This window comes from Emys orbicularis, chromosome 10 (assembly GCF_028017835.1).
Source record: "Emys orbicularis isolate rEmyOrb1 chromosome 10, rEmyOrb1.hap1, whole genome shotgun sequence".
NCBI classification, from domain to species: Eukaryota; Metazoa; Chordata; order Testudines; family Emydidae; genus Emys; species Emys orbicularis.
In genome coordinates, this window is record NC_088692.1 from 82,122,791 (window position 1) to 82,366,583 (window position 243,793).

The window sequence follows — 243,793 nt, forward strand, 5'->3', positions numbered from 1 at the left end:
TGCATGGTTTGTCATTTGGGGGTTTGAGGAAATAAGAAGTTTCCAGAAAGGATCTGAATGAAAAGAGGGGGAAGGTACCTGGTGCACTTGAAAATTAAGGACACCCCAAGCATACAAGTCAACATGAAAGGAGGCAAGAATTCAAGACCATGGGGCAGGTGTAAAGCGAATGGCAAAGCAGACTTCCTTTAGAGTGAAGGTAGGGTTATGAGAGGTGTGAACAAAGATGCAGAAAGGGATGTAACAGTACAGAATCTTGAAAGGGAAAATGAGAATCATTCTGATACTCAAAATATAAAAGGAGGAGTTCATTTATCAGATGGCCACCAATAATCTGATTTGTATTGCATCCTCTATTTGATACAAGCAGGGGTAAAAAGGGACACACTTTCTCACACTAATTTGCATTCTTCAAACAGCCACATCAAAAACATTGGGGGGGAAATAGAGTATAATTCACAGAGCCTCCTCTTCAACATACCCAATGAGTTGTAAGAGAAACAGTTCAGAATGGATTTATATGCTACCCCAGCTACTCAAATTCCTGGCACCTGGTAATTCTCACACAAACTGAAAAAGAACAATTCAAGACCATGGAAAGGAGTTTAGTTCACGCAATAATCCAAAACATCTTCTTAAGAATTCCCCTGAAAGCCCTTAAATGCCTAAACTTCCAAAATCTATTTCCCAAAGCCTCATGCTAGAGCAACAGGAAATACAGCTTTTTTCTCTTCAATGGATGCTTTTAAATAAGGGAAAAAAGTCAATCAGCATTAGACCCATTACAAATCCTGAAAAAGCTGCAGATCCAGGAAGTGGGGGCTGGGGAAGGGTTTGAGCCTCAGATGGTCAGCTTGAAAATCCTGCCTATTTTATTCAGTGAACTGAAAGTGTCAGGAATTTCAGAAACGCTAGGTATTTTGCATTATTTTCTGAAACTTTACCCGGGGGCGGGGGGGTGCAAGGGAGAAGGCTGTAATTAACCTTTATGCTCCAGGGTATCTTCAGGAGGATATGCACTGTATTCCTTTCTAAACATGCTGCAGATTTTCCATGGTTATACAAAACATTTTAAAATATTCCATTCCTCTAACATTGTTTTTTCCTCCACCAACACCGAACAGCAAAACATAGCTCAGATAGTGTGCCCCATCATAGAGCATCCTGCTGGTTATGAAAAACTCTCATTACTCTAGAATTTATGACAGCGCCACTACCTCACATTCATTGTCTCAGCGCAGAATGTAAGGTCCCTTATACTAATGGAAAACTGGCAATGCTGCAGTTTTTAAAGGATTTTTTTAAAAGTAATTTACACATTTGATTGGTTTAACAGAGTGTCATTCCATTTCAATGTAGCAATATCGGTCTCACAAGTGTCAAGATACCAATGTGAAGCTCTACATGTCCATTGTGGATTCTGCAAAGGAGCTTGGAGAATTGTCAATAGTCAAATGACAGTACATCTCTTTCTTGATGCCTGCCGGATGCTCCTCCTTATGGTTGAGGAATGGCAACTAAATTCCAAACTCTCACCATCCCGAAGCAACTCATGTCTGGGGTATTTAGGCCTCTCTAGGAAATAGAGCCCTTTCCATGAAATTCCATCGTATTTCAACTATGCGACTGAGTATGTTCAGTTTGTTCCATTTGTTCTTGAGCAAAGGAGCTTTTCTGGACGAGGAAGCTGGACATCTGGTACTTAAGAAACCTGGGAGTTTTTTCCTGTCATGTCTACAAGTTCCGAAAGCCAAGCTCTCCTCAGGCAGTGAGATCAACCATCTCCTTTCCCCCTCTCATTTTCTGTAGTCCTAAAAATGACGGGTATGGAAGGGAATGCACACATTTTCCTCTTATAGCTACTTCGCTCTTTCCTCTGAAACAGCAGACTGCGGTCTTCAGATTATCTGATGGCACAAAGGTGCACTGTTTGTGGTCAGACTCCTGGCTTCAACCACCAGTGGGGGGCCTCAGGGCTTTCGCCCTGTGGGGTGCCAGTGCTCTGGGTGGGGGGCTCAGGGTTTCTGCCCTGCGGGGGCACCGGGGCTCAGGGTTTGAGACCCGGCGGGGGGGGGGGGGTGCCAGGGCTTCAGCCCTGCAGCTCCATTCCCAGTTTCAGCCCTGTGGGAGCGCCAGGGCTCGGGACACCAAGCTTCAGCTCCACCAGAGCTCAGGGCACCCGGCTTCAGCCCCATGGGGGGCGCCCAGGCTCTGGGCTTTAGCTCCCAGGGCAGTGCTAGGGCTTGGGGCTCCCTACAGTTCTGTTCCCACTTTCAGCCACATGGGGGCGCTGGGGCTTCAGTCACAAGGCCCCACAGCCCCCTGAAACCAGCTTGCAGCCACCAAGGGGGCCATGGACTCCTGGTTGAGAACCACTGCTTCATGCAACAACCCCTGGCTTGTGCCACATGCCACTTTGTTCAAAATAGTAGGCATTCTTTCTTCTAGAATATCTTGCATCCAGCCCCTCCTGCCTTTTTGACATACGCTATCATGGTCTTATTGTTCATTGCGAATAGCTCTTCTTTGTGGCGGAGCCAAAGGGAGTCCCCACTTGCCTTCACCTCCAGTAAGTTTAAGTTTCATTGCTTCTCACACACCAATCTCCCCAGCCTGGCATCTCAGGTCCTCACTGGTTCTACAAGGGAATGGTCCTCTGGAGCATTTTCTTGTTGTCTCTTTTTTTGCTAACCGCCATTTCAACGAGTTTGAAAAATACTGGGAAAACTGGATCTTGGTCAAGGGGTGCAGGAGATAGTTATGGGGCAGAGAAAGCGGAACATGCACAGGTTGTCCTATGGAACCTTGCCCAGCAGAGAGTCTGTGCAAGTTACTAGCATCTCGTCATGAACCTACTGGGGAGTGAACTTAACATCCTTGTCTTGAACCACTTCAAGACACCTTTATATATTCAGAAGCAAAATCAGAGCACAAGGTTCCTCCCCCGGCCACTTCAATTTTATGCAAGTCACATTTAAATAGCCATAACATTTAGCATAGGCAAAGTCTACTTTTGTACGTTACCATTTATAACTAAAATGCTTCAGCAACAAATGCTTCCATGCGCATGACAGCAAAACGTTTAGATTTTACAGTGTTTTTATTCTGTAGGTCTCAACACATTGTTAACCCCATTTCACAGACAGGGAAAAGGTACAGAAACGCAAAGTTACTTGCCCAAGGTCTCACCTGAAGTCAACGGCACAGTCAAGAGCATAACTCAAGCCTCCGGAGTTCTATCAAGACCACACTGCCTCCCACGTGCACTTTTCTCCCGTCTCACCATCAGAATACAAGTCAGCTACAAGGAGACAGCTACTATAATTCAAGAGAGTAGGTGGAGCTGGCAGGAGGGAGATGGCACACAGGGAAGCAGGGTGATTTGGAGAAGAGACCTTGCAAGTTAAGAGGGAAGTGCGAGTCTGTCATGAAGAAAAGAGGAAGCTGGATTTTAGGTAACTAGGAATGGGAGAATATGATCTCTTCAGTCTTTTAAGCAGCAAGTGGCCTCTTATAGAAGAAACCCAAATTCTTCCTATTTTCCTTGCTGATAAAGAGCAAATGACTGCCCTAATTACCAACGTATTTGTGAGGGTATTTTTAAATAAAACCTTACTAAATAAACTAGCTACCCACCTGTTTTGTCACAAGCAAAACCTCTGTTCATTTTGGTACCAGAGTCATTAGTAGCACCAAACTACTTGGAATAAAATCACTTCCACATTCCATTCTGCTCTTCTTCAGTGCTCCCCAACCCAACGCCCTCAGTCAGGCTCGGCTTTCACAGGAAATGAGTCACTATCATGTTGGTAAATCACAATTCAACTCGAGTCAGCCTAAAATTCAGCTGTGAAGAGCAATAAATCAGCATGACAGCATGCTTTACAAAATGGCGTCCTCCTCACAGCATGACCTTGCACATAAGGTGCATGCGAGGTCACGCTGTGCGGAGAATGCCATTTTGTAAAATGTCATTCTCTGCACACTCAGGACTGCTGCAACGCGACCCCACTTGGGAACTGTTGACTTGGATACTACAATGAAGAGTGTCATAGAAGCCTATGAGGACATTAATTCTGTATTCAAGATTTAGATGTTGTGCAGTAAGACAGACCTCAGGCCACCCAATGAATGATGAGCATAAAAAAATATTTAATAGTTATACATTCTGTGAGAAACATCATTCTTGCACAATAAATAAGACAAGGATCCTATTGGGAAAAAAAACAACATGTGGTGATGTAATTAAAGACTATCATAATACGTAAGCACAAGGAGACCGCATTAAGGTTACACGAGCGACCTTAATTCTAGCATTTGCTAACTTGTATGCTTGACTTGGCAACCTTAACATTCTTTTAGTGTAGGGTTGGGTGGGGTGTTTTTTTGTTTTTGTTTTGTTTTTTAAGAATTATATAGACTGCCTCCTCAGTCAGTCAGTCAACAACCAAGACTCCCTCACACCAAGTCTCAGGTTTGCTAAGAACAAATTTTTGCACACATCTTGGAATGCCTGGTAATACCTTGCTTCACAGTGAAAAATATCTTTTTCCTCCAGATTAAAAAAAAAGTCATCCAATGATTTCAATACATTTTAAAAATATTCATGAAATTAAGTCACTTAACACCCCTATAAGGTCAGCAATTATTCCTATTTTACAAATTGAGAGTTACAATGCAAATGCATGCAAGAAAATACATTTCTTCACAACCCCTGCATGCTGTCAGCTATAAGAACATAAGAATGGCACTACTGGGTCAGACCAAAGGTCCATCTAGCCCAGCATCCTGTCTTCCAACAGTGGCCAGTGCCAGGTGCCCCAAAGGGAATGAACAGAACAGGTAATCATCATCCCGTCGTTCATTCCCAGCTTTTGGCAAACAAAGGCTAGGGACATGATATTTGACCATCCCCTGATTTATCATGCATGACTACCAATATTGTTGCTCATAAAATTGTCCGGTCCCCTTTTTTTTAAATTCAGCTATAATATTTAACTTGAGACTTTTCTATCCCACTAGTGGACAGACAGAGGCTAATATAGCAAGATGTTGTCATCATCAGTGTGTTTTTTTATTTGCTGTTCAAAAAAACAAAAACAAAAAGCCCATAATTTATAACTGTCAAAGTAGTATTAAAACAGGACCAAATCTGCAGAGAGAAAACAAGTGTGAATGCAACCGTGCAGCATTGCAACATAACATCAGATTCAAACATTCCAAGTATCTGTGTGTCTCTCTCTCGCACACTGCAATGTGCTGTGGACAATTTCAAAATACTGTCACTGATGAACACCAATAACCAAAATACATGAACACCAATAACACCTCAGACAATGCTGGCTCGCCCACTGAAATCAGTTAAACATGTTGTTGGGTTTGGGCTCTTTTTTGTTAAAACACTGGAAACTTTTTTTGCCAGGTTAACCAATCCTGACTTTAGTCTACTTGGCATTTCTAGAGCACTGCCAATAATATATAGCTCCATTCAGACCACTACAAAAACTGTTAATAGCTAATGACACTTACACATGATCTTACCAGACTCCTCCTCAGAGGTAAGCATTTAGTCTGTCTAACTGCAAAACGTACGGTCTGAAATGAAAATGCATCTGTAACAGAGGAAGTCATCCAAAAACTACTGCCCCAACAATGTAGCGAAGGTACATTTTCAGTCTTGATGCTTTCTGGTTTGTGATTTTTTTCACATATTGTTCAGAGATGAAAGAATTGAGAACAGAGATTGCATCTGTTGCCATCACAATTTAACCACAGTCTATGTATTTATACAGCGGAACCTCCAAAATAACACTGCATCTGTTAAGATGACAGTATTTTTCCATAGGAGCTCTGCTTTGTTGCAGAGCAAGTCTGACATTGTTGCTTTTGAAGTGCTGATTGTGATCCACCCCAAATTCCTTTATAATCTTCCTCAAATGTGTTGAATTGTAAAGCTGTTGTTCTCTTAGTATGGCTTGGAAACAATAAAATGTTAATACATCTGATTAGTGGGCAGTTGGCACTAAAACTCTTCTACTGAGAATGCAACATGTTTATTTAAACAATGAGCCACCAGGAAACCAAAATTTGATTTCTTGATACATACAAAATAAAAGCATATAAAACCAGAACTCTCCTGCATAGCTTTACATCCGACACTTTCATAGCCCATCTTCAATAGAAACTCTGCAATTCTCCCATTTCTGTTACAGCTGCATGATAGCTCACTAATGAGCCACCGTTAAGAGAATATTTGTGCACTTCTATAGAACACTTGGACTTAAACTGTTAAGGTGGACACAACCTCAGGTTTTAACTGTGATTCTAGCGATTTAGTTTAGGCCTAAAACACAGGGGTAGGGTGGGGTGTTTTATAAGCCTCCTTTATAAAAATCGGTATGAATAAGGAGGTTTATGCATTTATTAAACTTTCCTTGCTGTGGTGAAAATTCAAACAGCATTTTGCTAGCACATGAAAAACAGACAATGAAACTGGACAGCACCAAATGAGCTTTTTCATCCAGTTTCTGTCCAGACCCTTAGGTCACTCCCAGATTCACAACCCAAGCTGGCTCAAAACCCTGCCCTTGTCCTCAAACAAACCTAGGCCAATCTCAGTTTTGCAACACTACAAAACCAGATGAATTTCTCCCAATTTTGGCCTTTCACTAGACAAGTTCATGCATCAATAACCTCCATCCGGGGTCTAGCACACGGTAGGACTACAGGAAAAGATGATCAACCTGTTAATAGAAAATTCCCCTCTGCTGGATTCTCCAGGGAATACCAAAAGGTAGGCTTTAAGCTTTAGCTACCTGGGATAGGATTGGCAGTCCACCTGGCCTTTGGCATTTTCCTCTGTGCGGGCTTACAGGGCTTCCCTCTGTCCAACCTCAGTACCTCACAAAAGGGGGAGAAAGAAGAAAAAGTGTACAAACACCTTTTCTAACAGCAAATTACATCTGCCTCTGACACTGCTGGGAGGCCCCTTCCCTCCGTTTCTCCTGGGAGACTGGATATTGCAGGGAAGCAATAAAAAAAACACAACTATGTCAGAAAAAATTCTTAGCCACCAGAAACTGAGGGGGGGGGAAGTTTAACTACAAACTAATACAGAACCACAAGCTGCTTCCACCTGCTAAAAACCGGAAACAACTGGACAACAGCCAAAAATTCTCCTGGTCAGGAGGAGGGATATCACCAAAATTCTGGAAGACTCCCATCGGCTGGAAAGGAGAATGACACTGATGTACCTGACTGGGTAGGAGTGCACTGAATAATGTTCTGCTCCTAAACTGGGTTTCTGGTAATAAAGTCAACAGGAGTCTTCTGCTAAAATCTACAAATCAAAAGTCTCTCTCTGCATCCTCTTAACTGCAGTGGCATTTTGGGAATGGATCTAATCCCAATGGAAATTTATGAAATTTAGGTACATTAGACAATGATGTGTATTTAACTATGGGTCAATGCTTGGGGAAAGCATTCAGTGATCAAGAGAGAAAACAGAATATTCCACTGATTTCAAACAAGGTATTTCCAGACTGATTTCACTCAGCTGAGTGTTTCACTGTGGCCCACTGTTGTTCTCTGATCACAAACCATCCCTCTTTCAACAGCGTAATGGAGGTGATACTGAGATTCCTACCAGGCTCATGTCCCCAGACCCTCTTTGGGGATGCCAAGTTTCTTCCAAGAGTAGGGATTCCCAACTGGAACCACCTGACCCTAGCACCATGTCCTTCTGGCATCTAGAAGGCCCATCCATTTCCCTAACATCTCCTGGCTATTTTGTGGTCAAGGGTTGCCACACCACTTTGATCTCTTCCTCCCTATGAATAGCTTTCCCAAAGTAAAACTGATTTGATTCTTGCCAGTTTCATCACTGCCCATTGGTTTCTGAATAGCTAAAGTAAAACAGATTAGAACGGTGTTAATTTCAACACATCGCTGATAAAGAAATAATGAGGCGCCTGTCCCTACACGCCACAAAAACAGCACTGAATCAGATCATGGTTGGGGAAGTTGTTTTTGCAACCGTAAGTGCGAGAAACAAGCCCTCGGCCCTATTTATTTTTAATCAAAAGTTTAAATTCTGTAAACGCACATCACCTGTCCCTACTGTCACTAACAAGGAGACTTCTTAAGCCCTATATCAGGGTCCATCCAGTTTCAGCAGAGTCTAGAAGTTAACTGGATGTAATGGTCTACACCATACATATGGGGAAAACAGATGTTTTACCAACAAGATGATATCACAAAACACAGCAACACAAACTAACTAGAAACACACAGAATTAAGGTAACAAAGTTACCTCTACAATATCTTAGCACAACACAGAGCTTCTGAGATATCCTGCTGCTCCTGCACATTGTTGTATGTACAGCACGCTCCCCCACACTTAATTAACATTTTCCAATATGGTTTGTGTATGACTAATTTTAATCATGGGGTGAGCCTGAGCCCATTACCCGGTCTTACACTTTGTGCAGTTTGCCCTTTACAAATCAAGTGTTGAAATAGAACAAATCTTGAATATAACAATGAAAACGTCGTACTTTGTACTCTCTGCTAATTCAAACTTGCATGCTCACCAGTTATACCTGGTATATTACAATAGCATCTGAAACAAACAATACTTAGAAAAATGCTTCATCTTTGCTCTAATTTATGGATGTTCTCTCTTACTATAAAGCCATTTGTTTTAAAACTGTCATATTTTTGCAATACAGTATCATGAAAAATTTAAAAAGTAATTTGTATAAACCTAGCTTATAAACTTAACAGCAGGTACAGTACATCTGATTTAAATAGACTGCGCTCTGATAAAGCTTAAATTCAAAGGGACAAAAGGATACTTGGACTATTTCAGATCATGCTCTGAACACTTCCAGCACCTGAACTTCAAAAATCCTCCCTTGTTTCTAAAAAAACTGGAGTATTTGCTTCAGCATGAAAAGATCAGAAATTACACAAACCTCCATTTAATAACTAAATTATTCAAATAATGGAAGGTGTGGTTGGAGAAAATCAGGAAGGTCAGCACACCACCAATTAAAGGAGAAACACACCACAGTCACACGTTTATCTCCAGAATTCGAAGAGCTCTTATGTGATCTATATGCTCCCACATTTTGACACACACATTTTTTCCGTCTTTCCAAAATAAAGTAGTAAAGTATCCTAAAAAATTTTTTTAAAACCCTAACTAAAAGAGAGCGCTCTGATCAGAGCGGATATTCACACTTCTAAGTAAACAGAGCTATCTTTATAGCATGTAATGGCACCAATAACAGGTTTGCAGATAACACTCTCCCTGACCGGTCACTGAGCTATTTCAATAAAAAAATATTCATTTTGCCAGCATCATGTGGGAGATGAACTCATCCAAAAACAAGTGTTTTTTACAAACTAAACTATTATTACCAACATTAATTCCTGCAGTAACAAAAAAACAGATAAGACATAAAGACAACATCTTTAGTAGTACTTATTTCATTTGCAGTTACAGTACAGAAATATAGTAACAGCTTATGTTAATTCTCTGGCGGAAAAGAGCTTTTCCCTATTTTGTAGAAGACATGCACCTTAATTCAAAGAAGTCTGAACAATACTGTGTCTATAAACGTGATACTTAAAACACAAACTTGTCAGCAAAGAAAAATGTTAACCAGTTTATTCCTCTAATTAAAGAAATAAGTTATATTAAAATTTGTAGTAAAATTAGACCATGTTCCTGCAAGAGAGTGTTCTTGTAGTACTTTCAAGGCTTATTTATCCCTGCATTCCTGTTCAAATATGATCATACTGCATCAATCAGGGGTAAGGAGCTTACTGGGTGGATGTGTGAAAAATGCATAGATATTAAACATGTTGGAAGTCATCAACAAACTAGCCTGAAAGTCACTGAGAGACAATGATGCATGCTGATGTACTTACTGTCGAGCCAAACAAGAACGGCACTATCAGTTAACAGGGTAGTTTGATCTTTTTGAAAAATCAAAACCGTTATTATTTAGATTTGACTAATATCAAGGCTTTAATATCAGGGTTTCTTAACGGTTTTGCCAAAAGCAAACTTATATGTTCTCTTTTGTAAACATACCTATAAAATACAGATAATATATATTTTATGTCAATTTTTGCTTTCAGCATACTAACAAATTTTACATAGCCTTGTATTTGCTTGTACCTTGTAGTTTAAGAAATTAATCATTGATTTAACTAACAAATCTAGAGGGATCGCTTAGATTTAGTATTTGTGAAGGTTAATTAAACCATCTGTAAAAGACTGAACAAAATCTAAAACACACCCCACCAGCACCAGCTTTTGGTAAGAGATTTATCTCCCTAATAAATCAATAAGTTACCAAACTCTCCTTTCTAAACCTTTACAAAAAATTAGCAGCCCTGCCTTGAACAACTTTTTAGCCTGTTTATGACTTTTGAGTTGATAAATTTATAGTCCATTTGCAGAGCGTATAAATGTTCATTCATATTATACACCTATGTTGTTATTCATTTGCCTGTCTTCAAAGTCTGCCCCAGACAGTTTTGGATATACAGAATACATAGTACTATGAAATCTGTTCCGATCTTGAACTCAGATAGCACCTGCTGCAAACTTGGCTAAGAAAACAGTATCAAAGCAAGTTAGCTAAAAAACCACACGTGCCTTCTTATGAACTACTGTTTGTTGATTTCTGCTTTTGTGCAATAAAAGGTTTTGGAAACTTCCTTTTTTAAAAATCATCATTGCATTCGAAGTGTTCTTTGAAACAGGAATTGTAACAAAGTCTCATTATTATCTATGAAACCTTATAGTAAATCCAATCTTTGTTAGAAAGACTGCTGCAATAAACTGAAGTCACACACACTTGCAAACAACTTTAACCATTGCTCAAAACACTTGAGATACAACTTACTACAATACAGCACAAGTCATTTTTTAAATTTAGGGATACAGAGTCATCACATTTTTCAATACAAAACTGCATTTGCCACTACTGACGTTTACATTAAGCCAGCTGCTATTAGGTAAGACCATAAAGTCTTTCCAAATATGAGAGGTATACTAAAATTAAAGTAGGAAATTATTTATTAAGGTCATAAACCAATGTTTAAGGGATGGTTTCAAAGGTTTGCAGTGCTTCCTCAGTTTAGGTGACATCTTAATATTACAGGAGGAAGAGATAAATTAATATCTTTAACATCTTATTGATGAAATTCAACATTGTGTGACAAGGTACAGAGGGAATAGGTACAAACTAATTTCTATTTTTTGCTCAGTAAATTTATTACAGACTTTTGGTGGATTTTTTTTTATTGCTTTAAATCATTTTACTCAATTTAGTCTGTAAACTACCCTGATGCATACATCACACATGACCATCTAAACAGATTAAAAGAAAGTTGTTTCATGAAAGATCATGAAGTGATCAAAAAGTGTAAAAAAGTTTGTTTTTACACCGTATTGTGCCTCCTAAAATTTAAGACCAGGAGGGATGTTACTATGCAGTTTTTTCTGTTCACAAATTATATAAACTACCTACAATATAACTCATCATTTTAATCCATGAACTGTCTTCTCTCAACTCACCAAATGAAAACTTTCAATGACCACCAGTAAAACTAAAGTCTACTGAAGAAGCATGAAAAACTGATCGAAAAAAAGGTCTTAATTAATGCTAATGTAGTTTTAAAAGCACAATTACAACTTCAGTCCAATAATTTATACCCCTAAAAATATTGTATTGTATTTTAATCATTAAATCATCAAAGATTTTATTAAGCAGAAGAGAAATTAGTATATTCTTAAATGTAAATTTAGTAGAGCAAAAAAAAAAAAAAAAAAAAAACATTTGAAACCATTAACTACACCCCAAGTAAAGTACATTGATCTAAACTAGCCATTTAACAGTGTAAAGAGACTTAAAACTAGCAGGTTTTTCTTCTTGTGAAAACTTTATATGTATAGGCTTTAAGGAAAGAAATCTAGAGTGCAGACAATTAAAGGCAAAAACAAATTATTAAACTCGCATTTCAGAGTCATTCTAACATTAATTTTAACAAGAATGGTTGAATGTTATTAGAATTACATGTTCGACTTTCACTTGTTTATAGAATCCACACTGTTCCCTCTATTAACAAAAAACTAATTTCTTCTGTTTCACTGAAGCTAAAACCAGTTGTTCTCCTACTCCACTTCTAACAATATTTTTGTCATTAGTTATTTAGTCAAACTCTTTAGGTGGACTTTCTTTACTTTACAGGAAGAAAAACATTTTTCTCCCCCAAAATACCGGCTCTACAATTAAACCAGCTACTATGCATCCATTCCAAAACAGATCCTATGTTTTGTCCTTTTAACACATTCTGCTTCATATTAACACAATCACCACCATTTCCTAACCCTTTTAGCTAGTAATTCATACAACCCTTTGTCCTGATTCTGATATTAAAATGATTTAACTTGTGCCTTTACACTTGTTGGCGTTAGCATTAATTACCTCACTGTTTCTTCTGATGGACTCTAATCATAATAATGTATTGATAATAGAGAAGGACTATTTAGAGATTATTTTCAGTGTACCTGATTAACATTAATTCCTTTAATACTGAAACATTTCATATTCAGTATCTAAATTGCCCAAAGAATTATGTAACTCATTCAACTATAAAACTCTTATCACCAAGCATATTAGGAGATATTGATGTTCATGCTACACACGTACACTGACTACATTCATAAGGATTTTTTACTATGCATCCTGAAATATGGATCTAAAGATGCCAGCATGTACTATTGTTAATAAACATTTGAAACAAAGTGTAGGCTGTACGTATGGGCTAATACTCAAAGCCAAGATAAACAGATTCATTGACATAGCTATGGGTCCAAAGTAGCATTACAACAGGTACCAAACCAATGGTATTTTTATTCTGGGTGTCTAATTTTTTAAGGCACCCCTTTCAGCTTTCTCCTTCCATAAATACCTAAGGTAAGGAAACTAAAGCCAAATTTCAATATGCTCAATACTGGTGATCTTACACAGAAAAAAAGGACATTCTGAGTTTAGGGTGCATCTTAAACCTGCCTCAAGGTTTAAAGAGTCTCCCCCAACACCTGGCCATCTTACATACCACATGAGCTATCACACCTGCATGAAAAGTTTATCTCAGGAATGGATTTCTTTGCTCTTTTGACAAAACGTTGGTATATTGTGAACATCTTTTCTGTGCATGTTGCTAATTGGAACTTTTCCTTTTAAAGTACTTGCATTTTAAAGATTTTTTTTTTTGGTCATTAAATCTCATCTCTTACTGATTTATTAAGTACTAAAGGGTTTTTTTAATACCTGTTGTACCTCCTGTGTACTCCTAATTAGGCATGCCTTACTTGTTTGACCAGAAACGGAAGTGCCTTTTAGCTATGACATTATATATGAAAAATAAAAATAAGATCAATCCTCCTTCCTCTATTGTGGGGAGAGGAAAGAATACAAAGTGATGCAAAACATCTGTCTGGGGGTCATTTTTCCCCTAGCAGCAAAGTTCTTTCAGTAATAACTCCTGAAAACAAAGGCTATTAAACTGCAAACTACGAAGTCAACGTAATTAGAGGCAGTATTCAGCTAAGACAAGCTTCTCATTTTATTTTGTCATATTGAAATGCCTGGATCGTCCTCAAAATAAAAGTATTTCATGTGAGATTTATTAACGGAGTCATTTTAGATAGATGGCCCAAATACAAACATTTCAAAGGAGTGAAAAATAAAATCTAATGTATTGCTGTTGCCTCTGTTAAGAGAATGTTTCTCCTCTCAACCATTCTTACTTGCAGATGTTCTGGACTTGATAAAAATAATTCAAGAACATTGGGCCAGTGTATTCTTAAACTGATGGAATAAAAGTTTAATTTTTTTACCCTTATTATTAATCATCGTTTACCTTGATTCTTCTAGCCACCAGCACACACCACAAGCAACCAAAAACAGCAAGCTCTGAGGTTTTAGTTTTCAACCCTCAGGATTAAATCTCCTCTCTGAAAAGCAATTCTAGCTAAAAGATTCGACTTATCCAAGAAAGAAAACTCTCACAGCCTTGCGGGCCCAAGCATTACAATGGTAAAAGCCAAGTTGTGCCCTGACTTTCAAAGAGTTAATTGGCATTCACTGTCTAACGAAATACAATATTACTCAACATGCCTTACAGATTCCATCTACCCTAGCTTTGCCCGAAACGTTTCTACAACTGGTTTAATTGCCTGTACATCCAAAGAACTTATTTTCCAACTTAAACCGACTATTTAAAGAAGCACCTGGATGTTTTTGTTTTTTTAAGTTTCAGGAATTCTTTCCACATATTTGAATGGATGAAATGCACTCTCTCCTCCGCACACCTTTTCACAAGTAAAAACGGGTGACGTTAATCAATGGTTAGGGAGTTTTAAAAAGTTAAACCATTCAGCTAGTAGGAACGGATCTAGCCTGAAAGGACAGGATCTCCTGTCTGCACAAACACTGAAAGACAAACAGAGGGAGATCGAGCACAATGTTAAAATGGTTGAAATAAAAAGGCCAATTTAACAACACCCCCAATCTCCCCTCCCCCCCCGCCAAAAACGGGGGCCAAAGTAACCGCAATGTTAGGGGCCAGCAATCCAAACTAACAAAACAGAAGAAAATTGATCATCCGCACCGATTAATATGCTGATCATTGCAATCTAGTCAATTTCAGCTCCCACCATCCCCACCCCCTTCTATTTTCCCCTGCAACCAAAGGGGGCGGGCAGAGAAAATAATCACAGGTTTGAAATGTACAAAAACAAAGTCGGGGGTTTTGCAACTCCCAAACAACACGGACAGACACTGCGATTCCGAAAAGATCAACAGCAGCAAGAATCCACACCAGACCTCGTTGTGCACTGGAGACTTAACCATTTGCAGCGCGTGTACACACACACACACACACAGAGAGAGAACCACGTTTTCCACAACGCAGAATTTAAACACACACACAGAAGAAAACAACTCGTGCTCTTTTAAAAGAATCAACCGCAGAACTTCAGTTCTAGGTATAAAAACAGCTTCTAATGTATTGATTTCTTCATCTTTAAGTCTCTAATCCTTCCAATCATCAATACATGTGTCCGTCCCCGTCCCCCCACGTTGTATAGATCTATATAAAATAATTATTAGATCAGTGGCCTTTGTATGCTGACATATAGTCCTTTTACATCTGTGCATCCCAAGAAGGGAATGCCACACTTTGCAAAACAAAACACAAAAAACACAACCTGCTTATTCACAGAAATCCTTTCAATTAGAGGGTATTAAACCCTGATTTTAAAAAAGGCATCCAATGATTAAAGTCAATGTTCTTCCAAACACTCCTGGAAGCAAGTATTCCTGGGCCTTTCGATGTTTATTGGGCACTTTACAGTCTTGGGAGTTTAAAAACTGAATATCAGGGGAAAATCTGGAGAGGCTTTAAGAAATGAACACAGTAGGTGAAAAGATTAGGGGGTTGGAGAGAAGCAATGGGAACTATTACTCTTCAGACACGGGAACGTGTCTAAACTCTGGTTAAATTCGGGAATATCAAAGCCATCCACTCCAAGCGAGGAGAGAGAAAAGAGCAGCCTGAAGTCAGGGTATTAAATGTGCTTAAGGAGCAGATTCAAGAACAGGAAAACACAAGCAGCCCCTGAAACTCAAAAGTCACCGCAGTGCAAAACAAGCGTACCCCCCCCCCATGTTAAATGAAACGCAAAATACTCACTTTCTCCATTTGTTGGCCACAGACAAAGTGTGGCAAAGAAGAGCAGAAACCCCCAGAATAAGGTCAGGGACCCTCCTCCAGCGCCAGACTTCATTCCTTTTTTTTTAAATTACGGACAAAATCCCCCTTTCCCAAAAAAAAAAAAAAAAAAAAAGTCCAAATTTCTCCCCCTCCACTCACACAGAAGAACTATAAATTGGGAGGGTGGGGGGAGACCTAGGGAGGGGAAAATAACCTCCTCCTCCCACACACACAAAAAACACCCCTTTGGGTTTGAAAATTAAAAGGTTTTTATTTCCCTAGCTGCTGGGCTTCCGGAGAAGCCACCCACAGACAACAATGAAAATGTGGGTTGGGGCTCCCCCAGAAAGGGCGAAGCAACACTCCCCCTCAGCGCTGCCTGCAGTGATACAATGTGCACAGAAGTAGCAAACATGAAGCACATTGGGGCTGGCAGTCTGTATCTTCAGCCTCCATTTTCAAACACCACACAGGCGCAGCAAACACACGCAAAAAAAAAAAAAAAAAAACTGGATGGGAAGGGGGGGGGGATCCAAAGCAATCTTATGAGGGAGGAGGAAATACAGCTTCCCGAGACTGGAGATTATTCCCCTAAGCAGAGACCTGAGGCTGCTCCATAGGGATTCCCCTTTTCAAGCTTCCCCCACAGTAAAAAAAAAAACCAGTAAGTCCAGGTGGCTGAAGACCCTACAAACGCGGAATAAAAATGAATGAAAAGGCTTCCCCCGCTTCCTCGTCTCAGCGCTGCTGCCACCGGCTCCTTCCCCCCCCCCAAAAAAAATCCAGGACACACACAAAGCGGCAGCCGGGAGAGCTGAGCAGCTCAGCACTTCTCCTCCTCCTCCTCTTGCTGCTGCTCGCCTCCTCGCATCCCTGCGAGCACAAAAATCCAAACCAAACTGAACCTGGTGCGTGCGCGCTGCAAACCTGCCCCGCTTCTGGTCCAACCCAAGCCGGGGGGAGTGTGCGGGGGGGAGGGGGAGGGTCGTAGTGGGAAGGGGGGGATCCGGTTTGCTGAAGGTCAAAGCCCAGGAGCTTGTTGCAAAGGGGTCCGTAATTCCTCCAAGGGGGGAGGGTGGAAGGGGAGGCCCTGCTGCTCGGTATTTAAGTATGTCGCTGTTCTCTGCAGAAGGGCTTGCACCGCGCTGCTGCTAGGTCTCCCCCTCTCGCCGTTCCTCCTCGCTCGCACGGGGCAGAGTTAATGCTGGTAAACAAGAGGCGGCCGCCGCCGCTGCCGCCGTTTGCTGCTGCTGCTGCACTGGGGGCTCGCGCGCACGCACGCGCTCCCGGGCTCCTCGCGCTCAGCAGCGGAGGCGGCGGGGGCCCGGAGCCGGCGCGAGGCAAAAAGAGGAGAGCGGGATCGCCGGCGCCGTCCGGAAGGGAGCCCAGGCGGCGGAGGCAGAGCAGCGGCGCGCGGCCCCTGCAGCCCGTGTTGTCCGCGCGCTGCTGCAGCCTTGCCCCAGTGCGCGGGTCTGCTGCGCGCTACCACTCCGGCCCCTCTAGGTCTGCCCCGTGCAAAATGCACGTAAGGCTGCAACTCCCCCATGCCTTGGTCTCGTGCATCCCAATGTCATGCTGGGAGGCATATCCCTGGGCCTGATTTGCATTGCACTAAGCTCAGTGGGCCGGTGTTTTTGTTTTTGTTTTTCAGAGGCTGCCAGCTTGTGCGCTGGAATCTGATTTTCGAGGGGGGGGGGGAGGCGGAGGCGAGGTTGGAGGGAAGTCCTCCTCATGGTTGCAAAGAAAACCTCCAAAGCGTGAACAGAGTGCAAACCGATGCATTGATGTCTTTGTGTCTGCCAGGCCTTCCAGCAGCCCTGCAGGCTCGCTCCTGCAGCCCAAAGCAATACCTAGCCCTCACACACGCAATATGCATACGTACAAGATTGTCTCGGGATCTCAGTTTGAATGAGGGAGATTTGTAAAAATATTTTAAAATTAAATGTCTAATGTCTCACTGAAGCAAGTAGAGTGCAAAAAAAACAAACAAATCTTTCATCCAAAGAAGGAAAATGCTTAAAAACTAGTCCTAAATTAAGGCATCTATGCACCATTCAGGACAACCCTGTGGATTCTTACTCCTACTCCCCTTTGCTTTGCTCTCCTGCCATACCACCTAAGTGCCTCTTATTGACACACAAAATGCTGCTAACATTGAAAATAATCCCATTGTAAATGCAAAGACTATCCCCAGTTTCTGGATGGATCTCTCAAAAAGCTCCTTTTCTTTTTCTTGCAGCTGTTGCAAAAAATGTGCATGCAGACTTTTCTTTTAAGCTGCTAAAAAGTCAACAAAAGCAGAAAGGGGCTGCATCCTGAATAGATTTGAATCTTACATGCTTTCTTTACTTATTTATTTATTACATGTATATACTATTAAATGATTTCCTCAATGTTTGTGCATTCAAGCTGGTAGCTACCAAGCAGAGCTTGAAGTTCCTGGCTTGTGGGTGTAGAAGAGAAGACAAGAACAGGGTTGGGGAAGCAACCGTTAAAATTGATGGGCTCACCTGAAACAAGAAACCAGGGAAGAATTTATCCCCAAAGTAATACAGCACATTCATACACTGACAATTTCAATACGATTAATTAAAACAGTGTTTCCCAAACTTGGGACGCCGCTTGTGTAGGGAAAGCCCCTGGCGGGCCGGGCCGGTTTGTTTACCTGCCACGTCCGCAGGTCCGGCCAACCGCGGCTCCCACTGGCTGCGGTTCGCAGCTCCAGGCTAATGGGAGCTGCTGGAAGCAGCGTGGGCCGAGGGATGTACTGGCTGCCGCTTCCAGCAGCTCCCATTGGCCTGGAGCAGCGAACCGCGGTCAGTGGGAGCCGCGATCGGTCGGACCTGTGGACGCGTCAGGTAAACAAACCAGCCCGGCCCGCCAGGGGCTTTCCCTAAACAAGTGGCATCCCAAGTTTGGGAAACACTGAATTAAAATACTGTAACGAATTGTCTAGTCCATGTATGGGTTTCTATCACTGCTCAGACAGAATTAGAACTAAATTGTATGCCATTGGCTGTACATTGATAATAGTTAATGGATAGTCTCCTTTAAAATACTCCTGGGGGAATTCTGTGCCACTGTGCATGCTCAGAACTCATGTCCCCCGCAGATTTCTTTACTTCCCCGCAGAAAAATGACTTTCTGACAGGGAAGCAAAGGGAAGCTGCAAGAGCAGTCACGCACCACTCCCTAGCAGTGCAGGCACATCGTTTCAGGCACCTGGAGCAGCCAGCAGAGGTAAATCACCGTGAGTCTGAGAACACTGCAGACAGTGGCTTCTACTCTGAGCTGGGATCAGCTGCTAGTCCCGGCTGGGCTGGAGGCAGGAGAGGACGGGACTTCCTCTTCCCCTGCAAGGAGTGGCTGGGTCTGTGTCAGACCCACCCCCAGAAACCTCCCCCAGCTGCAGGAAACACAGCATCCTCTCCTGCTTCCTGGCCCCATCACTCCTCAGCTGTGGGGGAAGGGGTCACTGTATGGGGAGCTGCTTCCCCCATCCGCCCAACCCCCATGCATCCACACCTTCCATAACCGGACACCCCTGCCAAGCCTTACCCAGTACCCCTAGCCCTTCATAACCAAACCCCACCCCACTGAACCTCAACCTTTGCATCTGGAGACCCCCTGCACTCAGACCCCCTCCACCCAGACCACCCCCCACCGAGCTCCCTGCACTCAAACCCCGACATTGACAAGCCCCACCCCCCTGCACCACTCTGAGCCCCCACATCCAGACCCCCACACCACTGACCCCCAACTAGCTGCACCCAGACCCTCACCCCACCACGCCCCACTCCCCCAGCACCCAGACTCCCCCGCTGAGACCCCCCACACCCAGATCCCTCTGCTAAGCCCCAACCACCTTCACCTTGGAAGCCCCTGCAGAGTCCCATTGCCCCTGCACCGAACACACACCCCCACGAGCCTCTGTGCTTCCAGATCCCCCCACACCTAACCCCCCCACTGAGCAGCCTGCACCCAGATTGTCCCAGATCATGCGATTAAAGACTGTATTGAAATTACACATAGATATAAACGGTCAGTTATGTATCCAACATTCATTATTCACTATTATTATTTATTGTATTACCATAATGCCTAGTAGCCCTAGTCCTGGACCAGAACCCCATTGTGCTAGGTGCTGAACAAACACAGAACAAAAAAGACGGCCCTTGTCCCAAACAGTTTACAATCTCAGTAATGTTAACTTTGTCATGTCCTGATTCTTGAGGCTCTCTTAACATAGCTTTTTATGGAATGTCCAATAATCTTATAAAAGAAAAAAGTAGTAGTAGTAGAAAAAAATCGTAGTCCTGTTTGTTACAATGGGGGTACTTGCCAAATAAAGTGCTACTCAGCATGCACAAAAGTGGCAGAATTGGACCTTTAGTAAGCTTGGTGAAAATGTCCATGCAAACTGTGCTGCACAGGTACCATACTCAATTTTCAATGGGTTATAACTTAGCCATATCTATTTCCTAGTCAAAAGCCAATTTTCTGCTCCCTACCATTTTTGTCTGTAGAGCTATTCAAGAGAGGATAGATAGATAGATAGATAGATAGATAGATAGATAGATAGATAGATAGATAGATAGATAGATAGATAGATAGATAGATAGAAAGAAAAGTGGATTTTACTGACTGTGAGTCAAACTCTGCCATCCTGATACATGCTGAGTGACACCTTACCCTGTAAAAAGTCCCACTGGCTGGACCTTCTTCTTGTACTCAGACTTTAATTTAAAAAAACCCAAAATCTAATGGGCAGAAAAATTCAGCCCCAAAGGTCAACGTTTCAGAAATGGATGAGCGACTGAAAACAGGTGGTTGGAATGGAGAATGTTATACAACTTTAATATAGTAGTTTCCACTGTTCCTGCTACAAAATACATCAAGTATTGGCTCAGGAGAGGACTTCCTGGTATAGTTTGTTTTATCCTATGTGCCCATTTGTAATTATTGTCTAGGCTTGATTCAGTCTAATGATGCTTCCATTTTTCTTCTCAACTCTGTTCATTTTGTTACCTTATACCTTCACTCATCTCCAGCGGATTTGTCCACCTGGCACATCTTGTCTGACACCTGGACTGTAAATTCTCTGGCATAGGGACAGTCTTTGTTATTTTATCTGCACAATTACTAGTCTGCTGGGCCCTGATCCTTGATTGGGGTTCCTAGTTGCTACCATAAATAAATTATAAAATAATTAATGCCACATAGGCATATGCAGAGGAGTACAAAGCCCCTAGGCTTATACACAGTTTTTCTGCACATCTTTTTAATGGAAAGTTTAGATTATAATTTCTGTCAGAAATTTTGTGAGAAAATATTTTTCTTGTGACTCTATGTAAATTGGATGTTGGGGGTAGAACATTACTCTCAGTTTCAATCTCTTTTCTATCACGTTAGTTGTACAGTCACTCCTCCCCGGGTTTACAAGGAGCTTTATACCTTCCCTCTTTCAACCTCTGGTTTATCGTCCCTGAGATGGACTGACAAATAGAAAGACACACCTAAGCATACACAAAAGCAGATTTGATCCTCTACAGCATGCCGCAAAATACCATCAGCCTATTTGCATCCTTACTAAAATGCCACTCAGGTGGAAAAATCAAGGGACTGTGGAGGTAGAGATGAAACAAGACAGTCAAAACAGTCACAGACCCTGGTCTCTCAATCTACCCTTGGCAAATATCCTAATACTCAGTCATATTTTAATAGCAACCTTGCCACTGCTTTCTGGGGCCATGAATGAAGGGAGAGATACTCAACTATTTTCATTGCCTGCGCTCTAGTTCTCCACATAGGACTCACTAGACTTTATTTTGGCTTCTGTAGCACTTTCAGGGCAGACTAACCTCTTTAACAGGCTCTAGCTCAGGGGTAGGCAACCTGTGGCACGCGTGCCGAAGGCGGCACGAGAGCTGATTTTCAGTGACCACCGGTCCGGGGGGCTCTGCATTTTAATTTAATTTTAAATGAAGCTTCTTAAACATTTTAAAAACCTTATTTACTTTACATACAACAATAGTTTAGTTATATATTATAGACTTATAGAAAGAGACCTTCTAAAAACGTTAAAATGTATTACTGACACGCGAAACCTTACATTAGACTGAATAAATGAAGACTCGGCACACCACTTCTGAAAGGTTGCCGACCCCTGCCCTACTAGTAGTAACCTTTCAAAGTATGAACAATCTGTATGAGTAGCATAGGAGAACAGTGAGATTTATTCCCTCACTTTCTTCCTATCCCCCTTCAGAATTTATCAGCTTCTCAGGACACTGAGCCAGAGCCAGGCAGCAGGGTATGATTTAGCTATATCAGTTTGAGGTGCTCTCACTGCACCTCACACACACACACACCAAGGACCAATAACCCCTGACATTCTTGTATGCTCTGGCGGACAGAGGTAGCGCACACAACAGCTAAGATTAGGTTTGACTTCCATTCTAAGCCATCCTTTCCAGTTGCTCAGAAATTAGCAGGCTGACATGTTTCAGACTCCATCTCAAGGTTAAACGTATAGGAAGTGTGAGCCAAATCAGTTCAGCTGTTTATGAGTTATACATGAGTGAGAAATATAGTGTGTGTGTGTGTGTGTGTGTGTGTGTGTGTGTGTGTGTGTGTGTGTGTGTGTGTGTGTGTGTGTGTGTGTGAGAAATATAGTGTGTGTGTGTGTGTGTGTGTGTGTGTGTGTGTGTGTGTGTGTGTGTGTGTGTGTGTGTGTGATCGTGTCCCATGTATATGTAGGACAGACAAAAACAGTGTGTCCTGGAAAGTCAAGAACTTGAAAGTCAAATGAAGTAAAAATCTTAAATGAATCCACATGTTCCATAGAATCTCTATGGATAGTAATTCCATGCTCTAATAAGAATACAATAGTAGGGATCTATTATCGATCACCTGACCAGGACAGTGATAGTGACGATGAAATGCTAAGGGAGATTAGAGAGGCTATCAAAATAAAGAACTCAATAATAGTGGGGGATTTCAATTATCCCCATATTGGCTGGGTACATGTCACCTCAGGAGGAAATGCAGAGACAAAATTTCTCAATACTTTAAATGGCTGCTTCTTGGAGCAGCTGGTACAGGAACCCACAAGGGGAGAGGCAATTCTCGATTTAGTCCTGAGTGGAGCGCAGGATCTGGTCCAAGAGGTAACTATAACAGGACCGCTTGGAAATAGTGACCATAATATAATAACATTTAACATTCCTGTGGTGGGAAGAACACCTCAAGAGCCCAACACTGTGGCATTTAATTTCAGAAAGGGGAACTATGCAAAAATGAGGAGGTTAGTTAAACAGAAATTAAAAGGTACAGTGACTAGAGTGAAATCCCTGCAAGCTGCATGGACACTTTTCAAAGACACCATAATAGAGGCCCAACTTAAATGTATACCCCAAATTAAAAAACACAGTAAACGAACTAAAAAAGAGCCACTGTGGCTTAACAACCAGGTAAAGGAGGCAGTGAGAGATAAAAAGGCATCTTTTTAAAAGTGGAAGTCAAATCCTAGTGAGGTAAATGGAAAGGAGCATAAACACTGCCAAATTAAGTGTAAAAATGTAATAAGAAAAGCCAAAGAGGAGTTTGAAGAACAGCTAGCCAAAACTCAAAAGGTAATAACAAAATGTTTTTTAAGTACATAAGAAGCAGGAAGCCTGCTAAACAACCAGTGGGGCCCCTGGACGATCAAGATACAAAAGGAGCACTTAAAGATGATAAAGTCATTGAGGAGAAACTAAATGAATTCTTTGCTTCAGTCTTCACGGCTGAGGATGTTAGGGAGATTCACAAACCTGAGCCGTCCTTTGTAGGTGACAAATCTGAGGAATTGTCATAGATTGAAGAGTCACTAGAGGAGGTTTTGGAATTAATTGATAAACTTAACAGTAACAAGTCACCGGGACCAGATGGCATTCACCCAAGAGTTCTGAAAGAACTAAAATGTGAAATTGCGGAACTGTTAACTATGGTTTGTAACCTGTCCTTTAAATCAGCTTCTGTACCCAGTGACTGGAAGATAGCTAATGTAACGCCAATATTTAAAAAGGGCTCTAGAGGTGATCCCGGCAATTACAGACTGGTAAGTCTAACATCAGTACCGGGCAAATTAGTTGAAACAATAGTAAAGAATAAAATTGTCAGACACATAGAAGAACATAAATTGTTGGGCAAAAGGCAACATGGTTTCTGTAAAGGGAAATCATGTCTTACTAATCTATTAGAGTTCTTTGAAGGGATCAACAAACATGTGGACAAGGGGGATCCAGTGGACATAGTGTACTTAGATTTCCAGAAAGCCTTTGACAAGGTCCCTCACCAAAGGCTCTTACGTAAATTAAGTTGTCATGGGATAAGAGGGAAGATCCTTTCATGGATTGAGAACTGGTTAAAAGACAAGGAACAAAGGGTAGGAATAAATGGTAAATTTTCAGAATGGAGAGGGGTAACTAGTGGTGTTCCCCAAGGGTCAGTCCTAGGACCAATCCTATTCAACTTATTCATAAATGATCTGGAGAAAGGGGTAAACAGTGAGGTGGCAAAGTTTGCAGACGATACTAAACTGCTCAAGATAGTTAAGAGCAAAGCAGACGGTGAAGAACTTCAAAAAGATCTCACAAAACTAACTGATTGGGCAACAAAATGGCAAATGAAATTTAATGTGGATAAATGTAAAGTAATGCACATTGGAAAAAATAACCCCACCTATACATAAAATATGATGGGGGCTAATTTAGCTACAACTAATCAGGAAAGAGATCTTGGAGTCATCGTGGATAGTTCTCTAAAGACGTTCATGCAGTGTGCAACGGCGGTCAAAAAAAGCAAACAGGATGTTAGGAATCATTAAAAAAGGGATAGAGAATAAGACGGAGAATATCTTATTGCCCTTATATAAATCCATGGTACGCCCGCATCTTGAATACTGCGTACAGATGTGGTCTCCTCATCTCAAAAAAGATATACTGGCATTAGAAAAGGTTCAGAGAAGGGCAACTAAAATGATTAGGGGTTTGGAACGGGTCCCATATGAGGAGAGATTAAAGAGGCTAGGACTTTTCAGCTTGGAAAAGAGGAGACTAAGGCCTGGTCTACACTACGAGTTTAGGTTGACTTTAGCAGCGTTAAATCGAATTAAGCCTGGACACGTTCACACGACAAAGCCCTTTCTTTCGACTTAAAGGGCCCTTTAAACCGGTTTCTTTACTCCACCTCCGACGAGGGGATTAGCGATAAAATCGGCCTTAGCGGGTCGGAATTGGGGTAGTGTGGACGGAATTCGACGTTATTGGCCTCCGGGAGCTATCCCACAGTGCTTCATTGTGACCGCTCTGGACAGCACTCTCAACTCAGATGCACTGACCAGGTAGACAGGAAAAGCCCCGCGAACGTTTGAATTTCATTTCCTGTTTGCTCAGCGTGGAGAGCACAGGTGACCACGCAGAGCTCATCAGCACAGGTAACCGTGATGGAGTCCCAGGATCACAAAAGAGCTCCAGCATGGACAGAACGGGAGGTACGGGATCTGCTCGCCATATGGGGAGATGAATCAGTGCTAGCTGAACTCCGTAGCAGTAAACAAAATGTACCCAGAACCCCCGCGACACTGTTTTGCATCATTCGGGCATTGGGATCTCAACCCAGAATTCCAATGGGTGGCGGAGACTGCGGGAACTGTGGGATAGCTACCCATAGTGCAATGCTCCGGAAGTCGATGCTAGCCTCGGTACTGTGGACGCGGTCTGCCGACTAGAGCACTTAGAGCATTTTATGTGGGGACACACACAATCGGCTGTATACAACCGATTTCTATAAAACCGGCTTCTATAAATTCGACCTAATTTCGTAGTGTAGACATACCCTAAGGGGGGATATGATAGAGATATATAAAATCATGAGTGGTGTGGAGAAAGTGAATAAGGAAAAGTTATTTACTTGTTCCCATAATATAAGAACTAGGGGCCACCAAATGAAATTAATGGGCAGCAGGTTTAAAACAAATAAAAGGAAGTTCTTCTTCACACAGCACACAGTCAACTGTGGAACTCCTTGCCTGAGGAGGTTGTGAAGGCTAGGACTTTAACAGGGTTAAAAAAAGAACTGGATAAATTCATGGAGGTTAAGTCCATTAATGGCTATTGGCCAGGATGGGTAAGGAATGGTGTCCCTAGCCTCTGTTTGTCAGAGGGTGGAGATGGGATGGCAGGAGAGAGATCACTTGATCGTTACCTGTTAGGTTCACTCCCTCTGTTCTTAAAGTTAGGACATACCAGAAACATGGTTGCCCATGGCAGCCTTAAATCTGCCCTCTCATGCTTGGCTGCTCTACATTATGTCAGCTGCCTCGAAGGATCTGTTCTAGTCGCTTGTGGTTGCCAGGGTATAGGGACATCCCAGCCTGCTCCCTGCACCAAGGACCCTGAGAGGAGTAGCACAGTAGTCACTAGAGCCCTGTGCACCTCTCAAGGGAATCCTCAAGTGGCCCTTTAAGTGGGGTTTAAGGCTGTCTTGCACGATTGGAGTAGCACAAAGCAACTAGGGCTCAGATCCTCAAAGGTATTTAGGTGCCTAACTCCCACTGAAATCGGTATGTTAGATGCCTAAATACCTGTGAGGATGTGAACCTAGATGAGAGACGAAGATCCGGGCCCCTGATCTTTCTCTTCTCCACTCTGAAGCTTGCTCAGTTCAAAAACTGGGGCCAAGGGAAAAATTCCACTCTCACTTACATCGATGGAGTCACTCCACTGAAGTGAAGTCACTGGGGCATCTGCCGTTTGAAGTCAATGGAGTTACTCCAAATTCACACCAGTGTAAGAGTAGAATGTTCCAAAATCCTGCCTGCCTCACTCACACACATCTTACAACTGAGTTCAACAGAATAACATATGTGAGCGGTGTGTGTGTGTTTGTGCGTTTATGTCACAAAATTTAAAACCCTCTATGCACCAGGTAAATATTGTTGTTTGATATCAGCAAGAAGAGATGCTGCTGACAAGAGTCAAAGTTCTTGAGCTGCCAAACAGTAATATGTGTGACACTGGCCTTTAAAATGTGCGAGGAACAAACAATGAGAAGTAGAACAGCAAGGGAGGAAGTTTGAAACAATATGGAATTTTATTTCTTTAAGGTGTCTATAACTTTGATGTCCTGATTCAGCCTTGCTGGAGTCAGCAATGCAGAAGAATGAACGGTGAGAAAGCTGCGGTTTGGGTAGGAGATGAGTATATTTGGGTCTAAAATGTGTGTCATGCTTCATCAGTAATCAGAGCTACTGGGCCAAACCTTCTCTCCTTGGACAAAATTTTGCACAAGAGTTCCCTGCAGGAGTCAGCCAAACTCTAGGCCACAGACCGCTAGTGAAGGTGCTTCTGGTCCACTCCCTTCTCCTACACGGAAATATAGGACCTGGAGTGAGGGGCAGAGGTGCTTTATAAACACTGTCAGATAGAGGCAGACAGGTCATGTCCACAGTGCATGTGAGGGTGAGAAACCCCCTGGATGACTTCTCCAGTGCTTTGCCTGCCAATGCAACAGAAATGCAACATTTCCACTCCTTCTGGCCTCAATACGCCCACATAAGGTGGCTCAGGACTGGGTCCTGTGATATACAATACAAACAGTAACAATCCCCTGTGAAAGGAGAAGAGGGGAAATAACAGTATTTATGCCCTCATATCCTCCCCCATCCAAACAAGAAGTATTCCATTAAATGGACTATTTAGGGGGCAGCAGCTAAGCAGGAATAAGTATAAAACCTATGGTTCAATACTACTACTAATAATAACAATAATACAACAGCTTTTATAACCTAGTTACAGACCTCAGCTATCATATCCATAGCAACTGCAGCAAGTGGTACATGGCATATATTTAGAGAGCCACTGCACCTGTCTAAAATAGACGCCGCTAAATTATGTCAATGTACCTTTTGGCTGTATTTTATGGGCCCCAGATGCACAGTGCATTCACACCTGGCTTTTGCAGTGCTGTGCGACAAGAATGTAGCTTTTGTACCAAACACCCATTTTCTCTTGTTTGCCTCCCTTTCATGTTTTTGACTGTGGCATACTTGTCCAAAAGAAAACTCCAAGGTGAATCATGTACTTGGGGGAACAAGTTGAGTGATAGGTGCATGGGAACAGCTGCAGTTTGCTTAAAGCAACTATCATCTTCTCTGCTCCAGCGCTGTTGCTGTCAAAATGTGGGTAACATGAATGTATTGAATTAATACACGGTTGCAAGTAATTAGAACTGTATCCTTCTCTCACTGAAGACAATAGCAAAACAGTCACACTTTAAATTCTGGGTGCATTTATAAACAGCTTACAAAGGGTTAATAAATGACTGAGAGCTGCTTTAATACTCAATAGTTGTCGATTGTTATAGAATCCAACCGGTCAATAGGCTGCTTATAACCATTTATAACACCAACCGTTGATATACTTATTTTCATTTCTAACACATACTACTCTGCATGTCTGCAACATGCTTATAACAGCAATTGATCCTGTATTATTAAACCTAATTAACCCTTTATAAACTATGTATAAATCAGCTTTAATATAAAGTCTGACAGCAAGATTCCCACTGACTTTAATGGGAGAAGGATCAGACCTTCACCTTGTGTAAATGGAGAAAAAAGGCTTGTTGTATTCTGCAGTTCGTGTTCTCATCTCATAAACCCTAACTACATATCAGTCTCATTGATCATCAGCCTCACGCTGAGACCAGTTTTGATCTCATTGAGGTCAATGTCATGAAGATACACAGCAATTAAGTTCTACAATCATAAATAATAAAATAACAACAAGAAAACCACAACTTACTATATTGTGTTTTTATAGCAATTTTCACCCAACGATCTGTCAACGTGTTTACAATTAAGCCTCACAGTGCTTTTGGGAGGATAATAAATATTACCCCCATTTTGCACTAGGAGAAACTGAGGCACAGCAATCAAGTGGCTCGAAGATCGCAAGCAAGGCAGAAGTAGCAGTATTCTAGTCATAGAATAGAACCTAAGAGGATTTTTTTATTTGCTTGCCTGACATTGGGTATCAAAATAAAAGACAATAATTTCTTCAAATTTTTCTCCAAATTTACACTCCGCTCCTTTTATCCATAGACTCATAAACTTTAAGGCCAGAATGGACCATCATGATCATCTAGTCTGACCTCCTGCACATTGCAGGCCACAGAACCTCACCCACACTCCTGTAATAGACCCCTAACCTCTGCCTGAGTTACTGAAGTCCTCAAATCACAGTTTAAAGACTTCAAGTTACAGAGAATCCACCATTTACTCTAGATCAAACCATGCTATGGAGGAAGGCAAAAAAATCCCAGGATCTCTGTCAATGTGATCCGGAGGGGAAATTCCTTCCCGACCCCAAATATGGTGATCAGTTAGACCCTGAGCATGTGGGCAAGACACACCAGCCAGACACCTGGGCATGAATTCTCTGCAGTAATTCAGAGCTTTCCCCATCTAGAGTCCCATCACTGGCAATTGGAGATATATAGCAATCGATAACTTGCCAAAAACAAAATTTGTTCAGGAGCTGGAGCTGCGGAAGAAGTTAAGGCTATTGATTCTAATCCTGCAGTCCATACGTAGATGAAAATAAGGGTTTTGTCAGAGAACAGGCTAAAGATTTCAACCCCTTATTTGAACTGTATCTTATGCAGATTTCTTGATGGAATAAAGAATTAAATTCCAATCAGATTTTTTTAAGATTTATTTAGTTCAGGTCAAGCCCTCAATTCTATGATACCCTGACAGTGTTGAGACATTCCTTTAAGACAAATGAAATCCAAATTAGCTGACATTTGGAAAAAAGAGAGTTGTGTCCAGATGGAATAAACTGCTAAGAATGATTAGACAGTAATTTCACACACTGGACTGAAGCAGGCAGTTTTTGACTTGGATAAAACTCTCATTGACACAAAGGGGCTGGATTTGCCCCAAACTTGAGCAGGTGCAAACAAGGATATGTCCATTGAAGTCAAAGGAATTGCACCCATTGTAAAACTAGTACAGTATAAGAGGAGAATCAGGTGAAATCCTTCATTTGGTTCCACCAGTGTAAATCCAGAAGGACTGCTGAAATCAAGAGTGACTCTGAACATACATTGGAATAACTAAGAACAGAATCTGGTGTAATGGGAGTTTTGACTGAGCATACAGTGCACGACTGGAACTTAATTTTTCAAGATTAGGGCAAAACATGCTCATTCAATTACAAAAAGTGGTATTACCAGCATGGGGAATGAGAATGTTTCCAGTCATTATTAAAGAGAAATAAAAGCCTGATTCCGCCGTGACTTCAATGGGAATTTTGTCTCCTTAGGAACTACAGGATTGGGCCCTACGTGTTTTCAGAATAGATTGATTGATCTTCAGGTTTTAGACAAAACCTGTGAAACCCTCATGCGTAGTTGGATATACATTTAAAGTGATATTGACAATACTTTAAAGCAGTGTTTCCCAAACTTGGGACGCTGCTTGTGTAGGGAAAGCCCCTGGCGGGCCGGGCCGGTTTGTTTACCTGCTGTGTCTGCAGGTTCGGCCGATCGTGGCTCCCAGTGGCGCGGTTCGCTGCTCCAGGCCAATGGGAGCTGCGGGAAGCGGCGCCCAGAACGTCCCTTGGCCCGCGCCACTTCCAGCAGCTCCCATTGGCCCAGAGCAGCGAACCGCGGCCAGTGGGAGCTGCGATTGGCCGGACCTGCGGACGCGGCAGGTAAACAAACCGGCCCAGCCCGCCAGGGGCTTTCCCTACACAAGCGGCGTCCCAAGTTTGGGAAACACTGCTTTAAAGCAATTGGAATTTATTTCCAGTTGGTGTGGGAATGTGCAAATATTAGCACATTCTGAAAGGTGGTTTTGAAAGGCCCTTCAAACTTGATAGGTGTTGACATCAATTTTCTCCCCATCGTTCCAAGCGTGCGTGCGTGCATGTGTATGTGTGTGTGTGTGTGTGTGTGTTCTGCATGACTACATCTATTAAAAATGGATTACTCATACAGGTGTAATGGCAGCCGAAAGAATATTGGTCTAAACATGGAAGAGACAGAAAGAAGCCTGATAATTACCCATGGGTTGGAAAATCAATTAAAGGCCACAGAGAAAAGAACATGATTAAAGATATGTGGAATTTTGTTAAATCCATGAATCAGATAGTTGGAGGGAAATTGTAGAGTCTAAACAGTAGTTCCCACATTATGTAGAGTGGAAGAAGTCCTTACATTCCATTAGCAGACAGCTTTCCATTAATGTTTCAGTGAGATACAATGCTCTACTCACTTTCTTTGTGTCAACCCATTTGTCCAGGGGAGCATTCAGTGCATAGGGGCAGCCACAGGGGCTTAATAAGGGAATATTTGTTGGCTTTAGAACTAATTTATTCTCACTGCTGGACTCCCGGCAATTTATTCTATGGGGTTGCACAAATGATTCAGTGATATAAAGTTGTGTCTTTTTTAAAAAATGAGATGCGCTTGACCCATAATGTTGAACCCAAATACCCCCAAACTTTAGATCATATGAAATGTTGGGATCTGGATCCAAAATTATTGCTGTGTGAGTCAACACAAGTTGAGTGCTGAGTTTTGTTTTCTTTGTGCATGTGTGGTTGTGCACTGCACGAGAGCACACCATTATTTTTCCCTTATTGCAGTCTCATTTTTTACTCCCTGACGACATTCTTGACAAGCGATTTGTACGCTATTTACAAACAGTTGTCAGGAATACAGGCGATATTTTACTGTGTGAACAAGGGGCTCCAGAGGAGAGAAATGACTCCTCAGAACTGGACCATGTCCCTCAATTTTTTGAATCCTAATTACTGGGAAGTTATAATCCTGATTGAGAAAAATTTCTCTCGCTTGTTTACATATGGATTCTGTGCTTTAACCACTGGGTATTCAACCCATGAGAATCAGTTCAGGCCACTGAAGTGTTGTCTGTGTTCCATATGTGTTTCATCCTATCCATGGAGACATTTGACAGCCAAAATCAGACCAATATGGGTATCCACAGCATAAGAGCTGGTGGGGCCAACCATCAAATAGCTGGAATGCAAGACAGTATATCCTTCTCTGTGACTTACACTTTGACTTCTATCCCCCACTTCTACAATTCATCAAATATTTTGGACAATTCAAAAATGTGTTCAATTATTTTGGATAAACCAACAAAAGCATTTCCCCCATCTAATCTACATGCTCCGCATTTTCTTCCTTAGATGCTCTGCACCAAACATTTCTCAGCTAGTGCTGGTATTCATGCATGGGGTGGGATGAGACTGTACCTTCAGATATTGTGTGTGCTTCTGAATTTGTTTTTGGGAGGTACATTCCATTTGCCTTGGATGTCTCATTTGAATGTATTGCTGGCAACAGGTTTATATTCCCATAAAACAAGTTAGAAGAAACCTTGGAAACAGAACCTTTGTGTTAACCGCAGAGAGGGCTAAATGCAGTTCTAGAGTCAGCAGGTGCAACTCCCATTGACTTCAGCGTGAATTCTGCCAGTTTATACTGGAGCTGAATTTGGTCCACATAATCTGGGATTTTTTCCCATTCATTCTCTCCAGTGAATGAACCACAACTTAGTGAAATTCTCTGAAATCTCTAAGAAAGGAATGCATCTGTCTTTTCAAGAGACTTTAGGAAAAATACATTAGCCTGGCAAAGCTGCTCTTGTTGTTGTACTTCAGTGAGTATACCAAAAAGGTTTCTATTATCGCACACTCTTCTCCTGCTTAAAGGGATATTATCCACCTAAAAATCACTCATCTAAACACGTTTTTTTTGAGGTATGCAGTGAAGGGTTCCCTTGACACTAATCAGTGCAGCAAGCAATGAATTTGACAATTACAAAATTACTTCTGATGCAAATCAGCTCTGACAAAGTCTCTCCTGTAGAGGTGGGTGATTTTTCCTGGAGAATTGCTCTGTCTAAAAATTCTCAAATTTCCTTAGATAATGTTATAGCTAATAAAGACCCCAATGCAGGAAAACACTTAGGCATGTGCTTATGAACATCCCTTTTTAGGATAATACTTAAGTACACGCACAAGTCCCCCTACACTTAAGCCCATGCTTAAGTGCTGTCCTAAATAGGGGTGCTTTCATGGACCATGCCTAAATGTCTTTACCTCAGTATTTGCCTTGTTTATTATATTTGCTGTAGAGAATGTTAGATAGTAACATCTATTTATCTAAAGGCAAATTTAAGTCCAGGCTAGGGTGCAAGGCTCTGGTTCAGATTTGGCTGATTGCTGTTCCCAGGAGATTTCCACCATGTGGGGTCATATTCTCATAATAACAGCTGTTCTCAAAAGAGCTTTTAATAGATTAAATTCTGAAAATTCTGATTAAACTGATGGATGGGTGCAGGGTGGGGAGATGATTGGCAACTTCCTATGCCTTCTAATCTAGACCCATCAAGACAGACAGACAGATCTGGCTACTATTTAAGGGACAAAAATCGGTTGTCTAAAAAAAAAAAAGCACATTTTCTAATAAAGGTGAAGCAGATGCGCTGGGTCTTCTAGTGTGACGTGTCTTATTTGTCCATCTTTCAGAGTATAAACTGTCAGGAGCAGGGACTGTTTCTTTTTGTGCTTTTTACAGGGCATATCTCCAGAATTTCAGGGGGGGGGAAAAAAGGACTAGAGCCTTTGCTGGTATAAATACTCGCCGCTCCATTGAGCTCCATGGAGCCATGGCAGTTTACACCTGGGGAGGTTCGGCCCACAATGGTGGGATTTTCAAAATGTGCCTCAAGTGATTTAGAAGCACACATCCCATTGACTTTCAGTGGAAAAAGTGTGCTTCTAAGTTGTTTAGGTGCTTTTGAAAATTCTGTCCTATTTCTTTAATAGGCACACATACATATACGTGTGTACAAATACATTATTTCAAACTGTAACTCAAAATGGCTGAGAATATGCCCTGAAACTTCTCCCTTGGGCTGAGACCAAGAATGGGTAGTTCCCGTCCAAAAAGAGCAATTCTGAGTAAAATCACAGACTTGTAACAGAAGTACCATTGAAAGCCAAACTAGTTTCTCCTGCTCTCCCTTTCTTGGTTATAACTTTTCTTTTGCCTCATCCCAAAAGGTTAGAAGCCTAGTGCAGTGGGGTCTTTAATCACGGGTCAAACAAAATTGTACTGGAAACTTTGGGGAGATTTTTAAGTGGTTGCTTGAACCAGATGACTCTCAGTTTACCCGTGGAATCCTTAGAGCAGGTTTCTGCTGTAGCATACCAGCTTTACAACTCTGAAGACAGAAACCTGTTTTAAGCAGATCAAGATCGTGTCCCCTTCTAACCTTCTCTAGAGAGACCATTTAAAAGGATTTGGTGGTGGTTTTGTGATGTAGGCACCATTAGGAACTAGACTGAAACCAGTCAACTCTTTTCTTCTAGACGATAGAACAAACAGATGGTAATGACATTTAGTCCCAGACAGCCTGGCCTGCACTCAGAGCAGTGACAGAGAGGATAGAGGCTCCATAAAAGATTCTGTGTTAACCACTGGAACATCCAATCACCAGAAAACACATTTTTGATTGATTAAAACATGTTTAAAGACCAGTAACTTCTCAGGCAGTGAGGACAGAACAGACATTCAGACAGTGCCTAGAGGAAAGATTTAAATGGGAACACTCTCCTGAAACTAGGGAACAACAGAATGCTGTTAGAAGATATGGGTCCATGAAGAAGACCTCTTTTAGTTAGTTTGACGTAAAACCACTTTTTTCTCTGTTGTCCCAATCACAGTGCATTCACTGCAAAACCAAAAGAGTTTCATATTAAAAACATCCCTAGAGCGTCCGTCACCAGAGACAATCAAGGTAATAAAGCACAACTGAGGCATCTCAAGATTTTACCTGGTCATGAACAGAAAAGGAAGATGCCCAGAGGAATGTTAGAATTCTGGAGAGCGTCATCGTTCCTGAGAAGGAGGAGAAGGGGATCTTCATGTCTGCACTACTCTGTAATCTGGGACTTCCGCTGAAGTTGTGGTGGCTGAGGATCCCCATATCATCCCTTGTTTTTCAAGATTTCTACTGTTTCCACTGAGACAGCAAGTACACCACAAAAATGGCATGGAAAATACTCTCCAGAAACAGGCTTCTGGGCAAACCCACAGTATAGTGAAATACGCGTTCATATGCTGCATAAATTAGGACACCACTGAAAAGCATTTGAGTCTCAGATTTTTATACCCCTGAAATTTACTTTCACCATAAGATTGAGGCACATGAGTAATATATTCTCTCAGAAAAAATGCAGAGCTTTTTTGTCTTCTATCCCACAGATGTAAAACGATCTTTGCTAATCAAGCATTCAGCAACCGTATGCCACAAAGGCGTCATCGCCTTCATGGACATTGGAAGAGGGAAAGAATTGGCTGCCTTCAAGAGACCCGTAAATGGTGATTTGCTGTTGACATGTGACGCAGTGATTTTGGGTCATCCTGATATGTATCGTTAATGATTCTATCACAATCTGTGTAATAAACAGTGCTGGTGCCGTAACTCTGTGCAGCCTTGGCATTTCTGACTGCATTTGTAATCTATACAGTAAATAAGCAGGTGTTGTTTGTGTGTGTGTGTGTGTGTGTGCATGTGCATCTCTGGACACTGTTTAAGGGCCAACTCTCTACTGGACTGACATACTTGGGTGGGGCCAAATGCAGTAGAAAGGGTGCTTTTCCCCTCTATAGCACCTGGAAAACCCACATAAGGATAATCCATCCTATCCACCCACCCACACTGGATGAGATCTTCATGGGGCTCTCCACACTACAATGTAGATGGGGGAGGAGTAGGCTTGCTGAGGGCATGGCCAGTCGATAACTCATGGTGAGAACCAGCAATGCCAAACCCCATGTTGGAGGGGAGCAACAGGCCACATTCACTACTTCTCCAGGTCAGTTGTTACTTCAACTGCATCATCTGTGTGTATTCGCAGGCTCTACAGCACATGCTGGGAAAAAAGAAATTGTGCTTCAGTGTAGTTTCTTCAGCTTTTGCTCTTACATTTCGGATTCAGCACTAAAACAAAATGGGTTTCCAACCCTCATCTTGCTAACACGAATATTACATCAGAGAGGATGACTTTTTATACATTCGACTTTCACCAAGATATTCCATCTCCTCCCATTGGCCCTGTCTCTAATGGTTGTCCTCCCGTAAGAGAAGGTGGATAGGTCAGGAACTCCCTCAGTCACCGAGCGGAGATTATTCAGCTCTGCCAACTCCAACAGTCTGTGCATAGAGGAATCTCAGCCAGGTCTTGTGCATGGTAGTGCACAAAACTAACCCTAACTCAAGGAGCTAGTAGGAAACATTTTCTGAATAAGACTTTGTATATCATGACCAAGTTTTCAAAAGTGACTCGTGATTTTGGGTCCTCCGTTTTTGGGGGCCCAACCTAAGATGCCTTAAAGGGGCCTAGTGTTCAGAATCCAGGATAAGCAACAGGAGACCCATATGCCTTGGTGCAAAGCCAACAACAGTTCTCTATGACATACACAGATGTGATATTCCCTACTGCACTGGAAAAGGAACAACTTTTTAGTGTCCTGGACTGAGGGAAAGGGGAACAGAATTTGTCCCACTCTTTCCATCTGTCACAGACAAATAAAGTGATGAAACCTCCTTACCCCTAGGCTGTAGCTCCCTCTGCCTTCCAGGGAGAACCACGGGAGGATGGAACCTGAAAGAAGCTTCCTAATCGTAGACAAGCCTTTGCAGTTGGTCTGCATTTGTGTCTCCTGAAATCAAGATTCTACATTGCAGATGTCTGTGAAGACGTCACAAAAAATACAGCAATAAATGAATTACAGATCGTTGTTTTTTTCCCCATGCTCACATACAGGACAGAGCGCTTAGCTTGAACTGCTAATGCCATTTTTATGGGGTACTACTGTATTTATGAAAAATGGATTTTAAATGTCTCTACTTGTTTTGGAAGGACTACTGAGCAAGAAGCATTGCAACTGCAATTCATTCCTTATTTGCCTCCAGTAAGCCACATGTGTATGGCCATGAAAGACCTACAGCCCATGAATGAATGATCAAGAGTAGCGTTTACACAATGCTGGGCCACTCCAGGAAACTTGGATCCTTGTAATAACTGGTTACACACACATGGATAAATGCAAATGAAGTCTCTGATATACCAACTTTCATCCTTTTTTAAAACAGAACTTCTCATTTTCTTCTGGAGATCACTCTGCTCCTGGTTTTCCAGAGCCTTTAAACAATTTTCAATCTGTATAGATGTTCAGATCTCATGGTGAGGGGCATAGTAGAAGAACTTGGATAGATTAGAAAGTAGCATCTATTTTTTCCCCAGCTAGAAATATTCCATTCCTTCCTCAAAGTTATTAGTGCACAGATAATGTTAACGTTCTCATTCCTACATTAAACTATGTCAGCCTACTGGTGTTTCAGATAGATATTAATTGTATAACATTCATATGACAAATGATATTAGTTTTAAAAATCTGATAGTTAAACTTACAGATTTGTCACTACAAACCCATGAAAACTCTCATCCGTATTGATTAGGGCTTTTATGTTAGTGCCCCAAATAATCTGATGGGAGCTAGTCTGTTTTTAAATAAAAGGGGTATATTTAACTACATCAATCTAACTTTCAATTGTAAGTTACTTTTAATCCTGTTTCTCACTTAAGTTTATAATTTGACCTTCAGTACAGACTGGGACTTTCTTTATTAGAGAATATTGAGTGGGCTTAATAGGAACTGGATCAGGCCTTTGGACTGGTGTCTTTAGCCCCAGTCAGATAACATTGACTGTGTTTTCTTCATCTACTACTCAGACAATGTTCTTTACCTACCTACCAGGTTGGCTTGGCATGGTTTGTTCTTCATAAATCCATGCTGCTTCTTGCTTATCTCACAGTACTCAAGGGGATGATCTCCTCAGCCGGTATAAATTGTCACAGCTTCCTTGAAGTTAATTGTGGTTTATTGGGAACAGTTGACTTCAAGAGAGCTATGACAATTTACATCAGCTCAGAATCTCCCCCCATATATTTTATTTAAAAAAAACGAATGATTTGATTCACTGGGAATTGAAGTTTCTCTTACCAACCAGTAATTGCCAGAATCACTCTTCTTTTATTCCTTGACGATTTGACAAAATATGCTTTTTTTCTGGCCTTCCAGGATCTCTCCAGTTCTTCCATGTTTTTTTTTTTAAATATTTGTCAATATCCTGTAAAAAGGCACATTTGTATGTTTTAAAAATAATTTTCAAACATGATGGGACTTTAACCAAATCCATCCTCCCTGCAAGCGAAAGTCTTATTGGAGACTCATAACATTCATCCTATATGATGAAAAACACTCCAAAATAAAGCTTACTCAGTACATGTGGAAGGACTCACGGCTCTTCTTCTAGAGTGAAGAGGTGTGGGCAAATATTTTAATAACTTGAATGGTAGGGTACCAGGGAAAATATGGTCTCAGCACCATATAGAAACCCTGATAGGGAAAAAACCACACAGAGATACCACTAAAAAGGCAGCACTACTGCCATAATGTTATTTACACAACAAGCCTTCTGCACTGCCTTATGCAACAGTAGTTTTCTTCACTCGCCTTTAATTCTATTCCTCTCTGCAACTGAGTTTTGTAATTCAACCCAGGAAACCTTTTATTAATTTGCAGGAGCCCAGTGAGACATATTCAATAATCTCCACTGATCTGGGTTATACCCAGGCATACCCGCTCAGAAATACCAACAAGCTTTCCACATCATTACCCTTTTGGATGAGTTGTAAAACCTGGGTCCAGTGGCTTGAGGTCAGTAAAAAGTTCTGTGTCACTCTTTCCAAAATGAGGGTTTTGTAATCCTGGGAGCCCAGCTAAATTCAAACTGCATGATTACATTCTGCTTCCCTAAATTCTCTTGCAGTTTTCTTTTCTCATCTAGTGTTGATGTGCACTGATTACAGGCTGCTGCCTTTCACTGCAGAGGCAGCTGCATTTCAGTGAAGGTTGAAGTGATGCCTGTATGGTACAGATATTCTACAAATACCATGTGGTGCGAAAAGGATTATATTAATGTCAGTATTACAGCAGACTTGCAAGTACCACTCGCTGAAACTCCCTTGATAAACTACCAGAGTCTCTATCGTTAGCTGACATCTTGTCCATTGACTCCTCATTATACAGGTAACAGGTTCCCAGCGATCAGAACGTAGGTGGGTGTCTCCTAAGCAGGTTAGATCATAGGAATTCTGCTTGATTTGAATGAGAGTTTAACAGCATTAGAGAGTCAAAGTGCACCAGTAAGGTAGTGAGCTACACGGAGCTCTTCTTCAGCGCAAAAGCTTGTCTCTTTCACCAACAGAAGTTGGTCCTATAAAAGATATTACCTCACCCACCTTGTCGTTATAATATCCTGGGACCAACTAGGCTACAACAACACTGCTAACAGCAGTTTAATTAAATTAAATTAAATTAAATTAGCATCACATTTTAATTCAAAATACATAAAAATCCAAGGTAGGTAAGGAATACAGCAGGTGTATAGATCCCTTAACGACTGGGGACAAATTCTCCTGACCTTAATTTAGCCAGTGTTAGACCCAAGCATTAAATACACACCTGATGTGGCAGTTTGCCATTAAGTTCAATGGGAGAAAGATCGAACCATGACTTTAGGAGGGGGCACCCATATAACATGTTAACAGTAGGAGCTTTATCCTATAAAGGAGACAAGCTGTGGGATGAATTCCCACTCTGATGGGAATATGACTTGGATAGCAATTACAAAGCCCCTGGAGAGGTTCTTTCCAATGGTTCCACCTTACATTTGTGGCACGCCCCCATTGGAGATCATTAAATAATGCATCCATCTATAAATCAGAACTGTGTTTATATAACGCGATGCTACCACCTGAGAAATTCAGAAGCCTGATTCTCCTCTCAACCTCCACCAATTTTACGCTAGTGTATCTCAGTTGATTTCAGGGGAGTTACTCCTAATTTACACCAGTGTAAGCATCAGGAGAATCAGGCCCGGTGCATTCACACTAAATGATGCCACCATTAGCATGAGAGTGCATCTGCAAACCAGAGATCTGAAAAAGACTCTGTAAATAGCTTCCTTGGTACTCTCTAGTTAAGATAGTACAATCTCTGGTGGGCTCTGCTCTGCTTCTGAATTTAGGGTATCAATGTGCTTGATTAGAATTTTTAGAGTCAGCTCCAGGGAATGAGATGGAATTGTGAGCAATCTTTTTTTTTTTAAACTGGGTGGGATCCTTCTTTGCTTATGTGAATTTGTTGTCCCTGGAGGTTGCTTTGCTGACCAGCAGAGCAGAACTTGATGGGCCAAGTACAACGGAAATTGTGCCTGCATAATCTATGGCTCAGTTTATGCCAATAGAAACATCATTCAGTCTTCTGTAAAGATAATAGGTTGTAGTATATATGAGTCTGGTATACCCATATGGATATGTAGAGTAGTCCAGGGGATTGGCACAGGACTAGCACACTGGAGACCTTGGGCAAATCACTTGCCCTCCCGCCCTTTGTCTATCTTTCCTATTTAGATCGCAGGCTCTTTGGAGCAGGGGGCATCTCTTATTATGTGTTTGCACAGTGCCAAGGACTCTGGGCTCAAGGTGCTACTGTAATACAATAGTAGTATGTGTGTGTGGCTGTGATGTGATTTCATTTCTCTTACTTACCTGGAAACTACCTGAAGCACACACCACTTTGAATAATGTTGCTATGAATGTTTCTGTAGCTTTCCAAAAGGTTTACATGCAGAACAAAGTTGTGCTTTTCTTCCGTTTTCTGTGTCCATTCATTAGTATAATATATAAGATCATTCTTTTATACCTGAAAAAACACTTATTTAGGAGCAAGAGCCTGAATTCCTCACTTAACCAAAACTCCCAATGATTTCCCTGAGAATTTTTCCCAATTCTAGGTGTTGCTAATAGCACCTGCACAAAAGTTGTAGCTTCATGCTGGGTGAAGGAGCATGTGTATACAAAGTGCTTGGAGTGTACATCTAAAGAAGAAAAGAAAGTTTTCTTATTCCTCACACAAAGAACTATTGCAACAGACTTCAATGGAAGTTTTTGTCCTATATAAAAGTACAGGATAAGGCCCTACTTCAGGAAATATGAGGGATATTTGTTAACACAGTAGAGTCATTTATTTTATATGTTAGTCACTGGTTTGATGTAATTGATCATTCAATGAATTTAGATTATGTGCTCTATTATTTAATATGCCTTTTATATTTGCTTTAGTGTAACAATTTCAAGTGAAATAAATTTAACTTGGTTTAATATTGATTTTTTTAAAAGTACAAAAGAACATTCTTTAAAGATAGATATATGAACAATCTGGGGGATTTATGAGATTTTGCAAAGTCTGTTTGCTCATTTATGAAACGTGCATTCCCAAAGTTCTGAATGCTAAGTACGCAGTGACAAAAATGTTTGGAACTTACTTTAAAATAAAATAAAATAAAAAAAAAAAACAGAAAAATATGCTGCTGCTAATTCAGACTGGGGTCTTACTCTGCCATGATTTTTCTGTGTTCTCAGTAATGACAATTGAATTGTTACTGCATATATTTAAATGAATAAAAATATGATTTTTAAAAATAATTAAAAGTCAGAATGCAGATTAATCAAAGCAGGCTTGAATCAATAGACCTGATTCTGATCTCACTTGATAGGATGCTGTCCATTTGAAATTTAGTAAATTCCAAAAATTAGTTGTCCTTCATAACTGGGCACTTGAATAGATTCAGGTACTACAATTTCTCAAGAGTGAGTCCTCTTGCCAAATTTCTGTGGCTTTAACAATCATATTTTTAAATAATTTTCTCTCCATTGCGGCTGTGTAAAAGACCCACACAAACAACAAAGGGAAACTGTCTATTTGGTGGAAACAGTGAAGCTGACTATACCCCGTACAAGTGCTATCACTTGCACAAAGTAAACAAGCTGAAAAATCAGTAATCTGATTCAGTTTTCTGATCTTTTTCAGTTTGCGTAAACTTGGGTGTTACTTTTAACAATAGTAAAAAATCAGACTGACGTGTAATGTTTAAATAGACCGCATCGCTTTTAAACCAGCACAACTATTAACTTCAGTGAAATTACTTTTGATTCACACCAGTGATAGAAAGTTCAGAATCGGGCTCAGCTGTGTGAGAAAGTTTCCCTTGTTGCCTGGATCTTTAGACAGCAAAATCAGTACTCTATTATTTGCCCAGTCTTAGATGATTTCTTTATATTTGAGTTTGATGAGTTGATAGCTAGGAACTTTGTATCATGTGAACCACGTACAGGAAGCTGCAAAGAACTGACTCATAGAAGTAGAATTGTGTATTTCAGAGGAATCGTTACATTTATTAACACTTTATTATTTCAAAGGAGTTTTTACTCTAGCACGGGTGGTAAAGCTCCCCATTTAAATTTAGGGACATTAATTTTGGAAGAAATCAATTTCTTCTGTAAGTTTTTGATCACAGGCTCACTCAGTCATTTGTCTGCAAAACAAAACAAAACAAAACAAAAACAATAGAGGTCTCCAGCTTTGTTTAACTTGAGAGGCAGCTAGATAATACTTGAACTTGATCCTGCACATTCCCTTTGGAGGGACCACCCACATCCGATAGGAGCATTAAAGGCATGGAAATCATTTTCACTGTAGCTTGAGTGTGTCTCTCTTGAACAGGGAGCTCATAGCTAGGGGAGCTAATCAAAATTTTCAAGCACTGAAAAAATAAAACCCAGACAACAAATCCTCACATTTCTTAGTGACTGAGTCCTTGCAAACATTATAATTTCTCTGTCAGCTTTATCTGTCTCAAGGATGAAGAACGAGGTCAGCCAGGTGCCAGCCTGTCCCAACTACTGTATTTACTGTTTGACAACTGATCAATAAGAAAGAAAGAACCAGAGATGTGTCTCTCACAGCTACTTACTGTACATCTGTGCTTGCTGTATAGATCCTACATATTTTAGTTAAGAACTAAAGGTCCTGATCCAACCAAAATAAAACTCCTTTCCAGGTTTTAGAGCTGCACATATTTTGCTCATGACATATGGACTATCTCAGAGTTCAGTAAAAAACTTGGGGTGGATTTTATTTCAAAAAAACCTGGATCTTGATTGAAAACCCCCATTCATCCAGAGCAAAGAGGGAAAAAAACAGCTACAATGCCTGCAGGCAGCCTGTGCTAAGCTATAAATAGCCACTGTTTATTTTACACCAATTTACTGCACTATACCATTGAGTCATGAAACAGCTTTTTTGTGTGTGTGCTATTACATTTTTGCTATTTACATTAATGATAGTGTAGTATATATTATTGCATTTGTGTTGCTTTGATAAATACCATTATTGTCTGATAAAATCATCCAAGCTTGTATTCTAAGCTACAAGGAAATGAAAGCAGTATTCTGGTAACAATGGAGTATACAAATTTTAATGCTAAATATAGCAATATGCTTAAAACAAAAGGGAAGGATTTTTGCTTTAGCAGTTTCAAAGCTTTTCTCCTAAGAGATCAAATGTAAATATGGTTGAGTTTTTTAAATATTATTTTGCATTGGAGGGTATTGAGACAAGCTTCCAGGTATGCATCTCCTTGACAAATTCATGCGAAACATGAATTCCAGTAAGGAACTATAAATTTCACTGAATGCTTTTCACACACCAAATTGGTGTTTCAGTCAATTAAGCAAATGGTTACAACTGTCAACTACAGCCCCTTTGGAACGAAGTATCATCCTAATGGGTGTTTTAAATTTAACCAATAAATAAGGGAACCGAGTCTAAAAAAATAAAAAAGTATTTCATACCTTAATTTCTTGCTTCTGAGAACTGGTTTTACAGGGTAGTTGTAGGGCTCACTTCAAGCTGCCACTTACTGCAGTCAGGGGGAATTTTGCATGTGAGCATGATTTGGCCCTTGATGTTTCAAATGCTATTAGAAGCTGTACTGGGCATGCCTGAGGCTGGACTACTGACTACAGTACTACTACTGGACTATAGTAGGTGAACTTTATATAACTATTCTGTTTTAATATTACTGTTATGGGAAAACATTATATAACGTTATAAAACGTATGCTATGAATTACAGAGCTGAGTGCTTGATAGAAACGCTCCATAAAATGGACTAAACATGGAGACTCTTAGTCTCAGTTACTTTGTTCCTGTCATGTAGACAGGGCCCGAGGGTGGGGGGTGGGGTGAAAGAGAAAAGGTAGCTTTAAGCCACCTTTGCACTCCTGTGTTCTGAGTTGTGCAGGAGCTAGTCTGGCTCCTGGTGTAAGTTAGAGTAACCCAATGGGTGCTCTAACTTTTGCTTTGGTTCTCATGGCCCACCTACGGGCTCAGGGAAGCAGAGATTAGCCTCTGTACATGCACTCTGGCCCCTGATCTGCCCCCTATGCCAGGGAAATTCTATGTGCAGGGTGTATTTTCAGGGGCCATTTCATGCAGCCAGAGTAATGGAAAGTGACCTTAGTGTAGGACTAAGAATCAGGCCCAAAGGACCCCACAAGAACTGGCTACAACCATCACACAAGCGCCGATAACCATCTACCTAAGAACCAGTGTTATTACCGCTCTTGGAGCTGCACCCATTGCAAGTCATGGGTCCCATTTTTGCCAGTACAGACAAAACCTTTATGTTGCAGAGCAGCTGGGCAAAAGGAGGATCAGCAGCCAGGCCCACTTGAACTGCTGTGTGCTCAATACTGAGAACAATGAGGGCCATGTGACTTTAGGCTGATTGGCTTCCCAGCTGAGAGTACAGACAGTAAGCAGGTATGGGAGGAGACAGTGTGCTGAGGACAGGGCAGAGAGAGGAAGGGTCAGAGCTGGAACTGTCTTCTAGCTACAGGATTGGGCACAGTGATGTCTTAGCTGAGATTTTTTGCAAGTCCCTGCTTGTATGCAGTATTGTTGTTGATTTTGACACCTCTGATCACAGTAAATAGGACTGGCGTTAGTATGGTAAATAAATTAGTCTGGGAAATAGCATGAGTCAATAGGGCTCTGCCCACACAGAGCTCACTGTGTAGGCCCTGATCCAGCATAGGCTTAAGTGCTTTGCAGAGCTGGGACAAAAACCCTGTGCTCTAACCCTAAGGCTTGGTCTACACTAAACCCCCAAATCGAACTAAGGTACGCAACTTCAGCTATGTGAATAACGTAGCTGAAGTTCGAAGTACCTTAGTTCGAACTTACCTCGGTCCACACGCGGAAGGCAGGCTCCCCCGTCGACTCCGCGGTACTCCTCTTGTCTAGCTGGAGTACCGCAGTCGACGGCGAGCACTTCCTGGTTCGACTTATCGCGTCCAGACAAGACGCGATAAGTCGAACCCAGAACTTCGATTGCCAGCCGCCGAACTAGCGGCTGGGTGTAGACATACCCTAAGACTACTCTGCCTCAGAGTATGCACTTGCTTCACGTCATCATGGGAGCTTGCAAAGCCATTACGTAAATGTTTAAAAAATAAGCAACTGGAAGTGTGTTCAGAATGATTGTATTAGCACAACTAGAAAGCAGAGTGGCATTGAGCTCAGACCTTATCTTACTGTGTCTGCTTCGTCTCAGGGATATATTACTTTTCACTTGCTGCACCAGGGTCGTTTAACATATTTTGCTTCTTCACATCGCTTTCATATAGATATAATCAGTTAGAATCCATCTTGTGTTATAGCATAGATCTCCCCACTTTCTCTACAGTCATTTCTCAATGATAACAGGAGGGAAGGTGGCTTTTTAAGTCTGGGGCATTAGCCCAATGAAATTGAAATTTGAAATCAGTCTTTTTATGGGTCCGGTGGCCACATCTTTTTAAATCCGTTTTCTGACAGCAGCACCCACAATTGGTGACATGCTTTCCCGGAGCCTGGGGGCTGCAGTGTATTTATAAGAGCAACCCTCCCTGTCTTTCCGTCTGATTTATTTTTGTTTTAGATGAAAGAAACGAAGAACATCTCTCTGTGAGAGAGCACGGGTGTGTGTCTGTGTGTGCACCTCTGCTGCAACATGCTGCAGCAACTCTTCCTCTCACAACAACAGCTGCCTCTGTAGACTAGGATGCTCAGAAATTTAAAGATGTTGCATTGAAACAACAAACTTCAGCAGTAACATAGCAACCTTCACCACTGGAACCACGTTTGGGTGCCTGAAATCTGTTTGTTGCAATCTTCTCTTGCCTCTTCCCACAAGATATTCTCCCCTCTCGTTAAGCTGTGGTGAGCCCTGGTCAGTTATGAGATTATCCAGATGCCCTCGTGTTTGGCTCTGGAGAGGACAGCAATTCTCTTTTACACTTACTCCTTTTTAAAATTTCACTAATAAGCAATAATCTGGGCATCTTTCCTCACGTATTGGAAGGATCACAGTGGTGCCTTGATCTCACTAAGGACTGTAAGCCTGTGGTGCATGGATCATGGAGAGCACCGTAGATTCTATATAGACAATAAGTAATAGAACACTTGAGGGGTCTTTCCAAGATGCAGAAGTAACTAGCCTGTGGACGGAGTAGCCATACTGCATGTGATGGGGTTCTGTGCAGTCTTCCTTTACCAGGAGGCTGTCATACCTGAATCTTTTTAAGGGTGGAGCTGAATGCTAATGGGACCAGTTTGCCCCTCCTGGAATGGTCTAAGTCCTTTTTGGAGCCCTGAGATCTTCTAATTTGCACTTGCTTTACACACCTTACTGTTCAGGATTGGTATTTTGCACATTGCTCTTCTTACAAAGGAGGACTGGACAATACTCCATTCAGAGCTCATAAGGACTGCTCCTTAACTGGCTAGATCCTCAGTGCTCAGACACCATGATGATGGGCACAATACCAGGAGAGAGCAAGCACGAGAGAACAGAATGAAATCCATATCTCCCAAATGGTAGCACACAGAGCACTCCATTCCATTGTTAGAATGCTCTTTGTCTTCTTTATAACAGTAAAGCGTATGAGGAGCCAAGCATTTTAAGTTTGATATCAGAGGTATAGTTACAAAGGCTGATTAGGATTATGATGAGGGGAGGAAATGTGCAGTAGCTGCACATCTGAATGTTAGAACAGAGAACCTCCTAAAGAGCTGGGAGTGTCACCTATATACAAGAAGCACATGGGAAACGTGAAGCCTTGTTACCATAGCAGTAGCAGCCTAAATGAAAACATACTAGGCAAATCCTAGCCCCAGTGAAAACAAAGTGAATTTTGCCATTGACTCAATGAAGCCAGGACTTCACCTATTTTTTAAAAACAGAAATTTAACAAAAGTGTCTATTTAAAGACAATGAAATTCCACACCCAACTATCATCTTACTAAAAATGCTTTCAAACATTCAGATAAGTCTTTTCTTTCTTTCTCTTTTAAAATAATGGTACAGAATGCTCCTCTGCTCACTTGTAAAACGTCCCTGCAATGGTATTTATTTGTTTTTTAAATATGAATTCTATGCTGGGGAGATACAGATATTTAAATGGTTTGATCATAATGTTTTGTAAGTTTCAAAGTGCATCTGTCAATATTCAGCATTTTTGTAGCTATAAAGAGACTGCAATTCCTGCCTATGTTAAAATATATAATTTATTTTACTAACCAGACAAACACAAGGGTCTAACCAAATTTTCATTAGAGGATTAAAAATATAACAAAATACTGGATATACTCTTTTTATAACAGAATATGAATTGATCTCTATTTATCTATCGGGAGAATATAACTTCATTCATTTATAAATTCAATGTTGTAATCCTAAAAAGAATTACAAAATGCTAATCAACATAAACAATTGAGAAGGATGTCTAACAGGCAACTTACCTGTTCTTCTACTATGTAGTTCTTCAGATGTCTATTGGATTATTTAGATTATCTCGTTTATTTCCTGTTTGCAAAAAATGATATTAAAAAAAGACTAAATACAACTGTAAATACAGAAACTTGCCTGCATGCTAAATTAGACATTTGTTGTAGTCTGGCAAAGTATTTTCAATAAATATGTATGTTAATCAATAGTTGTGCTGTCTCAGAAGAAAGGTGTGTGAAGGAATGGAAACTCCTAGAATGGAGTAGGGAAAATGTTCAAATAAGAAATTGAATATTGCAATTAGAGGAACAATTTTGCCATCGACCAATGGAATTTTTTTTCTGTTTGGCTATACATTTTATGAAGAAGTGTCAAACAATTCCCAAGTAGTTTCCTGGTATCCATTATAGTCTCTCTGTCTTCAAGGGAAGCTATTTTCATAAAGGAACAGTTGTTTTAAAAACATCTAAAACCAATAAATTTCTCAGTAAACTACTGCTTTCCATTGTTTTCAGTCAAACAGTAGATTTGTAATTCCCTTTATTACCCAGGAAAGAAACCAAATGTATCTTTAAATATTAGATTTTTTTTCCCCTGTGAAAATCCACTAAAATGGAACACAAGTTATATTCACTAATAGTTTTCTTCAAAGTCTCTGGAAGCCTGTGTATTCCTCACATAGGCAAAAGTTTCCACCAGGCATAATGGGAGTTTTACCTGAATAAAAACAGGGCTGATTCCCATCTCAGATATACAAGTATAAATCACACACACACGCACACGCACACCCCTTAATATTCTGTATAGTCTCAGAGTTTCTAACTGGTACCCACTCCTGTTGCATTTTCAATCCCCATAGCTATGTATGGGATGTCTCCAAAATTTATTGTCATACTTCTTTACCTACCAAGGGAATGGGCAAGAGAAGGAGGTTAAATCTCAATTTTGATAATTCACTGACTCAAGGTTGAGTGACTAAGATTTTTTTTCCTGGGGTTGGATTCATAACTCAAACTATGGATCCTAGATACTAATTTGTAGGGAAAATATCCTTGCTATATTCTCCTAGTTAAATCTGTGCAACTTCAGTGAATTTAGTGAGAATACGTAAAGCAAAATCTGGCCTCAGTATAATTCAGTAGTATCTACCAGCAGAGTTTATAATATGAAAGTCTGACACAGTTATTATAAACACACGTCTTCCATTTCAATTCAATTGGTGAACAGCTAGCACATATTCATGGTTCACATAAACCTTTGTATAATTCTAGAGCTGATCTTATAATTGAATCTGCTGGATCTATGGTGCTTCAGAAAGTGTCCCTGCTACTAGATCTAATATTTGCACCAAGGACCTACTTTGTGTATATCTGGTACAGCACCATTTCTTTCAGTGCTCATTGACCTATTTAAGTGAGAAAATTTTATTCAAATAAGAGGCTACCTCGTTTGGGATCAAATTCTGCAAGCACTTATTCTGTAGAATTTATTAATTAACAATTAACATTTTTATTATTTGCATTGCAGTAGCACTCAGGAGCCCCAGTCAGGGGCCAGGTCTCCATTGTGCTGGGCGCTGTACAGACACAGAACAGAAAGATGGTTCCTGCCCCAGAGAGTAATCTAAGTAATTCACACTGAATTCACATTGATTCCAGTGGGGGTCCTATACGCTGCCACATTCACTTGACTAAGAATTAGAGATGGCAAAGCTACTGGTTCCGATCAAATAAAAGCCAAAAACAAACTTTTGCAAAAAACTCAAATCAATCCTTTTTTTAAGGCTCAAAAATGTCCAGATAACTTAAAAAAATAGTTTTCATTTAAAGCAGGTCATAAACTTCCCATAATTTTTTTTAAATTGAAAATGGTTTTTTGATTAAACAGAAATTTTTTGGGGAAAAAAGTTTGGGTTTTTGTGAAACCAGAAAACCAAAGTTTTTCAATTTGAAACCAAATATTTCAGTTTGGGCAATTACGTTTTTTTGATGAAAACCTGAAAACAGGGGGGGAAATCATTTTCATCAACCTATTTCATGAGGAGAAAAATAATTTCCTGATCTAATTTTCATGTTCACAAGTGGCTTCTGACTCTCCTTGTTGTAGCCAAGACCAAGAGCAGAAACACTGCCATTCAGTAAGAAAAGATGATCTCTAGAGTTTTCCCGACAAATATTGTTTGCCTCGGGGATTTGGATCATTCAGATAAAGGCGAGAGAAACATCAGAACTTTTGGTTCTTTATCCAGTCGGCTAACTCAGCACTATTCAATAAACGCATGGAGTTATATATCTGTTGTGTTCATTCATATTTTACAGGCTATTATAAACACAGCAGAAAATTAGATGAGATCCCATTTAAAGTCAAATATTTCCATGAGATAATTTCTGTTTATAACAGAAAAAAAGGGAACTGAGCTTTCTAATGCCTAATTTAGACTCTGTATCCAAAATGTCAGTTCACAAAAAACCTTGGGAGATACAGACTTTTGCTTTGCAGTGTTCTAAATATTTTAAATTCTAAACAAAGGCATCTAGACAAATTCTGCCCTTGGTGACATTAGTGCTAATGTAATCAAAGGAATATTCAAGCCTTCATATTCCATATATCATAGGTGTTGTTCACCGAACAATGGATTTCTTTCTCCCTCCCCCCCATATTAAGTCCTTTTTTATAGTTGTCGCACATATGGCAAGATCATTCTTCTGTCTTGCTCACAAAATTCAGAATTGTCCCGCAGAAAAAAAACATTCCACGTTCCCCCCCCGTGTTTTTGCAATTCTGTTCCAATAAGTTTCTATGATCGTTTCACTTACAGGGTGGGACTTAATTGTTTGGAATGTAGGAGCTAACTCGCACAGCATATGACCCTGTTCGTTAATAAAAGAAAAGCAGAGAAAGGCAAAAAGCAACCCTCATCTGGAATGGAATCCCTGCCGTTAAACAGCAAGTGTATAAAGTAGCAACCACACCCAAGAATAAGGCATTTTTTTCATACATACTATACTGTAGAATGTGTAACTCCTGTGACTGCGTGCAGAGCAGGCAGCAGAAAAGAGAATGAGCAAACATCTGCTGAGCAGCAGAGATGTAAAATCCAGCACTTTCCAGTTACACTGATGGAGTCGCAAGCTGAGACATTGCTGTCTGTCTGTCGGCAGCCGCCAAGTATGCACTCAGTAACAAGCCCCAGATTCCATTAATTATAATCAAGTCTGGCTGAAATGTAAAGATATTTCAGCCAAGGGTAAACAGGAACCTAGTGGAGAAAATAACAGTGACATAGAGTTAATTAATAGAGCTACAGAAGTCTCATTGTACTTTGAGAGTGATAAAGGGTTCAGCTGAGATTGGGGCTGTATTTTGCTAGGTGCTGTACAAACACAGTCCCCACCCTGAAGAATTTAGATTTAGATAGATAAAATAGACCAAGGGTGGGAGAAAAGAAATATTCCCCCCATTTTACATACAGGGAATTGAGGCACAAATCGATTTGCATGTGACTCTGCTGACATCACACAGAAAGTATGTGGTGAAGCTAGAAATTACACCCAGATTGCCAAATCAAAGTCCAGGGCCTTAACCACAAGGCCATCCTTCTACTTCAAATCTGAGTCTGTATTTCCTGCCTTCCTATTGACCTCAGTAAGTTTTCCAGGTGCACAAGGAATAGGACTTTCATAATTACAGAAACTGATGTTTTAAATAGTCTTAAAATGCTTTCCTCCCATTTTGCCAGACAACTCCCCGTGTGCTGACTGGAGCAACGAAACCTATTTTTTCCTCAGTGAAATCAGGCAATTTAGGATTATTTAAGATGTCTGCTAATGGGCTATAGTCCTGTTTTCTAAAACAATGCTATTTATTTGTCATTGGCTGAAGTCAATGAGAAAAGTGTAGCATGATTGTCAAGGGATAAAATGATTCTCGCTTGTGATTTGTATTTCTTCATGATACACTGGATATTAGAGGGACAAGCTCTTCTCTGTGGAGCCTGAAAGCTTGTCTCTCTCACCCACAGAAGTTGGTCCAATAAAAGATATTACCTTACCCATATCCTGGGACCAATATGGCTACAACAACACTGTAAACAACTTTGGATATTATACAGGTTTTTTTTAAAGTACCTTTTAGGAAACTTAGTTTTGCATGTGGAAAATAGCTATTACTCTAGCGCAGAGGTCGGCAACCTCTGGCACGCAGCTCACCAGAGTAAGCACCCTGGCGGGCCGTGCCAGTTTATTTACCTGCTGACGCGGCAGGTTCGGCCGATCGTGGCCCCCACTGGCCGCGGTTCGCCGTCCCAGGCAAACAGGGGCGGCGGGAAGCCGCGGCCAGCACATCACTCGCCCGCGCCGCTTCCCGCCGCCCCTATTGGCTGGGGACGGCGAACCGTGGCCAGTGGGGGCCGCGATCGGCCGAACCTGCCGCGTCAGCAGGTAAATAAACTGGCCTGGCCCGTCAGGGTGCTTACTCTGGCGAGCCGCGTGCCAGAGGTTGCCGACCCCTGCTCTAGTGAATATAACTAGTTATGCCATTAACCCTCTGTGTCATTACCTGACAGTGAAATAAATAAGAGCTATAATGGAATGTTCAATATATTATTTTGCAGATATAGCTTCTTAAAGAACACCTAATTTAAGCCACTTGCTTCTGTAAAATAAGTAAATATAAGACAGGGTCTGATCGTGCTCCCATTGAAGTCAGTGGGATAACTTCTTGGACATCACTGGAAACAGGATTGGAAAAGAAATTCTAGCTATGCCATGCCCTATTGTAGAAAAGAAAGATAGTGAATGAGAGCCATTGAGCAGACATTGCCCAACTGTGCAAACTCCCTCCCCATCTTTGAAGGGAGTGCAAGCACACAGCCTAAATTAATGCCACTACAAGCATTGTTAAAGACTGTAGGCAGGAACCATCATGCCATCTCAGGAGGGGAGAATACTCCAGACAGCAGGCTACCCCACAGAACTCCAATCATGTACAGCTTAAATGGAGGGATTCTAAAGGGTCCAAAGAGGAGAGTGGAACAGGGTTGCCAGCTCTCAGGATTTTATAATGAGTTTTATTATAACTTATTTTTCATAAAGCTCTAGTTCCTGGAGTCATGTGATTACATGAGAATCTAAGCTTCTGCTTAACCCCCCCAAAAAAGGTAATTCTCTAGCCCTCATGAGTGTTAGGAAAAGCTTGGCAACGCAAATCCCAAAGGCTCAAACAGCAGAAGGCAAATAAAACAAACACAAAATTTATAATTTTTAAGACAAAGTCATGATTTTGGGGGAACCTGACTCATATTTATTGAATACTTACAGCTGGCAACTTTCCATACACCCACAAGCAAGGTGTTCCTGGAAGAGGGCCCCCTTTCCTGATATTAAAAGGTGAGGAATCACTGGAGTTCAAGGCTTTTCAGCACAAGTGAAATATTTTGAGCTGCTTCCTGTCCTCTTGAGAAACTCAGAGGGATGAGAAGAACCTGCAAGACAGGGGCATTCTGCCAATTTAAGTGTGTGGCAGCTGGCAGGTTACCAGGAGCAGAAAAATATTCTGCCCAGCTAGGTGGTATGTAAACCAGCTAGGTGGTATGTAAATTGGAGTGAGCTGTATTGTAACGCAGAAAGGTAAATGGAAAAACTGGTCTGTCTCTTCAGGGGCCAGAAACAACAAGGCTTCCCTCAGCCAAAAGGTAACAGAAAGGAATGAGACACATCTCACTTCAGTCCTATTTAGAGCAGAAGCCCAAAGTGGGACTAAATCTAGCCAAGTTCTAGACAGGAACCACCTTTCACTACTTAGCTCTGGTCTTTCTAGAAACCCTCTCCCTGTTTTGAGTGAGTTCCCAGCATGCACAGCCGTCTTCTTGTGGGCTAAGAGGGAAAGAATTAATTTCACACAGCTGGTCCAGTCTTGTTAAACCACTCCCTCCAAATCCCTATACTAGGGGACTGGCATCTTCAGTCCTCTCACTGGCCAGGTTAACTCCTTCCCTGCCAACCTTTAGGCAGATCCCTTCCAATTAGTCCCTGGGATGAATTGGATGAGTAACTGCTGAGTGACAATAAATCATTGTGACTGAGTCACAATCTGGCTCATCTGGGTTATTTAACAACTGGAGCATTGAGACCAAAGATGTCTTTGTTGTTATTTATTTGTATTGTGAGAGAACTTAGGAACACGAATGATGGACCAAGTCCCCTTTGTGTTCGGCGCCATACAAACGCAGAACAAAAAGACAGTCCCTGCCCCAAACAGCTTCCAATCTATTTTTAAATTAAACAAAATGAAACATTCAAATCAGGAGATTTTTAAAATTTCAAGTTTGAAGATTATTTGAAAAACAAAAACATTTTATGCAGGGGTATTTCACCCTGAAGCAGTCTAAAGATTTTAAAATCGAATGAGGAGATTTTTTTTTTCCTTTTAGTCATTAAAACCTGTTTGGACTATGGAGACAATGTGGAAACATGAATGAAGATGAAGGCTTTTACATTTTTATCCCTATCGAGCCTTAAAAAGAATTGACAGAGTATTTGAAAATATTTTTAATACTTTTTCAACATCTAAATTTAGCTCAGTTTCAGATAGGCCTGTCCCTTTCTTACAGCTAGAGTTGCCATGGCAATGCGATACAATTATTTATCGCCATGACAATCTGCTGTAGATTTTTTTTAAATGCATTCTATTTTTATTTGCATTGTCATTTCTGCCAAAGGAGGTTAGACACCAGTTTGGTGTGCTGAGAGAAAGTTATAATTTAATGTAAGTGATGGGACGGTTCAGATGATTGGGTTCAGTGAAATCATTCTGACCAGCCCTCACATTTTTTCAGTGATGTATGTTCCATTTCTATTTAGTGAGAAAACAGGAACTGTGGGGTTTTTTCCTTTTCCCTCCTGGAGCACATTCCATTCAATAATTTCAAAGGTCTTTAAAAAACACGAATGAGTTATTCACAACTGTGAAATATTATTATCTGAGCGATAAAGAGAGGGAAACTGAGGCCTGGAACATTAAGTGACTTACCTAAGGTCAGACAAGAAGTCAGTAGTAGAGATGAGACCAGAACCCAATTTTTTTCCTTCCCAGGCTCTAGCCACTGTACCATGCTTCCTCTGCACACTGTGAGAACAGTAGCACTGAAGGCACTTGTGTGATCCTTTGTCAGGACCATTACAATTATTTTCCTTCAAGTTCAAAAGTGCTGTGTGTATTGGCTAGCTGGATAGCGACCCCAGACCAGGGTCACTAGGACCTTTCTGCCCATGGTTTGCAGGAGGAGGAAAGGGCTAGAGGCTGCATATTATACCCTATCCTGTGTTCTTTAATGACACTGCCATGCACCACGTGGGAAATCCTGGCTCAGTGAAGTCAACAGGACTTTTGCTCTTTACTTCTATCGGGCCAGGCTTTCTTAGTCACTTCTTAACCGGAGACGAACTGACAGCAATGACCCAAATAGACAGTTGTTGGGAGATTTGTGTTCGGTTTATTCTGTCTCAAGCTTTTTCAGACTGTGTCCTCAGTCCTAATGGGAAATGATTATTGTTGTCCTCAATGCTACAATATGAACAGCAGGCCCATTGCAACAGCCTGGGATAAAGTAGAGGAAGATATTGCTGATGAAGGGCTCATTACTTTATTAGTATACAGGCTACGGGATAGACCTCCAGCCTCGTCTGCCTACATACCTGTCTGTGTCAGCATTTCTAAATCACGTATGACTGCAGAACCTGGTTTAAGCCAAAGCCTGCCTGGCATAGCATGTGCCTGGTGTGCCTGCAGCCATGTACCACAGATACAATGTGCAGACACAGGTTATATAAGTGACAGAGCATGTCAGGATATCTGTTTATCCATAACAGGTACAGATGAAGATAGAGTATGCTTATTCCTAAACATATACCACCCACATAATAAGGCATGCATCAGATAAACTTCCACGTACCACGCTGGGTGGGAATGAGATTGCTAAAATGTGTTAGCACGGTGTGTGTGTGTGTGGCATAGGAGTGCAGAAGGGGATGGAAGATGTGAAACTGATTGGTGCATCAAAATAAGCCTCTGCTGGACTTGTAAGGAAATATGGTTAACAAATCCTAAAGAGGACTGGGAAAGAGCTCCCTTTGTGGCATTCTGGCTAATGAAAAGACCTTTTCATAATACTGCAATCAACTTCATGGGTCTGCTGGAGCAGTCTAATTGGGCTACAAATGGAGTCCATTTATTGGAGATTATGTAACTCACCATACAGACATAGTCCCATACCAAGAATGTGGTTCAAGGATCACATCTTTCTCAAGGTTAATCATATCCCAATGATATAATTAATGATCAAGGAACCTGTTTTTGTGTATTTTTTACATTTCAGATCATGAACGGGGTCTTGACAGATGTGACTAATCTGAAATAAACCAGGTTCCCCAATGAATGTAATAAAGATTAGGCAGAGGCAATTTGGGGTGGTGCGGAGTTCCAGAATATTGTTCCTTTTAATTCTTGTGCCTCGATACTACAGTGATTCTTGTAGATGGTGCTTAGATACTACAGTACTTTAGAAATTCATAGACAGACTGGCTAAAGAAACATGTGGCCCATTTGTGGCTAGAAATGTATCCCAGCTTCTTATAAATGGGTGCATCCGATTTGATCTGTACTACAGGTAAATACTGAAGAGTTTTTTAGATAAGTGAAAGAACACCTGGATACAATATTTAATACCATGCAGATGTGGAAAATGCTAGGTCACACAGCCAAATTCTATCTACAGGCAGCTCAGACAGAGAGGATCATGGTATTACTTGAGTACCTTCTAAATTTGTTTTTAAGAAGAGAGAAAATTGTTATGTTTACTAACAACTCTCTGGCCTTTTAAAGTTCTCAAGCTCTGGACTGGAGACATGTGATTAACAAATGACAACTGGTAAGATTTGGGGGCGGGGGGGAAGTTCACTCAAGTCAGTAGAAGGTTATACTCAGAGACAGTTGATTGTAGGACCAAGAACCATTTTGATGGACTTTCACCCAATACTCAGAGCTGAACCAAACATAAATAATTTTGAGGCTTGAAAATGTTTTTTACATTTTTAAGAATTATTATACATAGTAGTTTTGAAATTATAAATCAACACCATGCCCCAGTGACAGCTCCCCACACATCCCAAATTCAGCAGCGTCTAACTGTGCAGGTAAACAGCATTGCTTAGATCCAGATTCTAACCCCCTTACTCATGCTGAGGGGTATGTTACATTGCAGAGTAATGCAGCACTCAGCATAAGGATGTCAGAATCTGGCTGTGACAGAGCCTGCTTCCATGGTACTCTCTTCTGGCCCAACAGGGCACTACTCACGCGGTCATGGGGTCTGTGATGGTCAGTTGCCACCTGTTACCAGTCCAATGCAGTGATGCTTTAGCCCTCGAGCTAATACACACTTGAGTCCCACCCCTTCCAGGGTATTGAAGTCTCAAAATAAAGGAATACTATGAACACAAAGACAGGGTCATCTGAGGAGTCTTCGGCAGGACCCCAACACAGGGCTTATCTTCAGACAGACAGTCCTCTTAGTACTTAGTCGGTCTTCCTGGGCCTAGTCATCTCCTCCACCTGGAGGCTCAGGTGGGCAGCAAGCTGTCTCACACACTTAGCTGAAATCAGGTTTCCCTCAGCGAGAGAGAAGTAGCGCTCTGCTCTCCTTCCTGGTGAGCCCCCACCTGAGCTGGGCTTTTTCCTTAACGTCCGTCTCCATCCCAGACATCTGATGCAGGTGTAGCAGGGTGAGGCCAATTGGGGCCACAGGCCCTCATTAACCCCCTCCTTGCCTGGATGCCCCATCACACTGACCCTTAACCATTAGTAGAAAAGTAGGAGACTATATTTCCAACTTCTGTACTTCCAGGTCATCTTGGAAAGGGAAGAGCCAAACATCTGCATTCAGAAAAAAGAAGGAAAATGTTCAATAGTAAATAAACTGAGAATAACTTTTGAACATAATCCCATGAGTGAGTGCCATACTTTCTTGATATGTTAGGAGATCTTATCAGGACAGGGCTGGCTTTTCAAAAGTAACTGTGTGCACTTCTTTGCTTCCTCCTTTTCGGCAATCATCCTTATTATTCTTTTATTTATTTATTGACATTACAGCCGTGCCTAGAGGCCTCAGTCAGATCAGTGCTCCACTGCGCTAGGCATCATGCAATAGCTTATAATCAAAATGCAAATGTAACAGGTGGATGAAACAAACAAACAAGAAAAGGGGTGGTACGGAATGAGGTAACAATCATCTGAGTGCGGTTTTGCATAGATTTGTTCTGTGCACAGTTTGTGGGAGTGATAAACTGATAGCAGCAGGAAGCTTAGCACACCACCAGGCTAGATACTATCAGATACTACATGAGGATATACTGAAATAACAAATAAGGCCTATCCACTTAGCATACGGTCATTCAGTCTCAAAATGCAAAATGTTCTTCAGACTGACTTCCACATACCACACTGGGTGGGAATGAGATTGCTAAGTAGGCCCACACCAAGAAGCACTAGAAAAAGCATGCAGAATGTTCCTCAGACTGACTTCTAGACCAAAAATAGTCAGGTCATCAGTGTGTCCAACATGCTTTTCTGAAACAAACTTCTAAACTTTCCAAGGTTCACCCATTCCTAGGTACATGTGGGCTTATACTTTGCTTGATGATGGCATTGATAAATGCAGAAATCAATCAGTGATCACCTACTGAAAGTTAAATGGGGAAAGAATTAACAGAAAGAGCCAATACCATTTTGTTCTTTGCAAGGGCTGTTTGGTGGGATGCGCATTAGATGATATTGAAAAACAATCTCTCTCCCATCAGACAGCAGCTGCATGGCATAACTAAGACATTTTATTGCAAGGAAAAGAAAGACGCATAGCCAAAGGCTGAGATGAGAACGATGGAGCTTTCCCGAGTTCACTGCAGTTGCAAAGGTCCCTGGAAGGATGAGAACCAGTGCAGTTCTGAAGTACTTTTTTCTGACCCTAATAGATACAGAACAGCTATCAATTGAAGTAGGGAGTACTTAGCACCTGTGGGATCAAGCCTGAAAACAGTTTTTCAGTTTAATTCCTGCCAAATGCCAAGGGGCAAACGTTCCTGGATGAGTTACGTTTTTTTGGAATCACTGTCTCTTGTTATTTTTCAGTCAAGAAATGGATCATCTGGGGAGATGTTTTCCCAAATTTGCAGTGCTGCTGGGCTGGGAAACTGCAGGTATTATTTCTGAATTATTGTTATTAATGTATTTATTTGTATCACAGCAGTGCCTAGGGTCTGCAATAAGCATGAGGAGCTCACAGTGCTAGGTGCTGTACATACACAGAAGAAGAGAAAGTCCCTGTCCTCAGTTGCTTAGAGTCTAAAAAACAAGCAAAGAAAAAGGTGAGAGAAGAGGATACAACAACTAACAAGAAGATTGGGAACTGAGGCACACAGAGGTCAAGTGATTTGCCCATGGTCACTTAGTCTGTCGGGGAGCTCAGAACTGAACTCAGATCTCATGCGTCCCAGGATTTTCTAGATGATAAGTTTCTTCTCCTTTTTAATATTTTTGTTGTTTTGGACAGACCATTCACTGATGTGAAAGGGCAAAGTCCTGCTCATAAGGTCAGAAACATTCTGGCATGGGAGATAGCCTACTGTAATAAAGTCCTGAGATATTCTTTGCAGAGACTAATGCACCAGATGCACGGGGCGAGGGTTAGTTTTAGTACCAGTCTGTGAGGCTGCAGCAAACCTGATGATGTTTCCAAATTGTAAATCACTTCAAGGAGCAACCTGGGAGATGGAAAGCTCCATATTATTGTGTGGGGGATAAAACACTTTTAAATGCTAATTAAAAGGGAGAGGATCCATCTTGCGCATTGACCACAAAGGTCTCCAGTGACTGCAGGAGGTAAAGGAGAGCAACACAGCATTTTACTTGTAATGCACTTTTTTATTTCACCTTGGAGATCAGCTCATTAATGAAGCTGGCACACAGGCAGTGAGACTGCTTTCCCGCAGTGACTCCTGACTGCAAGGTGCTTAAGCTCAGACCAAAGCCATAGGAAACGTCCTGGGTGAATGTATTATAGAATCTCCCATTGATTGGCAGAGATTATGGGCCAAAACTGCATGGCAGATTTAAACTGATCAGAAAATAGGTGAGTGAGGAATTAATGTAACTTAGCGTCTGCTGAGGGGGCAGAATGAACATAAGGGGGCAGAAAGAGGAAGCAAGTAAGACAACTAATGTGGGAGCAAGATAAAGCGTGTCTGTATGTGAGCTGTGGGGTGGGGGCTGTCTTACAATTAGCTGCTTTTCCTGCTATACCCTCATCTGCCTCTGGCTGGTAAGTCACATGCAATGCCTCCCACTTGTCACCAGCTCCTCTCCTGGCTCTGTCATTTTGCACTTTAACTTTTATGCCAAACAGATGAAGGTTTCATGACATTACCATTTACTTCCATTGAAACCTGGCCATCCAAACCTGGTACGCCTTGGGCATGACCCCCCAGTGCCCTGCACCATCTACACCAGGGCAATGTGGGTATAAAATGCTACCAACTCAGAATAGTTATGTCTCACGCTTTCACCGGTGTAAATGATTGCACGAGGTACAGGGCACTGGAGAATCCAGCTCCCAGTGTGTAATTGACACCACTGTTTATGTTGCTGCTGAGCTAGATATGTCACTCTCTATCTATAAAGTGCCTGTCACCGTGAAGACTAAGTGTTACCGAATCCGCTTGCACCGGGTCTGGCTCTGACCCCAGGTGTTTGCGCCCAGAGTGTGATTTCAACGGGGTGCAACTGGGGAGAGCTACAGTTGGGAACCAGCTCTGCTCTTCAAATGCAGGAGAGTTCTCAAATTGCCCAGTAGGACAATAGGGAAAAGTGGAATGGACACAGTATGGGCCACACGTCACCGCTCATCCATTTGCTTTGTAGATGACCCCACTTCCTCCAGCTTTGCCTGGATTTGCTCTCTTTAGGGTCCTTTGAGATCAGCTGTGCCTGGATCACAGAATGTCTCCATGGTCCTATACAGAATGCATACTGAGATACAGATGACATGGTGGTAATAGCGGTCACCTTCCACCTCTGAACCAGAGCTCAGATTTCTGCCTGGGGCACCTATCTCAGACTATATCTCACCAATGGATTTTCCTATCCTATTTCCAGACACGCCTATGTGCTGAGCTCCTTCATATCTTCTCCCCTTCCAAAGAACTGCACGTCCCCTAGATACACAGCTGCATGTGCCACACACATCAGCCAGCTTGGGGACACATAGCATGACCCCCACTCCCGCCATCCCTCAGGTCTTGTCATTGCCCGTCTCTCCATCCCTGCAGCACTGGGGCCCCTGGAGTCCAAGTTCCAAATGGCTTGATTCTGCTCTCTTTTAGACTGGTGTAAATCAAAAGTGACTCCACTGAAGTAAATGGGCTTGCACCAGGTGTTAGAGCAGAATCCAGGTCCGAGGATTCTGCCCAAATCCCACCCGTTACTCGAATTAAATAAAAACTGGCACAACAGTTGGCTGGTGCTGTGTGTTGGGCTGGCACAAGCAGCTGTTGCATTCTGCCCCGGGGTGGTTGCCTTCAGTGGTTGCACATTGGCTCAATTGCACAGAGTCTGTAAAGTGCTTTTTGATCCCAGGATGAAAAGTGCTGTATAAATGTAACACTCGTTCATTCATACACGGGTCTGTCCGTCAATCCCAAGCGTACAGTCTGCAGTTTGGTTATTTTCTGTGGTTAAGGGGAACCACACCATGTTTAACACCATCTCAAAGTCTCTGTTGACTTTCTTTTTCATTCTTTTTCAGGGCTATGTTTAGACTGTGATTTCCAATCTTCTTGACTAAGATTGTTTTAAAATGCAGCAGCGTCTGTTAAATGCTCCATGCGTTTCAGCCATAACAAACTACTGAAGAAAAACATAGGGTGGGAGGGGTAGGATGTTGTGCATGTCAATATAATTTTTTTAAGCCTATACAGGATTGATTTGTTTTCACAATTTTGAAGAATATTCCCAGATGAAATATACAAACGTGGTGATAGGAGGGAGTGAAACCTACGGAAACAAATGAAAGGGCTACAGATTAATCAGATAATTGCAATAAACTCAGAGCATTTGTAAATGTAGCCTCTCTTTTTAAACACTTTGAACTAAATATCTGATCATGAAACAAACTGTCAGATGAATAGAAATCACACACATGCTGCGGGGAAATCTAATGATTATTAGGTCAGTTAAATGAACAAACCAATTAAATTAATTTGTCTGCCGTGCGCCAATTTATGTCAGTGCGATAATATAATGAAACCCTCCAAACAAACACCTGTTAGGGGAACAATGCACAGACAAATACAGTGAGCACTGAAGGATTAAGCTGTCTCTCTGCACAGTGACGGGGGGGGGGGGGGAACTATTAGCAGGGAAGATAAGGAGGTTGATCTGACACAGCACAGGTATTGCATCTGTAAGTGATGAGCAGGGCAAGGAATTTAAGGAGACTGCTACTATGTGGACACAGAGCTCCTACTGCCTAGAATGGACAGCCAGATCTGGCCCCCCCGCAAGAGTCACACATCCTGAAATGACTCTTGCTGTTAGCAATAGTAGTATTATCACAGCACCCAGGAGCCCCAGTCATGGCCCAGGACCTCACTGCACTACATGCTGTACAAACAGACCAGAAAGACTGTCCCTGCTGCAAAGAGCTTCCAATCTACGCATAAGACAACAGACAACAGACGGATACAGACAGACGGGGGAGTTAAAATATGGGACAACGAGGTCAGCATGATCTCAGCACACCAGCAGCCTAACCATTGTCCAGTGTTTGTAGGCCGCGTGGCAGAAGAGAGTTTTAAGGAGGGTTTTGAAGGAGAATGAGTTAGTTTTGCAGATCTTTACTGGGAGTTTCTCCCGAGCGCGCTCTCCCTGTGTCTGTATGAAAGACTGTGTCAGTTGTCTTCCTTCCCTGGCCCCCCTGGACAGCACGCACTGTGGGTCGGGATTAGCATGGTTTGAAAAACCCTATATACTTCCTTCGAAAAACACTGAACGAAATGAACATTTTTTTAATCTCGTTGGAAATTTCTTTGGGTTCCTTACAAAATGAAACTGAAAGGTCATTTGGTTGGGAGGTTTCAAAACCCCGAACATATCCCCCTTTCATCCTCCTTCCTATCCTTCCCCCACTGTGGAAGAGAGGAAAAAAGGCAGACAGAGGGAGGGAGGAAAGGGACCAAAAATGCCAAAGCAATAATCATTGCAATTTCTCATTGACAAATCAGAACATTTCAATCAAAATTTAATTTTTTTCTGCAAAAATATTGGTTTTGTCCAGAAAATGATTTTTGAGTCGGACGACAAACTGTAGACCATTTGTAGTCAGGATGCACGCAGGGGAAGGGGCTGGAGAGGGACAGTGCGTGCTTATCAACCTCTCCCCTCCCACGCCCCTCAACCAACCCTGCAACAGATCCTGAGGTTTTATCATGGAACAACTGGAGCTCCGCTACAGAGTGGTGGCAAGGAGCCCTACATCTGGGGCCAAGGCACAGAGTCACCCTGCAATACTTCCGCTATGCCCCCTGCAGCAAGGGGAGCACAGAGTTTCTGGAAGAAAGACCCCCTGCATCAATGCTATTCACTGGGAGGAGAAGGCTTCTGTCTGCCCTTCATCCCCTTTGTGCTGCTGCAGCAGGCTCAGTGGAGCCAATTTTTCTTATTTGTACTGCAATAGTAACTAGAGGTCCCAAATGGTGCTAGGCGCTGTACAAACACACAGTGAGACACAGTTTCTGCCTCAAAGACCTTACAGTAAATGGACAAGACAAAGGGGGGGAGGGAGAACAGAGTGCAGCAACTTGCATGAGATCACACAGCAGGTCAGTGGTAGATCCAGCAGCCTGAGGCCAGTGTCCTAACCACTAGTCCATGCTGCCTCTTCAACCATGAATCAGGATCATCCTGTGGTGAGGAAACTTAGGCCCTGGGACTGCAAATCAGCCTCTTCCAGAGGGCAGTTCAGAACGTCTGTGATCCGACCCCCACGTAGTAGTGTTCTGAGTGTTCATATGCATTAAACTCTTAGCAGTTACAAAACAGACACTGGTGGTTGTTTTTCCCCCCAGGTAAGTCTTCCTTCTGCACTTCCCATTCATCATGAAGCATGCACTTTGCTCTAAGTCTCTAATATCAGTCATCAGTTTTGACTGGTAGATGTAAAATAAGAAGAGAGAGGGAGTGAAAAAGACACAGCGAGAGAGATTACTAAAGCACAGTTTGTGTTATTCCAGTAACTGATGAGTGGAAAGTTCCCTGCAAGAATTAAATACACATTTTATCACAGGCTCATTTGGCTGAGCTCAGGCGTTTTTGCAGCAAAGTGATAGCTGATGGACTGTCTTGTTGGCTAAAGGGGAACCTGTCTGGTACAGAAGGGTTCTGCAGTGTTTTCCCAGGAGATTGCAGTATAAACTTACTGATGCTTATATAACAGATGCCCTTCAAGTAGGATTATAGGATACACACTGAATTTATTGGGGGTCTACTAATTTTCACACATGACTCGTCATATGACTGTCTACTAAGTTTACAGCAGCGACTTCACAGTAATGTCAGATGCACTTTATCAGATTCAGCTCTTAGTCGTCTCTCGGTGACATCTGAGAGGACTAACTGTTTAGGGCTAGTAAAGAGCAGCATCAACAATAAAGAGGAGTAGTAAATGATAGTTACATCTTGGGTATCCAATGTCAGCCCAAATTCAGGCATTGCTGCGTCAGACAAACAAGCAGCAGAAATGCCTGTCTGGCAATGTCACCTTACGAATATAAAAGGTTAAAAAAAAAGCCCTCCTCAGGCAAGGAGGAGTCAAAAGAGGGTTTGGGGTCCCCTCTGGCAGTGATACAGAAGTGCAATGTCTCCTAGCCTCCTCCCCAGGAATTAGAAGGTTGGCGGGTTTTAAGAACAGGTTAGACAAACACCTGTCAGGGATGGTCTAGGTAGACTTGGTCCTGCCTCAGCACAGGGGATTGGACTTAATGACCACTCGAGGTCCCTTCCAGCCCTACATTTCTATGATTCTATGATGGAGAGTTAGATTCATTACCCTGTGCACCAAAGATGCTCAGAATAATAGATGTGCAGAGCACTCCAGAGTCATTCAGAGCTATGATTGGGGGGTCGGGGAGAAAAAAAAAGGAAAAATCGGTAATTAAATTTTCTATTAAGAATCAAAGTTCTTCTGTGAAGCAGGGGGGGGGGGGGGAAAGGACAGGATGTCCCTCAATAACCTAGATCTGGGCATGGAATCCTGCAAATGATGGGAAGCATAAGACACTCCCCAGTGCAAGGGAGAGGGAAGTGACACAGCTGGTGCTTGGGCTAAGGATGAAGAGGATGACTGAGGTTCTCTCCTCTGTTAAGAATAGCTGTGTTCCACTATCATTTCATCCTGAACGTGCATAGGAAAATAGGAATTATCAGATCAGATCAGACCAGTGGTTTCATCAAGCCCAGTATCCTGTCCCTGACATTGGCCAGTACCAGCTGCTTCAGAGGAAGGTGCAAGCATCCCTGCAGTAGGCAGATATGGAACAACTGTCCCCCAGGGAAAGTTTCTTCCTAACTCCCTTTAGTTAGAAGTTGGCTCCAGCCCTGATGCTTGAGGGTTTATGCCCCATACTCTTGTTTATTTTTAATCATCACTATTATAACTCAGAATATCATGGTTTTCCATAGAAATGTCCAGTCCTTTTTTGAACCCTGCTAAGTTCTTACCCTAAATGATGTCATGTGGTAAAGAGTTCTGCAGACCAAGTGTGCCTTATGTAAAAAAGGTTTTTCTTTGACCAGTTTTAAATTTGCTGCCTTTTGGTTTCACTGAGTGTCCCTTGCTCTTGTAGCATGAGAAGGAGTGAATAGCAGCACCCTTGCTTCAGATAATGGAAACCTATGAAACAAAACCCCAGGGAGGAAGAGCAGAGCACTCCAGGAGGGAAGCACATGTTTTCCAGACCAGGTTCAACAGAAATGCTCTTTTGAATGCTGCATTTTTGTACACTTCCTACAAACCGTGATACCTAATGTTAATTGACAGATTCATTAGTTTAAAATAAATCATTCTATATCATTCCTGGGTGAGATACCAACCGACATATAATAACAATAATGCTTGGGTCTTCAATTGTGCCTCCCAAGTAAACTGCTCAAGGAGCTTTGCCTACAATAATGAATTTACCCTCGAGAGCCCCCATCCCCGCCCACACAGAGGTGACATGACTTGTGCAGGATAGAAGTGGAGCCAGGAATAGAACCCAGGTTTCTGTGTCCCAGAGCTATGCTCTAACCATTATATGATGATTCCTATAGACTACCCACATTTGGCGCACACCATTTGTTTGATAAGCTGAATGTGTGTTTTTCTTCTGGTTTTATCCCAAGATGGCCTTGGGACAGAGTTGTACAGGCTCAGTTCTTCTCCCCAGATAACAGTGGCTCTGTACCCTACCTGGAGCAGGCTCTCATCAGAGTGCCTGGCTAGGTCCCATGGAGTTTTATCTCTTGCCAGCCTGATATCTTTGGTCTTACATTCCCATGACTTGAAAATATGTGGAGGCATGAAACACTCAACCTCTCTTGCTCTACTACATGGTTGTTGGAAGGAGAATATTGGGGAAGGGCTGACCAAAGAGTAACGATCTCGGTGCCTTGGAGACAGAGAGAACCACCTCTGGGAGGCAATCTGTCTCTGCCCATCTGGCTTGACAGTAACACATGGTAGGAGTCTCTTTTGCGTGACACCATAGCTCAAGACATGTGTGACTAAAGGTTAAATGTGTAATAAATGCACAAAATATGGGCATTTTACAGCTGTTTGCTGCATTAATGCAGTGAGAGAGCTAACTATGATTACAGACTACAATCAAGAGCCATTGTTGTGTGATGTGTGATGATATGGAGCCTGCCGGAGAGTGAAACTGAATATTAATGGAAAATACTATTGATTTTAAAAGTGACTCAGGAGCAGATGGGATCATATTCTCAGAAGGGATTTAAATCACCTTCAACCCCTCCCAGAGCTGAAATCACCTAACACAGCCTTGATTAGCCCTGGAGGTATTCTGAACTGCAGGGGCCAGCTCACCACAGAAACTTCTTACAAAGACGATAGGTTTGCATGTGATCAAGAGATCAAAGGCCAACAGCCTTCTCAGTTGCAGTATGGCAACCATGATTAGCTTAGCGAGAAAGGTGGAGGAACTTGATGGAGGATTTGATCATATTGGACTTTTGAAAGGAGATCTAGTACAGATAAAATTAAGAGACAATGCTAGATCAAGCCGTGTACAAACACCCCTATCAGACAGACCTTTTAAGAGATTAGCTGCAGATTTATGTGAATTCAGAGGACATCATTACCTGATAGTAATGGACTATTTTTCAAGTGTATAAAAATAATGTACTTGAAAGACATAACATGTTGCCGTCTTATAAAGAAACTGAAGTGCACTTTTGCTCATTTTGGTATTGTAGACAACTAGTGATGGACAATGGATCACAATTCACTGCAGCAGAATTTAAATAATTCCAAATGAAATATGATTTTGATCATATTACTAGCAGCCTACGTTTCCCACAAGCAGATGGAGAGGCTGAGAGACCTATACAGGCATCCAAGAAAATCCTACAACAGGATAAGCCATTCCTTGCTCTTCTGTTTTACAGATCAATACAAATAGCAGCTACTGGATATAGTCCAGCACAACTCCTGATGGGAAGACAAATCAGAACTACTGTTCTGACTCTGAAAAAGAATCTATCTCCAGAGTGGCCAGACATGACGAGAGTAGCCAAATCAGATAAAAAGGCTAAAAGAGCTTACAAACACTTTTATAGCAGATGTCACTCAAAGACCTGCCGGGTCTAGAACCTGGTGATCGTGTTTGTGTCACGGTTTGTAGGAAGTGTACAAAAATGCAGCATTCAAAAGAGCATTTCTGTTGAACCTGGTCTAGAAAACATGTGCTTCCCTCCTGGAGTGCTCTGCTCTTCCTCCCTGCAAACCCACTCCAGGACCCACTACAATCCAGCCCTGAGAGAACAAGAGGCCTAAGTTCCGATTCTGATCTCACTTGCACCAGTTTTCACTCTACTGACTCTACTGCATTTGCACCTGATTTACATAGAACAGAACTAGACCCTCAGAGAGTGATTTTAATATCAAGTAATTGGGAAACATTGGCCCAAATTCCATCCTTTGCACTGGTGTAAATCCAGGGGAACTGCACTGAAGTCCATGAGTTACTCCAGATTTACACCACTGTATTGGAGAGCAGAATCTGACTTTATCCAACCTAAATCTCACAATGCTGCTTTCACAAAGTTGCTACTCACAGCAAAACTGCCCTTTAAATGTTGCTCATTAGCCAGTAATCACTTTGACTATAGAAACGTCATCAAGTTAGTCTGGCTGTGAACTCCCATTTATAAAACATTTGATCACGACTGGCCTGAATCCTGCCTCTAGAGTTTTTTAAATGTTCCCAAGTGACCCTCCTTCTCAGAGAATTTAGTCTCCCACAGTATAATCCCCATCCAGCAGCCTGTTTTCCAGATAATCCTTGTCACGCAGAAATTCTTGTTGGGAGTGGTCAACCTGAATGGTTACAGGCTGCCTGCCAAGGAATGAGTCGTGTATAACTTAAGACAAGGACCTACAAGCCCACAGGAGCCCAGAACAGGTGTTTTGACTCTGCCGCTTGTGGAGGCATTGCAAAGCGTGGGCCGATGCAGGAGACACTGTAATTATCACTTGCAAATTTAAATCCCACAATTTTCAGGAGTGCTGGGATTTTTCACACCGATTCTTGTTTTCATTGACGTGGGGCTGGCAGACTAGCTTGGGAGCTCTATTGGAAATGCGCAGAACAATAACACTTCACCGTGCTGTACATTTCCACAGCAATGTGCAGCCTTTAACGAACTAATCCTCAAAACACTTCTGCATGGCTATTATCCCCTCGTGACTAATAGGAAAACTAAAAGACTAAAAGAGACAGAGGGAGGTGAAGAAACTCGCCCGAGGCCCCACACGGTGAATCAGAGGTAGAGCTAAGATTAGAACTCAGTAGATCTTGCAGCCCACGCCTAGGACATGGGGCCTCTAAAAGGCATGGAAGAAAATACGACAAAAACGTTCAGATACTGTGGGATTTCCCTCCTCAGTGCCTTCACTTTGACAAGGCACCAGACTGGGAATCTGGAGACTTGGGTCTCTGGCTTTGCCACTGAGCTGACATTCACTATGTTCAAGTGCCTCAGATCAGGCACCCAAAGCCAGAGGCTGCTTTTGAAAACATGGACCTTAACTCCTCTGGGCCCATTTCCCAAGCTGTACAACGAGGGTAATAACAAGACTGTCTGACTTAACTTGTTAATGTTTATACAGCATACTGAGAGACTCAAGTTAACAATGCTTTAGAAGTGTAAAGTATTCTAATAAATACCTATTATCTTAGTATTATAATAATATACAATATATATGACGCTTCCCTGTATTTGTGTATGTGTGTGTGCGCGTGGCGTTCAGTGCCCTGAGGTGGCTGCATTTCCATGCTGCTGATCTGTAGAGACTCATAGCCTGCTCTTCTTATTTATTCAAGCAGCCCTGTACACGTGACTGAGTGGGAGGGAAATGGGGCTGTGCACAAAATCATGTGTCTGAAAATACTGCAGGTGCCTTTGCTGTGTCCCGTTGAAAATTGGATCTGAGGCGATACACCCAAAGTCTGACAGCAAATCAGCGGTTGGGCTGAAAAGAGAACCCAGGAGTTCTGAGAGCAAAGACCCTGCTCTAAACACTAGACAAACTCTCCTGAGTTATCAATAGCTATAAACGTTTCCAAATTGGTTTGGGATTTTTCTTTTAAAGGGAAAACCTGTAACATTACCATCTGCTACAGCGCATTCTTTAAACAGCATAAATGGGACAGCTACTGGTCATTTCCCTCCCAGGAAGCCTCGTCAGAGACCCAGAGCAAGTAGGTCACTGCAAAATGCCTGCTGGAGCCTCGGAGCGAACGTCCAGCTTGGTTCACACAGCACCTTCCCACCAGGAAGTATGGGAACTTTGCAGGAGTGAATTCCCACAGATCATGTGACAACATTACTTAGCCAAAGGTATAATTCAGCTACTGTATCTCTGTTTTCCTCACTGGAACCGCTAATACGCTGAGGCTCAGGTTGCCCCGGATTTCAAAGTCTGGCATTCACCCTCTTATCATAACATTTGGAGCCTGTGGGCTGTTTCCTGTGGAAATAATTAATACACTTTCTTAAATGAAGGTTAAAGCAGGATCACCAGGAGCTTTAGTCCCACTGGGAAAGGCCTCTCCCTTTGTTGACATTCAAATTTTTCCTTATCTGAAACATTGTATGCACCCCCTGTAGTTTCCCTGACCCCCCTATGGGTCCAGATGTGTTACCTGGTTTTGGTGGGTAAATGGCATTAAATCTGTCAAACAATATGGCTGAGCCGGGCCTGGCACATTGAGTGGTCAAGGTGCTATCAGGGGCAGTGGATTCAGCTGTTTGGCTGTGGTTCACAGCAGCGGGAATGGTGTCATGCTTTTCACAGCCTGCACGGGCCTGGTCTGGCAAGGTTCTGAGCAAACTTGTTAGGGGTGTGGTACAAGGAGAGGGAAGTGCTGAAATTCAGTCGGAGTTTTGCCACCCACTTCAATTAGAGTGACCACCTATCCCGAACTGGGCAGGACAGTCCCGAAAAGCAGAGTTCAAGTCCTGGTGCTGGACTGAATGACTCCGGGACAGCATCTGTCCCAGATTCCCTGCGGTGCCATTCCACACTTGCCCAACGCTCAGGGGCAATGCCAGCTTCTTCCGAGTGCAGGGGCGTTGAGGTGGGCTTTAGCCCCCCTTGGCATGAGGCCCTGCCCCAACTCCTCCTCTTCCCCCGAAGTCCCGGGGGCGGGGACATCAGCCTGGGGCTGTGCAGGTTCTGGGGCTCCCCACAGCTGCCTGGGCTCCCTGGGTGTCTCTTACCGTGACCCAGCTCTGGCTTCTGGCCTGGCCAGGGGGCGGGGCCTCAGGAGAAGAGGAGGAGCGGGGGGCAGGACTCCTACATGTGCCCCGCTTTTGCCTTTTGAAAAGGTGGTCACGCTATCTTCAGTAGTATCAGGACTGGCTCTAAGGCAGGATCTTCAGGGTCAAGACCTTGTAGGGGACTCCGCTGACTGTGAGGCTGAAGGTTCCGGACTGTTTTGGGCCTTCTCACGTGGGAAGAAGACAAGATCCCACCTGGTGGGGCTGGAAGGGGAGAGTCCATTGGCACAGGGTAGAGAGCTAGAGCAGGAGGGGGAATCTGCCTAGGGAGGCACCCCAAAGCTGCGGTGGATCCAGAACGTTGGTGGAAATTAATTTACCCTTAATGTCGCCCTGCTAAGAGAGTGCAGACCTGGAAAGAATCCTGCAAAACACCACTGGGGGGCTCCTGTTTGACAACACATGCCTTAGCTGCGATTCCAGAGAGAACGCACTCCTGAGCAGGCCTTTCTCTGTCCATTAAGGACCGATGGGGATAGATAAGTGCCTGAGGCTAAGCTTTGGGCAACTTTAGCACCAGCATCTCAGACAGAAAAGAAACGGAAGAAATAATTTGCAGCTGAGTAATGTTGTCACACAAAGCTTTGCCTCAGGCACTTTCCTATCCCTCCATCCTTTCTTGAGGTGATGGGGACGACCTGCTGACACGGGGTCCACTCATGTAGAGCTTTTCCCCTGTTTGCAATAGAGTTTTGTTTAGGAAACGTTCAGGTTTTTATGTTCCTAAATGTAATCAATAAATGTCGCCCATGAACGAGGCGCCTATGAAATCCACATTCAATATTTTTTTTAAAGAACTAAACAACAAGCAGCCAGGTAGGTTACAACACAGGATGTCAGATGCTAGGGATACTGTCACGTTGAGAGCAGAGCTATTCAAAGGGACCCAATGGAGCCAAATTTCTTTGTAACTCAATGGGAGGTCAGAGGTGAGCTCCCTCAGGCACCTTTGAAGATCCCTGCTTAGGAGGGCAACAGCACAAACCTAAGTGTGATCATTGGGCTAATTTGTAGCTTACTGTATTGGTAAAAAGTATCCAAGAAGCTGATAAACATACGTGTGCATGTGCCTCTGAGCGTCTCTAAACTCTCTCTAGAGGAGATGGAAAGTTAAGGATCTGGCTTCAAACTTCCCCAGGATTCAAGCGCCAACATTTTGGTTTGGCCTCGTTACAGAGATAAGAGCCAGTTGGGAAGTTTGGATGTGATCTGAATATGTTCAAAGTCCAGGATGTTTGTATCCAGGTCCAATCATGGACAGATAGATAGATAGGATCAACTGTACTTGGCTCTGGACTCTGCTGCATGTGTCAGATAAGCACACTGGGTCTAAGCCTCCTCTCACTGCAGTAACTTCATTGACTCCAGGGGAGTTTCTCCTGAGTCACACTGGTGTGCGTGAGAACAGAATCAGACCTTCGCTCTGAGGATCCGCTGTTCCAGTGGGTTTATCCCAGGCCAGCACAACATGCGGCCCGGGGGCCGCATGCGGCCCGCGTGGGCTCACTGTGCGGCCCGCGGGGGGATGAGTAGGCAAGCGGCGGGTGAGGGAGGGGGGCTGAGTAGGCGAGCGGGCGGGCAGTGGCGGGGAATGAGTAGGCAAGCCAGGCGGGTGGAGGGCTGAGGAAGCGAGTGGGTGGGCAGTGGCGGGGGGGCAGGTGAGCCGGGGGAGGGGGAGCTGAGGAGGCGAGTGGGCGGGCAGTGGCGGGGGGTGAGGAGGCGAGCCGGGGGGGGGGAGGGCTGAAGAGGCGAGCGAGCAGGCAGTGGTGGGGGGTGAGTAGGCAAGCCGGGGGAGGGGGGCTGAGGAGGCAAGTGGTGAGTCGGTGGCTGACCTGTTCTACTGATCTGGTCTGGCTCCCATACCCTCTCCCAGGGCCGGCTCCAGGCACCAGCAAAACAAGCAGGTGCTTGGGGGTGGCATATTTTTAGGGGCGGCATTCTGGTGCCGGCCATCATAGGTGCCGACTCCGGGGCATGGGGAGAAAGTGCCCTCGCCGCCCCAGCTCACTTCCGCTCCACCTCCGCCTGCGCCCCTGAGCGCGCCGCTGCCGCTCCGCTTCTCCCCCCTCCCTCCCAGGCTTGTTTCGCGCAGCAAGGCTGGGAGGGAGGAGAAGCCAAGCGGCGGGGCGCTCGGGGGAGGCAGTGGAGGTGAGCTAGAGCGGGGAGTGGTTCCTCTACCCCCCCGTTATTTCCTGCGCCCCCCCACCCTAGCTCACCTCCGCTCCGCCTGCTCCCCTGAACGCGCCGCTGCTCCGCTTCTCCCCCCTCCCAGGCTTGCCACGTGCGAAACCGCTATTTCGCGCAGCAAGGCTGGGAGGGAGGAGAAGCCAAGCGGCGGGCACTCAGGGGAGGCGGTGGTGGTGGAGCGGAGGTGAGCTGGAGCGGGGAGCGGTTCCTCTACCCCCCCATTACTTCCTGCGCCCCCCCACCCTAGCTCACCTCTGCTCTGCCTGCTCCCCTGAATGCGCCGCTGCTCCGCTTCTCCGCCCTCCCTCACCTGAGAGGGAGGGCGGAGAAGCGGAGCGGCGGGACGCCCGGAGGAGCAGGCGGAGCGGAGGTGAGCTAGGGCAGGAGGTCACGGGGGGCCCGCAGGAAGCAATGGGGGGGGAGAAATGCGGCACGCCGGAGGAGGCGGCGGTGCTGGGGATTTGGGAAAGGGGTTCGGAAGGGGTGGAGTTGGGGTGGGGCCGGGGGCAGAAGGGCACAAAAAAGAAAGGGGAGGCGGCTAAAATCCTAGAGCCGGCCCTGCCCTCTCCAAGGGTTGCAGCTGTCTGGAGGTGCCTGCCTTCCACGCCTTCCTCATTCATACCTCATTCATTCAACAGGGCAATTGATTACAAAGTGGGGGGAAGATCTTATTCTACTTCTAGCAAAAAGACATTTTTCTTTTATCTTAATTATACTACCTTAGGGGCCTTCTATAACATATTACCAAGGTTCAATACTGCTGTTTCGGTAGGGCGGCGCTGGGGAAGGAGGGTCTTTTCCCGAGGGGCAGGTGGCGCGGGTGTGTGTGTTTCGGTGGCGCTGGCGCTGGAGGGGTTGTTTCCGTGGGGCGGGCGGCGCTGGGGTGTGTGTGTTGTGTTTCGGGGGGGCTGGGTGGCGCTGGGGGGGGGGGTTGTCGGCGCTTGGAGGGTTTCGGCCCTCAGCTGTTTTCTTTGGAGTAATATGGCCCTCGCCGCTTTACGAGTTGTGCAGGCCTGGTTTATCCTCTCTGTCAAACTAGTGCTTTGAAAGAGAGGAAGGAGCTCAGATTCACAGGCTCTTCCTCCCTAACTGCAAGAGTGTTTGCAGTTGTCCTTTATTTTTGTTTAGCTTCTGTGATTAAACCTTTGGGGCCCCTTTCTGCTTTGAGCTCTCAGGGCTTTGCAGTATCCCAGTGTTACTAATGCAAGGATGGTTTAAAAACAAAAATCACATGTCAAGTGGGTTTAGCTGGTCTTGAACCTGGTATCAGATTTCATTGTGCAAGACTTAATTATTCATTGAATAAGTGGGCGTGGGGGGAGAGAAGAGTTAAGAGCGAATGCTGGAGAGAATAAAGATACATATCATTAAATAAAAATGTGACCACCCATGATTACAAGTGTTGTAGTCCTCCTTTTAACAAGCACACACCGTACTTTCATTAACCCGGGCTTGCCTGAATAGCAGACTGTCTCCCTCAGTTCACAGTGATTTTCTAAAAAGCTGTCCCTAATGAAAAAGGCAGGGCCACCTACCATGAACTTTTCTCTATGACTTTATTCTTCAGCAGTGCTCAAGTGTAAATAAGCTTGTTTACCCCCATCAGAAGGGTAACGATAATGAAGCCTTATTTGTTTCTCCACAATGACAAAGTAATTTGCACGTTGCTGAACTGGAGAAAGGGAGAGAATGCAGTTATGCTTTTTAGTTTTTGTGTAGCCAAAGTTGCTGCAGTCAGTATTTTCCTTGCTTTTGTTTGTGCTCGGTACAGAATAAGCTTGTATCCTTGACTGATGGGGTGCCCTGAATTAGATTGTAGAGGATGGATTAGAAAAGTGAATTGCAAAAAAAAAAAAAAAGAGACTAACAATAGTCATCAAAGACCTTACCAAGGAGTTAAACTAACTTATCTGTGTAGGGAGGGGGTGACTGACTAAGTGTGAACAGCATGGAGTCATTCTGAGGGACTCATGAGTCAGTGAAGAAATTGTACAGTACAGCACAACTTTCTGTTTGTTTAGCATCTTCCATAGGAATTTGTGTCCCATAACATTCTGATTCCCAGCAGAGAGGGAGAGAGGATTCAAGAGAAATGGGCATGGGAGCAGTTTAAACAGGGGAAGAGAGTAGATGAGGTGGAGGGATACAGGAAGGCTGTTTTAGACAGCAGGCATTGCAGAGGAGAAGGCTCTTGTACCTTGCGTGGTGAGATTGCACAAGGGGGTTGCTGGTGATGGGTAAGAAGAGAGAGTGGAGAGAGATGAGGCCTGTAAAATGAGTTGAGGTAAGACCAGCGTGACCTTAAAAAAAATCTGATTCTTGAAATAAATGGGTAACCAAGCACTGTTGTTTGAAAGTGGAGAGGAGGTGAAGTGACCCTGTTTCACTGAGAGACTTGGCCTGTGTTTGTTATCCAGTACCTCGGGGGGAACTTGGGTACACTCAGAAATTAATAATGTCCAAAAATCAGAGCTGGAGCGAACAAAAACAGCCAGTTCTGAACAAAAGACCCAGCCTGCAGGCTCTAAGAGGAACCATGGAAGCAGCTGCATATTCTTTCTCCAAAGGGGACAGGATGCAAAGGCAGTCAAGTCCCCATTATGTCTCGGCAGACTGGCCATCCTGGGAGGTCGCACAGACACTGGTGCAGATGGAGGAGGATGGGAATGGGAGCACATTCCACGCTTCCAGGAACATCTATTGAGCACTACAGCCATACGCAAATGCCAACTGGCTTAATTGTTTTGGCAGGGCTGGATAGCTCAATATGTTTTAAAGACATGGGGCACATGTAGGGATTCCTCAGACCTTAGTATGTTACTTGAGGGAACAAAACATATTTGTATCATAGAAAAGTGTGTGTGTGTGTATTTTATTCTGTAAAGATACTGGACTGACTCCTGGTCTTGGATACACCAGTAGTTTCTGGAGCACATCTGGATTTATGCCAATTAAATTGGGAGCAGAATTTGGCCACACAGGGTCCAATGCATGATGCATACAGTAGGCTAGATTCATAACTGATGAAAGTGGATATAGCTGTGTTGAACTCAATAGAGTTGCACCTGTTGCTTCTACTCCTTCTAGTGCTGAAGTTGTCCCAGCAAATCTGGGCCTCCCTGTGGAGGACTCTGCTCATTAACTAAGTCTGGAGAGCAGTTGGTAGCAACAGCGGTTTGGAAGTGCAGCATGTTCCTTCATTCCTGATCAAGTGGAGCTCAAGCATAGGAAATACAAGGTTTTGATTTTCAGCTCAGAGGTCCATGTGTATCTGTGTATTGATTTTGCATGCAGCACATTTGCATCTGGGCACCGGTTTTTGCATGCACGTGTCCTCCCTCAGATGTACACATGGCTAGACGTGTGGCTGGGCTGGAATATGTACATGCAAACATGAAATCAAAGTACTCAAAAAGTAGGTGCAGATGCAGTTGGACCTCAGGGTTAATAATATGGACCATGGCTTTAGAGCTGACAATTGGTCTTCAATTCACCCTCTTGTGCCAAGTACTTCAAGGACTCAATGAAGCATAAGTCATTCTTACCCTGTGTTCTTCTCTATGTACACACCAATGTGGGTTAAGGACATAGTGCTGTCCTTCGCTCGGAATTCTCTGGATTTTGTCAGTATAAATCAGACTCTTGAACTTGCCTGAACATGCTCTTTGTCTGGCGCTTGTTTCCGAAGTTATGATCAAACTTCTCTCCAGTGTCAAGCTGACTTTCTGGAGTCTCCGATGCATTTCCACAGGGTCAGTAACTCTAGAATACAGCTACTTTCCACCAGGCATCACAAGCAAAAGGAGCTGTGAATAACAGTGCAAAAAGGAAGCAGTTAATCAGAAGTAATAACACTTTGCTCTCCTCTAGCACCTTCTTCCAGGACCTCAGTGTGCTTTTCAAACATTAGTGAACTAAGTCTCACGACAACCTTGGGCGGTATGGGAGTGAAATGCAAGGTGGAACACAGTAGCTGTTTTAAACAGTGTAGCAATGCTACACAAGCTAGAAGCCTCCTTGAAATTGTTTCCATGGGGACTGAGCAGCAGCCCTTCTTGCTAAACATGACAGATGTAGCATTAGCCTAGACAAAGATATTGGGAAAGGTACAAGACTGCAGAACACCTGCCCAGGAGAAGAAGACACCAGGAAATGGGGGATATTGCTATCTCTTGGGGGACAAGGCTATGTGCTGAGGGATGCATTTGTATAACAGTCTGCTTTCATTCTGAGACCAGCATGTTTCACTAGGTTCCCTTTATTTTTCCCAGTTCATATGAACCAGAAACCCTGAGCAAAGCTCAGGAGCTGTGAATGCATTCTCATGGTTTAGCTTCACAACACCTTTGTGAACCAAAACCCGGCTCTTACACACAGGGACATGGCAGCTTTAATGACCTCGCTTTCCCATCTCATCTGAGACAGCACATCATTCCCAGGCACTGACTTAATTGGGATTCAGCATTAACAGTGTCACCAACCAAATCACTGGCACCATTGCATGCATTCCCTCTGGGAACTCCATCCCAGTACTGACCATTTCTATCCCTGCTAAGCTGAGAACTGGCTTGATTTACACCACAAGGAAGCATGGGAACCATCTGCAGCAGGCTTCTGTGTTACAAGATCGAGGATGGCTGTGTTTTTACCCCATTAGAGCACCTGCATTTATGTTAAAAAATCTTAATGTCTACATGGCACCTCACCCTCCAGTCCATCTGTCTGTCAGTCTGGCCAGAGACATGTGATTTCATGCATGCACATCATTTGAAGGCAGGGCCGCCCGGGGGGGGGGGAGGGGGGCAAGTGGGGCAATTTGTCCCAGGCCCCGGGCCCCACAGGGGCCCCCATGAGAATATAGTATTATATAAAAAGCAACAGAGGGTCCTGTGGCACCTTTAAGACTAACAGAAGTATTGGGAGCATAAGCTTTCGTGGGTAAGAACCTCACTTCTTCAGATGCAAGTAATGGCATCTGAAGAAGTGAGGTTCTTACCCACGAAAGCTTATGCTCCCAATACTTCTGTTAGTCTTAAAGGTGCCACAGGACCCTCTGTTGCTTTTTACAGATTCAGACTAACACGGCTACCCCTCTGATACTTAGTATTATATAGTATTGCAACTTTTTTTTATGGAAGGGGCCCCCGAAATTGCTTTGCCCCAGGCCCCTGAAGCCTCTGGGCAGCCCTGTTTGAAGGTGGGGATAAGCACTCTTTTCCTTTGTTGGTGCAGCATCCTGTGCAGCTCAGCAGGACTGCAGTCTGCGTCAGCTAAGGTGGCTGATCTCCAAGCTCCTGAGAAGGAGAAGTAGGCTCCGACGATCTGGTGGTCACACTTTGACTTCTAATGCGACCTGCCCCCACACACATCCCACAATAGGTTCAGATTATAAGGGAAAACTGAGGATCACTGGTGATTTTACACTTTTATGATGACCTTAACATGGGAGTCATTGGTTCCAGGTCATCAAACTGCAAACAGGACTTGAAAACTGAGAAGGCAAAATAGTGGTCAGTGTGTTACTTTCCCTGAGAAGCAGAATCTTAGACCATATGCCCATGGGCCAATCCTCGAGCTTTTTATTCAGGTTTTGGTCGGCTTGGTCAACCTTAATGAAATTGTATTTAAAATGATAAACCCAGTCTTGCATCATAACAAGGCCCATCTTTCAATTACTGAACCAGGGCTAGGCATAGTAAAGAAGAACAGGGCAGATACATTACTAGGAGTGAACGTAAAGCACATCATGAGAACTGAATGAGATCGATAGAAACTGCATAATACAATTGAATTTGGGGGCTTTATTCTAGATTATTGAGTTATTTGTACTTTGGAGTCAATTGCAGTTAATTGCTATCTGGAAGACGTTCCCATTTCTAATTTTCCACTGAAGGCTTCTAGCAAGATAAATGCCCTGTACCCTTAATTCAGGTAAGCATCCCAATTCAGGGCAACACTTAAGCACATGCTTAAAGTTAAGCACAAACTTAAATACTGTCCTGAATCAGGGCCTTAGTATTCAAAGAAAAAAAAAGTTGTTATAATAATTATAATAGATTAAACTCACTTATTTCAATCCATTAATAAAAATATGTTGGCAGTGAAATAAATTAATGGAGATATCTCCTAGAACAGACCCTGAAAGGTCATTGAGTCCAGCCCCCTGCCTTCACTGGCAAGACCAAGTACTGATTTTGCCCCAGATCCCTAAGTGGCCCCCTCAAGGACTGAACTCACAATCCTGGGTTTAGCAGGCTAATGCTCAAACCACTGAGCTATCCCTCCCTCTAAGAGAAAGGAACATTTATCATTGCCCTCTGAAGCTCTGTTGCTCAGGCTTTTTACAATGAGTGAAAATATTCCTAACTCAACGTCCCCTAGAAACTCACTCCAGTCACCACACTTTAAAAAGTTGGCAATAATTGTGTGGCTAGGAAAATTCATTTCTTTCCAGAGGAAGAAACTTGACAGACATTTTCCATGTGAAAAGGACTGGTGTGCTCCCAGTGAGCAGACAGAACAATATGGGCTGCAGAGGCCTTGTTGCGGAATGTTCTACTGAAACAATGGGTCATAAAACCACTGCTTGTCATTCGTTTGGCTACGCAAGGGCTGGTGGCATGGAGCAAGCCCCTCTTTGTGTTCCTCCTTAGTCTGTCCTCGTAGCTGCGTCATTCCATTAACTAACTACACCCCTTCTTGAGATGGTCAAGGCCTGTTAGTTCATCAATTCTTCTTCTGTTCAAGGGCAGGAATGATTCCTTCTCCACCCTCACCCCTAAATAACAGATGTTAAACTCTTGATCCTGGCCAAAAGATCTCATGGACAGAGGCAAACAAGACATGAAACCTACCATCAGAGGAGATGCGTAAGCAGGTGAGCAGGCCTTTCCTTAGCACTTCAGACTACGGAGAACTAGGATGAACAGAAAAGAAAAACAAACCCTGAAAAGTTGACCAAGCCTCCGACTGTCTTAGAATATTTAGAACCATGTTACAAAATCAAGCCCTGATCACCAAGGTTCTTGGCCCATATGCTTTAAGGATTGTTTTGAAGACTCAGTCTCAGGGCTGTGAAAATGTGATTCGCAGCAACTCCGGTGTGTTTTCAGTCACTTCCCATAACTCAGATCACTTGTTTACACTTTCGCTGTACTAAAACAGGTGTCGTTCTCCTGAGCTCTTAACAGCCACTGCCACCTATTGGGTTAAGCCTGAGCTGCTTGAGTGCTGAGGCTTACTCCAGTAAATAATTTGGCTGTGCTTTCTCTGACAGAGTGCCATGGGCAGCAGAAAACAAATGCTCTGCCTTCTTCCTGGCTCCAGCCAGTGCACTCTCGCACTACTAGGATGGAGGGAGGCTCTGGTGGGGTCTTGTCATCTGACTGTGGCACCTCATTTCACTTGCCCCATGTAATATCAAGGAGCAACATTTTCCTTGTCCCAACTATATGATACTCTGGAGCAGCAATATCCTTAGAGAGGAACATCAGATCTTCCAGCCCTAACAATGAGGGTCCTTCAGATTTGGCAGTGAGGGAGCAAAGCATGTCAGGCAACTCCAGGGCAGGGTAGGGCAGCCTGACATGGAGGCTTCTGCATTCTAGGGGTTCCGTTGCCAGCACTGCACAAGGACCTGAGTTGGTCCAGACCGATGGCCACCTGGGCAGCTTAGTAGGAACCTGCAAGCTGCACAAAGAGCAGGCTTGAGCCAACCTCATTTTTAACCTGCAGGTCCAGTATAGGCTGCTTGGATCAAGAAGGAGCATTGCAAGTTAGGGCCTGTCTCATCCACCCATTAGGCAGAGCCTGAACACTGGAGAGGGGCTTCCATGAAAGAAGGGAAGCTACATGCCGCTGCCCTGATCCACCAGAGAAACGAGTACTCTTTGTGACCCTTCCTACTGGCCTCTTACCTCACACTCTCCTGCTGCATGGGTACTAGGCTGAAGCTATGCCCTGTTTGGAAAGGGCAGTGTTTTGGATGATTTCTTTGGCCAGTGTAGAGACGTCTGTAAACCATGCCAGGGAACATGTAGGACAGAATCTACAGCACAGTTTAAACTAGTGCACGTCTCCAGAATAAAATCACAATCCCACTAATCGAGGAAAACATCACAGTAGATGAGAATCCTGCTAACAGCTACCCTGCTTAAACATGGTTACAACTGTCATGATTCTAAACAAATATAGAGAGGGCTTTAGCTTGAAAGATACCTGTATTTCTGAAAGACAGCCTTTAATGGGCCCCTTGATCTTTATGGGCTCTTAGCAATCAAGAATAAGAAAAAAAAGTCTTATAATAGAAAGCTAAATAAAGACCTCTAGCAACACTCTGAGAACCCCACATGAAAGACTATGTTACTGTGGACACCCTTTTGTACAGAACCTGGGTCAGGAGTGTGAAATTTTACATACCACAGTGAAACATTCCACATTATAATCACTCTCCTTTTTTTCAAAGCTGCTGTCAGAGAAACCAAGATATTTAAGTACATGTAACAAGGCTGTTTATACCTTAAAAAGTGTTTTATACAATAGGGAATTGCAATTGTAGCCTTAGAGTCAGTGATAAACTTCAGAATAGCCTTTTAGGGGAACAACAAGGAGTCCAGTGGCACCTTAAAGACTAACAGATTTATTTGGGCATAAGCTTTCGTGGGTAAAAAACCTCACTTCTTCAGATGCATGGAGTGAAAGTTACAGATGCAGGCATTATATAATGACACATGAAGAGAAGGGAGTTACCTCACAAGTGGAGAAGCAGTGTTGACAGGGCCAATTCGATCCGGGTGGATGTAGTCCACTCCCAATAATAGATGAGGAGGTGTCAATTCCAGGAGAGGCAAAGCTGCTTTTGTAATGAGCCAGCCACTCCCAGTCCCTATTCAAGCCCAAAAGGATCCCTTACTCTCACAGACCTTGGGAGACAGGGCAGTCCTCGCTTACAGACAACCCCCCAACCTGAAGCAAATACTCACCAGCAACTACACACCACACCACAGAAACACCAACCCAGGAACCAATCCCTGTAGCAAACCTCGTTGCCTACTCTGTCCCCGTATCTACTCTAGCAACACCATCAGAGGACCCAACCACATCAGCCACACCATCAAGGGGTCATTCACCTGCACGTCTACTAATGTGATATATGCCATCAAGTGCCAGCAATGCCCCTCTGCTATGTACATTGGCCAAACCGGACAGTCCCTACGTAAAAGAATAAATGGACACAAATCAGACATCAGGAAAGGTAACATACAAAAGCCAGTAGGTGAATCTCCCTGGACATTCTATAACAGATTTAAAAGCAACTATTCTTGAACAAAAAAACTTCAGAAACAGACTTCAAAGAGAAACAGCAAAACTAAAATTCATTTGCAAATTTAACACCATTAATTTGGGCTTGAATAGGGACTGGGAGTGGCTGGCTCATTACAAAAGCAGCTTTGCCTCTCCTGGAATTGACACCTCCTCATCTATTATTGGGAGTGGACTACATCCACTGGGATCAAATTGGCCTTGTCAACACTGGTTCTCCACTTGTGAGGTAACTCCCTGCTCTCCATGTGTCAGTATATAATGCCTGCATCTGTAACTTTCACTCCATGCATCTGAAGAAGTGAGGTTTTTTACCCACAAAAGCTTATGCCCAAATAAATCTGTTAGTCTTTAAGATGCCACCAGACTCCTTGTTGTTTTTGTGGATACAGACTAACACGGCTACCCCCTGATACTTGACACCTTTTCGGGGAAATAACCTTTTTGCACACAAGTTCCACTGCTAGCATTTGAGTTAAGATGTAAAATAAAAGAGGTAGACAATGTTTATAATGCACTAGAAATGCTGCTTTTATATAAGGAGGTCATTTTTGCTTTTTAAAAGCTTCAATCTGAGGTTGAATATAATTGGGGAAATCTTGGCCCCATTGAAGTCAATGCAAGTAATTTCCTTATCTATGTTGCTAACAGTATCTTAGATTATTAAAAACTAGTGGGCTTTTTAAAATCTAATTTACTTTACACCATTTATTCTATTTGATTACTTTTTGCATTATGTTCAGCTTGGACAGAAGAAAGATTGACTTCTGTTTCTAGTCAATTTAGCTGTATGGTTCTAATGCACTAGAACAATGGTGAATGCTATTCTCTTTCTTTCAATTTCCAGGAAGGAAAAAAACAAAACTATTAATATGAGGTGTTGCCAAAAATTTATTTCCTATTAAAGTAATCAAAATGTTGGGTTTTAAACTATCTGATATTGACCTTTTAATGCAAAAGAAATGTTGATATTAAAAGGGAAGGTGTGTATTGTATATTAAGTAAGGACAGTTGGATTTCCGTAACAAATGTTTATCCTTTATTTGAACACAAAGTTCCCAGGAAATTAGAGAATCAAACAACAGTATAACTAGCTTCCAGCCAGCTCAGAGACTACTCTTTCCTCAAGCCACACTTCTGTATAGCTCTGTCTCCAGACTAATGGAATTAAGAGAGATGCATCATAAAATATTAGTTGCAACAATATTTTGACTCTTTCTAGGCACATCAATCTGGCCACATCAGCTCAAGCAGACTCCAGTTTATCCCCATGCATTAACTGTGAGCTAATTAACTTTCAGTTACTGAATTAACACATTCTGATTCAATGGCACTTATTGTAGGCATATGGGTTTCTATTCTGGGGTCTAAATTCCAATTTGGGGGAATTACAATCTAAATGTCTAAATAATTCCGTTTGAATTGGATATTGTATTTTTCTTCACTTCCTCCCCTAACTGTTGTGCAGCAAAGCAGCTGTCATGTTCCACCCTAGGATGGTGAATTTCAATGGGGCATAAAGTGCTCCTTACATATCTTTTACCCAGCTCACAGAGCTGTTCTAAGTCTTAACAGATTAATATTTGGAATGCCCTATGGAAATGATCTAATGACAATCAGCAAACAACAATCCACATCCAAGCAGATTGAGGAGTTCTTTCATTCTGGTTTATTAAAAAAAATTAATTTGTTAGTGAACTTCTTGTTTTGGGGAAAGTGACACACTTGCAAAACTAAAAACCCTGTAACAGTTTTTCCTCCAGATCTCCACACAACTACATAGGTTGCTAGACACAGAACATGAGTATATAAACAGAAAGAGGATAAATACCATGCTTCTGGTTAGTCACTACAGTAGCACCAAACATTTCAGGGCTATAATGTTACTGATCTTTCCCTCCTCCCTTCAAGTCTGCGTCACCCACTCCAACTTAAATTCAAGTAGTATAGTGGAGGGTAAGATTGTTTCTTTAGAGAACAAATGGATTTTGTTTTAGTCTAATGCAAAGACAAGCACAGGAAGGAACAGATACATTATTATTTTATTTGCATGCTAACAACACCACTTCCAACCACATGGAGCTTATAACATGCTTAGGCTCGGCAGAATTCTTTTTTTTTTTTTTTAAATGATTTAGATGTATACTATCAATATTTATTTTTAAACATTTTTTTTTCAATTTTTATCTAGTTACGTGGTTTTTCATGGTTACACAAAATCATGGGTTTTAAGCTTTTTTTTTTTAAACAGTTGATTTAAATTTTCACAACTGTAGGAAATTATGGAAGGGTCAGGCAAGGGGGGGGGTATCAGACAATAATTATTTAAAGACAGTAGCTGCCGAGATTCAAAAAGTTGAAGCTTTGTAACCATTAATACACAAATTGTGACCATCACATGCCAAAGTACACAAAGGAAATATCCTTAAATCAAAATCGAAGTTCTGCAGCTGCTTTTTCGTATTATTTTGATTTTTTTTTACTTTGCCTATCTGTACAATTTTATCATCAATAGAAATATGTTTTCATCCATTTGTGTGTGTATGGTGAAACTGACGTTTACCAACATTTACCAATAAAACAATGAATCTTTCCAAGCCTAAGCATGCTTTATGTCTGTGAAGTAACAGATATTCATAATTTTTGCACTGTGTTAATCTCAGATCCCTTTATTACAATTAGGAGAAACCCAAAATCTGTCTTGTCCAGTTCTAGTGTTTCAAACCTGCCCGAGGCTTGCACTCCGAAAATGTTTATGTAAAGCCCCAAAAGTAATACTCTCCTGAGTAAAACGCACCATCTAGAGGTGGCTATAGGACTTGCAAGTACCTCTTAAATGGAGGAAAAGTTATATTGGCAGAAGCAATAAATAACTCATGGAGAAAACTAAATGAAATCACTAATGGGAAAAAATAACATTAGTCACAATTTTAGGCTTTGGTTCTTTGGAATAACCATTTTATACGGCTTTGTTAAAGAGCGTTTTTCTGTATCAAGACATATTGAGACCCACATATTTTATAGTCCTCTTTAAGAAAAAGCAGTGCAATTGTAGTGGTACATCCAAAGGCCACAATCATCTACAAAACTATCTGTTTAATCTCATGCTTTTAGTGCATATAAGGAAAACACAAATACCCTCTGCAGGAAGACAATCTGGTCTAGAAAGGAAAGATCAATTTGTGATGTAGGCAGATGCCTGAGTCAAGTTACCTGCTGTTCTATTCCAAATTCTGCTGCAGATTCATTTATGCCTCTGAGCCAGTCACTTAGGTGAAATTTTTCAAAGGTGGCCTCTAATTTTGGGTGTCTTACATTTCAGGTGCCTGGCTTGGGACACCTGTGACCTGATGTTCAGAAATACTGAGCCCCCAAAACTTCAGCTGAAGTCAATGGGAGAGTGGCAGCTCAGCATATCTGAAAATGGTTGTCTACAGCTGGGCACCTAAAATTGAGACACTCAGAATTAAGAGGCCACTTTGAAAATGTGGCCCTTAATCTCCTTGTTTATTTAAAATGGGAATGTCTGATGAGGCTAATTCCAGTGATGTTTGCAAAGTGCACTGAGAGTACTGATTAAATTCCCTCATTGGAATAAGGGGATAAAACCCATTTCTGAAAAGAGTTTTGAAACCCCGATGAAATCCTAAAGAAGCAGAAAGAACAGGAGTACTTGTGGCACCTTAGAGACTAACAAATTTATTAGAGCATAAGCTTTCGTGGGCTACAACCCACTTCTTCGGATGCAAGAAGCAGAGTCTACACTCACCCCATTACACATGAAAAACATTTTCTCCAGTGGTCTAAGCCACTTGTATTACCTGGCACATTTCCTACAGCAAACAGAATTTTACTTGTTAATTAAGCATAAAATACAGTCTGTTGCCCACTTGCTCAGTAGGGCATTTACAAAAAATCTAAGGAAATCTCACCGCTGAACTAAAAATGGTTTTGCGGATTGTGATTAGCATTCCACTTAAACAAAAAGGTGTGACATGGATCTGTACTCTCTCCCTCCTCCCCCCACCCCAAAGGAAAGCAGCTACACAAGCCAGGGAATTTACTTATTAGAACAAGGTTTTGCAGTGACTGCTGGCTAGTGTAGGTAGGGTGGCAAGGTGCAGGGCTATCCCTCCACACAGCTCCCAGGCTGAATGCTAGGGGAGGCAGGGAGAGGGGTCATTAAAACACAAAACACTAACTTCTTTCCTTTCCCCACCCAACCTGCTTCCTCCCCAGGCAGCATGCTCCCTCCTAGCCCACAGAGTGTCCCATGCTGCCCTTCCCACTACTCCATGCCCTCTTTCTCCCCTCCGGGGCATGCCCGGCCCTATGTCCCCCCTCCCCCTCCATGCCCCTGCTGCCCTTTCCCCCTCCACCATGTTCCTCATTCCTCCCTCCATGCCCCCTGCTGTCCTTGCCCCCTTCTGCCCTGCCCCCCTTCCCCTCTCCATGCCCCCTGCTGCCCTTCCCCTCCACCATGCCCCCCTTTCCCCCTCAATGCCCCCCTTTCCCCTCAACCATGTTCCCTATTCCCCCTCCATGCCCCCTGCTGCCCTTCCCCTCTGCCATGCCCCCCACATCCCCCCTGCTGCCCTTCCCCCTTCATGCCCCCTTCTGCCCTGCCCCCTCTGCCTCCCTCCATGCCCCCTCCCTCCGCCATGCCCCCTTCCCCCCTCAACCATGTTCCCTATTCCCCCCTCCATGCCCCCTGCTGCCCTTTCCCCCTTTCCCCTCCATGCCCCCTCCCCCTCCATGCCCCCTGCTGCCCTTTCCCCCTTTCCCCTCCATGCCCCCCATTTCCCTCTCTGCCATGCCCCCCTCCCCCTCCATGCCCCCTGCTGTCCTGCCCCCTCTGCCATGCCCCCCTCCATGCCCCCTGCTGCCCTTCCCCTCTGCCATGCCCCCCTTTTCCCCTCAATGTCCCCCTTTCCCCCTCAACCATGTTCCCTATTCCCCCCTCCATGCCCCCTGCTGCCCTTCCCCCTATGCCATGCCCCCTCCCCCTCCATGCCCCCTGCTGCCCTTTCCCCCTTTCCCCTCCATGCCCCCCATTTCCCCCTATGCCATGCCCCTCCCCCTCCATGCCCCCTGCTGCCCTTTCCCCCTTTCCCCTCCATGCCCCCCATTTCCCCCTCTGCCATGCCCCCTTCCCCTCCATGCCCCCTGCTGTCCTGCCCCCTCTGCCATGCCCCCCTCCATGCCCCCTGCTGCCCTTCCCCCCTTTCCCCCTCCCCCATGCCCACTGCTGCCCTTTCCCCCTTTCCCCTCCATGCCCCCCATTTCCCTCTCTGCCCTGCCCCCTCCCGTCCTGCCCCCTCCCCCCCGCTCCTCTCCGCAGGCCCAGCCGGCGTCACAGGGGAGAGGCGACAGAGCTTCCCCCGCGGGCCTCTCAGACTCGCTCCTCCGGCACTCCGCAGCCGGGGCCGGGGCCAGCCCGCGCTGGTCACGGGCTGCTGCGGAGCCTCCCTCGGCCGCCAGAGTCCCCGCGCTGCTGCCCCCAGCGGCCGTGGTCCGGCTTCGTCTCACTACAAAGGGGCCGGCCGGGGGCAGCTAGCGAGAGGGTTTCCGTAGTGTAGTGGTTATCACGTTCGCCTCACACGCGAAAGGTCCCCGGTTCGACCCCGGGCGGAAACATCCTGCCAGGATTTTGCTGCTTCCCTAGCGTTAGTTTTATAAAGTGAAAGGAGGAGAGGGTTTGCTATGGGAGAGCTAGTGCCTCTGCACTTCACAGCCCTCCAGTCAGTTATCCTGCCTTTGTTTTCGTGCCCTCGCTCACTAAATAAACCTACACCAGAGGGCGAATGGTAATTGTAGGATGGAAGACACAGGGTGAAAACCTGGCTCAAAACTCCCCCTGATTGCAATGGGCCCAGGATTTCATCCCTAGGGTATATTCCTGCTTGAGAGGCTGGGGGCAGAGGATTTTTTAAAAGATAGAATTTACAAATCTCTAATTAAAAAAAAAAAAGATGTTAAAAATCAGAAAGAAATGCACCATTTCTCTGTCTCTGTTGCGTTTCCCCAAGATGAAGAAAAATGAGAAGTTGATTATTTCATACAATCAGCTGGCGCTCAGCAGCACTGACTGGACAGGGAGGGCTTGATTAAGTAGCTGATATTTATTAAAATAATTGTCATTGAGATGTGCTTTGTGTTAGTTGGTATGCAAATGGGATAGGGCCACCACAGCCCCAGGGTGAAGAGCCAAAAATGAAGGTGCCAGTCCTGCAAACTGTTCTAGGCACGTGGACCCTTGTGTCCACATGAGACCCCATTGTCTGGCTTGGGGTGTGACTGTATAGATCTCATTTTAGGATTGGGGCCTTTGAGAAGGAATTGCAGAAAGACAATAAAAGTGAAGTCCAACATCTACATTATTTCAGTAAGCAGTGCTTTTTCTGTCTAGTTATGTTAAAACTGCCAGAATCCAAACATTTCCCCAGTATTACAGGTGTATCCATTTCATTTAAACGTAACAGATAAGATAATAAGAATGATCTGTGCTGAAACAGAACTAAGGTTTAGCAGGGATGTGTGAGGTTACAGTTTGTGGGACCCACAATTGAGACTCAAAAAGCACATGGCCTTGCCCTTGCCTATTGCGGAAGAGGCTGGCAGGGACATACATGAGTTGCTTCTTACTGAAGTGGCAGACCATGGATGGGGTTGTGAGTTACCCCTCCACTTCTATATTGCTGATGGACCTGCTGTCATTGATTTCATTTAATTTTACAACTGACTTCAATGGAGGCAGGATTGGGCCCCAGGAGCAGTCTGAGCCATGGATTTCTAAGTGTGTCACACTGCTTTGGCTAGACTAGAGTGAGACTCCAGGCAGTTGCTTGTCTCACTTGTACTTAAGATCAACCTCTTCACCTTCTTTGTTGGCAGACTCTGCATGTGCCTCTGCAGCCATGTTAAATGTCAGGAACTAGCACAAAGATCTGGCTGCACCAAAGAATCTCTAGCACAGGGTTTATTCTTATTCCATAAAAACTTTACCCCAAAAAGGAAGACGAATAATTGGGACATCTTAAAGATATGGGTAGCCTTCATTTGCTATTTATGGTTGTGTCCAATCACTGCTAGAGGGCAGTGAGACTACTTTTTCTGTGCTTAAATTATTTCACTACAGCCATCTAGTTATAGACAGTGATTTATTTGCAAAATTCCTAGAAGGGGAGAAGTCACCAGAAAAGTCTTGCAGCTACGAAGGAGCATGTCATAGTCTATTTAGCAAATGACCATACAAAGTATAGAAAAATCAAAAGAGGAGAGGTGGAAAAATACATTCACTAGGTATGGAAAGTTACTTAACATTCAGAGCCAGGGAACAAATAGTTCTGTGGTGTGGGGTCAAGAGAGACAGGGAGCTTCTGTAGGTACCTAATTTCCCGCAGTATAATAATATTAATAATAATAAAGTATTAATATAGATACAGTAAATCATTTCAAATACTGTCAATAAGAAAAGATGCCAAGAAACTACTGGCATTGCATCTCACATCATCATTAACGTAAAATCCAGAAAGCTCATCTCTCTTGGCCCCCTCTTCCTGGCCAGTGCAGGATTGCTCCCTGCAGTATATTTGCTATGTTTTGTATTAAATGTCTCAGGTAATTGGCATAATAGAAATAAGAGATGGGAAAATCCTATTAGACCACTGAAATCCATCTTCTTGTAAATGAAGGATGGTTTCCCTGGTAGAGGTGTAGCAGATATTAAACTGATACTAAATTTATAGACAAAAGGCCATGAAGAAGCAGCCACCATTAAGTAGCTAGGTTTACTTGGTCTTTTCACAGGACAGAGGGCTGGACTTGATGACTTCTCGAGGTCCTTGCCAGCTCTACATTTCTATGATTAGTACATTACAACTTCATTTTTACTTCTGACAAAGCAAATCTGCAAAGCCTGAATTTGTTGATCTATTTTGGTCAGGGCCAAATCCTGACATCTTTACTCTCTGATTTTATTTAGTGTTTACTCAGGCAAAATTTATTGAGCAAGAACTAAGGACTGAGTGAGGACTAAGTAAGTGGGCAAGATTTGACCCTGCTTGTTGGCGGGAGATGTGAAGATGTGTTGCTGACTCAGCTCTTCAGGCTGCCGGGGTGGGCAACAGAGAAGTATTTCTGCCATCCTGGAAGAGGGTATAGGGCTGTGTGCAGTGGCAAATTAGCCACTGGGCTAACGGGGCCATGCCTAGGGGCCTCGGCCTATTGGGGAACCCTTGTGCACTGACCCTGCTCCCCAGCTGAAGCGCTGGGTAGGAAGAGCAAGGCAAGCCCCCGTGCCCCAACCCCGCTTCCCAGCAGCCAGAGCGGGGCAAACCCCTGCACCCTGACCCACTTCCTGGCAGGAGTGCCGAGTGGGCAGAGCAGGGCAAGGCCCTGCACCTCAACCCCATTTCCCTGGCAGGAGTTGGGAGGGGGGTAGGGGGACTGCAGGCGGAAGGGGTGGGGAGGGGCCCCCACTTGCTCTGGTCCAGGAGCCCCACAAAACCCTAATCTGACCCTGGCTGTGTGCTTCCTGTCCCCATGCTTCTGAGGGATTGTCCGAAATGCAGTCAGTTCTTGCTAGCTTGTCTTTTTCTGCTGGCTGTGAAAGGTCTGTCATAGTTCATGGCAACTGCACCTGTATTCCCCCTCTGTGCAAGGGCACCTACTCTAGGCTCACAGCGCCTCAGTCATCACATCTCCCTACCTCCTGACCAGGGTTTTTCCAGGTTGCAGAGTTTCCTGCCCACGCTGCGATATTCTCAGCAAGCCAGACTTCCCAAACAGGTCAGTGTCTGGGCTATGCTTTCTCTCCAGAGGTTCTGAACAGCATAACTGCCTGCAGTTATAAGTTACTACACAGCTCTCCATAACCAAGCACATTTATTTTTAAGGTGAAAGCATCAAAAAGAAAAAATTAAAAATAATAAAAGAACTTACATGCATGCTAAAAGGCTTACCAGAGGTAACCTCAATTCTAACCTCAGGCTCTGGTAGGTATCAGTACTTCAAAACCCACAACTGGGTATTCCCAGTATTAATATTGTCTCAGATTCAGAACCAGAACCACCAGTTACACATCTTGGGCCTTTGATCTTGGTCTCATGTAACAGGTGATCAGCTGACAAAGTTTCAAAAGGCTGGGTTTTTTATTTGCATACACCACCCTAGATATTCCTCAGGAAAACCATTTAACAATTTTTGGTCCAAAAGTCCGTTCGTGTCTGGCACATAGTTCAATATAGTCCTTTGAACCCCCAGGTCTCACATCTGTCACCTCTGCCCATTCCAGAAATTACATACAATCCTGGCCCATAGTAATACATAAATCATTGATTTAATACAATGGACCCCAGCGATACTTAAACTTAATTCAGTAAGGTCTTGCAAGGATATGGCAGGAAATTGTATCTCTGTCACATGGTCCTAAAGATGCCTGAGTAGTTTGCTGTAGCAATGCAAGGTCCGATGGACTTTGATGTAAATGTGCGTACAATCATGCACACACTGCATGTACAGAAGAATAAAATGGTTCAGGTAGGTCACTCTTCAGCTTTTTTTCAAGCTCGTGTAGAAAAATAATGGGTCTGAGTCTCCACCGCCTGCACTTCGAGTGGTCAATTTGGAGCCCGATCCAATGTACGTTGATGTCAATGAAAGGACTCCTACTGATTTCAGCAAACACTGGACCAAGCCCATACACCTGTGCAAAGTGCTGCAGCAGGTAGAGGAGAACCAGGCCCAGTAGAAACAAAGGTTCGAGGTTAATTAAGGATACAGGGACAGTCATTTGGGTTCCCTTAGCTCTGTATTTCCACACTTTCTAAACTTACAAAAATCATGTTAAGAGCCAGTTATTATTTATTTTTATTATTTAAATAAATTAAACGTAGTCCGGATGCAGGAACAGTAGCGGATCCCGAACTAACCCAATATCCAATGGAAAGACAGAATTAGAGCCTATGGAGAAGCAGCAGAAGGAGTTTTTCACAACAGCCAGGGATGGGGAAGGCTTGGTGTCCTACCGAGAGCCTTACACTTGGATTCCAATTTATTAATTTCTCAGCTGCCCCATTGTATGTTGGGACCCTTCCCAAAGGGATCAGGGTTTTGCCGGCTCAGCTCTTAACTCCACTTTACCCAGCTTTAAAAACAAACCAAAATTGGGAGGGGGGGGGGGGGGGACCACCTCTCTCCAAAGCTGGACTGCGCCGGGGTGGGCGGCTCCGGCAGGGGGCGTTGTTTTGCTGCCGCTCAGAGGAGCCGGCGATTGGCTCCCCAGCCCCGGAGCCCACGCCAGCCCCAGCCCAGTGTGTGAGCCGCCGCTGTCCAGCCATGAGTCCGGCACCGTCCTAGGAAGAGGGAACAGCCGGGGCTATGAGCTGCCGCCCGGAGCCCGCAGCCCAGTGACACCGCTGCAGGGGCGAGCGCAGCCCCGACGCCTGGCACGATGCTGCGCTCCCGGGAGGAGGAGTGGGACGAGAAGACCCAGCTGCGGGAGCTCAACTCCCGGCTGCGGCTCTACGTGTCCCGGGTGCGGGAGCTGGAGCAGGAGAACCGGCTGCTGGCCCAGGAGCTGGCCGAGCTGCAGCAGCAGGAGCTGGTCGGGCTGCGGGGCCCCCAGCAGGAGCTGGCCGAGCTGCGGATGAGCGTGGCCGAGCTGAGCCGCGCCAAGCGGGAAGCGGAGCTGGAGCGGGACGGGCTGCGGCAGGAGCTGGGGCAGCTGCAGCTCCTGGGCGCCGAGGTGCTGCAGCTGCGGCGCCGCCTGGCCCCCGAGCTGGCCGGGCAGCGGCAACTGCTGGAGCGGCTGTGGGGCGAGTGCGCCGCCCTGGAGGAGCTGCTGCAGGGGCTGCGGGCCGAGCACGGGCAGCTGCTGGAGCGGCAGCGGCGGGAGGCGGGCGAGGTGCGGGCGCTGCGGCTGGACCTGGCCGCGCTGCCGCCGCCGCTGGCCGCGCTCAGCCTGGAGCAGCTGGAGGAGACCTACGAGCTGGTGCTGGGCCAGGCCTGCCGGGAGAGCCTGCTCCGCTACCAGAGCCAGCTCCGCGCGCTGCAGGAGCGGGATGTGCGGCTGGGCCGCGAGAGCCTGGAGCAGCTGCGGGCCGAGGGCGCGCGGTGCCGCCTGCAGCTGGACGAGCTGCGGCGCCAGGGCCAGCAGCTGGGCGGCCTGGGCCAGCGGCTGGAGGAGGAGCTGCTGGCTTTGCAGGAGCTGCACGGCGCCGAGGCGGACGAGTACCAGGTGCGTGACGGCTGCCCACGCGCGGCGTGGGGGAGGAAGGGGGACCGGGCGCCCGGCTGGCACCGCCCACGCCAGCGGGGGAGGCAAGAGCGGAAAGCCGCAGGCTCTCCCCGGCCTCACGTTTCCCACCCAGGGCAGCTCCCTCGAGCCGCGGCGGGCGGGAGGGGACGCGGCTGAGCAGGGCTCTGGGGCAGGCGCTCTGCAAACCCAAACTGGGGCTTAAACGAGCCCTGCTGAAGGTTGGGGCCGCCCCCATTGTCCCCCCTTTCCCAGAGTCTCTTTCCCCACTCTCCCTTTCTCCCCCCCCCAACTAGCCTGCCTTTCCTAGAGCATCTTTCCCAGCCTCCCCTTGCCCCCTCTCTTCCCCACTATCTCCCATTTCCTAGAATCTCTGCCCCTGCCCCAAATACCCTGAGCTCCTCCCCTCACTGGGTCCCAATTTTTGTCCCTTTTGCCCATGGCCAGATTTACACCTTACGCGCCCCTAGGCACAGCATCTTCAGCAAAACCGCCTCCCCCCGCCCACAGTTGACCTTTATGTTGCACACAGTTTTAGAGAGGTAAGATGCCCCTAGAACGCTGGTGCCCCTAGGCATGTGCCTACTGTGCCTAATTGGAAATCCGGCCCTGCTTTCCCTTGGATTCCCTTTGGGGGTGTCTCCTCTCCCGTGCATCTGTTCTACCCCTTCATCCTCTTTTTGCACCCCTCCCTAGGATCCTCTTCCCCCAATCTTCTTTCTTGACTCTGTCAGCTCCTTCTGTCTGCCCCCCTTTCCTTTTCTGCCCACAGCACCCAGCCCACCCCCGCTGTCTCCATGCTGGCCCATACCATAACCCTGCTCCTCCAGCTGCCTCCCTTCCCTGCCACTGCCCATACATCCTTCCCTACCTCTGATCCCTCACCTTGCATCTGCTCCTGACACCCTTCCCACCCTCTGCCTTAGCTTGCACTACCCCTGTCTCCCACCCCATTTCCCATGCACCAGCTGCTTGCACCCAACTCCTTGGCTCTCTCCTATTGGGCACCTGGTCATGCTCTGCCTTTCCCCAGCACCACCTCTTCTGGGGCTGCGGCTGGGCGAGGAGGCAGCCAGCAAGGAGAGGAGCCTGCTGCATTAAAGGGCAGGCCTCGGAGTGGCCACTTCTGGCAGGAGGACACAAACTCAAGGATTCCCTTTCAAAACCTTGGGCAGTGTTGGGACCTCTGGCTGGGGAAGCGGTGAGAGTGAACAGGGAGATGATGACTCTTAGCACATCCTCTTTGTGAGGGGTGTACCGCTCCCACTTTGACCTGAACAGGCACACCCAGCTGCAGAGTTGGGGTTGGGTGAGATCAAACCCAGCCGGCTAACCTGAGCTCCATTGCCAACTCACCATAGGCACACTGGGGCACGAAGCAAGCCCTGGGAATGGGTGAACTCAGCCACAGCATCATGGGACGTGGTGTTCTGGGGACAGGCACACGACAGGCGGTGCTTAAAATGGTCTAAAAACATGAATGTGTGTGTGGGGGTGTCTGTCACTTCTACCTGCCCCCCCATAACTCCCACCATCCATTCTGCCCCCTCCAGCCCCCCCTTGCTCTTCCTGCAGCTCCTGGGGTTCATCACCCCCCTTGGCCTGGTCGGAGCAGGGGGGCAACTGCAGGAGGAGCCCTTCCCCCACTTCAAAGCCTGGAGTACCAGGGAGGGATGGGGGATCAGAGCGGCACTTCTCCACCCTCTCCTCCTGTGAGGATGGTGGGGATCCTGTTAGGAGGGGAGAGAGTGCTGCCTACTGCCTGGAGTGGAAAGCAGCCAAGCAGAGGTGCTTTTCCCTAGGCAGAGCTGAAATGTGCACCCCTCAGTAATCAAAGGGTTGCGTTGTAGAAGTTTTATTTGGTGGGTCTTTAAAGCACTGACACCAAGTATCTGGTGATGGGAGTTCGCCCTTGGGACAGGTGAAGTGAGTCCTACCGTTTTCCTGCCCACCAAAGTCAGTGATGTCCTGCACTCCCCTCTTGCTAGAGCAGTTCTCTACTCGTGGTCTTGAACCTGGAGGATTCAGACCCCAGCGTGGTTAACTGAGCCCTCCATTTTTCAATGGCAGAGAGACTGATTACCATGGTATTGACTGGGGTGGGGTTTTTGAGGGGGCGAGGATGGAATGAGGCCTTAAATAGAGGTGTCTGCTCTGTGTGGACGTGTTTTACAATAGAAAATTGCCACAGTACTTCTGGCCAAGAGTTCTGACGGCCACTGTTCTGCAGTATGCCAGTTATAAAGCACCCCATGTGCATGGATAGATCAGCATATGCTGGGAAAGCAAAATATCAAAGGTTAGGAATGGAGAAGACATATTAGATCATCCAGTCCATCAATCCACTATCCAGATCAGATGCTCTCCATTTCCTCAGGGCAGCATTTCTTTTGTTCTTCATCAGACCTTTTATTAACGCGCTGCTAGATCTTTGTCTGTCTGCAGCCCTCGTGTTAATGAACACATTGTGTGTAAGGGCATGTCTGGCATGGGAGATTATGGAGATATTGCACATTGTGAGGGGACTAGAGAGTGGTTGCTCTGTGTCTGGATTTTAAATTGCTACCTTGTTTGCAAGTTGCTATGTACGGAGACTGATCAATTCAAAACAAAACAAAACACAGCGAACAGCAGAGCTTTTACACTTAACTTGAAATATTCTGGTCTTTGAAGGGGTCAAGTTATTCTCCTTTTAAACATGCATTTAAATATTTTTCAAAGCAGTGGATGGAGATTTTATCTGTGAATCGCCGATTGATTTTAATAATAGTCCTGCAACTAAAACGAGGTGAAAGTGTAGAGAATAAACAATGATTTTATCAGGAGTTTCCTGTGGCTCAGGTTTTGTTTTTATTTTGATAGGAGTAAAAATTATATAAGCTTATATTTCCTCCAGCAAAAAGTAAAAATTCCTTCATTCCTAAAGATTCATTATCTTTAGAGCTGTGTTATAAACTGCTGACATTAGAAATTCATAATGGAAAAACTCATTGATCCTTAACAATAATGGGTCAAATTGTTTTACTAAAGCAGCACCATATTTCAAGAGTCATCCTTCCCTCCTCCCCGCTTATGATTTACAGCTCAGTACCAAAATTTTTTTCTCCTGCAGTTACAAGAATGGCTATTTCTTTTCCCTAACTCAACCAGAAAAGAGATTTTTGTACCAGTGTCCTCTCCATGTTAGGGCTGCCAATTTTGGCTGGACGTATTCCTGGAGGTTTCATCAAATGACAATCTTTAATTAAAGATTAATCTTTAATTCCTGGAGACTCCACAACAATCCTGGAGGGTTGGCAAAGCTACTCCATATATGTTTACATTTCGCCGAGGATTAGTGGGGAAAGGTGACTGCAGGTATTCTGGAGAGTGAATCAACTTTAAAAATCTTACAGGATTGGCAGTACCGAGGAGAAACAGGTTAAAAATGCCAGTTAATAGAAAAATCAAAATTACCATGTGGCTCCTAGCTGTGCTGTTGTGCTCAGGATGAAATGTTATTTTCTAAATTAAAATCGGCCTCGTTTGAGGTGTTTTAAACATAATATCTTCCTGTTACCTTAAAATGAGTTATGGTAAGCAGCCCAAACTGCTTTAGCCCCCAAAATAAAAGCACATTAGCTGACCTATTTGCACATACACCTAGATTATATTGAAAAATCTGTAAAAGTGGCCTCATGAGGGTCCATGTTTATTGCCGCTCAGTGATACCGTGGGAGGGTGGACTTACCGCTGGCATGCCACCTTATGGCTGGGCATGGTCTAGCAGGCTTTCCTTTCCTGCCGAAGCAGCTCGAGCCTTGCAGCGGTCTGCCTCTTCTCATGGCTTGGTCCTCCATCGAGGTCATTTACTTCCCCCAACCCTGCTCTGCTGGGTGCCAGGGGCTCCAACAAATACAAGTCCAGTGTCCTTACATCAGGTCTTCAGCCCCCAGCTTTGGACCCCGTGGTCCTTAAACTCTGTCGTCTCAGGACTTTAAAGAGTCCTTATCTCCTTATATCAGGGGCTTCATGCCACCTTGCCCGATGGCTGGTAGGGGAACCCAGGCCCTTCCTCTCCTCTGGGTTCCAGCTCAGGGACACAGTAGTGAGCAGGCAAGCATTGTCTATTCAGACCTGCTCCCTGCTAACTCTCTGGGCTTTTTCCTCCCTCAGCAGGCATTTGCCACAGCCCCTTCCTGGGCCCACTGTATACCTGTATTCTTATCAGCCTTCACAGCCTGTCTTCTCAGGCTGCACCACTTCTCAACGTTCATGGCAGGGAAAGGGGAGGGGCTTCCAGGGCTTCCCCCCCATGTCCCCTAACAAATCCCAAATGAAAATGTAAACAAGCCATTTTGTTCTCCTCACAATGGAACTTTAATCCTTCTTAGCTTTCCCCTATGCTCTGCTTCTCAGTTCAACACCTCCTAGGGCTTTCTCCCCAGAGGTCCAGATCCTGCCATTTATCAAGGACCACCACGAGTGTCCACCCCACTGGCATCTCCTGGCCAGTTGCTAGAGTTCTCTGCTTGGGAGGAGGAACCCAGGGCCAACTCTTTCCTTGGGTTTTTCCCCTCTACTCCCTTGGAGTCCTTCCCTGGCTCAGCAGGTGTCTTTCTGCTTTCTATCCGCCACTGAACTGCTGCGAGGGGGACTGTGTAGAGTTCTTCTGCTCTCTCCGCACTAGCTTATCTGGGCTTCTTCCCAGCTATGCTTCATCTTTAATGGGGCTGCCACACCCTGTAGTTGCCACCAGGTCTCCTTAACCCTTTCAGTGCCGATGTGGGAATCTACACTCCACCATCTGTATCATGTTAAAACTGCCCAGTTTACAATGAAAGAAGATTTTTCTAGTGACCAACTATTCAAACTCAACCTGGTTTTTCAGGCAGGAGGTGGGGAAAAGGTGATCTGTCGTGAAAAAATATAAAATGGGGGAAAGCAAGTATTTTAGGCTTTCTACTCTTACTCAATTTTTTCGGACATAATTTCTTTTACAGGAGAGAAGATATTTAGTTAGTCTTTTGGAGTCATGTCTAAAACCCAGTTATAAGCTGTTTGTTTATTTAAAAGTGATGTCACTCGCAGATATGTTTTTTTTAAATATGAGTGTTTATGGTAGGAATTTCCTTTACAGCTGTTGCAACAAGGGGATTTATTAATATTTTCCATATATTATCCACTCTTTCTGTATGGCCATTCTTGTCTCCTCCAGCGCTCCCTATCCTCAGTAAAGCTTTCAGTGCTGATAGGTAGTAAAATGTATTTGCAGTATAGTCTGGACTGGCCAAGCACTAGAACACATCCTACATTGGGCCTGGTGGGCCAATGGATGTCTCAGTAGGACTCTCATGTCTCGGGTTTCTATGGCCCTAATAACATGCTGTGACGATATTTATGCAGAAACTCCAATTGACTTCAATGGCAGATTCACATACAGTGCGATAGCAGGAGACGGCCCTATATTTTTAGAATGCAAAAAAGACCCTGGCTTTCATCCTGCTCCACTGAAGCCAACTGGACATTTGCCACCAACTTCAATAGGCTTAGGATTGGCTCCTGTATCTGTTCCATGGTACTGTGAACTCCAAAAGAGAGGAAAACAGCCTCTTGTTGAATTAACATTTAACACAAATCTCTCACACTGAATTCCTGTACCAATTTCCAGCCAGCCAAGTGCTGGGTGTCCTCTTTTTCTTTTTCTCCCATTAAGCTGCTAAGTGGCCATGGAGTTTGTAAAAGATGCCAGACCAAGAGTGCTGGAGACTGAAGTCTTTCTTTATTTGCAGAACAAGTACAGTTTGGGCAGCACGAGTGCAGTCTTTCTCCCACTGCCCTGCTGATGTGTCTCATCCCTGACTAGAAGGAACCACCCTAAGGGGTGTGAGAATTAGTCCCCTTCAGTGCTTGAGTGGACTCCAGTGACTTTTCCTCTTCTCTTTATATAACTGAGCGGTGAACCTTTCCAAGTTAATCCCTTTGCTCAGACCTCTGAAAGGAGCGAGCATAGTGCAAGAACACAGGTCACCTTCCAAGACGTGGATGCTGCTTCTTTACCAGCGATACCAGGAAAGACCTTTGAGATTATTAGTGTGAACCAAGTTAGCTCAGCATGTATAAAGGCCAAGAAAACATAAGGCAATTTAAGGATTATTTTTTGGGACTAATGTAATAACTACCCTTCCTTAAGGCTTGGTCTACACTAGAGCTTACTTCAGTATAACTTATGTAGCTCAAGGGTGTGAATAATCCACATCCCTTAGCGACGTAAGTTGCACTGACCTAAGCGCCGGTGTGGACAGGGCTATGTCAGTGGGAGAGATACTGCCTCTCGTGGAGGTGGATTTGTTATGCCAATGGGAGAGCTCTCTCCTGTCAGCATAGAGCGTCTTCACCAGACATGCTACAACAGTGCAGCTGCAGCACTTCTAATGTAGACTAGCCCTCAGTTTAACATGCAGATGTTCCAGCTGTCACATGCTCTGCAGTCTCAGGTGGTCAAGGATCAGGTCAGATAGGGAAGGATGTAATTCTATCACGGGATTCCAGTGACAAATCTGTTTTTCTCCAGACCATGTAATGATGTCCTTGGCTATTTGCTTTTGTTACAGTTCATGGTTAGCTTAGCTGTTCCTCTGACCTTCTCTGTGAGTTGGTCTCAGGGGATCCTCTCTGTGGCTTTAGGCCTCTAGTCCTCCCCTCTCTGGGGTGGAATCTTGCAATTCTCCCTAGCATGAGGCTAGAGTCCCTTGCATATCAACCATGATTCTGCAGTAGGCTTGACTGGATTCGAGCCCTGAAATTCTTCCCTTCCGGAGCTGTGACCAATGTGTGAATACAGGGAGATTGAACAGCCTTTTCAAAACAAAGTATTGTTTAATTTAAACAGAAGGAATGCAGCATCAAAAGAGGAAAGGGGTATTAACACAACAAAGACTCTACTGTTTTACCTAAAATTTAGGTAGGCTCAGCTTATCCAGACACCCCCGCTTCTAGAGCTGGGGGGACAGTGTGCACCCCTTCAGATTACCATATTTCAGGTTCTCAAAAAGAGGACACTGCTGCAGTTTGGGGGTGAGCTGGAGGGGGAGTACAGTTAGGGGTGCTGGAGTGACTACCCGCGGTGGGGGAATGGACCAATCAGCTGCGGATGGAGGGGAGGAGCCAATCGGGAAGCGGACCAATCTGGGTTCTTTCTGAGCTGCAATATCTGCTATGCAAAAATCCTGGACATTGCCTGTTATTTGAAAAATCCACCCAGACAGAGGACAGAGCCTCCTCAAGGGTTGACTTTTTTATCCTCCTCAAAGTCCCTTATCTGTTCCGGGCCTCCTGAACCTGGCCAAACAAGTTTATGCACCCTACCCCACGGGGTGGGGGCAGGGATAGACTTCACAGCAGTTATTCCCTTGTCTTTTAACTATGGGTAAACGGGAGACTATTTGAGATTTTTGTCTGCTTTCTTGTCTAATTCCACCAGGAGTAGACAGCACATAATGCTTTTGTAATTGCTACAGTCCCCCTTTGTGGAAGGTCACTAGACTGCTGTATTAGACCCAAGCCTTTGGATCACACATGCTTCCAAGCCCACTAGGTCTGGGTAGTGTCCAGGCACTATCTCTTGGTCTGGCCTCTCATGTACACTCTCAGTGTGCAGACCCCCTGTCTGGAACCCCTCGATGGGAAGATGGGACTCTGTGGTCTAGCTGCCCTCAGCCCCAAGACCAATGCTCCCCCTCAGTGAACATTCAGAATGCTGCTCAGTTAAACTCCTCAAGATGAAGATGAGTGATCACTGGCCTATTCCCAGAGGCCAGAACTGTACCTGGAACCATCCCCCAGAGGTCCACACATCCCCAGACATCGGAATCTCAAACTCATGACTTGGGTGCACAAATCGGTGGTCTCCTAAAAGGTTAACAGACAGTTGCAACCAAGTCAGATTCTATTCAGGTTGTCGTGCTGCATCGTTCCCCATTGTATTTGAGCATTTCAAATGTGTTTAAATGGAAAGGGGCGTGTGTGTTTATTCCAGTGTTGAATCTGGCTTTTAATGTGCCACATACCAAATTTATAATAGGGTGCTTTTTGCTTGCCTGCATAAATGGTGACCTGTGTGTGTGTGTGTGTGTGTGGGGAGGGTGGGGGGCAGCTAGATGGGATTTTGTTTAAATATTTGAAAACAATTTAGTCAGGTGTAACTCACACATCCTAGCATGAATAATCTATTCCAGTAATCGTATCTCAACCATATGCCAGTGACGTCTGAGAGTAGGTTTATTTATTTTTTTCTATAAAGCTGAGCTGCTAGTGAATGTTGCTTTAATACTTTTTAAGATTTTTATCTTGGTGTTTGTCATAAAACTGGAAAGTTATTATACGCACAAATGTGAAAGTGTAAAGTCAAATTCTTCAAAACTAATAGGAAGTGTTTCTGTTTAGAGGATAATTGACGCCCTAGAAGAAGAAAAGCAATTCCTGACTTTGTCAATCATGGATTATCTCAAGGACTACAATGAACTAATGCAGGTGAAAGCGGGACTCAGCCTTGAAGTTGAAACTTACAGGTAAGGATTATAACTGCAATGGGTAGTACCATGAGGAGATGTTTTAAATTACTCATTACAAGTCAGACCTGTGAACTACACTGACCTTTTCCATCTTTAGGGTGTAATGGTGCATCAGCTTTTTAAAAGGAAGACACTTGCCCGTAAGCTCTTGAGGTTTCTTCTCCTCCCAGTGCACATGCGTAATTCCCATTAGAGTGGGGTCTCTGGACTTCTGGGTTCAGTTCTCAGCTTGCTATTGGCTTCCTGTGTGATCTGGGTCAAGCAACCTCTCTATGCCTGAGTTCTCTCATCTGTGTAAAGGAAAAATAATACCTGTGTTGCAGGAGTGTTGAGGCTTAATATTTGTAAAGTCCTTTAATATCTTCAGATAGAAGATCATGTAAAAGCATAAAGTTATTGTAACTATTGTTGTTCTTCATTAATAATGTTAATAGGTATTACCCACAGGCAGACTGCAGAGGGAGATTAGAACCTTTGATGTAGCACTTAAGTCCAGCCATTTTAACTAATAGTAATTATGTCTACAGTTTATGGAACAGCATGTTACTGAAGCCATACAACCCTTTGAATCCTGGAATTCTAAAAGCTTGCTACTTATTTTGCAGTAAAGTTCTTGGTGCTAAAGGAGCATGCTTGATTACTATGATGCTAAAAGCCAAGTGAATGTAATTGTTCTTACCATATTTGAATATATGCAAGTACTAGCTGAAGGCTCAGCATCTGTCAGACTGTAATTGATAAGTCATAAGGCAGTGTGGATCTTCCACCTGGCAAGTCATAGTGCCAGCATTCAATGTTCAGATTGTTACAGGGTTTGGGTGTGCTGCATACAGTGCCTTCTTTGTCTCTACCACACTGATTTAAGCAGTGATGTTCTTAGCTGAAAGGCATTGCTTCAAATACAAGTTCTGTTTCTGCCAAAGAAGGAAATGGAATAAAGAAGTTAACAGAAAACTCCATTTTCTAAACCAGTGATACTCAGACTGAGGTTTGGGAGTCACAAGTGGCTCTTTTAATGTGTCTCTTGCGGCTCTTTGTAGCACATGATATTAAAACATGGTGTGATTTAATTATTAACCAATCTAAGTTATTAACCATTCAGAATGCTTTTACTATGTTATCTTAACTAATCGTAGAATACATGGTCAGTCATTTTGCTGCAAGAATAATATATATAGTAAATGAAACAATGAATTCACACGACTGTGGCTCTTTTGGGTAATGTTGATCGCTAATTTGGCTCCTGAACCACAGAGGTCTGAGTATCACTGTTCTAAACCTTACTTTCCACCATCCTGGGCTTTGCTAAGGAAACACATGCTCAGGCCAAGTCTGAGAAGTAAACAGCCATTCTGCTAATAAATCCTCTTAACCTGTGAATCTTTCTAGTCAGTCACTAGTTGAGCAATTGAAAAGCCAGAGCAATTTTGAAATCTCAAGATCATAAGTTGTTAATTGACACACGGCACATACTGGTTCAGAAGGGGAAAAAAAGTTGATGGATAGCAGACAGATAACATTTTTATGGTAACGGTTTTGAGTTTTTTCCACTATTAACCCTCTATGTTCAATAAAGTTGGCCGATGAAACTTATTCTTTACAATTTGTATTGATTTTTAAATTCAGAAGACAACAATTTTTATTGAGTGAACCAAATAACCTGCCAAAGTTTAATATGTCTGGCTGCTATCTTATCCTCATGAATCCATAGATTTGTTTATATTGTGTATTAATGTTTGACACACACAGAATGTATAGTTACAACATTGCTTGATAAGTACTGCTACTACTGTCCTTAAATATTGTGTAATGTTGCTGTGAACTATTAAGCAGCTGAGTTTGTCCAGAAAGTGGAGGGTGAAGTGATCCAAAGAGACAGTTATTTAGTAGAAAGAGCACAGAAGTTACTGATCTAATCCCAGCTCTGACACTGACTTCATCTGTTGCTTTGGGCTCGTGATCTAATCTTTCTGCCTCAATTTATGCATCTGCTAAATGGGGTAATAATACCTTCATCTCGGTACAAAAGAGGTGCTGTGACAATTAATATTCACACAGGACTGTGCATGATGCTGCCCAGATATCTAGGTGCTTTGACACATGCTTAGTTAGTAAGTGAACAGGCAGTGTTGCAGCTCTGTAAAAGTCAACTGCGAACCCATTAAATCTTGGAGCCCCTCCAGAAGTCATATCACGATTACCTCTAGTGTTGTCGGTTTGTGTACGGATTTGCAGTCCTCGGGGAGTGGGAAGCAGCTTGGCATTGCCTGGAAGGTTTTTATTGTCCATTGAGGTTGCCACCTTAGCCTATAGAGACTTGAGAAATGTTCTTTAATAGCTTGTGATTCTCTGTACCTCTGTCCGTCACCATCTCTATCTTGCCGGGACAGCCTTCAGCATTTAAACTTACAGCTTCCTGTTGAAAGAAACCGTGTTTGGTTGAGGCCAGAGATAGACTTCCAGTTTATCGAAAAGCAGTTCTGTCTTATCGCTGTAAAGAGAGTTCCTTTTAAAATCTCAGGAGGGGGGGAAATTACTATTTTGGCTACTCCATGTTTCACAAACAAAACCACCAACCTTCATTGGGGATTTAATCCCCTCCCCTAGTGGATGAACTTTATTCACTCCATTGAGGAAGGAAGATAACTTGGTTCCACTGAATCAACCGTTGTATAAGACTGCTCTGGACTCCCGGTCTTCTGTTATTATTAAACCAGTTCCTGTAGTAATCCTCTGTACCTGTGATAACCAGGGTATGTGATGTCAGCTTCTTCTCATTCTCATAGAGGAAATCAGCTCCTATCCTTTATTTAGGTACATCCAAAGGCCCCTATAAAGACCCAGGCTCATAATTCTGAGGTTTCTATTGTGAAGTTTCAGTGATTGCCGTGAGACATCCTGTCCTGTTGGCATCATAGACTAAGCACATGGTGTTTGGTTTACTTCCCTCCTTCATCCCACACAGCCCAGAGTGTCTCTGTGTCTCCCACTCTGTATTTTTTTGCTTTGTTTTACAACTCCTAGAGCTAGCGTCGCTAAGTAAGGATGAGAAAGTATTTCCACTGGAGCTAGTCATGGCCACTCCTGAATTGGCTGGCCAAAAGGATCATGTTGCAAGGAACTCCCTTCCCCAAGGACCAAGCATACTTCCTTTCCAACGCTGCCAGCCCTTCCTGCTCTTATGAATGGGACCGGTTCTGGCAATGGAACTTTTGTTGCATGGCAGCGTGAAGTTCTACACTTGGCCATTTTCATTCCCATTCTTTATCTGTAAAGGCTGAAATAAATATTTTCCTAGTGTTGCACCACATGGTTCCGTGCTGCTGAGATCCTACAAAAGCCAAAGTAGATTAGACTGTGTAATAGTCTCCAAAGGGAAGTGGTGGAAGACACATCACTTGAGATACTTAAAACTGGATTGAACAAAATACTGGACGGCCAACTGTTGGGAACCATCTTGTACTGGGCAGCAGGGCCGGCTCCAGGGTTTTTGCCGCCCTAAGCAGCGCCAAAAAAGCAGCGATCTGCGGCAGCTCTACCGCCGCCGCTTCATTCTTCGGCGGCAATTCGGCGGCAGGTCCTTTGCTCCGAGAAGGAGCGAGGGACCCGCCGCCAAATTGCCGCCGAAGAGCCGGATGTGCCGCCCCTCTCCCTTGGCCGCCCCAAGTACCTGCTTGCTGAGCTGGTGCCTGGAGCCGGCCCTGCTGGGCAGTGGGGCATTGTTGCAGCATCATCTTGCCTGGATCCTCATCAGGTGCCCCGTGTCTCAGTTTCACTTCACAGTCTCCCTCTGGTTGGTAGGATCATTTGGTGACTTAGGGACTTTGGGCCTTCAGCCAAAGGAAAAGTCCTCCACTTCCAGGGCAAATGGAAGGACAACTAAATAGTAAACAAGCCCTTTGCCATCATGGGTCGTAGCCCTCTGCCTAGGGTATGCATTATTATCACATGGCTCCCTTCAGTTGCCAGGAGCTCCTTCTCCCCTTACATCGGGGGGCTGACCAGTGTCTCTACTTCTGGGCTGAGTAGCCCTTCTGCCCTCCACCAGCTTTGTTCCTGTCACCACCACCCAGTCCTCTCTCTGCTCCAGGCTCAGAGACCCAATAAACTGAAGCCGCTACTTGCTACCAAGTCCAGTCCACCCTGCTTCCTCGTTTCCAGGGCCACTTCCTACTTCAGCCAGACCTCCTTCCTGGACTCATCTCAGGAGCCCTCCACTGAGCCCTTCCAGATTCATTCCCTGATTCCCCCTCTGCAGGGAACCTCTGCCAATTATTTGTTACCACCAAACATGTTGCTCCTACCAGCTCCCTCATTTACTGAGGGTGTTCTGTCTCATATATCTATCCAAGAAGGCCTGGCGAGCACTCAGTCACCTGCTCTTCTTCACATGATCCCTGTCCGCCAATCCCATGATTTAGGAGGAAAACCAGGCTCAGTTCCACTGAGCCTGAACTCTCTTTAAAGGGCTTACTCAACCTGTGACAGGCCTGGCGTACGTCAGTGGTTCTCAACCACTTCCAGATAATCTCCCCTTGTTGCAACAGAAAAATGTCCACATCCCCCACAGCCTGGGAGTTTCAGGCCCCCCCTCCCATCTAGCACTGAAGAAAGGGAGGGTGGCCAGGACCTCCTGGACCTGATTGCAACCCACCCCTCTCTGGGGTTCTTGATCCCCTAGTTGAGAACCCATGGAAGAAATGACCGAAGAGGTCTTTTTTTGTACATGACTGATTTTGTGGTAAGGCTTGTGCTGCAGATCATCACAATTGCGCACATCTTATTATTTTTGGTACCTTCTCCCTCCTGTCCCACCCCACTTGTATGTCTCAACTACCTGTTCTCTCTTGTCTTTTAGACTGTAAGTTCTTTGGGGCAGAGCCTGTCATGTTCTATGTGATTTTACTTCACCCAGCACACTGGAACCCCAGCCTGGTTAGCCTCTAGGTGCTAACACACAATAAACGTTAAATAATGACAATAATAATCAGGGGGATGAGTTAAAGATTCATCTCAATTGATTGGCCTCTTACAGTTGGAATGGCTACTTCCACCTTTTCATGTTCTCTGTATGTATAAAAATCTTCTTGCTGTATGTTCCAGTCTATGCATCCGATGAAGTGGGCTGTAGCCCACGAAAGCTTATGCTCAAATAAATTTGTTAGTCTCTAAGGTGCCACAAGTACTTCTGTTCTTTTTGCGGATACAGACTAACACGGCTGCTACTCTGAAAAAAGATTCAGTAGTAATTTCCTGACTCTTTTGGTAATAATTTATCTTAGACGTACTGTTATGTTAGTGGCGTGGGTTTCTGCATTCAGGGTATGACTTCAAGGAAGTATCTGCACAATTACTTTATAAAGGAGGATTTCTTGGAGGAGCATTTTTCATTGTTGTTTGTATTATGGTAGTACATAGAGACCCCAACTGAGATTAGGGCCCCAATCTTCTAGGAACTGTACAAACACATAGTAAGAGATGGTCCTTGTCCCAAAGAGCTTACCGTCTAAACAGATAAGACGAACAAAGGGTAGGGAGAGGAAACTGAAGAATCGAGAGGTGAAGTTACTTGTTCAAGATTACATAGCAAATGGTTGGCAGAGCCAGGAATAGAAGCCAGAGTTCCTGATTCTCAGGCTCATGCTGTATCCACTAGACTATGCTGTTCCTTACTAATTTACTATCTTAAAGTGTAAAAACGATTTTAATATTTGCATTGCATTAAAGTCAGTGGAAATATATCATGAGCCAAATCTCCTAGAAATACTGAGTCACAGTCCAGTTTTGCTGGGGTTTTCTCTTTATTTTCATGTAATAGCATGTTTTCAGCAGTAATGTTTTCAGATCCAGCTTGTCTCTGTGTGCTGTTGCCATTTGCCATATACAGTGTACTTCTTGGAACTTATTTTTAGTGACTTCATACGTTGCTCCAGCAACTGAACAACTGTTGTTTTAACAGCAGCCAAAAATCCCTAGTCATACTATCCACATTCCTAGTTTCCATCGTCACAATTAATACTTTCAGTGCCTGCACTGTCAGATCTTTCAGACTTTTCTGTAGCATTGGCAGCACCATCCATAGTGCCTAATGAGAGGAGCAATTTTTTTTGCACTTACAGGCTAGAAGAGATCAGATATTTGATCTTTGGAGGTTTCTCTAGATTAGGAAAAGCTAGCCACGACCTTTTATTTTGATTTAACTGATTGAGCTTGACCTGGGCCTCATCTCTAGGGTTGAATTTGACTAGCTTAAATATATTAACCCATGTCTACACTAGGGAAAAGTTTGTGGTGAGCAACCACATGTTAACAAACCCTGACCTAACCTTGCCCTTTTCTTAATCAGTACAAATACATGGTTGCAAAGAAAACCTTACAAAAGTGAACTGTCAACTGATGTAGTGTTGTCCTCCTGAATCTGCAGAAAGGCAGAGGTGTAAAATGTCCCATTCATTTCAGGTGGTTAAGTCTGAAACTTAAAGATGACATTTTAAATGTAAACATTATCCATTTCACTGCTGATCATTTTAGCAGAAACAGCCAGCTAATGTGTTTATGAAACTTTCTTCCACTCCCTCCAGGAGTTCAAAGCCTCAACTATCAAGAACCTCCAGCTTCAACCCAACATCTTCTATGATGTAGTTAGAGCTTATCAGTGCAAAACATTTGGCATTTCCAAAACGGAATGAGGGGGCAGTATAACATAATACTTAGTCCTGCCTTGAGTGCAGGGAACTGGACTAGATCACCTCTCGAGGTCCCTTCTAGTTCTGTGATTCTATGAACATGAATAAAACAGAATATAAGAAACAGAAGGGTTACTGTACTGTGATTACATTGTTCAATTTGATATTTAAATAAAGCTACCACAGAATTTCCAGTCTGCTGCAGAATTTAGGTCTAACTTTTGGGGAGGTATATAATTGGGGAAAATGGCATCAGTTAATAAAGAACAGAAAGAGGAACTTATTTCACAGCAGGCAGTATAGGAGTGTGTTGGCGGCGCAGGGGAAGAAACAGCAGCCTTCGAATGACATAGGAAAAACCTGCACATAGATCAGGGGTCGGCAACCTTTGGCACGTGGTTCACCAGGGTAAGCAAACATCCCTTGGCCTGCGCTGCTTCCCGCCGCCCTCATTGGCCTGGAGCGGCGAACCACGGCCAGTGGGAGCCGTGATCGGCCGAACCTGTGGATGCGGCAGGTAAACAAACCGGCCCGGCCTGCCAGGGTGCTTACCCTGGCGAGCCACGTGCCAAAGGTTGCCGACCCCTGACATAGATGTTTGTAGAATTTACCAGAAATTCTCCTGTCCTTATTTATTTGGCCACCATTTCTAAAAGGTCTAGTGGCACACGAGATGCAGCCTTATTGCATTCATTTTGTAGATGATCTAGAGACGGCAACAATCTTGCATTGGCAGATAGAGAAGTTTTTTTGTTTTTCAATTTCTATGCTGATTCTGGAGAGCACCTTTAGGGCCCTGTGAGCATCCTTCCTCAGTAAAAAATTTTGATGATGAAATGTGTGTAACTCAGCATTCCTAAGGGAAGATAATTGCTCCTTAAAAATGTATTGAATCTCAGCTATGTTCATTTCAATGGGACTTGTTCCCTAGGGCGTTTGCCACAGGTGCATAAGGGAAAAAACTCAGGGTAGCACAACTTGCAGGGACAGGATGAGTTTGTGTCTGATTGTCAGACTGCCAGTCAGAATGAGCAAAATATTGGGATAAGCAGTGGCCAGTGTGTGTCTATATGGTGCATATTAGGTGTACTCTACAGTATGTTCCCAGGCATGGTGGCCAGGTGAAAAAATTCTATGCTCTTATTCTCTAAGACAGGGGTCGGCAACGTTCGGCACGCGGCTCGCCAGGGTAAGCACCCTGGCGGGCCGGGCCAGTTTTATTTACCTGCTGACGCGGCAGGTTTGGCCGATCGCGGCCCCCACTGGCCGCGGTTCGCCGTCCCGGGCCAATGGGGGCGGCGAGAAGCGGCGCGGGCGAGCGATGTGCTGGCCGCGGCTTCCCACCGCCCCCATTGGCCCGGGACGGCGAACCGCGGCCAGTGGGGGCCGCGATCGGCCGAACCTGCCGCGTCAGCAGGTAAAGAAAACTGGCCCGGTCCGCCAGGGTGCTTTCCCTGGCGAGCCGCGTGCCGAAGGTTGCCGACCCCTGCTCTAAGACAACGTTTTAAGTACAGTCTAGTATTCTCAATGAAGCCGGCTAAAGGCTTGGTCCCTAAGGACAGCTGTGTTTGTCACTAATATAGGGGATGCAGTATGGCAGACTCTGCAGTGTACTGGTGTCCTGAGGATAGGCAGCAAGTGAAAGTGATAGATGCAGATGTTCAACAACAGATAGTTGTGACTTTTTCCCCTGTTTTTTTGCTTCTGGTATAACCCCTTTATTGAGAAGCCAAACAAAATTTGTATTCTCGTCGTTTCTGGTAAACGGCTGTTGAGCTAACACATGTAGCTGGGCTGAGGAGCTTTTACAGGAATAAAGCTTACAGCCGCCCTGGTTTCCTAAAACCATGCAAGTTATTTTAGACACTGGGGAGGGATTGCCAAAAAGAGTGAGAACAGAAAGCTGAGAAATGGAGGGGAAAGATGAATCGGCAAGATAACTATCGCCATAAAAAGTTACCCAAACCTTTTTCGCAAAATATATCATGCTGATTTCAACTTCATGATTTTACTTCATTATCTGTGCATTACTGAGAATAATTACCTTCTCTAGTCTATTTTGAACTCTGTTTTCCTTAGTATCGGTCAGTATGTTTGAAAGTGGAAGTAATACTCCTTTCTCCTGTTCATTTGTGATAGTGCTTTGCCACCAAACTTCTAAAGTATATTTTAACTATTCTTTCTCTTTCTTTTAATCAAATGGAATTTGCATGTGTGTGTTACAGAACTTTACTAGAAGGGGAGAGCAGCCAATGGATTATTACATGGATTGATCAGCAGGGGAGAAAAATACCACAAGGTAAAAAAGCAAACATTAAACGTAGACCTCTAAATGTAGGTTTTAGTCACTGTTTTATATATTTTTTCCCAATGGGTCTGTCAATTTCTTGCAGTATATTTTTAGCTGTCGAGCAAAAAATGAACTCTGTGAGCTGTTTCTGAGAATCTGCTCTCCTGGGAACCGCAGCAGGAAAAGGAGCAGAACTTTGGGCCACCGGGGGGCCCTACGCCGGCAGCTCCTCCGGGGTGGCTGTACTGCCTCCAGCCCCGCCCCCAGCCCAGTCCTCTTGGGGGGGCTGCTGTACAGATGGAGGAGACCCTGTGTGGAAGGGCTGGGGGTGGTACAGCTGCGCTGGAGGAGCTGTTGGCCGTAATGCTCCACATGTGTCTTTTCGGTATGCCGTACCAGCTATAAATACCTTGCTGGTACGGTGTACCGTACCGCCCTATTTGCACTGCTGCTGGAATGCTTGAAAGTGAATTGACATTATTTCTTCATAAATATTTTAACATTACATTAAGATGATATCTAGATTATTGCTTGCCCCTGTTATTATACGTAGATTATTTTTATATTTTACATACAAGACAGTATTTTAATTTTTGCTTATCTACACTCTTCTTGCAGGTGTCAGAAATGCATCTTATGACTACACTAATAGTTACTCTGCATACCGAGAAGAAAATAAAAAGAAACGCTTTCCGATTATCAAGAGTGCTGACACTAGACATAAAACACCAGTAACAAATATTCGCAGCTCTGCACTTTATTCAACTCAGACAAGGCGTGGTGGACCCCGGACAACAGATAGTGGAAAAGTTTTAAGGAAAGATATTCTTAGTTCAGAATATCATCCATCAACCACTATTGAAAAGGATGCCACTTATGAAAGAACTATGAAGGACCATAGAGAGTTCAAAACTTTTACTCCATCATACGGTCTTCGGGGAGACACTGAAATTCATCGAAAAACATTTCCTGAAAGAAAGAGAACAGAAGCTACAACTACTTCGGCAATTTCTTTTTCGAAAGAATTGACAAGTGTTCAAAGTTCAAACAAGGACCACAAAGTTGACACAAGGTCAGGTGTGTCTGAAAGTACAAGAACAAAACCAGATAATTTTACTAAATTTCCATCTTATGAGCTGAATTCCAATTTTAAACAAACCAAATATGAACAAACCCTAGATGACACTCGTACTATATTGAAAGAAAAGACAAAAGGAGACAAACCAGTTAAAGAGGGGGGAAATGGCTTGTTAGAAGAAAAAGATAAGCAACCAGTCAATGAGGAAAGAAATATTGTCCTGGAGAAAAAGGAAATGGATGATAAACCCACTACAGCAGAAAGAAGTGTTAATTTTGGAAAGAAGACTGAGGTAAAACCAGAGCAGAAAACACATATAATGGAAGAAGTGATTATTAATGATAACAAAAAGATTTTTTCAGGAGTCAGGAGTAAGGAAGATAGTACTGCCAAAGAGGGAAAAAATGTTACATGGGAAGAACAAACCAGAGTACATAAATCAGCCAGAGAGGGAGAATTTTTTCTCCCTGATGCAAAGATTAAAGAAGATGAATTAACCAAAAGGAATACAAATGTGTTCTTGGAATCAAGAAGCAAAGAGGCTGTTGAGATACCCATCAGTGTTGAAATGTATACTCCAGACAAAATATTGCAGAACAGTAACACAGAAATAACATTTCAAGGCTTTAAAACCTCTGTAGGAAGAGAGACAGATGAACATACAATTGAACCTGTTGAAATTCTCAATGTGAATGTTTCAGAAAAAGAACCCAATTTGGAAGATGAACATGGAATTAGTGACAAAGGTAGCCCTAGAATGGGTACTTTGTCAACAGAAAACATAGCAGAAACTATTGTCGCTGATATTCTTAAAAGTTTTGTTCAATCTTCTGGTTCAGAAACAACTCCACATACAAAAGTAAACTGTCTTGAAAAGAAAAAACAGGATGATGAGAAAGAGACGACTGAGATCACAGTGCAGTCTCAAGTTCAAGAAGAAATATCGATTTCTGATGAAGTTGATCTAGGAAGTCTGTTAAACAAGGATGGCAAAGTGGTTCTGGAAGATGCTAAGGGAATTCCATCCAAAGATGTGATAGAAGATATAATAAATGTTGGCCTGAAAGGAAGGGACAGTATAGGCAAAGTGTCAGTTAATGTTGAGATTATTGAGGAGCCACTAGAATCCACAACTGATGAAAGGAGTGAATTTTCGACACCATTTGAAGTAGAGGAAGTAGAGGATACATCACCTGGTATGGAGCAGCATTATGGCGATGAGGGGGAGCAGAACATCACAGCTACAGCTGAAGATTTTAAAAAGAAAAAACAATCCAGTGAGATCCTCACCCACGTGGAAGAAGTAACCGAGGCAGACGACTCAATTGATGAACAAAAATATTTTGTATCTACTCCAGATGATTATGGAAAAGATGATGACTCAGTGTATGGGCAAATTCACATAGAAGAAGAATCGACTATTAAATATTCTTGGCAAGATGAATTTTTGCGGGGCACACAAAGAAGAAAAGATGATAGCATGAGCTCACCAGAACAAAGGTATCAGGTGGTGGGAGAGGAAGCAAGTGCCTATGTTTTAAACGAGGAACATCCAAAAGGTGAAGCATCACATGCAGAATCCATTGTTATTGAAAAAGAGATTAAAATACCACATGAATTTCAGGCCTCAATAAAGGGGCTTTTATTGAAGGAAACCAAGGACCCTAAACAACAGTTGAAAGAGGCATTGGAACAACTGGAGGGGAGTCTTCCAGAAAGTGTGAAAGAGGAACTAGCTGTATTAACGAAAGAAAATCATGCTGACTCCAGTAGCTTGGCAGTTGACATCAAAAAAGTTGAGCAAACTAACGAAGATGGTTTGGTGACAATTGTGGCTGAAGTCAATCTGTCCCAGACCCTTGACACTGATCAGTTTGATATTGCACAGCTTGGTGGCATCATCACAAGTGAGATTGAGAAGGTGTCTCTGAAGTCCCCGAAACAAGAGGGCTTTGATGAACGTAACGACCCAGAGTTGGAAAGACAGACTGATGGTAAAAGCAGCATAGAAACAGACATTTCTCCGTCGAGTAATAAATCCACTCCTTGGGCTAGCCAGGGGGTTTACAGCTCATCCACTGTAAGAAGCAAAGATGGCATGGAATATCATTCCACTGAACAAGTTATTCGTGAAGGTCCAGTTTCAGAAGCTGCAAAATTTGGTAATGCAGAAGAAGTCTCTCAGTCACAGGTATCAGCTGATATTAACAAATCTATCAGGCATATTAAAATAGGTCCAACAGAAATTCGGAGAACTGAGCAGGTCATATATGAAGGGCCCATTTCTGAAACTTTGGAACTCGGTGGTAGGGGAGACCTTGTTCAGACAAAAGGATCATTGGATACTGGTAGATCTGTGAAGCTTTTTAAAATGGGTCCTAAGGAAATTCAAACCACAGAAGAAATCATTTATAAAGGGCCTGTTACTAAAACTGTAGCGGTAGATGAACCTGAAAATCTTGCTCAGCCACAGTTTTCAGCTGATATTAATAGGTCCATGAGGCATATCACATTAGGTTCACAGCAAATTACTGAAGATATCATTTTCAAAGGGCCCATTTCAGACTCTTTAGAGCTCAGTAGCTCAGGGGATCTCTCTCATACAGAAGGATCAACGGATACCAACAGATCAGTAAGGCACATTAGATTAAGTCCAAAAGAAATTCACACAGAACAAGTAATATTTGAAGGGCCCATTTCTGGAAATGTGGAGCTCAGTGGCACAGAAGATCTTTCTCAGACAGGAAGTTCAATAAGGCACATTAAATTAGGACAAAAAGAGATTCATTCAGCTGAGAAAATCACATACGAAGGGCTTCTTTCTGAAAAAGCAGAGCTTGGCAATATGGGAGACAGCTCTCAGATGGAGCATAGGTCAGATACTAATGCATCTATCAGGCATATTAAATTAGGTCCCAAAGAATTTATGACAACTGAGCAAATCATCTACAAGGGGCCCATTTCTGAACATCTGGAGTTCAGTGAATCAGGAGACAGTTTTCATTCAGAAGGTTCAATAAAGCACATTACATTAGGTCAAAAGGAAATTAAAACTACTGAACAAGTCGTATATCAAGGCTCCATTTCTGAATCTCCAGAGGTCAGTAGTGCAGGAGGAAGTCTTTCAGAGAGTGAAGAAAACTCAGATATCAATAGATCCATCAGGCTCATTAAATTGAGTCCCACAGAAACTCATACAGAGCAAATCATCTTTAAAGGACCCATTTCTGAAACAATGGGTGATCATTTTCAGACAGAAGGGTCATCAGAGAGCAGCCGATCTATAAGGCATATTAAATTAGGACCCCAGGAAACATCTTTTACTTTTCAAATGGATGTAACTAATGTGGCGGGAGTGCCTGTGGTGGAAGGGAGAACACAAGCAGCTACAGTCACTGTATCAAATAGAAAGGAGCCTGATGTCAGACAATCACAGGTTGTGGTTGAAAGTGACCAGAAGGACACTGACCCTGAAAGTACCAAAGAAGCAAGTGTTTTTCCTGATGCTTCCCAGGCTCATGGTGAACAAGTAACAGAGAAGTCAGCATTTGAAAAAAGTGTACAACTGCAAAGACTTGTAGACCAAAGGTCAGTGATTTCTGATGAAAAGAAAATTGCCCTTGTGTATCTAGACAAAGAAGAAGAGGGGGAAGAAGATAATGATGGAGACTGGTTCTGAAAGGACGTTTTAATATGACCTTGCTTATCAGCTTGTTTATCACAGAGATTTTTGACTGCCGTCTTTTTAAAAGGAACTGTCCCACTACTACACCAACATTGGACTGACAATTTTAAATCCAAGCCTCAATATATTCACCATCCTTTCCCCTAATTTGTGAAAGCTCTTTAAGGGAGAGCTCCCTCTATTGCAAATTCTTTTTTCACTGACCTGTTTCCAGTTTCTTCAAGTTTCTTCAGTTTCCAGGACAGGAAGTTTCTGCTGGAGATTTTTCAGGATCATTTTTTTTTTTTTTTATATTGAGCTAATCCACAAGTGAGAGTCTGAACTGGATTTTTCTATCAACTTTTGAACACTGTGTTGTACTGGGATACTTCATTCAGCATTTCTGTTTAGATTTCAAAGTATTAACCACAGGCAAAACGAGTAACAATAACTATTAGAAGAGTATTAGATTAAGGCATGCAGGCAATTGATTTTAAGTTCCATGCTCATGTGCAATAAATAATAGTAAAATTTTAGGAAAAATTAAATCATTACAACTATGAAGTCAAACTCTTTCTAAGCAAACCATGCATAGCAAAAATTTATGGAAACCTTTGTCACCTTTATAGTTAGAACCAGATACTAAAAAGAAAAGCAGTAAGACTACATCAGTCATATTGTTTTCAGGAAAATGTTTGGTTTGCCTTTACAAAGCGTAATGTTTTTAATATTTTTAAAGAGAATCAGTAGGCAAATGGATGAAAACCATAGGCTAAATCCTAGTTACATTGAAATCAGTGGTAAAATCCCTCCAACTTCAATGACTCTACATCAGGGATCGGTAACCTTTGGCACCTGGCCCGTCAGGGAAAGCCCCTGGCGGGCCGGGCCGGTTTGTTTACCTGCTGCGTCTGCAGGTTCGGCCGATCGCGGCTCCCACTGGCCGCTGTTCGCCGTCCCAGGCCAATGGGGGCTGCGGGAAGGGCGGCCAGCACATCCCTCGGCCCACGCAGCTTCCCGCAGCCCCCAATGGCCTGGAGCTGCAAACCGCGGCCAATGGGAGCTGCAATCGGCCGAACCTGCGGACGCGGCAGGTAAACAAACCGGCCCGGCCCAGCCCACCAGGGTGCTTATCCTGGAGAGTCGCGTGCCAGAGGTTGCTGATCCCTGCTCTACATAGTGATATGTGAAATGACTAATATCAGTATATAGTACTGTTCTGATGTTAGGTATTGCAAATGCCTAAGGTGAGTGGGATGGCATATACCATACGGTATAATGCCTAGGCAAAGTGGGATTAGCTCAAGTGTGGTTCTTCTCTGACAAGTGACTGAAAAAATGGCATTGATGGCTTCCATGTTCATTGTGTCTCAGTTTTCAGATCAACCTTTCTCTGTTTAAAAAGATGTTTGTTATTTTTTCTAACTGTATATTCAACCTAGGATCTGAAAGTCACGCCTCTGGGTTCTTTGTGACTTCTCCTCACCAGTAATAGATTTTCTCGGGCCACACTCTACCTTCAGTTACAGCACTTGAAATGCCATTGTTTTTATTGGGTTTGCTCAAGTGTGTAACTGAGGAGCATATTTCAGTCCTGCAATTAGAATTGAATAATTCTTTGGTGCCCAATCAAGAATAGCATCCAGCTCATTCTCCAGTAGCTGTACTAGCCCTGCAGTGCTAACAGGAGCAAAAAGAGTAACAAAAATTTATTGTTGACAGTAAAAAGAAGATCTGACTCTGGGTATGCCTACTCAGCAAAAGCTGTGCAAGGGCTAACCTTGAGCTAGCTTGAATCCCGCTAGCCTGTTAACATAACAGTAGTGGGCTTCAGCGCGGACTAGCAAGGTGAGTACCTACCCAGGGTCTCTGCCGAACTTGTAGTACCTGTGCTGAAGCCTGTACTGTGCTCTCTTCACTGCCTGTGCTAGCTGGATTTAAGCTAGCTCGGGAGGCTAGCCCATGCACGGCTTTTGTTGTAGACACACCTCTGAATGTACACAGTGAGTTAGATATATGGAATAAGAAGCTGCCATTTTTATACACACATGCTCTGAAAGTAGAACCACGCGTTAAACCCAGACAGCCCTATAGTGCCAGACTATTAGCCTTTAACTCTGAATTCCTTTCTTGTGGTTTGGTTTTGGTCACAAGCGCAATGTTGCTTAAACATAGTTTGTGTGTGTTTAACTCAAATTACAATCCAACTAAATTATTTTATTGTGGTGTGGCCTTCATTAACTTCTCAGTTTCTTTCGTATCAGTAGAAGCTAGATTTTTATAAAACTGACTACTACTTTGCAGTACTGACTTAAATGTGAAGTGGAGATAGATGACGTGTAGTTTAACATCTTAACCTACTTTTCATATGAGACAAACTAGTGTATTAGGATCTGCCTTCATTACCAAGATTGAGACTATACCAGGTATCTTCAAGTAATCATCAGCATTTCAAGGTTTAAGTATAGGGCCTTGTCTGCACTGCAAAATTTTGTATCAGTTTTCCAGCACTGATGGAGTTCTCTGAGCTTGGAAGAGAGGGAGCAGTGGCCCTAGTGCTGGAAACACATATGAAGTTGAGTAGTGCAGATGCATCCAAGGTGTGCATGCTACATTTATTTTATGTTCTTAATCACATAACAGATATATTTGTCAGAATTATTCATATATGCTCCTGTAAAACATACTTTTGCTACCATTGACCGATAAGGGGCTCATGAATGATTACAGCTCAAAGAACAGCTTAAAATTCCATTGCCTTAGTAGATCCTCTCTGGAACTGGGTTTAAAAAAAAAATTCGAACAAAATAATGCATTTTTAGATTTTAAAAAATTCCTATATGGGAGTTAGGCAAAAATTTTCAAACATGGTTGCTCAGTTAGACATGTAATTTCATACTTTGATAGAATTTTATTAAAATATTTACTTAAACATAATTTAGGTATCTAATTTTAGGCACACAGGTTTGAAAAGTATCAGCTTTAGTTTTCTGCATTTGGTTTGAAGTTGAAACTTAAAAAAAAGCTCTCTTAAAATAGACATAAGGATCCCTGCAGAATATGTCTTCTCCTGCCACAAATAAGAGGGCCAATAATATCAACCGCATTTATTGATGCCTCATGGAAAACTTTGAGACCTATTTTCTTTAGAAACAATTCTACTGATGCTAGATTGTATTTCTCTTCCATTGTTCAGAGAATTAGGACATCGTGTGAAGGAAAAACCAGCAAGGAGTAAATGAATCATAAATTCCTGTTTTATACAGATGTCCATAGTACTGAAGGAGAAGAAAAAAAGAGACCATGTCAGTATTGTTTCTAAATAAAACGTTTCCAAGGAAGCACCAGCTGCTCTTTAAAATGTCCTTTAACAGCATTAACTTATCAGATGTAGTAGGTCATATTGAGATGTATTTATGTTGTTATTGGTTGCTTTAGTTGTTTGGAGCAGAAAAGGTTTGTTCCATAAATTTAAGTGCTTTAATTCTAGATTGAATCAGAATTTTAATCTGCTGCTTGAAGAGTTTAGGTTTGTCCCAACGAATTGGAAAAGAACAGTAACATGAAGTCATTCCAATGGATGAGTTCCCTCAAGCCATAAAAACTAGGTTTAATGAAAGGATATAAGCCTTGAAGAAGACTGTGCAAGCAGCATATTCTCCATTTGAATCCCATTATGTCATCACCTTCAGTATTATTGAAAATTGGGAAAGAGCCACAGATCTATTTTATTTTTTGCACAACATCCACCTTCGGGTAATGACTCTTCCAGGAAACAAAGAGGTAGTGACTTGGGCCCTGATGTTGCAATTTGATCTGTGCAGATTCCACCTCCATCTGGATGTGTTAGCACAGTGGTTTTCAACTAGGGTGACCAGACAGCAAGTGTGAAAAATTGGGAAGGTGTGGGGGGTAATAGGATCCTATACAAGAAAAAGACCCAAAAATTGGGACTGTCCCTATAAAATCGGGACATCTGGTCACCCTATTTTCAACCTATGGTCTATGGACCCCTGGAGGGCTGCAGACTGTCTAAGGGGTCCATGAAAGGGTGTCGTTATCATAGAACTGTGGTTTTTAACCTGGGGTCTGCAGACTATGTCAAAGATTTCCAAAGGGATCCGCACCTCCATTCAAAAATTTTCAGTTGTGAAAAAAAGTTGAAAACCACTGTGGTAGCAGAATCCAGGTCTTAATTCACATGCTTCTATTCCTAGCCAGAGCAATATAACCTACTACTCTGAGGGTTGTGTGTTACTGACACGCCCTATTTAACAGCTTTGTGTGTAATTACTTTATTGATAGCGTGGAGCTGGAAGGATTGATAACATGGCCTTAATCAGCACACACTGTTGAAGCTTACTCATAGAAACTTTGCTGTTCTTGGTAATTGCTGAGTTTGAATTTAACAAATAGAATTTTGTTAAAATGTAACTACTAGTTTTATTCAGTAGAAGTTTGTATTTATATGCTTGAGGTAGTTTACCTCAGAAGTGGGGGACTATAATAATCTTTAAACATGTACACTTTTGGATTTGAAAGCAAATAAAATGGAGTATATATGTGTAAGAAGAGATATATGAGAGAGCTACAGCTCTGTACAGATTGATGTTTGCTATAGCAGGTGTTTAAAAGACTGTAGACATGTTGAAGCAGGGTTTGTTGATGTCAGCTGTGAGACTTTGCAGGCAGCTTGTGGTATGGTTATTTACGATGCAGTCTGCATTGCCGTTGTGGTTTCATGATTTTTGCACTTTTTTCACATTCAGTATTAAACAATGAAAAAGACTGTGTATATGCTTCTTTCTCCTCCTCCCCCCTCGCCCCCTGGTTGGTATTTATAAATCTCCATTAGCAAAGGAAAACGAAATCCAAGTTTTCATGTCTCATGCTTTGAGGTCTCTCTGTATGTTCAGATCCATGAGCCCCTTTCAGTTCAAAGAACACATTCTTTCATTCCGGAGTATGAAGTGCTTGTATCACTGTGGTGGCAGGGACAGAGTAAAAACACAGCAACTAGTTATTCCTTGACTCATTTAACCAGCATGGTTGGAGTGGCTGAGGTGCCTTCTTAGCAGCAGGGTGCAGAAGGGGCAGGGCATTTATAAACCCGAAGTGGTTGGAGTGGACAGGAGAACCATAGTTTTCCTGCTGCTCTAAGATTTGGCTGAATTATGCCATTCTGTCATGGGGTCTGCTCAGGGCTAGTGCACCTCCTCCTGGTTGCTCTGGGGACTAGCTGATTCCAGGTTCAATGCCTCCTTTCTGCCTCTCACCGCATGCCGTGCCTTTCTTCCTGGATCTCAGCAAGGCAAGATGCTGCGTGCTTGTGGTTTAGCCCTCTGGCCAAGTCACATGTGTCCTTCCTTTATCTCATAGAACTGGAAGGGACCCCGAAAGGTCATCGAGTCCAGCCCCCTGCCTTCACTAGCAGGACCAAGTACTGATTTTGCCCCAGATCCCTAAGTGGCCCCCTCAGGGATTGAACTCACAACCCTAGGTTTAGCAGGCCAATGCTCAAACCATAAATGTGTAGTGGTCATTTATGACATGAAGGAGGAAAATTTATCTAGCGACACCAGCCAGCTCTGCTGAGTCTAAGTTAAGAAAAATATAAAGCTCTTCAGTTCTTGCAAAAGAATAGGATTGGTGCTTTCTGGTAAATGGTGACATGGAAGTGGTCGAATGGTCTCACTGAAACCAAAGACTCAGACCAGAAGCATGTTTTCGGCCTTCATTTTATAATTAAGGGACATTATTCCCTAAACTGCTAATTGAGGTTTTAGTCTCCTCTTCTGAGTGACTCTCCCGAAAGGTACTGTGAATCAGAGCTGTAACCCCAGGCATCTCTCTGAATAATGAGATGGCCATCACTTTGGGTTGTTTTTTCAGCACATTGTTTAATATCTTAATTTAGGGTGACCAGATGTCCCAATTTTATAGGGACAGTCCAGATTTTTTGGGTCTTTTTCTTATATAGGCTCCTATTACTCCTCACTCCCTGTCCTGGTTTTTCACACTTGCTGTCTGGTCACCCTATCTTAATTCCTAGATTTAACATGGTTCTCAGTTATGCTAACATCAAATGATTCCATGGAAACTACTCTTTCCATAAAGTACTGAACTCTTGAAGGTAACATCTCACCAGAGATACACACATCTTTATATCCAAATTTTTTTTTAAATGGTCCTAAAATTACCAGGGATGAACCTGTATTCTTCCTGCAGCATAAAAATCCCTACAGCCAAATATGAGAACAGATGTAAGCACTGAACCCCCACAACCACTAGATTAGAAAGTGAAATCTTTAAATGATATGATCTGCAATTATTCATGCAAGTTCATTGTGTAGCTGACCCTATTGATCCTGTTTTTCCCTTCCGAATTGTGCTGTGGGTAGCAGCAGCTGGTACTTTTCAGCCTGAAATCAAGCACACTTCAGCTATGGCATCATTTGCCAGCGGGAGGAAGAGTCCTGAGATCAAATGAATCCTAGATGTTCTTCACATGGCAGAACTTGCTTAAGGTTACACATATCTGATACAAAAGAAAGACTTCTTTAAAAACAAGAAAAAAATACCTCACCCTATTGTCAACTTTTTGGGGGGGTGGGGTTATTTTCCTAACTCATACCCTATTGTGTTTAACCAACCAAACAAAAAGATTTTAACAGTTTTTGCACAATGCAGTTAATGGTGCATGGCTATCAAGGTAATAGCGTGCCTTTATGAATAGACTAAATAGAAAAAATTAAAATCCAGATTTGTTCAAGAAGCTATAAGCGTGCAGTGCAGAAACAGCAATGCCTGCCTGAATCTTATTTTTGATGTAAATTTATGTTATTAGTGAGGCAGTTTTGTATTTCCAAACAGGAAAAAAAAAAAAAATTTCTTTCACAAGAGAGAAAACTGAAGAGGCTGTTATTACATGATCTTAAAACGCTATGATCCAAGAGTATAAAAATTAAAAATAGCATTCACCTGTATTAATTTTTTTTCTGTATCCATTAAGGTAAGTAATCTATCCCCACGAAAGTTTGCTTTACATTCAGTATTTAATCCAATAACGAATTTCAGTTCTGCATGACAGATACTTGCAGATACAGGTTCAGTCTTCAGAAGTAAACATGAGAAACCTGTCATATATATATATATTGGCTTTGGGCCTTCCCACTATGGAGTACTGTTGCACAATAGTACAGTATGGTGGTCTTTTTTATCTGATCGTCTCTGTTTTGCTGCTACATCTGGGGCCCTGAAAAAAGGAAGGGTGTTGTAAATCATAGGTCATTGTCAAGTTCCACTATTCACCACTTAATTTACCAAATATGAATGATTAACAGCCCCTGTAAGAACTGCATATCTTGAAATACTCAGCTCATCCATAGAGCCAAACACTTTTTATAATTGGGAACTGATGCTTTCAATGGATTTCTGTAATGGCTCAATTTGTCATTCTCTGAGAGAGAGGGGATGCTACACGATTACTTATGGCAACATCTTCTCAGTTAGTGACTGAGGAAGATGTTGAGCAACAGTTTTAGGACTGTGATGTTGTTGATGATGTCTATTAGATGTAGGGACCTAATACGTGAACTACACTGCCAGTGTTGCTAATTCGTTTTTTGGAGTGGGGTGGGAATGAAGGTGAAAGGGAATCAACCCTCCTCTGAATTTTATTTGCTGCTCTGATTAATCTAAGCGGTGGTGGTTGCACATCTCAAAAATCTCTGTAGGCTGTGGTTAGATCACTGATGTGGAAGTCTGAAGAGTTATCCTTAAACTAGACTGTTATATTCAACAAACTGTTGCCCTGTGAACTTTCCAACAGTTTGGGTCATCTTTCTTTTCCATCAGACATTTCTGTGAGCTCTACGGCCCAAATATCTCTGAGACGTGCAGGGAAACACAGAATGTAACAGCATATAAAAGGAAGATCAGCCAAGAAGACTGAAAACTCACTCACTTTGACAAGTCAGTGGCCTCCTGGGTTGCTATAGTCCTTTTGTTGTGGGTGCCATATAAGAGGGTCTGAAGGTACAGGCACTGCAAAACATAATTTAATAAGATACATAATACCATCAGAATCTGATCCAAAATATTTTGATCAAAAAAGCCAAGCTAGGAAAAACAAACACATTTATTTATACAAATAAAGACAGATATCTTAAAGAAAATTTTAATCATATTACAAAATAATTAGCCATCAAATTAAATAAGAACAAGACTAATTTGTCATATCCCTGGGTTTCATAAAGCCACTTCCACTGGAGCTGTGAAATGAAGAGGGAGGGTGGTGAAGATAACTATTTATATTTGCTATTGGACTACTAAGCATAAAATTATTTTTTTGATTGTACAAACTGTGATTATATAGTGGTGTGTGTGTGTTATAGGGGTATTCATTTAGCTAACAATGAAAATAAGAGTTCACATTCACCTTAAAGAAAACCACTTGCATATGGTTGAGTGGAGAATTTAGCTCAGGGTTTATGTTGCATTCTGTTCCTGGGAAAACAAATTGTATTTATGGCAAAGTCTTACATAATTTAACAGGGGTGAAACTAATAGGGATCTACAGCAATTACTCTAAAACCCTAAAGAGTTTCCAGCCAAAACCAGGAACAACAGACTAAAATTTAAAAATAATCTTAATCAAACTGTTTTGTACTATAAAAATAAAAATTGCATTTGGTTTGCATGGTGGAGGGAAGGTTCTGGCTGGTTTTTATTTATTCTGTTCATTTGGTGCATCTCTAATCTGTATACAGTAATCTGAACTCATGTAGTCATTGGATTAGCCCTTGAAAATATTAAAACATTAATTTAAAAAAATGTGCATTGGAAATTCAGACAAATAGCTGTTTCCTCGCAGAACAGTGAGAAAAAACAAATTCTCACAAAAAATATGATTATTTATATTTTCTGGTGGTACCCACCATGTGCTAGGTGCTGTACAAACACAAAAGATAGACTGGTCCCTGTGCCAGAGAGCTTACCATTTTTGTTTTGTCCTCTTAAGCAGAAGACAGAGGATCAGAGAAACAGGTATTTCCTGCTAACAGCAAGCTTTAATAACACAGTTGTTTTGTGTTTTAATAAGACAATGTCCAAAATTATCCTTAAAGTTTGTTGTTGTCAGCTAGCTAGTTACAAGCTGAAGTGGGTCTTCAGATATCCATGTTTTAAAGACTAATGATACTTCATACAAAAATAGATCTTGTTCACTCAGGGGGAGGAAATCAGAATGCTTTCAGCCAGCTCTAAAGGTCAAGGTTTAATTTTAAATGCACCATATTTTTTTAAAAATGTATTTACAAGGACCTAACCTTCAAGTGGAGATCACAGAGAGAACATTGCAAGCATGATCTTACGTTAACTGAATAACTGTAGCACTACAGTGTTTTTTATTTTATTTTAATCATTCCCTGATCTAATTAATGTTTGAGAAGTCTGGACTAGAGTAAGAAAAAAAATCAGAACTATAAAAATAAATATCACACAAAGTCTCGGAACATACATCTACTCACACACAGCTGGTAACACAGGGAATGTTCCTTCCTTCACTAATAAAACTAGCTGAAACACAGCTAAAGTGAGATGTTTTGAAAAGTTGAAGACCCCAATATGTCAGATAGGAAAGACTGAAACAGACACTTAGATCCTTCCCTCCCCACCCACAGCTATGCCATTGGCTACAGGAATGTGCCATTAGTTACAAACCCAGAACACATAATGAAGTAAGGTTAATAAAAATAGTGGTGACATGTAATAATAACCTTAAAGATGTGGAACACTTTTGGCACTGACAAGAGTCATGGTAAAAGACACCAATGATACCAACAGATTGTTTCAAGCTACTGACATGGTAACTGTTTTTGGATTCAGCAGCCTAAAGCTAGTATTTCACTCAGTGAAGTTAGCATATTTTGACAAAGACTTGGAATTAAAGGAAAATGGTCAACTTAAAAATCATACTTCTGTCCGCACTCTATTTTCTTCATCTCAGATAAAGTACTGTATACTAAAGGACACTATGCCATAACACTATGCTGTAAATTGATGTATTGTGGGCACACATCCTACATTAAATATGATGAGAGCAAGTCCAAATAGTCATCTAAGATGTCACGAATATCGGTCTTTACTAGTGTAATTTTTATAAATTTTCTGAGCTGAGAAACAATTAAACTTTATGGGTCCCTATAGCTTTTCTAAAGAGCTCTTCTCACTACACAATATAGCCAGTTTGGTGATTTAGCCTGTGCTTGTGTGAGATAAACAGCATATATTCTATTTGATATGGAATATGCATAGGAATAGTTTATGTTCTGTTCCTGTGATCAGTCAGTACTATGAAATTCTTATTTGTACATACAATAAATAAGTTGATGAATTTTATTGTAAATGGTGATTTATTAAGTGGGTTGGTCTAAGATTTAAAGTATGATGCCTTGAAATAAATTCTTAGACTACATCTGACTTTATTAGACTCCATAGATCAGTGTTTCCCAAACTTGGGACGCTGCTTGTGTAGGAAAAGCCCCTGGCGGGCCGGGCCAGTTTGTTTACCTGCCGCGCCCGCAGGTCCGGGTGATCGCAGCTCCCACTGGCCACGGTTCGCTGCTCCAGGCCAATGGGAGCTGCTGGAAGCGGAGCGGGCTGAGGGACGTACTGGCCGCCGCCTCCAGCAGCTCCCATTGGCCTGGAGCAGCGAACTGCGGTCAGTGGGAGCCACGATCGGCCGGACCTGCGGACGCGGCAGGTAAACAAATCATACCGGCCCGCCAGGGGCTTTCCCTACACAAGCGGCGTCCCAAGTTTGGGAAACACTGCCATAGATTATTAGCAAGTCTTATATAACATGCAAAAACTTGTTTAGAGCTTTATTTGCCTTAAGGTGAAAAAGGGACTTTATGATACAAAAATGTCTGACTCTCTCTTTTCAGCTGAAGTCCTACAGAGCCCTTCCATATTTCTCAATTCAGGCTAGCTCCTTCAACTGATTATTGAATTATGTTACATTGTACTACATAATATAATCTCACCTTCTGATTTGTTTTTAGACCCATGTACCAGACAGACCCCTCAGCACAGGGAAAGCTACATCTGGAAAAGCTTCTGTTTTAAATGGATTCCATGTAGTTAAGCTGGGAACACTGCTGCTGCAGCTGCTGTTGTGATACGAACAGCAGAACACAGAATGTGCAGCTAAAGTAGCCTGCAACAACAAGCCCCACTAAGAGGCTGCTGGCCTCACACATTCCAAATACTAAATTGGGCAATTGCAAAGGTTCAGACTTAACTGTAGATTATTTTTGTTGTGAGTTGTCGCTATACCAGAATGGGGTCGTAACGATACCCTGCATGTTGTCTGCTAGCTCACGTCTATAGTACCTTTTTTGATTAAAGATTAAAAAAGGAGAAGTACACAAAAGGAATGCAGAGTAAATTATAAGGGAGTTGGCACAGTCTAGCAGCTAAAATAGAGGATAGACTGTAAAGAGACTTTTGGGCAAATCACTCATCTCTGTCAGTTTCTCCATCTGTAACATGGAGGGAAAAGTACGTAACTACCTTTGTAAGTTGCTTTGAGATCCTCTGATGAAAGTCAATTTATGAGTGTGAAGTATTATTATCTAAAACCAGCCATTAGTTCTTGTTTCTTGAAAGGAATTTAACAGATTTACACCTTTTCATCCTTTGGACCTAATTTTCAGAAAGTTGAGGCCGATGGTAGGTGCCCATTTATGCACTCCCCTTGCACAGTCACAGAAATTGCATGCACTAATGAGTTATTTGCTCCTTTATGTACGCAAATGGCTTGAGTATACTATGTAGATATGCAAGTGCACATAGACCATGGGCTTCAATTATTGGAAACCCAGCCCTTAATGTTTTAATGGGGCTGCTTTCACTAATTAATAAAGAATCCAAAGTGGAAAAAATACATAAACCGTGTTTGGTAGTGAAACATTTCAAATGTAGGTTACCAGTTTAAATCTAGTCTGGGCTGTTAACACTTCTCTATTTGGTGGCCTACGTTAAATGAATTGGCCTTAGTCAAGTTTCTAGCAGAAAATGTTTACTTTATAGAAAACACTACTGTATGGCAGTTTTAGCAGCAAGGTCATTAACTGAATGGACACAGAGAGTGAGCTAACTTTTAACTCTGAGCTGGGCACTGTGGGAAGCTGATATTTCTACTGCCTGACTGTACCTGCTCAGTGAATGAGGAGGTGATAATTTTCCATTGTTTTGAAACTTCAGCACCTTCACAAGCATGATATTTACTTACAATAATCAAACATTTTTAAATTGCCCATTGAATTTGAGAAATCTGTCTCTAAAAGTCGTATTGTTTAATATGTTGGTTTTTTTCCAATCAGGCCAATAACAGCACACCATTATTCAAGAGAGCACAGGAAAATATCCAGCTTCTGAGTATTGTGGTATGAAAGAATTATTCTGTTGTAACCTTGTATATTACTCTTTAAAATTAGAGTCAGCCTTAATCACACAATATTACAATTCCAATTTCTTTAAGCTGCTAAAGGTTTCTATAACTAAATAAAATAGCTGAATGTGCTTTCACAAAGTCATAAGATATTTCTTTTAATGTCTATGAAAGGTATTTATAAGGTCATCTTATCTTAAGAGTAGAATTTATCATTAAAGTAGACAAGAACACTAATTCCTTACCCTTCTCCCTAAAAACAAAATTCATGGTATGTAAATCAATGTACTTCTTAAAGTTACATGTAATAAAACACATAGTGCCTGTTTTTAATGATCCTTCACTTGGCCTCCTATTTTGTTCCTGCATTTTAACTACTGCAAATAACTACAGCTGCAACTGGTGTCACAAAATCCATCTAATTTGGGGGAACTACTAGGTTGCTTAATGCTTTAAGGGACATCAATTGCATGTGCACTTATTTGTGCCTGGAAATGGCAGGGTGAAAACTGCATTTGTGAAATAAGAGGCCACCTTTTCTAGGTATGCATCGAGTATAGGGAAATCATTAAAAACACCTGCTTCGCTAGCATACATCCCAAAGCATGTTGATAGCGTATTTCGTTTTCCATGTTTGAAATGTATGTTCTGTACTACAAAACAACTACTAGTTTTTCCATCATCTATGGAATTTTCCTGTGAAATTTAGAAATGGGCAATGTGTTAAAATCATCCCATTAATTTTCTAACCCCAAACAGAACTGTTTCATAGAATCCTTTTTTGGGACATCTGCCTAAATTTTGAGGCGATAATGTCCTAGATATCAATGCCTTTTTCTTAGCATTGATTTTAATGCAGCATGGATGCTTCTTTAAACATTTGTAAAGAATGACTGAGTTTAATGCATTTAGGCCCTGATCCTGCAGTATTAAAATAAATGGGAACTTTGTCATTGACTTCAACAAGTGTAACTTTAGCGCCCTCGTGGCCAAGATGGAGTCTGCTGGGCAGGCAGCTCTGGCCAAGAGATGGCGCGCGCAGGAATGCAGCAGGAGAAATCCCTTCCGCCCCAGGGGCACCTGTTCCAAACCCCCCAGAGTGAACACACACCCACAGGAAAAGTACAGTGGATATAACAAGGGAAATATTTATTTACAGAGGGATGAGAGGAGAAAAACAACAAGGGGAAATATAGGGGGAGCAGTAAAACAGGGTTGCATCCAAGCCAAGGCCCCAGTGGTAGCACAGTCTGGAAGGGCAGACACTGAGCAATGTGTCTGCACACAGAGTTCAGGAGTCCTGAGCAAAGTTCCAGTCCAGTGGTGAGTCTTGGGTGCTCCTGGTCGTCTTCGGCGCCAGTGAACTTTCCCCCAACAAACCCCTCCGGTGCCCTCTTTTGCCGCTCTCTGCAAAGCCACACCGAGCGACCACCTCCCCACTTAACTAGCTACAGCCTCCCTCCTTGTCCCCAATGCAGAGTCCCAAGCTCCAGTACTCACAGCCCCATGCAGCTCTGGGCAGCCGTGATACTGGGTCCAGATCTGGCCTGTCCTTCTCGGCAATTCCTTCCTGACACAGTGCTCCTCCTGGCTCCTGTCCTGGGGTGGCCCTGATCGGCCCTGTCCTTCTCAGGCTTCAGGCAGGTTCTCTCTCCTTCACTTTTCCAGGGCCTCAGGCTGCCTCTCCCTCTCCTTGGAGCTCCAGCGCTGCCCCCTGGAGTTTCCCTCCTTTTTTCTTACTCTCCCCCTCCCCCTTAGGAAAAAGCTTTAAAGGGGCCATACTCTATAAACCCCAAAGGGGTTACACAAGTATATGATCAAGCCCTTAAAAACGCAACCTGTGTTTCTCCTTTTTATGATGTGCTTCTAGCAGAATAAAAGTAGAACAATGATTCTGGAAGGCAAATACTGATATACACAGGCACACACCCATATTTTAGTTTAGTTTACTGCAATTAAAAATTCTTTGTAGAAGTGGTTATTCGAGATTAAAAATATAAACCCAGACAAAAACTTCTGCTTGCTGGGGCAGAGGGGAAGAAGAATTCCTTTCATCACCAGCATCTGAGAAAGAAGGAATGGATTTCAAAGACTGTCGGAGTCTAACAGAGAACTGGTAGCCTCAGTACTGAGACTCAAAGGAGGGGGGTGGAAAAGAGGGGAATGTGCGAAGGTTCATAAGGATGCAGAGGATCCTCTCAGGAGAATATACATTTCTTACTACAGCAAAGTTTTAGTAAGTGCTGACAAAGTAAGGCATGAATTAAACATTGCATGATACTAGATAGCAGAGCTAAAAGCCTAACTTTCTCCTTGAGGTATAAAGTGCAGGTGTTAGGGTCAGATCCTGTGTAATGGGACCAAACTGCACAGTGTGCGAGCCAGGGATGGATGTGTGAGAGTGGCTTAAAGTTTACCTTTGCACTGCCCTAATTCTGCTGCTACTCTGTGCAGGTCAGTTCCCCTACACTAGGTTAGAGGGCGCTATATTTGTTCACGCAGATCACAGTACAAAGAGGCTTCAGCTTGCCAAAGAAAGTTTTGCCAGGGCATAACTTACCAGTATTAAAAAATGTCATTTATCCTGGCCTATTCATAAGCTTATGGTTTTACCTTCTTAAGTTTCTTGTATGCCAAATGTGTGTGTCCTTGTGCCAGTTCTGTTCCTCCTAGGAGCCAGTATGTCTCTGCTACTTCCGGGCTGAGATCCCCACATAGGGATATTTTAGCTTCTAATGATCCTTTCAACATTATTGCTGCTCTCTGTGAAAGGGAAAATGGCCAAAAAAAATTAAAAACAGGTCAGGGAAGGAGAACAACATCAGCTGCTATAAGATATAAGATAACTTCTGTTTGTTGTTATATAACAATGAAAATCACTTCTCTTTATTACAGTTACAAACAACAAATACACTCTGAGTGTGGTCTATTATCTGAGCCAAATTTTCTTTAGTTAAATGTGAGACAGGAAATAACAGGCACCAAAAAACTGTGTGTGCAAAATGAGAACTTCAGATGGTGAAATTCTGGGTTCATTTTCAAAAAGAAATTGGTGAAAAGAAAGAACGGACTCTTTAGTGTCTTACTAGTGTAACTAATGAAATTATTTTGGTTTTTTTAGGTCAAGGATTTTCTCTTTCTCTGCCCATCCTATATTAATAGTGCCTGATTCAGAGTCCATTAAATTCAGTGCAAAGCATCCCATTGTTTTCAATGGGCTTTAAATTATTGTATTGGTGATCCCTAAATATAGACAAAAGGATATTACAAAAGTATTTGTGAATGTCTTTGTGCATAAAACCTGCTGATATTTGCAAGCTCTTCTATCAAAAAGTGTAGTTGACAGAGATTTTATTCACAACAACATTTGCTGGAAGCAAGCATGTTGGGAATACTACTTAGATTAGGGACCTCTTTTCTGTTTGTATACAGCGCTTAGCACAATGGGATCCTAGTCTATAACTAGGGCTCCTGGGTGCTACTGTTATACAAAAAATAAATAATAGTAGTGCAAATACTAGTGAGATTACCTGTTTCAGAAGTACTCTCCCAGACAATTTGAAGATCTGTTTTTACTTGCATAATAGATTCAAACAATTACGAATATTGGTATATAAGGTACATACAGAAAAAGGGAGTTCTATTTCTAAAAGCTCAGACCATCCAATCAGGAAACAAACAATATCATGTGCCTGAGGTGACCAATCACTTTCCATTCATGCTATATAGCACATAGTGAATGATCACAGAGATCAAGATGAAAACAAACTATTTATAAAAAAGGCAAATAACATAATCCTAAAAATCATGAGCTATTTATAATAATTCCCAAATGGAAAAAACCCTAATTATTCTAAACAAAAAATATTAATTACTTATTTAGTCTCCTCTTTCTTCGCCATCATCTCTATCATGAACTGACTGTGAGAGCAATGCCATTTCTGTGGAAAGGTTCTAGCAAAAAAATATACACCCCCCCACTACTTATAAAGTGTGTCAATGGATAAAGACAGAGTGATCTTCCAAAATTCCTTACCTCCTGCTGTCCAGTGGCTATAAGAAACTGACAGAAATCATCCACAGCTCCAAGGCATTTAGTACTCTCCATCCCTTCAGCTTCTTTAAAAGCATTTATGCTCTCTTGAAAATACTTCTCAGCCAGATCTAAATAAATTTAACATATACTTGAAACAGGAGGTCATTAACCTATATTACTCTCTCAGGGCCAGATTGCAGAGCCCTCAAACCATGCTGAGAAATTTACCCATGCAAATAGCCTAAGAACAGAAGAACGGCCATATTGAGTCAGCTCAATGGTCCATCTAGCCCAGGGGTCGGCAACCTTTCAGAAGTGGTGTGTCGTGTCTTCATTTATTCACTCTAATTTAAGGTTTCGCATGCCAGTAATGCATTTTAACGTTTTTAGAAGCTCTCTTTCTATAAGTCTATAATATATAACTAAACTATCGTTGTATGTAAAGTAAATAAGGTTAGACTCAAGAGCTGGTCTAAATTTTTCACAATTTGATTTTTCATCAAAATTTTCAGTCAAAAATTTCATCAAAAATTTCACAAAAAATTATTCAATTTTTTCAGCCAGCTCTATTAGAAATCTAAATGAAATATGATGCAGATGTTTAGGAGAGTAAAATATGGAGCAACTGCCTAGTTTTAAAACTGTAAATGATTGTTCTATATTGAGCAACAGGGAATGGATCACTTGATGATTACCTGTTCTGTTCATTCCCTCTGGGGCACCTGGCATTGGCCACTGTCGGAAGACAGGATACTGGTCTGACCCAGTATGGCCATTCTTATGTTCTTATTAGCTGTGCAAAAAAAAAAAAAGGCTTTTCACTTTTAACAATAATAAATAATGAGTATTATACCAGAGGTAAGGAACTCTTCATTTTAAGTAAATGATTTCTAAGTATTGCTTTAATTTCCTACTTTTGTTAGTTTGTATGATAACTTCTATGACAATTGAAGCACAATTACTTGTACAAACATAAATATTTTTAAAGGTGCTCATGAAATTTCCTTTTGGATTTCCATTAGAAAAATACGTTTGCTGCTCATTTATTATTTCTGCCTAGGAACATTACTTTAAAAGGGCCTATGTGCAAGAAAGAAGAGAGGTAGTGATTTATTTGTAGGGGGGAAAGCCAGAGAAATTCTCCCTCCCTAAATTATCTGTTCCTTGGCTCTAAATGCACAATAACTGTCCAGTTAGAGAATACATTTGTATTTTTTCACTTCTGGTTTCTATGGGCCTGATCCCTTGTGTCACTGGAAATTTTGCCTGTATCAGGACGTTAGGATTGGGTCTTCTGCTTTTATGTGCTATGTTACAACATCTACTTCAACAAACACATGTGGCTTTTCCCTCCCCAGTCTAGGAATTTCACAAAAGTACTTAGACATACAAGGACACATTTTGGAGGGATGGCTGAAGAAAGGGCTGTAAGCGTGTCTCTTCTTTGCACATAAAGTACCATATGCACTGACACAAATCCAGAATCTGTGCACGTCTGACAGCTTGCACTTATTCTCTTACTAAGAATAAGGCCAATCAATATGGAATTTGGTCTAAATTCATCATTGGACAATAGAATTGTAGTGAATGCCAGATGTCCTGTTACTAACATTAAAATCTGTTCTTGATTCATCAGTTATCTGATATCTAGTCTTCCATAGGGCACTGGCTCACTTTCTTAACCTCTGGCATTTGGACCAGTCTGTAATTGGCATCCTGAGTAGCAGCTATTTTAATATCACTCTCATAGTCATTAGTTATTACAAGGTTAATTTAAGGAGTTCAGCCTCTCTGCCCTCCTCCCATTTTGTTCAGGAGGTATGCAAAAGGAAGGGAAGTGCAACTCATGCAGTTCACTGTGACTACAACTGCAACACACTGTAAACAGCAACACTGTTCAATAAGCTAGTTGATACATGGTTATGAGGTTTAGGGCTTGTCTACACTGTGCCACAGTGCAAACTATGGGTGTGTGAACTGCAGAGCGCACCAAGAAGTTGCACTCTAACTGCCCCATGTGGACCCTGTTGGTGCAAACTAAAAGATATCTAGTCCATGTTAACATAGTCCTGTTTGAAAGAGGACTACATTTAGTTTAGTTTAGTGCTGCAACATGGCACAATCACCACATTCAGGTCTGTTTCCCAAGGCTGTTTCATTCAGGACCTGTATCTGTTGTGTATTCCCACAGCTGTTCTAAAGCAGTGGTTCTCAAAGCCGGTCCGCCACTTGTTCAGGGAAAGCCCCTGGCGGGCCGGGCCGGTTTGTTTACCTGCCGTGTCCGCAGGTTCCGCCTATCGCGGCTCCCACTGGCCGCGGTTCACCGCTCCAGGCCAATGGGGGCTGTGGGAAGCGGCGCGGGCCGAGGGTTACATATGTGAACCTACCACAAAGTAAATTCACAAAAAAAGGGCAATGAACACTTCATGAATAAAGTATGTGCAGGCTATTCCACTCTGTGACCTATTTAGTTGGGAGTCGTTTATCAACACATGATAAAATAGAGATGTTCTTTCACTGATGTTGTTTGGCAATAGGGTCAGTTACAAACTGGGGAAAGTCTAAATTTAAAAATATGTTAAATTTTACACAGCATGTAATCTGGGGCTGTAAAATCCCATCTCTGTCACTGACTCACTGTGAAACAATGGGCAAATAACTGAACTTCTCTGCCTTCAATTTCACTAACTGAGGCTACCGGCATCACACTGTCCTCGGGCACCTCTTAATGGTTTCACGCCCTCTTGAACTCTCTCTTCAAAGTTCTTTTCAACTTTCCCTTACGGTACTTGTTGACTATTGGTCTCGTGCCAGTATTTAGCCTTAGATGGAGTTTACCACCAGCTTTGGGCTGCATTCCCAAGCAACCCGACTCCAAGAAGACCCGGTCCCGGCGTGAAACCATTAAGAGGTGCCTGTGGATGGTGTGAGGCCGGTAGCGGTCCCCAGCACACCGGGACTGGGTCTTCTTGGAGTCTGGTTGCTTGGGAATGCAACCTAAAGCTAGTGGTAAACTCCATCTAAGGCTAAATACTGGCACGAGAGTGTTTATGAAGTGCTTTGAGATTCTTGGAGGAAAAGTGCTATATAAGTGCAATGCATCAGCATTAGATTAATTATAAATGTGTATAAATTTATATCATATTTTGTTAAAGCCATAATTTATACCATACTAAGTGGAAAGTACGGACATACCTAAGCAGAGCACCTTTGATATATTATAGATCTACATACATTTAAAATCTGAAAGTGTACAATAAATAGAACCTATCCTGAAGTAATACGTAGTGTGACTCAAATCTGCAGATACTTTTTGTGATGTTAGCTTTTTACTAAACTGTGGCAACTGCATGCTTGGAAGGAATGGCATAGTTAAAGAAAAGTCTCTGCCTCATGTCTGCAGTGATGCGCAGACTCTATAGCCAAATACTCTTTAAAGAACACAGCCTGGAAGGGGTTCAAGCATTGCAAAGTGAAGAGGGAAACAATTCCAAACAAGGCTGCCTGTGTGCAGCTCTGTTTTTGCTATCAGCCTTTGAAGGTTTACATTGAAGTACACTTTGTCCCAAAAGCTATTTTATTTGAATATCATTTATGGAAAAAGCTATAAACAAAACACAAATATCTTGAATGCCTTTCAGTGCTGGGGAGAAGTGTTAGTATAAAGTTTGACACTGGTTGCACTGGCAGGCTAGCCAGGGTAGTATCACTGTGCAGGCCAATAGAGTGGAAACGAATTGAAGTGGGCACTGAGCAATTTTTTCCCTCCCTAGACTCTGTACATAGATGGGGTGTTCTGAGGAAACAGGCTCAAAATTCCTATTATGTAGCTGTTCCTGTGATAGGTTCTTCTTATATGAAGCAGGTGACTTCAAAAAGCATGTACCCAGTAGAGGATGTAAAATTTGAAATGATATTTTATCTGCCATGGAATTATAAAAGTAAACTATAGTCCACAGGATCTGGCAAGTTTTCTATTTTATTTTATTTGAATTTTATTTTCTTAGAGTATTTTAGAACAAAAATATAAAGTGTCATAGTGATGTAGGTGAGGGCTGAGATAAATGACCTCACAATGGGCATCCATGCCTTTGTCACATCCAAGCTAGACAGCCACCATATGCAATTGTTAGGGCTATTCTTGAAAAACAGCTGGAAGTTTCAGCTAAGAAAGATGGCGCCTTCTGAGTGAGAGCAGTTATTAGTCCACCTATGCTCAAGTACGCATTGGCAACTCGATTGCTTTTGGATGCAATTCAAAATTTTAAATTACAATCTTGATAGTCTTCAATGGTCTGGGACCTGTGAGATCACCTCTCACATATTCCATCACCTTAATTTAGATCAGCCAGAGCATTCTGATTGCTAGACCTTATAACTGATTTTTTTTTATGACTGTCAGCAAAACTCTCTCAGCACAGGGCTCTCACCTTTGGAAGTGGTTGTTCGCCAGAACTCAGGACCCGTGAGCTTCAGGGCACGATCTAAAGCACATTTATCTGTTCAGTATTTGGTTATTTTCTCCCCCTTTCCTCACTCTGCCTAAGAATAAAAGGGTAATCTGGCTGAAACAAGAGCGGTCGCTTTTGTTATTCTTTTTTTCATTCATATTTGTAAACAGTTCCAAGAAGTTAAGGCACTTAAGTAATCTTTACATGGATAATTTCATAATTGTATTTTGCTCAGAGAAGGGCTGACTAGTAATCTGTAGCTAGAATTTTTTTAATCATAAAATGTTGGTAGCTTAACCAACTTTTGGATTCCATGCCCACATTCAAAGCAGCAACTTGAGCATGTCTGGCGGTGTCCCCCCTCCAGAGATTAAAGGGCCACAATTAAAAGGCAGCTGTAAAGTACACCTGGGAAATAACCCCAACACAGGGAGCCTCCTCAGAGCTGGGGGCATGGTGGAGCAGAATGAAGGTAGGCGGGGGCATGCCCCAGATACTGAAGATATGGCGCAAGTTAAGCCAGCCTTCAGGCATGTCCAAACTTGAGTTGGGGACAGAATCAGCCCTGGCAGTCCCAGGAGAGAAGTACTGCTGCCCCCTCGGTTCTGGCACTAGGCTTAGCCCTGATGCAGGGAAGAATCAAGGCCACAGGGCTGAAAGAGTTCAAAGCTCTTTTCTTTGCTCTGTATAATGAAAAATATTTCAACTTTTAATGACAACACTGTCATAGTTTCTTACTCAGTTTTACAAGCAAGAAATTAAAAAATTAAAAATTGAAAGAGAAATGTGCAGAAAAACACAAGAAAGGAAATGTCTCAAAGGCTGCAAGACTTGATGGGGCATGCAAGTATTCAAATTTGGTTAGTGTGTAAACCAGGATGAGACTGCAGGAATTTGCTTTCCCCATGAGGAATATACATTCCTGCCTCTTTAATTTCTTTATGATTTAAAATAATAGCTGAACCTACAGGGGATAATTGGTGTCTTCAACTAAGGGTTGAGGTAGATCATTCCAAGGGAATTGCAAACAGATTAAATCCTGTTGATTCAGGATTTAACTGAACATATTCCTAATGCCCATTATATGGGCTGGGATAGCTGACAACTGCTGGAAAGAGTTTTTTGTTCCCCCTATTTGTTTTCCTTTTATAAACCTGCCATCCCAAAGTCTTGCATGACTTTTCTCATTCTGGTCACCTGAAATAGCCTTTTAAAATATGCATGAGAATACTTACCAGCAACACTTTATAAACCATTAAAATACTGAGCATAAGTAATTTTATTTCAAAATATCTTCTCCCCACACATTGTATGTAACTGATCTGCTTGAAATGGATAGTCAGTGTATGGCTTAGAGTAGGGGCCCTATCTGTTACTCTGAGCCAGTTTTAGTCGTTCAGGCTCCATCAGAAATCTTATTAAGGTATTTTCTATAAATTGCAAGGTCCTGGTTCTCTCTGGTCATTTCTAAACCTTCAGTACACCTCCTTGCTTTCACTTCACAATAACTGAACAATAGACTTCTGTTCCCATGTTCTAAATTCTCACATTTAAAATTCCCTCTGGGTGAAATTCACCTTAATGTGGCTCTATGCTCCTCTGCTGCACTTATGGCTATAACATGAGGCTTAAGTGATATGTAGAGCCTTGTACCGAGCTCTCTGTACCAGGGTCAATTTCAGATTCACTGAATAACATCCCTCTTGGGAGTCAAATCCTCTTGCTTCTAGCTCTGTCTCAACGCTTCTGGCTTTGAGGCACCATCAAAGTACCTTAATGACAATTTTGAACTCTCAGCCAATCAGAGTTTAGGGTGGATGCCCTTACATGTCAACCTGATTAGTGTGCATCCAGCGTTTACAGAAAATTAAGTAGAAAATGTTTCAAGTGCAAGGAACATGCAATATGCTCTACAGCCATGGCTCTCAACCTTTCCAGACTACTGTACCCCTTTCAGGAGTCTGATTTGTCTTGTGTATCCCAAGTTTCACCTCATTTAAAAACGACTTGCTTACAAAATCAGACGTAAAAATACAAAAGTGTCACAGCTCACTGTTACTGAAAAATTGCTTACTTTCTCATTTTTACCATATAATTATAAAATAAATCGACTGGAATATAAATAGTGTACTTATATTTCAGTGTATAGTATATAGAGCAGTATAAACAAGTCATTGTATGAAATTTTAGTTTGTACTGACTTTGCTAGTGCTTTTTATGTAGGTACGCGTACCCCTGGTTGAGAACCAAATCTATAAATACTAGGTCATTATTAACTGATAGAACTGAAAGAGTCCCAACAGAATAGCAAAATACTAAATCAGGACAAAAAGCTTTCAGTGGCAGGGTCCCAAAAGGATAAATGGTAGGCTTTTAAAATTTGATCGCAGCAACCCTGTGCCCACGCTTTTGGATACAGTAAATTTGTATAGCTACAGCTGCACACACTGATTGATAGCTTGAGGTTACTTCAAATTGCAAAGTAAGACTTCCAGCAAGGGAATGCAAAGAGATTGCAGTCAGCACACTTACTGGTTCAATCACAGCAGTGGCTGCAGCTCACTAATGATTTTAAAAGATGGATAAACACGTTAGAAAGAAATGGCAAATGCCTGCCATCGGTTTAGAACATCTTCTGTGGCTTCAAGGCTGCCTCTGTAACTCCCTCTGGTGATTTAGCTATTGCTCATAAAAGGCAAAGGATTAAGTGGAGGGTGATACATATCAAAAGCATCCGGTATGCCTTGAGAAACAACGTCACAGTCCTACAAAGTCTGCAAAATGAAACAAACAGTGCAAGAGGGACTAAATCTACTGTGATCCAGTGTGCAGCGTTTACTGAAGTGTGCATTCGTACAAGCAGGACAGCATGGTAACCATTCATAACCTTTAAAAGGCACTCACCCTTGTGCTCTGATTGTTTAGAGGCAACTGCAGCCTGTGCCAACAAGTGAGCAGTTTCTGCTGCTTCCCCTGAAGAAGGGCTTTTTCTCAGGGCAATGAAATGAGCCTGTTACAAATAAACAGAGGAAACAGTTTAGTTTAAATGACACTGCTTTGATGTAGTGTCACAGAGAGGTCTGTCTCCAGTGGGACAAGAAGAAAATAAATGGGCTTATTTGGCAGAAAGTTTCTTTTTCAGGGAAACCAAACAGACTTTATAAATGAGATGCTGTGTGCACATTAAAATCAGTTTTCCCAATTTCTTCCATTGACATTGGATCAGGTCCTAGGTGAACTGTTTAGCTACCAATCCCAAATATCAGTTATATTCTGTTTTGGTTCAGAAAGTAAAACCCCCTCCCCCCAATCTAATGTTCCACTTCAATTTCTAATGACAACAGTATTCTTGTTCATATCCTGTCTTGAATTGTTGAGCATTTTTCCTGTGCACTGTTATACCTGCATATTCCACTCCCGAGATGGCTGTCGTTGCGGGGTGGGTGAGATGACTCCTGCACATAAATGGTTAGAGTGTTTTGGGATCCTTGGGCCGAAAGGGACTGTATAAATGTTGGTTATATTTATTTGAAGCCCAGAATGAAGCATCATATCAGTATTATCAGTGGGAGTTTCCCTTCACTTTGGGCACAAAGAGGTTTTTACATGCACCTCTTGGTTGGCATGTGCAATGCCACTCCAAATGCGTGGGATTTACATGCATGTGCATGAGAGAAGAATATACCTCATAATGAGATCCATTGATTCACTCTTAAAACTTTTTACACGAAAAGGGAAAAATCTTGGTTCCGCTAAAGATGATTTTTACCCCTTTCCCCATTTCTGTGCTGTGTCCTTGTGGGCATAATGACACTAATGGCAAGAGGCTATAATGTTGCTGCAGCATTCTCTGACAGTAAAGCCCTGCCACTGCTGCTCATTGTCATAATCAGCAGTAAGCCAGCTCAACTGTGTCAGGCCATGCAGAAATACAAGGTATTTGCTTCCCTATCCTCCTCCCATCCACTCTTCACTGCAGGGAGCCTTCCGTAAGGTAATAAGAAACTCACAGGCAACTGCAATTCCTAGTCTAACGGGGAAATCAGGAGTCAAAAACAGTCTCTCAAGAGGACTTGAAAATGGAAGGACTATAGAAAAATCAAATTGAAAACTTACTGTGCTCAGTCCACATTCAGGAGAGAATGAAGGAGGAATTAAGCGATTTATGGGATATCTTGTGGGAGATGAACATGGCTCTCTCATCTCTGAAAGTGTGAGGACCAAACATGGATATTTGCAAAACTTCCATCAGGGTCCAATTTAAAGTGGATTGAAGTTTTTTAAATTGTATTTATTGAGTTTTGGGGACAAGCATAAAGAATAAAGCTATATAAAGCAAAACACAGAGAATCATAACACAGAGAAAAGCAACAATGGCTATATGATATAGTCTCCACCCTGCAAGCCTGGATACACTGAACTACATATGATATCCCACCAAGTCAGCCTATGTATTTATAAATATTAAGGCAAATATTCTGACTTCAAAAGGTAGCCATGCACATAACATCAGAGGGTAGTGATTTTAGAGAAGAAAGAGTTATCAAAAAGGATCAATGTAGCTGTGAGTGAGGGAAAGGAAGTGGAGAGAGAGGGCAGAAGAAAAGGGAAACCTGCAAGAGTTTCTAGAGTTTCCAAAACGCCCACTAAAATTACATGAAGCCACAAATAGCAGAGTGACAAAACACAAAACACAAGTCTCTGGTTTGCACTTGCAAATCAAATGATGTGTTGCTGCCCAAAGGCAGAACATCAGCATACACTGGTCCTATAAGAAATTTTAGGAAACTTTACACTGTAGGTGATAAAGCTTAAAGTAAGTATTGACATACGAATCTTTTTTTAATTGGTAAGTGACGTTGGTACTTATGAAAGTGAGAAGACAACAGTATTGGCGTAAGCCAGGTATAATATAGGGGGCACACTGCAACCTTTCACACATAGCTTTGCTTATGCGCCTCAGTCCTGACTTCCAAAAGCCCTGCTAGTCCATTCCTGGTTCTCTCTTGGGCAGAGGCAAAAAGATGCAAAACCAGGCCCTTAAATGGCAGTAATCTAACAGTCCGCACTGGACTAGGAGGAGGATTCAGGTGTACTGGATACAATACCTGCTTGGAAAAAGATAAAATTTCCTTCCTCTACATTCCTGGGTACATATTCCTTATATGAAACTGGAAAGAAAAGGCAGGAAAATGGCACGAGAAAGACAGACGGCAAAAGAAAAATGAAATGTAGCTAGTGTGAACAACAGTTTAGGACTTTAACTACAAAGTAGAACAAATGAGCATTCCCACAGACCTTATCAAGATATAGGCTCTTGTAATATCTGTACATTAAACCTCAATTTAAGCCTGCTGATATCAATAAAATGCAAAATATTGCACAACTGAAAACAAGTGAATTCATCCAAGGAACACAAAGGAAGTTCCAATTGGGGAAAAATTACAACTACAGTGCAACTTTCCTTGGGCATTCCACCTTTAGGGTCCAACCTTGCAAACCCTTTTTCACATGAATAATCCCACTGATGTCAATGAGACATCGCTTGTGAGTAAGGGTGAGTAGGACTGGGCCATTAGAAAAGATTTTAAAAGACTCAAAAAGAGCCTATTACATTTCAATCAGCACCGTGCATATCTGGTACCAAAAAACTCTTCTTAAGCAATGTTGGGGTGACAAACAACTGACAAAAGACAAGTAATAATATTTTAATAAGCATTGATTATATAATTCCAGTATGTCCCTCAGCCCGCGCTGCTTCCAGCAGCTCCCATTGGCCTGGAGCAGCGAACTGCGGCCAGTGGGAGCTGCGATCGGCCGGACCTGCGGACACGGCAGGTAAACAAACTGGCCCGGCCCGCCAGGGGCTTTCCCTACACAAGCGGCGTCCCAAGTTTGGGAAACACTGCTCTATGGTTAGTGGATATATTGTCCTTGCTGGTAATCTCTTAGCACCCTATCCAACTCCCATTGACATCCAACTTGTTGACTTGAAAGGGACTTGGATCAAGCCCTCAGACTGTACGGAAGTGTACGCAGAAGAGCTTCAGCCATAGCCACTTTGGAAAATGTTCAGGCCTGTGGAGAGAATTTAGTCTCTCAGATACACAGGTTTTCCCCTTAGGCCTTCGCTAGAATATTGACAGTGGTTTAGTGTGTGGTGTTAAAAAAACAGATTAGCAAACACAGCCTAACTAAAACCTAAGCGTAGACAGGGCTAGTTGTATTTTAACACATTAGCTGGTCAAAGTGATCCACAAGGAAGAGTCTACACTTTAATTTGAACAATGTATTAAGTGTTAAAGTCTCCATGACCTTGTCTACACTAGACTTTTAGAATTTGTTAGCTGTCATGTTCTAACAATACATCTTTAACTCCTAGGATAGACTACGCAATTGCTTTCACTTCTTCCCTTCCTCTTGCATGTAACTGATGTAGTCCATCCCAAGACAAGCTGAGTAAATGGTACAGTGGGAGAGAAGGAATGCAGACAGCAGCAGAAATAAAGTCAGCTGTGAAATGATCTGAAAAATGCAATTTGCTACAGCATAGGGAGCACCGGGGATGTTTGCCAAGTATCATGGGCAAAGCACCAGGAATTTTTCTAGTGTAATGGTGATCCAGTACATTCCTGAGTTTAGGCAGAATGGTTACTGTTTTCTATTCAACCTCATTAATGGAGATTTTCAGTTTCATAATTAAATCATAGGCCGCTGCAGGACACAGCATTTAATTTCAGAAAGGTGAACTAAACAAAAATGAGGAGGTTAGTTAAACAGAAATTAAAGGGTACAGTGCCAAAAGTGAAATCCCTGCAAGCTACATGGAAACTTTTCAAAGACACCTTAATAGAGGCTCAACTTAAATGTATACCCCAAATTAAAAAACATAGTAAGAGAACCAAAAAAGTGCCATGGTGGCAAAACAACAAAATAAAAGAAGCAGTGAGAGGCAAAAAGGAATCCTTTAAAAAGTGGAAGTTTAAATCCTAGCGAGGAAAATAGAAAGGAACATAAACTCTGGCAAATGAAATGTAAAAATATAATTAGGAAGGCCAAAAAAGAATTTGAAGAACAGCTAGCCAAAGACTCAAAAAGTAATAGCCATTTTTTTTTAAGTACATCAGAAGCAGGAAGCCTGCTAAACAACCAGTGGAGCTACTGGACGACCGAGAAGCTAAAGGAGCACTGAAGGACGATAAGGCCATTGCGGAGAAACGAAATGAATTCTTTGCATCGATCTTCATGGCTGAGGATGAGGGAGATTCCCAAACCTGAGCCATTTTTTTTAGGTGACAAATCTGAGGAACTGTCCCGGATTGAGGTGTCATTTGAGTCACCAGGACCAGATGGTATTCACCCAAGAGTTCTGCAATTTCACAATTGAGTTCCTTCAGAACTACTAACTGTAGTCTGTAACCTATCATTTAAATCATCTTCTGTACCAAATGACTGGAGGATAGCTAATGTGATGCTAATTTTTAAAAAGGGCTCCGAGGTGATCCCGGCAATTACAGGCTGGTAAGCCTGACTTCAGTACCGGGCAATCTGGTTGAAACAATAGTAAAGAACAAAATTGTCAGACAAAAATGAACATAATTTGTTGGGGGAAGAGTCAACATGGTTTTTGTAAAGGGAAATCATGCCTCAGCAATCAATTAGAATCCTTTGAAGGGGTCAACAAGCATGTGGACAAGGGAGATCCAGTGGATATAGTGTACTTAGATTTTCAGAAAGCCTGTGACAAGGTCCCTCACCAAAGGCTCTTAAGCAAAATAAGCTGTCATGGGATAAGAGGGAAGGTTCTCTCATGGATTGGTAACTGGTTAAAAGAGAGGAAACAAAAGATAGGAATAAATGGTCAGTTTTCAGAATGGAGAGAGGTAAATAGTGGTGTCCTCCAGGGGTCTGTACTGGGCCCAGTCCTATTTAACATATTCATAAATGATCTGGAAAAAGGGGTAAACGGTGAGGTGGCAAAATTTGCAGATGATACAAGACTGCTCAAGATAATGAAGTCCCAGGCAGACTGTGAAGAACTACAAAAGAATCTCTCAAAACTGGGTGACTGGGCAACAAAATGGCAGATGAAATTCAATGTTGATAAATGCAAAGTAATGCACACTGGAAAATGCAATCCCAACTATACATATAAAATAATGGGGTCTGAACTGGCTGTTACCACTCAAGAAAGAGATCTTGGAGTCATTGTGGATATTTCTCTGAAAACATCCACTCGTTGTGCAGTGGCAATCAAAAAAGCGAACAGAATGTTGGGAATCATCAAGAAAGGGATAGATAATAAGACAGAAAATATCATACTGCCTCTATATAAATCCATGGTACGCCCACATATTGAATACTGCATGCAGATGTGGTCGCCCCATCTCAAAAAAGATATATTGGAATTGGAAAAGGTACAGAAAGGGGCAACAAAAATGATTAGGGGTATGGAATGGCTGCTATATGAGGGGAGATTAATAAAACTGGGACTTTTCAACTTGGAAAAGAGACGACTAAGGGGGGGTATGACAGAGGTCAATAAAATCATGACTGGTGTGGAGAAAGTAAATAAGGAAGTGTTATTTACTCCTTCTCATAACACAAGAACTAGGGGTCACCAAATGAAATTAATAGGCAGCAGGTTTAAAACAAAGAAAAGGAAATATTTTTTCACACAACACACAGTCAACCTGTGGAACTCTTTGCCAGAGGATGTTGTGAAGGCCAAGACTATAATAGGGTTAAAAAAGAACTAGATAAGTTCATGGAGGATAGGTCCATCAATGGCTAGTAGCCAGGATGGACAGGGATGGTGTCCCTACCCTCTGTTTGCCAGAAGCTGGGAATGGGCGACAGGGGATGGATCACTTGGTGATTACCTGTTCTGTTCATTCCCTCCAGGGCACCTGGCATTGGCCACTGTCGGAAGACAGAATACTGGGCTAGATGGACCTTTGGTCTGACCCAGTATGGCCATTCTTATGCTTCCATAAAACACTGCCTCAACAATGTATCTCAATTCAAACCCAAAGGGACTGTCTCTAGTAAGTAAAAAGCCTTTTCAGACTCCATATCTACTAGTGGCAAAGCTGCTCTGCCCAGACTACAGCAAGATGCTAATTATTGTCATTGTGATGGTGGACTTTGTTTTAATAATACTTAGAAACATCTGTCCCGCTAGGAAATACACAACTGACTCATTTCACATATTCCACCAAACAGCCACTGGGTGCCACCTATATGTGTAAGTATCTAGCTCTTTATAAGTCTCTCAAGCTTTATCTTTCTTTGGGAAAAGTAACAAAACCAAAACCAAACCAGGCACCACCAACTGTGTTGATGGTTTCAGATGTTCTTAGTAGTAATATAGGTCCTGATCCTGCAGGGTGCTGAGTGTCTTTTTATAGGAGTTAAGGGCTCCGATTGCCATTTTCAAGGTGCTTAGAACTTTACAGGATTAGGCTCCGAGTTAGTGTTTATAAGCATCCCGGGCAATTTTCAGTGTTCTCCAGCGTGGTTTAGATGCACAAATCCCATTATTATTAACAGGAGTTAGGTTTTTAATGCACTGCCTTGGCTGCCGACTGTGTACCATTTAATCCTTTAACAGGAAGTAATGTCTTGATATTTTGAAAAAATGCAGCAAAGACACATGTTTATAAATTGTGCATGAGCTTCATTACGCTGATGATTTGCTTATCTATTAACCATGACATTTAGCAAAAAGCCTTACTTGAAACTTTCTTTACCTTTACAAGATGCTGGATTGCTGTTGCATGATCCCCAAGAACCTGTGCGACTCCTGCCATTTTCTTGTGTACAGGAATACATTCCAGATTGGTTTCACCTTTACACTTCTCAATGTAGCTCAGAGCTTTTTGATAGCAGAGAATAGCATCTTCTGATCTTTTCTGACACTGGTATAATCTGGAAAGTAAAAGCAGGTTTTCTTTTAAATTATATAGCTGTTAAAAGACTCATGTGCCAGGAAGATGCTAAATAGGATGCATTTTATGTAACACAGAAGTTACCTATGTCTTAAGAAATTTAATCTCATTGCCAACTTTTTATGCCAAAAACCCACAGTAGGGAAGAGTAATCTTGACACCAGAAAACAACAAGTGACTGTATATTTTCTTGTTGATTGCAAGTGACAAACATTTTCTGGGGTATCCAAGTACTTAAAGTCTTAGGATACAATTCCATTGCCAGGAAGAGCAGTTCCATATGTGGAGTGAGTGATGAACAGGCACTAGCTATCCACAACAGAGAGGAGAATTTTTGCCCCTAAGTTTTAGTCTTAAACTTCCTCTTCAATAAAACGCTAAGCAATGTGTTGCCTAAAAATCAACAAATGTTTAATCTGGAAAAATGGAGGTCTCTGATTTGCATCTTAGCTTCCCTTTCTTCAACCCGCATTGTACGCTGCAGTACGAAAGGAGAGAGTCTTACACAAATCATACTCTTAACATGTTTAGCAAACTGAAAGACAACACAACTGAAACTAATACCAGTAAATAACTTAGGGCCAGAATGTGGTTTTACCAGCCCATGCCGTATTAAAAGGGTGTATAGAGGGGAAAATACCAGCAGCAGTGGCTGAAGCACATGGCATAGTACTTCCAGGGGCAATAGAGAAATGCAAAGAGATATTGCCATCCTCTTTAAATGGTTGCAGTGTGTGCTTCTCTCCAGTGTCAGCCATAGAATGCCAACCAGTGCTGAAGGTAGGCAGGGGCCATAGACATGCCTACACTTATCTTGTGATATCCAACCCTGCTAGTGGGAGTACAAGCATCCGGATTCTGGCTGTCACCTGCACAGGTGGATGAGTCAGGCACAGAAAGCCCAGCCCCTCCTTGCACAAAGGTGCAAGAAAAGCCAGGAACCTCTGTCTGAGGTCTGAATTAACTCTTTGTGAAAAGAAAATGTTTCTCACTATTCTAACTTATTTAAATCTTCTGGAAAATGCTTACCTAGTATAATATATTCACTAAATATAAAAGTTTTTTCCCCTAAGAAATGACTTCTCCACAAAGATCTATGGCTATAGATTTGAAACAAACAGAATTCATGGCAGATGGCTAATTAGCTGATTGAGCAAAGTGTCAAGCGAGTGAAAAAGAACTGTAAAATAATTCATAAATCTAGAGTGAGCCAGTGGATATCTAACTCCCTTTGATTTTTTCCCCTAGAATATTTTAGCCTCCAGAACTTGCCAATTTTCAGACTGCTTAAGCAAAGGAAAAAAGTATGCATTTTCAACTCTTCTTGTTTCCATAAAGCATCTGGGTCCTGCCAGGGGAGTAAAATACTGAATAAATAGCCCCTGTGTTTGCTGGGTAGATTGTTAAAGTCATAGAAGAAGAATAGAAAAAGCCAAATGCCATGATGAGATCATGTTGGTAGTTCAATGTCCTGCCTGAAAACTATGAAGCAGAGGGGAAACTTGTATATGCTGAACAAATGAAAATGGGTCTTAAACAAAGATCAGAAGGAACCATAGCTGTGCCAATATTTTATTATTATTATTTGTATGGCAGTAGCATCTAGAGCCCCCAGTGAAGAATTCCACTGCAGGGGGGGTTCCATTCCACATGTATGTAACAAAAAGAGGGCCTTTTAAAGACAGTGTTCTCTGTTTCTCTTGTGTTTGTGGCTCCAAATAATAAGGTTACCCAAAACTTGAAATGCTAGAAAGCAAATCCAGGTCCTTCTTTGATGACCACAGAGGCCTTCCTGCAAGCAGATCTGGAGCCAGATGAACAGATCATGTGTGGATCTTTTGTTGCTCTTGGAGTTAGGAGTGTGTGCATGTGTGCGTGCGTATTTTAAGACCACAGTCATTGGGCTGAAACAGCCTCTTCAGGCCAGCTCTGCAGCATGAGATAGGGGAAGGATTCCTTCCTGCCTTCCACCTACCTACCCAAGCCAGATTCTCAGATTGGGTGCTAAGCTGAGGACCTGGCCCTAAATGATGACCTCTGAACACTTACTCATGAGAGTAGATCTTAACTACTGAGTGGTCCTATTGATTTCAGGGTGGACTAATCAGGATTACTTGCATAATTAAGGGTTTGCAGGATCTGGCCCTTACATTATAAATGTCATTATCACTGCACTAGTAATCTAGCTAGTAATCTTCTAGAGTTGATGGCCAAATGGGACACTTTTGGTCATGGTAACAAATGTACAGGGTAAAGAAATACATTTCAGGCATCAAATATTAAATGTGTGATCATAAAAAATGTAACATTTATTTAGATCCAAATTATGATCCCACTGAAGTCAATGGGAATGTTGCCATTGACTTAAATGGGACAAGGATGTAGCCCTGAATGAATTAAAAAAGTATATTCCTATTATGACAAAATAAATAGGAAAGAAAAACATATTTTTAATTAGCTTTTTTCTTGTGTTGTCCAGAGAGATCCTCAGAAATTCATTGAGGAAACACTAGTTTATTTAATCTGCCAAATCAAGTCCATGGAAATTGTAGCAGATGTAAAAGCCTAGTCCAGGGGTTGGCAACCTTTGGCACGTGACCCGTCAGGATAAGCACCCTGGCGGGCCAGGCCGGTTTGTTTACCTGCCGCATCCGCAGGTTCGGCCGATCGCAGCTCCCACTGGCCGTGGTTCGCCGCTCCAGGCCAATGGGGGCGACGGCAAGTGGCGCGGGCCGAGGGATGTGCTGGCTGCCGCTTCCCGTCGCCCCCATTGGCCTGGAAAGGTGAACCGCAGCCAGTGGGAGCCGTGATCGGCTGAACCTGCGGACGCAGCAGGTAAACAAACCGGCCCAGCCCGCCAGGGGGCTTACCCTGGCGGGCTGCATGCCAAAGGTTGCCGATCCCTGCTCTAAATTATGCTGGCTGGAATGGACCCTAGAGATAGCTTGGCTGCCGAAGGGATTGCCAGAGTTCATCACGCTCCGGCTGAGTCTCCTTCTGTCTCCAATCATGTTCCCAGTGCACCCAGGAATGCCCCCCAACTCCAGGGGGAAGGGAGTGGGTAGTGTCGAGCTGGCTATTCCAGCTCTATGTCACCCAGGATTTCCCTACAACCAGGGAATTCCCAGTTGCCCTACTAGGCATGGACTCTGCACTGTCACAGTGATGAAAACAGGAAGGAGTCAGGAACTTAAAAGAATGAGATATTCTTAGCAGACATTTGTGCAAGATATCAGCATCTTGAGCACCTCCTTAGAAACTGCTCAGCCCAATTTCATTATCACTTCTTCTTTCATCAGTTTTTGCTCAAACTTTGGCTGCTTCACTTTCTACAGACCCACTGCTCAGGAATTCTCTTAAATTACTTAATGTATCTCAACTCAAAGTTCCATTCATTTTTTTGCTCTTTAACCCCTTTACTGCTGCTAGAAAATCTGTGTTTTAACAGCAACAGAAGCTTCCTACAGAGAGTTCATTAAGAAAGATGGAGTAGAGTTTTAGGCTGTACCTGGTGTGTTATTCAATAATGAAGCAGATAGGTAAAGCAATCACTTGGAATAAATGCTGGAATGCAATTATAACCACTAGATGACTTCACCATAAAGGGCTAAATCTTGCAAGCCCTTTACACACAGATCTCTCATTGGGCTCTGGGTCCGAAGTCCACTATAACCTAAATTCACTATAAGCAGGTTTCACTACATGCCTACATAACTCAAAGAGCTGTGTACACACCACACTTGTTTCCTTCACTATTTATATGCACAAGGTATGAAAAACAGCTCACCACCTGTCTCACTTCTGTCATAACGTAATCAGGCCCTGACATTAACACTGTCCTGATACGAACGGCAGAATAAAAAAACGTTCAGTCTTATACAACCAAGATCTTAGTTGGAATAATTTTCACTGAAAATACACACTTGTAACTAGGTAGATGAAAATATGCAGATTCAGCTATGTGTTATTTAAAAAGAAAAAAGAAACATTTACACTCACACTTCACTCTCCAGAGTATTACAGTCAACTCTGGGATGAACTATGGCACCCAGACAGAAGGCTGAACATTTTAGCCAAGGGTGCTGGGCAAACTTACAAAAAGTGCATGGGATCTTTAATGTCCATATAGAGAAGACAGGGCTTCAGTTTTAATGTCTCATGCAAAATACACACAAAAGTGCCTGGGATCAATTTATCTCCTTCAAAAGAAGATTGAAGGGCTAAGATGCAAGAAAAAGAAAAGTCAAGAGAAAGTGTGATTTCCAAATAATGCAGAAATGGAACAGAGATGCATAGCAGTGAATAAAAGCACTAAATAAGTTGGATGACCTGAAACAGAAACAGCCTGAGGTGAATGTGAGTGACATTTTTAGACCTCTGCTGTCATATAAATAAGAAGTTTTGCTTTGACTGGATCCAATGCACAGTCAAAAGTGCTTAGACAGTCCTCTAAAACTACTAGCTGAACAAGTATTGACCCTCTTCTGTAGATAAAACTCAAAGTAACTGTAGTGAAGAGAAAAGGGTGGCAGATCTTGGCCCAGGCAGAATGAAGAATAGAACTGGAGACAACCATTGTACAACCTCAATGACAGCAGAGAGCAGCAGTAAAAATATTACTAAGGTCATGTAAAAATAGACCAAAGAATGTGTCATGCCACTTGCAGCTTGAAACTAACAAACATCTACATGTGGTATAAATCTGCTGCGTAACTTGTACTATTTCTTGAGTTAAAAGTGAGGGGGAAAGCTGTTGATAAAATTCTGAGCTGAGCACAAATGATCTTAGTTCAGGGAAACCTGTCACGTTTAAGGAGTTTTATAACCTAAAATCTAAAAAGAAAGCAAAAAAAAAAAAAGTTATTTAATAAATGCACGACAGGTAGCAAACAGCAGCAACTGGACTAGATAAGGAATGATGCTGGTTTATGTGAAATGAGTTTGGTAGCTTTAATTGAGTTCCTAGCCAACCAGTGTCCACATAGTAAAAATCCCAGTCTCAGTTGTTTACATTCTTCACCCTCTCTAAAGAGAGGCTCACAACTGGATAAGTCATGGAGACTGACCTATTCTCTCACCCTTAAGAGATAGTCCCTTTTTGAGATACTCTGGCTGGAGCAGTGGGGAAGGGGTGGGAGGAGAGGAAGCTTGTTCTGCCTTTCCTGTACTTGCTCTGTGTATTAACAGTGGAATTTGGTCTCTAGGGATGTGAATCAGGCATCAGTCCTTGCAAACTTAATATTAGTAATATCATTGGGAACTTCAGTGAGCAAAGAGTACAGTTCAGGTTAAAAATCCACTATTAGTATGTCATCTGCTAGGATTGTTCCCTTTGGACTACTAGTAGCTTCTACCACTTCCCCAGTCTATTCCATGGCCTAATTGATCTCACTTTCAGGAAGTTTCCCTCAAATCATCCAGTCCAGCTCAGCACAAATCTGAGGTGGACATTCTGTTTTAAAAGCTACTCTTTTGAGCCAATGTTTTACCAAAACAAAAGGGCAAAACATGTCATTTTAATTCAAACTAGAGCATTTCAGATCTCTCATTAGAACATGGAATTGAGACAAATCAAAGTGAAAGGGAGTCAATTAAAGTTTAATATATTTGAGGTAATTAAATAAAAGAACAATTTAAGCATAAAGGCAGACGTCACATAATCATTAACCACTGGAATACGGCCACTAGGCATGCAAGGGCTCCATCTGCCTTGCAATTCTGGGTACTGTTTGGGAGGCAACAGCTGATTTAGCAAAGGCTTAGGATTCAATGTAAACAGCATTGAAACCATTAGCTGTAACTTTGTTATGCTCAGCTAAGCAGGTTCTGCTGCACCAACATTATTTGCTAATGAGATAAGCTGGACATTGGGAAACAACACATAAGATGACCTATTCTCTTCAGTTACATGAATCCTTTTCTGCACCAGCAAAAACACAAATACTTTAGGGAAGTTCTCCTCTTGTAGCCCATAAGGCCATTTTGCTAGCTTGCTATATTGCATAATGTGTTTTCTTCATTGGTTTGATTGATTATATTGTTATTTTCTTGGGTTTTGTTTATGCTGAATTCCAATATATGTTACTCATAATAGTTGGATGTAACGCAAGGTTACAAGCCTGTATCCTGTTTGATTACCTAGAGCAGTGTTTCCCAAACTTGGGACGCCGCTTGTGTCGGGAAAGCCCCTGGCGGGCCGGGCCGGTTTGTTTACCTGCCGCGTCCGCAGGTCCGGCCGATCGCGGCTCCCACTGGCTGCGGTTCGCTGCTCCAGGCCAATGGGAGCTGCTGGAAGCAGCGGCCACTACGTCCCTCGGCCCACGCCGCTTCCAGCAGCTCCCATTGGCCTGGAGCAGCGAACCGCAGGCACTGGGAGTCGCGATCGGCCGGACCTGCGGACGCGGCAGGTAAACAAACCGGCCCGGCCCGCCAGGGGCTTTCCCTACACAAGCGGCGTCCCAAGTTTGGGAAACACTGACCTAGAGCAAGTTAGCATAAGTGTTTGTAACCTTTGCCATAGATAAATGGCCTACCAGTTACCCCTTTTGACTTTGGGGAACCGAACAAAGAACTGAATGTGTTTACCATAACTCTGGAACAGATTGGTAACTGCAGGGTACACCACAGAACATGGAAGTCATGATTTAGGCCAAAGGTAACGGTTTTGGGGATGAGATAATCGATATTAATACGTATGAATATATGTTAGCCTATAGAGTAAGTGTACCCAAAGATTTATCTGGGTGAGGAAATAAGATTTCAGCATGGTAGGTTGTGCCCTGATTAAAGCAGTGCCAGAACCCAATAAGAGGGCAAACAACTATGCAGGGGGGGGGTCGCTCTTTCCTATCTTCTATCAAGCTATCAGCTCAGCTTCGCTATTCAGCTACTCAGCACTCGAATCTGATCCCTAGCAATTTGGGGAGCCTGGACCATCAAATTCATCGGGCCTGCCAGAGACGAGGCTGGTCCTCTGTCTCCAACTACCAGGTCTTCAGGGAAAGGTGTGAGTATGCTAGTTTAAGTGGTCTTTTAGAACAGAGATGTTACCACCAGGGGCCATAGAATTGTATTACCTCTTTGTGACTCTGTGTTTTATATCTTTGCTTATTCTTTCATTCATTTTAATAAAGATCTAAACATTTTGGTATTGTCCTCGGTGTAAGTGTCCTTGCCTGCCTGCCTCAGCAGAGTGGGCTGGAGTAAATGACCTCTTGAGGTCCCTTCCAGACCTACATTTCTACGATTCTGTGAAAGGTGTGAACATCAAAAAAGGAAAGGCCTTAATTAGGATGTTGCAAAAGATAGGAATAAGTAGAAACAATAAAGATGAAATTTTAAGCAAAGGTAAATCTGGATGGCATATGTGGTAAAAATGTCTTAATTTTGATACTGAGCAGACTGTGGAACAGTATCTCTCCCAGTGGAAATGGTGTGGCAACCCAATTGTCTGGAGTAATTTAAACTGAGACTGGATGAAGCAGTAGCAAACACTGGACGTTGTAGGGAACAATCAAAGCCCAGGCCAGAGGATGAACTAGCTCTTTTCCATTTCTTTTAACACAAATTTGGAAAGATTGAAAGTACAAAATATAATGAGGAAAACAGAAAGTAAAGCTGCTTAAATTTAAACTTCCTAAATAGAGATGTTTTCCTGCATTGGGTCCCTAGAATCTATGGCAGAGGTCAGCAAATTTTTTCATAGTGTACACGACATCTTAATCAGTGTTGCCAACACTTGTGCTTTTATTGTGATTCTTGTGATATTTTGAGGATCTTTTTAAAGCTCCAGCTTGTGGAATCAGGTGATTACTTGAGATATCAGTTTTAATTAAAAGAAAATTGTAACGGTTGTGGAGGAAAAAGTTGAAATCATGAACCCTATAGGCTCAAAAACCAGAAGGCAAATAAAGAGCCCCAAATTTACTGGATGAAATCCTGCCTCCATAGAAATCAAAGGGAGCTTTACCATTAACAGCAATGAGACCAGGATTTCACCCATTATTTTAAAAATCTCATGATTTTGGGAGCGTGACCCATGATTTTGGAATGTTTGTGGTTGGCAATATTACTTAACTGAAAGATTATCTCATGTATGTCCCGCTTGCTGTTAGTGATCCAATTTGCAATCATATAACACCCCGGTGGCAACTAGAGCAATTGGTCATTTGGAAAATATTATGAAAGTATTTAATGTATTTTTAGATTCATATAATCAGATTTAGCAGTTGGAAAAGAGAACTATTTACCCACTAGCTCTCCACAGACCACCATCAAGTGCTTCCCCTCCTGGGAAGAGGCTCCACCCAATCCCAGTGGGACCATCCTTATGTACTTCTCAAAAGAGAACTGTGTCCAAGAAAACCTAATTTTCGGTTTGAGCACAAGGTTTAAGATGTGAATTAGCTCAGAATATATTATTTTTAATTGCCACTAAAAGAGAAACCAATTAATTTTTCTGTGACATGTCACTAAAACTAACGTTGTTGACTCCACTACTGACAAGACAGGCCTTTGACTGTGGAATGAATGTTTTTGAATTTCAAAGTCAAATTTACAAAGTGCAATTAGTGAATGTGTTTCAACATGAGCAGTATCCACAATATTGGATGGAAAAGGCTTATCCATCAAAACTAGTGATTGAGGAGCCTCAAGAGATTCAAATTGTGCAGGTTCAGCTCTAAACCCAAAAGTTCAGATGAAGTATCTGAATCTGCAAAACTGAGAGCTACAAATCTTGCGACAATAACAACAAAACCTTAAAACCATTATCATGACTTCATGTTTATATCTGGCCCTATCTCTAAGCAAGACAGCATATGATGACTACAGAAGGCTTTACTATTAGATTACAGAAGCCACTACCTGCATCTTTCCAAGCTTGTGCAACTTGCCTGGAAACACAGTACCATACATCATCAGTCAGGCATCTGAATGGGGCCATATTTAGCTCTGGTATAAGAACGTGCAATTCTAGTCAATGGAATTATGCCAATTAACTCCAGGGACAGAATTTAGACTAGTTGGTGGAGCTCTACTTTCCAGGCCAGTGGTGACTGGAGAACACATAGGTCTTCTCCTGCAAAGTTGCTGCACTTCAATGCAAGTGTAATTGGTATGTGTGGCCACAAATAAGGTTACACACTAGGAGGCATAATGCTCTGCTCCAAGCAGAAGTAAGTCTCCAGCCCCCTCTCAAGAGGAAGGGTGTAGGCAGCGAGATGATGATTTCTTAGCAATAAACTCCCCTCTTAGCCGGCCTCTTGCTATTGGACAGGAGTAACTTAGCAGCTACACAGCAGCGCTTTCCTTAATGCAAGATCAGGTTCCCAGCACTCCCTGTCCTGCTCTTCATTTTTAACCTTGTGATTATAAAAGCAACATGTCACTTCTGTGGTATGCAGGGTCAAGCCTTGAACGATCAGCTGTCAAGCACAGATATATGAGCACTGCACAGAGAGTCTGGTGACATAAACTGAAGAGACCATGATAGTATCAAGCAAGAAAAAAATTCCTAATCTCATCTTTCAGCAATGTTGCTACTGTAACCAAAACAGCAGATGGAATAGAATTCAGGGTGAAAGATCATGGAGGCCGCAGGGCCCTCCAGCCAATGAATTCACACTGCTGAGTCACTGCTTTGGCAGGGCTTCAAGTGAAGAAGTAACTTCATCATAAACCTATGACCGATTGCTCAGGGAAGACCATGAAAGCCCATCCAGGCTGAATGGGACACCATAACATCATTTAAAAAGGGGTAGGTAGCGGTGGGCCAGTGATATAGCTGTAGGATGTGGGAGAATTTCAAATCCCAGGTTGGTCCTGTTTTGGCAAGAAATGGGTGGAATAGCTCACATAATTCCATAGCGACCCTTGTGCTAATTAAGAAGCAGTATGGATGGTCTCTGAAGGGAGTCGTATACATTCATCTTTGCATTCAAAGTGAAGAGTAAATTGTAAAACTACTAGTAGGACCTCCCCCTTAGTGAATGTACGAAACGGCAGATTTATAAAACCACTTTCAAACCCTCTATTGCAGTGGTTCTCAAACTAGGGCCGCCGCTTGTTCAGGGAAAGCCCCTGGCGGGCCGGGCCGGTTTGTTTACCTGCCGCATCCGCAGGTTCGGCCGATCGCGGCTCCCACTGGCCGCGGTTCGCTGCTCCAGGCCAATGGGGGCTGCGGGAAGCGGCGCGGGCTGAGGGACATGCTGGCCGCCCTTCCTGCAGCCCCCATTGGCCTGCAGCAGCGAACCGTGGCCAGTGGGAGCCACGATCGGCTGGACCTGCGGACGCGACAGGCAAACAAACCGGCCCGGCCCGACAGGGGCTTTCCCTAAACAAGCGGCGTCCCAAGTTTGGGAAACACTGTTCTACATTAATCAAAAGACTCTGTTATTCTGAATTCTAATTAGACTGGCCATATATGGGTAATGTGAGGTCAAATAATAGCAAATGTTTTGAAAGTTGAACACAGTGGAAGACACAAAGGAAGAGGATTATCAGTTGTATGTTAATTGATAATCTCATGTTTTATTAGTAACATAGGTAAGGAATTGTAAAGAAGTTTTTTTTAACCTCATAGCATTCCTTTAACAAATTGTACAACTGTAGCCTTTAGACTGGTAAATGGCAAAAGTAACCAGAACCCACCCAACGATGAGGTTTAACAAAACAGAAACATTTCACCTAAGACTGTAGTGTTGCAATCTCCTCTCACTTGTACCAGAATTACACCAGTGTAACCCCGTGTGTCAGTTAAATTACTCCTGATTTACACCAGTGCAAATAAGAGAAGAATCAAGGTAATAGTTTATTTTGATTAACAAAGCTTTTATCATCATGTTATTCAGCATCTTTAAACTTGGCACCTTGGTTTTCGGATTCTCTACCTGAATATTACCAAACAATCCTCAAAAGTCATGCCCATAACACCTTTAAGCTAACACTGTATCCCAAGTCATTTAATTATTTTGGGGTCAATCATCAGGGCCGGCTCCAGGCACCAGCAAAGGAAGCAGGTGCTTGGGGCGGCCAATGGAAAGGGGCGGCACGTCTGGGTCTTTGGCGGCAATTCGGCAGCAGGTCCGCCGTCGAATTGCCGCTGAAGAAAGAAGTGGCGCGGTAGAGCTGCCACCAAAGTGCTGCCAATCGCGGCTTCATCTTTTTTTCCCCCCCGGCTTCGCCACTTGGGGTGGCAAAAAAGCTGAAGCCGGCCCTGTCAATCATTCTACCAGTAAAGTCAATGGCAAAACCCTAGACCCCCTTAGGCAGTGAAAATGACCACGGGTAGGATATTTAAAAATGCTCAGCATTGGGTTAACTTGTCTCTCATTCAAGTAGACAGGAGTTTTACCATTGACTTAAATGGAAGCAGAGTTAGATCATTGCTGGGTGCTTCTCAAAATCCCACCCTTGATCCCAACTACTGTGCTATACTTCCATGAGCACCTAATACCCCACCTTTCCCACTCACCATTACTTCTTGACCTAAAAATTACCATTACCACTGAAATCCAGACACTACACTGCTCAAGTCAAATGTACAGTGTTTGCCTTTGCTGGTGTGAAATGCATGGTATGTGAAAGTAAGTGATTTGATACAAAGTATGTCAGATACAGCTCTCTTACTTCATGACAGCTACTGTGCATCTTTGCCTTTTGTTCACACTGCAGGAGCTTCTGCTCAGGAGGCTGTAGTAGTTCTGCTTCTGAAGATCTGTTTTGGAGCTTTCTCCTGATTCTAGCATTAAGGGCAGCAACAGAGCCATCTGTGTGGCTAGAGATTCGGGCTTTTGGAGCTTCCTGCATTCTCCTGTCGACATCCTCTTTTGATCCTGTAATTTAACCACATTCACATTTGTTAAAAACAGAGTAATTTATCAAAGATTTTTCAATACCTTATAGCAGTGGTTCTCAACCAGGAATCCGGGGGGCCATGAGCAGGTTTCCAAGTCCGCCAAGCAGGGACGGCATGAGACTTTTTGGGGCCCATGGCAGAAAGCCAAAGACCTGCCACATGGGGCTGAAGTTGAAGCCTGAGTAACTTAGCTTCACAGGGCCCTCTGTGACATGGCGGGCTGTCCTGCTTGCTACCCACTAATGTTGATCCTGGCTTTTATGTGCAGAAAAACAGTTGCTGTGGCATAAGTGGGCCGTGGAGTTTTTATAGCATGTCGGGGGGGCCTCAGAAAGAAAAAGGTTGAGAACCCCTGCCTTACAGCATTCTGGGCTCACTCATCCTATGGCTTCCCGGTAGGCCTTGGTTATATAAAGTATGTTATTATAAATTATTAGTCAAATAATACAATACAATATTTTTACACAGCTTTATATAGAATAAGCACCAGTACAGTATAATCTTCAGGCTTGGCTTGAGTTATCAATAAGACCTATAAAACATGCCTTGTTTCAAGTAAACAGGCCCTGTAGTATATATGATAATTACCATATCTAATAATAAATAATAATAGTAATAACGAGCTCTGATATAGCACTTTTCATCAGTACAGTAGCTCTCAATGCACTTTGCTATCTTTAAATATCTACTTTTAATATCAGTTGTCTATGAAGACACAGTGAAAACTATTTTGTCATAGCAAAATATTTTCCTGTAGAATATGATGTAAATTCATTATTATCTTTTGCATACAGGCTATCAGTTATTGACATAAATATTCATTAAAAATTATTCTGGGTGGGAATTTCAAAAGTAGTCAATATTGGCCTAACTTTGCTCCCATTAAAGCAATGGTAACGTTATCAGTGGGAGCAGGGTCTGACCAATCTTGAATGTGTTGGAAAATCCCACCAACAATCTATTTCGCTTGATACTAGAGAATTTAGTATTGTCATGGCATAAGAGCAAGTAGCAGAGATGCAACTACTGGAAACTAGGTAAAGACATCCAATTTTTCTGTTGCATTTCTTATGAAATAAAGACTTTTCTAATGAAAATGTGGACATTTTTAATACTTACTGACTATATGCTTTTATTAACTCTACAGCATGTTTATGTTTTAGGAGCTCTCAGCAGCTAATAGGGAGATAACCTTTGCAATCCCAATAATATTCCACTCACTTATGCATCTTTTCCCAGACCTGAAATGTTACTTTACGAAAAAACATTTGCCAAAAACAGCATTCCAGTTTTTATCTATTTTGATGAAGTTTATGAAGCATATACCCAGTGACGTAAAATTACTGGCATGTTATTACTGTGTGGAATGTACGCGTCCACTAGCTACCTGCCTGTAGGTTAATCATTTTGTTAAAAATGAAAATCTATATAAGAAATGAAATATAATTAAAAAAAGGCAACTATAAAACTCAATCCTGCAAGGTACTGAGCACTGCCAGAGAGATGCTAATTGCCATCAACTCCTCTTTAAATCCCATTGGAATCCGAGAGCATTCAGCACTTCTCAAGACTGGGTGTTATTGAATAAAAATATGTATGTGTAGATCTTTCAAAAGCAAGTCTTATTTGATCAAACATTAATTTTCACTGGCAATATACTCTGCTAGAGTACCATCCTTTCTTCATAACATCACTACAGGCTTCTTTAGAACATGCCTTTTACATCACACTATTATTCCAATCTGAAACGGATAATATTTGCTTTATTTTACCCTGGTTTTCCCTACTCTCAACATTTATGCATTCCCCTCCTGGCATGCTGTGACCAGTGCCATAAAAAAGGTGCATGTGAAAAAAGAAGAAAACACAACAACAAAGAAAGAGAGAAAGGGAAGAAGACTGAAATGTCTCAGTGCGATTATACTTTCCATCCTTTTTTAAAATAAATGTGGATCATATGAGCAGGATATTTTGTAAAAGGCATTTCCATTTTTAATGTTGGAAAATTAACTATTCTCTCAAAGTGGCATGACTGTGCATGCTTTCAATATCCACTAAATAATTTGTACTCCCAATTTCCTGTAAAAACCATTTTTTAAATAACTGATTTGTTAGAAGGATTAAAGGTAGATTTTTGAAACCCAAGAAACACACAGCCAATGGGACTTCTATTCAGCAGGGGGCAGGGTGGAACAGTTTAGGGACAATCCCAAATTTAATATAAGGCTCTACAGTCTGATGCTGTGTAACTACCTTGATTAGTTGGGAAAAGAGCGAATGTCTATTATACATTTTCCCTCCTGAGCATGAGGGAAAAGGAAGATAGGAAGAAGATGAAAGGGAGAAGGAAAAATTGAGGGGATGCTCCCCAAAAATAACTTTACTGAGGATTCACAAAATTGTTCAACTGGCCCTTAAGAGAATATCTGTTTTGCTGTACCTCCCAACTTCCCTGGTTAGTCACAACCCATTTTGCTAAGGATGATTGAGATATTCCTTCAATTAATGTACTTAATTCATCATGACCCTTTTTAAAATTCACACTGACTTTCTGGTCACATTCATTAGGTAACTACTCTCCAGTAAAATGAATAAGAAAGCCAACAAACTTCCTAGAAGGAAAAATGCACTTGAGAGTGTAAATTAATTATCCACTTACATTCTTTTTTGAGTTGTCTTAGTTTCTCACTTCTGTTCCGTTCAAACACATAATGCTGCTGTTGAGTTGCACTTTCAACATCAGTGTAAATCTTTAGCCTTGTGTACATTTATTTATACAGTATGTTAATCACAAAGAAGTCAAAATTCATGGCACCATGAAAAATCTCTTTCATGCTTCTCTCAAAGTAGCCTGATTACCACAAAGCTCAGAATAGGGTGAACGATGGATAAAAAGACCAACCAATTAGAAACAGAGACAATGCTCTAGACTTGCCAGTCATGAGAGGATAACCAATCCATGGAAGTTTAAGAGAGTTTTGCTATGGGTATGTCCCTTCCAAAGACTTCTCTTAAAGAAACAGGGCAGCTTTTAGAAGGTTCTTAACCCAGCAATGTTAAATATTCTGAATATGAGTGAAATGCTACTGTAAGAGTTCTGAATACATCACATGTTTCTACAAATGTATCAGAAAAAATAAGGCCTTATCTAAATTAGGAGTTAAGGCTGTGATGTTAAAGCACATCTTAACACAGACTACGAAACACATTTTAAGTCTAGTCTAGACAAGGCACACTACCTTTAACACAGGCAAAACTGGCTGAGTTAAAGCCTAGGGATCTTTCCAGACTTTAACTCCACAAGTTTAACATGATTTAAAACACACTGGTCAACACATTTGCTAACACAAGGTAGCACCAAACCTTAATCCTAGCCCAGACAAGGCCTAATATTGTCTCACAAAGAGCCCAATGATGCACGTTTCCCTAAAATTCTTATCAATGGGAAAAAATGTTGTTTTGACCCATGGAAATCAAGGAGACAAGGTTTAATCAGGGAATGCAATAGTGAATGTTTTCAGGAACATACAGTATGTAGGGCAGTAAATTGCAATGAAAGGCTGATACCATTTTAGACAGTCTCCTGTTATTTATACTGCAATTGCAGGTAAAATGTGCTAGGTGCGGTACAACCACATAGGAAGGCAGTCTCTGTCCTGAAAAGCTTAACTTCAAGAAGAAAGCAACATCTGAAGAAGGGGAGAGAATAAAACAATGCATGCATGTTGTATGAGATTTATGGCTGACTCCCAAATGCCTTGAATCCTCCCAATTATTAGTGCCTAATTTCTTGGGAGCACAGCAGCAGAAATGGGTCTGCAGGAGGGATATGAAGGAGAAGACCGTAGCCCTGTAGTTAGGGTGACCAGACAGCAAGTGTGAAAAATCGGGACGGGGGTGGGGGGTAATAGGAGCCTATATAAGAAAAAAGACCCAAAAATCGGGACTGTCCCTATAAAATCAGGACATCTGGTCACCCTACCTGTAGTACAACCCAAGGCGGTCGCTCTAGACCAGGGGTCGGCAACCTTTCAGAAGTGGTGTGCCAAGTCTTCATTTATTCACTCTAATTTAAGGTTTTGCGTGCCTAGGGTGACCATACAGCAAATGTGAAAAATCGGGACGGGGGTGGGGGGTAAAAGGAGCCTATATAAGAAAAAGACCCCAAAATCGGGACTGTCCCTATAAAATCGGGCCATCTGGTCACCCTACGCGTGTCAGTAATACATTTTAACCTTTTTAGGTCTCTTTCTATAAGTCTATAATATATAACTCAGGCTAGGTCTACACTACCCGCCTGAATCGGCGGGTAGAAATCGACCTCTCGGGGATCGAATTATCGCATCTCGTCGGGACGCGAAAATCGATCCCCGAATCGACGCTCTTACTCCACCAGCGGAGGTGGGAGTAAGCACTGTCGGCAGGAAGCCGCGGAGGTCGATTTTGCCACCGTCCTTACAGCAGGGTAAGTCGGCTGCGATACGTTGAATTCAGCTACGCGAATTTGCGTATCTTAGGCTTTGTCTTCACTACCCGCCGATCCGGCAGGTAGCAATCGGTCTATGGGGGATCGACTTACCGCGTCTAGTGAAGACGCGGTAAAATCGATCCCTGATCGCTCTGCCGTCGACTCCGGAAATCCACCTCGGCAAGAGGTGGCAGCGGAGTCGGCGGCAGCGCGGCAGCGGTCGACTTTCCCGCGTCCTCACCGCCAGGTAAGCCGACCTAAAATACGCAACTTCAGCTACGGTATTCACGTAGCTGAAGTTGCGTATCTTAGGTCGGACCCCCGCTGCAGTGTAGACCTAGCCTCCAATTGACCCCCCCCCGTAGTGAAGACCTGCCCTCAACTATTGTTGTATGTAAAGTAAATAAGGTTTTTAAAATGTTTAAGAAGCTTCATTTAAAATTAAATTAAAATGCAGAGCCCCCCGGACCGGTGGCCAGGACCCAGGCAGTGTGAGTGCCACTGAAAATCAGCTCGTGTGCCGCCTTTGGCCTGCGTGCCATAGGTTGCCTACCCCTGCTCTAGGGCTATGGGACACACATGACTGTGAGAGGCACATACATCAATGGGGCATCAAGGCTGGCACTGTTACTGGAGAAGGGTGAGCCACACTGACAGCTCGACTAGTCACTGATTAAAATGGCGGGGGGGAACCGTGTGAGTGAGGGGAGCTCAGCCCCGGGGTGGGGGCCAGGTCTTGGACCCTGTGACCGGGGCGAGGAGCGTCCAGCCTGGAGATGGCGGGAGCAAATCGCAGGCCCTGTGACGGGGCGAGTGGGGCTCTCGACGGAGCCGGGGGCGACGCCTCGGGGCTGCGCTGCCTCCAGGCCCCCAGCACACGGCAGGATACGCAAGAAGCGTAAACCCCGCCCGCCAAGCGCCTGTGAGCCAAGCCCCCGAGGGCGGGCCTAGGAGGAGTCAGAGCTCGGAAGCGTCCAAGCTCTCGCGATATCTGGCCGGAGTGCGCGCTCGCGGGGTTCCTGTCCCCCGGCGACGGTGCTGAGAGCTGAGGCCGCAGGCCAGGCCCGCCCCGCCCCTGAGGGAGCGCAGGTGAGTGACCCGCCCCCGCTCCGCGGGGCCGAGTGGCCTGAGCCCCCTCGCGGCATATCCAGCTCCTCGCCCGCTGCTGGTTGGGATCCCTCCCCGCCTTCCCCTGCGGCTGCGGCAGCTCCCGACACGGCTCACCCGGGCCCCTCTGCTCAGCCGCCCCCGTCGCTACTGAAGTGCTGGGACTCGTCCCGGTGCCGCGGCGTAACGGACAACATTCCCCCCCCCCGCCATGCAGCGCCTCCCCCCATAGACCCTGTTCACCCCCCCGCCATACAGCATCTCCCCCCATAGACCCTGTCCCCCCCCGCCATACAGCATCTCCCCCCATAGACCCTGTCCCCCCCCGCCATACAGCGCCTCCCCCCATAGACCCTGTCCCCCCCGCCATACAGCACCTCCCCCCATAGACCCTGTTCACCCCCCCCACCCATACTGTACCTCCCCCCATAGACCCTGTTCACCCCCCCAGCCATACAGCACTTCCCCCCATAGACCCTGTTCACCCCCCCCGCCATACAGCGCCTCCCCCATAGACCCTGTTCACCCCCCCCCGCCATACAGCGCCTCCCCCCATAGACCCTGTTCACCCCCCCGCCATACAGCGCCTCCCCCCATAGACCCTGTTCACCCCCCCCGCCATACAGCGCCTCCCCCCATAGACCCTGTTCACCCCCCCAGCCATACAGCACTTCCCCCCATAGACCCTGTCCCCCCCCGCCATACAGCGCCTCCCCCCATAGACCCTGTCCCCCCCGCCATACAGCGCCTCCCCCCATAGACCCTGTTCACCCCCCCAGCCATACAGCACTTCCCCCCATAGACCCTGTCCCCCCCCGCCATACAGCGCCTCCCCCCATAGACCCTGTTCACCCCCCCGCCATACAGCGCCTCCCCCCATAGACCCTGTTCACCCCCCCGCCATACAGCGCCTCCCCCCATAGACCCTGTTCACCCCCCCGCCATACAGCGCCTCCCCCCATAGACCCTGTTCACCCCCCCCGCCATACAGCGCCTCCCCCCATAGACCCTGTTCACCCCCCCAGCCATACAGCACTTCCCCCCATAGACCCTGTCCCCCCCCGTCATACAGCGCCTCCCCCCATAGACCCTGTCCCCCCCCGCCATACAGCGCCTCCCCCCATAGACCCTGTCCCCCCCGCCATACAGCGCCTCCCCCCATAGACCCTGTCCCCTCCCGCCATACAGCGCCTCCCCCCATAGACCCTGTTCACCCCCCCGCCATACAGCGCCTCCCCCCATAGACCCTGTCCCCCCCCGCCATACAGCGCCTCCCCCCATAGACCTTGTCCCCCCCGCCATACAGCGCCTCCCCCCATAGACCCTGTTCACCCCCGCCATACAGCGCCTCCCCCCATAGACCCTGTCCCCCCCGCCATACAGCGCCTCCCCCCATAGACCCTGTTCACCCCCCCGCCATACAGCGCCTCCCCCCATAGACCCTGTTCACCCCCCCAGCCATACAGCACTTCCCCCCATAGACCCTGTCCCCCCGCCATACAGCGCCTCCCCCCATAGACCCTGTTCACCCCCCCAGCCATACAGCACCTCCCCCCATAGACCTTGTTCACCCCCCCAGCCATACAGCACCTCCCCCTCATAGACCTTGTCCCCCCCCAGCCATACAGCGCCTCCCCCATAGACCCTGTTCACCCCCCAGCCATACAGCACTTCCCCCCATAGACCCTGTCCCCCCCTGCCATACAGCGCCTCCCCCCATAGACCCTGTTCACCCCCCCTGCCATAAAGCACCTCCCCCCATAGACCCTGTTCACCCCCCCAGCCATACAGCACTTCCCCCCATAGACCCTGTCCCCCCCGCCATACAGCACCTCCCCCCATAGACCCTGTTCACCCCCCCCAGCCATACAGCACTTCCCCCCATAGACCCTGTCCCCCCCCGCCATACAGCATCTCCCCCCATAGACCCTGTTCGTCCCCCCCCAGCCATACAGCACCTCCCCCCATAGACCCTGTTCACCCCCCCCAGCCATACAGCACCTCCCCCCATAGACCTTGTTCACCCCCCCAGCCATACAGCACCTCCCCCCATAGACCCTGTTCACCCCCCCCAGCCATACAGCACCTCCCCCCATAGACCCTGTTCACCCCCCCAGCCATACAGCACCTCCCCCCATAGACCCTGTTCACCCCCCCAGCCATACAGCACCTCCCCCCATAGACCCTGTTCACCCCCCCCAGCCATACAGCACCTCCCCCCATAGACCCTGTTCTCTCCCGTCATGCAGCACCTCCCCCCATAGACCTTGTTCCCCCCCCAGCCATACAGCACCTCCCCCCATAGACCCTGTTCACCCCCCCAGCCATACAGCACCTCCCCCCATAGACCCTGTTCACCCCCCCAGCCATACAGCACCTCCCCCCATAGACCCTGTTCACCCCCCCAGCCATACAGCACCTCCCCCCATAGACCTTGTTCCCCCCCACAGCCATACAGCACCCCCCCCATAGACCCTGTTCACCCCCCCAGCCATACAGCACCTCCCCACATAGACCCTGTTTCTCCTCCGTCATGCAGCACCTCCCCCCCATAGACCTTGTTCCCCCCCCCGCCATTCAGCATCTTCCCCCCATAGACCCTGTTCACCCCCCCCGCCATACAGCCCTTCCCACCCCCTTATACAGCCATTCATCTTCCACCCAGCCATATAGCCCCTTCCATCCCTCACCTTGCCATGTAGCACCGCATACCCCTTCATACACCCATTCATCCCCCACCCAGTCATACAGCATGTCCCATCCCCTCACCCATCACCTCCTCATGTACCCATCTCATCTCTCCACACAGCACCTCCCACCCCCCATGCACCCATTCATCCCCTCACCCAGCTATACTCCCCTCCCAGACCCCCATCATACACTCCTTCATCTTCCCCATACGGCATTTGTCAATCCCCCATCACACACCGATTCATCCCCCTGCCCAGCCATATAGCACGTCCCATTCCCCCACCGAGCCATTCAACATCTCTCCCTCCCTCCACCATAGATCTATTCATGCCCTCACTCAGCAGTACACCTCCCAATCCCCCCACTCCATCTATTCATCTTCCCAACCCCCTAGTGATACAGCTGTTCCTGGTTGGTTCCCCTCATAGTACATCCATACACCCACTCCCCCCACCCTGTGAAACAGCAGCCCCCAGTTCCCCATTATCCCATTCCTTCTCCCCTTTCTCCAGTGATATAGCAGCTCCTGGTTTTCCAGAACCCGACTCGTAACCTCCATATACCCCTTTCTCTGTGGCCTGCGCTCTCATGCCATCAGTTACTGAACTCACTCTCAGTGCTTTGAAAGGGGGGTATTTAGTGATGAACCATCTGGCTGCTGGGAGTGGGAAAGTGTATGTAGTTGACCTTGGAAGTGGGAACCCAAACACAGTGGGTCAAACTCGTCTCTGGCATAAGTACACAAAACTCCCATTGAATTCACTAGTCATTGTGCCTGCTTATGCCAGGGTTACATTTGGTCCATTGGGGATGTGGAGTCTGAGTTGTGTAGTTTTCCATAATTTCAGCTTTCAGTAAAGAACATCTGGATGGCATGTTGCAAAAGATTTTTGACTGTTTTTGGATGCTTTTGTGTCTTTGTTGCTTGTAAGTAAGAAATCCACATTACAAGCCAATTCATGCTTTCAGAAATGTACATACTATAGTAGAAAAGTGGAATCTACAATCTGAGATATTTAAGACGTGTATTAACTTTTTTGTTCTCCATCAGTCATGGCTACTTTTGATAGTGAGCATTCAATGGTCATGTCTTGTAACAGGGAACATGTTATAATAATACTCATAAATATTCTCTCACTACATCACCTGAGGTTTTTTTATGCTTTTTTAAGAGGAAAAAAAATGTATGTTGATGAGACATGCTTGGTTTAGAGTCCTGGAGAATGAAGCCATCTGTCCACTGAACTGGGAAAGCCTGGGCACTGGAAATGTAAGCTTCCCTTTATATGTTGCCTTACTGACCATCTCTAGGGGTCAGGGCAATTGTGTCTATTTTCATTTGTCTAAGGCCCTGTCTACCCTGGCAAGTTTCTGCACAGTAAAGCAGATTTCTGCACTGTAACTCCTGAGGTGTACACACTGCCAAGCCACTTAGTGCGCAGAAACTGTGCAGTTGCAGCGCTTTAAAAAAACCACCCCAATGAGAGGCGTACAGCTTTCTGCGCCGGGGCTACAGTGCTGCGGTGCCAGTGTAGACACCGTGGTCGATTACAGCGCTGCAATTGGCCTCCGGGAGGTGCCCCACAATGACTGTTCTTGCCTCTGGTCATCGGTTTGAACTCTACTGCCCTGTCCTCAGGTGAACAATTGTCATCCCCATCCCGTAAATTCCTTTGGAATTTTGAAAGTCCCCTTCCTGTTTGCTCAGTGATGCGTGCAGTGGTCTCAGCACATCTTTCCAGGTGGCTATGCCTGCTCCACGTAACAGCCTGATCCCCTGCTTGGAGCAATGCTGAGCTGCTGGACCTCATCAGCATTTGGGAAGAGGGGCTGTCCAGTCCTAGCTGCGCTCCAGCCATAGGAATTATGATACCTACAGACAGATTTCACAATGCATGACAGAAAGGGGCCATGACTGGGACACATTGCAGTTCATGGTCAAAGTGAAGGACCTGCAGAATGCCTACAACAAGGCGTGAGATGCAAACTGCCGCTCCGGTGCTGCGCCGGTTCTACAAAGAGCTGGACGCGATACTCGGCGGCAACTCCACCTCCACTGCGAAGACCACTGTGGATACTTCAGTGGTCGAAAGTGGACCGAGCCAGGAGGAGGAAATCTTGGATGAGGAGGGGGACCCAGAGGAAGAGGATGACTCTGAGGTCAGAGATGCATGCAGCCAGGAGTTCTTTTCTACCCCAGAGGAGGCTAGTCAGTCTCAGCTATCGGATGTTGGCGAAGTGCAAACAGGAGAGGGGGCCCCTGGTAAGTGGATTTGATTTTGGGAATCGCTGAAGCGAGTTGTTGGGGGCAGGAGGGTTGTAGAAAACTAGGCATGCGGTGGGAGACAAGCCTGCCTGAGCAGCAGGATAGGCTGTTGATTGACTCCCTTACTTCATGGGAATCTCCCTCCGAGATCTCCAGGAACTCTCGTGGAGATACTGGGCAATCCGCTGCCACAGGTTCTTTGACAGAGCTGCTTTGTTTCTTGCCCCATTAATGGTAACTTTCCCGCGCTACTGTGCCGTCCTGGGGTGGGGGTGGGTACGGACCATTGCTGCACACAGGTGAGCTGCATAGGGGCCAGGGTGGAAGCCACAGTCTTGGAGAAGACCGTCCCTTGATTCCCTGCTCACCCTCAGCAGTGAGATATCTTCCATAATGATCACATTCTCTGGAAAATGTGGGGACAGGAATGATTATCAGCCCCCCCCTTCCCCCCCCCAGTGCTGGCTCTCCCCAAGAGCCATGTGCCCAGTGTATAGCAGGGTCCGGGAAGAGTGATTTACCCTGCCCCTGCGGCTGCTCACCATTTTGGGGATCTTGTGGCTCATGTGTGCTTGCCTGGGGTCAGCCAGTTAGTGGCAGGTGTGTGAGTACTGGCTGTGTTTTAAATCACTGAATCAGTGTTCTTTGCGTTGCAAACAATACTGCTTCTGTAAAATGTTGCGTTTAAACTTCACAGAGATGACCTTGGGAGCCCAGCCTCCCTCTTTGTTATTGGCAGCTGAATGGCTGCGCAGAATTAGAAAGCGGCCAAGAAGAACTAAGGAGGACTTTCTGCGTGATGTTATGATGCACTCCGCCAGTGAGAAACAGGAATTGAAGGGGTGGCGGGACAGTGAGAAGAGGGACCGAAAGGAGAATGCGGCATGCCAGAATGAAGCCACGGAGCGGCTCTTAAAGGTTATGGCGCGCCAAGCAGACATGCTCCTGGCGATACTAGCTCTGCAAACTGAGCAGCTCCGCGCCCGCCCTCCCCCACAGCCGCTGTTGCTAAACTCTTTCCCATGCTCCCCCCAGACACCGCCAACACACTGTTATCAACCTCCTGGCTCCAATCTATACCCGCGGCATTCTACTCCTCCCCCCTCACAATCCAGCACTGCGGACGCCCACTACCCCCTGCACTCAACACCCATCCCTCTGCAGTTTGGCCCTGCTGAAGTACAATACCCACTGCATTGTAGTCCAAAGGAGGTTGGATATGATCCCTGGACATACACAAATCTTTAGCCATCCCGGGACCCCGCCTCCCCCTGGGACCTTCCCTTTCCCCAGTCCCCTCACGGCTGATGGGTTTTTTTGGTTTGACTCTCTCCGGTTGTTGTTTTTTAATAAAAGAATTGTGTTGGTTTGTAAGCCATCTTTATTCTATTAATTGAAAGCAAAAAGAGCCCTGCAAAGCAACATACAATTATGTTAAACCCACATATTGCATCGTCTGCACCAGTCACCTCCTAGCATTACAAGCACTGCACTCCCGAGCATAGCAACAAATATTAGTGGCTTTCAGCTTAAAATTGCTGCCTCAAGGCATCCCTGATCCTTATGGCCCCATGCTGCGCCCCTCTAATAGCCCTGGTCTCTGGCTGTTCAAGTTCAGCCTCCAGGTGCTGAGTCCATCCCTGAGTGAAGTTTTCACCCTTCCCTTCACAAATATTATGGAGCATACAGCACGTGGCTATAAGCATAGGAATACTGTCATCGGCCAGGTTCAGCTTCCCGTAGAGGCAGTGCTAGCGGGCTTTAGAATGATCAAAAGCACACACTCAACAGACATTCTGCACTTGCTCAGCCTGTTATTGAACTGCTCCTTGCTGCTGTCAAGTTGCCCTGTGTATGGCTTCATAAGCCACGGCATTAAAGGATAGGCGGGGTCTCCCAGGATCACAATGGGTATTTCGACTTCCCCTACAGTGATCTTCTGGTCCGGGAAGAAAGTCCCTGCTTGCAGCTTCCTGAACAAGCCAGTGTTCTGAAAGATGCATGTGTCATGCACCTTTCCAGACCAGCCTGCGTTAATGTCTGTGAAATGCCCACGGTGATCCACAAGCACCTGGAGAACCATTGAGAAATACCCCTTGCGATTAATGTACTCAGGGGCTAGGTGGTCTGGTGCCAGAATTGGAATATGCGTGCCATCTATCGCCCCTCCGCAGTTAGGGAAGCCCATTTGTGCAAAGCCGTCTACAATGTTACGCATGTTGCCCAGAGTCACAGTTTTTTGGAGCAGGATGTGATTAATGGCCCTGCAGACTTCCATCAACATGAGTCCAACGGTAGTCTTTCTCAGTCCGAACTGGTTAGCGACCGATCGGTAGCAGTGTGGAGTAGCCAGCTTCCACAGTGCAATCACCACGCACTTCTCCAACGACAGAGCCGCTCTCATTATCGAGTCCTTGCGCTGCAGTGCTGGGGTGAGCTCATCACACAGTCCCATGAATGTGGCTTTCCTCATCCGAAAGTTCTGCAGCCACTGCTCGTCATCCCAGATGTGCATCATGATGTGATCCCACCACTCAGTGTTTGTTTCCTGAGCCCAAAAGCGGCGTTCCACTGTGCTCAGCACCTCCATGAATACCACAAGCAATCTCGTGTCATAGCTACTACGTGTGGTGAGATCAAAATCACACTCCTCTTGCCTTTGCAGTGTAAGGAATAACTTCACTGCCACTCATGACGTGTTGGTCAGAGCGAGCAGCATACTGGTCAACAGTTCAGGATCCATTCCTGCAGCCCGAAGGGGCAGGGTGCGTAGTACACAAACCATTGAAAGATGGCGCCAAATGCGGACGGAAGCACAGAGATTGCTGGCAGGCAAAGCAGTGCAGCATAGGGCATTGGGACAGGACCCAGGATGCCCTGCGACCCCCTCCGCCTTCCCACAACTCTTAGCAGCAGAGGGATAGCTGGCCAGCGTGCACCGCTCCGAATACCACTGCAAGTGCCGCAAGTGTGAGCACACTATTGCGCAGGCAGTTGACAGTGTGAACACACAACAGTGGTTTCCCTTCAACGCTCTGAGTGGCGCTGTAACTCCTGGGGCTGTAACTCTGCCAGTGTAAACGTGCCCTAAGACTGCCCACAATGAACTGTCAATTATAGTAATGCTGTTTCTGATGTGGATGCTGGCTCACTTGTAATTGTACTGATGCTGTCTTACTTACAGGTAACTGAACAGCCATAAAATAGTTATGACCAATGTTCCCTCTAATTTTTTCCATCCATGTGCAGAATAAATTTTGTTATGTGCACCAAAATATGTGCAGATGTGCACCACCAGTAGAAACAAAAAACCTAGATTATAATAAATATTTTTACAAAAGTTACCATAGGGATAATTACTCCAGCCAGGACAGGTTAGGCATTTTAGAATTCACTACTCAAAGAATTAAATTTAAGTGTAAGAGAAATAAAAATTATGAAATGCATAGACCAGTCAAAACACTAAAATAACACACTTTGAAAGAATAAAATTAGAGAATATATGTGCATTGCAGGAAGTACCAAGAAGTAACAACACCACCAACAATAATAATACAAGTATGTGTTGGGAGGTGAGTGTGAAAGAGACAGTGTGTGTGTTAGTGAGATACAGAGACTGTGTGGGTGTTAGTGAGAGAGACAGAGACTGTGAGCTGGCTGTTGGGGAAATCTCAGAAACAGTGCACTGTCTCTTTAAGAAAGGCACTCACTCAATCTTCACCTCAGCAGCTCCAGTCCTGAGTCAGGCTGTGTCCCTGGTCTCCTGTTGGGGGTGGGGTGGGGGGTACATTGGCCAAACCGGACAGTCTCTATGCAAAAGAATTAATGGACACAAATCTGACATCAGGAATCATAATACTCAAAAACCAGTGGGAGAACACTTTAACCTGTCTGGCCATTCTATGACAGACCTGCGGGTGGCTATCTTAAAACAGAAAAACTTCAAAAACAGACTCCAACGAGAGACTGCTGAGCTGGAATTGATATGCAAACTAGACACAATCAACTCAGGATTAAATAAGGACTGGGAATGGCTGAGCCATTACAAACATTGAATCTATCTCCCCTTGTATGTATTTTCACACTTGCTTCTTATCAAACTGTCTGTACTGAGCTATCTTGATTATCACTTCAAAAGTTTTTTTTCTCTTACTTAATTGGCCTCTCAGAGTTGGTAAGACAACTCCCACCTGTTCATGCTCTCTGTATGTGTGTATATATATCTCCTCAATATATGTTTCACTCTATATGCATCCGAAGAAGTGGGTTGTAGCCCACGAAAGCTTATGCTCTAATAAATTTGTTAGTCTCTAAGGTGCCACAAGTACTCCTGTTCTTTATCCTGACCTCAGTACGCCCCCCACCCTCCAGCCAGCAAGAGGGTTCCAGGAGCAGCTGCATGACAGAGCAACGTGGTGGGTGGGGCACCTGAACACTTGCTGCTGGCTGTGCATGCTCTGCTTATCAGCTGGGCGGCATTTGAATGTTTCCTGGGCAGCCACGCAAGCACCCAACTTACAGGGAACACAGGTTATGACTCTTTCAGAACTGACCTGACCGTAACTCAGTCTGCTGATTTGGAGGTGAAGGGCAATGAAGTGTCTGAGGGATGTTATGTCTGAGCTGTGGTTAGCATTTCTGAATGGCCTACAAAGAAGATAGTTATCTAACTCTACAGAAGAATATGGACTGTTTGTGAAAGCTTGTTCTGGAGCTCAAGAGCATTACTTAAACTGATAAGGTAGTTTGATCTATACAAGGAGTCGTAGTCTTATCTGAGATACAGGGTTGTATTTACAACAATTACTGTTCAATAGATAAGGTTCACATTGATTTCTGGGTAGCTGGTCATCTTCCAGGACTACTCATGGTTAAAAATGCCTCCATCGAGAAAAAGTTAAGAGAGCAAACAGAAAATATTGTTGGTAGACTGGAGCTGTTAGCTCCCTGGTCTGTTCTTTCATTATGGATGTAAACTTGTCTGCCTAAGTCCCTGGCACATTGGCAAAATAGACCGTTGAATTGACTTCCTGTGCTAGGCTCCTAATCAATACTCTTGATACCTGTTTTTTTGTTAAACAAATTCTTATTTATAGCAGTGCTAGTCAAGGTAGTATCCCTCTGTAGGCGGAAGCATAAACAGAATTCTATATGTTAACACTATACAGCAGAAGTAAAATGAAGTCTGTGGGAGTTCAGGCTTAGATTGATTTTTAGTTTTGTTACCTTAGCACTTTTCATTTTCTAGTTGTTTTTTTTTTTTTTTTTTTCAAACCTGAAGTGTATTTTTTTTTTTTTAACCTTTCCTCATAGGTCAAGTTTTTTAAACCTTTTATCATTTTTGTTGCTCTCCTCTGGACTCTCCGATTTCTTTACATCTTTCCTAAAATGTGGCACCCAGAATTGGACACAGTACTCCAGCTGAGACCTCACCAGTGCTGAGTAGAGTGGGACAGTTCTCTCCTGTGCCTTACGTACAACACTCCTGCTAATACATGTCAGAATGTTAACCTTTTCTGCAAGTGCATCATGTTGTTGACTCGTATTCAATTTGTGTGTACTGTAACCCTCTGACCCTTTTCAGCAGTAACTAACATCTACCCAGTTACTTCCCATTTTGTAGTTGTGCATTTGATTTCCCCTTCCTAACTGAAGAACTTTGCTTTCCTACTCCCATTCATCCCCCCACCCAGATGTGCTGCACCTCCCACCTCCCCATAGACCCCATTCATCCCCCCCCCCCCAGACATGCAGCACCTCCCGCCCCTCCCACCTGGCCAAGCAGCACCCCCCCCCCCCCCCGACCCATTCATCCTCTCCACCTGGCCATATAGCACCCCCCATACACCCATTCATCCCCATCCACAAATTTTGTAAGCATACGCTCTACTCCAGTGGTTCTCAAACTAGGGCCGCTACTTGTTCAGGGAAAGCCCCTGGCGGGCCGGGCCAGTTTGTTTACCTGCCGCGTCCGCAGGTTCGGCCGATCGCAGCTCCCACTGGCCGCAGTTTGCCGCTCCAGGCCAATGGGAGCTGCGGGAAGCGGCGCGGGCCGAGGGACGTACTGGCCGCCGCTTCCCGCAGCCCCGATTGGCCTGGAGCGGCGAACCATGGCTAGTGGGAGCTGCGATCGGCCGAACCTGCGGACGCGGCAGGTAAACAAACTGGCCCGGCCCGCCAGGGGCTTTCCCTGAACAAGCAGCGGCCCTAGTTTGAGAACCACTGCTCTACTCCATTATCCCAAATCATTAATGAAAATATTGACTAGTACCACACTCAAAACTGACCCCTGCGGAACCCCACTAGCTATGCCCTGCCGACTTGATAGAAACCATTGATAACTACTCTTTGGGTACAGTGTTTCAACCAGTTTTGCATCTACTTTATAATTATTTCATCTAAACCACATTTCCTTAGTTTGCTTATGAGAATGTCATGTGGGACTGTGGGTATGTCTACACAGCAAAGAAAATCCTGTAGCTAGCCCATGCTGGCCAACTGGGCTCGTGGGGCCTGGGCTGCAGGGCTGTTTCATTCCAGTGTAGACTTGGGCTCGGGGTGGAGTCTGGACTCAGGAACCTTCCCACCTCACAGGCTCCTACACAGTAATGGAACAGCCCCACAAGCCCCAGTCGGCTGGCACGGGCCAATCGGCGGTGTCTAGTTGCTGGGTAGACATACCCTGTGTCAAAAGTCTTACTAAAATCCAATTATATCACATCTACTTCTTCCCCACATTCACTAGGCAGTAACCCTGTCAATGAAAATTCGGTTGGATTGACATGATTTGTTCTTGAGAAATCTATGCTGGCTATTCACTTTAACTCTGTTATCCCCTTGCTGCTTTCAAATTGATTCTTTAATAATTTGTTCCAATATCTTTCCAGGTCTCAAAGTTAGGCTTACAGGTCTATAATTCCCCAGGTGCTCTTTGTTCCCCTTTTAAAAATTAGGTATTATGTTTGCCCTTCTCCAGTCCTCTGGGACCTCACCCAACCTCCATTAGTTCTTGACAATAAGTGCTAATGATTCTGAGATTGCTTCAGGTAGTTCCTTAAGTACTGTAGGAAGAATTTCATCAGGCCCTGCCAACTTGAATATATCTAACTTATCTAAATAGTCTTCAGCCTGTTCTTTCCCTATTTTGGCTTGTGTTCCTTACTCCATATTGTTAACGTTAGTTGTATTGAGTATCTCATTGCTACAATGTTTTCCTTTTCTTGCTTTCTCTTTAGAAATGGGTGTGCATTCAGAAGATGTAGAGCTCTAATGTGAACCCTGGGACAAAGTCAACAATGGCATCAGAACTTTGTAAAACGATCTCTGAGGCAAAGCTGGAAAGGCACAAGAACTTGTTCTTAAATTACCGAAATCTGCATAATTTTCCTTTGGAATTATTGAAAGATGAGGGTCTGCAGTACCTGGAGAGACTCTATATGAAAAGAAACTCCTTGACCACCCTGGTATGATAAGTTGTAATACTTCTTATTGTCTGTATGTTTATAGTAGTTTGATAAATTCTGATTTGAAAAGAGTGATGAAGTGCATTTTTGTAGCCTGCTACTGGTCTTTCAGAAAGGCTGATCCTGAATGGTGCTAAACACCACTCAGGACCTGGTTCCATTGAGAAGATTTAAACACCACATTCTGTTATATATGTTGGAAATGCAAATATCCAATGGATAAGATTTTTGGTGGGCTTCAGGTCTCTCAGCATATGCACAGTGTGCTTAGCCATTTGATAGCTGTTTGATAGGTGTTTATCTAACCTGCTCTTAAAAATCTCCAGTGATGGAGATTCCACAACCTGCCTACGTAATTTATGCCAGCGCTTAACTACCTTGACAGGCAGTTTTTCCTAATGTCCATCCTAAGCCTCTCTTGCTGCAATTTAAGCCCATTGCTGCTTGTCCTATCCTCAGAAGTTAAGAAGAACAATTTTGGGTATTCACCCACGAAAACTTATGCTCCAATACATCTGTTAGTCTATAAGGTGCCACAGGACTCTTTGTTGCTTTTTACAAATCCAGACTAACACGGCTACACCTCTGATACTCTCTCTTCCTTGTTAACGTTTTATGTACTTGAAAACTGTTATTAGAGCCCTGCAAAAACCCATGGATATCTGCTTTATATCTGTGGATATCTGCATCTGTGGATGTGAATATCTGCAGACTATTTTTGTGGATTGCGGATTGGATGCGGATACAAATTTTATATCTGTGCAGGGCTCTAGTTATCATGTCCCCTCTCAATCTTCTGTTCTCCAGACTAAATAAACCCTATTTTTTCAATCTTCCCTCCTAGATCATGTTTTCTAGACCTTTAATCATTTTTGTTGCTCTTCTCTGGACTTTCTCCAAATTGTCCACATCATTCCTAAAATTTGGCATCCAGAAGTGGACACAATACTCCAGTTGAGGCCTAATCAGCGTGGAGTAGTGTGGAAGAATTACCGTATATACCCGATCATAAGCCGGTTCCTTTATAAGGCGACCCCCCGCAAGATGGATAAGTAAAAATGGAAAATGTTTATAACCCATTCATAAGCCGACCCTATAATTCAGGGGTTAGCAAACTTTGGCTTCCGGGCCATCAGGATAAGCCGCTGGGGGCCGAGATGGTTTGTATACCTCGAGTGTCCGCAGGCATGGAGGTAAACCTAAGTAAACAAAGTGTCCTGGCGTGCCAGCTGCTTACCCTGACGGGATATCAACTGGTGGGGAAATTTTTTTGGGGGGGAGAAGCTGGGAGTCAGGGGAGTAACCCCTGTGACCACCTCCCACATGACCCCACCCCTAGCCTGGGACCCTCACACTCTCCCCATCCTATCCCTTCCCACCTTATCTGGGGAGGGCCAGGGGAGGATGTCTCTGATCTGGCTGGAGCTGCTCCGGCAGGCTGGGCAGCACGGGTGCAACCTGCTCCAGCAGGCCAGACCGGGCGGCGCGGTCGCAGCATGTTCCAGCGGGCTGGGCCGGGCGGTGTGGTCACAGCATGTTCCAGCGGGCTGGGCCGGGCGGTGTGGTCACAGCATGTTCCAGCGGGCTGGGCCGGGCGGCGCAGCTGCAGCCTGCTTTGGGGGGGGCGGGGCCAAGTGGCACGGCTGCAGGCTGCCGTGCCCTGGAGCTGCAGCTGCTTCGGAGGCTGGGGGGAGAGCAGCATGGCCAGAAGCGGAGAGACTCTGGCCCCACCTCTTCCCTTCTGGCTATGCTGCCTCTTTTTGCTCCCTCTGCTGGGGGGAGGGGCTGTGTCCCACCTCTCCCTCTCTATACCCATTCATAAGCCAACCCCCTTCTCTGGTGCTTCCCTTTTTTACTAAAAAAATTCAGCTTATGAACGAGTATATATGGTACTTCTCGTGTCTTGCCTACAACACTCTTGCTAGTGCATCCCAGAATTATGGTGTTTTTTTTTTTTTTTTTTGCAACAGTGTTACATGTTCACTCATATTTATCTTGTGATCCACTATGACCCCCAGTGCCCTTTCTGTAGTACTCCTTCCTAGGCAATCATTTCCCATTTTGTATGTGTGCAACTGATTGGCCTTTCCTAAGTGGAGTACTTTGCATTTGTACCTTCTGGAATTTCATCCTATTTACCTCAGAGCATTTCTCCAGTTTGTCCAGACATTCTGAATTTTAATCCTGTCCTCCAAAGCACTTGCAACCCCTCCTAGCTGGGTATCGTCCGCAAACTTTATAAGTGTAGTCTCTATTCCATTATCTAAATCAGGGGTGGGCAAACTTTTTGGGCCGAGGGGCACATCTGGGTGGGGAAATTGTAGGCAGGGCCGGGGCAGGGGGTTGGGGTATGTGAGGGAGTGCGGGGTATGGGAGGGGGTACGGTGTACAGGAAGGGGCTCACGGCAAGGGATTGGGGCAGAGGAGGGGTACGGGGTGTATGATGGGGTTCAGGGAAGGGGGTTGGGGTGCAGGAGGGGGCTCAGGGTAGGGGTGTAGGAGGGGTGCGGACTGCGGGCAGGGGGTTGGGGTTCAGGAGGGGTGCGGGGTGTGGCAGGGGGCTCAGGGCAGGGGGTAGGGGTGCGGAGGGTATGAGGGGGATCAGGGCAGGGAGTTGGGGTGCAGGAGGGGTGCGAGGTGTGGGCAGGGAGTTGGGGGGGCGGGGTGCAGGCGGGGTTTGGGCTCCGGCCCGGCACCGCTTACCTAAAGTGGCTCCAGGGTGGCAGCAGCGCGTACCGGGGCCAGGGCAGGCTCCCTGCATGTCTGCCCTGGCCCCACGCCGTGCTGCTCCAGAAAGCGCTGCGGCCCCTGGACGGGGGGGGGGGGGTGCTCCGCATGTGCTGCCCTTGCCGCGCCTCCAGGTACCTCCCCCGAAACTCCCATTGGCCGCGATTCCCCGTTCCCGGCCAATGGGAGCTGCGGGGGGCGGTGCCTGGAGGCAAGGGCAACGCACGGAGCCCTCTGCCCCCCTGCCCGGGGGCCGTAGGGAAGTGGTGCCAGCCGCTTCTGAGAATGGTGTGGGGCCCGCGGCGCCCCGGGGGGCAATCCCGCGGGCCGGATCCAAAGCCCTGAGGGGCCAGATCCGGCCTGTGGGCCGTAGTATGCCCACCCCGAACTAAATCATCAATGAAGATATTGAACAGGATCCAGAACTGATCCCTGTGGGACCCCACTCGATATGCCCTTCCAGCTTGACTGTGAACCACTAATAACTACTCAGTGGGCACTCATCAAGGATATGCAACACGGTCTGAAGTTGACTGCATCTACATCGCAGGTCGTTAGAGAAATCCCATTTGAAGAGATTGACCGCACAATTGTCCTGTCCTGTTCAAAACCAGTTCAGGGATGACCACAGGTGCCTTGGCAGGTCAAAACCTTCTGGGCAGATGGTTTTTAACTCGTGGCTTGCGCTTGCATTGTGCAGAGGAAATATGCTAGAAACTGTCTTGGAAAAGCTCGGCTGCAGGTGTCATTGACTACGGTAGTCTGCCATGAGCTTCATATCATTCAAGATGTTGTCAATTTCTGAGAAGACCTGAGCTTGGTAACTGCAGCAGATATCGTCGGCAAAGATAAACTTGCGTGAGAGTGTTGCTGGCAAGTCATTGATGTACACGTTAAATAGTATTGGTGAAGGAACTGAACCTTGAGGAAGACCATTAATCTGACACTTCCAGGAACTGCAATGGTTGCCTACGTGTACTCTGAACCACCTGTTTTGGAGGAAGAGATCTACTACTTTGACCACCCAATGCGGGGCAACTCGTGAGAGTTTACACAGGAGGCCTCTGTGCCAAACCGTGTCATAAGCGGCAGTCAATTCCAGGAAGACTGCTCCTATCTTTAGATTTTGTTAAAAATGATTTTAGAGAAAGATGGTCAAGGCCAAGACTTGATCACAGGTGTTATGTCCTTTCCTGAATCCTGCCTGTTTAATCTCCAAGACATCAACCAGCTCTAGAGTGATTCCTTTGAGGATCAAACGCTCAAAACCCTTGAAACACTGTTTCACTTTGCAAAGGAAAGCCAACAAATAAATTTTTTGGGGGGGAGGGGGGGACACGAGTGGGGGTTGAAGAGAAAATACTACATGAAAATAGACACACCAGAAGTATCTGTTAGATTAATAAATAGTTTAGGGCAAGAATTCATTAACATTGATCTAGAGTTAGGTTAGATTGAAACTTTTTTCCATTAGAACTTAAAGCAAAAAATGTTTGCTGGGTTTTTAAGGGTCAAGCTAGTTTCTGCGTTTATTTGGTTAACACCGAGAAAAATATACAAGGAAAAGAACATCATGCAAAAACCTTTCTATGCTATATTAGGGAGCTGCGTGTATATTATGTGGAAAATTAATGTATTGTAATACAAACTTTCCAGCAGGTGGCAACCACTGCTTAGCTATCTCCTCGTTTCTTCTGTGGCTTGAGTGACACTTTCATATAGAAAATTGATTCAGTTATGGAGTTGCTGGTTGCTGCTTCATGGTTAAAGCTGAGTTGAGGTTTGCACTTTAATCAGGGATGTTCAACATCATTGTTACGTATGAGAAATATGCATATCTTGCCTATGTTATACAATTTTCGAATTGTGGAGAATATGTTAACTAAAAAGGGTATTTTAAGAAGGAATATTGTTTAAATTTAGATGAAGAATGAACATGAAAACTGCCAAACTCTGTAAGTGATTGTGCTGTCATACTGTGTGCTGTTAAATGTTCTTCATTAAAACTTATTTCCAGTTCTGCATGTCTAAACTCTGCATTCCATATAATTAAAACTAGAATTTTAAAATCAAAATGCAGTCACTGCATTTAAAGTAGATTTCCTAAGCAATAAAATCTTCTCAACCTTGAATAAGGGTTTTCAGTATGGCTTCCAGCATAACATATTCCATCCTCTCCTAAAATTCCTGCTAGTTGCCCTTTCCAAGAAAACCTAGGGACCTGTCTTGATTGATAAAAAGGACGTGTTTTTCAACCATGTTAGCTCAGTTGAGTTAGCTAAAGATGACGGAAAAACCCTATTATGCTTCAGGCTAACATGTTTCCCTACTAGGCTAAAATACACCCAATTAACACCGCTTCAAACACAATTCTGATGTCTGACTCGGCTCATTTGCACAACTCAAGCAATTCAAAACTGCCAATTTCTGGCCACACTGGCCAGCTGATGTTTTCCCTGTTATGGGAAGCTTTCAGATGGCATAAAACCATCGGTTAGCTCCCACACCAATTTCCCTTCCCTCTGGGGTATAGAGAATGTATTAGGGGAGGAAAAGGGACCACATGCAACCCAAGGGCAATAAACCACAGGTATGAGTTCAAGCAACTTCTAGTCAGACTAGCTCAGAATCAGAGAGTTGTTGCCATATCCCTCGCTACCTTTGCTCTCTTGCACTGAATGGAGCTCAGATGCAGGAGAAAATCTAACCTGCTGGGTCTTAAAATTATTAAAATAGCCGTATTGATCCCAGTGTGTTGGCTGCCATAATGTTTGTTTAAACTTAAAAAGACTATCCAGAAACAGGCATGCGCACCCAGGGGTGAGTCAGAATACAGGAAAGGACGTGCGTCTTGACATGCATAAAGAAATCTGATGGGTTTGATATTTTTGGTACAGCGGTGTTGAATAAACTGTAGAGGATGCAGGTCTCGTCCCGCTACTCAGCAGTATTACAAAGAAAATATATGTTGTTTAGGAGGTGGTCTGGCATGCTTCCTGCTTTTTACTACTGCTGTAAATCAGTGAACATTTTCTTTCCAGCGGCTGCTTAGGAAACCCCTCTATCTCATCTCCACCTCCTTAGCTTTAATTCCCTTTCAAAAGCTGAGTATTGATAATCCATTCTTCAAACCTTGGACGGCTGGATGCAATTTGCTCTAGATCCCATCAGTGTCACTTCTAGACTATGAAAGAATGGCACGAGGTGCTCCATTTTCCCATCCTCCCATCCCCATGGCTGAGTGTTGCTGATTTTGTTCTACTGAACACAGTTCTACTGAAACACACTTGTGATGTATCTTGTTGGCGTGGTTATTAAAATGAGTAGGACACATGTTCGTTTTTAAAATAATAGATCTCTAACTTTTTTCTTTTTCAGCCAGAAAACCTTGCACAGAAGCTTCCAAACCTTGTGGAATTGTGAGTGTTGGAGTTTTGACCAACTTTATTATGCTAATCAGTGTCAAATTATTAAAAAAAAAAGAAAAAAAAGAATGCTGTGTTTGTATACATTTTTCCTTTTCAGTATAATGTGGTTTTTCCTCCTGGGTAATAAAATGAGGTACTTTGACTACTAGCTACATTCAGGCCTATGCTGAAATTCCTTTCTGTGTCATAATTTCTTGTTCAGATTGTGTTATGAGGGAATGTTGATTTCCTCCACCCATGCGGTAAGAAAGGGGTGTGTACTGGTCTTCATACCAGGGCTGTGCACCTTGATCCAGCTGGGGGATTTGTTGTATTGTCCTTTTTCAATTAGGTATAGCCCATTTGGGTAGTAGATGTATAATACATTTTTTGAGCCCTACATTTGATGTAGTTCACCAAACAACCATCATGCAATAGAACTGAACTTTAAATATGCTTTCTCTCCTTACCTTCCATACTGCTTTATGACAGCTATGACCTGATCTTAATGGATGGTTTGGTAGTGCAATGTGTTTTTGAAGTAAATACTGTAAATTCAAACTTAAAGGAAGCATGGGGTGTTTGAACACTATAAGTTATCTGCCTGAGCTTGTCTTCTCAATTTGGCTGTTAAAACCGCACCTTTCTAGGACTCGTGTCCACAACATAGTTTAACTGTTTTGTAGGTCATTGCGGTCTCCAGCTTGCTGAAGAGACAATCTTGCCTCATCTTGCCCTATATTTTTGGTTCACATACACTGGAACAGTGAAACAACTTTCTTGTATTTGATATATTTAAGAGTGTTTGACATTTTGCCACAAGGCATCAAGAACTTTTAGTATTATCTGATAATGCCTTTAGAAGAGCAAGCCTAAAATTGCTTGGAGGAGGTTAATTTAAGAAGCAGCAAATAAGCAAAAGAAGTCTATTAATATATATTTACTTGATTTAGTTATCTCACGACCACCAAGCTTTGTTGTGCTACCATTATCCCATGTATTTGGTATGTAGGTAATTGCAATTGTTCTGCAGCTTCTATAGTTCAAGTAACACAATTTAAATTGTTAGCTGAGATAATAATTGCTTTGGGGCTAGAGCAGAAAATGAAGTAAAAAGAAACAATAAAATATACAGATTTTATTTTAAAAAGAATAATTTGCCAATAGGTTCATATTTAAAATGCTGATTTGTTACTGTAAATATACCTCCTTTACTTTAGAGCAGTGTTTCCTATACTCTTGAAAGCTGAGCTCCCCGTCAGGAAAATGAAATGGAATATATCCCCCTTGCAATATCACCATGTGTTTTTAAAGATCTACTCATCTTAGTGTAATTACTTTCCATGCTTCCCACCAGGGGTGCACCCCTCACACAGAGAAACTTTTTTTTGGTGTATAGCTTTGTAATGATACTTCTGCTTTCTTATGTGCTTTGAGCAGTGAAATACTTTCAGTGTCAACATTAATGATCATACTTACCATCCACTGAAATGAGTGGGAGAGTTCACACTTTGGAGCTATTGTTTCAGGCTGTCTTCAAACACAGGCAGACATCTCTGCATAAGTTACACATGGTTTCCATTGTGAAAGTATTCTTCACAACCCAAGCACGAAGGACATACTTTTAAAAAACAGAAAACTGAGACTCTACAGAACAATTGAAAAGTCTGTATCCTCACTTCACCAGTTAGATCTTCCCATCTTCCCAGAGGGACACAACCCTGCTTTTGGGAAACATTGTTTCACAGTATAATGGAAAAATTGCTTGTTCAAATCTTTTACACGCATGCTTAAATCATCAGAGTACTCATTATCTTTTGAGAATAGACAAGGTAACTCTATTTTCAGGTATTGATTGCTTGCCTACAAACTTTATATAGTCTTTCTGTTTTCAAGCAGAACTTTACAGTTTAAAAGATATGGATTAAGCTCTTCTCAAATTGTAGTAATTTTGGGTGTTCACCACCAGGGAGCCCTAAATGCACTTTAAAATAGCTACTGAAACTTGTCTGGACTTGTCACTGTATTTACTGGTTGAAAATTGCTTTTGTAAAATTTAATTTAGTACTTTACATTTAAAAAAAAAATCTCATTATCACGACAAGTAGATTCTGCTTGCTTGTGTAAGTGTACGTAGTGGATTTATTTGTTTGTTTTTTTCCTGTACACAGCAGGAGAGGACCTATGGCAGAATTTAGTGCAATCTGGTGACTCCTGATTTATTTTTTCTACCTGAATATTTTGTTGTTATGAAGAAATACAACAGCTTGAAATAAAACAGTTGCGAGTACAATGATCATGTGCATCACATTTGAGTATTGTAATAATCATCAGCTAAGACATTCTTGACCTTAATTTCTGTTCATGATTTAAATAGGTTATAAGTGAAACCTTAGAATATGTTAATTAGTGTTGTACAATTTACTGTCATGCTCAGAAAGAGAAATGTCTGTGAAGGTTTTTTTCTCTTCCAATTTCAGATTGAACATTTTGCCAACTGATTATCTAACCAAAGTCCTTGAGGGTAACAGGTGTTGTTGTTTGTTCTTTTCCCCCCAGGTACCTTCATTCAAATAACATAGTTGTTGTACCTGAAGGTAAGTGCCCTACTAGCTTCAAAATAAGTGGCAGAAACTATCAAATATTTTATTTTATTCAGTAAAAAAGGCCTGTTTTCCTTGTGTTCCCATGAAATTCTAAAGATATCCACAGAAATACACCTCTGTAGTCCTTAGAATGTTGATATCCTTGCTTGTACTATGTTAAACTATTTTATTAAACTTTCAGATGCATCTACATGTTGTTCGCTCTAGTTCCAATTACAGGAAGTGAAAAGACTAAATGGCACTTATCAATAAAACCAACTCTCCAGGATCATTTTATTCAGTAAAAAAGGCCTGTTTTCCTTGTGTTCCCATGAAATTCTAAAGATATCCACAGAAATACACCTCTGTAGTCCTTAGAATGTTGATATCCTTGCTTGTACTATGTTAAACTATTTTATTAAACTTTCAGATGCATCTACATGTTGTTCGCTCTAGTTCCAATTACAGGAAGTGAAAAGACTAAATGGCACTTATCAATAAAACCAACTCTCCAGGATCATTCCTGCTCGCTAAACCAATTATTACATAAAATACTTTCATTTTGCTTGGTCGTGATTGGTAGGTTTAAACCTAAAGCATCAATAATTGCATTGATCTCTCTATTCCTTTCATTTTATTGTGGCACAAACATGTCCTACCTTCAGAAAAGAAAACTTTAAATTCCCAGTCTGGGGTGAGTAAATCAGATAAAGGTGATGGCAAAGAAAAGTAAAAAGTAATTTCATGGGAGAAGAATCATGGTTGGAATAATATCAAAATCTATGGTCTCTTATGTGTGATTTATTTTTTTTCATATTTCTATACCCCCAATACTGCTTGTTATCAATAGAAGCGCTTACAAATACTTAACTCCCATGACATTCAGTTATGAGACCAATGGTTTTAATACCTCACAGTCTGCTCAGATATAGGAATTAGATATTGAGGCCTTCTATCATCTCATAGTCCTATTAAGGTTTTAACATTACTCCTGGGTCACATTCATTTTTTTTGTCTCTATTCTCTCACTAGCTATTGGCTCCTTGGTTAAACTGCAGTTTCTGGACCTAAGTGACAATGCTCTTGAAATTGTGTGCCCTGAGATCGGCCGCCTGAGGTCTTTACGTCATCTTCGATTGGCCAACAACCAACTGAAATACTTACCTGCAGGTGAGGGGTTCAGAGCAGTGACAAATGGATCTGGCCTAAAACTAAATTTGTGCATGTATTTACAATGTGCACTTCGATTCTGCGATTTGAAAAAAAGGCTGATGCAAGTAAATTTTAGAGCATAATGGGCAGGGGGACTGTTATCCTCAGTTTTATATAGTGCCAAACATACTCTGTGTTTAGCAAATAAAAAGTGGTAATTTTCCCAGTAGCATGCTATTTCTGATGGTGGACTTCGGATAGAAAAATGTCTGAAGGATTCTTTTTTCATATGGATCTTCTATGATATTCTTTGCTATTATATCAATAATATTTCAAGCTTCTTGAAGGAGACATAAAACGCTAACAACAAACTTCACATTGACAAAACAACCTTAATTCCTGTTTTACAGAATTTAAAGGATTCAGTTCTTCTCTTACTCTTATGTCGCAACTCTCCCATGTCTATGGTCCCTAAAGAGACACTACTCCTGTAGCTTTGCCTGTAGTTTATTTACCTCACTGTGGCAATAGATGACAAATTTTGGTCTAACTACTTGATTAAAAAAAGCAAGTATTCTCCAAAAGAAATCTGACACACCATTAGAAAAAGATTGACCCTTGGCGGTTTTTCAATGGCTTTATTTTGTTTCTTGCTATTCAAAGCATTTAAAAGTAACTTTCCCCAAAATGAAGCTGTTTTCTTGTCAGGTTGTTTTTTAAAACCTTGCTTTGTTTTTTACTGTGTTTTGATCTGTGCAGAAGATAGCGTCTAAGGTCAGCATTTCAAAAAATGCTTTACTTAATCTAACTGGATTAGCTTTTGGCTGGAATTTTAACTAAATTTTGAACATGTCCTTCATATGTTTGCAAAACACAAATTTTGCATTCTTTAGGAAGATGCTATAACTGTTTCTTAAAGCTTTGAGCACAGAAATTGAGCTGTCCTTTGCCTCTGTTTTTTCAGCTGTAATAAGGTAAGCTTTACAGACTAATGCAAAAAGTGGTGGTGATTAGAAATTATAAATGTACACAACTCTGTATGTAATGAAATTACACAAACCTGTAAACATTATGACACAAAGCAAGTAAAATTTTCATCAGCTTTCAGATAGATGCTTCTTTCTTTTGAGTTTGCATGAGTATGCTTGTGTTCCTTATAGATAACTTACCTTGTGGTGTCATACCATGAAAGAAAGATTTGTTCAAAGAAAAACTGACACATTTCCTGCAAAACTTCACACACAAACTTAAAAAGGTTCCAAAAAAGGAGACTTTGAAAAGGGTAATTTACATTACTGAAGGGTTGATTGTGTCTACCACGTTTGATTAGGAACTAGTGTTACTGTGTAGGCAAGCTGCATTTATTTCCTTGTGAATTATATGAAATTTTGGATGTTAAGCGTCCTTATTTTGTGCACTCAAAGCCTTGGGTGCATGAAAATTTCAGATGCACAGTAGCCTGTTTGTATGCCAGAGGATCCAGCAGCATTTAGGTGTTGTGGTGCTGATGTAGGGTCTATGTATATAAACAGCTTAATGCTACTCTTCCTAACCACTTCCTTTTCAAATTGTTCTCTGTATGGCTGAACGATATGCAGCTTGTGCATTATCAGTCTGAGCAAAATGAATCTTTCATTTCTGTGAAGTGTTAGCTCTGCTACTCTATTGTATTGAATGTTTCCTGCCCATAATGCTTCCTGGAGGGGGACTTCATAAGTACATTTGAATAGCTTTTGTCTTGTCATTACAAAAGATTGTGAACATTTTTATTCACAGAACTCTTCAAGGAGGATTAATTAATGAAATGTTGGATTTTTAAAACCTGGAGGAAATAAGTTAAGGATTCTAAGGGAGATTGACATCATGAAGTTTTGATAAATAGCTTGAAATGGTCTAGTCCAGGGGTCGGCAACGTTTGGCACGCGGCTCGCCAGGGTAAGCACCCTGGCGGGCCGGGCCAGTTTATTTACCTGCTGACGTGGCAGGTTCGGCCGATAGTGGCCCCCACTGGCCGCGGTTCGCTGTCCCGGGCCAATGGGGGCTGTGGAAAGCCGCGGCCAGCACATCCCTCACCCACGCTGCTTCCCGCCGCCCCCATTGGCCCGGGACAGCGAACTGCGGCCAGTGGGGGCCGCGATCGGCCGAACGTGCCGCGTCAGCAGGTAAATAAACTGGCCCGGCCCGCCAGGGTGCTTACCCTGGCGAGCCGCGTGCCAAACGTTGCCGACCCCTGGTCTAGTCTCTTTTAGTTACGTTGGGGTACAGGTACCATGTGAACTTCATAGTGAGCTGTTGTACAGTATGCATGCTGGAAAGCTAGCAGATTTAATAAAATGGATGAAACTGAGCTCTAACTTCATGGTAGTATAAAATGTTTTTCTTGTTTTAATATTTTTTGCCAACTACCTCTCTTTATCTGGATAGTACACTGCTGCTAGGCAAGGACAGCTGCTTCTTCCCTCCTTTTGGTAATCAGAGGGTGTTACAGAATAACCATCCAAATTACGTACTTGGTAGAACTGAAAAATCTGACTTAAAATACAGCTTGTTAGAAAAAACGAAATGGCTTGCAAGTGCATGAGACGGTAAATTGTTAGTCACCTATCAGCCCTGGTGCCCTTTTTTTTTTTTTAACTCCTGGCTTAGTCCCAAGTAAAGTGGATTTGCTTGCCATTTATACATATCACACAAGCACCACTGGTAGTAAAGACTATGACTGGAATAGCAGAAAGCATCGTAGGTCACAATGGAAGATCCAAATAAGTCAGCAAGCAGTGATCAGCCATTCTGTAACCGGACAGGCTAACCTATAGCATAATGTCTCTACATGAAAAAAAGCGTATTTAAGAACTTTTGGCCTGACCTTCCAAGTACTAAATGCCCTCAACACCTAATAAAGTTGTGAGCACCTAGTGGAATGGAGTCCTATGCTCAGTAATATTCTTCATGAACTTGATGATATTCAGACAGTTTTAATTGCGACTTCAAGACAGTGTGACTGTAATAACATGTGGGTGATCAAACATTTACAGGAATATTCCAGCACACTTAATGTTTTTGAGCTGAACTATGTCCTCTTCCTTGGTTGTAGCTGATTAGGAGGTGTAGCAAACATTAAGATTAATCCAAATCACAATAAACAGTTGGGTCAGTATCGTTTTTAAATACTGCTTTCACAGTGATGCCCTCATCAAACACTAGAAGTTAGCTTTAGATTTGTCTTACAAAACACAGAAATAGCTTTATTTAAAAAAAACTTTCAGGGAAAAGATGAGCTTTATGGGGGCATGGACTGTGTTCCTCGTATTTGGAAAGCATCTAGCCTATTTTGGCACTACCATAATATACATAATCTTCCTTTGATGCTTATTAAAGATGACAGTCAGTGTCATCCAGTGATAAGATGATTTGGTTTGGCCTCAAGGCACCTTGGTTAAATTCAGACTCAGCCATTACATCAGTGTGACCTCCTTTTATTCTTCTTTAAAATGTTTTAAAACCTTATTTACCCCACAAATGAAGTGGTAGGGCTGATGACAAAATATACCCAACATATAAATAACAAAAGTGCTCAGTTTTGAGGGGGGAGAGGGTGGGTGGGAAATTGTCCAGAATAAACATACAAACCTTCATAATATCTTGCAATAAAATTGGTTAGAAGGAAATTGTTTTATAAAAGCCTCTTCGAGTAAGTTTTTGAATGTGCTGTTAGGGTTAGTGACTAGATGGGCATCTGCACATGAAATGGCAGCCATCAGTATCTGGTTCCTACTTCCACCACAGCCATCTTTACAAAGGCAGCACTGCTTCAAAGAATCACTGATGATGATAAGCAATAAGAAATAAATGTATTGTGAGGCATAAGGTTTGCAAAGTTCTTGGAGCTCTTTTCTGATGAATGTTCAAATCATTTTATTTAATAAAGTGTAAATTATGAAGTTTTAAGGTTTAATAACCTGTCTTGCTTGGTATTTGTACACAATATTATTGAATATCAAGTAAATTTCTCTGATACTTACGATTAACTGTACCAGTTTATCTCCTAAATTCTTGAGGGTTGTGGGGGGGTAAAACTGACTCCCTAAATAGATTATCTCTTTTGATGGGCAGTGCTGATTCTTCATATAGCTAAGAAAATCATATCCTCTTGATGACGCTGCTTCTCGGCGGCATTTCGGCGGCGACGCTTCTTGACGTTGCTGCTTCTTGGCGGCATTTTGGCGCATGCTTCTTCACCGGCCAGTACGCGGGTGCACATAGATGCTCCGGCGGGCGCCATGGCGCCCGTGGGCACCACGTTGGGGACCACTCCTCTAAAGCAGTGGTTCCCAAACTTGTTCCGCCACTTGTGCAGGGAAAGCCCCTGGCGGGCCGGGCCGGTTTGTTTACTGGCCGCGTCCGCAGGTCCGGCCAATTGCGGCTCCCAGTGGCCGCGGTTCGCTGCTCCAGGCCAATGGGAGCTGCTGGAAGCGGCGGCCAGTACGTCCCTCGGGCCGTGCCGCTTCCAGCAGCTCCCATTGGCCTGGAGCAGCGAACCGCGGCCAGTGGGAGCCGTGATCGGCCGGACCTGCGGACGCGGCAGGTAAACAAACCGGCTCGGCCCGCCAGGGGCTTTCCCTGCACAAGTGGCGGAACAAGTTTGGGAACCACTGCTCTAAAGTAGCTTTGGAAGTGAGTTGGTACACTGATTTTTGCATACCCTAATGCTTGCTATTGTGCATAGCCGAACTTGTACTCTGTTTAGAGATTTCTTATTGTCATTTCAAAGTTTTGTTTTGCAAGTTCTAGTTCAGAATTGTTTCTCTTAGCTGTAGATTTTCCACTATTTGTGCCTGTTGCAATTATACTATAATTTGTCTGTGCAGATCTTCCAGTTCTAAACAGTTACTTAGTTTGTAATAAGGCTTAGCTTCAGTTTCTCATTCACAATTACGTACAGGATTCTTTAACGCTTTTTTTTTTTTAATTTTAAGCTTAATATCTACTGTTTATTAGTGGCCTTTTCCACATAAGAAGTATTGCATCATATCACTTGTTCCACGTGAATTCCTTTGTAAACTGTTGAATAGATATTTTGTCCAGACTTAAATTTAGGTCAAGGGTATTTTTGATGTGTGATCCATTGCTGTAGACAGGGCTACTGTTATGGTTCAGCTTGATTTCAAATCATAAGGTTTGGAGGATAAAGTGTTGTTTCCATTTTTAGGGGTTAAATTTCGGTTGCACTGAAATCAATGAATCCAGGTTTTGGCACTAGATGTCGTTAAAATGAGGGTGTGTTAATTGGCTCACTGTAGTTACAATTAAGGCTTCATGTATGACAAGACAGGTGTTTTTATTGCATGTTACTTGAGATACATGTTGCTTGTTAGATGCAAGTTGTAGCATCTTGCTCTGACTTAATTAAAAATAAGGTTATGTTTATTCAGCAAACGTTATAGTTAATTATAGATTTAGTAAATGAAAAGCTTAATGTTTTGCCAAGTTTTGAAGGAAAGTGAAGTAATTAAACAAAGAGTTGTGCATGGTTTATGCTCCCAACCCATGTTTTGGCAAAGTTCCCTCTCAATAAATGTGTGCATTGCTTTTTAAAAAACATTTAAGAACAAATTAGCAAATACTGTACCTTTGGTTGGAGCAAATCAAGTTTCCCTGGTCATATTTAGCTTTTCATACTTTGATTAACAATAAGAGTTGGGTCCTTAGTCAGGGGGAAAAGTATGTGGTCTGGTAATATAACTTTTTTTACCCAAATGAATGATACGGATAGCAGTTTCTTCATCTGATTCATAAAGAGAAATTGTGGCTTGACGATGGTTTAGCAACACATGATGTGGTTGAAGAAAGGTGCAGAACTCTTTGCAATAGTCAAATGCAGGTTTCGCAGATGCCCTTCCTTTTCTATATAAGGCAATATCATGTGGTTTCCATCTCAAATTGATATTTCTTTGCTGTCTTTAGAGACTTCTGCCTCTCGTGTCCCCTAGCTGCCATTTTACTTCCTCTCTGTTAAACCAAAAGGAAATGGTATTTATCTGCCTCTGGCATTTCTGAAGTACATACTGCCATAATATTTAACTGCCTTGGTACCATGTATTGGATCCAGGCTGGATTCTGAAATTCACCCATTGTTTTCCCCGCCCCCTTGATATTTTCAAGGCAAATTATTTTAGAAGTAAAATAAAGTCAATTTAAACATTAAAATATAATTATATAGATGTAAAACTTTTTCTTCTTCAAAGTACTTTACAAAGATGAATTGATTCTAAGACCATCTGTGTGAAGTCGATAAGGGAGTGTGTTAACCTCATTTTACAGCTGGAGAAGCAGAATTGAATGTAAGTGATTTGCTGTAGGCTACAGAGATGATCAGTGTTAGAGCCAGGATTAGAACTTGGGTGTTCCTGGCTCCCAGTCCCTCTGCTACGAATACACCTTTTTGAAGTTTATTGTATTAAATATTGGAAGAGATGTCTGTCTTCTCTGTATTGAAAGTGCAATGTGTATGTTCAGGTGCTTAACTGATGGTTTGTATGTAAAATATTTTTTTGCATGTCACCCTGATATATGCATATGCTAACTTTTCTGGAATAAAGTGTATAATTTGGTTTAAAAATGTGAAATGAGTAGTGGGAAGCCTCAGTATAGCAATAAGATGAATAAAATGTTTTCCAGCTGAAACTACTCACTTTTGCAGAAGGCTAAATAGGGGGGTGAAGATTAATTTCAAAACAACAATGTACAGATAACCATCTGAGGACCTCACCCCATATAAATAGACTCCTGTGGTAACAGATCAGAAGAGTTCACCCACCCCCCTTCCACCATTAAAAATATAAATCAAGGTGTAACTTTTGATCACCACTGTGCATTTATAAAATAATCCTAGGAATCCTAGGAACCACTTGATTACCACCAAGTCTGTTTTGCTTAGCAGTTTAAGTGAAGTTTTAAGACTGGAAAATTACATATTTGTCCCTTTTTTTCTCATTTTGTAAGTTGCCATATGTATAATATATGTATTTAGAATTCATACAGATGACATATTCTGAAATACTTCTCAGTATTTTTCTACTCAAGAAGTCTTGAATGCCCTACTTAGTATTTCTGAGCAGAGCTCAATATTAGGTATTTCAATAAATCTCCATGAAGGAGTAGTGCTTAAATAGCTTCTTTTCCTTTCCTCTTTGCAAAAGAAATAGTTTTTCACTGCTTAGAAGAGTATGACATGCCAACATTCTATTCTCATTCTAGAACTTGGAATTAAAATATACCATCTGCCTAATTTTTTGAATTAATTTTCAGTATCTTGATTTAGACTTGCAAGGAAGAATCTGTGTTATAAATCTTGAGGTTTTCTCCTTATTTTCACTATTCTTCAGTGCTGCTTCTTATTAGGTTAAATTACTTTGGTGCCTCTTATTAAAGATTAAATATCTTATAATGATCCTGGCTTTAAATGCAAGGCACAAACTGGACCCTTTTCTGTTTCAGAGTTGGCATAGACTTAGTCCACTCTGGTTTCCTAATTTAGTAACATATAAAAATATGCACGAGGGGGCAGGTTTGGTATGTCATCCAGGAGTGCGGTGTTTGTAAGTAACTGGACTTGTGGGCATTTGAGGAAAACATAGGTTAGGTTGCTCAAGCATTGCACTTTGCAAGTACATAACTATTTAAAGGAGCACTGTCCCCTAAATAAAGTCAGGCATAATTGTTTTTTTAACACAAAATATATTGTTTCTATTAAAGTAGATTAGCATTTAATTTTAGATTTGTGTTCTCCTCAGTTAACACAGTGTCTGTAAAATGCTTGTTCTGTTTACTAAGTTTAATTTCCAGCGAAACTATATTTACCGTATAAAACTGAAAGTCAACCCAACAGGGTTTGTTATACATTTTTTTCCCTGTAGGCTCTTTCCCGCAGAAATGGAACCTTCATTTGATATTTAAAGTTATCCATGAAATGTATATGAAGAGTTACTGACCATTCCACTAATTTCTATGAATGCAAGGAAAAGCTTAAATGGTTGTGGCACAGATTTTGGGCAATCAATTATATATACCTATTGCCTCCAAAGCTTTAGAATCTGGACTCAGTAGTGATTGTCAGGATGGCTGATATTTTCAAGGGGCCTCTCAAACACTACTTTGAAAAAACTCAAACAGCTGTGGTGCCACTTTGTTCACTTAGTTTTTGCTTCCATAAAAATTGGGGGGGGATACAGCTGAAATTTTTAGGACTCTGATATTAATGTCAGTGGGAGTTTGGCACCTGGTCTTTGTGTCTTTGAAAAATCTCTTATAATGCAAAAAGTTCACTAATCTAATTCAACCCATTATTTTGAAAACCTCATTCTTAAATGACTTTTCTCCAAGTAATTCCGCCTGAAAAGCGTAAGAATCACAGAGGAAAAAAATTAAGGTTGCTCTGTTTTGTTTTAACATTTTCCTCAAATGCTGAAATTTAGGAAGTAATCAATTAAGGTCAATAACCACACTTCTATTTTTCTAGCTACTCTAATATAATACTCATCCACACTTATATATAGCTGTTGTTATTTTACGATGCATTGTTAAAACCTAAGGTTTCATAAACTACAAGGCAGACTTGACTCCAAGATACGTACAAGAAGGACATATGTTAAAAGGATCCTATTTTAAAGAGATACTTTTGGTTTTGGGTTTGTTGGAAGAAAAAAGAACAACTTCTTACATGTCTCCTTGTATAAATTTATCTCTGACATCAAGCAGGAATGAGATTTGGCCACGTTTGGCACGCAGCTCGCCAGGGTAAGCACCCTAGCGGGCCGGGCCAGTTTTATTTACCCGCTGACGCGGCAGGTTCGGCCGATCGCGGCCCCTACTGGCCGCGGTTCGCCGTCCCGGGCCAATGGGGGCGGCGAGAAGCCGTGGCCAGCACGTCGCTCGCCAGCGCCGCTTCCCGCTGCCCCCATTGGCCCGGGACGGCGAACCGCAGCCAGTGGGGGCCGCGATCGGCCAAACCTGCCGCGTCAGCGGGTAAATAAAACTGGCCCGGCCCGCCTGGGTGCTTACCCTGGCAAGCCGCGTGCCGAACGTTGCCGACCCCTGCTCTAGATAAACATTTTAATTTAGAAAAAATATAGCTAAATCATTGCAGATTATATCCTAGTATTACTATTTTTGCTATCCGTGTACAGTGGCATTATGAACCTTTTGTTGTGCGCTAAGAAATACTGTATGACACTAACAAAGAGGTTTTCAAAAGCTCCTCAACAGGCAGGAAGTGGCACAGAACTGTGGAAAGAAAATAACCATAAAAAGCAGTAAGCAGACAGAGAATAGTGCACTTCTCTGTACACAGAGATGACTCATTTTGACACACTGTACAGATCAGAGTCTACACAGAAAGGCTTTAGTTTCAAGTTAAATTTCCAGGAATTTACTGGCACTTCTTTGTCTTCTTTGTCTTCACTTCCCTATCCATCATTTAAATTCACAATCTGTCAGAAGTGTTAGTAGTTTTATTAAGAGTTTAACTCAAACAAAATAATCCATGAGAAAAATAGATTACTGCAAAAATTCATACAGCTTCTCAGTATTAATTTATAAAATACTTGTCACGACTGTTGGGCTTTACACAAAAGCTCACTGGTACAAACTATTGCTTTCTGCTTTGTTTAGTTCTGTAAGACAAAATTCTTCCCATAGTAAGCATCCATCTGCCATTTTGCATTTCAAGTATAACTCCTTTTAAGAGATGGTTCTCCTTTTGGATTTCTTAAGATGGAAAAAAAAACTTAACACATAGTTAACATTTTTAACTATAATCTGGAAACCCAGGAAATTGAGTCAAAACTAAACTGAAATATGAAAATGCATTGTCACCTAAATAACCTTAACTCTGCCCCGTAAATGACATTAACCTCCAATCTTCCCTTCGCTGTTTCTATTGTACTTTCTTCATAAAATATTATTTTTGGATCAAGCACTTTGCTGAGAGCTTTAAGTAGTACACAGCCTAGGTATGCTGACGTGTTAAAACTGGAAAAACTGCTGCCCTTGTTCAGCATGTAGGTACTGTATCAAAAATGTGACTCACATTTTCATCTGTTTTATAACTGATTTCATAGATGTCTGTGATACTAAGTAATAGTACTTCATTCTAAACATTGCTCTTTTCATGTAAGTGCTATAATTTTAATGGTTTAGGCCTAGGAGTTTTGTGTATATATAGGTATACTTGTCCAGTATCTAATAATACTTATAAAACTGTTGACCAGAGAATCTTAATGAAGGCTGGGGAATGACCAACTTCAATATGGTGTTTTGTCTAATCAGGAATTTTTTAAATGATTTTTTTCATGGTCTTATTGTCATAAAGAAGGCCAGAGTTAGAACAATCATGGTACAGTTAGGTATACAGCCTGCTAGCTTTTGTGGTTGCTAATTAAATGAACCTCTCTGAAAAGGACAAATCTGAGTCTCTGTTTTTTCTTCTTCTTTGTCCTGTAAATATGTTTTACTTTATGTAGTCAATCATATCTTCTATAGACTACAATAAGTTTCATTGCTTCTTACGCCTGTTAATTGTGCAGAATCAAGATGAGCAGTGTGTGAACTGGAGTCTGCTCATTGTGCTTTATCAGCAGAATTTATTCCAAAATGTTGGTACATGAACAGTTAAATGCAGGTGTATAGGTCTACTGAGAAAAATGGAGTTTTACAGAATTTACTGAAGACAAAATGTGGCTATTAATTTTGGGGATGATGCACCAGGAGGAAAGAACCCAGCTTTACTTTCAGATCCCATGTTGAGTTTGCAGGGCTGGAAGTTTGAAAAATAAATGGCATTGTGTTCTGTTTACAAGTAAAAAGTTTTTTTCCACCAGAGCCAGTTTTCAGAGTAGATCTGCACTTCTGAATTGTGGGTGTCGATAACTAGATGATCATAATTGTTCCCCCTGTCCTTAAAATCTATTAATATACTGCATTTTCGTACTTTATAATATGTCTTAAGTTCAACCTTAACTCTCAATTGCCTGATCTTTCAGTATTAGTCTTTCTGATAACTGTTTTTTATAAAGATTTTTACCCTTAGTTACTAATAGATTATTTCCAGCTTAACAATGTTTTTCTTTGGTAATTGACTGAATTTTTTAAAAACCTTAGATTTAGGAATTTCTCAGTGATAAGTGGCCTAGTGGATGGAATTATAGATTCATAGATTCCAAGGCCAGAAGGAACCATTGTGATCATTTGGTCTGATCTCCTGTATAATACAGGCCATGGAACGTCCCCCCATATTCCTAGAGCATATCTTATTTCCAGTCTGAATTTGTCTAGATTCAATTTCCAGTCATTTGATCATGTTATAGTTTTTTCTGCTAGATTGAAGAGCTCATTATTAAATATTTGTTCACTGTGTAGATACTTGTAGACTGCAATCAGGTCACCCCTTAACATTGTCTTTGTTAAGCTAAATAGACAGGTTCAAGCAACTCAGTCGTTACAAGGCATGGCTTCTAAACCTGTAATCATTTTTCTGACTCTCTTCTGAACCCTCTCCAATTTATCAACATCCTTCTTGAATCATTATTGTCCACTGCCCAAGATTTTACTCAGGACTATAGTTCCCTGTGGACATGTTTGTGCTCCTTGTACACCTCTACCCCGATATAACGCGGTCGTGGGGAGCCAGAAATCCCTACCGCGTTATAGGTGAAACGCCGTTATATCGGGGTAGCGGTGGCAGGGCTCGAGCGGTGACATAAGGCAGCTTATGTCGACCTAATTATGTCAGTGTCTACACTACAGCCTTCCTTTTGCTGATGTAAGTGCCCTACTACACCGACATAATAACTCCACCTCAGTGAGAGGTGTAAGGCTTATGCCAGTGTAATTAGGTTGACATGTAGACACTGTGTCCCTTACATTGACTTTCTTGTCAATTTCAGGGCAGGAGAAATTGACAAGAAACCCCCAGGCTCCCCTGGAGAGCTGGGCAAGAGCGGGCCCACAGCTGGGAGCCAGGGTGAGACGCCTGAGGGGCCCCGTTCCGGGAGTGGGGAAAAGAAGCCCTGGGTGGCTTCCCTGCAGCTCCCGGGTGGGAGCCAGGGGGAAACCACCAGGGGCTTCTTGGCCCCCTTGCCTGCTCCCCACCAGGAGCCGGAATGTCTTGTCAATTTCACAGCTTGCAGCCATGAAATTGACTGTGCTTCCGGGCTCCCAGAGGGGAGCAGGCAAGGAGGCCAAGAAGCCCCAGGTGGCTTCCTTGCTCTCCGCGGAGAACAGAGCGGGAGGGCAACCCACTGGGAGCCTGTGGAGCAGCCAGGCTCCCAAAGGGAGCTGCCAGTAGAGCTGAGAAACCGGGCTCTCAGCTCCTCCTACTCCCCCTCGTAGGTCAGTCGAAGCGCTCCTGGTGAGGATGTACACCGTTGACCCAAGGAGGGTAGTGTGGACATGTACCACTGCAGTAATTACTGCTATAAGTCGACTGAATATAGGTTGACTTACCTTTCTAGTGTAGATATATCCTTAGACTGGGGTGGAGTTGGCAAGAACACTGGGAACACCTAAACTCAGCACATGGAACTGAGGCTGGGAGGAGAAGAGCCATCCAGTTAACATCTGTGGAGCTGTTAAGCATTGCATGCTCCTGGCTTTGCAGGACTCCACTTGTGGATGTTAAACTTCACAGGAGTGTGCAGACTTTCTGAGCTGTGCATGTTCCTCTGGGCCAGGATCTCTCCACCTGTGTGACTGTTAATATCCTCAAAGTGAATCCCCAGTAGGCCAGGGCATCATGCCAGGATGAGGAAGTTTGCGTTCTTCAATCTTTTTAAAATACTGTGTGTGTGTGTGGGGGGGGGGGATTGCTGCTTTACTGGGAGAAGGGCTTTATAAGGTCTTTGTATTACAAATTCTATTCTAACTAGGTTATTATACCACATCCATCTCCATAGTTTCTAGGCATCCAACAAAATCACTTGCTGTTTTTTCTCTGCCTTTTACATGCTTCTGTTCCCCTTTCTTGGCTATTGGGCATTCCACCTGAGACTTACTCATTTTTCCTCCTCCCTGCATTCCCCCGGATCCCTACTGTTCCACTGATGTGAACCTTTCAAGGTGATTTTTGGAAAGTGTATATCAGGGATTGGCAACCTTTGGCACGCAGCTCGCCAGGGTAAGCACCCTGGCGGGCTGGGCCGGTTTGTTTACCTGCTGCGTCTGCAGGTTCGGCCAATCGCGGCTCCCACTGGCTGCGGTTCGCCGCTCCAGGCCAATGGGGGCGACGGGAAGTGGTGGCCAGCACATCCCTTGGCCCGCGCTGCTTCCCGCAGCCCTCATTGGCCTGGAGCAGCGAACCGCGGTCAGTGGGAGCCGCAATCAGCCAAACCTGCGGATGCGGCAGGTAAACAAACCGGCCCAGCCCGCCAGGGTGCGTACCCTGGCGAGCCACGTGACAAAGGTTGCCGATCCCTGGTGTATATTATTCTTTGTAATGTAAAGTACACATGCCTGAGTATGGAGACTTGCCTGAGGAGGTGGCTTACCCTGTTGGAGCTCCTATGTCCTTTTGGAGCAGAGCCCCTGCTTTGGAAAAGCTTAGCTCTCAACAAGGCAAAAGGCTTCCCCAGATGTGGACTAACCAAGGCCTTAAGGAACTAGGCTCCCTTCTACTTACTGTTGAGAGTAATGCAGGGCCACATTTTGCTTCCTGCCTCCCTCTTTGGTTCTGTTATCTTTGACCTGTTGGGTCACTGCAGGCCTCAGCTCTCCAGTGCCCCAGAGTCTTGCTCCTGTGGAGCTTTTCCCCCCCCTTGTCTGTGGAGAGTGTTTTGAAGACATATTGGGACACTGTAACTGAGATGTTAATCTGAGGATTTCAGAGCTCACCAGGATGAGAACTGTTGAAGCCCCAGATGGCCCTGAGTAGGTTTGCTGGATGCTGATGTGTTTTTAACATGGAAAACATTCATTTAAATATTAATTTACGTTCATTTAATTTAGCATTGAAATACATTGCTCTTCAGCATCTCAAAATTGGTTTTGTGCAATGGATCTCACCGAGATTTTTCCAGTAAACATCGTTTGGGGTCTTTCAGACAAGCAGTTTATGTCGCAAAGATATGGCAAAAAGGAAGAATTTTCAAACTGTGTTGAACACCTTTTTTCTGTATCCCATATCCATAAAATGGCATGTCTGAATAACCTCACACATGATTTTAAAAAAACAACTATCTGCCAGCCACAGACAGCAGAAGCAAATTCGAAACTGTATGAGCGTTTTAAATTGAGTATTTTAAAATAGGAAGAGGGCCAAGGACTCTTTATCAGATTTATAATGGGAAGCAAGACCCATTCTTAAATGTGGACCAGCTACTACCACATTCTAAAGAACTACTTATAGAATAGTAGTACATATAATACCTTTGAGAGAAACCTTGCACCTGAAGGGAAAAGTGGTAAGAGTGATTTTTCCTGTGGCATGTGGGAGGTAAGGCTGATAGACTTAAGCTACCCTGTCTCCACACTTCTGCCTTTCCCATCTTTACAGCTGTCACTGTGTAATGGAGGGTTTCTAGAAATCTCCTGACCTTTGAGAATACTCCCAGTGACACATTCAGCCAGAGGCCACAAGACAAGAGTGGGAAGTTAGTTATGCAGTGATACATAACTTTAAAGAACATTAAGTTGTCATTGCTGCTTTGATCAATTCTAGTGCATACTTTGATAACAATCAGATAAAGAGCTCCAGGCTGTGCCATCAAAACAATGCATTGTTTCTTTTATTTTGAAAAATGTATTTCTACACAGACTGTTTTAAAAAAAAACTGATTCTGCTAGTGAGAACTGATGAGACTTGGCACACAGACCTAAATAATGAAGCTCAAATGGGGTTGTGTTTCACATACTGATCATAGAATATTGTGAATTTGCTTTTGAAAGTCATGGGAAATACTTGCTTATAACTGTGTCAAAGACAGAAATATAACTGTCAGTGGTGCCAGAAGGTGTATTTGAATTGAAAACTGTAATTGCTCCCTTAGCTTTTGTTTTTACCAATGAGAACGCTTTGTGTCTGTGTGTTGGTCACATCAAGCAAAAGTTTCCTTAAATTTTTTTGGTCACTCTTGTTCCTGTCCAGCTGGATATGTGTGATCTAGAAAAGCACATAACCAAGAATTAAAAACTACATAACTAGTATTTTAATTTGTTCTGGTTTTGCTTTGTTTGAGCAGTTGTGGTGGGGATTTATTTGTATAATTCTATATAGATTTTCAAATCAAAGTTACCACAGTTTGCTTAGGTTCTTTAATTTCCAGGTGTGTTGTGAGAAAAGAGAAGGTAACCGTTTATAAATTGTTTCAGATGATTTGATTACTAAATATAGTTGTGATGGTAACAGGTTTTTTGGCATTCTTGGTGGAGTTGGTAGTGATGTCTATAGTTAAGGTAGCCTAACACTTTCCATTATAAGCCCCTATTTTCAGTTGCTTATAATTTTGCCAAACTATAATTAGTTGGTCTGCACATTTTCATGCTTCCACTCTGTCTCAGGCTGAAGTTTTTTGGAAAGTTTCAGAAAAAGTTAGGGGAAAAGAACCGTTTTTGCCAATAAAGCGTTTCCCACTCATTTATTTAAAAATTCTTAACACTTCCATGTTTGGAGCAAAAACTTAAAATTTGGCAAGGGGGTAGCCCTCATACCAGTGAGATACCTTGTATTATCTCCATGAAAATGCATTGAATTTTGACTGAGTTATAAGCCTCTAAAAACCAGCATTTGATCATGCTCTGTAGAGATTGCTGCTAAAATCATTGAACGTTCCACTGTGTGATGGGGAGTGTACCCCACACTGGCCTTGAAAGGGCTAACATGGGCCTGAGAAGCCAGGTCATACACTAGGCTGCACCTGGAGGGAGAACCAAGCTTAGCTGATACTACAAACAGGGGAAGTTGAGAGCAGGAGAGTCTGCAGTCACTCTCTGAGAATAGAGAGGCTGTGAGAAGAAAACCTGGGGCAGAGGGAGAGTTAGTCCTGGGCTCCTTGGTTGAGTAGAGAAGGCTGGCAAGCTGCCAAGAGAGACTGAGCAGCCACTGAGAGTGGAGCAGGCTCCAGTGGTAAACCTCGATAGAAGGGCAGGATTTGGACATTGGTTTGTGTTTATATACTTCTACCTTGGGATGTTTGTTAGGTGATTCCAGGGCAGGGCCTTGAAGATATGTCTACACTACAATAAAAACCCCAGTCCTGAGTCTCAGAGCTCAGTTCAGCAGATTCGAGCTCGCAGGACACTGGTGCAGGGGTATAAAATTACAGTGTAGACATTCGGTCTTGGGCTGGAGCCCGGGCTCTGAGGCCCTTCTGCCTCGTGTGGTCTCAGAACCCGGGCTCCAGCCCAATCTCAAACATTGGCACTGCAGTTTTATAGCCCTGCACCCGAGCCCCATGAGCCTGAGTCAGCTGACCCAGGCCAGCCGTGGCCATGCTGCAGCTCTTTTATTGCAACGTAGACATGCCCTCTCTGGCCTTTTCCCCCACAGCCTCTCTAAGCTCACCCTTCTCTCAGGGCCAGGACTCTCAGGGTGTGTCTACCCCTGCAGCTGGAAGTGAGCCTTCCAGCTCAGGTAGACAGACTCACGCGATCTGTGCTCAAGCTAGCATGCTAAAAATAGGCATGTGGATGTTGGAGACTTGGGATAGCCATTTGATCTCAGAGCCAGGAGGGTCAGGTGACCTTGAGAGTCCCAGCTGCCGTCAGAGCCACAATGTCCATGTTAGCACGCCCCGCTAGTGTGAGTCTCTCACTCCCCGCTGCAGTGCAGATGTACTCAGAAAAGCCCCGGTAGAAAGAAGCCCAGGGAAGCAGCAGCAAGTAGTCCGAAGGAGCAGGTCTTGGCTGTTGATTATAGGGTCTCTGTGCTGGAACCCTATGTAGTGGGAGGGTCCAGGTTCCCCTACTAGCCACTGCCAAGGGAGCATGAGTCCAGAGAAGGGGACCAGGATGACAGAGAGGCCTGAGAATAGAGTGTGAGGCCTTGTTATAAGGGTATTGAACTGTCTATTTGTAGGAATTTGTTACCCCAGAAAGGGTGGACTAAATTCTGATTTGGTCAGAAGGCTGAGTCATGGGAAGAGGCAAACCATCAAAGGACCAAGCAGCCATTGGCAGGAAGTTCCAGACAGTGAGAGAGACGCTATACTATGCCTGGCCATAAGGAGGTGTGCTAGCAGTGAGTGAACTTTCACACATTTCTGCTGAGCATGCCTGGACCCATAGAACTACTTGCATAGAAAATGCACTGGGCGTGTTCCCAGGCCTCTCTGAGCCTCCTGTGTGCCCAGAACCCGCACCCTGAACCCCCTCCTGCACCCCAGCCCTGAGCCCCCTCCTGCACTCAAATTCTCTCCAGGAGCCTGTGCCCCATACCCCCTCCACACCCCAACCCCTTGCTCCAGCCCTGAGCCCCCTCCTGCACCCAAACTTCCTCCTGAAGCCCACACCCCGAATCCCCTTGCACACCACAACCCCCTGCCCCAGCCCTGAGCTCCCTCCTGGAGTCTGCATCCCAAATTCCGTCCTTTGCCCAACCCCCTGCCCCAGCTCAGAACCCCCTCCCGCACGCCGAACCCCTCATCCCCGGCCCTAGCCCAGAGCCCTCACCCTCCCTGCACCCTAACCCCCTGCCCCAGCCCAGAGCTGTCTTCCGCACACTGAACCCCTCATTTCTGGCCCCATCCTGGAGCCTGCACCCCTCACCCCAGAGCTCTCAACCCCTCCTGCACCCCAACCCCTTGCCCCAGCACTGAGCCCCCTCCCGCACCCAAACTCCCTTCTGGAGCCGCACCCCTCCCCCACCCGAGCCCCCAGCCCTGAGCCCCATCCCATACCCAAATTTCCTCCAGGAGCCTGCACCCCACACCTTAAGCCCCAGCCCTGAGCCCCCTCCTGCACCCTAACCCCTTGCCTCAGCCTGGAGCCCTCTCCTGCACCCTGAACCCCTCATTTCTGGCCCCACCCCAGAGCCTGCATCCCCAGCTGGAGCCCTCACCCCCCTCCCGCACCCCAACCCCTGCCCCAGCCCAGTGAAAATGAGTGAGGGTGGTGGGAGAGCAAGCGACAGAGGGAGGGGGATGGAGTGAACGGGGGCAGGGCATCAGAAAAGGGGCTGGGCCTCAGGGAAGAGGGGGACAACGGTGTTCAGTTTTGTGTGATTAGAAAGTTGGCACATGGAAGCTGAATTAAGGTTGTACAGGTAAAATTAAATCTGGCACTTCTGAACTTTCTGAAAGATTGCCTCTCCCCTCATGCCCTTACTTCCACAGCAGAGGCCATCAAGATGGATGCTTCTTGTTATAAAAGAGTAGGGGCAGCTGGAATGGCATTCTCTGTGAGGGCTCTGAAGTTCTGGAACGTGCTCTCCCATCCATGTCCAAAATAGTCCACATACTGAGATGTTTGTGGTGTGCTGAGGGTATACTTCCAATATGATATACATGTAGGTTGCTGGCTGGATGATCGAGTTGCTGTGGAACTGATTTTAATGCTGCTGAGATTTAATTTAATTGTATTTGCTGTATAGTTAATTATATTAGAAGGCCTAGAGTCTTGGATAGGTATCTATTATTATAAACCTAAATAAATAAAAATAACATTTGAGATTTTGCAACTTGAATGTTCTTGGTTTTTGTATGTAATATTTACTGAGCTACTGTAGTTCTGCTTTTATCTCTTGAGTCTTTTTCTCCTCCTGGGAGCACAGAAAACACTCCTCTTTGGAGCTGATGCCCACATTCTTGCACGTGGTGGCTGGCAACAGCCAAGTTCTGAGTAACATACCTAGGGGCTATAACAAGGCAGTTTCTCCATATTTGCGTGAGCACACACACACACACATATACAGCTTTACACATACACCTTAGTTTTATGAAGGGAGGAGTTTGACTGCTGTTTTGCCTTTCCATTTGAACACTAGGTCTTACAAAACTAAGTTATTGATGTGGGGATATGCTTTCTAACCTCTAATCCAATGGTGCCTGATATAAGGCTACCTTTTCCAGTAGCTTCTGGAGAATAACTGGATTTTAACACGTCAGCAGATAGGTTGTCTACCAACACAAAATAACGCCTTTGGTGAAAGTAAAAATCAGAGTCTGATTGTCTGGTTCCAAACATTTTTGTGTATTTCATATATGTGTTTACACCAGTAGTCCATCGACAAGGTAACTTTATTTTAGGGCAGGCTTACAAGAAACAACTGAGAGAACAACTTAGAGGGCTAGTTAGATGAAATACATTGTATGCAAAAAGCAATGTTAAATACAAGCTTAAATAGGTTTGTCTCGCAGTGCCCTCTGATGGTGATGAGATTCCATTTAAGCCTGATCTTAGAAAGAATGTTACTTGGTGGTGCATGCAAGATCAAACCTATAGAAGGAACCAGCAATAGAAACATCCCTGCTGAGCTAGGGCATGTAGGAGAGCACAGAGAGGGAAATGCTCACTAAGATAGCTGAGGCTTTATTCTTTTCAGGGCTTTGAAGAGAAGAACAAGGAGACCTAGAAATGGACCTGGAATTTGACTTTAAATTAATATAGAGTGTAGAGTACTAGTGTAATGTGGTTGTATTTGTTGGCCCTGCTTAGGTGGGCCACTGCATGCTCTGCCATCTGGGTGGCCTTTAAGATTGGCAACTAGGTGAACGCATTGCAGTAGGCCAATCTAGAGGTGACAAATGAAGGGCTCACAGTTGCTAGTTCTGTGTCGGGTGTAGCTGGCATTAGCACAATTGTTTATATTATGATACCATTATCTTGGTACAGGAAAAAGAAAGAAATGTACCTTTTTTGAATTAACGTTTAAAATATGCAAATTTTAAAATGTAGCAGAAATTTTGGAGACATCCTGAAATTTTGGAGTCTGACATTTAATGCCTGTGACTTTTTGATGTTTGAGCAGTTTTTCTTTTGGGGGAGAGGGATGTGTTCTGGATTTGTTTTTGTGGGAGGGAGTACATACAGGGTAAGGCTATTAATTGTGTGGCACTGTGACATTAACAGTCTCCTTCATGCTACTTGATCTGTCAGCAATCTAAAACAGTCCATGTGTGTGACAAATCAGTGGTGATGGAGAATGGCCCATCTTGATATTTTCGGGGGGGATTTCATAGCAGATGCTCTTCACAAAGTTATGAAATGACTTTTCAGTCCCTTAAAACTGTTAAGTAACCTCCCTCCCCCCCCCAAAAAAAATTGGACAAAGCTGAGCTCTTTAGAGAGACCTCCTTAGATGCCAAGACCCCAATCTTGCAAATGTGCCTGGGACTGTCTGTATGTGTAAATTTAAGTTTTTGTTTAAGTGTTTGCAGAATTGAGGCCCATGCTTGAAGTCAGTGTTTTGTTTTTATTTAAGTTGTGTTTGTTAGGGTGGGGGGATGGTGGTCACTATTTATATATATTTAGAGCAAGGTGGTGTGGTTTTTTTGTTTGGTTGGGTTTTTTTTGCACAGAATAAGTTGAATTGATTTTCTAAACTTTCAGAGAACCTCACCTTTGAACAGAGACGAAGCATGAAAAATTTCAGAGTAAAAAATGATTATTTTGTAAAGTTGTAAGTGTATGAAACTGGAGGAAAAACTACCTTGCCAAGGTCAGATCTACAATAGGAATGCTTTGACAGTATAGGTATACCAATATATTGCACTTGTAAAGCACTCCTAGTACGGAGGCAGCTTATACTGGCAAAACTGCGCTTTTGCCGGCATAGCTTATTCAACTCCCCCCAAGCAAAAAAAGCTATACTTGCAAAATTGCAGTTTTGCTGGTACAACTGCATCTATACTAGGGGCTTTTGCTGACATTGCTATGTCAGTCACAGATCATATCCCTGACCAAGATAACTACACCAGCAAAATTTTGTACTGTAGATCTGGCCTTAATATATGGTTGCAACTTTCTATCTCCTAGCGAAAATTAAATGATAGCTAGCTAATCTCTAGAAATTGTTTGGCCACCATTTTTGGAAGGAAAAATAATACTTACACCTTTGCTCTTAACAATATATGGAGATTTTTAGGTACTCTTATAAAATCTATTCCTAATTTAAGAGCATAATATATTTTTAATTATAATGGCTTTCTTAATAAACTACATTTGTTTCAAGAAACTGCTGGCTGAATGGAACTAAGGGTACATCTACACTACCTGCCGGATCGGCGGGTAGTGATCGATCTATCGGGGATCGATTTATCGCGTCTAGTGTAGACACGGATAAATCGATCCCCGATCACTCTGCTGTCGACTCTGGAACTCCACCACGGTGAGAGGCGGAAGCGGAGTCGACGGGGGAGCGGCGGCTGTGAGTCTAAGTCGATCTAAGATACGCAACTTCAGCTACGAGAATAGCGTAGCTGAAGTCGACGTATCTTAGATTGATTTCCCCCTCCCCCCCCCCAGTGTAGACAAGTGACCTATGCTCCCACGTGTGGCTTATGTGCTTGAATGAAGATCAAGCCTGGAGCCCTAGTTTTTTGCCATGTTATTTCATAGTGCTGTATTTCTTAAGAGCTGAATGATATGAGCTGATTTATAGAGCCTTTTAGTCTCAAAAAATAAAACTGATCCATGAAGCCACTTGGGTCTTTTCAGTTGTTTCATGCAAGCTTGCCATAAGTTAGGATAATTAGCTTGACCAATGGGTGGTTGCTTTTTATGTGAGCATTTGGCAAATGAAATTTACCAGTAGGCCATAATTACTCAGGAAACTTGAAAACCAAAGTTATTCAACCTGTAGAACCCGAATAAATACAAGAAATGTAGAAATCATAACACTCACCCCAAAGTTGGTGATCTTAATGCAAAAGAACTTTGACTTTTTCAGTTACATGTATTGCTGAGAGAGGATTTTTTTTTTTAATCGCTGAATTATTGGCATCCTTTTTCAACTAATCTATTAAGTGAATTAAAGCAAAATAGGCATTTCATGCCACTAAAACTAAGTGAAAAACCCTTCAAAACAAATGCGTAAAACTATAGGCATTAAGTGGTGACTTTCTTCATTGCATGCATCACAAACATGTGGCGTTAGATACCTGTGTTCATGTTTCTTTATTTTATTGCAGCAATAGTTAACATTAAGGGCTATGGTCATTAAAAGTAGTCCATGTCTGCATTAAATTAACAATCCTTACTTAGAATCATTAACACACAGCATGTTTAAACAGTGTATTCCAGTTAGTAATTGTATTTTGTACCTTTAATGTGTGAGTTTTGTGGACTATGACTACCCATTTATGTGCTTGGAGGAATGTAATTCCAAATGACTGAAAAGGGGACAATTCCTAGTAAAATAGAAAGACTTTCTGGCCTAATTCTCAGAGATGCTGAGCAGCAGCAGCTCCCATTGATTTCAACAAGAGTTGTGATTGCTCTCTGCCCCTCCAAAAATCAGGCCCTGTCATCTTAATTTCAAATACTCGCTTAGGAAGCTCTGCAGCTTTACTGCTGTTTGTTCACAAGGAATATTTCCTTTAGCCAAATCTTGTATCTGAAGTTACCGTGGTGCTTACCGAGAGTTAAGGAGAAGGTGCAACAAGAGAAGAGTTCAGTTTTCACTTTGTGTGTTGTTTTAGAATCCTAGTTATGAAAAGAAAGTGTCCTCTAACAAAAAGAACAGGAGTATTTGTGGCACAGACTAACAAATTTATTTGAACATAAGCATGCATCCGATGAAGTGGGCTGTAGTCCACGAAAGCTTATGCTCAAATAAATTTGTTAGTCTCTAAGGTGCCACAAGTACTCCTGTTCTTTTTGCGGATTCAGACTAACACGGCTGCTACTCTGAAACCTTTCCTCTAACAGTATTTTAAAACCAGCCTGGTGACCCCACTAGTATTACACTCTGCTTCTGAGCTAAAGAGCGTTTTTTGAATTGCCACTCCACGAGCCTCATGGTTGAGATTTGATGTGGAGGCAACATTCTTCCTCCAGGGAAGTGTGAAAATCTGCCGCTCTTTGCATATCCAATAGCAACATGCATGGGCGTAACCTTGCTTGACCAGGAGCATAGTTTTCTTTCATTAAAAAATGAAAAGCCAACTGTTACGATGTATGGTGTTAGTGGGTTGCATTTTGTACTTTTCTTCAAATAATCTAGAGAAAAGGAAAAAATAAATCTTTCTGCTCCGATCTGGATGCAGCGTGAGTTATTACAGTCATAATAGATGGGTCTTTGCTTGAAATAATTAGAAGTCTAAAGTAATTTGGGGGATCCTACCATGATGCTATTTGTCACAGGGACCAAGAAGCAGAGGTTTTTGTTTTTAAAGGAAAAGGTGCTCCAGACCAAACAAGGTAATAAACAAATAAAATTAACCTTCCCCAATATGGGGACAAAAGAATAGCAACAAAATTAGCATAAATATTTGGCCCAGAAGTGCTATGAGGCTTACTAATCAGGTCTGGCTTAAGGTCCTCACTCCAAAGCATCGTGGGCCAGCCTCACTTTCTCCTGAGGGTTCCTGCTCCTTTCCTTGTTTCCTGTCTCAGGTTCTTGGTGATTTACCAGTTTGCGGCACCTGAAACTTAATCAAGGATGGGCTAGTTGACTAGCTAGCTGTAGCCAAGCAACCACCAGTTCCCACATCAGCTTGTTATATTTATCTTAGGTTTTTTTTTTTTTTTTTTTTTTAAGAGCACTGGTCTATTTGGGTGATATTCAAACCAATGCAGATCCTCAGTGTATGTGGGCTGCACAGGTGTATTATGGGGTTTATATGAGGTAAACTGCACCAGTGCAAGTTTTTGATTTTGGTTTTGGTCCAATCATTTGTTTATACCTATATTTATAGTAATAAAGGCAGTTCCACAAGAAAATACAGATGACTGCATACTAGTATAAGTATTCATATAATAAAATTCTGCTGTATTTTTTCAGAGGTATTTACACAAACTACAGTTGCTATATTAGTAGTAAAAAACAACGTAAAATGCATTATGTGCCTATGGCCATAGGTTCCGTAGGTACTGATGCATAAAATTTATGCGGAAAACAGAAGTAATACACATTTTTTTAAAATTCATAACTCAGCATAAAAAGTCAGAAAATGGGATCAGAATGATTTTGTATGTGTGTGCATGCAAACCTACAGATAACTACATTAATTGAGTTTTACTTTCAAGCACATAATGATGAAAGTAATGGACAGTTTTTTGTGTGTAAATATGAAGTGTTTGATGTCTGGTGGCTGCAGTTTTTTCACATCAATTACCATATTTAACCAGATCTATGAAATTTGATATTTTTCTTATACTTATTTAAATTTACCTTAGACAAACTTTTTCCCCCTCATATATTTACACATGTTGCCCAGCTGATACCTGCTTCCCAAGATAAGGATTTGAGGGGAAAATGGTAACCAGGGAATTTCAAAGCAAAAGAAATGAAGTGCTTAGTTCTGAGCCAAAGTTCTTACATCATAATGCACAGATATGTAGCATGGTGCTCTTGGCAGTTCCAGAACAACATGACTACTGATGAGCTTCAACCTGCTTCATTTGTTTTTAATTGGTTTCCACACTTTTATTTTGGTAAGAAAAAGGGAACTCTGTGAATGCAGCAGATCTGAATACACTCCAAATAATAGAAAAACTATTCTCCCAGAATTTAGCATTCATAATAACATCAAAGTTGATCTCCAAAACTTTGCTGAACCTTTGTATTTTTGTCTTTTTAAATGTAATTACAAGTCAGTGAAATTTAATTACTTAAAACTGTGTAGCTTGGACCATATTTTTAATATGATATCCAGAGAGGTCTGTAGAACTTCAGTTACAAATTAAGTGGTTTGGAGGGCTGTTTTTTCTTAATAGGTTTAGATGACTCCAGTTTTCCTTATCCTTATCTTGTGCAAACATAAAATGTGATGATACCTTAATATTTAAACAAATGTTAATGATATATTATTAGGATGTTACAAATACATTTTGGAGGGAATTTGCATTAAATGTTAGTTGTCAAATTCTGGTATTGGTGAAGAAGCCAAGCAGTGATAAGGAGGGGAAGTGTAATGGGAGGAAGCATATGGGAGACTTGTGCTAGTTTTGGGAAGGTGGAGGGAGGCTGGCCTGGCAAAAGGATGGAGTTGGCTAACAAATTAAGTAGAGGCTGCCACGTTCACGTAAATATCTAAAGTTTTTCTGTGAGCTGTATTTCATTTTGTATTTTTTGTCGTCTTGTTGCAGAAATACAGTGATTAATGCCATGTCTGAATATCTGATGTTTTGATTGTAGAAGTCGGAGACCTGAGGGAGCTGCAGACCTTGGACATTTCAACCAATCGTTTGATAGCTTTACCTGAAAGGCTGCATATGTGCCTTTCCCTGCAGTACCTGAGTGCTGACGGGAATTATCTATGGTGTGTCCCCCGCCACCTCTGCCAACTCCCTAGCCTCAATGAGCTGTCCATGGCTGGAAACTGTCTTGCATTTCTGCCACTTGGTGAGTGACTGCCTTCCTTAGACAGCAGGGAAAAAATAGACAAGAAAACAAGCATCGTAAAATCCTCATTCTAACAAGTAGTGCTTTTTATCCATGATGTTTTATGCACAACCTCTGAATTAAGGGAGATAACACAGTGATCTAATTCTTGGGAAACTTGTTAGTAAATGAAAAACAAATTAACTGTCTTAAGATTTTGGTTTCATGCTTGTTCAAAATGTTAGGACAGAGCAGTTCAGTTTGCTATATTTTAGCTGACTTACAAAGCAGAAGAACCCTTTATAGACTAAACTAGTCTCATGCATAAATGTAGTATGGGGCAATCTGAATTCCATTGCTTTTTGTAATGACTTATCTCTAATAGATCTGGAAAATTACCACTGAATCCTCATTTAGAGGTTTAAACTTGCCATGAAAACCCAGTAACTGTAAAAGCTTTATAGCACTAGAAATGTCAGTATTGCATATCTACATATCAAGAAATGTCAGTATTCTGTATCTACATATCCTAATTTGTAATGTGTCCTCAGTGTAGCATCTATTTTGATGTTGTACGTGGGCACCCACTATGATAGCTGCAGGAGCCATGGAGGCGAAACTACAGGGGTGTGGCCTCGTGTTATAGGAAGTGGTCTACGTGTTCATGCATACATGGTGCTTGACAAAGGTCTCTGCGGACAGTCTCATTCTCCCCTGTGTAGATTCTTTTTACTCTTAGTGGGCGCTGCAAGGGCCCATCTCAGCTAGAATATGGGCACATATTAATGCTGCTTTTTCATGTGCTTCAAGTTTGGTCTCTGGAAACAAGAAAAAAGCAATCAGATTTGGTCCACTGCATGTGAATACAGTTACGTTAACCCACACTAAAAAATAAATAAAAATTAAGGTTGCTAAAAGTAATTTGTTTGTTTCTCAATGAATTACATGATACAGATTTAGTTGAAGATACATGACACTGACTATTTAGTTATGAAAAAGTATGTATTCTTGGAGTTTCAATGAGCTATTTTCAGCATTACAGCTTGATAAGTATTATATTCAGGGACACCACCTCCTGAAATAGAGATGCCATAGGAATGGTGTAGAAATACCCTGTCGACCACATGGCATTATAAGTCAAAGAAAATAAACCCCGTGATACATCAGCCAAATTCCACTGGGCTAACTAACAAGCAAAATAACTCTTCCACCAACCAAATATTCCTCCTTCTATAGGAACCTCTTCAGAAAAGAGAGAGATGAGATTTTTTTTGTTTTGTTTTTTTTAAGCTTTGGAGAAACAAAATACAGTTTAAATTGAAATGTGAAACCCTGATTGGGCCAAATTGTGTACCTTTTTAATTCAGATGTTTTCCTTATTTGTTTAATACCTTGGATCAGCCACAGATCTGTTAAAATGTTTGTTATTGTAGTTAAAAAGAAGGAAGTAAACCCCTTAGAAAATGATACACCTCACTTTTGCTTTATTTTTAGACTCAAATTCAAAACATAGTCTGTTTTAAAAGGAACCTTTAAAATAATGGGAAACATCAAAGACTGTCAATTGACCTTGCTCAGTAATTCTTAACAATAGGAACTCACTGTGGAACATTTGGAGATAATTTGCTATCTGTGCATGTGGAATTGAATAATAAATCCTGGAGTTAAGGGAAAAAGCAGCACAGAATAAATAGAAATGTTTAATTCCATCCTAAAGAATCAGAAGATTTGCGAATGGTGAAGATGTGGTGAAATACAGTGGAAAGGAGGATTGCATCACTGAAAACAAAAAAAACTATTTCTGCCATTTTAGGAAAGACTTCCATTTGTGTGTCAATATATTACATGCTTGTTGAAATATTTAAAGTTTACAGGCACAATTTTGGTGGTTTGTTTTTGGTGGTTTGTTTTTTGTTTTTTTTACAGCTCTCATATCTGATGGCTATGTTCTGTGTGCAGCCTTGCAGCCCACTTCAGTTGCACATTTTGTGACATCGAACATGGTGCTTATCTAACAGGGTGTTTGATAAGTGCCTCAGAAATACATGAAAGAGAAAGGGAATGATTAATACATTTAAAAAATAAGGTCTTCAACATAACATTTGTATGGAAATCTGAATGGTGACTGTTGACCAGCATGGGCATTTCATGGTGCTGAATACCCAGACTCCTCAGAGTTTGACTTAGCATGAATTGCTTGCACAACTTGAAATAATGAATAAAGGCCCGTAATTCTCTTTCCTTAAACCCTTTATTTATGCATTTTTATATAAGGTAGCCAGTGCTGGATAACCCAAGGATGTTTTAAATTATATACTCTTAAAAATTTGGATACAGCATAAAATCTGCATCTTTAATCATTTCACAACTGGACAATATATAGTGGGTGTTACTAAGCATCGTTTTATATGAATGTTTTAAAAATACCCAATTTTAAGATTTAATAAATTAAAACTGAGGAGTATAAGCAACTTAAATTATAGAAATAAAATTTATTTTCGCTGTCATCTTTGACCTGCTTAGTTTAGATTACTTGAACCATCTGTCCTTTTGTTTTTGTTGGAACACCACACAGCAGACAGCATGTAAAGGCATGGTGATAATCTCAGCAAGTGGAGTTAGTTGTGATCAGTGATACTCAATTTGATTCTTAGAACATAAGAACGGCCATACTGGATCATACCAAAGGCCCACATAGCCCAGTATCCTGTCTTCTGACAGGGGCCAATGCCAGGTGCCCCAGAGGGAATGAACAGAACAGGTAATTATCAAATGATCCATTCCCAGCTTCTGGCAAACAGAGGCTAGGGGAAACCATCCCTGCCCATCCTGACTAATAGCCATTGATGGACCTATCCTCCATAAACTTATCTAGTTCTTTTTTGAACCCTGTTATAGTCTTGGCCTTCACAACATCCTCTGGCAAGGAGTTCCACAAGTTGACCGTGCGTTGTGTGGAAAAAAATACTTTTTTGTTTGTTTTAAATCTGCTGCCTATTAATTTCATTTGGTGACCCCTAGTTCTTGTGTTATGAGAAGGAGTAAATAACACTTCCTTATTTACTTTCTCCACACCAGGCATGATTTTATAGACCTCTATCATATCCACCGTTAGTCGTCTCTATTCCAAGCTGAAAAGTCCCAGTCTTATTAATCTCTCCTCATATGGCAGCCGTTCCATATCAATAATCATTTTTGTTGCCCTTTTCTGAACCTTTTCCAGTTCCAATATATCTTTTTTGAAATGGGGTGACCACATCTGCATGTAGTATTCAAGATGTGGGCGTACCATGGATTTATATAGAGGCAATATGATGTTTTCTATCTTATTATCTGTCCCTTTCCTAATGATTCCCAACTTTCTGTTAGCTTTTTTGACTGCAGCTGCACGTTGAGTAGATGTTTTCAGAGAACTATCCAAAATGACCACTCTTTCTTGAGTGGTAATAGCTAATTTAGACCCCATCATTTTATATGTATAGTTGGGATTATGTTTTCCAGTGTGTATTACTTTGCATTTATTAACATTGAATTTCATCTGCCATTTTGTTGCCCAGTCACCCAGTTTTGTGAGATCCTTTTGTAGCTCTTCGTAGTCTGCTTGGGACTGGAGTATCTTGAGTAGAATCATAGGACTGGAAGGGACCTCATGAGGTCATCTAGTCCAGTCCCCTGCACTCATGGCAGGACTAAGTATTATCTAGACCATTCCTGACAGGTGTTTGTCTAACCTGCTGTTAAAAATCTCCAATGATGGAGATTCCACATTTATTCCAGTGCTTAACCCACCTTGACAGTTAGGAAGTTTTTCCTAATGTCCAAACTAAACCTCCCTTTCTGGAATTTAAGCCCATTGCTTCTTGTTCTATCCTCAGAGATTAAGAAGAACAATTTTTCTCCCTCCTCCTTGTAACAACCTTTTATGTACTTGAAACCTGTTATGTCCCCTCTCAGTCTTCTCATCTCTAAACTAAACAAACTCAATTTTTTCAATCTTTCCTCATAGGTCATGTTTTCTAGACCTTTAATCATTTTTGTTGCTCTTCTCTGGACTTTCTCCAATTTGTCCACACCTTTCCTGAAATGTCGCACCCAGAACTGGACACTATACTCCAGTTGAGGCCTAATCAGCGTGGAGTAGAGCGGAAGAATTACTTATCGTGACTTGCTTACAACACTCCTGCTAATACATCCCAGAAGGATGTTTGCTTTCTTTGCCACAGTGTTACACTGTTGACTCATATTTAGCTTATGGTCCACTATGACCCCCAGATCCCTTTCCTAAGTACTCCTTCCTAGGCAGTCATTTCCCATTTTGTATGTGTGCAACTGATTATTCCTTCCTAAATGAAGCACTTTGCATTTGTCCTTATTGAATTTCAGCCTATTTACTTCAGACCATTTCTCCAGTTTGTTCAGATCATATTGAATTTTAATCCTGTCATCCAAAGCACTTGCAACCTCTCCCAGCTTGGTATCATCTGCATACTTTATAAGTGTACACTCTATACCGTTATCTAAATCAGTGTTTCCCAAACTTGGGACGCTGCTTGTTTAGGGAAAGCCCCTGGGGGGCCGGGCTGGTTTGTTTACCTGCCGCGTCCGCAGGTCCGGCCGATTGCGGCTCCCACTGGCCGCGGTTCGCCGCTCCAGGCCAATGGGAGCGGCTGGAAGCGGCGGCCAGTACGTCCCTCGGCCTGCGCCGCTTCCAGCAGCTCCCATTGGCCTGGAGCGGCGAACTGCGGCCAGTGGGAGCCGCGATCAGCCTGACCTGCGGACGGGACAGGTAAACAAACCGGCCCACCAGCAGCTTTCCCTACACAAGCGGCGTCCCAAGTTTGGGAAACACTGATCTAAATTATTGATGAATAGTTTTGTATCATCTGCAAATTTTGCCACCTCACTGTTTACCCCTTTATCCAGATCATTTATGAATATATTGAATAGGACTGGTCCCAGTATAGACCCTTGGGGGACACCACTATTTACCTCTCTCCATTCTGTAAACTGACCATTTATTCCTACCCTTTGTTTCCTATCTTTTAATTCGTTACCAATCCCTGAGAAGACCTTCCCTCTTATCCCATGATAGCTTACTTTGCTTAAGAGCTTTTGATGAAGGACCTTATCAAAGGCTTTCTGAAAATCTGAAGTACACTATATCCACTGGATCCCCCTTGTCCTCATGCTTGTTGACCCCCTCAAAGAATTCTAGTAGATTCGTGAGGCATGATTTCCCTTTACAAAAACCCTGTTGACTTTCCCCCAACAAATTATGTTCTTAGAATGTGGCTTTTCATTTGTCAGTTTGCAGATAACTCCTCATCTTCTCTACTCAACCAACTGGTTTGATTCCCTAACATTTTCTAGAACTTCTAATTTCAAGGTTTAATGTGCTACTTTCTGACTACTGGCTGATCTATACTGACTAGAGAAGGCGGCAAGTTGTTCATTCTCAGATGAGGGCTTTTTTACTAGGCATGTCTGAGAGAATTGATTGTGTGTTTAAAATGTTACCACATTTTAACTAATGATTTGCAATTAATGTAGACAGTGCAGGTGTTGTCAACCTTTCCTAGTGTAGATATGTCCAATGTGACTGCTTGCAAAACCCCCGTTCGGTCTGAGGAAAACCTGCACCTGCCTACTCATAGGCTGACATTCCCAGATGTACCCCAGTAATAGTCCTGTGCTTGTGTTGTAATGCAGGGTAGATATACTCTATAAGCGAGTGCTGTTGTGTATTTTCTCTTTTGGTTTTAAAATTCACCCTTCTTAAGTTTTGTGTCCATGCAGAATTAGTATATTATTTGCTAAATAGATTGACCAAATATAATGTGAATATACCATGCCACTCCCCCCTTTTCAAGCAGATGCCTGAACAGATAGTTGAACAAAACCAGGATTACTTACTTGGTCTTGCAAAGGAGACTTAAATACCTGCATATGCCAATATAACTCTTAAATTGGTCGGTTTTCTCAGTACTGACACTATTTAAATTTATACTAAGCAATAAAAGAGTACCCATCCAATGCTCTGGGCACCCTTGACAATTTTCTAAAAATATGCTGAAATGTATTTCTGAGTCCAACTGTGTAGCCCTATATATCCTGACCAAGCTCTCTACACCTTCCTTTTGCTTGTCTTTGTAGATCAGGTGATTTTCCATTCTGTTCCAGTAAATGGCTTTAGGAATTGTGTTCTAGAATTGAAGATGAAACTACTGAGCTATATATTACTCTTTGTTTGAAGAAGGTGAACAGGACTTAAAAATTCTCCAAGTATCGAATGCAAATCCTACAACTTCTGAAAACAAAAATTCCATTGCAAGAAACTGGAGTCTGGCTTTTTGTTGTTACAATTAAAACAATTTGTCATGATTCATAAAATGATTTAAATAAAGTAATTATGGACCATTATATCTAGAGTTTGGTGACAGTGGCTGGATATTATGACAGTAAAATCTCAGTGTTGTATCACTTTTTTCAGGGTTTATATGTGCTTTTCTTTAAGCAAATGGGTCTAGTAATTATCAGTGTACACTCAACAAAGGTCCTCTACCACAGTAGATGCTTTTACTGTATGCTTGCTTTCACAATATGGTTAAAAGAGCATCAGTGCAGACACACGAGCTTTTGTTTGGTCTTCAGCCATGTGGAATGCATATGCCAGGGCCTTGAAGTTAAATAAATAAATAAATAAAAATAGAATTGGGGTTTGTTCAGGACTTGTCGTATTTGGTCACTTCTAGAAGAAAGGTCGTTGATCTGAGAGTCTGGAAGGAGGAAAGTGGAAATGTTTTAGACACAGTGTAGTGCTTGCAAAAGCCACATGAAAACTTTCTTTATAGCTTTAGCCTTTCCATAGATGGACAGCTTCTTTATTTTATAGAGTTCAAAAGAAGTGTGTTTTATCAAAAAGCTTTTAACAATATTTATTGCCTGGGATACTACATAAAAACGAGTGGGTATGGTGTAGAATGAGCTTCTTAAACTGGTAACTACTAAAATTAAAATCTTGTTTGTGGTGGTGTTTGACACTTTTTTTAATCTTTGGAGGTTGGAATGAGATGCATGGTTATTAATGTAATATGTTTCATTAGAACATGAAATATGTAAACTCATGCACTGTTGTGGGATTTGAGAGCTTAAAGTTAAGGAGTTTTGCCCAAACTGAGATGGAGACGTTTATGTAGCACCCAGAAGTACTGTAGTCATTCGGGAAGTCCCAGTCCCTGTCTCGAAGAGCTTACAGTCTAAATAGCAACATCCAAACAGAGGGGAGAAATGAAACGCAGCTCCCTTTTAGGCTTGTTGCTTAAAACAGCAGCTCTGGAGAATGTATTTTTTAAAAGACCATAACCTGATTTTCATCCCATATATATCTATATATAAATAAGTTTAAAAACAAGAACCTTTTGAATTTTCTTCCCTTCTCCCCAAGACCAGTAGGATAAACAGTAACACATTCAAGTCACCCAGCAGCCCACAGTTTTCTATGCTCATTGGTATAACTGGATTCTACAACATGAGACTACATTTTTTTCAGCTTTTCGATGTGCTGCAGTAAGTGCTGTATGCTTATATTTTATTGGATGCCTCTGTTCTAGTGCTACAATATTTTACATTGTACCCTACATTTATATTGTTTCATGGAGAAGGATCCTAAAACGTTTAACAAACTATATGTAGCCAACCTACGCTGAACCAATGCCAACAGCCATTTGAGGTGTAGGCTCTTTTGCAATGCACAGCAGCACCACGCAGCATTTCAGGACAGGAAGTGAAGATGGTTGTATACTGCAGAGGGATTTGTGTGTGTGTCTCATAACTTTCCAAGCAGGAATTTCTTCAGGACAGAAGGTGCCCTGTGATAGTCAAGTACTTCATTTCAAACGAAGCGTATTGGGAGCTCTATTATGGTCCAACTTAAGTCTAAGGCAAAATTCCCATAGTGTAGAATGGTGCAGGATCAGGCCCTTTGTAAAAGTAATGTATTAAATCAAATCACTCTGACATTTTTACTCCACAAAGGGAATCTGATAGGTTTCCTTCTAGCACCAGCACTAATGGTCCAGCCTTCAAAATTCCTTGGTGAGAAAGACATAACATGACACCACTTGGAGCCCTTCAACACTGTCATTTAGTGGGGCTACTTTGGCAGTTTGAGATGCTCCCTTACCTTTTTTTCTCCCCCTGTCTGTATTTCAGATGTTTGTGCGTTCCTTGCGGTGATTTCATTTGCAGATGGCCTGCAAAGGGGCAGCCCAACCTCAACAGTACTGTGCTGTCGCTAGACCACCACCTAGCCCATATTTTATATATTTGAATGTACTGTTACTTGAAGGATAACTACTTTCTTTTAAGCAGTTTTTTAAAAATACCACTCAGGAACAATCAGATTGATTCTTACAAAGTGAGAGGATTTTTTTAAAGATGTAGAAACCTTAACACTGTCCTCTCTCATAATACTTGATTCATAACTGCATACAGCGAGATTACGTTTTTAGATTAAACTGTATCCTCATTTGCTTGTTGAATTTTAGGACACTTTTTTCCCCCATCCCATCTTTTTTTCCCATGGTGTTTGATTGTGTCTGTAGCAGGTTGATCTTCTCTGTGCATACCTTTTGGGGTGCAATCCTGCAAGGTTTCTAGTGTCTTTGATTCTCTTTAAAGTCAATGGGAGCTGAGGACACTCAACACTTTGTGGGATCAGGAAAGCTATAGTAGAAATGAGTAAAATGGTAGCTTGTGATTCATCAGAGTTGAATGATGGCCAGAGACCTATGCATAAATAAAACATTACACATGTATATAACATCCTGACTGTAGTGGCTGGCAAAAAATCTTAGACAATTTATTGCTCCTACCCTATCTAACAGAATGAGACATAATAGAGAATGTTTGCACTTTGTATTCTGGTATTGGTGTTTTAGTTGTGTTCATGAAATGGGCAGAAGAACATAGTCTCTGAGGTTTCCTTTTATATTTTCATGCCAATCAAAATAATTGCTGGTTGGTGAAGATGGGAAGTCAGAATTAGTCTAGGATAGTGTAGCTTTCACTTGGCTCATTCAATGCATTTTCATCCAAATGCTTCTTTACCTTCCTTAATTTCTAAATCTGTACTGCTTAAACCCATAATTAATATGTTGGAGGCATACAGGCATATTCAGTTTAGTAATGCATTTCAGCCTTTTCTGCAGAAATGCTTTTGTAGGTGGTTAGGCCTTCAGATAGGAGCCTTCTGTTGCTTGTTTTAAAAAAAATATTTTTACTTCTTAAACTTTCTAAAATAACTGATTGTGCTTTTAATTGAATTTACAGTTGAATATACCCTTAATATTTGGAAAGTCATCAAAGTTAGAGATGGGCTAGACTACTTTAGATGATCTAAGTGATCAGTCTCTCAGCCAGTTCAGGACTGTTTCTTAGACTACATTTTTTAGTGTTTTGTTCAGTTTGGATTTAAGTGTCTCAGGTTAATGAGTCGCTACTTTCCCTTAACAGATTGTTCCTCGAGTGACTATGTCTTGCTGACAGGATTTTTTTATTTCCTGGAAACCTGAATTTTCCCTTTAACTTTCTCTTTCTTGGACTCTTACATTCCAAACTAAATCGAACCTATCCATGCTTGGTGTTCATACTCTTAAATACTTGTAGGTTCTTAGCGTAACTCTCTCCTGTTACTTATTGCTTAGCCATGCTCTACTTATTTGGCTCTTCTAAACATCCCTCACCAGCCAATCCCACCAGCCTCCCGACTATTTTTATGAAAAGATGTAACAGTCAATGCTTGAAGTGTATTGACAGCTTACTAATAGCCATAGGAAATGTTGTTTTGCTTTTTCTTAGTTGGAAACCTGTATGTACACTTTCTATAGTATAATAATCAGCTGTCAATATCTGAATTTTTTGTTTTGTAATTTTAGTGTAATATGCAAACCACTTTGTTTCAGTGGCCAAAACTCTGCTTCATTCATGCAAAATCTGCCCTGTCTTACATCTCATGCAATTTTAGTGATGTTAATGTGGTTGTCTGGGTGTATAGTAAGTCAGCACTGAATTTAACCCAATGTGTATAGAACTACACAATTCCTGTTCTGTTAGCTGCCCTACACCTTATGTCAGTAAACACCTGAAAAGTCAAAGGTGGCCACTAGTTTGCATTACTTATAAAGAATTTCATTAAATTATATTATCTTGAACTGTCCCATGTAGGCTACATTCTGTTTCTGTACAGTGATGGCGCTGTGACTTCAATGGAGTTACATCACTTGATACTACCAGGGGACTTGACCTGCTGTTTTTAAAAGGTCACCTATAGATGTGAGCCAAGAGTCATTTTGCCTTTTCAAATTGACAGAATTAGTAAATTCATTCTCACAGTGACATTCCCTTCATAATGGGATTTACAGAAATGTTAGAAAGGGGTTGGGTATTTTTAGAGTAACTTTGGTGTGTACCGGGTTCTTTTTAAAAATACTTTCTCCACAGATTTTATTTAGTCAAATTAAACTGACCTAGAGTAATATTTCATGTTCACTTACAGAGAGTCCAATCAACTCACTTTGATTTTAATTATTTCTGCTGGGAATTGTCATTACTTCATTTTTCTCCTTTCTCTTTTTGTTTTCTAAAACCCAGATTTAGGTCGTTCTCGAGAACTGCAATATGTTTATGTGGATAACAATATTCACCTGAAAGGGCTCCCTTCTTATCTGTATAATAAAGTCATTGGTTGCAGCGGGTAAGCATGAATTAACTTAATATCTTGCATACCTTTATCTCCTAACGCTCTCCATAAATATATGCCTGTGTGATACAACTGAACTATATTTTGGGTTATTCATTCAGGACTGATGTTACTTTGAAGGCATTACTTTGGCTGCCTGTTCTATATTACTTTTGTAATCTTCTGCATTAATTTGCTGAACATGTAATATTTCATTCTAAGCCACAACAGCCAGAGCATTTGTAGATATTTGTAGGAAACATTTACTGATAATGTAGGGCATGAAGCTGAAGATCGTGTTTAAATTTGGCCCAAAATGTAGGCTTCATTGAAACATGCGTTTCCAAAATCAAGACCAATAGGTATATTCTGTGTTTTTTAAATATGTTTCAATGATCTTTAATAAGTAAACATCTCTTACAGTGTTTGCATCCCATACATTGCAGCACTGGACAAGTCAGTGGGTTCTCAGACCTTTGCCTAGAATGGATCATATCTGAATAGAATTTCACGAGGGCTTTCCTCTTATTCATATTCTCATAACATCCCTGTAGCAACTATTTATAGTGCTTGGCACTCAGTAAGTGACTAAATACTTTTCTACAAATTGCAATCCAACTTTTGTATATTTAAAAATACCCTAAGCTATCTTATGTTTGTGAGTTTGATGTGAGGAGAAAGTGTGCTTTCCAGGACACTTGCCTGTTTCTTCTCTGACTTCGGGCTGGTCCACACTAAGCCCCCAGTTCGAACTAAGATACGCAACTTCAGCTACGTGAATAACGTAGCTGAAGTCGAAGTATCTTAGTTCGAACTTAAAGGTACTTACTGCGGGTCCACACGCGCCAGGCAGGCTCCCCCGTCGACTCCGCCTACTCCTCTCGCAGAGCAGGATTACCGGCATCGACGGCGAGCACTTCCGGGATCGATTTATCGCGTCTAGACAAGACGCAATAAATCGATCCCAGAAGATCGATTGCTTGCCGCCGAACCAGCGGGTAAGTATAGACGTACCCTTATACTAGCTTAAATCAGGAGTAGCTCCACTGAAATTAATGTAGTTATGCTGGTGCAAAAGAGGTGAGAGGAGTACATGCCCCAGTATCTTCTCATTATAAAATCACTATGCTATTCCTCTCAACTATTAATTATAAACTCCACATTTATAACCCATGCCTTGTTTAAGTATGTTAACTATTACACATCTGAGAATTTTTAACGTTTTCCTGATAGCCAGTGCTCATATTCCTGTTTATTCCTGTGATGTATAAGTATTTTGCAGTTGTATCACAATTTACTATTGCCAGGTGGGGTCACTCTGTGCTGATCATAAATTTTACTGACCTTATCCTTCAATAAATGAAGTGCTTGTATGTCTACTTTAAGTGTTTGTTTTGCTTTGTCATAAATCTGAATAAATTGTAAACAAGATGTTAGAGTGAATTAAAAGTTAAGAAAAACAATTATATTGGGGTTTTTTTGTTTGTTTGTTTTTTGGGGGAAATACAAATGGTAATACCTAAAAGTGTGCTAACAGGTTTGATCAAACAGGTCTGTTTATTTTCAGTCATTTTGAACCCCATCTTTGCCTTTCACTGTATCTTTAATTCTCCATTTTAATCTGTTAAAATGTTTGTATCTAAAACTAACCTTATGCTAATTTTTTCAGTGGCATCTTATTTTACAACTGTCTGCATAAACCAGATTTTCATTTGACTTAGTCCCTTTTAAAAGATGTCTGCTAGTGTTCCTCCTCATTTACTGTATCTTCATTTTCATATCCTAATCAGATGTTATGTTAGCCGTTGGCATTCTAAGCACAATTGAATACAGCAGGTCTAGATGAGATGGCTAAAATGGCAGTATCCAATAGTTCCTTGACTACACTTCCACTGTTGCCGCCACTGGTGCAGCCACACCAGTAGTAGCTACAACGGAAAATGTCATAAGTCTTGTAGACAAAGCTGTACACGTTCAGAGCATTGCATAGACATTAACTAACTAACCCTCATAGCGCTCCATTAAGGCATGTGGGGAAACAAAGCCACATCGTGGTGTGTGGGAGTACTTGTACTTTCTTTAATACATGAATAAAAATATAACAACTTTTTAAAATTATTACCAGCAACAAAAACCGATTCAGCTGATCAGCTTTGTCCTCACCATTACAGAAAGAGGGCAGCCACAGACCACATTTTAGCACTATATGGGCTGCATTTGGGTACAGCTGACCTTCTGGTCTCCCCAATATCGGTCATAACAGAAGTGGTCAGTCCAAGCAATTTGACTTGATAAAATGCTTCCCCCTGCCACTTAGCCAGATTTCATCTTTGTAAATAAATTTCTGTCCCTTCCGCCAAAACAAAGATAGCATTTATATTTGCAAATTAAGAACAAAACTATTGCTGCACTTTCAGGGTTAGTTCTAAAAAGATGCTAAATTAACAGGAGCTGCACATTTTTTCAGATTCCTTATGTGAAAGGTAATCATTTTATGACAGAATCTACTGGTACTCTTTTTTTAGTAAGCAAAATAGGATATACCTATCTCATAGAACTGGAAGGGACCCTGAAAGGTCATCAAGTCCAGCCCCCTGCCTTCACTAACAGGACCAAGTACTGATTTTGCCCCAGATTCCTAAGTGGCTCCCTCAAGAATTGAACTCACAACCCTGGGTTTAGCAGGCCAATGCTCAAACCACTGAGCTATCCCTCCCCCAAGGGATAGCTACATACTAATTAGTATGGATTTGTACATACTAATAAAAGGCACCTCTCCATACTCTATAGCAGGGATCGGCAACCTTTGGCACGCAGCCCGCCAGGGTAAGCACCCTGGCGGGCCGGGCCGGTTTATTTACCTGCCGCGTCAGCATGTTCGGCTGATTGTGGCTGTCACTGGCCGTGGTTCGCCGCTCCGGGCCAATGGGGGCTGCGGGAAGCGGCGCGGGCTGAGGGATGTGCTGGCCGCCGCTTCCCGCAGCCCCCATTGGTCTGGAGCGGCGAACCGCGGCCAGTGGGAGCCGCGATCGGCCGAACCTGCAGACGCGGCAGGTAAACAAACCGTCCCTGTCCCGTCCGGGTGCTTACCCTGGCGGGCTGTGTGCCAAAGGTTGCCGATCCCTGCTCTATAGACATCTTTGATATAACTTAAAATACACCTATTTAGGGGGGGGAAATCTAACATAAAAGAAACTCCACTTGCTGGTAGCACTCTCATCTCCTCTTCTATAGGGTAACTGTTAACGGTATAAGGAACAACGTGCTCAAATAGAGTTGATAATGTACTGAATGGAAAGCATTTCTGTGTCCTTTGCAATAGTAAGCATTAGTGGCTGGTGTAAGGTCTTTACTGGTCAGGTAAACGGATTAGAGGCCTGGAATGAAGATATGGTTGTTTAATGCTTTATCTGGTCACTGTCTGGACAAGAAAACTGATGACTTGTTGCTAATTTAAAGCTAAGACTCTGAAAATAAAATGTAAATTACATTGCTCAAGTAATGAATCCATGAATTCTGTTGTCAGGCTGGCTGAAATATCACCTTTATATATGTGATGATCTCAGCACTTGAAATTTTTGTTTTCACTTTCCCTGGATTGGATTTGCTGTTCTTCCACTTGTCTTCCATTGATCGATTTACTGTTTTGAGCCTGTCATTCCTTCTGAATGTATATGATCATAGTTTTAGTCCTGTGGTTTATTTACTAAAGTGTTCTGCAACTCCACTTTTAACATGGAGTTTTAGTTTTTCCTAGCCACACAGAGGATCACTATATGCGAGAAGGGGGATGGTATTTTTTCTCTTTCTTACATCATGGCGTTTTTTGTGCATCCTTCATGCCTATTAATAACCAGTTATTATTCTTAGGGCAGTATTTTTCCTCCTGACACGTCCTGGCAGAAATTTATACAGTTATTCCCTTAAACATGCTACCATTCTATTTTGCAACTTTGGGGGATGGAGAGGTGGCTATTAATAACCTAGGCCATAAGGTAGATGTGAGGCTCAGTTGATATTGAAGTAAGTATTCAGTGCATTTTACCTGTGTTATCTATTGAGGTTAATAGGGGATTGATCAGCTAAATTCAATTCCTCACATCAGAACATTTCCCTTCCTTTGTATTTACTGAAAGATCCTGTATTGTAGGCACAGGTTGTTGAGGCCTGACATGATACATTTGATTTTTTATTTCCTGACTTTCCTCTGCCCCATCAATACTTTGTAAGGAAGAATAAATATTGACTGAAGTTGGTAGAGAGGTTTGTCAGTCTGCTGCTTGATGCTGTGTTCCATTCATCAGTTCTCCTGAGGTTTTCATCCACTGTCCCGTGGAATTGAAGTTCCTTGTTATCTAGGACGTGGAGTTTTTTTTTCCTTTCCTTTTCTTTTTTCAGGTCTATTAGGATCTGGTTTCTTTACCTGATCTCAATACCTGGAAAAGTTGACAATTCAGTTACTTTGCCCCTTTTCTTGTTCTGTTTGTTAGATCTGACCTTAACAAGGCTGCTCTTTTGCTTCCAATTTTTGAGTTGTTATAAACAATACCAATTTGTTTGTGTCGTTCCTGGCTTTTTAATAGTCTGGATAGACTGCAGCAGAAATCAAGTAGGGATTTTTTTTTTTTTTTTTTACCAACAAACTAAACTGCTCTGTTTGGATCCACTGATCCCGAGAACCCCCCTTCTTCTGAACTTGGGCTGGAAAGGGCAGAATTTGCTGATTTTTGCTGGGTTATCTTCTGATTTTCACCAACGTCTTTTCAGGGGAACTCTGGGAGGGGGAAAGCAGCATTCAGTGGCACGTAAAGCACTAAATGCCTTATGGCTATATTTTGCCTGACGGGTTGTGAGTGGGAAATCCATTATCATTCTGAGCTGGTTGGTTCAAAGCACAGAAACCCAATTGTCAGGTAAGACATTGACCCATTAGTAAAATATTTTGTAATAGTAAAAAACAATTTGTACAGTTCATTTAGTGTCTGGCTAAACAAGAGGGACTCTGAGGCAAAGCTAGGGACACTAGACTTTGTTAGTCAATGTCCTTGGTTCACCTTGTGGCTCTGTTCTCATTTTTTCTAGGTATTGGGTATTACTTGATTAGTAAAGACCTCCAAATGGGCCACATCTAGCCTGTTACAGGCAGTGAGACTGTGTACTAAATTCATTTCAATCTGAAACGCACACTGTGTATAAGAGTGAGCTCTTATTCTAGGAAGGCAGTGTTCTGTAGAACAGTGTAAAGTGCACTTTGAGCTGATTGCATATTGTTTCCCCATTGGTTACTTTTGTTCTGGCTAACTGCATTCTGAATGGTTTGTATTCCTCCAGCTGTGGCTCCCCTATTCAGGTTTCAGAGGTGAAGCTGCTCTCCTTTTCATCGGGACAATTAACTGTGTTCCTCCCAGCAGAGGTGAAGTCTATAGGGACAGAGACCGATCATGTGCTGCCTTTGCAAGAGCTAGCCATGAGGACACTCTATAACACCTACTACAGGTTTTTAAAAGGTACTTTAATTGTCTATTCACATCCTTCAGAGCTTGACAAGACCCAGCAAATGCATGGTCTTTTCAGAGGTGACAGTAGCATTTATAGAGCTCTTCAAAGTGCGTTGCAAACATCAGTGTTTTAAAATGTCTATTCCAGCAAATTACATTTAAGTGATCAACAAAATTGTTTTGGCCCAAAAGACATTGCTAAACGTTGGGCTCCAAAGGTAAAGTGGTGGTTAGAATTTGGAGTGGGGGGGGGGGGGGGAGAGAACAATGTAAAAGGATGCAGGCTTTTCACAGTCTGCAGTGGAGAAGAAACTGACTTTAATGGGATAGAAGAGGGAGAAATTATTATTCCCGAGGCAAGATTAGATGCATTGTCCAACAATGCAACTCCTTGCCAGGCAGCATGCTCCTAAACTGGCAGACTTGTTATACATAAGGCAGAAGAAATGTTAGCAGCCGTTGGCCATTTCAGTACAGCATGACAGCTGAGCTGCTTTAGTTCTGCTCCAGTTCACACTCTTTGTTGAAAACTGGCCCATGGCTCCCCTGGTTATGCATCATACTACCACATGAGATACCAATATTTAAGAGTAATTTGGGGGTTCAGGCTTTGTTAGATTGGGGAATGTTGTGGATCTCTCATATTCAGTGCTTTGGGAATTTGTGAACCATGGAAGGAGTTGTATGTAAAAAGGCTAATCGGGGAAAAGCTTGGACTGGAATTATTGTCGTGAATCATAACCATTGAAGTAGTTCCTTTTGCCATGAAAAAGTGTACAGTGAAGAGCTGACAGTCTGCTGCTTGGACTTCTCTCTGCCCCAAACATTTTTATTTATTTAGGCCAGTGATGGAAGCCACATGTTAAGAGTGGGCCAAACACAGGAAACTATATTGGAGGAAACAATTCTGCAGTGCTGGGGGGATGAATTAATGACCTGTTAGAGGTTGTGTGTTTCTGATTTCTGTTACTTAGGGGAAAAAACAGGGAGTTGTTCAAATACCAAGATTATCACAGTACAGTGATCATACAGCACAGCGTGCAATTTTCTGTGTACGCGCGTGCATGGGTGAAATTCTAATCTCTTTTGGAAGACAGGCTGGAGATTTTGGGCAAAAGGGATTATTAACTTCTCTCCTCTGGAAAGCAGAATTCAGATCTTTAAATCACAGATGATCGTAATCTTATCTCTTTTCTCATAAAGATTTATCCATGTCACAACCACCACACAGTGTGGCAAGACTGTCACAAGCAAGGTTTTAGTTTAGAAAGGCAGGGTAGTGTTGCACAATCAATATGAAGTGTGTTGGCAGGGTGCAGGAAAACTTGTGTAAGGTTGCAAGCATTATGGCTTTGGCCAGTGCTTGAGAGATGAGGAGTCACCGATTTTAAGTATCTTCCCTATCCTCAAATTTCTGCACTACAGTTTATTTTGTATCTTTCTAGTCTGGTTATAGTAACCATTATTAAAGGTGATGGGCAACACCTTGGGTGACAGTCAAAATCTGGTTGAGACTGGGGCATGGTCAAGGGCAAACTAGCAAAGGTCAATCCAGACAGGGATGAAATGTGTTGTGGGAAGGAGATGGAGGATGTGGCAGAGGTAATATCACCCTTTTAAGTCCACTATTGGTTGCTCGTGTTTGCAATTTCAAGGGTGGTGTTAGCTCCTCAGCTAGTGTTACAAAATCGTATTACAGCAGTGACCAGGCTGGCTTTCCTCGATCTTTGCCTGGTCAGCAAGTTGTGACCTCTTCTGTTCGATGCAGACCAGGCTTCTGTTATCCAGGCCTTTGTCACCTCAAAATTAACCTCCTGGCTTGCACTGTACATGGGGTTACACTTTACATTTATTTGGAAACTGAGTATGGTGCAAATTCTAGAAGTCTATTTATTAAATTCTGCCCCTCATCTTGATCCGTTAACACCTATACTAGTGTGCAGCACTGGCTGCCTCTTTGTTTTCTGTTGGAGTTTCAGATGTTGGCTTTGACTTGTGAAAGTCCTAAGTGGCCTGGGGCCTGCCCAACTGAGAAATCACACTTCCCACAGCTGTAGCAAATGGGGGCGCTGGAGCCTCTTGGGTATAGAAGAGCGAGATCTGTTGACCTGTGGGGCAAACTAATAAGGCTGTGTATTTGCTGCGTCTTTCAGAGATGGCTGTGGGTATGGCTTTGATTATAGTTGGCAATTTTGAATTGCTGGATGATTAATTGTTTGGGGTTCGTATAAACTGTTCTGTGCTGCGGGGTGGTTATTTATTGAATTATGTAAAGAAATTGATACTGACTTCCTTCCTAGAATCTTGTATTGTTGACTATTGAATAGCCACTGATTAGGACAGGGAACCTCGCTTTGGTTAATAGATCTAATTTAATGACTCACACTTAACTAAATCCTCCACATTTTAATTCTAAGTTTTGCTTGAGTCAGCCAATGCCTCTGTTTAGAAATGTTTTACTGCTTGTAGCATTTGCTGTTTTTGAGGGTGTTTTTTGTATTTCCTTGAGCAACAGCACCTTCATCTAGCTGTTTGGGTCTGATTAATCCTATGCCTGCAGTTTTCTGTTAACTTCCCTTATTTACATTGCAAGTACCATTATGGGCTTCATCTTATTTGCAAATAATTGGCTTTAGTTTACTACTTCTTTGACATGGCTAGATGTTACCGAGAGGATTAGTGAGATATTTCGTACACCAAGGGGTTATGGAACATGTTTACTATGTTGAACCTTATCATGAATTTGTTTTGTTACAATCCAGGATCTTAACTTATGTTTCTTTTCTTCCCTAGATTTCAGCTTCCTGACTCCAATCTCATTACCTAAAAGTCTCTTGGAATTACTGCACTGCCCTCTGGGACACTGTCACCGTTGCAGCCAGCCCATGTTTACCATTGTCTACCCAAAGCTCTTTCCCTTGAGGGAGACTCCAATGGCAGGCCTGCACCAGGGGTAATTACAGAAAATTAGACTGGGGTTTCAGACCTTCCACAGGGGCTCCTTTTGGGAAGAAAAACATCTTTATGGAGTTGGAGGAATTTTTTTAGCTTGGCTAAAGTCTTTTTTTCTAAGATCTCATATCAAAGGGGACACGTCGTATTTATTTCTGTCATTTCCCAGGCATGGACCAGCATTTGATTGTGCGTTTACTAACAAGGGAAACAGTAGTCACCATGATACTTGCTGATGGGACTCAGGGTTGTGAGGCACCTTGCTATTGCGTGCCCTTAGCGTGATGAAGCCTTGTCTGTGCCTGCCCTGCTGTCACATTACGGTAGCAGTTGGCACACCCCAGCCCGTGTGTCCAGTCTGTTCCAGTGGACGCTGGTGATATTCACAGATTTGTTGCTTCTGAAGAAACGGTACACCCCAGTTCCACCTCAGATCACTTCTCTGCTTAACATACAGCACTTAGATATGTTTATAGTAAAGTCAAGTATAAGTTTATTTAATAAAGCATAATATTCAAGTAGTAGCAAGTGGAAGTATTGGCAAAAAATGATTACGTATAAAATAAAATCATACATTCTAGAGCCTAGACTTCATTAACAAGATACTCTCATGTCTAACCAATATTGCTCTCCCCAAATACTTGCATCACTTTTCAGCCGGCTGGCTGTGACCCTCTTTTCATGAGACAAGAATGCTGTCAGCTGGCCTTTTTGCTGAAGGACCCAGCGTGTCACTTTGTACTCCAAGATATACCAGAACAATTTTTTGTTTATCTATACACAGGACACTCCCCCCCGCCCCCCACACCTGTTTTCTTATTCCTGTAGATTCCTCTGTTGTAGATTTTGAAATCTCTTCTTTTGCTTGTGGCTCAGTATGCAAATAGACCTCCACTATGAGGCATCCCAATGCACAAATGGCCAGACAGGGAGATGGGTGTCTGTTACCTTCTGCCTGAAAGGAACACGTCTGAGGTATGTCACCTCTGGTGAACTATTATGCAAATATCTGACCTAGGGGATCCATGTGAAACCCTGTGCCATCTGCCAGTTAGCACCAAGGCGTCCCTGGGTCATACCTTCTCCCTTACATTGGTGCCGTAGGGTTAGCTCCTGCCCAATTGCCTGGTCAGTGTATGTGCCACCACATTTTCCTTCCCTTCATATGTACAATTTCCATATCACATTCTTGGAGCACTCTCCAAAGTAGCAGTCTGGAGTTGGTACCTTTTGTTCTGTGAAACCATGCCAATGGACTGTGGTCTGTTAGGACTCTGGACTTCCTGTGGAATAGGTAAGGCCTTAGCTGCCTGACTGCCCACACAATTGCATAACATTATCTTTCTGTGACAGAAAATTTTCTTCAGTGTGAGGAAGGGGATCATTTTTTTTTTACCTGAGCTATAGGATGCTTTTTATTGCCTTGGCCCGCTTGCATTAACACAGCTCCCAAACCTGTATTGGATGTGTCTGTGCAGAGTTCGGCCATCTTATCAAAGCTAGGACTGGCCTGAACCAGTTTCTCTAATGAAATTCTTTTCACTTTATCAAAGCCTTCTTGACAGGCTGCAGTCCAAACCGCCTTGTCAGGCTGTCTGTTTTTGCAGAGGTCTGTACTTGCAGACATAATGTCGCTGAAACCTTCCACAAGCCAGCATTAATAATTTGCCAAACCTATAAAAGACTGAGCTTGCTTTTTGGTTCAAGGTACGGGCCAGTTAACAATGGACTCCGCTTTTAAAGGATCCGAACAAATCTATCCGTCTTCTACCCAGTAGCCTAAATAAGGGACTTTTGGCCTCCCCACCTTACATTTTGTCACTTTTACTTCAAGACCAGCATCTTTGCGTCTCTTCAGCACAGTTCCCACATCATCCTTATGATCTTGCCAGGAATGGCTGAATATTACAATATCATTTATGGAGGCATGAGCAAAGCCCTGTAACCTGGCCAACACTTGATTAACGAGCCTCTGAAATGTGGCTTCTACATTAATTAACTTAAAAGGTAACACTTCAAACTCACAAAGTTCTGAATTGGTTATGAAGGTGAATTTTTTTTTCTGTGCTTCACTGTCTAAGGGGATTTGCCTTTTTTTAAATCCAGGGTCCTTGGTAATTTTGCCCTGCCTAAAATGTCCAGCATGTCATTGATTCTGGGCATAGGGTAGGCCCCAGGAACTTGTGACAGCATTAAGCTTTTTTGGGGACCATAACAACTGGAGAAGCCCAGGGATTGTTGTTTGACTCTGTAACTATTCCCATGTCTAGCATGCTTGCTTCCTCCTTGCAAATTTGCTCCTGCATTTTGCCAGTTGTCTGGTATGCTCTGCTGGACACTGGCTGTGGTCTGACACTGTTAATCTTATGGACCATTTTGTGAGTCAGGCCTAGCCTGCTGGAAAATACCTGTCGGTGATTTAGCAGCATGACCATATTTGCCTTTTCAGTTAGGTTTAACCCTTCATATAAATTAGTAAATAAATAAATAAATTAATGGAGATATCCTGTCTCCTAGAGCTGGAAGGGACCTTGAAAGGTCATTGAGTCCAGCCCCCTGCCTTCACTAAGAGGACCAAGTACTGATTTTGCCCCAGATCCCTAAGTGGCCCCCTCAAGGATTGAACTCACAACCCTGGGTTTAGCAGGCCAATGCTCAAACCACTGAGCTATCCCTCCCCTCCCTGTGCTCTCTAGTCCGGTATCATTGTGGCATTCAGTCACCAAATCAATAAGAGGGGCTGTCTCACAGTCCTCATCTGCACAGCAAATCTTGTTTACAATGGCTTCACGATTGTGTACTTTTAACCTGTTGATTTGCACAGTTGGAGGTGTAACCCCGCTGTGTGGCCTTGGTATATTGCAGGTAACATTGTTAACTCTTTCTACCACCTCAGAAGCCTCTTCCCATGAATTGTGCATTTTGTGGTTATTTGTAGGAAGTAACACCAGAACCAAATCACCCACATCAAATGATCGATCACAGGTATTGAGATCATACCATTCTTTCTGAGCTGCCTGGCCTTAGAGCAGTAAAACCTCACTAATCCCCATCAGGGATTTTAAATCCTTCCTGAACCTCTGCACATGTTCAGCCACTAGTTCCCCTGTTGCCTCAGTGCCACCCTCCCAGGAATCTCTAAGGCGATCCAGGGGACCTCTGATCTGTCTCCCATACAGATGGTCAAATGCGGCAAACCCTATGGACTCTTGGGGCACCTCCTGCTAAGCAAATAGCAGGCTAACCTTACATCCCAGTCACTTGTCCTCTTGTTTCAGACACTCTCAGCTTAGATTTTTGGGGCCCCATTGAATCTCTAAACAAACCATTTGTTTCCAGTACTTCTATGTGTACTACTTGAATTTTTGTGTTAAATAAATTTATACTTGATTTCACTATAAACATATCTAAGTGCTGTGTGTTACGTGGAGCAGTGATCTGAGGTGAAACCGTTAAGCTGTGGTGTTTTGGTTTTTTGGAAGCAGTGAATCTGTGAATGCTCTGAGTGTCCAGTGGATCAGCAGCTGGATACTCCAAGGCGACATGCAGAGGGCTTGTGGGCTGGGGTGTGCCAGTTGCTAACCCATAGATTGACAGCAGGGCCTGCAAGGTCTTGAGAGCAGTGCTTGTGTAGTTTATGGCCAGTGGAGTTGGGGAGCTGACCCCCAGGAGTAACAGACAAGGGTTTCTCATGTGGAGGGCAGGTAGTTTGAGGTGCCTCACAACTCTTGGTACCTCCCAGCAAGCATCAGTCTCACCCAGTATAGATTGTTCTTAATCTAAAGTTACCTTATTTACGCATTTATTTACAATAGATTAATTTCCATAAATCTGGAACAGCCTTGAGGTGGCAATGACTATTGGGTCTGATGTTGTGGGATTCAACTATTCCTGATAGAACAGCACGTGGGTGATCAGGAAATCCATGGGGAGGGTTTTCTGTGAGTCAGGCAGGAACTATTACCAAACAGCAATCCTTCGCCTGGTGCCTTCACCCCTGTACCTGAGGCAAATGCAACCACCAAATAAAATGCCACGAGGCATATTGGTTTCTTTTGCTAAAGGCAAAAATGAAAGCCTGTGGTGGGGGCATTGCAGCCATTATCAGAGTGTATTTCAAATAATCTGCAACTAAAATGCTCTTCTTCAATATGAGCAAATAAGGGGTGTGCAGTGGAAGGGTGCTGTGCTGAAGATGGTGGTTGCTAGTGAAATGTGATTACAAACAGTTCAGTTTCTATGGTCACAGCAAATGTGAACATGCATGCAAGGCTGTGTAGTGAAGCAGCCAAACCTACACAGTTGTGTTCACTTGCCTGGTAGCATAATCAAACAAGAGATTAAAACTAGGGAGTAATGTTTCTCAGGCAGGTAGAAATGCAGAGTAACTTAATGCTGAACACTGGTCATTTTGTAGTGCTTTTCCAGCACCACCTACTAGCCTGAGCTGGGGTAGGTGCCTAATACATGGGCAGGTGGGATACAGGTTTTAGTGAGAGGTGAGTGAAACCCTCTGTCCTCACAGACCTAACTTTGTTTAAAGTTTGAGTTGTACAGAGAAAGGTAATTCTGTTTCACTGAGGCTTTATGAGGAAACTGAGGCAGGTGGGGAGTGTGTTCATTTTCAGACTTCAGTTAGTCATGCTGGTCAATTAATGCACCCATCATTATCAACCAGAGAGAAGTTTAGTATCTTGCCAAGAAGGGAGGTATAGCAACATCATACCTAGGAGCCTGCCTTTTGCCTGGTGTCAAGGGGTGTTTTCAGTCAGTGAGGAGAATCAGCAACAACATCCTAGCTTGGACCTCTCTTGAGCCTTCTCCATGGTTTGTTTTGACTTGAGTTTCTTCCCTTCTTTGTGTCTGAGAGGAGGTTCCATCACAGAAAACACCCTGTGGCTGTGCACCTGGTTAGTGATAAAGCACAGAGAATAAGCAGGTGGGTGCTCTATCCCTCCCCTCTCAGGTGGGAATGTCCCTTGCCCATGCGACAATGCCATGTTTATAGGGGCAGTGTGGAGAAATGTATAGAAATCTTTCTCCATGAAACAGGGCTAATAGCTGAACCATGAGGACATAGGCACATACATAACAAGAATATGAGAACTACTCACAATGCAGTTCAGTATTTTCAGAAATCTAGTTTGCTAACAAGAAGTGAAGTCATATTTTCTTGGACAAACAAACCTGAGAGCTAGGTTCTCCTTAGAAAAGTTGTTAAACAATTCCTTAGACAGCCTCTTCTTAAACATGGAAAAGAAAAGATAGGCATTAATAGATGTCTTTACAGAGAATGATATTTTAGCCCCGTACATACCAGTAATACTAAACTCAGTTCTTGCACTGTTGAAAATTTGTTAATTTGCCAGTAATTCTTCTGTAGCCGCAAAAGGAAAAAAAAAGTTTTGTCAGTAGGAAAACTTTAAAGAAGAAAATAAAAAAATCGGATTGCTGATTCAAGCAGATGGTATAATTTTTCTCAAGTTATATGGCAGCCTCTTGTGCTGAGAGTTTGTAGCATAATGCTGCTCTGATTTATGAGCAATACAGCTTTATGAAATGAAAACAACTTGTGCATCTTAAATTTGGACGGCAGCCAGGAAGCACCATAACTGCTATTTTAGAAAAGCCATCTCCTTTCTTAGAAAGCTCTTCTGATTGTAAAGACAGTGCTCTGCTCTTCAACTTGCTGTTCTGTTGCAATTCTGACTGTCAGATGTTTAAACTCCACCAGCACAAGAGGTTATAACAAGACATAATGGGATGAAATTAAGAAAAAAATATTCAAGCTGTCAGGAAATTTTTTCCAGGCAGCAAAATGGATTAGTGTGTTTTGTATAGTTTCCTAAGCAAATGATGGACATTTCTTTTCTTGGGACATCCAAAACTAGAGTGGACAAACCGCTGTGCTTTATATTGTATGTAATGATCCTACAGTGGCAGGAGATGGCTAGATTCCTAAAGAGATGAAAGAGACCTAATTTTTATGGTTGCTACAAAACTATGGTTAAGAGTCAATGAACACCTCCAACACAATTTTCCAGGGATTATTAAAATTCTTACTGTGCTGAAACTTGCCAGGCAGACTCTATTCCAGGAAGAAATTATTGTTGCAAATGTTAAAAACAATTCCATATTTTTCCACCAAATTAAGTTTTGCTATGATTCAGTGTACTAATCCCTTATGTTGCCATGCTGAGACTCTAAAATACTTGTTTCATTTAAAATATACATTACTGCCCATTTTTCACTTTTTAGCTAAAATCTCCCAAGTATTTTAGCATATGCACTTACATTGAACACCCATTACCTTCCTGGTCCAGAATGGATTGTCATAGAGTATCCAGCCACAGAACTTTCAGCTGCTGTAGAATTGTGAAGCAAATCCACAGAAATTCAGACTTAAGGATGCTCTGGTGTTCTTACCTTTGCAGCACACATGCTTGGCATGATAATATTATTTATGTAATGCCAATACTGTAGTTAGGTGCTTTAGAGAGAGATTGGAAGACAAGATCCTTATCCTAAAGAGCTTACCATGTCCATGTACAACATAGAAACATAGGGTGGGGAAGCTGGGTGTTTGAACAGTTTAGCACATCAATTTTTGTTTGTCTATATAATTTTCCTCTGCTGGGAAGACTAGTATTTATTTGCCTCTATGATAAAATGTATTGGGGTGGGGGGGTTGTGGAAGAGAGTGCTGAGAAAAGGTGGACTGGGTTTCCAATTTAAGAGGCTGTGTAAATCTGTTTCCCTACAATAACATGGGCAAAGTGTCAGTCTTGGTTTTGTGGATTAAAAATCAACGTCAGCGTTTCCTAAGCAGGAGGACAGGTCATTAGTGAGGTTATAGGGGGAGAGAGTTTCAGTTGAAGGAAGTGAAATTGCCCCTTCATGTGGATTTGTACGGCACTTAGCCCAACATAACAGCAAAGCCCATTGATCATCCTCTCTGGAGTTCTGATCTCCACTTTTTTCTTTTTGGTTTCTTGTAGACTCACTCAAACCTACTGTTGGCTGTCAGAATTCAGTTATTTCATGCTTGCAAGCAGTAATTTAAACACATGAGAGAAACGGAATCAAAGGGTTCTCTCCTCTTAGCCATTAAACCTACTGGCAGTAACACTCAGCAAAACACTGTGCAGAAAGAAAAACCTCTTGCTGTTTTCACAAACCAAAATTAAAAATCTTCTGTTTAGATAGTTGGCCAGGGCTTATCCTTTATTTTTACAGTCTAGAAAATTGTCTGCTGTGAAAGGTGGCCAGTTACTTTAATCCTGAACTGACAACTGTTTTTTCTATCCTCTTTTTTTTTTTTTCAGGCGGCGAACTGTTAGTTTTGTGGCATACTGCTGCTCCACCCAGTGTCTGCAGACTTTTGACCTACTGAGTTGATAAACACTTAAAGCTACTCAGGAGCGTTGCCAGCTTAAAGCTGCATTAGACTGTGTATCTCGTTGGTACTGGAATACTGTATGTTTGTGTACATGTGTGCATACTCCAAAATAGCAGAAATGCTCAGTCAGGACACTAAGAGGCACTTAAATCCTGCCCTATCAATTTTGGATGAGCTGCAAAAACTTTTTGGAAATGTAACGATCAAGCTTTTACAAGTATTAACACCTTTGCTCTCCTCCAGGACAACGTATAAATCAAACTAATTCAAGGGGCTCAGTCTCCAGTATTTTTTGTTAGTGTTTTTCACATGTGGAGCTACTTAGGTTGATATTTCATGTCATTTAAAGATGTTTTAGTTCTTGAACAATGTTAAATGGACACATAATTTAAAAAATGTATCTCCCGCATGGCAGCCCAGTTTTCACTTGTTACTTGTAATTTTCTCCCACTACCACCAGGATTAGGGGTATACAGACACGCAAGGACGGCAGCAATTTAAGGATCCCAGTTACATTTGTGTGCCATTTTCTCTTCCCTGCCCCCACTCCCCTCAATAGTTTCCCCATCAAAGAGCTCTTACGGCAGTAGATTGAGCCTTTGCATCTGACTGATGTGTTCAAATCCACCTACTAAAAGCAGTACCTTCCTTCCAGACATCACTGCAAGACACAGCCTCTCCTGGAGGAGTGGGGGGTGAGCAGGGAGAACTCAGCCTGCTTTTGAAGTGAAGGCCTGCATGGAGCTGCTCTCTCAGGTTCTAGGAGATCAGTATCTTTGTTTGTAACACTGATTTATTTTTGAAATAGCTGTCATCTTGCATGAAAAAATCAGAGAGATACATACATATTTTCCATATTTATTTTCTGTCTGCTGACGAAAATCCTGGAGTAGTTTGAGAGGTGAACAGTGAGTCCTGTAATCTTGCTGAGAGCTGGCCCCTGTATCTCTGGGTTCAAGGTTTGACTGATTTCCAAAACAGCTTGTCACGTATCTTAACATTAGAGGAGTATGAGAAAAACATACACACATTCTCAAATATCTTTACAAAAGGTCTGTAACGTGCTTTTTAGCATGTTTGTGGCAAATGTAACTCAAAACCCTATTTATTACTATCTTGGTGGGGGGTCATTTGTTGTTGGAATATTTTCATTACAACTACAGTACAAAGGGCAGAAGCAGGCCCAAGATGTCTGTGATTTATATTTTTAATTTTAAACTAAAAATGTAGGCCTTTTGGTCTGTTCTGCAATATATTTTTATTAATACATTGTGTTCATGATTAGTTTAGTTTTTAACCATAACTTACTTGGGGACTTAACACAGTGTTCTTCGTTGTAAGTAGTTACATGCTGAAATAGATCTGAATGGAACAATTTGATGATATAAAAATGGCAAGATAAAGAGACTTACTTGGTAACGTATTAATATACGCAGTGGTGAGGAAAATGTATACCTGGAAAGAGTCGCATTTTAAAATGCTTCGCAGTTGCCAAAACAAGCATCTGTTTCTACTGCAGGTTTGCTGTGAACTGTTCAAATAAATGGAGCATCCTAAGTATTTCAAACGTCACTAGAAGGGCAGTTTTTGAGAGCAGGATTCTTAGGTAGGTTGTACCCGTTACTTATAACAAGGTGCACGGGTTCTCTTCAGCTGGTTTTATGGAGTTGAAGTTGCTGCCACACATCGGAAGATTTATGCTTTAAGGAGTGCAGATATCACCTGCAGTTCCTGATAAATGGAACTTTCTATAATAAAGCCCTTTTGACAGATCCACGTTCAAGTGGGAAATGAGCCCATGTCCAAACATCCTCTGTGCTGTTGGATTTCTTCTCCTCTGTCCTTTCATTAGTTTGTCTTGTAAATCCCAATTCTGGGATTTCAAATATGTTGTCTCAGTCATTGGGGATCAGTATAAAGGCAGCAAAGTGGGGTTGAGCTTTTCTTCTATTCTGCAGGACAATACAAGTTTGAGTTGTAAGTTGCCCAAGTTCAGAGTATCCCTAAATCAGAAGATTGAAAATTCAGAAGAGTGGCACAGATTCCTGTGTTTAATGGCTGGCACTTTGCACTATTTAATTTGCCACACAATGGTGTGTGAGGTATTATATAGCTTTAAAATAGATCTAGAATGTATCAACCCAGGCATAAAAAAAAAAAATCCTTTGTGTGAGAATGTATGCGACATGCTCATTTGAAATTCAGAACAACTGGTTCCCGGGCACTTGCTTTCCCTAAAGTACTAGTGGACTGAAAGACAACACTGAAAAATGTTTTGACAGTACAACCACTGTGGAATTGGAAATTATTATTACTGGTTCCATGCTTTAATAGATCAGGAAAAGAAATGATTAATTTTCATTTTTTACATTTTCCTTTATACAGCAGATTTTATATTGAGTTAACTGGTTGATTTTTCTCTTCTCAATGTTAAAAGCACATAGCCCTGGAAGTACCTTTTTATTTTAAGCAAAGATCAACCTATAGGAAAGTTTAGCTAAAAGATAGCATTGTTCTGGTTTAGTGTAGATCACATGATAAGAGAGCTTATTGTTGTTTCCATAACTTACTGAAAGGTGTGAATTACAAAGTGTTTTATTCAGTTCATCAGTCTCTTTATTGTTAGCAAGTGCAGTCCAGCATAATACAAGCATACGCTGTAAGAAGCTGAAGCTTCACCTAATATATTATAAAGTAATACTACAATGATTCCAGTCTTCAGTGAATAAAATATATTTATTTTGTGTAGCCAAAATGTGACTGTAAGTTTTTTCTTTTATTAGTGATACTGAAAGAAAGTCACAATTATGGACTGGAAAAATAGCTTAAATTCATGTTTATCTGATCACTACTGCTACAGCCTCTTTTTATATTCAGCTACATTTGGGTGGTGAGTCCATAGTTTAAAATAATTTAACACCCCTGCTTTGTCCAATTTTTTTTCTGATTTTGGTGTCTGTCTTCAGTGTTGTTTCAAACTGGCCAATGTGAAGAACAAACTGTGCAAACTCAGAGGGCACAGTTATATTGCTGGTTGGATGGTGGGCCACCAATTTTACAATAGAGATTCCCACTTTTGTGGGATCTCTCTCGAATGCCATGGGTTTTCTAGCTCAGCTTCAATTGCTTGGTGTTTCCAGTCTAGATCGGGTTGTGTGGAGGTTACCCACCCCTTGATCTTTATACAACTTGGTTCTCTCACTAGTTGTCCCCAATATAGTTCCTTTATTACTGCTTTTAAGGATGTGTGAGTGGTGTCTTAAAATAAAAATAAGACCTCATCTCCTCGTCCAAGGAACAAAATCATTTTTGCTTCGTTGTATTTTCTAGGATTTTCCCTTTTCTGTGTGTTTTTTGTCTGTCAGGATGACTAGTCAAATATGTTAATACTGCAAAAAAGTGGGGAAGAATATTTTTCCAGCTATTATTACTTTAAAAGTGGTAGTTTTTGATGAAAAATTTAGAATACATGAAGTTAACATGGGGAGTATCAGAATATAAACAAAGATCACATCTAGCTTAGCTCACATGAAGTGCCACTGTTAATCTTGCAAGCCTGCAGATGCTGGCTGCTGGTCTTCTAATAAAGCCAGCTTTTTGTTCAATCACTGAGCAAGTGGGGGATCCATTGCTTTTAATAAAGCATTCCAGTTACCTCTTTGCAGTACAGTATGCCTGCGCCATTTGGGCAGTTTCATACTGGGTGATGTGTGTGCTTGCAATCCTTTACACTGGGCCCTGCACACCTGATCGCCTCTGCCATAGAGGATCAGAATATAAATAAATCTCCTTTATGGAGAAAAAAAGGAATAAATATGAATATCAAGCAAGTGTTGAACATGACTCACTACGAGTCTGATACTGATCTCTTTGAATTTAATGACAAAATTTCCACTAACTTCAATGTGAGCAATATCAGGCCTTAACAGAGAAGACCTGCTCTTTTGTACCAAGCTGGCTTCAGATCTTGCATATCTAACTCTGCTGAATCTCGTTGTCTAGTATTACAGAGGGGTAGAGGAAAACTTGTGATTTTTCCCCACTGTAGTAGCAGCATGTTCAGGTTTTACTGGCACTTCAATATCAGTTAGTTGGTTTGATAGTTGCAAGTAGTTGTCTAGGAAACAAAATGGCACGATAAATAATTGCTGCAAAGGACTTGGTCTAGATCCCATTGAAGTGAATAGGAACCTTTCCCCTGATGTCAGTGGGAGCTGTATCAAGCCTTAATTGACTAGAGAGAGAGAAGACTGTTTTACCCATCATTATATTGCTTGTGAGAGTTAGGGCTTATATTTTCCTCTTTCCCTCATCTTAATTCTGATAAAGGATATCACCACTCAAGTCATTGCAAAATATAAAGTTATAATTGATTTGTGTTTGAAACTGCTGAGTAACTTGAACACAGGAGTTTTACTACTTTGTATTACAAACCTGTGAGTTCAAAGGTTTTTTTGGAAGGAAATGGCAAGATTCCTATGAGGCTTCCATTTTTTTCTGCTGCACTTGTACCCATCTTTTGTTGAGTCTCAAACTGCTACTCAGGTTTGGACAACAGCTGAGCTTGTTCCATGTATGTTTTTAGAGTATAATGTATAGCTTCTGCACTGTCTTAACCAAATGTCAGCTTGTGGGAAAATGAGTTTTGCTAGACGTTTAAATTAAAGTCAGTGGTGAAATTTATTGTACATGTTGGTTAATAAATTATATTTTTGATAGTATCACAGTTTACTAAAACTAACAACTTCTGTTGCTGTAACTGTTATATTAGAACAGAATGTGAAAATAATTATACTCTAGTTCATTTGCATAGTGCTTAGCTAAAAAGTCTCCAACCCCCAGGCTTATGGGGGAAAACACTTGAAAAATAAGTCAGAAACACCTTTTCAGTTAACCCCTTGACTCAGCAGATAACATGGTTTCTGTCATACAATCACATCTGCAGTTCCAGTGCCAAAATTAAGCCCATGCAGTAAGATGCTCATTTGAAATGTTTTACAAGTTAGCTGAAGAAAAGTAACTTTTCATAGGTCTTCATTATGGGTCATCACAGCCTGGCCATGGATATATTTCCTCTGGTTCATATTGCTTTCCAAACAACATGCAGCAACTTTCTGTGCCACTGAATAAGGATGAGGTTGCTTAAGAACAAGTGGATGTTAAGCGTCTATAATTCCAGTTGCTTCACTCTTTACTGTGCTGTGCAGAGTTTTGTTTCTGTATGTGAA

General features: G+C 42.8%; 4 protein-coding genes and 1 non-coding gene across 6 annotated transcripts in view; 3 read left to right on the top strand and 2 right to left on the bottom strand.

The window, feature by feature from the left end:
* Nucleotides 1-16,357, bottom strand: part of IGF1R (insulin like growth factor 1 receptor) — a 265,194-nt gene extending 248,837 nt beyond the window's left edge. For both annotated transcript variants that reach the window (XM_065412490.1, XM_065412489.1), the window contains exon 1: nt 15,782-16,357. In XM_065412490.1, coding sequence (XP_065268562.1) covers nt 15,782-15,875 — 94 coding nt within the window. In that variant the 5' untranslated portion in view covers nt 15,876-16,357. The remainder of the gene's footprint in view (nt 1-15,781) is intronic.
* Nucleotides 16,358-87,930: 71,573 nt separating this feature from the next.
* On the top strand, nt 87,931-88,003 carry TRNAV-CAC (transfer RNA valine (anticodon CAC)). Its single transcript has one exon. It is a non-coding gene; the product is annotated as a tRNA-Val (tRNA).
* Nucleotides 88,004-92,699: 4,696 nt separating this feature from the next.
* Nucleotides 92,700-116,531, top strand: SYNM (synemin). Its single transcript, XM_065411526.1, has 4 exons — nt 92,700-93,605; nt 102,048-102,172; nt 111,087-111,160; nt 111,770-116,531. Exons 1-4 carry the CDS (start codon nt 92,820-92,822, stop codon nt 115,906-115,908), a joined length of 5,124 nt encoding a protein of 1,707 aa, XP_065267598.1. The 5' UTR covers nt 92,700-92,819; the 3' UTR covers nt 115,909-116,531.
* A 6,535-nt stretch (nt 116,532-123,066) lies between these two features.
* On the bottom strand, nt 123,067-158,595 carry TTC23 (tetratricopeptide repeat domain 23). The gene is made up of 7 exons (XM_065412723.1): nt 158,405-158,595; nt 146,590-146,767; nt 139,742-139,847; nt 132,387-132,514; nt 130,964-131,113; nt 123,860-123,939; nt 123,067-123,148 (listed from the first exon to the last, which is right to left on the bottom strand). Exons 1-7 carry the CDS (start codon nt 158,593-158,595, stop codon nt 123,067-123,069), a joined length of 915 nt encoding a protein of 304 aa, XP_065268795.1.
* A 5,514-nt stretch (nt 158,596-164,109) lies between these two features.
* Nucleotides 164,110-239,001, top strand: LRRC28 (leucine rich repeat containing 28). The gene is made up of 10 exons (XM_065411660.1): nt 164,110-164,201; nt 176,412-176,639; nt 182,745-182,785; nt 185,333-185,370; nt 186,391-186,528; nt 211,793-211,999; nt 222,629-222,731; nt 228,048-228,223; nt 231,008-231,167; nt 238,492-239,001. Exons 2-10 carry the CDS (start codon nt 176,472-176,474, stop codon nt 238,562-238,564), a joined length of 1,104 nt encoding a protein of 367 aa, XP_065267732.1. The 5' UTR covers nt 164,110-164,201; nt 176,412-176,471; the 3' UTR covers nt 238,565-239,001.
* The last annotated feature ends 4,792 nt before the right edge of the window (nt 239,002-243,793 follow it).

Excerpts from the sequence above, each read along its gene's own strand:
- SYNM (XM_065411526.1), top strand. The coding sequence starts at position 92,820 with ATGCTGCGCTCCCGGGAGGAGGAGTGGGACGAGAAGACCCAGCTGCGG. Across the intron at positions 93,606-102,047 it reads CCGAGGCGGACGAGTACCAG|AGGATAATTGACGCCCTAGA; the intron begins GTGCGTGACGGC and ends GTTTCTGTTTAG. Across the intron at positions 102,173-111,086 it reads CTTGAAGTTGAAACTTACAG|AACTTTACTAGAAGGGGAGA; the intron begins GTAAGGATTATA and ends TGTGTGTTACAG.
- TTC23 (XM_065412723.1), bottom strand. The coding sequence starts at position 158,595 with ATGCAGGAAGCTCCAAAAGCCCGAATCTCTAGCCACACAGATGGCTCT. Across the intron at positions 146,768-158,404 it reads TGTCATGAAGTAAGAGAGCT|ATTATACCAGTGTCAGAAAA; the intron begins GTATCTGACATA and ends TTTACTTTCCAG. Across the intron at positions 132,515-139,741 it reads TAAACAATCAGAGCACAAGG|ATCTGGCTGAGAAGTATTTT; the intron begins GTGAGTGCCTTT and ends AAATTTATTTAG.
- LRRC28 (XM_065411660.1), top strand. The coding sequence starts at position 176,472 with ATGGCATCAGAACTTTGTAAAACGATCTCTGAGGCAAAGCTGGAAAGG. Across the intron at positions 228,224-231,007 it reads CTACTACAGGTTTTTAAAAG|ATTTCAGCTTCCTGACTCCA; the intron begins GTACTTTAATTG and ends TTTCTTCCCTAG. Across the intron at positions 231,168-238,491 it reads ATGGCAGGCCTGCACCAGGG|GCGGCGAACTGTTAGTTTTG; the intron begins GTAATTACAGAA and ends TTTTTTTTTCAG.